The 288,358-nt window shown below is 50.9% G+C and overlaps 1 protein-coding gene across 3 annotated transcripts; it reads right to left on the reverse strand.

Annotated features, from left to right (window-relative positions):
- Positions 1–17,066: 17,066 nt before the first annotated feature.
- Positions 17,067–231,072, reverse strand: BMPER (BMP binding endothelial regulator). 3 transcript variants are annotated; one of them, XM_028525713.2, is made up of 15 exons: positions 229,350–230,655; positions 228,186–228,271; positions 197,265–197,364; positions 176,241–176,323; positions 172,767–172,857; positions 168,798–168,880; positions 117,375–117,474; positions 112,895–113,004; positions 109,566–109,706; positions 107,389–107,493; positions 103,595–103,640; positions 87,266–87,595; positions 80,787–81,123; positions 26,992–27,122; positions 17,067–18,471 (listed from the first exon to the last, which is right to left on the reverse strand). In XM_028525713.2, the coding sequence occupies exons 1-15, from the start codon at positions 229,480–229,482 to the stop codon at positions 18,290–18,292; spliced, it is 2,058 nt and encodes a 685-aa protein (XP_028381514.1). In that variant the 5' UTR covers positions 229,483–230,655; the 3' UTR covers positions 17,067–18,289. The 3 variants fall into 3 exon arrangements, with proteins under 3 accessions (XP_028381514.1, XP_035866319.1, XP_035866320.1); XM_036010426.1 differs by having other exon boundaries at positions 229,489–230,651; XM_036010427.1 differs by lacking the exon at positions 87,266–87,595 and having other exon boundaries at positions 229,350–231,072.
- Between the last annotated feature and the right edge of the window lie 57,286 nt (positions 231,073–288,358).

Raw genomic sequence — 288,358 nt, forward strand, 5'->3', positions numbered from 1 at the left:
GAGGCCCCCCCAGCCTCGGCCTCACCTAAGCTTTGCACTGCATGGCTCATCTGGATGGCTCCTCTGGCACGGAACAAGTGACTGGCCCAAGGTCGGGCACCCTGGGAGTGGCAGAATCCACAGCATTGCCCCAGACGCTCGCCATAGCCGGATGAGCATCGACCGAGACCGCCAGCCCTCCTCAGCGTGCGCTCTGTCATCCAGACTTTGCATCACTCAGACAATTGAGTGCCTCCGGCTACTGGTTCCCCCGGGCCCCTGCCCTCAGCCGGGCCCCTGCTTCTCAAGCAGGCACACGTGCTGCCCTGGGTGCCCTGGCTCTGCCCGCTGCCCGCTGCCCACATGGAGATGAGCTCAGAGAGACCAGTGAGGCTCCAGGGCCAGACGTTTTGCGATCGGCATGTGCTAGGGGTGCAGCACCGGCATACATCACGTGAGGGGAGAAATGTCCCTCTCACGTGCTGACTCCTTTCCTCCTCTGCTGCACTCACAGCTTCCAGCCCCTGTGACATCATACATCATGATCAGCGCAGGAAATGAGAAAACAAAAACGCAAAGACCCAGCCCTGTTCTAGAGGACTCGGTCTCGAAGCGGAAACACACTGCCCGGCCCTGGGTAGACTCGGCAGTTACCTTTCCCAGGTCACGGTCCGCCCCCCGGAGCCTGGGCATTCCCCCCTCTTTCTGCTCCCTGCCCTGGAGCAGCCACCGTCCAGGGTGGCCGTGGAGGTCCCCTCCTGACCTGGGACTTGCGTGTTGGCAGGGCACAAAGAGGCCTTGGTCAAGCCCACCTGGGGCTGCAAAGGCCAGTGCACGGACTTCATTGCTGATGCTACAGGGAGACGGCGGGGGAAGAAAAGTGGCCTGAAAGCAGGAAAGGGGGGCGCTATTCACCAGTAATTTTCTCAATATAACGCTTGGTCACTGGCTTGTGGTTCCCACCTCCTCCTGTGATCCTGCCTGGAAGTCCCCGGGTATTTTTCTGATAAACTGCTTTGATTTCCGAACCTTATGGCCTCTCCAGAAGCACCGCAACCCGCCCCTCCCCCCCACCTCCCGAAGGCCACACATCCTGTCCTCTGCTATAGGCGGGAAAACCCCTGCTCCAGCCCCGACGGCCCGCCCCCAGCCGCTCGGATCCCTGTCCGTAAGTCACTGAAGAGCATGAAGACACCCCACGAGGGGAGGGCAGAGGAGAGGCTTTGACCAGCTGCAGCGGGAGGCTGAGAGAGACACAGAGAGACGAAGATATGGGAGGCAGGCCGCCATTAAGAAAAGCTTGAGGCACCCTGGCTGGCACAGCTCAGTGGATTGAGCGTGGGCTGCAAACCAAAGCATCGCAGGTTCGATTCCCAACCAGGGTACATGCCTGGGTTGCAGGCCATAACCCCCAGCAACCACACATTGATGTTTCTCTCTCTCTCTCTCTCCCTCCCTTTCCTCTCTAAAAATAAATTAATTAACTAAAAAAAAAATAAAAGCATGAGGCGCCCTAAGGGAGCACTGAGCGTGGGCGAGCTTGCCTGGAGCTGGTCCTGGCTACCACCACCGGGCTTCCTGGGCTGAGAACCGTGGGAAGAGCCCACCTGCTCTGATGAAAGGGGAGAGGTGATAGGGCCTGGGGGAGGGGAAGCCTGGACGGAGCCCTCCATGATGAGGCAGGGAGGACAGAGCAGCCGCCCTGGATTCGTTTCCATCCCAACAGCTTTGTGTGTGAATGATAATGTCGCCTCCTCCTTGGGCGGTTTCTGTCTGCGATAATGAGGCCTCCACATGGGGTTCCAGATAGCCACCCCCAACTTGACATCGCCCATCCAGTTCAGTGGGGAGTGCGGGAGGGGAGGGCTGGGGGAGGGAGGGAATCGAAACCCTGTTTTCTTCGAATGGCTGTGACGATAATAGTACGATGTGCCAGCGGGCTCCAACGGACAGGAGTACATGACACGCACAGCCAGCGGCCCCCCAGTTCTCCTGCTCTCTGGGCGGGGGGGGGGGCTTTAGTCTGCAAATGAAAAGGCTTAAGCCCCAAGCACGAGGGGAAGTCCAGGGACCCCTTCACCCCACAGCACACAATCAACTCACAAGGATTTCAGAGAATTTCCCAGAGGGCTTTGCTCACTCCCGCCCCACTGCTGGGAGTCGGAGCTCCGGCTAACGTCTCAGCACCCCCAAGCTGTCGGGGTCCCGGCCCCACTGTCCTCGGCCTTTCCCCCAGTCTCGTGCGCTGGTGAATCCCACAGTCCAGGGACGGTTTGAAGGCAGCCCTGCCCCCAAGGGCTGCCACAAAGTACTTCCACCTGGGGCCCTGGCTTCTCACTGCATTTTTTCAGACCCCTCTTGTGAGGGCTCCTTTGATTACTGTTCACTTCTAGGGCGAGAACTCACAACTTTCTGTATTTTTAAAAATGAGAAATAACATGTGTCTTCATTTTCTCACTTCTCTCCCATCTAAACCGAACCAAGGATTGACCGTTTCACACTCAGGAAGTCCCCTCAGGGGTTTTCCTGGGTAAAAAGACCCCCGCAGAGTGTGGTGGTCGGCCCCCTCCTCCTCTGTTGTTAGCCAGTGCTCCTTGCCATTGGTGCCTGAGTTACCCCATCTTTTCTTGACTTTCAGCGGGTATCCCAGAAACCACAGCCCGTGTTGTTCAGTACCCCTAACAGAAATTTTTAACTTTTTAAAGCTCCCTGGGACACGTCAATTCCATTTACCACTTTTCCCATCGTTTCTGCATTCTCATGATGCCATTTTCCTTCTCCGTGTTTATAAGGCATTGTTGTTTTTGTCTCATCCTTATAGTCGGTGTTTACTCGCCTATAATTTTGTTTACCCACATGAACAACACCCTTTTCACTGCCTCTCCATTCCCGCTTGCACTTTCACGCGTCTCAGTAGGATCATTAGCTCTGCCCCAAAATTCCCTTTAGTGAATGTTTCCTGGCAATAAACTCTCAGATTTTGCTTTTCTGAAAGCACATCTTCAGCAATACATTTTGCTTTTATTTCTCGGGCTATTTTCGCTGTGCGTAGACTTCTAGGTCGGCACTGATTGTCTTTCAGGACTAAAGGTACTGGAGTATACTAAGTGGCTAAAATCCTTCGCCCTCCGGATTTCTTATTTCCATGGAAAAGTCAGGTGTTTTAAGTCTTACAGTGGTTGCTTTCAAAGTAATGGGTTTACTTTTGTTTGTCTTTGGCCTTTAGACACTTGCTAATGAAGTGCCCAGGTATGTTTGCTCTTAAAAAAGAAAAATCCTGTTAAGAGTTCACAGTGCTTCTTAGATCTACAAGTGAGTGTTAGAAAAAATCTTCCTCGTTATCTCTTCAAACACCTCCAACACCTCTTCAAATACCGATTTCTACCTCATTGCCTCTTCCTTCATCCTCAGGGGCACCAATCACACGCCAAAACCACGTCGGCATGCTCCAAGACAGACCTTCCCCAGCTCGCACCTTGACATTGACTGACGGCAGTCCCAGGACGGGCACCTTGGCCGTGATTCCTGGGAGGCGATCCACAGGAATTTCGGTTTGGGGGTGCACTGGTACACAAGAGTGGGTAACTCATCCCTCCCTGAGGGTCACTTTGGCATCCGGATGAAAGGTTCAGGCCTGAGGGTGCTCTGGGGCTGGGCTGGGAGGCCCGGCTGAGCCGCTGCGGCTGCAGGGAGCGCCACCCTGCGGTCTGGCCATCATCCCTTAGCCTCCTGCCGGGGCCCTCCTCCCAGGGTCGCAGCCAGCTCCCCACACCCAGCAGCCACTCAGGCCCACGGCCCTCCACCGCCCTCCACTCCTCACACTGGCTGCGCTGTTGGCTTGTGGCTAAATCTTCTTTGAAAATTATTTCTACGCCCTTTCATGAGTCATGAGACACCAGCTCATGTTCCTCACTTTCAAACGGCTCCTGCCCCAGCACGTGTGCAAGTAAAGACTGACACTCTTTCAGAGACACACCTTATTTCTGTTTTGTCCGACCTATCCTTTGGGCTGAACTCACCGACTTTGGAAAGGGGGTCAGGTGAGTGGGGACGTCACTGGCCAACATGAAAAATGGGGGGCCGTGTTTTTATCTTCCTTGGGACCCGAACCATATAGGACAATCATAATACTTCGCCGTAAAGGGGTTGTTTTTACAGCTACCTGGGGCATTATTTAAAATGCCGCCTTGTTTACAGGCCCTGGACTTCAGTTATTTATGTTCCTTCCTTCTTTCCTCCCGTGGGAAGAGAGCTGACACATTTAAAAAAAAACTCACGGTAACAAATACATTGCAAGGAGGATGTTGAAGATTCATCTTGCTGAAGCAGTTCCGTGTTCTTAGTGATATATAGTCAGGAACAGTGCTTTATTTATCTAATTTTGGCAGGTTCCAAACAATCCATCATCCTGTGAGGAGAAATATTCAGGCTCCGCAACACATTAACAAAAGAAAAATTGAGTGTAAATCAGGAAACCTAAGTTATGATCCAAACTCCGTCGCTAATTAGCACGTGACCATAGGCAAGGTGGTTTCGTGCTGGTAAAAAATATTACCACGCAAGGTTACTGAGCGAGCTCAATGAGATACTACACACAAAGCACTGGGTGAAAAGCAGATGCTCTAATACAAGTAAATACATACAAATACTTGTCAACGTAAATACGCCGCTCAAATGCAAATTATGTTAGACCTCGGGGATAGTGAAAATGCACTGTGTAGTCTCAGACTCAGTTCCCTCACTTACACACATGGGAGGCAATCTTTAAACAAATATACAAAACTCAGTAAAATTGTAACCAACGGGCAAAGGGATTTTGTTGTATGAGTCTTTATCAATTCACTTGACATTTGTCCGGACAATGCGTCAGCAGCTCCATACACTAGAATAGGTCCCGGGTGGATTAAACGGTAGAAAACCGATCAGCATAGGGCAGAGCTGGACCAACACAGCCAAATGCTCAGAAGCTCGGAGAGCAAAAGGCAGACTGGCCAGGGTGTTTGGGACCCAAGGAATGACGCAATGGTGAGTCCTTTGAGCTGTCTTTCTTTCTTTTTTTTTTTTTTTTGGCCCAAAATATCGTAAATGAGAAATCAGCAATTGCCATCAGGAAGAGGCAAAAGAGCCCCAAGAAACGCCTGCTGTCTCTAGCCTGGACGAAGAAAGGGGCAACCCCACCAGACAGAAACGTTCAAACCACGAGCGCCCTGCCCCCATGAGACAGGCGCGCCGGGAAGCAGGGACTCCCACACTCACCAGGTGGTAGCTGGATGCCGGGCTCCTCTGCTGGGCTGGCTCCAGGGAAGGCTGAGCAGGGAACTAAGACTCTCCCAGCCGCCTCGTGGGAATAAGGAGCCCCTCCTCCCCCTCGTTCCGGTGTGGGGAGAGGGCACCGATGCCTCCCTCTCTCCCCGGGGGTGAGTGAGCACGGGCCCTCCTGGGCCAGTGACTGCCGTGGCTTAACCCTCCTCACCTGTCTCCTCCCTCCGGTGATAAGTGGGATGTGGAGCTCAGTAGAACACCCACTTCCTGCGGGCCGTACGCTCGGGGCTTCAAGGGGGCTTGGGACATCGCATGAGTCAAATGCGCTTTTGCATCGCTGGCCCTGCCGGTCACTAGCTGCTTCTATGTGGGCGGGTCATGTCACCTCTCGAACTCTCTTACCCATGAGCAGTGAGGGCCCCATCACATTAGTCACGTGCACAGCACGGCTCAGGGGACGCTAACGTCCTGTGTAGAACTAGGTGCACAGCAAAGAAGAACCGATTCATTCTAGTACTTGAAATGTCCAGTCGACTCTGATAGGGACTTCAGCTTCTCCGAGATTCTCTCGGAACAGGCCTTCGAAAGGAAGCAATGGAGAGGAATCCCAGGGCATCTGTGGATTCCCAGCGACCTGCACGTGGGATCGCCTTCGGCCATCACCTGGCCCCACAGGAGGCCCCTGTCCTTCTGCGACCTCCGCCTGCGTCTGAATACGCGTCTGTTTTAAACACCGTCAGACCTGTGGGAGCTCGTTCTAAAAGAAGTGAGGGACACACTCCTCCATGTCTTCTATATATATGCTAGCAGAGTTTAAAAATAATCGGACACCGCGCCTGCCAGGATTCATCTCTTGGAAATGACAATAGGCCGCCTCAGACTTGAAAACATCTCGCGTGTGAGCGAGCTATTTTTATACAGGGCAGGGATCGGGCAGCGGGGGGAGGGGTGCCGTCTCATTACAATTCTCACGACGGTTTAATGAGGATGAATGGTCTTCATTCTACAGTCGATGACACAGGGGTTCAGAGCGGTTAAGCAACTTAGTCAAGGTCACGCTGCATGTTAACAAGGGACCTGGAACACGAGGCCACCTTTCTCTACCTGCAGACCCCACGCTGTCCCCAGGAGCCCCGCGGATACTTTTGGAAACGGGGAAGGGTGCTTTGAGGATGAGACACAGAACAAAACCAACAGCGCAAACCCTTCCAAGTTCTAGGTATAGACACGGCATGGACCGAGCCAAACAGCAACAAAAACACTGTGAGAGACCACACCCCCCCAGGACGGTCTTACAAGGAGAGCAATGGGCTTCAGGTGGTCCCTCCCACCATGACCCCACCCAGTTTTATTTTTCTCTTACTACACATATAATCAGGAATTACATGCAGGTCTTCTCTCGGAAGCATGGGAAGTGTTCTCAGGAGCCTCTGCAGGCTCTCCCTCAATTTCCCCCCATTGGGGAGGCCACCTGAGGAGCTTCGGGCCCCTCTGATGCCCACGGTGCAGCTGCAGGTGGGTGGCCAAGGTCTCGCCCGGGCCTCAGCTTTGGGGACCACAGGCTTCAGAATTCTCCCAGCTCTCATTCCACTGATGGTCACGCTAACCCTGTGCCATTGACAGGGGGCAGAGTATACTCCCACGACATTTGAATTTACTTTTCTGTAGTTCTTCAGTCAATTTGTGTTGAGTTCCTTCTTTAGACGAAGAGCTTTCCCACGAACGGAGTCTCACTGAGGGTAGAGCGGCTGCTCACATAAATACTAAGTTACAGGGCAGGGACTAAAATCCTGATTAACCAAGTTTCCTGGACATGGCTCTTCCCACTGGCTCGGGGGTTGGGAAACTTCTTCCGTAAAGGTTCAGATAAGAACTATTTTAGTCTTGCAGGCTATACTGTCTCTGTCACAAACACTCAATTCTGTCCTTGGAGCGTGAAAGTCGTTCTAGACAATTTGTAGGGAATGGGCATAGCTCTGTTCCAATAGGACACTATTTACTAAAACGGCAGTGGGCCAGCCTGTGAACTGTAAGTGCCCCTCCCCCCCCAAATAGGCCACCGCCGTAGTTCCTATAGCATCAGCCTCCTTAGCCAGGACCTTAAATTTCACACTAGTTACTTCCCACCCCCCACACACACTGAGGCACTGACGGGCTTGTCCTCCTTCCTTCTAGGATGTTGTGAGCCAGCCAGAGGCCAGGGGAGACCAGTGCTCGGAGCAGAGGAGGAGAGGGGCAGGGAAGGGCAAGGCGAGGTGAGAAAGGGAGCAAAGGACCCAAACAGGCAGGCTTTTGTAGACCTTAGAAGGGATTCGGGATTTAGTCCAGCTGAGATGAGTATTCGCTGGGCTTTAAAGGAGGCAGGGACAGGTGATGAGATGAGTTTTTAAAGGTTCCCCCCGGCTGCAGCCTGCCGTGTGTCCAGCGTGGTGGGGGAGGGTGGGGAAGCAAGAGTAAGAGTGGGAGCTCCCACAGGCAACTGCTAGAACAGTCTAGACGGACAGGGGTTCATAGTGGGACCAGGTGATGGCCGTGGGGCTGGGGAGAGGTGGTCAGATTTGGGATCTATTTTAAGAGTTGACGGAAATTACTGATGCGTGGAGTCCAGGATGACTCTCAGGTATTGCGTCTTCCCATAACCTCTCACTCACCTTTTCATCCTTGCAGTTGCTGTGGCAACGGGCTTCCTCAGGTGTTGCCCGGCTGCCTGCACTTGGACTTTGCCTCCTGCCCCAGGGCATTCAGGTACCTGTGGGAGCCGGGAGGATGCAGCAAGTGCACAGAGCAGCGCCAGCCTCTGACCCGGGGTTTGGACCACGCGCACACCATCCACATCCCCTTACGGCAGCGGTTTCCGACCCGTGTGCCGCAAGCACCTTCAGAACCTGCAACAACACCTCACTATTTAATTGGGGGCACTGACCTCCTTTCCGGTAGATTGTCAAATAAAAAAAATGACAACAGCCAACACGACAAAAGCCTTCTGGAGTGAATGAATCAAAATCAGACTTAATTTATTGTCAGATCAGCAAAAAGCATGCTTTCTGGTGTGCCGCAGAATTTCAGCGATGAGCCCGTGTGGGACACGGAGGTCTGTGGACTGAGCGCCCAGGAGCTCCCCTCCAGAAGCAGTTCAGTTTGACCCCCTCGAATGAGACTCCCCTTTGCATTCTGGTCTTCTCCGCCTCTCACTGTCGTCCCCGAGGTTCCTCCCCCAAATGGGCTTCCCTCAGGCGAGCCCTCGCAGGGGGCTGGGCATTACCAGGGTCTCCATGTACTGAAATGAGAAGATGGTAGGAGGGGAGAGGGCAGCGGGCAGGGCAGACGGGAAGTGTTAGCACAGGGATGACGGAAAGGCTTGCGTGGACAGTTAGAGCTCCCCGTGGACACGGCGCGGGGGCAGTCGGATGACTGGAGGCAGGGATTCGGAGCACAGCGTGCAGGAGAGCCGGGGCCGCTGGTCTTCCATGGGTCCCCGCGTCGGGCATGGCAGGTGCCCCTGCATTCCCAGACTCCACCAGTGCAGCGGGGCTCCGCATCCCACTGTGTCCGTGGTGGGGGACGCTCCGCTGGTGAACTGCGAAGCCGAGGACAGTGACATGTCCTGTGTTGTCACGGCAGCTCTTCAGGCCCTCCTTAGTGTGCTCCAGCAGACACTGTGTCCTCACGGTCCCATCAGCACGAAAGCTTGTCATCCACAGTCAGCGTGGCCACTTTTGCACAGACATTGCCTGATGGAGCATTTCTCTCTGCTGAGCTCTGCCCCCCCCCCGCCCCCCCCCCCCCCCCGCCCACCCTCCCCAGCAGGTTTCAGGACAAGAGACCCAGAGAGTAAGAGAGGCACTTGGGGGATGGGGAGAGGGCCAGCAGGGAGTCCCCAGGAACACCAGTGCCCCACCCCCACCCGGAGGCTCAGTGACAGAAACACTGCAGGATGGGGCTTCTGTTTTCATTTGCATTTAATTCGCCCAAATTAAAACCGCAATTACCAAGCAGTTAGGCATCCCCCTGTGCTCCAGATGAGGCAGTCCCCGTTTGGAAAATCACCCATAAAAGCCCCAGACTCGCCTGTGTCGCAGTGTGGAAACTGGTGGTGCCATCCTTTGTGCGAGGGAGGGAAATTCACCCCGGGGCGCCGATGTTAATGAGGTTTAATTAGGCCGATTTGTACTGAGCCGAGGTTCCCACTCTGCGATTTGACAAGCAGCTTGAACCGGTTTGTTTTGTTTTGATGTTTGAGAATGTCTGTATCTCCAACGAAAAAGGTCACCTGAAGCATGAGATTCTATCTGAAAGTCTCCTACAGGCGCAGTGCATTTCTATCATCATTAGCGGGTGTGTTGTGATGTTCAGGGCGTGCTGATTGGTGATGAGAAGGTCATCATGGGCAGCCACATAATCCATCCCCTTGGTGAGGAGGGCAGGTAAAACTGGTCCCCTCTTGCAGAGACCTTCCTTTTACGGAGTCGGGGGAAGGGCTTCACAGACCCCCCCAACCTGGAGCATAAACAATAACTAAAATTCCCTGGAAGTGGACTGACATATAAGCCATCTTGTCCAGGGTTGACAGATAAATTTTATTTTTTTTAAGATTTTATTTATTTATTTTTAGAGAGGGAAGGGAGGGAGAAAGAGAGAGAGAGAGAAACATCAGTGTGCGGTTACTGGGGGCCGTGGCCTGCAACCCAGGCATGTGCCCTGGCTGGGAATCGAACCTGTGATGCTTTGGTTCGCAGCCCGCGCTCAATCCACTGAGCTACGCCAGCCAGGGCTAAATTTCTATGTTACCATTCGATCAGAAAACGGTTGGATTTGACTACATTGTCTTTCAGGTCTGCAGCAGCGCTGACGGGACTGCACTGCACTCTGATGCCCTGGTCCCAGCGTTTCCCCCAGGTCCCTTAGAAGGAAAAGCCTTGGCCCGTTCGCTCACACTGCGACCGGGAAAGAGCCGAAGCCACCCTTCACGAGACAGGACACATGGAACAGTGCCTTCTTTCTTCAGTGACTTTTGACATCAGAAATGATAGACACTCTACCTGAAAACAGAAGAACTGTTCCACAACCACAAAAAGCAGCGACAAGCTGTCAGAGGGCACGTGACAGAGCCAGGCTGGAACATAGGTGGAGTCTCCGTGGCACCTGCATCTCGGGGCCACAGAACGCCTACCTGCCCTCTGCGTAGCTTCCCTTCTGACCCCCTACAGTGCCTTGAGTGCCCGCAGCAGAGCCAGACCCCTGGGCACAGATGCTATATGCCAGGGGACTCGAGATAAGAAAATGAAAATACGGCACCGAACACGGACACCGCACAGACCTCAGAGCAGCTCAAACACATTTTCAATAAATTAATCCTGAGGGGGCAGAAACCTGATCAGCTTCAGTTTTTGAGAAACGAAAGTTGCCTGGAAGCAACCGGAACAGAAGATGCTGTTGGGGGGGCCGGCCAGATCAGAGTGGGGATCGGAAGGGTGGTGGAGAGGAGCGTGGGGCACTGGCGGTTAGGGAGAGGGCAGGAGTCACAGGAAGGGACGAGACCGAAGGTGAAAGCAGGGGGCACAGGTAGGAGGGAAGGTGGCACAAATGAGTAGCTGGCCTGACCATTGGTTTTAATTCCTGGTGGAAAACCTCAAGAGGCTACGTTGTGATCTGTTTCTCCTGGTGGAAGGATTGCTGTTGGCCCTGCACGCTCTAATCCAGCTGCTGCGAGCTTTGGCTGGGAATACCGAGAACCTCTGGTCTTGTGAGGGAGGCCTTTCTTCTTCCCACCAGAGAGGCAACGTGAGCACAAGGAGCCATGCTCTTCCTACAGGCTCCCTAGACATTCAGCAGGAGCCCCTTCCCTGGCATGGGCACACCCAAGCCCTGTGGGGGCCTGCTGGAGCGCATGCTCACGCCCGGGCTCCAAGCGCCAAGCCAAGTCAGCCCAGAGCCACCCAATCCCGTACATCCAGCCAGCTCGTGCCAAGGAGCCTGGTCCATCTGGAAGGTGGCCCCTCCCCACAGCAGCCTAGACATCTGGATGACAGATCACAGCTTCGAGGGAGCTCAGCGGGTGCTTGGAGACGGGGGGACCCTGTTCCCATGTGTCATAAAAGGCACACAGCATGGGCCAGGCCCTTCGGTTCAGAGGATGAGCAGCATCTGGGACCTGGAGTTTATTTCCTCGCGCTTGTTTGAAGGCAGCGCAGACAGAGCCCCATCTGCAGGACTCCCGCCCGCTGCGGCCCGTGGGCTGTGCTGGAAAAAGACTCGTGGCTGGATCTTCAGCCCCTGTGCTGTTTGCCTCGTAGCCTCTCCCCGCCCCCACTGGGTCTCTCCTTTCTTCAGTGCTTACACTCGGAGGGGCATGAGCAAATGGATGTGCGTACATTACCGATTTAAAAACAATGAATGCCATGTGAGGAAAATAATATGCGTGTGCGTTATTTTGGCAAGAAAGGCCATGCACTTGCTGTCGCAAAGCAGGCAGCCTGAATGAACTAGACATTCGCGCAATGAATCTCGGACCCGATTTCAAGGAAAAGCCAACGTTGCTTTGGAAAATCGCATTTGAGCATGTTCACTTGAAATCAATTAATATGAAAAATTTTAACATTCAGTAAGATAGATGAGCAGCACTTGAGTCCAATGACATTAAAATTCCTAAAATTTGGAAGGTAGTGGCTTTACCCAAGTTTTTTAAGAAAACCACATTTAAATGTGTATGGCATATTGTTTTTTGACATCGCCCCTCCAAAGGAAAACCAAAGGAAATAATTAGCAGCCTCAGACAGAACTAATATGGAATAAGCCTTTCTACCCTCTCTCCGTCCCCAAACAAAAGGATGAAGCTGATGGCTCTACTCTACCCTCAGGGGCAGTCCAGGCAATGCCAACCCCTCCCAGCCCAGCCGGACACTCCGGTCCCTCTGGGACGCTCCCCTGGCCGCCATCTGTGTCTCCTTGGGCCAAAGCCACCAACTGTTCTGTGGCCTGAGCTGATGACAAAGCGAAACAAGGAGAAGACCCTCCTGCCGAGAATTCTATGGGAAGGTCTCAGTAAGTAAGCCCCAACAGGCTTAGGGTCTAAATTAATCTGCCAGGGCTTTTGAGGGGGGTGGCCTAGCCTGCTCACAGACCATTGGCTGGATTCTCCCCAGTGCATCTCAGAGAAGGACGGAATCGAGAGAGCTGTGTGGGTCCACCGTGGAAGTGAAATGGCTCGGGCCGAGCTGTTCTATGAAGACAGATATCCCCAAACACCACCTCATCAAACAGAGGAATGCTCTTTAGTGTCATCAAGCAGTCCCCCCGCACATTCTTGGGGTGCACAGGAGCAGTGTACAGTGTAGATATGTAGTGAGCATTCCAGCTTCCTAAGACAGAGTCCCCCTGTCCCACTGCCTTCAGTGGAGAGGTCCCCTACCACATGGCGAGGACCTCTGGCATGTCCTTCTTCACAGACACGTGCAAGAGGCCAGCAGGAGCACGCCCCGCCCCAGGCTCACGGGCAGCCTGCTCCGTGCGGGGGACTGGCCAGGCTGCCCGCTGCCTTCCAGGCCCCTGCCTGCCTGCCTAAGCCCCCGAGCCAGCAGGGGCCTGTTCAGAGTCTGATTCTCTCAATTACATGCAGAAACATGGTGAAAATGACAACATAACTAATGGTATTTACATTTTCGGAGCCAGAGTGAAATTTTGTCATCACCGCAAACATTTCTCAAAGCCCCAGACTTCGCTGCTGAAAGCCCCCCTCTGAGGAATGACTCGGGGAGCCAAGTTCCCCGCGGAGGAAGCGGAGAAGGCGTGTATCTCAGTTTTCACGGCACAGGCTGGGCTGCGACGCCAGAGGCTGAACCGTAACAGAGCTGCTCCACCCAGAAGAGCTCAGGGTGAGCTGGGTTCTCGGGCCTTTTGTCTGTAGGTGTGACCAGAGCTGCTGACATGGACGGGTTCAACCCTTTGGACCCTCAGCACCCCCAGCCCAGCCACCAGCACCCCCAGCCCAGCCACCCCCAGCCCAGCCACCCTCAGCACCCCCAGCCCAGCACCCCCAGCCCAGCCACCAGGCCACAGCCAAGTCAACAAGGGCAGCCACTAACCGCATCTGCCTCGGACCAGCTCTGGTACAGAAACCGGTGCCTGCAAGGTCTGAAGGATGCCTCCTCGCTCTGCAGCGCAACACGGAAGGTCAGAGGCAACGGTCTCATTGGAAGCCTCTTCCCGTTTCCTTCCCTCTCCAGATTGTCAGAAGCTGCATCCAAGAAACTCGAACTCACCCGGGTGCAAGAAGCAAGGAGAGCTCATATCACAACGCCAAAGTTTCCTCCAGCTCTGCTGTGCTCGCCACACTAAAAATCAAGGGACCCTTGCAAAGGTCTCTCAGGGTGGGTATGTGAGCTCCATTGCTGTTAACTCAGAACAGCTCTGTGACTATGCGACACCCCAGCAGGATGCGGCCCGGTGTCTCCGCACCCCCAGCCCGTCAGCTTGCTGCTGGTCTGTCTTCTTATCCGCACAGCGACTCATGCCTTACACTCCCAGACTCGCCATCCTGCTCACACACACTCAGGTGTTTGTGGAGGTAGAGCCTATTCAGCCGAACGAGGCTCCTCTCAGCAGTCACCCTCCCTGACCGGCCTCCGTGATGTGCGCCCACGCAGAAAAGCTCCCCCTGGACTCCCCGAGACTCCCGGGTCAGCTGTGTGGTCCTCTGCTTCATCAGCCATTCATCCTGGATGGCGGCTGTCTTAAGAGGACCCTCTCTGAGCCCCTATGTTCAGGATGTCAGCCTAAAGAAAACAATAAAAATTTCTGTAAGCCTGGTCCCCGGCCAGCATTCCTCAGGTAACAGGCTGGCCCCATCGTCATGTGTCACTCCAGCCAGAGACTGGCCTGGCTGCCACCCAACCTGTCACAAAGCTCTCCCTTTTTCTGCTCCTTCCTGCCCCCTAGTTTGGGGGCTCATTGCTTCTCACCTGGACCATCTCACGGGCCTCCCACCTGCTCTTTTGACCAAAAACCTCACCTCCACTCCACTTGCTGTGACAAAGCTCTGGTCACGTCACTCCATTGCTTAACACTGTCCCTTAGCTGGGTCAGCCCTGGGGCAGGTCTTCCCACCCGGTGCCACAGCCCACTGGGGGTGGGGTGGGGACCGGGTGCCAGGGGTTGGCATCCCTTCCACTCTTGGGGCACTTGAACAGAACCTGAAGTGTCCCCAGAGGTCCTAGTGCAAGCAGCCCAGCCAAGTGACCCCAGCTCCCAGACGAATGTCATTTTCTGAGTGCACTATAACATACCGCACTTTGGCCACCATTTCCCTAGAGAACAAAACCCTGCCTGGAACACCCTTCCCACTTTGCTGAGCCACGCTCACTCGGAAGTGTCCCTTCAGGCCGATGGAGATCTGGCATCCTTCTGCCTGACACTGGTCCCTTCAACACTGGATTCATCTGAAAGGGATCCACAGTGAGGGCGAAGCTCACGCAGTTGTTTGCTGCCATTCCACCAGGTTCATCAAATCCAATGGAAGGCAGCACGACTCTAAAGCCTGAAAGCTCCCTGCAAAGGGCTAGGTGTCCGGTTCTTAATTCCGGGGTCGGCATAATCACCAGCACCCCTTCCTTGTCCCGGTGTCTTCATTCATTCTCGGCCACTCAAACACTGTCCTTTTTCAGAATGAATATCCTGGATTCTGCAAAGGCTGGTTTGCCAGGATTTAGAATCAGAGACGACTCCTGCCTGCTCCTGAGGGTGATGTTTGCAGGAGACAGCTAATTAAAATATCCCGCTGCCTGTCCCCCCAGGCGTCCTCTCCCACATGACGGGGAGCGTTCCCGCTCACATCCGTGAGGCCTGTCAGATCCGGGGGATGTGAATGACGGAAAGCAGCGAAGTGAACAGAAGCCCAACAAGCAGACGCTCTGTGCAGAGCTGTGGCACCATGTGTCTGGGCTTGATTTTGTTTATGCCGGAAAAACGGACTGACTCCCTATCGGGTTATTTCTCTTAATGAGGGCGACGTATTCGTGGGTGTTTGCAACATTATCCGCTATGCCTTTTTCTCTGTCTGAAATGTTTCAGAATAACAAAGAGTTTCCCGGTCAAAACGGTTTATCCACATGCAATGAAAGCTGGGGGGCAAGTCCTTCCAGGTCCTTCTCATTTTGCTGGGAGGCACCTTTCACGGTCTGGTGGCCGGACACTCGGGAAACTGCCAGCGAGTTCACAGGGAAGACCTTTGACCTGAAGAGTTGGTGATTCTCAATGTGCCCCCTTTGAGTAAACAGCTGCTCTGGTCCGTGCCAAGGATTCATGTGCTTCCTACTCTCGGGACCTTCACGCATTCCTATTCTCACAGGGAGAGAGGGGAGAACTCTCCGTGAGCACCTTGTGTCATGAGGATCTCCATGGTTCTTCATCCCGGGCAGTTTTCCCTCGTCAAGTTCAATATTCATAGCTAAGGGCATAATCAACAGAGGGCTCTGATGCCCGCAGACAGAGCAGCGTGAACCCATCTATTAATGTTGTAGATCTCACGGAACCTGGGTTATGTACATCAATGAGAGACATAGAACGCTGTCGTTTTGAGTCATCTAACTCCGAGGGAGCTGGGCTTGGAGAACCCGTGAAAATATCTCATGTGAACCACGTGGGGCCCCGTCACGGAAGCACTTGGTTCAGCTCCATTACCATCGACCACCGGACAGAAATCACCGCTCGACTAGAGCCTGCGGCTACCCCGGCCGGGGCGCTGATGGCCCCGCCTCCCTCATCAGACAGCTGTTCGGATTCCTGGGCCCACGTCACCCACCCTCTGTCCTCCCTCTTTCTTCCTTCTAGGACCAGGAGCGAGAAAAATGTTCAAAGGTTAAAGTAAGCCCCAGAGACAGTATGCCCCACCAACCTGTAATGAAGCCACCCAAGTTCACGAGACAGATCCCTGACAAAGAGCCTCGGTCCTGCGCCCCCACGGGAGGCCAAGGCGGGCGGCACCGGCAAAGAGGCTATTTCGTCCTTCCGGGCGCAGGTGCTCCGTCCTGGACGGGTCATGGGCAGCGAGTGACCGCCACAAATTCCCTCTCCTGCCCCACTTTTCTTCCGTGTCCTTCTTTCATAAAGAGTGAACTAAAAAGGAATTCAAAGATAATCTAAAGACACAAAAATAAAGAAAAAGGATAAAAAAACTGGATGGGTCAACCAATTGGCCCCTTTCCTCCTCTAGGTTCAGTGTGGGGGGTAAACGGGATGCCGAGTACGGATCTCTGGGTGTGTGATCTCCCTGGCGGCGGGGTGTCCAGATCGCTGACCCTTAGCCCCACCCATATGCCGCCTTCTTGTGTCACCAACAAGCAAGAGTGCGGTCCCAGATCCTTAATCACTACGAACAAGGTCACAAACTGTGCCTGGAACCCGTCTCCTAAATCAAAGCTCCCCTTCCACGCGTGGCGCTGGAGCGATGGCCCACGGCGTCTAGGACTCACGAACAGTGACCACCAACGGCCACACTCCCTGGCTCCTCAGCCGGTCGCTGTGACACTGACAGCTTTATTCAGTTTATCAGACCCCCAGACGTGTCCCAGTAAAAAGTCCAAGTTCACCCTCGAGCTGTCATGAATGTAGGATGAATATTGTTAAGGACACACAACTGTCTTAAGCGATAGCGATACACTGGCTCTAAAAAACTTGGGATTTTGCTGCTGTCTATTAATAACGCTCTTTACAAAGTATAGTGAGAATATAAAATCTATCTAAATAGGGCTGGTCAAGATGGATGAACCCGAAGCTGGTAGAACTTGTGTATAGAGCACGACACAGCACATCTTGAAACAGAAAATGCCTGGTTTTAAGTCTTAAGCCCTTTATTTACTTCACTGCAGAACATTTTATTTCTAGACATTGGCGGGTTCTGTGTTGTTGACATTTTCACTCCTTCGGAGGAAAACAGGTCAGGAAAACCACACGGTGACTAGTAGTAACCTACGAGGATGTCAGAGCAAGTGTACAGACCACTCTTTGTTAGGACTCATACATCAGCTGGTCAGTGAGGGTTTTCTTTCCGTCCAGTAATTATGACGTACAGACAGTCACCCAGTAGCACTGACCTGGGAATCCCCCAGGAGTAACGAAAGGCTGTCACTTTACAAACACGACCACCACAGGATGCAGACGGCTTGCACCGACTCATCGGATTTGCCCATCCTAAACAGCTGAGGTTCAGAGAAACCGCTATTTTCCCCCCGCGCTGTGCACGTTTTTCCAAATCTCTGCTCGTGCTCAGTGAAACCCACGTGTCCCTCAGAGAGCCCCTTTGTCCCAGCGTGTGACAGGCGAGCACGCCTGTCCACCGCACGCACGTATGTAAGGAGGAGACACAGGGAATGCACAAGGACGGTAAGAAGCCGCTTGATTCTTTGGCGATGCTCTGGTAGCAAGTACATTATTTCTTGGCAACTAGCCCATCAGTTTGGGAAATAATATCAGACCATGACCCAATAAACTCTGACACCCTGCGCCTCGCTTTGCATGCACCATTAGGGACTGTCACCAAGTACCGGCTGCCTCTCCCAAGCATGCACCCCTTTCTTTGGAATCCTGGAGCGCCCCTAGACTAGTCTGCCCTTCTCCAGAGAGACACATTTCTCACTCCCCTGCAGACCCTGATCCAAAGCTAAAATTAACGCAGGCAGGCAATTCAGGGATTTTAGAAAACTTCCTTAAAGACGACAGCGCAGGTGATGTTCGAGCCCTCCGATGTGTCTGCGTGCCGCCTTGTTAAATCAAACACACCTGCTTTATTTATGCACTGCATCCAACGGCTTACAGATTAGGGTTCTAGAAATAATACATGTCTTATAGCAAAAAATATACATATAATAATCCACCTATAGTTTATATAAATGATGAAATGTTTCTGAATATATCTATGTCTCTATGTATGTACACATATGTACTCTGTGTGAGCGTGTTTGCAGGGTCGGCACGCAGATGCCGCAGTCCTTCATTGGCCCCTCCACTTCAGTGTCAACAACACCAGGGCTCAAAGTCTCAAGCTGCTGAGCAAGGGTCACCGCTGAGGACAGAGGACTGGCTTGATGCACCTCCCCCGGTGAAGGACCAAGTTGGCAGGGCAGTGGCAGCCCGCCACGCACGGCTTATGGCACGGGCCGATCTCGTTCCAGTTGTCGCAGGTCTTGGCGCAGCCCGGGCCGCAGGTGTCGTACACGGCCCCGTGCTTGCACTGGGTGGCTGCAAGAAAGGAGGAGGCAAAGGTGAGACACGGCGAAGTGGCCTCGCCAGTTCGCCCACGGCCTGAGGCCACTCTGGGGGCTCCTGCCACCCCCTGCAGAGGCCCGGCCACCGCGCAGGCTCCTTGCTGCAGTTTAACAAAGGGAGGACAAACACCCAGCGGTCCTCGAGCACCCAGGGAAGCACCCGCACCGAGAGAAGTGGCATCAAAGACCCACCTGCTGGGCCAGTGAACTTGGAAATAAAGTGAAATGAGAGCTTTTTATGTCCAGATAAGACAAACGGCACATTAGTACAGCTACCCAAAAATCTGTAAGGTTGTTTAGTTACTGATAATAGCGTGAAAGATTAATTCCAGAGAGTCCTTCAAGCAATTGCGCTGCTGTGATGAATATGAACATGTGTGCAACCACACCAGTATTTAAATACACGCAGTTATACATATAGGGGAATACCTATCAAGGATAGTGGAAATGTGGCACATGTTTTAATCATATTTTAATTCTGTGTTGAATTAATCAATTTGAGGCAAGTTAGAGCAAAAGTAAAGCCAAATATATCTGATAACAGCTCAATATCCAAAATTTATACAGAACTCATACAACTCAATAATACCAAAAAAAAAAAACCCCTAAAAAAACCCCAACCCAAACAATCCAATTAAAAAATAGGCAAACGACCAGAGTAGACACTTGTCCAAAGAGGACATACAGGTGGCCAAATGAAAAATGCTCAATGTCATTAATTATCAGAGAAATGCCAATTAAAACCACAATAAGATATCACCTCATACCTATCAGAGTGGCTATGATCAATAAATCAACTCACAACAAGTGCCGGTGCGGACGTGGAGAAAAGGGGCCCCTCCCCCTTCTCAGCTGGTTAGAGCGCCGCCCTGATACACAGAGGATGCGGGTCTGGTCACCAGCCGGGCACACCCGAGATGGTTCTTGGATGCATGAGTGGGTGAAACAACAAACTGATGCCTCTCTCTCTCTCTCTCTCTCTCTCCCCATTTCTCTCTCTAATACCAGTAACTTTTTCTAAAAAGGGGAACCCTCAGGCACTGTTGGTAGGAATGCAGATTGGTGCAGCCACCATGAAAATCATGATGGAGGCTCCTAAAAAGTTTGAAAATGTAACTGTCTTATGACCCAGCAATTCCACTTCTGAGTACACACACGAAGAACGCAAAACACTCATTCGAAGGGATATGTGGACCCCCATGTTCACTGCAGCGCTCTTTACAATAGCCACGATAGGAAAGCCACACAAGTGCCCCTCAATAGATGAGCTGATATAACGCTGTGGTATGTACAATGGAGTATTACTGCACATAAGCAAAGAATGAAATCTTTCTATTTCCAACAGCTTGGATAGAGCTAGAGGGTATTATGCCAAGTGAAATAAGTCGGACAGAGAAAGACAAATGCCGTATGATTTCACTTATATGTGGAACCTAAAGAACATGATAAGTGAACAAACAAAACAGAAACAGACTCACAGACACAGAGGACAGACTGATGATTGCCAGAGGGGAGGGGGGCTGGGGACTGGGTGAGAAAGGCGAGGGGGTTAAACACTACAATTTGGAGGTTATGGAATAGCCACGGGGATGTGGAGTACAGCGTAGGGAATGCAGTCAGTAGCACTGTGATAACTGTGTGCGGTGCCCGGTGGGGGCCAGGCGCATCGGGGGACCACTTCATGAGGTCTGATTGTCTCACCACTATGTTGCACACCCGAAACTGAAGCAAAATATACTGCATGAAAACTCTAATTGAAAGTAAAATTTTAAAAAAGAATAAAGCCAGATAGGGGAAAATCAGATGTGTCAAAATGTAGCTCTATTCAGTTGTTTTGGCTTTTGATAATCTTACTCTATCCCTGAGGCTACTAGGAGCCTCTCGCAGCCCAGTGAGTCCCAAACACGTGACCTTTGCCCTGACATAGTGCCATTTTCTAGTTCGGTGAATGTCACCATAATTCATCCCGTCTTGTCCTCTTTTAGACTCAGTTTCCCGCCTTCTCTCCTGCCTGTCTTGCTGCAGAAGACGGCCCTGGCCTGGGCACTCGGAGCCCCTGCGGCCCCCTCTAACCCTGAGCTTATGACGTGAAATGATAGTAACTAGTCTCCCTGTCCTCTCCCCTCAACTCGGCCGGGAGAAGTCAGCTCTGTTTCTGCATCTTCAGGAGCAGGCGGTGTTGACCATGCCGCAGGTGCCTGGAGAACGGCTGGGCGCCTGAATTCACAGGTAAATGAAGGATTTAGTGTGTGAATCAGCCTCATTCTTCCTTGAAATCTCTTGATTTACGCTTCTCTGATAATCTTTTGACTTCTCACTGATCCCTGCAAAGTCCTTTTCTTTTTCTCTCTTCTGTGACTAACCGAACATCCTGCACATGGTACATGCCCGGTAATCCGGAGACATCCTAGCTGAACATCGTACTCACACACAATAGCTGCATGCCACGTGCTGCAGCATGCCTACCAACCAATGGTGTTCCGAGCTGAACATTAGCATCCACCCCCAGGCCAATTAATTTACTAATTAATTTAGATCTTTTACAGTTTATTTATTTTTCTTTTAGAGAGAGAATAAGGGAGGGAGAAAGAGAGGGAGAAAAACATCAATGCGAGGGAGAGAGACACATCAATTGGTTGCCCCTCGTATGTGCCCTGACCAGGAATCGAACCCATGAACTTTCACTTTGTGGGATGATGCCCAATCGACTGGGCCACACCAGTCAGGGCTCATTCAGAACTTAAAAGTGGAATCAAGTTACCAGTAACTAAAAAAAAAAAAAGCCCTCCCACAAAGGTAATGCCGATGGGCGTTCAGGACCGAGAACAGGTTCTGATAATGACCCTCACATTCCCGCCTCAGCCACTGCAGAGGCTCGTGCGTTTCTAGCACATAGGAGGGCAGCAACTGTTTCCAAAGCGGGAGTGAGTGCACAGTGGGAGCTCCTGCCCTTCCCACCCTCTTCCGCCTAAACCCACTGGCGCCCTGCCCGGGTCCCAAAGCACCGGTCCTCCCTTTGATGGAGTCGGGTCATCTGCACATGCACCTTTCTTTTTTAAGATTTAATTTATTCTTAGAGGGAGGGGGAGGAAGGGAGAAAGAGAGGGAGAGAAACACGGATGTGAGAGAGAAACATCAAGTGGTTGCCTCTCCTACGTGCCCAGCTGGGGACCTGTCCCTCCACCCAGGCATGTGTCCTGAGCGGGAGTCTAACCAGCGCCCTTTCGGTTGAGGAGACAGTGCCCACCCCACTGAGCCTCCCTGGTCAGGGCTGCACACGCACCCTTCACTCGTCTTCCTACTGCCTGTCCTCGCTTGCACCCACCCTCGGTTTGCCGCTCCTGTGTCGGACCCCTCTCCTCCAGGGACCTGCTTTACTATTTGTCCTCACTGCCCGTTAATCTCCTTCTCTGTTGGCTCCAACCTCTAAACTCTAGAAATTTTTTCATATCAGTGCCTGTCTGCAACCACAGATTCCCCCCAGCCTACCAGACCTACTTGCTCCTTCCTTTTACCTGCAAACTTCACAGGAGAGTTGACAGTCGTTTGATCCGATTCCTCCGCAGGTACCCGGGGTCGGAGCCCTGTCTTCCTCACCTACCACTTTGCAGACCCCGCTCCCACCCAAATGTTCAGCGATGACCACGTCCACGGACATACGGGCAGTCCCCGTTCCCCACGGTCTCTCCACAAAACAGTTGTTCTTTCTGCGCATCTTCCCTTATGGCGCTGGGCTCTCCGGGGTCTTTGGCTAACACCTTGGGAATACCTTTCCTCTCATGAGCTTCTGTGCTTATTCCCTGACAAGTTACCTGCAAGACTCTTCCCTCTGCACTGTCCTCCCTCCTGCCCCACCCCCACACACACCAGCTATTCCAGTTTCATCTCCAACTTCTAGAGAGCTCTGAACTGTTATCATCAGTTCCAATCCTCATCACAAACTCATCATTTCCTTCGTCTCGACTCAAAAGGGACCTCCTTCCAGTAGCTCCCTGGACCCCCCCCCCCAGGATGCCCCCCCCCCTGCATCCCACAGCACCCCTCCCGTTAGTTATCTGTGTATTTGTTTTAACCCCCCAATCACAGTGCAACTGTAGGGCTTCACCAGGGATGCTCCTGGGGGTCCCCCAAGCATCTTCTAAAAAGACATGTATTCCTAAGCCCCATTCCCTGCAGATTCTGGCTGTGGGTCTGCGGCAGGGCCCAGGTAGCCGTAGAGCACTGAGCCCCAGGAACCGCTGTGATAAGCATGGCCAGTTGAAGAGAGTGAACTGCGGAGACCGGAACTCTCGGGGCCAGAGCCCTGGTCTTCCACGACTGAAGTTCTGGCACAGCGGCAAGAGTGGAGGGGCAGCTCAGTCGCTGCTTGTGCCTGCCGCATGATAACCTAATCTGAATGGTGGTTAATCCATCACCCGCTCCCTACTGGGATTACACTTGGCCAGCCTTGAGTTCATTTTCCACTCTGATGCTTCCAGAATGTCTCAACTTAACCCTCCAGGTACTTTGAACCCTTCAAACCTCACAAAGACCCCCTTTGGTACAAAAGCTCAGCAAAATTTCCTCTTTCCCACAGGTGTCCTCTCCTCTCCCCTCACCAGAGACACGGCCTCTCCCACGTCACTTCCCCTCTCTGACCTCCCCACTCTTTGTTCCAGCTCTGCCACTTAACGCACTAATGCTCTTCCGGCACATCTTACTTGGGACTGCTGAATGCCGACATTCCCTGCACAGGTAGGGAATAGAATGTAGAAAATGAAGAACTGCTAGGGGAAAAAATCTTTTTCATCATATCCTTATCATCTCCATTTTAACTCAAATAAAATCAAGAAACTCCTACTAAGTATCTGCTGTGTAGTGTCTAAGCTTCATCTGAGGCCACAGAATCAAATGGGAATCACATCATTTCTGACCTCCCGTGACAAGAGCCTGGGCTGACCACCAAATTCTTCATGAACTGCAGCTGGACCACATCAGACAGTGAGAGCAAGGGACAGGGGAAGAACGAGAGAGGTGTCCACTCCAGGCTGAGGGGCTAGGGGTCAAGGAAGATTTCAGAGAACAGACCCACTCAGTCTGCAAAGGTGAGCAGAAATGGTCAGACAGACAGTGGCGGGAGGGGTTCCCTGGGCAGGAGGGCAGCCAGGGCACGGGCAGGCAGGGCTGGGGGCCATGACTAGCTGCCCTGGCCCCACCGGGGAAGGCTGTCCTGGGCTCGGTGGGAGGAAGCAGGAAGTTTGAGGGGGAAGAGGGGACAAGGGCAGAGAAGTAGGCAGGGGTCATAGGCCTGGGCACAGGGGAGGCTTAGGTTTCACGGGGTGATGATATGATTGAATTTGCCTTCAACTGGCACCTTTTAAGGGGGTCCTAGTGAGGTAATATTGACCTGGATGAGCCTGGGTGAGCCCTTCTGTGAATCCAATTTTTTTTCAGAATTACAAACGGCAACTGATCATGTTTAAGGACTAACTATGATTCAATTGGCACATCTGCATTTTAAAAGAATTCATTTGGCTTCAGCTTTTTAAAAACCAGGAAGCGATCAGAGTTGGCTCGGCTTATTCTCCAAGGGGCACACAGAAGCTGCTGTGCAACACATGCACACACACGCACGCACACACACACACACACACAGCATCACATGTTGTTTATGTGGTAGCCCATGAAGGCACCACAGGTTTTATCAGTGAGTTCAGTAAGTGTGACTCTGTCCCCTGTGGAACTCTGCTGCCTCCATGTGCCCCTACCGGGTGCAGAAGGTCACAATTCCACTTTTACCTCCTTAGCTTTTCCGGGGGGCACCTAGCCGGCGAAGGAAAAGCTCGGGGCGGAGACGCTGCAGCCCTGGGGCGAGAACCACCCGGAGTCTGTAGACGGAGCGGGACACACTGGCCCCCAGAGCCGGGCAGACCTCTCAGGTGCCGCAACAAGACACGCACCACTGTGACGGTCCCAGCACCGTCCCCACCCAGGAAATCGTCACTGAAACTGCAGTGACCATTGCATCAGCGAGAGGCCGGGGCAGAAAATCTGCTCAGAGGGTGAAATGGCACGCAGGAGCGAGGTCCTAACAAAGTCACGGAGTCAGAAGGTGCCCAGTAACAGCGGCCAATGCTAAGGAGCAGAGGGATAGGAACTAGGAATATCTGTATAGCACATAAGTATATACATGTTTGTACTTGAATATATTTTTCCCACAATGCTCTTGCTTACCTGTTCTCATAATGAGTACGAACGGAGTCTCTAAAGCCAAGTGGCTGGCTTCAATTCCCAACTTCCTCCTTTTCTGGCTCTGTGACTTTCAGCAAATTACTGCAATATTCTTAGCCTCAATATCCTTATCAGTAAAACGTGGGCAATAGAATGTCACCAAATACACGACAATGTGGATTTAAACTGATAAAATGTAATAAAAGCACTAATGCAGTCCTCTGGGCAAGGAGGTGCTGAGAAAATGGTAACTCTTAATGGGAGTGGTCCTTATTGGACTTTCATAGACCCCGCGTGCTGCGCTGCACTCGGCCACCCACGGCTAGGCTGGAGTTCCGCGGGTCCTTCCCCTACTGCTAGTGGGCGTGGACTCGGTGTTGGTGTCACAGTAGTGTCAAAATCCAGGCCCCCTGGGGAAGTCCCCTGTTCAGAGTTTCAAGCCTGGCTGGTTTCTTGTTTGTTCAACTTCCCAGCTTCTTACTCTGGAAAAACTCTCTTCTCTGGGAGCTAAAAACAAGGAAAGAGGCTTCTTAGAGCCTTTGGAATTGCAGATGAATCGGAGATGAAGCTACTGAGAGATGCCGCAGGTCTCTGCAAATGTCTCACGTCCCGGCTGTTCATCTGCAGAAGTTCTGTGTGTGTGTGTGAGAGAGAGAGAGAGAGAGAGAAAGGCCCCCTGCAAACCACACACAAATGGGGTTATACTGCACTCAGATGGCTCTGGAATTGTAAGTGGTAAATGGACCCTTTCAGGAGCCAGATTCCCTTTCCATTAGGAAAGTCATTTCAGCTTCTGAGACGCGGCCCCTGACATCGGGAAGCTGACACGAGATGCGTCGTCTTCAAATGCAATGCGTGCGCCGAAATGGTGTTAAATATAGCTCTGGGCCGGGAAGAGTTCAGAGATGCTGTATCTAATATGATCCTCACCACAGCTAATAAAATTAGCCAAGTTCTGCTGAGCCCGACATTTCAGGGATGGGGGAGTGGGAATGGAGAAGGAGTCTCCAATACGAGAATGCAAGATGTGCTGAAGGGACCCAGCCCCCCAAAAACATCGCCCTGGTCAGCGAACCCGCACCGATGCTTTAGGGGCCAGGCGAGCCATTCATTGCCTGCAGGAGCCTCTGCCCCACCTTCACGTGGGCCACTGCTGTCACGGCAGTGGTCCTGGAGAGGGGGGTGGGCAGCCTCGACGGAGAGCCGCTCGTGCTGTGGAGAGTGAACTCAGACATGAGGACTGGACTCGGGTTTGCACAGAGGGGACGTCCGAGGGGAGAAAAGGGCTCTGGTGCTTTCCAGGGACACAGAGTCGTGGCCACATCCAGGGGCGGCTGGAGGGAGCTTCGCTGACCTCCGGACACCTGCCAACCCGCTCCCGCAGAACCACCCGAATACGCCTTCAAAGCAACTGGGCGGTTTCGGTCCTGGCTGCGGGGCAGAACCACCTGAAAGGTCTAAAGGTCACGCAAGGCCAGTTGGAGGAGGACGTCTGGGCACGAGGCCCAGGAACAGGTTCCTGGGTTTTTGTTGTTGTTTCAAGCTCCCAAAGTGACTCCAAGGGGCAGCCAAAGGGAGACCCACTGGACCACGAGAACCAGGTGTTCACACCCCGAAAAAGCTTCCAGGCCATTCTTTTGGACCCCTCCCCCAGCAGACAACTAAGACAGAGGCCATATCTCTCTTAGTTATCTCGTATCTCGGTCCTCCGCCAGCAGAGACCGCCTCGGCTGGCAGCGGGCGGGCGCACGGCCTTCTCTCCCAGTAGCCGGGCTGAGGTTCCGAGCGCCGGTGCCGTGTTGCAGGCCCCAGTCTCCTCGCTCCAGCGGATCTGGCCCTTTGCAGACACACGTCTGCCAGCCCCAGCCTCCTTTACCTCCTTTACCTGCCTTCTATTCTGCCCCAAGTGGGAAGCCCCTGTGTTTGATTAGGTGGCAATCCTTGGAGGCCTGGGTCGGGAAGCTCAGGTGGTTAGACTGTCGTCTCCAAAGGCTAAGGATGCAGGTTCAAACCCCAGTCGGGGCACATACATCAGCCCATGAATGCATCAGTAAGTGGAACAACAAATCCATGTTTCTGTCTCTCTCCCTCCCCACCCCTCTCTCTCCTTTCTTCTTTCTCTCTAGCATCAACCGACCAAAAAAAATAAAATAAAATTTCAGCTGCTACCCCTGGGCCACAGATGGGATTTCCCTGTGGCCAGGGGGGGAGGGTGGACGTGGCTATCGACGTGGGCACGGCGGCCCCGGGCACTGACTGGGACGCCCCCGCCGGCCCCTCTCACCCGCGCAGCTCTGCTGAGGCTCCCAGTGGACGCTGACGCCCTCGCGCTGGCAGGCCCGGGCATACGCCAGGAACGACTCGCAGTAACAGTTCTTGTGGACCGGGCACTCGCACATGTCTGTCACGCAGGACCTACAGGAACCAACGGAAAGGAACACATGTTTAAACATGTCCAGCGTCCTGAATGTGGCTCGCGGCGAGGGCTGAGTGGGTGTGATGGGGGGAGCTCGGCCGGCCGGCCGCCACAGGTTGCTCTCTGAGCTTGGGGACCTAAAAACAGGGTACCAGTTCTGCACGGAGCCTGGGCTGCTACCTCTGGATGTGACCGGAGATTCCCTTTCTTCTGGAGCAGTTCTGCCCGACGGAACCTTCTAGAATGACAGACACTCTATAATCTCCACTGTCCAAGGCAGTAGCCACTGTCTGTGTGTGATTGGGGAGCACTCGGAACACATCGAGTGTCACTGAAAAACCAGATGTTTTACTCGATTTAATTTGTGGGGTTTTGTTTTACAGTTTTGTTTTTCTTCAATCAAAGGAAGTCAAGGATGTACTCACCTTGTCTGTCCCCAGCTACGAAATTTCATCTCTCCTAGACTTTGATTTGAGTTCAATTACTTAGCTGTAAAGAGCCACGTGCGCCTAGTGGGGGTCACGTCGAAACGCAGCCCTTAGCACAGAGCGGCCATTCCGGGCGATTTCGCTTTGTGGGGAAGAGCAGGCTCTGCTCCAATGTAACTGAAATTAGCGGCCAGCAGGGTAGAAGCACAAATCCCACCACAACGTCTCGAATCTCCATCTCTTAAGGGACACCACACCCCCACCTTAAGGGTTTTTAAGGCTGAGGTGTGGCGAATTCCGGATGAACCCGCACTTGCAGTGCACTGATTCGCCTCTGGTTATGCAAGGCGAAGGGGCCCGAGCCCAGGTCCCCTTAGCTGGACTTCCCGCATGGAAAGGATGCCCCAGGACGCAGACAGAGCAGAACTAGGTTTCAACGCAAATGAGCGGCTTTTGACATGTGTCACCCTCCAAGACACAATGACGACCTTCCACCGGTATGTAATTTCACAGTTTTCAAGGGGAGTCTGTCACCGGGAGGTCAACGGGACGTCGGCAGTCTCTGATAAACGAAGAGGTCGTTTTACAGATGAGGACATGGGCCCGGAGTCCCAAGAGTAAGTGGCAAAAGAGTGAGTTAAAGTACACCTCCCGACTCGAAGACTCGTGCTTGTTTTTTATCATCCCACACACACCACCGACCTCACCATTGCCTCCCAGCAAGTTCACTCGTGACGATTTTGCCTTAACATTCCTGCGAGAGGTCGCCGAGATCGATCAGACTAAACCATCCTCACCTGGTCATACCCTTTCTCAGCAAAGCCTCCTCCTTACAGAACCTAATTCAAGGTGACAGATAACACAGACAGTCTTGAAAGGGGCCAGGACACGAGCCTCCCAGGTTAAGATGCCGCCGTTTTCTCGGGGGGGGGCGGGGGGGAAACGTTGGCACACCTGCCCCGGGAGCGGCCAGCCGGCTCGGTGCGGGCTCTGGCGCGCCCCCTGCTCTGAACGGGAGTGCAGGACGGAGACCGTGTGCCCACACAGTTACTGCACTGTGCTGACACTGAACTTGAACTAGGAGGGACAAAGGAGGAACCAGTCTGGAAGCCAAGGAGCCTCTTCCACCTCAGCCCGGGAGAGATTAGCCGACGACGGACACTTCGGACACGGTTACTGGGGCAGACACGTTGATCTCTCCCCTCTGCGGTCATCAGGCTGCATTTCATGATAGCTCTCCCCACGCGCTTTGCAGCACTCCCGTGAAATCGCGCTCACGGGCAAACCCTTTCTGGCATGGGGCACAGCGCTGTGCCTGCATTCCCGTGGGGCCCCCAGGCTTCCGGGAGGAGCCCCCTGAAGCCGGCCCTTCAAGCGGCCTCTCGGTGTCTGAGCGAGAAGCCTCCTCGCCACCCTTTCCCCGGCCAAGTCGGTTTCCACCCCAGGCTAGCCCGTGCCCGGCACGCACGTGCTCTCAGATGCCACAGCCGCGGGCGGTGCCCAGGGTCCGCGCCCGAGCCTCATCCCTGCCTCACCCCCCGCCCCCCAAGGTGTCTGTCACCCTCCCTCCTTCCTGGCCCATGGGGCGGGGGGATGTCCTTCCCTGTCCCCCAGCCCTTGAGGTGACCCGGATGCAATGGCACCTTGGGGGGGGGGCCTGGGAAAGTGAGAGTATTCGTATGGGAAAGAGCCAGTGTCTCCGGAGAAGATGCGCCCTCTGACCTGAGCACACATCTCGTGGAATCCCGTGGGACTGTGCGGGCAAGCCAACACACAGAGTTTAATTTGAGTGAAAGGATGATTGGTGGGTGTTTTCCTTTTTTTCCTCTTTGTTTCTACTGGTTGTCTCAGGGAGCTATTTGTACAATTTAAAATAAATGATGGACAGCTTACTCCAACTCCTCAAGGTTGTGGACAGAGAATGTTTCAGACTCACAGTTAGGAATCATTCGGCACGTGCCCCCAGCCCCCCAGCCCACCCAGACCACCTGCGTGTGCCCTCAGACACAATCCCCACTCGCGCCCTTGGACCCTGAGAAGATGGAACTTATCTGAGTACTTGGCACCCGTGAGGAGCAACATTTGAGGCCAAAAGACGTTTGCCAAAGACCTCCCTTCACTTGAAGCCTTTCTCTGTTTCTGAAGGCTGGAAAGATGTATTTTGTCACAGAAGTTAAAACGACGAGATGTCTTTCTTCACTTGTCAAGCTGATGACGTTCACATGGCATTTTCCCCAGGGTCTGGGAGAGAATGTAGAGACGGACGGTCCAAACGGCGCTGGCGGAGGGTGAAATTGCTGGCGCCATGGCAAGCCTGGCGCCACGGGCAGCCTTGAACGGGCGTCTTCTGTCCCGCACAGCCAGGGGCACGGGGCAGGTCTCGCCACCTGGCAGACAGGGACGCTGACTCTCGGAGCTGCTGCCATCTTGCCCAAGGTCACGTGGCTGACAACAGGTGCAGACACAAAACCAGGACACTAACGCTGGGCTTTCTCATCTCCACACCCTGACTTAGGTCATCTTTCTCGAGAACCACCGGGCAGTGCTTACGCAGAGCCCCGAGAAAGGCTCTTGCGCCGTGACTGGGAAACCCCGCCCTACAGAAGCAGTGGTGCACACGGGGAAAGATGATGCACGCGGGTCCTCCTCACAGCGCTATTCAAAATGAAAAAACAACAAATTGCCTGCCGTGGGGGTCTAGTTCAGTACATGTAGGTGGCCTCTACTGAGATACTCCACAGACATCACAACGGTATTTTGGGAACATCTTTAAAGTATGAAAAAACATGAAAGAAGGATTCACTGGAAAAAAGCAAATCTGTGTGTTCATATCATGTGGTCAGCCACAGAAAACAGCGAAAAGCAACTACATCTGTGTCCACAGGCTCACACAGACACCTGTGAGTGGGGGGCTGTGGCACCTCTATTTTCTTCTGATCTGCACTTTCTACAGCGAACACACGTCACCCTCTAAACACATGAGTCACAGGGTAGCCGAGAAATGGCGCCATCAAGGGCGTGGCTCCTGTTACTACTGCAGTTGGAACTCAGGCACTGGAGTGAGGAAGTCAGGCGCACGGACTGGGAGGAAATTAGGGTTCTCATCTGTGGACGTTTCTTCAGCTGCTGTCCCCACGGTCTGGGTCCCGGAGGCCGCCTGACAGAGGCTATGCATGGCTCAGACTTCACCTCTTGGTCCACGGAGGCTGTGAACTTGACATCGGACAGATGGCAGGGGTAATGGGATAATTATGCATGCTTCTGCTGGTTACAGAGAAATGTATTAAGAGATAAAAATAAAAACATCCTTCAGTGCCCTTCACATTTCAGGGAGAGGCAAAACTAGTATTATTCAAATGTTCAATTTGTGTTTTGCACACTGGCTAATTCAGTAGGAGGAGGCCCTCATCTGTGGCATGGCAGAGTTGCGTTTTCATACACTAACAGAAGATGGTCATCCTTTCCTGTGTCCATGTGCACCAGTGCTGTGCACTTACATTCCTTTTATAAAGCAGCGGAATGGTGTCATGTTTAGGCATCATGGAGATTTGTGGCTTCGGTTTCTCTGCCTCCACCACGTTATTCTGTCACTTAGGTTCCATGCGATGGTGACTTCCCACTCAGGAGACACAGGTGTTTGTTGCTCCAGTGGGAAATGTGGGCTGCAGTACAACGCAGCTCCTCCAGGAAGCGCCTCCCGGTAAGAGCGCCTGCCCAGGCCACCCTTCGCGGCATCCTGTCCTTCTCAGCGGTTGCTAATTCCTGCAGCTGGACTGGACCTGCTGGCTGCCTGGCCCGCTCCTGGCACCTTCCCGACAGCAGAGAGGCGCGGGCTGGACTCACATTCTGTGGGGGTCACACACCTGCTTCTCTCGGACATATGGAACAAGGGTGCAGAGAGCTCATGTAGGGTCCTGGAGTGCTGGGCCACGGTGCAGCACGGTGTCACACACCGACAGCCCCCCTTCACTCGTCGTTGTACGCATGCGGGTCACAGTCCAGGAAGACCTTTCCACAGAGCACCCAGCACGGAGCTGGTGTCTGAACCAACCTGTGGTCGGCCCCCTTCCTGAAATGCAGCTTCGCACACCGTGTCTGCAGGGGAGCCCTAAACACCTGCTCCCCCCCATCGAGGTCCAATCACAGCCTCCTGTCAAGCTCCAAGACCGCAGCCACTATCCACACGGAGCCATGTAAATGGAATGTTGCGAATTACAGTTAAGTCACATTCACATTCACTTCCCGCAGCCACACTAGCCACATTTTAGGTGTTCAGTGGCCACATGTGGCTGGTGGCCATGACACTGAACAGCGATGATTGGCAGCTGGTCCATCACTGCAGAAAGTTCTACTGGACCTTGGTATTAAGGGTGTGACCCCATCTATGTTGGGAAAGCATTCCTGGGCTCCCCTGAGGGATTTCGGGGTGTAGGGAGATTAAGATCAAGCTCAGCCCTGCTTTCTTGCTGGGCACCTACAGAGAAAGATCAAATGCCTTGGCATCACGGTCAAGGTCCCTCGCAGTCTAGGTCATGCCGGTTCCTCCCCGTGCATGCTTCCTCCCAGGCCCAGGGGAGGTCTTGTTACCCTGCGGGCTTCCTTTCACCTAGCCTTGCCCGCCTTGGATGTGCTTCCTCGTCTCTCCCACGGAAAGACCTATTGCCTGCCCTTTCAGGCTCAGTCTGAATTCCTCCACGGTGCTCCTTGACTGGCCCAAGGGAAGTCAGCCCCTTTGGATTGGGTCCTGTCCACTCTAAGCTTTTATTCTTTTTTTAAAGATTTTATATTTATTTTTAGAGAGGGAAGGGAGGGAGAAAGAGAGAGAGAGAAACATTAATGTGTGGTTCCTGGGGGCCGTGGCCTACAACCCAGGCATGTGCCCTGACTGGGAATCGAACCTGCGACGCTTTGGTTCACAGCCTGCTCTCAATCCACTGAGCTACGCCAGCCAGGGCTAAGCCTTTATTCTTGCAGACCCTCCGAGTCCGAGAGACTTCTTTCTATGTTTATGGGGAGGATTGCATCTTGCCCATCCAGCCAAGCACGGCTCAGTCAATGTGTGGGGAGTCCTCAGAAGCGTGGATGAGAGTGGTTTAATGACCCGTGCTCAGCGTCCCGGGTCGGGAAGTTGGGTGCTGGTGTCTGACGAGCGTGAGTCCCATCCTGGCCCGGACGCTCCGGCAGCTGCCCAGCACGGCCAGGACCCTGGGGGCTGCGGCCCAGCAACCCCTGGATGAGGCTGCTTCTACCAGAACTTTCCACAGCCATTTTTCCTCTGAACTTCTTGTGCTGCTCTCCTGTATCCAAGGGGGTGTGCATTTTTTCAATGTAACAAATGGTGGGAAAGAAGCACTTGACGAGAGCACTCTGCTCTAATGACACAATGACACGTCTTCGGAAAAGCACATCCAGTGTCGGAAGAATAACCTATGGAGCTCCCTGTGGTTAAAAAGGCAAGCCTCCAGCGCTGCTGCGATCAAAACACCAAACATCTCTCGGCTCCCTAGCAACCGCAGGCCGAGTGGTTTTCCCTCTGCTGTTTCTGGCACGGGGGCCCCCAGCTGGAGAGGCGAGTGCTCACGCCTCTGCTGCCCGGACACAGACTCAGCCACTGGGAACCCTCCACCCTGCTTCTGGGAGAACAGACGGGCGTGCCAGGGGTGACGGCAGCCAGTCCCACCCGCGAACGGAGTCAGCTGCCACCGGGAGGAGTCTCTGGCCGGACTCCGTTGTTCACTCTGGAGGTCGGCTTTCCCGAGAGCAACAGCAGAAGCGGGGCTGGCAGGAGACTAGAAAGCACGCCGGGGACACACGGCTTTCCCTGCCACGTGCATCTGGGACGTTCACAGACTTGCGCGAAAGCATCTCAGACTTGTGGGTGCCTGGGCGTCAGTGGGCACCTGGGCATCAGTGGGGAAGAGGGAAGGAGGGGATGAGAGGGACAGAGTCCTGCCTGGGGGACACAATGTGTTTACCTACCAGGGGGCTACAGGAAACCCACTTACATTTCCACCCTTCAGATTCCGTCCGACCTCCCCGACCTGAGGTGCACGGAAGTAACCAGAGGTGACAAGCTCGGGAAGAAGACACATCCATGCCACGCTGCACCCGAGAACATGATGATTGCATCCGTAGCTCAGGGGTGGCTACCTCGGCTCTTCCCCTCCACACTCTGAGGACACCCCACACATTCACAAAAGACGGGGCTGCTCTAGCATTAAAAACAGGGCCCGCAGATTCACCAACGGGACACATGAGGTTGCTCTATGGAGTTGTTTATGAAGCGGTGGGGGGAAGCCCACCGTGCCAGCCCGGAGGGAGCCCCTGCTGCTCAGTCCAGACCCTCCCCGGGCCGCCGGCTTGGCTCTCCTGTGGCTCCAGCGTTGGTGAGAATACTCAGCACCCAGTGTTGGCGCACGCATTGGTTCTGTGGCTGCCCGGGGTGCCGGGACGGCCCGGCCAGGCCAGGCGTCTCTGCACGAGCGTGTCCATCTCACAGAGTCAGTCTGCAGAGACAGCACGCAAGGACGTGTGAGTCCCCTCCCCCTCTGGCTGTGGACACGGAACCCGCCTGCAGCCTGGCCTCACCCAGCGCCCAGCCTCACCCAGCGCCCCGCACAGCCACACACATGCCGCAGGCCTTCCGCCCACTCCCGGGCGCCAAGAAGGAATCTGCTGCGCGCTGTGGGTTCCGGGCGCTGAGGGAGGCTCAGAGAGGAGCAGAGCTGGACCCACCCAGACAGGGAGGTCGTGCAGACAGGAAAACCCAGAGTCCAGATGACCTCAGGGCTGTTGCGGACAGGGAGCTGGTGCGGCAGCCACTAGGACTAACCAGCGCAGGCGGGCCAGGGTGCCCTGAAGGGGTCAGAGCGGGAGAGACCTGAGCAGTGGATCCCGGAGAGTGGCAGGCGCTTAGACAGACGCGAGCAGAGCAGGGATGCCCGGCCAGATGCAGACGGCCACCAGGGTGGAAAGCCCAGGTCGCCTAGCAACAGGCAAAACCAAGAAAACAATGATCTCACCCCAAGGTGACCTTTCCTCCCCAAGCATATCCCTGGTCATTTGGTTAAGAACCCCTGACCTTTCATAGCGCTGGTTATGAGGTTGGGACCTTCCCCTGGCCTTTCCTCCCCTGACCTTATGCAGCTACTCACACATGTGAGACCCCACTTACGGGAGGAACAAAGGGAGGGGACGGAAAATAGCCCTTAAGCATCGAGCCCCCAGGACAGTGAGGGTCTGACCTGCATCAAATACATCCAAGCCTCAGCCGTGTTTCGGTTCGAGGCCCGGAAAGGCAGCAAAACCAGACAGGAGACGCCATGGCCGACATTAGGACCAGCCGCACTGACCAATGACCCCCTGCCCTGGTGCCAGCCAATCAGTGGAGACCCAGGCCCCAAAAGGACTCACCCAGAAAGCTGATGAATATCCTACTGGGATCCTCCCCTGAGACTTCAAAATGGGGGACCCAGCGTGGCTCTCCCTCCCGGGAGAAGGCCTGCACCTTACCCCCCCCCTCCCACAGGCCTGTTCCCTTTCCCTTTCCTGAGCTCCAGGAGCCCTTTTTCTGCCTCTGTAACTTGTTTCCCGAGCCCATTTCTCCTCCCGCTCACTTCTTCTACCTCCGTGACTTTCTAAACAAATTTCCTCCTCGAGTTGGAGTCTTGTCTCTGAATTCTTTCCCCCCCCAGAACCCAAGCACCGAGGCTGCCGAGCCGAAGTCTGGTCTGACTGCACCGGGCTAACGCCTGGTGCCACTCTCGCCACCAACGGAAGGGTCCGCGGAGTCTGGCTGGGTCAGAGAATGCAGAACAGGAGGTTCCAGGCAAAGGCAGGAGCCCGAATGAAAGCACCGAGTTTCCAGATCACCAGATCTTAGGTTTAAGAATCATTCGGTCCATCCTCCAATATCTAAACACAAAACCAGAAGTCCCCGCCCGACAGTCACCCCTGTTCTCGATGACCCCTGCCCCCTGCAGAGCAGCACTGAGGTCCACCGTCAGGACGTTGCTTTCTCCCGGGGATCCGAGTCCTCACCGCTTCCAGCCTGAACTCTTGGGCGGGGCACCCAAGGTCACACCCAGTCAGTCCACGTGCCTGGGCGATGGGGACTCTCCAGTGACCTTCCTGGGCTCCCTGCTCAGCCTCGCGCCTGTGCATCTTCCTGCCTTTGCGTCCCTCCCTCTGTCCCTGCTGCTCCCGCCGTGACAGGAGCACAAATCCTGCTACCAAAGCAACACGAGGAAAACCGACCCAGCCACCTGATGATTATTCACGATGAACCCCCTCTTCACATGCCTGCACTCTGTTCCTGCCATGTCTACTCTTGCCTGCCTACACACAGTTCCGACATACGACCCAGGGACCCTCCGCTTTTGCCTCATTTAGGCGCTCTCTGCTAGGGACTGAAAAATACTGATTGCTTTAATCCTCACGACAGCTCCCTGGAGGCACAGGCTGTCGCCGGCCCAGCAAAAGCCAGTGCGACGCAGAAGCTCCAGAACCAGCCGTGAGCCCCCGACGTCCCTCTCCGGCCGGAGACCGGTCCCGTGCAACAACGCCGGCGTCTGAGGACAGAGGCCTCCTGCACGGGGGAGCGGTGCTGACGGACTCCCACAGATGCCGGTCGTCAAAAAAGCGCCTCGAGCTTGCTGGGCGCGGAGTCCTGCTTCCAGCCGAGACCAAACCACCACGTGCGTTTTCGGAACCTGAAAAGTCTTTTCTCTCTTGCTAAGGCCGTCTACCAGACCCTCGGTGGAGAACATGACCTCTGTGCCCATGGCTGTCTTGTGTCTTAGCGTGGGGGCGGGGGGGGGGCTGTGTGTGCACCCTTCTATTTGCCCAGTGCTCAGGGGTGGTGACATTTAACGGGCCACAGCCAGAAACTCCAACCACCAACAGGTACGAAGGCTCCTCTTGGGAAAGGTGAGCTTTCTCTTCTCCAGCGGGAAGCACCGGCTCCACAGTCGGGGGAGGGGGCGCTGGCCACGGCTAACAGACATTTGCGGAGATGTCACGCGTGGAGGAGTAACTTGTTTTTCCAGTTCCCGCAAAGACGTCGCACCAGCCAGCCAGGGAGAGGGGAAGCGTGGTCACTAGCCCCCTCTAGTGGCCCAGAGTTAGAACGTCAAGTAACCTGCATTCTTACTCCAGCGTTTGCTTCTTACTCGTCACTTTTTTGCGGGGGAGGCTGGCTGATCAAAGAGAACATCCGAATGGAGGCTTGTCGGAAAATCCATCCCTTTTCTCTCAAACACGTTGCATTCATCACGGCCATGCCCACTGTGAAACAGCTATAAGGCTGGTCAGCACACTAAATCCCTCCATAACCCTAGGGGCCTCCCGGTCGCAGCCCCGGCAGGGCACCCGTCTGAGGCCCACCTGCCGGGGGCAGGCGGGGGAGCAGACGGCCTCTGGGGGGAAACCTACACTCTCCCACCCTCTGTAAGACCGCCCTTCGCCCACGCACCGCATCTAGCCTCCCTTACTTGCGTCCTCACAAAGACTCTCACGTGCAGACCCCTCACCTACGCAGGAGAGAACCGTTGTCCTCCACGGCGGAGGCGGTACCACCACCAGGGGCCGAAGGGGCCGGCCAGCTGCCAGCATTCGGCCAGATTCCCGCCTCCCCATTCGTAAAACGACGGGGTCCCTAAAACTAGGTGACAGTCGCACTTACAAAGGCCTTCCGGACATGAGACGGCGCTCCTTATCCGGAACATCCCAGCCCCGCTTCTCCGCGGTGAGCGGTCTCTTGATACATCGCCACCCCCGACACAGACGGCGACGCACCGCCTTTGATACCGTTCCCTTCCGCTCGGCACACACTGACTGAGTGTCTGAAGTGTGCAAGGCTGGGGGGGGGGCGGGGGAGGAGACAGGAGGAAAGAGGACCCTGCCTTTGACTTGGGACGGGTGTGTGTGTGTGTGTGTGTGTGTGACGAGGGCAGGGCTGGACCGGTCCAGGCGGCAGGCAACGCACAGCGCAGGTAAGGAGGCTCCGCGGCGCTGCTGGCTGCTGCCAGTGCGCGCGCTGGAGAAGGGCCGTGCAGGCCTCTGCACACGCGGGGAGAGGAGGAAAGCGTGCCCGCACAGGTGTCCCCAAGAAACAAGCCTCGTAGGAGCCGGAAGACGCAGCCCGGTGCGGCCAGGAGCACCGTGGAGCCGCCAGACGCGGAACGCCCCAGCTGTCGCTTAGGGTCCGCGCTTCGCCGGCCCTATGCGTGCTTTCCTCGCACGGCGCATGCTCCCGTAGGATCCTAGTGAAAAGGACGTGGGAAAACAGACAGCGCCCCGCTGCCACCACTGCGGATCCCCGCAGAGGAGAAAGAAGACCATCTGTCTATGGGACTGAGGGCCAGAAGGCCGAGTGAGGCGGACTCGCGGGCTCCTGGCTTTGTCCCGCTGCAAGTCAGTGAGAAGGCTGTTTTCTCTTTCCTCGCCTTCTAGGGTGGCAGCCCCGGGGGCTCCTTTCTTGGGGACCTCTTGCCCCAGTGGTGCCTCTCTGACATCCAGCAGGGTCAGGGCGGGTCCCTGGGGTGCGGAGTCACAAATGGCCACGAGGAAAAGCCAGGAGAGTGAAGGCACCCAGCATCTGGTGGCCACACCCCAGCCCCACGCGGGAGCCACCCCCAGCCGCCAGGCTTCAAAGGGGCCGGGCCCGCCCCAGGCCTTTTTCCCATTAGGCAGTGGACGGCCGCCAGGGCCCGCAAACTCCGCTACGTGCAGGAATCAAGGGCGGCCGCCCTGAAGGGTGTGGGGCGCCGGTGCACTCTTTCAGATGCCGGGTGCCTTTCATCAAGCATCTGCCCTGCCTCTTGGCTGCACGCTAAGCCAGAATTCACACCCAATCATTGCACAAGGAGGGTTCTTGCACTCCATCCGCGGGGCAGCTTGAACATACAGGGAAGACACAGTGCGCTGGATCTACAAGGAGAATTATCCTTCCGCAGAGGTTCACCCGACCCCCACCCACCAGGGCTGTCCCACGGCCATCCTCAAGTCACTGAGAAGAGGTTCCTGGGGTAGACTTCCCCCAAACCCAAATCACAAGCACCCTGGGCCAGCCACCTCCTTGCTAGCCTCTGCCAGCATGCCAGTGGCCCCGGATGCATACTGCCTGGCTACTACTACTCACAGCCCCAGACTACTCACGGCTGGAGAGTGGAAGAGGCAGGGTTGAGGCAACATTTCCCGAGGACCTACTATGTGTTAGGTGCACCGCATATATGAGCACCTATACTTTTGACTGCAAAATGTCTAAGAGAAGACAAAACTAAGATCCACAGAGGTCAAGCAGTTGTGTTTTGGGGTTTTTTATTATTTGTTTTTTAAGCATCACACTGTTAGGAAGTGGCAAAGTTAGGTCCACACTCCTCCCGCCCACCAGGTCACCGTCTATGGCACATGCTGTTCCTCCCACTGGAATGTTCTTCCACCCTTTCTCCTGGCTGAACCCTCCTCCTCCTCCCGTATTCAGGCCAGTAGCTTTCTCAGGGAAGGTTTCTGAGGTCCCCACGCTGGATGAGGTTGCTATTGAACACTGCCATGGCCTTCCTGAGTGACTCCTGTCACACTAGGACACACTCCTGCAGTGGTGTCCTAGTATGACTGACCCCTCACTCCATCCGCCCCACTACAGTCCAGGGCGGGGGGGGCAGTTTTTGCCCACCCTCTATCGCCAGCCCAGTGCAATGCCTGGTCAAGAGCAGATGCTTAAGCCTATTTTTCGGAATGAATCACGTCTACCTGTTCATGTAGTCAAGTCCCGATGGAGTGATTACTAAGACAACAGTGAGAATCACATGGATCACAAGCAGCCCCGGAGAGTTTGAAGGCGCAAACATCATGGACTTGAGGACCTCCAGTGGCCAAGGGGAGTAAGAGCTGAAACCTGGCCACTGGGATGGGCAACGAGGAAGTCACTGGTGGCCTTAACAGGAATGGCTTCCCAGGAAAGGTGGGAAAATAAATCACCTTGACATGCACTGAAGGTGAAAACGACGTGAGTCACTGAGTTGGTTGGCCGTGAAGGGAAGACGAGAAATGGGGCGACAGTGTGCAGGGAGCCAGGGGTGTGTGTGTGTGGTTGTGTGTGTGCATGTGTGTGGTTGTGTGTGCGTGAGGATGAAGAAGACTTAAACATGTTGTGCACCAAGAATAAAGAAGTCCAAGAGAAGGCGCTGAAGCTAAAGAGATGGAGGAGGTAGGGGAGTTATCTAACTCCTGGGCAGGGGGGTCTAACTCACGGCCTGTGGGCTGCATGCAGCCCAGGATGGCTATGAATGTGGCCTAACACAAAATCGTAAGTGTACTTAAAGCCTTTTTTGCTCATCAGTTTTTGTTAGTGCTTGTGTATTTCATGTGTGGACCATGTCAACTCTTCTTCTTCCAGTGTGGCCCAGAGACGCCAAAAGGTTGGATACCCTTGACTAGAATAAACCTATTTATGAAGAAAATAATTGAAGTTAGGGTCATGAAGAAAATAATTGAGGTTAGGGTCACGAATTCAAGAGAAATATTTCCTTTCTCCTCACTAACAGTTGCTAGTAAATTCATATAAATACACACACACCAAAAAGGGGGGGAAAGTCCTTATATAAGACACAGAGAGGGAAGAGGTAAAAATTAAGGCTACTTTCTGGATCAGCGGTTGGATGAAGGAAGACCAAAGACCTAATGCAAAAGCCTCACAAAAAAGCGGACAGAACGGAATGAAATCTGCAAATGGGGTCGCCCCGTGAGGAAGGACCCCAGACGAGGGGCGAGTGTACCTCCTCTGGAGAAGGAGAGCTCTGTTCTCTCTCAGTCTGTGACCTTGGGGACCAATGGCAAATGGACTGAACAAAGCTAAGCCACAGTTTCTGTCGGACAGAAACGCAATGCTGAGGAAGTTTGCGCTTAGCTCCTGTGGAGAGAAAGATGATGTGGCAGGCTCTCTAGGCCTTAACCTGAGATCAGTGATGGAACATTTCCCCCCAAATCAAACAACCTGAAGTTTAGAAACCACGTTTTCTTGGAATGGGGGCAGTGGGGTGGGCTTTTCTAGATGCTTTTCTTCCTCAATGTTTGAATTCTCCCAACTGTACAACAAACGTCTTACCAGCAACCATGGCGGCAACCCATCTTGGTTCAGGACAAGTGGGGGCCCAAAAATCCTCCCAAGAGGCTGGATGAGTCATAAACAGTCACAGAAGCATAAAGTCGGGAGTCTTAAAAGACATTAGTGAACATCTACTTCCTGCAGGAATTCCTTTTATAACATCCTGGACAGATGGTCATACAACGGCATCGTGTCTGGGATGGGGGCTCGGGAGCTTTTTAGGAATCTCATTCCTGTGGTAGACAATTAAAGATGTTTCCTTACGTATTAAAGTTAAAAATGTGCTCTGCAGCCTCCACCCATTTGTTCGGAGTCTGCCTTCTGTTCCCCGGCGGAGGTGTTCTGTTCTATTCCAGGTTCCACGTGACATCCTCTCCAAGCACGTTACAAAAGATAGAAATGTCCTACTTAAAAGGTAACTTTGGGGTACTTCCAGAAACATTCCCATTATACCATTTTTTATTTCCTGTGCTTCTGTTTCCTTTACCACCCACCAGCTAAAGGAGGTATAAATCTTCTTCCCCTTGTACTTATTCTCTCAACAAAGCTCTACTGGGCAGGGACGCTGGACCTGCCTCCAAGTCAGGGGCAAAGATGAAAACGATGAAGGTCCACCCCGGCCAGGTGACTCAGCTGGTTAGAGCGTCGTCCCAATACGCCAAGGTGGTGAGTTCCATCCCCGGCCAGGGCACATGCAAGAATCAGCCAACGAGTGTACAAGGAGGTGGGACAAAAGATCAACGTTCCCATCTCTCTCTCTCTTTCTCCCACCTTCCTCCTCTCTAAAACCAATCAACAAATTAAATAAACTTTTTTTAGAATGGGGTTCCTACTCCAAAGTACACAATGTGCTATAGTAAATTGCAATAAAAAGACGAAAAGGATGAGTTCTGTAAAAAACAACAACAACAACAACAACAGTACGGTATTACAAAGGACCTTCAAGGAGAGAGAGAGTGTGTTTGGGGCTGGAGGATAGGGAGTGAGGGGAAATTAGGAAGGATTGCAAGAAGGAGGCTTCATTTGAGTTATATCTTAAAAGATGTATATATATATATATTTTATATATATATAACTTTATATATATAACTTTATGCAGGCAAAGGAGAAGAAAGGTCTTTTCAGAAAACTCATATTTTAGAAATGCCTGCATTTGAAATGCCACGGGTGGCGGTGGGGAGCCTGTGAGCATTAGGAACAGAACCAGAGGTCCCGGGAATCATCTGGAAAGGCAGGCAGTGCTCACGGGACAAAAGGCCTTGTATGCTGAACTGTGAAGCATAAACCTCGTTTGGAGATCAGAGGAGTCCCTGGCAGATTTGAGCGGAAAGTGATAAGATCCAAAATACACGTCAGGAAAGTAAGCTGATGATAATGTGTGAGAGGGGCTAAAGGCGGTGGAGGTGGAGGATTCGATGGGGAATTAAGGGGCTATTGCAGATGACCCAGCTCAAGCTTCTGAGAGAAAAAAGACACAGCCAGGGACTTATCTGGGGATGTATCCATGGAAATTCTGAGATGTAAAGCTGTGAGATTGGAGAGGCATAAACTGCGGAGTTTGAAAAGGGATCTCACGCTGAGGCAAGAGGGAAAAGTAGGGTCAAAGGTGCCTCTGGAGATGTGAGACTAGGTTTAGAGTCTGTTCACAAGTGAGAGAAATGCAGGAGGAGGAGCTGATAGTGGGAAGGAGGGGAAGGAGAGACAGTGGATTCACAGTTAAACATGCTTGCATCCCAGTGCAATATCCAGGCGGTGGTGGGGCTGGGAGTGTTTAGCCACTGGCCCTTAGGAGGACTGGGGAGCAGAGAGCAGCCCTGCGTTGTAGTCTCTGCCAACGTCGGCGGTGCAATTTCTCCCGCTGCGGCTACTCTCTGGCCACTCATGTGAAACCACTGCTCCCTGAACATGGAGTTGGAAGAGATGCTACCAGTTGCCTCCAGAGAGCCCCCGCAAGCCCACCCCAGGACAGCACTGCACCCAGCTGAAACAGACTTCGGAGAGAGAAGGCAGGAGTTGAGCCAAGCGCATTCCTTACTGTCCAGTCAACAAAACAGGATTTTTTGTGAGGCAAAGTCAACGTCACGGTTACCGACAGACTTGGGCACCCTACTGACGTGTTCCAATGGCAGCCAACAGGCACGAATACGTTTTCTCACTGTCTTGCCGACGTTCACGCAAACACCATGAAGATGAGTGCTGACAGTCACCAATGCATGTGTCCCAGTTTTATTTTGCATAATGGCTTAGGGAGATTCCTCTGTTAAGATTTATTGTTATTTTGCCTACCATAGAAGAGGATATGGCTAAATCAATGAAAAGGTTGCTTTGTTTCACTGACAATTTGGCAAGTACCTCTGGACCATCCACTGTTGTATAGTGGTCCACAGTAATGGTGCTCAGTCAATCACAGGGAGCGATTTGGCTTTTACAAAAAAATTAGAAGCTACCCTTTATCTCTTTCTAGGTGTATAACAATCCAGCAACACAACTGATTGATATCGGGGCCGTCGATGATGCCATGAGGTTGGTAGGGAGTATTGCATGAAGCAAGGAGTTTAAAAGGTGAGAAAAGTGAGTGGTCCCTATAAAGATAATGGTTGAACGTCAGGCACTGGGAAGGAAGAGAGGAAACAGGAATGGTGGGACGGGATCTCACTGTGACTCGACAGGAAAGTGTTACCATTTCCCTCCCACATCTTCCCAGCGAGAGCACAAAGAGCGTCGCACGCCTCCTTCCAGACACAACAGACTGTCAAGCATTTTTGTCAACCATATTTTATAATAATTCTTACAGAAACATACATTCTTCACTCTCTGTGTAGCAGCCGAATGTTCTTTTTAAAGGTATAAAACAAATCCTATTACTCCTCTAATCAAAAGTTTCCAAAGGATGAAAAAAAATATTTCATCAAATTAAAACTACTCTTCCTGAACCCTGACCCTGGTTCACATGCCCCTGGGGACAGAAGCCCCTCCCACTTTACACCTTTATCTCTATGTACCAGCCTTAGCTCCTGACCTTCCAGCCAGGCTGGGCTTCCTGCTCCTTGAACATGCCAAGCTCATTGCCACCTCTGGCTGGAACGTTCTTCCAATCTCACTGGAGGAGCGGCTCACACCCTCTCAACTCTCAGGCCAGTATTACCTCCTTAGCCACTCCTTCTCTGACCACCAGTATCCTCCCACTGCACCACCCTGCATCAAGTCAGAAACTGTTCTAATTACAGGCAACCCTCAGAGACAGTGTGGGTGTAGCTCCAGACCACCACAATAAAGGGAAGAACATAACGAGGAGAGTCACCAGAATGTTTTGGTTTCCCAGTGCATATAAAAGTGATGTTTACACATAGTGTAGCCTATTAAGTGTGCAATAGCATTATGTCTTAAAAAATGAACATCACTTTCATTTAAAAACATTGCTAAAAATGTTGCCATCATCTGAGCCTGCAGCAGGTTGTAATTATTTTGCTGGTGGAGGGGCTCGCTTTAATGTTGATGGTGGCTGCTTCATCAGAATGGTGGCTGCTGAAGGCAGTGGGGGTGGTGGCAATTTCTTAAAGCTAGACAACAAGGAGGTCTGTCACGTTCATCAACTCTTCGTTTCATGAATGATTTCTTTGTCGCATGTGTTGCTGTTTGGTAGCATTTTACTCACAAGAGAACTTCTTTCAAAACTGGAGTCGGTCCTCTCGAACCCCGCCGTTGCTCTGTCGACTCAGTTTGTGTCACAGTCTGAGTCCTTTGATGTCATTTCAACAGTCGTCACAGCGTCTTCACCAGGAGTAGACCCCGTCTCAGGAAGCGACTTTGTTTGCTCAACCATTAGCGGCTACCCTTCATCCGTACAATTATTATCATGAGATCACAGTGATTTGGTCTACTTATCCCACTATTTATACCACATCTACAGTTACTTTTCCCACTGAAGTCTTTCTAAAAAAACTTACAGATTTTTTACTTACTTATTTTTAGACATAGGGGAAGGGAGGGAGAAAGAGAGGGGGAGAGAAACACTGACGTGTGGTTGCCTCTCATGGGCCCTCCACTGGGGACCTGGCCCACATCCCAGGCATGTGCCCTGACTGGGAATCAAACCAGGGACCCTATGGTTCACAGTCTGGTGCTCAGTCCACTGAGCCACACCAGCCAGGACTCCCCTGAAGTCTTGAGCCCTCAAAGTCATCCATGAAGTTTGGAATCAACTTCTTCCAACCTCCTGGTAATGTTGATAGTTTGACCTCCCCTTGAGTCACAAATGTTCTTAATAGTATCTAGGTGGCAAATGCTTTCCAGAAGGTTTTCAACTTACTTTTCCCAAATGCATCAAAAGAATCATGGTAGCTATGTCATTAATAAATGTATTCCTTAAGTAATAAGACTTAAAAGTGACAATTACTCCTTGATCCCTGGGCTGAAGAATGGATGCCGTGTTTGGAGGCATGTAAACACTAACCTCACTGTACACCTTCATCAGTGCTCTTGGGGGACCAGGTGCACTGTCAACAAGCAGTCATATTGTAAAAGAAATCTTTTATTCTGAGCAGCTGGTCCCAACAGTAGGCTTAAAATAGTCAATAAACCATGTTGCAAACAGAGATGCGGTCATCCAGGCTTCCTTTTTCTCTTTACAGAACACAGGCAGAGGAGAGTTAGCAGAACTCTTTAGGGCCCTAGTATTTTCGGGGTGGTAGATGAACGTGGCTTCAACCGAAAGTGACCAGCTGCATTAGCCCCTCACGGGAGAGGCAGCCTGTCCTTTGCGGCTTTGAAGCCAGGCGCTGACGTCCCCTCCCCCTCTGGGAGAGTCCTGGGTGATGTGTACAACGTAAGGCTGTTCCTTCTACAAAGAAACTCTGTGGTCAAGTGTAGCTGCCTTCAGGAGTCCTCTGAGCTGGACCTTCTGGGTAACTCGCTGCAGCTTCTCCATCAGCACTGGCTGCTTCACCTGGCACTTGGATGTGACGGAGGCGGCTTAAACCTCATGAGCAACCACTGCCAGTTTCAGGTTTTTCTTCTGCAGCTTCCTCACCTCTCTCAGCCTTCATAGAACGGGAGAGAGTCAGGGCCCTGCTCTGGATTAGCCTTTGGCTTAAGGGAATGTTGCGGCTGGTTTTACCTTCTCTCCAGACCACCAGCATTTTCTTTCTCCACATCAGCAATGAGGCTGTTTCAATGTCATCGTTCGTGCGTTCACTGGAGCAGCGAGAACTTTTCCTTTGCATCCACATAGGCTTTGGGCGTGCCTTCCTCACTAAGCTTAATCATTTCTAGCTTTTGACTTAAAGTGAGAGACGTGTGACTCTTCTTCCATTGAACACTGAGTGGTGATGGTAGGGTTAGTGCAATAGGCCTAGTTTCAGTAATGCCATGTCGCAGGGAACAGGGAGGCCCGAGGAGAGAGAGAGAGAGGGAAATGGGGAGTCTCTGGAGCAATTAGAATGCACGCCACATTCATCAGTTATATAAAAGCTGTAAACACAGTTTCACTAAATGCCAGCAATAACTTCTGAGGAGACACACAGTACAAAAAGAGACAAGTCATGCTATCAACCAATTAATGTGACAGAAATAACACTTACATATGCGGATGCTATATGAAGCTAACAACCATATGTGCTCGTGGGGACCAAGAGAGATTTCCAGGGGTAGCACAGCAGATCTTATTTTTATATTAAAAAATTCTACTTTAGGGAAGTCTTAATGCAATAAGACTCAGAATAAAAAAGATGAAGACATTTCAATTTTAGAAATGTCTGTGGCTGCTCAGAGGTTGGGGTGCAGAGGCGGAGTGAGCGGAGGTGTGGAGGCGGGAAGTACCTGGGGAGCAGGAGAAGGACCTTGGCTCACAAAGAGATACCGATGGTCATCACCAGGGCAACAGTGGTTGCCAATGCAACCGAAGACATGGAGCTCAGGTATGCCTAAGAGCTGACGTCAACACGATTCGGAAACTGGCTGAATGTTTGAGCAGGAGTTGAAGGAGAGGGAAGAATCAATGGCTTGTACATTCAACAAATATTTGCTGAGTACCTTCCATGTGCCAAGCATTAAATGAGGCACCAGGAACCATGGGTAATTAAATGAAAACGTATATTAATTCAGCATCCTCCTAGGAAAGAGAATGGGCAAACAAACAAAATAAAAACATAGGTTCAACAGATAAGACACCTATGCATATTTCATGAACTACAAACAGAAATCTAATGTGGGTCACAATTAGCTGGAAATTAGGAAGCAGGCAGGCCTCAAATCACCGAACTGCCGGAGGGAGATCTAAGTGTTTGGCTAATGGACGAGAAGAACACAGAACTACAGGGAAGGGTGGGAGTACCACTCATCTGTAAATTGGGCTCGGACTGAGCAAACACAGAGGAACTGGAGCCACAGTCCAAGAGGATTATGATGCAGAGTGACATTTAGGAGGGAGAGAGGACAGGCCTCTGGGCCACTGGTTGTTAGCCCTGATTACACTGTAAAACCAGCAGGGAGCTGCAAACAACAGTGATCCCAGGGGACCACGGGCCCCAGTGCTCTGGGTGTGGCCGGGCGCGGCTCTGGAGGAGAGGCGCAGTGGCGGGTACTCCTCACTCGCACGTCTAGATACCACTTGCAACCGAACCCAGCCGAGAAGGACCCATTAGTAGGGTTCAGAACTTGCACCAGCCCGTATTCTCCACGGGAATTTTTAGAGCCAATAAACTCACTTTTTAGAACAGAACAATTAAGATATAAATTTTTAAAATCTACAAACTAAACAGCTTTTCCAACCTTAAAAATGCTGAAAGTCCATTATAGTCGGATCATTTTCACCACTGCTGCTGTATAAGTAAAGTTGGGGATCCCGCCCGTGTAAGACTGCTCCCCCTAAACTTGCATTAAAATAATCCTGGTTTTAAAAATACTGGTCAGCATTGAGCTCTTACCATTTTATTCTTCTATAAGGAATTATTTTGTTAAAGAGTGTACTAGAAGAATTGATTGGAAGAGTTTCTATGAACTCGAAGAAGAATGTCACATTCGCCCGGTTGCGTAAGAACCAGGGAATTGCTGAGGCAAATGTTATTTCAGACCTTTGATGAAATTGTCCCTGTGTACAGAACATAAACCCAGAGAAAAGTGAACAATCTTGGTCATTATTAGAAACATTCACATAAAGAACTGTCATCCCCCTCAAGGCTCTTCACTCACAATTGCCCTTCAACAAAAGGTCACTGCAAAACCGAAAGCACCAAAAGGGGGAAAGGAGGAGTTAAGGGCGAACGGCAGGGCCGCCAGAGGCTGCGTGCACGCACGGCTCCTCTCCAACAAAAGCAGCCTCCTCCTCTCCCGGGGCTGGTGTCCCTGTGCAGGAAAACTCACCGGGAGGCTGAAAGGCCAGCTGAACTCTGTGCTCCTCCTGGTCCTTCTCCTCCCACCGGCAGCCTCGCCTCCCCCTGGGGCCGGCCCCGGGGTGGGTGGGAAATGCAGGTCTCGGCCCTACACCACACCCATCACAGCCCACTCTTCGCTTTAACAAGACCCGGAGGGACTTGAACGACTACTGAAAAGTCTGAGAAGTGCTGGCCTAGAGCAGAGCTACCGGAAATGTGCTCAGTGGAACGGGAGCTCCAGCATCTCCTGAGAGCTAGGGAGAAATGCAGATCCCCGGGCTGCACTCCAGACCCACTCAGTCAGACTCCCCGGGGGCTGGGGCCCCGGGGCCCAGGAATCAGCATGCTATCGAGCTCTGCAGGTAATTCCTGTGCGCGGCCAGGTTTGAGAAGGGTGCTGGAGAGCAGGTGTTTGTTCCTGCCCACGCCAACTTCCAGAGCACTGTCGGGGTGGAGCCAAAAGGGTGAGCAGGAGTTAAGGAGACGGGGAAGGGGATGGAGCTTCACCCCAGGATGGTACGTCACCACCCATCATCACTGCCCCAGCCTGAGGGTAGCTTGTCATCTGAGGATGAGCCCCGCGGTCTCACGCCTGAGAAATTCCAGAACAAAATGATAGATCCAGTGGTTTGGAATCTCAGTCTCATTTTTTTTTTTGGCAATGCATACTTTTAATTCCTATTTTTTTAAAAACCCGAAAGTTTGGCTCCTGGCCCGTGTCCTACCCAACCATCCCCACTGAAGACGTCTGCGAGTATTAAAAACAAATCTTTCCCAATGATGGAAACCGATCTCCAAAACACTCCTGTTATCAGTGCTGCGGGTAAAATTTAATTTCGGCCTACTTTCATGCTGATTTCATGGTATGAAAAACACAGCCGAATTCCTCAGAGACTTTATTATGTGCTTCATTTGCGCCCTGCCTCCCGCAACAAACATTCGTGGAGCATCTGCTGAGCGTGAGGCCAGGGGGCAGGGTACGAGGCAAGGCAGATGGAGTCCCAGCCTCACGGGGCTAAGAGGAGGGCAGGGGGGAGCCAAGCGGTGAGTTACTTAGCTGGTGACGGGCTGTGGGCAGAGCCCCAGGGAATGCGGTGGCAGGAGCCACCGCTGGGAAGCGCTGGGAGCACGGAACTCAATCTGGGACCTCGGGGTGGAGTTTCTGAAGTGGCCGTAGGTGGGGAAAGGTTTTCCTTTTCTTTCCAAATGCTCATTATCAGGGCTCCATTAGCTTCTTCCAGTTCTGTCATTTCCTTGCTATGAGAAGACCTTTGGCTTTTTAGAGATGGGCCGAAGTAGACTGTCACGTTTTTTGAGCTCAAGGAAAGTCCTCCCTCTTTCCTTCTTTGGTCCCCCACAACGCTCGAGGTTTGACACCCTGCGTTGGGTGTATCTAAGGTGCTCAATGCAATGAACGGTTACTTGATTAAAAAGGAAAAAGGAAAAGAAAGCTTTTCTCCTTCAGAAGTCCTGGGGGTGTTCCTTGAATTTCAATCAAGCTTAATCCAGAGTTGACACAGTGGATCTGCATTTCATCCCCACGCTGCTGGGCCTTCTAATAAAGGCCGACTCCGTAACTCTTTCTTGTTTAATATCTCTGGCCAGAGCTCTTGGGGGTCAAGGAGAAAAGTGGGTAAGATGCAAACAAAGAATAAACTTCAAGACTGAAAGACTAAAAATCAACTCCCTTTCTAAGTATAAATAAACTTAGGAAAAAGTGGAAGGAATTCAGTTTGAAATGATAAACATTAAGAATTTTGGTACAATAAAAAATAAAGAAATCAAAATATTGAGACTAAAATACCAAACTCTAGCTCTGTATCCCTGGACGAGTACCTCAGACTTCTGTGAGTAAGGAGATATTCCAAACAGAAAGGAACAGAATGTATTAGAGCAAGTAGCTATAAATGCGGCACTCAGAATTATACAAATGTTAATGTTTTGCTATGTTTGTTTTAGGTGTACAAAAGAAAGAAAATACTAGAGTCTAGTAGAGACTCTCTTTCACTCCCTCTACCCCTAATTCCATTCCTCAAAGGCAAATGACTCTCCTTTCTTTGTAATAATTTCATATTTTTACTACATATAATTATCTCCATGAAACAATACGTGGTGTTCTTTTATACTGTATTTTAAATTTTATGCAAATGGTATCATACTGTGTATGTCCTTCATGAACTTAATTTTCCCACACAATACTATGTTTTCAAAATGTATGAATGTTGATGCCAGAACATCTAGTTCATTGCTTTAACCAATTTCTAATATTTTAAATAAGCCATTCACCTAGACATGGGCAATAAGGTAATTCCCATTTGGGGCTACTGTTAAGAATGGTCTCAATAAAAATCCTTGCATATGTATTTTTGGTGTCTTTATGAAAATTAAAAAAATGTAATTCTATGTTATATCAATCTTTGGACCATGTTGAGACTTTTTGTAGTCTAACAGTCCATTTCTTACAATGGTCCAGGTATAAGTGGACACTTTAAAAAAAAAGATTATTTATTTATTTATTTATTTATTTATTTTTAGACAGTGGGAGAAAGAGAGGGAGAAAAACGTTAATGTGACAGAGAAACATCCATCAGTTGTTCCTTGCATGTGCCCCCACCGGGGACCGATCCCGCCACCCAGGCACGTGCCCTGGCCAGGAACTGACCAGCGACCTTTTGCTTTGTGGGACGGCGCCCAACCCACTGAGCCACACGGCTCAGGGCTGGATACACTCTATTTCTTGAACGGAGTTCTATGCTCTATGAGAACGGAGTTCTATGTCTGTTAACTCACAATGAATTCTAATTGTTTAAATTTTTCATATAGTTATCAATTTTTCAGCTTGACCTATCCATTTCTGAGAGCGGTGTCCTAAAATCTTTCCTTATACCTACAGAGTTGCCAAATTCTGCCTGTCAGCTGGAAAGTGTCTGATGCACCGATATCCGTGAAGGCGATGTGAGCAGGAATCACACACTACATTTTCTTAGCGCCTTGTTTCCGATACCTCATTTCGCTTTCACTGCCTTAAATCTGACGTTGTCTGTTACCGCTGGAGCCGCTTCACGAGTTAATATTGGGGTGCACTTTCTCACCCCTTTACTACTTCAGCCTTTCTGTGGCCTTCTTGTGCACACCTCATATAACCATCTATAACAACTATTTTAGAAATCTGAGAGTTTATAATTTTCCATAGGCCACTTCGATCAATTCATAATTTTTCCAATGACTGATCTATTAGGATTTTTTTCTTCTATCTTTTTATATTTTCTATTTATAATGATTTTCCTCCTTTATTTCTCTACTTTATCTTCTATTTCTTTTAAGACAACAAACGTTACTCTCCTACCCCGCAATCCCAGCACTGGCTACTCACCCTGTGGAACAATTACGAGGTCAGCCAGAACAAGTATATGAAGGTGACCCCCGAGGCATTACCTATAGAGTTGAGCTAGAAACATATGCGCTACAAGAGAGAACATGGTAAAATGTATAACCACTACAACCACTTTTTGAAGCCTATATAATAGGCTTCAAAAATAGTGTAATAAGAAAAATGTCAAACGGTGTTCTATCATTAGGAGGAAAAGCAGAATCCAAAATTTCGTGTATACCGCGTGGACCACTGTTTCAACCGCGTCGGGACAGGTTGGTGTTTGGCTGAAAGGTGGCCAGCCCATCGGGCTCCTGTGAGCAGCGCTGGCCCTCTGTGCTGTGGGTGCAATGTGGGTGCCCTGGCGCCTGCCGTTTGAACATTCCACTCAGCCCGTGTCTCCGCTGCTTTCCACTCTCAGAAACCGAGCTAGTGATGCACATCCTCAGCCCGACAGTTCTCCTGCACGCACTGATCGATTAGTCAGGGATCTCCAGAGAAACAGAACTAATAGGATGGATGGATGGATGGATGGACAGATGAACAGACAGGAGACAGATTTATATGTATTGTAAAGAACTGTCTCACAAGATCATGGAGGCTGGTAACTTCAACCTTTGCAGGGCAGGCTGGGGACGCAGGGACAAAACCCAGTGCCGTTCATGCAGGCATTCTCCTGGGAAAATGCCCTCTTCCTTCAAGAAGGTCAGTGCTATTTTTTTTATTAAGACCATTGACCGGTTTGGATGAGGGTCACCCACGTTATAGAGGGCAATCTACCTGACTCAAAGTCTGCTGATGTAAATGTCAATCTAATCTAAATTATGTCCTTAGAAACATCTAGAATGTTTGACCAACTACCTGGGCACAGCTGCCTAGGCAAACGGACACATCCAGTTAACTGTCATGCTGCTCTTGTTCCTATTGGTCCGTCATCTCTCCGTCCATCCAGCAGGTTTTCACTGGATACCCAGCAGGCCCCAGGCGTGCTGGTCCTCCCACTTTCCGAGGGCGATGCTACCCCTCCTCATGGCAATGAATCCCAGGCTCCCTGGCCACCCTCCCGCCCACGGGCTCTTTGCTCTGGAAGCCCTTCTTCCCTTTGAGCAGGGAAGGCCCTGCAGAAAGAAAACAAGGTGCAAATACGAACAGTATTCAGCAGCGATGGCAGAATAATTTCTTTGAAATAACCTTGTGTGACTCTAAGTTTTATTTTGCTTTGTTTTAATAAGATGGGGTAAATGAATTCAAGGCTTTCTCAAGACAAGAGAAAGTAGAAAAACTGTAACAAAGAAATGCATTGAAGGTAGAAATTTAGTGCTCAGGAATTTTTCAGAGGTTCATGCTTAAATCCTTAACACAAAGAATAATAGTTCTGGAAAATGCATTTCAGCCCCTTAGGATGGCTACATTTATTACATTAGCAGAGTGTCCTTTCCACTGGCCTCAGAGCTACCATTCCGAGGCCAAATTGGCAGAACGTCTCCTATCTCAACCTCCTGCTTTTGGGTGAAAAATGATTTTTGAAGCAAGTTTGGCTTGGGCTACACAGGCTTTTCAGAGACCCACAGCTTCCAAGGTATTAAATAACAGCTGACAAAAAAAGAAAAACAAAAGATAATAGTAAACAGGGTAATAATAATAATAACATTTAGAATACCTTTCTTTTTGCTATCATCAAAGCCCCAGGGTTCCCAGGATAATAGTTTTATTGTTTCTCTTTAGAGAAACTGAATATCAGGCGTGATTGTCAACAGCTTACTTGCCTGTTGGGAAAATTACTTAGGACTTCTGACCCCGAAGGGGCCTGGGACAAGGTATGGCCTCCTGAGATATTCTTCTGAGGAGCTTTGACTCGAGGGAGCCTGGAGACATCCTGTTGAGAGTGTGAGCCTCGTGCTTTCGACCCAGGCGGTATTATAAAAACGGCTGCGACAAGTGGAAGGAGAACACTCTTAAATTCAGAAATACCTAAGTTTCTGAGGTGGCCTCCCATTGATGAATGAGGCCGTTTGACCTGAAGCTCTGGCATTTTACTGTACCGTAAATCACCCCAGAAAACTGAAGACTGGATGAGATTCTGCTTGGGAAGTCAAGACTTGACTTCATTTTAAGAGTCCCTCTCAACAACTCTTAATGCACGACTGTCCATGTACTCCAATAATAATACCCATTGAGGAGAAATGATGACCTGAGAACCCCAATTTGCTTTTGGAAGTTTGCTCATGCATGGTTGCTGAACTGGGATAGTTTTGTTGCTATTGTTGTTGCTGTTTATTTTTGCTTGATTTTGTTAGGAATTATGAAAACAGCTAAACAGATGACAGCAGCTGTTTGGAAAGGTAAAAAGAGTAAAACATGTATCGAAAACTTGGGTTTTTAAATGCTGCAAAAATCTCCCCTAACTTCCACAATTCTGTAATTCTCAAAAGTGAATAATTCAGAAAAACACAGAAAATGAGCTATCGAGATCTGAAACCTGACAAGTTTTCTTTCTTTGTAAATATAGGAATGAGTGAATAAGTTGAGTAAGTAGAGGGAAAAGGCAGGTGGAAAAAAAACCTACATTCCATCTTAGAACTCTTTAACTTCATTATAAAGAATAAGGCATCCATCCATCCATCCACCCATTTTTCTATCTATCCATCCACCCACCCACCCATCCAATACTTTGCTATGTGCTATTGTTGCATACTACCCGGTAACGGGACCGCAGATATGAATAAGAAAGTCCTGTCCTCATGGAGCTTATATTCTACCTCATTTTAAAATATTCACTCTTTCATCAAAGTAAAAAGATGTTATTCAGCCCTGGCTGGCATAGCTCAGTGGATTGAGCGCGGGCTGCGAACCAAAGCATCTCAGGTTCGATTCCCAGTCAGGGCACATGCCTGGTTGCTGGCCACCGCCCCAGCAACCACACATTGATGTTTCTCTCTCTCTCTCTTTCTCCCTCCTTTCCCTCTCTAAAAATAAATAAATCAAATCTTAAAAAAAGAAAAGTGTAACCTTATTTTAAAAAAGATGTTATTCATTATTATTTAACATAAGAACTAAGGCCATCACATTAAAAGATGCCGGGCATCAACAGCCGTGGAGCAAATACAAACCACACCCATAAGGAGACACACTTCACACCCACTGGCCTAGCCATCACCAATCGGAGAGATAACGATAAGTGCTGGGCAAGGGTGGTGCGAAACCAGAGCCTAAACACACGGCTGGTGCAAATGAACAATGGCAGCCACCTTAGAAAACAGCCCAGCAGCTCCTCTAATGATTAAACAGAGAGCAACCATACAATCCAGCAACCATCCTCCCAAAGAAGCGAAAGCAGGTATTTGAATAAACACAAGTACACGACTGTTTGTAGCAGTACCATTCACAGGAGGTGGAGACAGCCCACATGTCCGTCAGTGAATGAATGGACAAACACAATGCGGTCTAGTCACACGATGGAATGCTATTCGACCACAAGGAAGCCTGGAATACTAGTATGGATGACTCTAGAAACTATTGCGTTAAGTGAAAGGAGCCGGTCACGCAGGACCACGTGATACGTGACTCCACTCAAGCGACTGTCCAGAGGCAGGAAGTGGCTGGAGACGGGAGCGCAGGAGTAGCTGTGCAGGGCTGCGGGAGGCGGGGGGGGGGGCTACCTAAAGCACGTGGGGTGTCTTTCTGAGGTCGTGAGGTCGTGAACGTGTTCTGAAGTGGACTGTGCTGATAGGTGCACACATCAGGGAACGCAATAAAAAACCACAGAATCGTAATTTTAAATGGGTGACTTGTACGCATGTGAATTATACCTAAAAACACAAAACCTTTAAAAAGAGAAAAAAGTAATACCATCGCCATGTTCGGAAGAGATCAGTCGCCTTTCTCCTAAGGACGTCGTCCTGCCCATAAAGGTTCATGCTCGGTTGTCCGTGCTGTGCTTTCCTGTATTAGGGTGACCTGTGCACGGTCACCGACCCTGTTGGAACGCAAGCACCCAGGGGCGGGGCTTATATCTGAGTCCTCTTCGCAGCTGCTCTAGCACCTAGTGTAAAGCCATTTACACAGCGGCCACTCAGTGTCCTTTTGAGTGACTGAACCATTGATTGGTTCAAAATTAAGAATTAGTTGGTTAAGGGTAACTCAAAACCGAAGAATTTTAAAAAACACATGGTGAATGACAATCACTCTCATTGTTCACACTTTCTTGCTCCCTGTTGTTCTTTTTAGTATAATAGTACCACGAGCTGCATCATCACCATGACCTGTGCCTCCCGGCTAGACGCCTCCCCGGCCTCATCTCACCCAGCCACCCTCTGCTCCCCTTTCTGCCCCTTTCTGCCTCAGGGCCTCTGCACGGCAGGTCTCCTGCACTGACCTCCCCCAGCTCATGTCCACGCCTCTTCGATGGCGGCTTGAGGCCCCTTCCCCGGGCCACCTTCCCTGGGGTCCAAGACCACTTCGGGTTTACATTATAGCTTCCGGCCGCTCCTCTCACTTTCCCTGATGGCACTTTGCACATATCACAGTTTGCAGTAACTTTCCCTGTGTGATGATGGGCTGTTTTTCTCCTCGCTCCACCGTAAACTCAGGGAGGGCAGAGACCCTGCCGTTTTTCATTTGCAAAAGCATCTCCAGACCACACAGGTCTGGGGGCCCACTGGGCACTCGGAAAAGACCTTCAATTGAATTCATAGGTTCAGTTTTTAATAGTCCAGAAAGACAAAGCACAGAAGAGCCTCAGTGCTAGTAAATACGAGCAAGACTTCGTCAATTAACACTTCACATGTTGAATCTGGTTTAGAGACCAAAGGGATGATGCGGATCCATGTGTCCAATCAGCGCTGGATGCAGGAGCAAACTGGCAGGCGGTGTGGCCCTGGGCTGGCGGAGCACACAGCCGCTCAGGCGGAGAGGTGTGTCCCTGGGGCCCGGGCCCGTGGGGATGGAGGTGAACTCCTGGAGATCCTGGCAAAACATGTGGCCGCGTGTGGCGGAGTTTATGAGGAAGGGGATGAAACACATGGCCACATGAAGAAGACAGCTGCCTATAAATGGAAACCCAGGCCTATTATGCAGGAATCATCTCCCCTAGATTAAAAACAGGGAGGCAATAAAAATGCCAATTGTGTCAATATTCCCTCTGTCAGTGCGGGAAGATGCACTGACACTCATTCACGGGCACAGCTGCCCTTCCAAAGCCTCAGAAGAAGAATCTAGAAGGAAAAGGAGACACAGTGACCCTGCCCAGACCACAGCCCAGCGGCAGGGAGACGCGGATGAGAAGGGGGAGCGCTTGGTGAACTGAGGATCCTGGGTGGGTAACTATGCGCCTCACCAAACAGCGTCCAGGGCACCATTTGTAGGAGATGACCAGCTCCCATGGCAACTGCAGGATGCTTTCAGCTGAGCTTCTTGCTGGAAGCCCATGAACTAATGATACCTGCAAAGCCCTTAGCTGACACGTGGTAAGAAGTTAATAAATGTTAATTTTTTTAAAACAGTTATTATTGAGCCCGGGGTTTGCTATTTCATTACATAATTTGCTCCAAAACCGTATGGACAACATTTGCGCCTATGTACTGAAAGCATTCTAGATGGTTTCAAAAAATGGATGCCGACCAAAATAAATTCCAGATGGATCAGAGATTTAAAATGAAATAAATGAAACCATAAAAGCTCTCGAGTGAAATTTATGTATATTCTTATATAATCGAGGAGCAAATAAGATCTACATAAGCATAAATGCAAAGGGAAAACCCATAAACCACAAAAAAAGATAGACCGAGTCCTAAAAAAAGGAACACTTGCATATGACAATAACTACTAGAACCAGAGTAACAAAACACATGACTTGGGAAAAACCACAACATATTGCAAGAGGTTAATGTCTTTAAGATGAAAAGAACTCCCCAAACTCAATAAGAAAAAGACAAATGCCATTAAACATGAGAAATCAATTTTTACCTGTCACCTTAGAGAGAGTTCTTTCTCTTTGCGTTTGTTTCCTAGGTTTTTATTGCTTGTTTGAGCAGAAATACTCTGTTAGCAAGGGCGCTTGCTCTCCTATCGCTGGTGAAACTAGAACACTGGCTTGGCCCACCTGGGGCCAGTTTGTAGTACAGACAGGCCAAAAGCCTTGCAATTTGCATGCTGGTTGACCTTGAAACTCCACTCCCGACCATGTGCCCTACGGAGAGGAAGATAAGCACAACTCCTAAAATACGGTCATTGCAACGGCACTTAAAATCATCATAAAAACACCCGAGATGCCCAGCAGCCGTGGTGGACGACGGTGAAGCAAACTGCGTCACATCTCTGTTTAGGGGAAGTGGGCTCATATCTGTAAAGTAACTAGATCTTGCCTGGCGCGTCGTACACTCTGTGTAGGAGTTTGTTGAGTGAAAAGAAAAATAAATAAAACACCGTACAAGCATTTGCAATAATAGTTCAGAATAATATTTACTGATATATAAGGATGTGAATAACGTATTGTTAGGTGAGAGAGCCAGCTTACAATGCCGTGTACAATATGATGTGGCCGTTGTGTGTGTGTGTGTGTGTGTGTGTGTGCGTGCCTGAAAATAAAAACAGGCATATTGGTGAAGTTACTTCTACCTTCTTCATTGTCTCTAGTTTCTAATTCACCTGCAGCTTTCACGATATGTGTGTGATACAGTTTAGAGGTATGCCGAGTTTGAATTTTAACTCGTTAAAACAAAGGATTTTACACATCTTATAAATTTGCCCAAGTTTAAATGTAAAAATTTATACAAATGCTTGTATACATTCTATTTAAAAAATGGTCATATCCATTCCTTAGCAGCCATTTAGACAGTACGAGGTCTTTGTCTTCTGTGTGCATCTCTGAGTTGACAGCAATCCCCACAGACTGTAACTTTGCCTTCAACTGTTTTCCCTTCAGAGGGCTCGGAGGGGGCTTAGCCTGTAAGAGTCACCGATTACCGAGGAAATGCTTACAACACCATCAGTGCCAGCGGAGATCCAGACTGAAGTCTTGACTTCAGATTTACCTCACCTTGTTATCCCCAAATGAGATCAATTTTCAGCAGACCACCCAGCCGCCTCCAAATGACTGTACCATTCAGGCCTCAGCCAATCAGCAGGGTCTTTACAGCCCAACTGGATCGACCGACCAACCTGGAGATTCGTCTGATGGATTGTGCAGACAGACCGTACGCATGGAAAGGTAACTGCGGGACAAATTAAATGTGAACAAAAGGAGTTGACGCGGGGCCTCGGACAACCGAAACCTCAGGTGCAGCGAGCTCACCAGAACGGGGCCTCTGTTAACAAGCAGGGGCCAAGGGGGATGCTACCAAGTCCCTGACTTCCCATCTGAAGTTCCATGAAACAGCAGGAGATTCCATAAAAGCTTAATAACAAAACCATAAAAAGCCGCCTCTCCTCGGTAATTTTTCCGAGGAGTTGTTAACAGGACTGTGTCGCCGAAAACTGATGTGAGCATCCATCTTTCCTATGGGAATCCCAGCCCGTACCCGCCCTGCCTTGCTCCGAAGGCAGGCTCGGCCACCAGCCTTAAAAGAAAACCGCAGAACCAGAAAGACTCAGTCCTCTGAAAACATTTTAAGAGCAAAAACAGTCTTCCCCCTTCCGCGGGGGCTCTGGAGCCCACACTGAGTCTCTCCCGTGCCTTGACGTGGAGTTTCTCGACCCCAAGATTAACATTAGTTGTGCTTCTAAAGCTGCACTCTTGGCTGATTATTCAGTCTGGGTGTATTTCTCACTTCCAACCCTAAGTTTAAAAAACCCAGCCGATCCGGAGGAGAAAGAATAGCTTGAGAAGGGGAGGCCCGCACCTCTGGCTCCCACGGGAAACTCCCTCCCAGGGTCTCCCCATGACAAAACTAAACCTTTCCATCTCAGAGCCGTTCGCACGGATTCTTCCAAATTTCACAGGAACACGCAGTATGTGAAGTCTGAAAGCGCATACAACAGTGATGAGGAAAGTGACAAACACACTCCTTCTGCGGTTCCCAGAGCAGCGGGCCAGCTGTTGTTCTCATCACCGCATCCCTTTCGGAACCCCCGGGGGGCTCCGCAATCTGGCCCTAAGCCCCAGTGCTGCGCCCGCCACGCTGAACGGGAACAAAGGCGGACCCGCGCATCTGCCTGCCTGCCGTCCCGCACCCTCACCCCAGCACACACAGACCCCGAGGGAGCAGGGGGAGTGGGGCAAGGAGGGAGCGGACCCCGGCGAAGCTGCTGGGGTATGCTGGACTTGGACTGGCAGTTGGAGGCAATGAGACCTCGGTGCTTACAAAGCCAGGTGTTCTTTGCCCGTGAAAGAAACAAAGATGATAAAAACGCAGAGCCAATGGACAGCAGCCCGCCAAGTCCCCTGCGTGCGAAGCCGGCCAGTGGAAACCTTGATGCACGGTTCAAAAGCAGGTCGCTGCTCCAAAGTACTATCAGAAGCAGGGCTTCATCTGCAAGGCTCCCGGAGCCGTGGGGAGGCATCCTGGGATGGCACTTCCCTCTCACTGTATGGTGACTGTCAGCAAGACACTCTGTGACACTGACAGCCAGAGGACAAAAAGCAGCTCCTTCATTTTGCAAGGATGAAAAAAAAATAGCTAGAGCAAGTAAAACAACCCCATTGGTATTGGTTAAACTCAAGGAAGTCAAGTTGTGAAGGAAACCTTCGTGCTGACACACTCAGGATTGATTCGTTGGAAGAAGAGGAACTACTGAAATGAGATGGGCAGCATGTGTCCAGGATGAAGGAAGCTTTCATCTTTAGGCGGAAATCATACCTAGTCCGTCGTTGTCTCCCACAGAGTCTAACGGGCCCCCACGTAGAGTGGGGGAACTCAGCGGCCGCTCGCCATGTCAGGCATTATGCTGTCAAGAAACCCGAGGAAGGGTAATAGATTAATAGACCAGCTGTGGGATCACTTGGAGAACCGGATCAAAGCGAAAGTCCGTATTGTGATGTTTAGTTTTGTGTCAACTTGTCTGGACCATGGGCTGCCCGTACATTTGGTCAAGCACTATTCTGGGTGTCACTGTGAGGGTGTTCTGGGGTGACATTAACAGATGAATCAGTAGACTGGGTGACGCAGATTGGCCTTCCCAAGGTGGGCGGGCCCACCCAACCAGAACCAAAAGTCAGACCCTTCTTGAGTCAGAGAAAGTCCTTCTGACTGCCTTCCAGCTAGGACATCGGTTCACTTCCTGCCTCTGGACTTGAACTGCAACACCCGCCCTTCCTGGGTTTTGCAAGCCTTTGGCCTTTGGACTAGGACTACAGCACGGCTCTCCTGGGCCCCTGCCTTGCCATCCCACGCTGCAGATCTTGGGACTTGTTGGTCTTAATAATCACTTGAGCCAGTTCCTTGTAATAAATCTCTTTATATGGTTACAGGTTCTATGTCTCTGGGGAACCCTGATTCATATGCCGATCCACTTGAAAATCCCACTCCCGCCTCCCCATGACTGCCCACTCTCTTGCAAGAAATATTTTAGGCTTACTCTAAGACTAAGGCCCTCCGGCAGCCAATATCGGGCTAAAAATTAGAACTATACCCTACCTAAGGGAGTATCAAATATTTAGGGATGCGCCCTGGCTGGCGTAGCTCAGTGGACTGAGCGCAGGCTGAGAACCAAAGTGTTGCAGGTTCGATTCCCAGTCAGGGCACATGCCTGGGTTGCAGGCCATGATCCCCAGCAACCACACATTGATGTTTCTCTCTCTCTCTCTTTCTCCCTCCCGTTCCCTCTCTGAAAATAAATAAATAAAACCTTTAAAAAAATATTTAGGGATGCTCAAAAATCCAAGGGGACGGTTAGGGTCTTTTTCTGGTTCCAACCCAGGAATTTGGAACCAGGTAGGAATATCGCTAAAGGTCATGTTTCCTGGGTAAGCACTTCAAAACATACGGACTGCAACAACAAACCAGGAGTCAGAAAAGTCCCCTCCTTTTCTCTCCTCTCATACTCCAGGTCCTACAGGTTACGGAGGAACCCTCGGGTACACACTGAAGAACGTGGAGGGGGAAGTCCGTGACAAACACGCCCTCTGTGTGCCACTCGACCTGTCGTGAGACCTCCCAGCACCCTGAAGATGGGTGACCAGGGGGAGACCGAAGAACATGGTGACGCTGCGCCAAGCGAGAAGAGTCGGTCCGAGAAGGACAAAGAGCACATGAGCTCACTCACATGCGAAACCTAAAGAAGAACATAAACCAACAGAACAGGAACAGGCTCATCGATACAGAGAACGGACTGACGGTCGCCAGATGGGATGGGGCTGGGGGCCTGGGTGCAAGCGGCGGAGGGATCGAGAGGTACGGATGGGTCGTTACAGGACAGCCACGCGGGTGTGAAATACAGCACGGGAAACGTTACCCCCAATGACACTGTGATTACTGTGTGTGGTGCCGGGTGGGTGCTGGAGATACCACCCTACAAAGGGAGTGTTTGGTGGTCTAGTCACTCTGTGGTACACCTGAAACTAATACAAAATAATACTGAATGCAAACTATAATTGAAAAATAATTTTTTAAAAGGTAAAGAAGAAGGAGAAGGAGGAGGAGGAGGAGGAAAGACAGCTGACGTGGACACTGGGGGCTCTGGTGTGGCCTCCTTGGGCAGGTCGGAGGCTCCGCAGTGAGCTGACTTTGCACTTGACGGTGCCCTCCACTGGCTCCGCGTGTCCTCGGCTCACTCAGGGTGACGATGCAAGGCCATTGCCAACGAGTTGGGCTCATTCCGTAACACGGGAAAGGCCAACAACTACACACCCTCCATATACGCCCAGCACTCCGGGGAGCAGGAAGCGGAAAGACGGACTTCCTCCACCCCCTGTCAAAGTCGCTATTGGTAATGAGATGCACAGAATCAGCACAGACCCTTCACTGGAATTTTTTTAAATCTCTACAAAACCTTACAGATCCAGCATCATAACCTCAGAAAAATTTGCATTTGCTTTGTTTTGTCTTATCCACTACAATGGTGCGTGGGTGTAGAGCAGTTTATAAAAAATCATAAACATCTGCTGACCGTGTACTGTATCACAGACTTTGTACACAGGGCTTCAGATACATTATCTTCTGTAACCATGACAAGGACCTTATGAGGCAGGTATCAGTGTTACACGCACCTCAGAGACGAGGAATTGGAGACCTAAAAGGTTTGTCATTTTTCGACTTGCACACCGTAATGGTGAAGCCAGGATTTCAGCCCAGACGGCTACCCAATAGTCCCTCGCTTCTAGCCGTTACGCCGAAACTCAGCACACCGAGAAACAAAGTAAACCTCATCCACTGAGCATCGAGCCTCATACATCACACAGCTTCTCCCAGAGAAGTGGCCCGGCATTACATGACATGAGAAAGAGTCCCATCGGAGAAACAACCCCCAAACATGCAGAGCTGCCCGGGATTGATTGTGCAAAGACCAGGACACAGACGAGAGGGGAAAAACACCTGGGCCTGAGTCAGTGTCATATTTCCACTTTACTTCCGAAAAAAAAAAAAAACAAAAAACCCAGGCTAAATCCAAATTACATAACACTCCAAACGGCCCACTTCGTCAGCTGCCTCTGCTCCAGTCGGGCCTCTGGAGGATGTCAACCGGAGCCCTGCTCGGGGGTTTGGCAACTGTCATCCAGTCTAAGAGCATCGGTACTGGCGTCCAAGGATGCAGGGACAAATTACTTTGAGAAGGCTGCACAGTTAATTAGGTAATTCAAACTGGCATGTCCCGGTCGACACTAGGATGCTACACGTTGAGTTACCACATGTACTGCTGAAAACCCAGGCTGGGCAGCTCAGTGGGTTAGAGTGTTGTCCTAATGCTCCAAGGCAGCGATTCTGTCTCTGATCAGGGCACACACAAGAATCAGCCAATGAATGCATAACAAACAGAACAATACATCCGTGTTTCTCGCCCCCTCTCTCTCTCCTCTCTCTCTCTCTCTCCCTACTCCTACCTCCCCTCAAATCAGCCAATAAAAATAAATAAGTACATAAATAAATATAGAAACACAGAATTCAATAAAAAAATATTTATTCTAATCATGATGAACCTCTCCTGCATCAAATCAATGACCAGGAGCCCCCAGTGCAAAGAACCTCATGTCAGGAGGCATGAACTATGTAACAGTGACACGGTCCCCCACTTGGTGACACTCCCGCCGGTTGAGAAGGGGGCAAATAAGCTGCAGAAAGGAGAAGCAGCGACAGAGGATGTAAATTCCGATCAGTGACCGCAAGAAGCTAGGTAGTCTGACTAATTATCAAATCAATGCCGTGGTCAAGTCATGTAGGAATTCAGGGAAAAAACAGAAGCGTGGGTCTCTGGTGGACAGGAAGGGTTTATGAAAGTCATGACATCTGAGCTGGACATCGTGTGGAAAGACGGGTGGGATTTGGGAAGGTGGGAAGGGGGATTCCGGCGAAGGGCCAGGGGCACCCCGGAGCGTGCACGGGACACACAGAGCCCGTCAGTCCGGCTGCAGCACGGAGCTGGGCACGTGGAGCGTTCATGAGCAGAGCCGGGTGGGGCATGGACTGGAGCACACCTGGGGCGCCAAGCTGGAGAGTTTGGACTTTGTCTTTCAGGTAAGGGGGTGGGCGACTTAAGGTTTCTGAGGAGAGGACCAGAAAGCTCAAAGCAGCACCGGGTGTGGAGCTCCCCGGGCAGAGGTGCAGAGGAGAGCAGGCTGCCGCGCGTGGGTGGGCTGGGAGTCTGCGGCCAGAGCGCGGGCGCGTGGGGTGAGTGAGAACGGCAGGGAGAGCAGCCGTGCTGGCCCAGATGCTTTACGCCCCTCGTCTCCTCGGCTTCTAACAACCAGCCAGGGCGTAGCTCGGGGGCATCCCGTTTCACAGACAAGGAAAGCTCAGGGAAGCTACCCACCCAGACATCCAGCAGTAAATGGAAGAGTGATGTGTGCGTAGGATAAATCAGCAGAGCTGGTAACTGGTTGAAGAGCGTGTGAAGGGCAGGACAAAGTCAACTGAGCCTACTTATGCCCATAAGCTTCCAAGCACAAAAGGCTCGAGCGAGACCTTGCCTAACACAAATCGGAACCAAGAAGAGCACCGGGGAACGCCGAGTCCCCTTTGGGGGGCAGCAGTTTTTCCTGTAAGTGTGCGGGGTGCGCCCCCCGCAGAGCTGTGTGAAGGACTGCATTCTGCCAGTTCCTACCTGGGCCTGAGATGAGCCCCCTGCTTGGCAAAGCTTGGGGTACATGGTCTCGTGGTCCCGTGGTCGGGCCCACATAGGTTAGCACGTTGGTGAGAATCCACAATACCGTCGGAAGGTAGACTTTGGGAGCCGGGACGGGGACGGCCTGAATATCAATCCGGTGCTCACTTATCACTCACAGACCGGGGCCCCTTGAGAAACTGGGTCACGTGATCCGATCATTCCACTCCCTGAATCTGCTAAAAGGCAGCAGGAAAAATTGTCTCACTGCCCCCTCAGCTCGAGGGCAAGGTTAGCTTAAATGAAACCGTATCCCCAGTTCACGTAAAAAAAAAATAGTTCCTCTACTGACTTCAAGGCACGTGGATACTCTGGGAAAGGACACGGCCACCTTTCTTACATATGACTGTCAAGTAAATATGCACTTCGTATATGAAACTGTCTCATCGTCCATAAGTCAAAAAAAAGGACTGGTTCCATCCTCACTGAGGAGCCCGCATATCAAAAATTATCTCATCTTCCACCAGAAAAATACCTTGACTCGTGAGTCAAAGATCAAACTGCTCTCCTCTCTGGGGAGTGCAGGCCCAGCTGACTGGCCCTCTACGGTGAACGTGGCTCATGAGCGTAGGTGTGACTGACTGGGACAGTCCCCGGGGGCTTTTAGTTTTCTCCCACTGTCGTCTAGAGGGAAGAAGAACAGAGACCAAAATGAACCTGCCTTTTATTTATTTGTTTGTTTGTTTATTATTTATTTATTTTAGAGGGGAAGGGAGGGAGAAAGAGAGGGAGAAACATCAACGTGTGGTTGCCTCTTATGCGCCCCCTACTGGGGACCTGGCCCAGAACCCAGGCATGTGCCCTGACTGGGAATCAAACTGGCCACCCTTTGGTTTGCAGGCCGGTGCTCCATCCACTGGGCCACACCAGGCAGGGCTGAGCTTGTCTTCTGAGACCTCTCTTACGAAAGTCCAAATGAGGACAAGAAGGCATGCACCCTGTAGGGGCATGCTCCTAATCCATGGCCAACCTCTGTAGGTGGACAGGACTGTGTTCAGGCGCCACACCATGTGAGGGCCCTGACAGCCGTCTTGTGCACAACGTGCCTCCAATTATAACCCGCCACTGGGCTGAGGTTCACAAAGGACAGGCGGTCAGGAGCAACCAGACTCTTCCCAACACTCTCACGGAGAGCCAAGAACCCAGACGCGAAGGCACACTGTACCGCTTGCCTCCTCTGCCCCTGGAAGACCAAGCACCTCCTGCTGCCACGCCAAGGCCAAGCACATGTTCCTGGCCAGTCATTGCGACACTGGAGGCAATGCTAAATGAAGATAAATCCAGGAGGCAGATGGCGGAACACGAGAAAGCAAACACAGCTTCGTGGATGTGGCTAGGGAGAGCTCCGGGAACCCACGGCCCTGCAAACGTGCATGAGTCAGAGCTCTCCTGCCCCTCTCTAAGCTGAAGTGTGTTTCTCAACACGCCCTACACCCATTTGTCAGGTCAGGATATCCGCGCTGGTGACATCTCCTGTCCTTTCTCCCACCCAGGCGACGAGCCAACCGAGGAAAGACGAGTTTGCCAGCCGTGGGAGGCCGGGGAGCTAAGCACATCCAGGAGCTGAGTGTGTCTGAGCTCCTTGCTGGCCCCCCCACCTCCCCACCCACCGCTGCACGCTCGGATTTCAGCCCCAGAGGGAGACCGTTTGTTTGGTTGGGTCGAATTGCATCTCCCTTTCTCTGAGGTGGTTCTAGAAATTTCTAGAGGAAAAGGGAAAGTGGCCCTGAGCTCAGCAAAATGTAATCCAGGTGTCTCAAAAGAAAAGGAGAGTTCTATACAAATAACAACAGCAGCAACGGACGGAAAGGAAATGGCTTGATAGGTGCCAGGGTTAGAGCTGTTCCTCCGCCGGAGCTGGAGCTCGGTCCAGCACGCCCGGCCGCGTCTCTGTGTCTTCCCTTTCCCTGTGGCTCCCTCCAGCACTTGCAGGGGGAGGGGGTGGAGGGGCCTCTTCCCTCGAGAGCCAGCACCTCTTTAAAGAAGCTGTCATACAGAGGACTCATGGTAACATATCCAAGGCCAAACGGAATTAGTACATAAAACAAAACAACTAACTCCTGAGAGAGAAGGGGAAAATCGATTGTAGCTGGAGAAAGGTCCTTTAGAAAGAAATGGTCTTTACGCTTGGCTGCAAGAGACAGGAGCAGGGGAGGACGGTCCCAGAAAATGACACCAAACACACACAGGACACATTCTCGGGAAAATGCCAAGTGCACTCGGGGGGTGCTGGAGTGGGTGGGGGTGAATGCGGGTAAAAATGAGCAATTCTCAACAAAACAAAACAAAACAAGAGTCAGAAAGCATGGACCCTCAATGGCCACACTCAGGAGTGTGGGCCGGGTGGAAGAGGTGACAGTCACTAAGTGCTGCTGAGCACAGGGGAGATGTGCGTGGTCCCCCTGCTGGCCCGGGCCCCATGCCAGGACCAGTGCGGACCCGCCTGGATGAGCCTGCCCTCCCCTCCGGGAGACGCCAGGGGTCCCAAGTTCACGTTGATTGCCGGAGCCAGCCTCCCGGTTCACTGTCTTGACCGTCCCAAGAGGCGCCCCCATCCAGCAGCCGTGCAGACCTGCAAATGTGTTCCTCAGCGGCTGCTCCTGCATTTTACTCAGACCTCCCTTTTCACCGCCTTCTTCCCTTTGAAGTCGTTTTTATACGATCCGTGTGCCTCCACAACCTGTCCCCAGGCACGAGTCGATAGTAGTCGTGTTTCTCCTCCGCCTTGAGGAGGAGCAGGAGAAATGGCTGAGCTTCAAGTTTATGGGATGTCTCAGCAGGGGCGGGGGGGGGGGGGGTGGATCGCTCAGAGTTCAAATGCAGAAGAAAATGATGTTACATGGGACTCAAAGGAACACACCCCAGGGATCTCAAGACACAGACTAGAGGACCCAGAGGAAGCTCAGGGCATTGGCTGTGTCGGTATTTCAGAGGTGCAAGAACATGGCACAACACACTCTGGCTGGGCCCCTCTCCCCCGCCCCTTAGCCTGGGTCGCTGCTATCCACCCTTTGATCTCAACTCAAGTATCGTTGCCTGGGGGAAGGGACAGGGTCTCTCTCAGATTCATCTGCCTCCTCCTTTCTCCACAGGCATAGCTACGAGTCTGATCTTGTGACAAGGGTCACACCGGTGACATGATCTTTTCTACACTGGCGTTGTCCTTCACGACACACCTGTACCACAGCGTGTTTCCTTGCGAGGATACGGTTTACTGTCTTCTTCACTCACTAGGTGGTGAACTCCACAAAGACAGAAGCCATGCCCACGTCCCTCGCCTCTGGAATCCTCAGCTCGACGGACTGACCTTGAACAGGGCTAAAACAATAGTGGCCGAAGAGCTGGAGGGAGAGAGGGAGAAAGGCAGAGGCGGATCTCTTTGCCCCGCGCCCGCGGGCCCCTCCGCAGAGAGCACTGTTCGAAGCACGGCTGTGCGTGCACTTCTCTGGAAAGGGAGACTGAGCGTTGGTCCGAGTCTCAGAAAGGGCTGCAGCCTCCCCGGAATTGAGAATCACCGAGTAACTAGTATCATATCAACCAAAAAATCATAAGCAAGATGTGAAATAAAAATCAGTCTCTTTCTTTAGAAATTGCTTCTAAACACTCTTGAAGAGAAAAAAGAAGAAAAACAAGGTAAAAAAGGAGAAAAGATGTTACAGGTCCACAGCATTAGGGTCAAGGGCGAGATCAGCAGGGTCAGGCATTAGTGTGTCGTCTTTAGAATTATACTGCAAACCAGGAAAAACTTTTTGGTAGAAAATGGTCACCATTTTGAAATTTATATTATTTCTCTTTAAAACACTGATATGATGAAACTGGTTTATCTAAAATTCGGCCAACCTAAACTATAGCATAATACTTCCAAAGCCTGAACAATTTTGCTTAAAAGAAAGGGAAGTCCTTTAAAAGAAAAATATCTTTCAAAATGAAAATAGCCCTGGCTGGTGTGGCTCAGTGGATTGAGCACTGGCTTGTAAACCAAAGGGGTTCGATTCCCAGTCAGAGCACGTGCCTGGGTTGTGGGCCAGGTCCCCAGTAGGGGGTGCACAAGAGGCACTGATATTTCTTTCCTTTTCTGTCTCCTCTCCTTCCCTCTGTCTAAAAAGTAAATAAATAAAATCTTTTTTAAAAAGAATAAATTATAGTACAGTTGATCCTTGAACAATGCAGGGGTTAGGGATGCCGATACCCGCACAACCAACAATCAATGTGTGACCTCAGTCAATTCTTCACACCCATGACTTCCCAACCTCAGATGGGGAAATACTGTCTGGATCAGTGGTCACTTGAATCCACGGATGAGAACCCACAGATGCAGGGGCCCCGCTGTGTTCATTGAAAAAAAAACCCAGTGTCGTAGGTTCAATTCCCAGTCGGGGCACATGCCTGGGTTGCAGGCCACAGCCCCCAGCAACCGCACATTGATGTTTCTCTTTCTCCCTCTCTTCCCTCTCTAAAAGTAAATAAATAAAATCTTTAAAAAACCCAAAACCCTGCATATAAGTGGCCTGTGTAGTTCAAATACATATTATTCAGGGGTCACCTGTGTATGAAACATTTTCAAAATCTGAGTGTTTTAGCTCATTTTAGAAAACAAAAAAAAACTAGGGTCAGAAATGGGTAACGAAGGAGAACCACTCCAGGATGATGGTGCTAATGGCAAAAAAAAACCAATGCAAGCTCGGGGTCACACAGATTTGCTGCTTTCACATCCTGGCTCTGCCTCTTTCTTGCCTGGCGACCTTGGGTGAAAACATCCTTGCCTCCCTTAGGCCCTGGCTCCTCGTCCACGCACACGGAACAATGCACACAGGTAAGGCCACTCAGGGAGCACCCAAACACGGAAGCTCCCACTCCCCCTCTTATTATTAGCGCTTCAGCGCATCAGGCTTCCCGGAGTTCCGGGTGCACAATGCACGTCCATCCATCAGCGCCGGCTAACGCGGTCCTCGTTACTTCCTATCGTCCAAGCCAATCACCCATCATCCGTATTCACCCAGCCCTCCGCTTTCAGTCAACTTCTGAACCTGAATCTTTTTAAACTTCACCCCTTATGTATGGAATACCCACCCCGGCCTTCCTGCGGTCCTTATTTGCTTTTCAGGGCAATAAATCCCGTAGGTGGCCACGGAACTACGGGTCAGTGTCTGCTTAATATCTCTCTCCCCTGGCTTTGATGGCAAAGACAAGACGAAGACTCCAATTTCCCGGTTTCCTTTTCATATGGAAAAGCTTTCGGGGGTTCTGGAAGGTCTTCTGGCCCCCGTTCTCTGAGCAGCTCCACTGCATCCCGCCTCACACATGGGCCCTTGGCTTGAGATACGATGAAGAAACCAGCTCGCCCTCTCTCCCGTTTGAAACGCCAAACTCTAGGTAAGACAGGGAATAAAGATCACAGAGAACGGCCCTTTCATGTTAAAAGAATTATTAATTCCAGCATCATCACCAGATTTCCCCGTTTCCTTGCAAACCATTTATTTCTCTCCTCTCTGTGTTCTCTGACCAGGCTCTTGAACGGCCTGAAGCCAGTGGGAAGGAAGGAAGCAGATTTTTACAGATGCATCCGGCCCGCTGCGCCGGGCGTGCTGTGCCGGCCCCTGGCCGCCGGCCCTGCGGTCCAGTACACCTGGTGGGGAGCGGACTGGGCAGCTCTGCCTCCGCACAGGAGCCCCGGGTTCCATGCGGTCTGGCCACAAAGCTGCATCATAGCCAGTGCTCTCTCCTTCCGGGCTTGCTGGGCCCTGGTCATCCACCTAAAAGGGACCAGGGTGGCTCTCTGTGAAAGGCATTTCTGTGACCGGGAGAACTCTGATCCTGGATTCTAATTCTGGCTCACAAGTGACCCAGTCAAACATACGCCCCACTTCTGCCGGGCCTGACCTCGAGGAGAAGCTAGAAGACCAGCATTCTCTTGCTTCCGAAGAAAGACACAACAAGGTTTGCTTTGGTGTGTGTACTTCAAACTACACACCATGAACATGCCAGTGGGCGCCAATTACCACGCGGGTCTAGGTGGACATGCCCTCGGCTCCGGACCCTTTTACCCAGCAGCCCAGTCTGCATTCTACTGCCTCTAACGTTCGGAGGTTAGAAGTGTAAGTCCTGTTGGCCAAGAAAAGGTCTTTGAGTAGGCAGAGTCTCAGGGGCTTGAGTCCGTGGGGGACCACCAACACCTGGAAGCAGTTCCTGTCATCCCTTCCCCTGGTGCTTCAGAGGTTCCCCAGGTGTGGCTCCTGGCCCCCAGCACCCCCTGGGAACTTGTTAGCAATGCACACGTCAGGCCCCCCCAATCAGCCATCTCCATGATTCTGATTCCTGCTAAACTTTGACAAGCATGACCTCACGCCTAGATTATGCAATAGGTGGATCCGAGTGGAGACGTAAATGAAGGATGAATGAATGCATGAAAAGCTTTCCTGGAGCCCTGCCCAGTGTAAGCAGCTCCCAGGTAGTGGGTGAAAGAAACTTCGGTGTCCCCTCTTCCTGGCCGATGAGAGCTAGGCCGTCAGCTGCAGTGACCTGGGGGTGGCCTTTGCCTCCTGACTCGCTGTCCTCACCCCCCGCAGTCTACAGCACCAGCCCACGGGATATTTTTCTGTCCACTGCCTGCGCCAGGCTCTCGCTGGCCTCCACGGTCTTCGAGGGCTGGAATCATTCCCCGTTTTCTCTTCCCCAACACCCTGCTCCTCTTTTTGTGCCTCTAAATCCTACGTCTCAATCTGGTTTCAGCTGAGAAAGTCACCTCCCCCAGGAAGCCACCCCCTCCCCCCCGGCAGGTGCCCACAGCATCCTGTGCATCTGTACATCATGTGCCAAAAACGCGTCCCTCCCCGTCTGCACTCCGTCTCTGTCACCCACCCGCCCGCACTCAAGCCCCGGGAGCCAGAGAACCTGCCGGTCCCGTTCACAGCCGAGTCTCCAGCACCTTGAACGGTTTACTCAGTCAGTCAACTGTGACTATAAAGTCATTTGTTTTTTAATCATAGATAGCATGTACCTGCTTCATTACTGATTGATTTCACTGACTCCTAGACATGGGTGACTGACCACTAGCCTAGAAAGGAGGCCTGTGGATATAAAAATGTAATTCAGTGTTTCCTTTCTTATCAGAATATTCCCCTCAGTTGTTTGTTTTTTTTTAACATACACACACTCCTAAGTGTGAGGTCCCCGGCCGAACCACGGCCCCTCGGAGGCCGGTGCGTGGGAGCCGACTGCCCCTCTCACTGGCCAGGGCAGGGGGAACGGGACGGAACAGTAGAATTCCATGTGCAGAGGGAACAGTGTGCAGCCCGATCCAAGAACACAAAAGCCTCCTCCGCTTCCACACTGGCGCCCTCTCCAACAGTTTTAGTTTTCGCCAGCTTGAGTGGAAACAGTTGACGCATCCTGGACGGCGGTCAACCTGGCACAGCCCTGCGCTCCAGACCGAAGCCGGGCCGCGGTTCCCAGAGCCACGCAGGCTGGGGGGCCGCCCGGGGGCAGCCCGTGACGCCGCCAGGACACCAGCGGGTTTCACAAGATGCTGTGTTCCGCTGAGTCACAGCGCTGTGCTCAGGATGCACCGGGGTTCCGGCGGACCTGTCTGCCCACACGGGCCTCCGTGGGGGATGCCCAGGACACCCAAAGGCACGGCCTCGTCATCTGAACGACACCCTGAAACCTCGGGGCTCGGGCTTATCCTCCTGAGTGTTGCTGGGCCTCGCTGGCCACGTGACCAGAAGGAGTGGACTCCTGGGCCATTCCGCCCAGGCTCCACAAGAGGAGCCCCAGGCAGCAACGTGGGCGGCACGTGGGTGACGATACTCTCTCTCCTTCCCCGAGAAAACAACGCGGGTGCAAAGGTGTCGTGTCAGATCGCTTCCCCTGGCCGCTGTCGCTTAGTCCCCAGCTGTTCCCGAAATAATTTAAATCAGCCTCAAAACCATGCAGAATGAAATAAAACAGTAAACGAGGAAAACAGGAAAGATAAGTGTGAACCCAAGATTGAGATTAAAGTTCTAAAGGCTGTATCGGAAGTCCAGCACCCTTCATACAAACGGGTCTCGACCTTGCTCTGAGCTCCCTGGACCACCGGCAGGAGGAAAAAATACAGTCTATGTCCTGAAGGACTTTGCTCATCGGGCAGAACCTTGGGTCTTTCTTCAGAACCTTGTCATGCTGAGTTTGTGTGCAGTGTGAACTAACGTCATTTTCTGTGTCTAAACTCACGGCCAGTGAGACTAAAACTAGGTGAGGGAAAGCTATGGAAAGAAGACAAACTACTAAACAAGATGTAAATCTGAAGGAATTAAACAAAAGAAAACAATCTCATAAAGACAGACATGTCACATGATGATTACCACAGGAAAGAGGGGGAGGGGGAGGTAGAAGAGGGTGAAAGGGGGATAAATGGTGACGGACGGAGGCCTGGCTTGGGGCGGTGAACACACAGTACGATATACAGAGGGTGTGTCATAGAATCACACTCCTGAAACCTATATAATTTTATTAACCAACATCGCCCCCCTAAATCCAATAAGAACAAAAATACATAAAATCAAAAGATCTAAATCTTAAACAGAGGCTGTTCCCCCTTCAAGAGTTCTCCAGAAACGGATGCCCCTAACTCAACAGATACTCCAGTAATAATCCTGAATCATCATGTAAAAGTTAACTTAGGCTCAGACACTATTAAAGAAGGTTAACACAAGGAAGTTCAAGTTTGGCATATATTACTTCTTTTCCTACACTCAGTATTCTTCCGAACAAAACAATAAGATACGTGAACTCCTCTTAACCTCTACCCTCACTGGGGATCAGTCCCATTTTTTTTAAAGCTCAGAGCTAACCACTCAGAGTATTAATTAGCCCTTCCTCATCTCCTGCTCTGGTTCAGTGTCATCAATGGAAATAATTTGTAAAGAGCACAGTATGGACATTTTAATTAATTCCCAAGTAGGGTTTGTTTCTGTTTGCTTTCTTTTGTTTGAAGAAAATGCATCACTTTTTGTGCAAGACGGAAAGAAGTTCTTCCAGATGGGTCCAGAAATGACCATGGAAAATAAAAGAAACACGCCTCCAAGCGCTGGCACTGGATGGACTAGGTCACATGGAAGGCAAACTACATGCAAAACAGGTGTCGACTGCAGAGCAATGAGAGAATATTTTTAACAGTCTTTTTAAAAAATATTTCACAATTGCAGCTGACAGTCATTATTATTTATATTAGCTTCAGGTGTACAGCCTAGTACACATAAATTTCTGTAATTTACAAAGTGATTCTCCCAATAAGTCTAGTACCCACCTGGCACCACACAGTTATATAAATATTATTGATTATATTCTCTGTGCTGTAACTTTCCATCCCCTTGACTATTTTGCAGCTACCAATTTGCACTTATGAATACCTTCACCTTTTTTACCCATCCTCCCTCCCGGCTGTCGGCAGAACACCCTCACTCCCTGAAAACATTCCAGTAGCCTCCTCACTCTCCCTAGAATTCGGTCTGCCCGGCCGCCTGCCCGGGACAGGCCTCCTCGCCGGCCCTCCCCACGCACAGTGGGCCTCCCTCAACGGCGAGCTCCCCATGCCAGCTTCTCCTGTCCACCTGATTCAAGGTGGCCGCCCCAGCCCTCCCTAACCCACCAGCATGTGACTCTCCTCACACCTGGAGCGACCCTGATTCTCATTTACGGCTGTCTGCCCACACTAGGCTAGGAGTTCTCGGGAAGAAGAGCTGTTGTCTCTCTCGTTCAGGCCCAAACGGCCACGCCTACCATGGCGCCAGTCACAGAGCAGGTGCTGAGCTGAAAGCTGTCAAAGGAGCGAATGAAATCATTTTTTAACCCCCCCTCTGCAGGCTCACAGCAGAGGCGAGGCGTTGAAAAGCCTGAGTGGGCAGTGGTGGGCTCTGCTCAGCCGTGGCAGCTCCTGCCCAGTTCTCTGATACAGACCCAAGACCAGGGGTCCTGTCGGGCCGGCTGCTCGGGCTCCGTGGGTGGCCTGGGATGTGTCCCCTCACCTCTCAGTGCCCCAAGGAGCTGTGAGCAGGGAGATGAAATGAGCAAAGCGCCACCCAGCTCAGCCTCGCCCCCACCGGGGGAAAGGGCTGCGCGCTCACAAATAATAAAACAATGACGTTGCACCAGACCGCCTCCCGCCTCTAAGAAGTAATCAAGAAGTCCCCTCAGCAGCCCAGAGAGATGCTGCAAAGTAATTAGTATTTTACCTGCTACAGTGACACTTACTCAAATCTGTGTTTAAAAGCCCCGTCTAATTGCACCCAAGGATGCAGTTTTCTGAGGGTAAACACTGCAGGATTCTAGAGAGTTTGTGCTGAAAATACACTCAAAGCTAAGATTAGAGTTGGACTGTAATTACATTTAACCTTGAGCCGGGCAGTTTGCGTAGTGAAGAATTAACCTTGCCCCCGAGAGAGGCCAGTGGCCTTGGCCTTTGGCTCCAGGGAGTAATCTGGACACCCCTGGAATGTCATCGCAGGAGTGTCTTTTTTTGCCTTCGGGCTTTGGCTGCCAGACACTCTAACAGTGTGATTTATTATGGGGGTTTGGGCCTTGTGATAACAGCCCTAACATCCAGAGAAATGGGAAGTTAAAGGCATTAATGCCACCTCCAGGAGGGGCTGGAGACTGAAGGTCAACCACACAGGCAGCAGATGGTCCAGTCCCAGTAAAAACTCTGAACGTCCCAGGTTGGAGATGCCCCCCAAACAGGGTCACACGTGCATCCGAGAGGAGCGAGCTCCCCTCTGTCCGTGATGCCGCAGGAGAGGGCAGCAGAAACTCCAGGCTCGAGTTTTCTTGGACCCAGGCCCGTGAGTCTCTCCTGATGCTAATCTGTGTGCTTCCCCTGGCCCTGAGCATCGTCATACGTGGAGCAGGGGTCAGTGAGTTCTGTGGGACCTTCCAGAAACCCACCGGCCCCAAGGGTGACCTCGGGAACACCCCTGAATGGCTGATGTGAGAAGTGAGGGGGGCGACCTGTACAGTTGACCTAAACTCTCCTCAAAGGGTCACCTACCTGTTAAAAAAAAAAGCTATGGTTTTCTTTCTGTTTTTTTTGTTGTTGTTGTTGTTGTTGTTGTTTTTTAAAAGACGGTGTTTCTTTCTAATATGAGAAAACTACACATGAGGTGATTTGGGACTTGGGTAAAGTGACCCCCCCCCCACCAAGCATCCTCATGCCTTTCTCAGTGCCCCCGTGTCTTTTTTTCCTGCTTTAGCCACAGGGGAACCCGGCTCACAAGGCGGGGCCCTTCTGAGCTGAAATCCAGGATGCTAGAAGGCAATGAAGGCCTTCCTCTTGGGTTACTTTGGTGGACCAAACCCAGAGGGATCTGCCACGTGACTGGGGTGAAGAAGATGAGTGAAAGGTGCGAGGGAAACCGCGGCAGGGCTGTGGCTGCCACCGGGCTGCAGGCTCGGGGCAGAGACGAAGCAGAAGGGCTGAGACTGCTCGGTGGGGGTGGCCTGTGGGGCCGGGACAGAGGGCCAGCCCACTGCAGGCCAGTTCTCCTCCATCAGAGGAGGCCCCTCTGAGGTCCTAAGATCACCTGTGAGAGACCAGTGCAGAAACACCTATGGATCATCAAATACTGACTCAGGAGATGGCAAGGTCAAACATGAGCCGAGGGACAGGACAGGACCTGGGACGTCCACGTGGTTCGTAAGTGAGCTGTGAGGGGGCAGAGGCAGGTGCTGAGGCGTGACTGCCACTGGCGGTCCCAGCGGTAGACGGACTACGCGGTGAGAAGCCACAGCAGGTCTTGGAGCACCAAAGGAGGGCTGGGTGCTCTGCTCGCTCCGGCCGGTCAGTTCCCAGGAGGCCCAGAGATGGGTGTGCCCCTGACTGTAAGGGGTGACTGCGGGTGGGAACAGACACTGAGGAGGGGCTTGGAATTGGGGGAAGCAAGAGTCTCAAAGGCATCAGAGCAGATGGGGAGGAGACAGAGGCTAGAGGGGGAGATACGAAGCATTTCCCGAGAGCCAACCTTCCAGGGCGACGCTGGGTGAAACACACAAGGGTAGGAAGAACGTTCCCCACTCCCCAGTGAACCTGAAGTCCAGTCCTGGAGAGGGACGGTGATGGTGCAAAGTAGTATGCAGGCTCGGTGATGATGACAAACACTACCGGCGTGTTGCAGAACGTAAAGAAAGGACTTTTACAGAGAGAGGCCTAGGGTCAAACTTAAGCTGTGACTTCAGCTTAAATCCATGTGGAAAATGAAGGCTTCTCAGGCAGGGGAATGACATGGACCCAGAGACATAAATGTGCATTGTGCAGATACAGTGAGAGCAATGAGGGAGGGAGGGAGGGAGGGAGAGGGAGAGAGAGAGAGAGAGAGGGAGAGAGAGAATATGAATATGCCAGTGAGTAGGGAAAACATTTTGAGATTTAAGGTCGGACCTGTAAGGGCTAACATCTAACATGTGGTACCACTGAGGTATCTACCACCCCCTGGTGACGGCATACCTTATAGATTCAGAGTGACTACTCATCTTGGAAGCCGAGTTTGCCAAAGGAAAAATAAAAAGGCAGGCCTATAACATCACACATTAAAATGAGCTCTCACTTGATTTAAGACCCCCAGTCCTAATGGCGAATTGGGACAAGCATTGAAAGATATAAACATAAATGTTCCCAGGGTGTTCTTTGAAACAAGGGAAGATTGCCTTGTTTTTAGTTATAAAACAGCGGTTATCTTTATATAATTTTCGCACACACAGTCTGGATCTCCCCTTTTGCTTTATAATAAACGACTAGTTTCCTTTAAAGGAAAACACAGAGCGTGTTATCCACGAAGTCTACGATCTCCCTCTGGCAGGAGGCCCCCAGCCGCCCAGGATGTGGGCATGCCAACCAGCACCCCGGTGCTCTCAGAGTTCCGATGTGCGCCTGCGCCGTGCGCCACCCGCCGCCCCGCCCCCCAGCACCTCCACGGGAAGGACACGCCTGCGAATCCTCTGGCGTCGCTTCAATTCCTTACGGCTGCAAAAACCGCTGCACGGAAAGAGAGAACATTTCCTAGCCAGGGGATCCCCAGACACTTTCCCCAACCCAACACGTGAACAGCGCTTTGGCACCAGTGAATTATGTCCCACTCAGGGGCGTGGGGAGAGGAAAACGGCCCCCACGTGAGTGCGGCCTGAGCAAGCCTGGGCCCCGCGGCAGCTCCCGCTCAGTTTTCGGACTTCTCTGAAATCCGGGTCCGCCCTGACCTAGCTGTCCTGCTTTGTCGGCGGGTTACACTTACGTGCAACGATTTCGTCCGAGGTCTGGGTCTGAGTTAGGGGAAAAGCCCATGGCTCGTGTCTTATACACCAGCCCCCAACATTGGAGGTCTTCTCTTTCTCCGCTGTGCTCACAAAGCCCCGCCCATCTCCTCGCCTCTCCCTGTCCCCAAGCTACCCGATGCTGGTGGGGTGGGGTCTGGTCAGGGTGGCCTGAGTCGGCAGTGGGGAATGCATTGGACACCGGACACCACCACGTGGCACCAGGACTCCCCAGCCATCACGTGACAGCACGGCACTGCCCGCTGGCCTCAGTCCTCAGAAGAGCAATGTTGTCCCCCAGGTAGTGACTGCCCTGACTTTTCTACAGGTGAAGGGCCTGAAACACGGCCAGCTGCACCCCCGCCCCACACAGCTAGGTGGCGGCAGAGCTGAGATGCGACCCAGCTTGGCGTCAGCCAACTCACCGTCTGCCCTTTGCTTCCTGAAGCCTCCCTAAGGTTTGGTCTTTCCCGGAGATCCGCTGAGAACTAAACTGCCTTCCCAGCGGGCCCTGCTTGTTTTCTTTTGCCACTTGAGTGCTTAGAAGAAGAAACTCAGGATCTACCAGACAACGGCCCCGCCTTCACTTGAAAACACACAAAGACGCATCTCTCGGCTGGGGCATGAGACCCTCTGCAAGGCCGGCGACAGGTGGGGTTGTCCAGCGCTACCCTCCTGAGAATGGTCTTCAACACATTCCTGCCTCTTCCAGGACGGGGTGGCCGACCGTGGAGGGGTCCTCTGCCACTACGCCGTGCACCGCAGACACGGGCGCATCCCCCACCCCGCCCCATTCTCCCGCCTCAGTGCGCAAGGATCCCAGAGCGGTCTCATCAGCGCGCAAACGGCGCACCAGGCCCCTCACGCAGCCTAGCGCCCCCGCCGTGCTGCTGCGGCTGCCCGCGCCCCTTTCGGAGGCAGAAGGCGAGCATCTGCCTGGCCACCTAGCCCGTTCCAATTCTCTCCGCTCATGTCAGAGCTGTTTCTCACGACTTCTGCCAAGGTGCTCATCATATTCCTGCTCGCAGGCCAGGGAGCCTAATACAAAATAAATCACCAGAGGGAAAGAAAGAGAAATGTGGAAAAAAAAGAAAAGGACTCATCTCTGCAGGCCCGCTCTCCAATTTCTGTTTTCAACACATTCTTCTGACATGGGATAACGACCAGCAGCGCGGACTGCTGGGGCCCTGGGAGGCGCACGCGGCGTGGCCTTCCTGCTCCGCTGCAGGCAGACCCGGGCCCAGCCGAACCCTGCAGCTGGGGCAGGGGAGCTCCGGGAGAGGTCCTGCACCGGTTCCTCATGTCACGGACGGAAGAAGCGACAGCAGCCCACCGTGAGAGAGCGGGCACTGTGTGTGGGCTCGGGGTCAGGCTCACACACCTAGCTCCTCCTCGCACTGAACCTGAATTCGAACTCTTCAAGGCAGCGTCCCTTACTATCCCCACTTTCCGGATGAGAAAAGGAAGGCCACGGAGCTGGGATGGCTGCTCACGGCTGCAGAGCTGGGCTGGAGGCTCCGCCCTGGGAGACCATGGAGTTCTCCACTGCCCTGCTCGGCCGCCTCCCATCGGACCTTCAAGCGAAGGGCTTTAGGTTCCACGGAAAACCAGGTCTGCGGGTCCAGCTGCTGACCTCACTCCAGCGTCTTACATTAAGATCTTTCCGTGGCAATAGACAAGAGGTGGGGTCGATGAACGGGGGGCGTGCACAGGGAGGAGAAAGAAGGGGAACCCAGAGGACTCAAATTATAGCAGGAAAATGGATTGAAGCAGCCAAAGGGTTTGGCAGCCGCAGCCGCGTCTGGGGGTTTGTGATGACAGGGACAGCCCTTTTCCACCCCACTTTGAGCAGCCTTTATATAACGTTATCTTTTATGTCCAAAGATCAAATAAAAGAAGATCACATTTAATGAGAACTAGGGGGAATGAACTGGGGGCAATTAAAGAGTAAAAATAAATTCTCTGTGGGTTCAGACCGCAGGCGCTCGCTCAGGGTGAGAGGCGCAGGCAAATCACTAGAGGCCTCTCAGGCCGCGCTCAGCTCACGGGTCTGCCCACACCCGTCGTGGTGGGAGTCGCAGGCAGCCACTGCTCCTGAGGACGTGGGGCTCGGCAGCACGTGGAAAGGCGGCCAGGCCACACTCACCAACTCGCCACCGTGACCTTGGAACGTGGAAGGCAAATCTAAGTCTCCTCTGTAAGCAGTTGCCTTGTGGGGAAGGGGGTTAGGCAGAGCTGGAAAACGTTACGGAATCTCTACTGTCAGCGAGAGACGTTCTCTGCTCTCCGCTCAGGCTCTGATCCCACCCTCCTCTGCCTCTGCACACGAACTCTCAAGTCGCGTCTAAGATCCGAGGGACCGTCACGTCACGGCCTTGTTTCCCACAAGCAGATCTGCTCTGGTCTAGACGAGGAGTCAGACCTGACCTCTTCTTCCTCAGACTTGGAATGACCGAGGTCACCCCAACGCCCACGGGCAGCCAGGATGATTTGAGATTTCCACCTCTGCCCTGCACCACTACGGCTTAGACCAGAATTTGGGGAGCACTCATCCATCTTAGAGTCGCACTAACACCTGGTGAAATCCTGGGTGTCACCAGCTTCCCGGTGAACCCGCAGACACTCGAAACCAGAAGCACCGATAGGACACTGCTCCGAAACATTCCCTGAGACTCCTGAGTTGGGATCTAATGTGGGTCTAATGACTCAAGATGAGGTCACCTGCCGAACAGAAAGACACGGAAGTTTTACCCCGGACTCGGGAGCTCTTGTGTTGTGCACTGAGAGACGAGATACACTGTGTTCCAAGGGCGAGTCTGTCACCGGTCTGTACCGGATCCCATCCCCCAGGATACCGCACCTACCGGTAGAAGGTCACATAGTCCACCGTCGAGTGGCAGGGCTGAAACTCCCAGGACTTGAGTTTCTGGCACTCCCGGTGGGCTCGCAGCTTCACCCTCACGGCGCCCTGGCACAGCTCGGGCGCCGGCTTTCTCCGCGGTCTGTTGCAGAACTCATTGGACTCCACCCGCCAGGACTCAGCGAAGTCGTCCACGTCGAACTTGAAGTTTCCATCTCCACCGATCAGGTCATCGCGCTTATGTCCATTGTAGTTGCCACAGAGGCCACAGAGTTTGCCCTTGAGATGGGGGGCGGCCATGACTTCCACAAAACTGTCTCCATCCCAGGATATTTCCAAACCTGGAGGGAAAGGAGGAGAGAAGGGGATCAACCACTCTTAACCCACCAGGAATTCCCAAGTGTGTACATCCTTCCCCAGCACGTGACTGTCTTCCAACAAGGAATACTAAGGGTCGGTCTGAATTCTTGGTCACCTTTCCCGTGTGCCAGAGTCAATATGTGAAATTACACGAATCACTCACTTGTTAGGACCTAGAGTATGTAGACTGTGTAAAATTTGCCCTAATAATCATACCTTATGCACCCTCATTTGCCTTGTAAATAGACACTTATTGACCATCTTATTCTAGGGCATATATTTTGTGCTTTTTTGAGAGTAACTGTGTTGGTCCAAATCATGATTTCCTTTGTCCAGTGACCGATTACTCTGATGTGAAAATATGAAGATGACAAAGGTGGCAGTTTTTTATGTGATTTTTTTCTTTATCTCAAAATCCCCCATATGATGACCCCAAATGTCAAATGAAAAATGTCCCAGTTTCTGCTGTAGTAGTGGCCGCATGAAGGAACAGACATATCGCTTCTGCATGCATCGTCTTCAAAGGACAACCCTCACAGGAAAGAAAACGGCTTCAGCGTTGCAGGGTGTGGAGGCCACCGGGCCCTGGGCAAAACGCCCCCTCCCCCCTCCCCCGTGCTGAGCAGAATCAGCAGCGCAGAACAGTCTCGCCTGCCACGGAAACACCTTCACCCCAGAAGGCAGAGGATGGAAGTCCTTCTTGGTTTGCCCAACTGACCATCTAAAACACTGAATGGTTTTCCCGAGAATATCTGTATTCCTCTGAGGCTTCCAAGAGCCATGGCAACCAGTGACCTCAATGAGTGGGGGCCTTTCTGCATCACGCAGAACATCCAGGTTATGCCGTCACAGGGGGGACTGCTCCAGGTCGCGCACACAGATCGGTGTGACTTGAAGGTCAAGAAGAAATGCCCTCACACCCTTCCTGGCCTTGTGTGGGAAGACACTCGTCCCTAAGAGAAAGGCCTGGATGAAAAGCTGTTTGAGGTTCAAGTCAAAGTACGTGTCAAGTTCTTCTAGTCAAAGAGTTTTTCTTTGTCCCAAATATGTATTAGAAGTGTTTCTCATTGTTCTCCCGGTGACACTCTGACAGCACCTGGGCCCCCAGTGTCCCCTGAATGGACGACCCGGGCCCCAGTGAATGCAAAAGAGCCACTTGGGGCAGGGACACCCAGGGACATCTCCAGCGGGTCGGTGTGCATTTCTGCCCTAGGAGTGCTCCAGAGTCACTGTCACCATCTCCTAAGAGTGACAACCCACACCCAAAAGGAAGCTCTTTTCCATAGGAAAAAACAAGTCTCCTCATGGGTGTTTTTTAACCTTACTCTCTTGGGTTTTTGGCAAAAACTAGTCTTTCCAGTTCTGAGCCTCTGGGAAGAACGTGACTCTACTCCTAGAAGACTTTGCCTTTGTTCTTGAAGTAGAGAAGTAGGCTGAGGAGCAAATGTTCGGAAGATGCTCGGAAGCTGGGGGTAAGGCAGTGCTGGGAACGGAGAGGGAGAGAACAAGAAGGGGGTGGATCTTGCTTGGGTATAAAATTGGCACAAGGAGACATCGGAGTGATGTGAGGTCAGCAAGAAATGCCCGGAAGTGGGATTCCAAAGCCGCTGTTCCCTAGGTTTGGACGTGGTCCAGGAGGAGCGGAGGCTGGCCAAGTGGCGCTCCTGTGAGCAGGCCGCACAACTGCCACCAGGAAGAGCTGGCAGATGAGCTTCAGGCAGAGCTACTGGTAGACTCAGCCAGTGGCCTAAAGCTGGTTTTCTCCAGAAAAGCCCACAAAGAACTCACTGCTTGGTAAATTAAAGGAGTGGACACATTCTTAGGTCAAGGCAACTGGTGGAGAAGCTTTCTTGGTTGGGATAAAAAACTGGGTTCAGAAAAGCAATGAAATAGAGTTGGGTAAAGAAGCAAGAAACACGGTCATAAGAGAGTGTCTCTCGGGTGTAATTTGATAGAGAGGCCAGCGATGAGACCAGGTGCTTAGAGGGAGGTCATAGCCAGAATGCGCACATGCCGAGCGGACCCCCGTGTGGCTCTCTGTAAGGAGATGCTGTCAACTCTGACAACCACAGCTGTCATGTGAAATGCTTCCTATTTCTTCCTGCCCCGTCACCTAACACGTGATCTGGCACGTAGTATATATGCACTAAATGAATGCATTACCCTGTAAATTGATACGTCACTCGAAGCCAAGGAAATTGTGAATTTCATGCTAGTTAAGGCACTGCAATAACAATTTTGAAAAGAGACAAGTGAACTACAATGTGATTTGTAATGTACTCTCTGAGGTATAGAAGAAACTTGACCTTCCAAGCCTGCAGCCAGGCAGCTGCCCAGCAAGAGAAATGAGAGGGAAAAGTCAGTTTCATCCACATTCCCTTAGGGCACTATTCCAAAGATTTTTCTGTGCTGCAAAATCCTCCAAACTACAAGTCCCTTTCCCAGACAGCAGGCAAATGCTATTCTTCCAAGTGCCACAATGGTTGAAGATTTCTATCCAAAACAGCCCCCGACATCATTACTGACAATGATATAATAAATCTGAGATTCGGGCTGCTGAATTCAGGGGAACTCAACGCACAGTGAGCAAGCCAATCATCGCGATCTTTCTTTGCAACGGGCTGGTGGTCCCCGCATGCTCGGGGAGGTGCAGACCCACTGTGCTCTTAGTAAACTCTTTCTAAAACTCTTGACATCTCATTCATGAAACAGGGTCCCCAAAGGTAATTCACCCTCTTTTCCTCCTCTTTTCTTTATTATTATTATATTAAGAGGATTTTCATGGACCAGTGCTAGGTTTCATATGTTGAAGGAATACATTATTCAACTACAGATGCCTTTGTCTATTGCTGTAGCATATATGTATATGTTTGCATGATTTTTTAAATCCTCTACATGAGTGAAATCAATGAAGACTATAGCGGTGATAGGTAAAAAAAAAAAACTTAGTGAGCTGTAACTAAAGAATTTACTCTTCCAAAAGATATTTAAACAGGCATCTGATGGCAGCGTGGGCTGGACTGAGTCTTTTCCACAGCTGGGGTGGGTTTCCCGCCGGTCTGAATGGGACCTTGGGTCGAAACCACCGGCAGAGGCAGAAGGCTAAAGTGAAGTTCAAGTCCCATCTGGGGAAGGGCAGCAGCCGTGCTCCTCCCACTTTTTGAGGGGCCTTCCTATTCTCCCTTCTCACCAGGGAGGGTTTTACAAACTCGTTCTTCACCCTTCGGCTGTGTGACCTGGCTCCGGACCCCTGGTTTGGAGGTTTTTCTTGGGGGAGGGAGGAGGAATTGTTCTTTTCTTTGTCGATTGTTTTTGTTTGTTCTGCTCTGTTTTGTTTGGGGGTTGTCACTGTCGCTTCCGTTTTCCACCGAAAGGAGAGAAGAGGCAAAGTCCGTACGCACACCGCGGAGATGCTTAAAAATGGGTGGTTTTCTGTTCAGAGTTTACATCAAAGAAAAAAAGGAAAAAAAGACACATATTCTCCAGGTTCGTCAGGTGTAGAACTCTTGACGAACTTGGAAGAAAGGAAGATAAAAAGCCACACTCACATGTGTTAATGCCTTTCAGGTGGAGCTGATGTAACTTTTCAGGTGGCTCTGATGAAGCGAACAGATGGCGGAAAGACAACACGTTTAAATTATTCGCCGAGTGCCGAGGGTGGGGTGGGGTGTTTCGGGGTGGGCAGGGCTTTCTCCCGCTGCTAAGCTTCGCTCCGTGCCCTCTGTGCTATCCCAGGTGTGACCAGGTAAGCAGCTACCTCCTGATTCTACCCTGGTGACAGGCCCCCTGTGTCCCCTGCAGGCGATTCCGTCGTGAAGTGCGGAGCCCACGGACCCCGGGGGCAAAGCCATTCCTCGCCACTTCCCACCCACCAGCTACAGGCTCGATCTCAGCAGTTATTCTGGAAAAAGTACCCTTTGATCATATGAGCTTATAAAATAAAAAAAAAGGAAAAAGAAAAAACCTATGGAAGAAGAACCCTCCAAGACTCTTTTAAATAGACAGTCGATGGGTGATAACAAGAAACTGTCCCTAGGGGGCAGTGCCACCTGGGGTGGGGGACCAGAGTGGAGATGACTGTTGTCTGGAAATGCAACTGCTCCATTCGAAGGACAGTGTCCAAGCACGGCTGGTGCCCAGAGGCATGCGGTCCTTCCCCGGGAAGCTGAGCACGTGCGTGCCCCACGGCTCCAGGAAGTTGCTCCACTGAGCATTGAGGGAGCCCATAAATGGCTTGAGTCATCGGAAGGGAGATGGAAAAGCAAATGAGGTTGTAGAACGAAGTTCAAGGCCTGGAAGTGTTAAACTCACTACTCTGCTTGTGGTACGTATGATGTGTTACTATTTCCTTAGCAGCCTCATCCCGCCGCCCGTTTTTACAAGTGGAATCCTGACGAAGAGTGCGCGCATCCCATTAGGTGCGGCGGGCTGTGAGAGGAAGGGGGAGGGGACCCCCCCTAGCCTGTTAGCAATCTTTGAGTACCCAGGACCCCTCTGAGAATGGGGCTGTAGTTGACTAATAATTTCCATATCGGTGGAATCCACTGTGTCCAGCTGGCTCGACAGCAGGCGGGCGAGGGGCTTCTGATTAGTGCCGCGTGAGGATGCCTCATCATAGGCACATTCTACGTAACCCGTTGCCTACTTTAAGGAATCAGCTGAGGCCTGTCTCTGCAGACTGGCCTGTCGTGTGGATGTGACAACAGGTGTCTGAACAGGACTAATCCCTCTGAAGCCAAACGATCAGAGCTCGTCACACCTGCCACACTCAAAGTCCGGAGTGGGGACCTTTCCCCCATTGTTGAATGTTGCGAGACGTCAACATTCAACATCCTGTTCCTGAAACCATGTTACCCTTGCTGAATGAGAGCTCCCCAGGCTTCTCCTTGGCTTCCTGCCTTGTTTAGCTAAGCTGGCATTCCATAGGCTAACTCAATTCATCAAACATATATTTGGCTTGAATTGAAACAATTCACAGGGTTCGGGAGGTGTGGAACAAACGGTCTCTATAGCCCCTCAAAAGTGTCTGCTCGATCAGACGCTTCCCTTTTGGAGCCACGTTGCCCAGAGGAACTGCATGCCAATGGATGCTTTTACATCGTTGAGTTCTCATCGATGCAAGAAGCAAGACATAGGCAGATTTCCTCAAGTGCCACACTTAAAGAAATAGCACCCAGCAGGAAATCACACGGTCCAAAAGCCAATTAACAGTACGCACTAACCACGGGAAGCATGAAAGGACCCATGCATGACACAACGAAACGTGTAAACGAGCTGAATCCATACTTCGGGGCTAATATGGAAGAACTGAGTCCTGCTTCTAAGACACCTCTCTTAGGTAGCACCTCACAGGCAAAAATCTGTGCCTCACTGAGCCCCAGGAATAACCTGCCAACCGTGATCGGGGTGACTGCTGGAGGAAGCAGCTGCCCGGGGAGTAGGAAGCCGGCCTCGGGCAGCATGGGCTTCTGAGAAAGGGCCTCAGGGGTCAGCCCCGTGTGCCCAAGGCCTGGGGAAGGGCTCAGAGCAAGTGTCCCAAGGGTCCTCCAGCGGCTGCCCGTGGTTGCAGCCACCAGCTCAGCCAGCACCCTTCCCAGGGTCAAGAACAGACAAAGCTACAGGTCACATGGTCCACGCTCTGCACTCCCCACACCCACGCATGCTTGTGGTTTACTTTGGAGGAACCCCCCCTGCTCGGATGGACGCTGACAAGGAAGCGCTGTCACAGATGTGAAGCTGCACATCGCTGGCCGAGTCGGGAGAGACACTGACACTTCCAAGCGGGCCACCACTGGCCTAAAATGAGCCACAAAGCAGGAGAGAGAGGTTACAGTGGGGAGCCCCACTGCTATTTTTGGAAGGAGGATGGAAGGCCCCGCGTGTTGGAGGGCAAGACTGGCGGGACTGGCGTGGGAGGGCAAGGCGGAGTGTGCAACCTTGTCCAGCTACGTGGGGGCATCTTCAAGACCTCCCGCCTGCGGCTGGGACGCTTCTCCGTCTCCGGGTTTCCCTGCGTGGAGGACGGACGGAGGAGGAGGGCCGCGGCGCCCGTCACTCAGCGCTGCTGCCGTGCGGCTCGGCGAGGCGGAGGGATACGGATACGCCGTGCTTCTGGCAGCCCACCTGCTTTGGTCGTCACTTTCAGGAGGTAGCCGTCCAGGTCCACGTGGAAGTGCGGCGCCCGCCAGGGCAGCGCGATGCGCGAGCCGTTCCAGCGCACGGTCAGGTGCTGCTGGAGGCTGACGGTGCCGGCGCCCAGCACCAGCTCCACCGACTTGGTCCAGGAGAAGGAGCGGGTCCTGCGCGCGTCGTTCTTCACCAGCACCTGAAAGGGCGAGGCAGGGGAGGAGCAGTCTTTTGTCAAAACGTACTGACACGTCCCCTGAAAGTTAAATGTCCGTCCGTCAAAAGTGTTGTAGTGGGGATCTCCGAAAACCGTGCAGACGCCGGGCTCTGCGGATGAGTGAGAGACAAAAGCAGGGTCACAAACCGAGCGAAGGATCCAAGGACAAATCGGGGGTCCCTGCCCGTAAGCCTGGAGGGGACACCCGCCGGGGAGGGGAGGGCCTTACAGAGATGCACGGGGCAAAGCCGAGTTACCCCCCCAAAAAGTATGGTTGGTGGTTTTACAAGTCTGTGCCAAACCCCATAGGACACATAATGTTTCTGGTGCTTCTGTACATAAAGGTTACGGATCACACACCCGAGTCAGCATCTCTGTGTGGGAGCCTTGATGTATTTCTGGGGTCTTACGTAAGGGGTGGAGAAGTGGGGCTAAGACAATTTTGTACACAGAACTGGCCTCACTTCATAACCCATATAAACAGGAATGAACCATAATAAGCAGCAGCAACATAAATGACAATACATCAAAACATACTGCTATTTCCATTTAACTAATTCAAAAAAATTGAAAACATGGTATTCTACATGCTACTCGCAGCTTTAAACAAAAGTATTATATTCAACACATATATTTACTAAAGACAAGTGGATAGAATTACCAGACAGATACATATTTAGTACTGCTAGGAACCAAGGACTGGTAAAGATAATAGTCTCTATGTGTTTTATAGAAATACGAGGTTCCTGTATTTTCATCCGGACATCAAAATCTAAAGTTGGATTAAAAAAAATAAAGCGTACAACCCACCATTTAGTAAATTTAACAAATTCCAATGAGTTCATCGTTTCAAAATATCTTTAATTCAAATACTTATGAGCTCCAAGTAGAGTTTCACACTTTGGGGCACCTTGAAAATGTTTTTATAGAAAATTAAATACTATTTATTTTTTATAACAAAATCTGGCATTGATCTGTTCTCCATGTAAAGGTACTTCATCTGTTTTAAAGGAGGCATGAACGACCAGGAAGTGAGGAATTCACTTAGAGAAATTAGCTCAAACGATGAGAAGGTCTGTGACAAAAAGTGCCAAAGCCAGTCAACACCACGACAGGGCGAAACTCTGAGAACATCGCATAAGCAATTGCTCTGAATACGGGAAGAATTCAAGGTCAAGAGAGAGGCAGGAGGGATCCGCAGATCTGATCGGGCCCGTGGGACCCACAGTGAGCGTTTGCTTCTCGTGTCTCCCCTGTTTGGAGAGGAGCATTGTTCTATGTTGTGACACGTGACGCTGTTTCAAACACCAGTTCGGTGTCACTCCATATAGATCGTGTGTATCTGGAACTCAATAGGTTAGCTGTTCTAGGCTAACTGTCCTTATCCGTATTTGACAGACGCTCAGGAGGAGGGTTTGGGGCAGGCACCACACCTTCAACGAACGAATGTTTGAACGAATGTTTGAACGAGCATATGAAGGGCACTACTCGGGCAGGAGGGTCAAAGAAGTGGGCCGGGGAGGGAAGCTCGGAAAGGTCAGTAGCTACATTTGCATTCACCTCCCGCTTCTGTTTCTTTCTTATCCCTTCTGGGTGGTTTTCTCCTTTGGACCCTAGTTTTACACAGTTTGTTGCTCCACCTTGACCGTACCCCACCTCTCCGATCCAGCTAAGGTTCTCACTGGTCTAATCACCCCACCCGGCATTGTGTCCAGTGCTCTCTCCATGTGATTACTTTTGAAATTGTCTTACCACACTGCTGTGCGCCTCCCTGCTGTGCTGACAAAGAGAGTCTCCCCCTGGCATAAAAGTGGTGCTCTCTGGTTACCAGGGAACGGGGGAGTTCTTGGAGGCTGCCCGAGGGACGTGAGGAGAATTACAATTCAGAGTTGGTAACTGCCGTGTGCCACAAAGGGCCCGAGCACCCGATGCACCAAATTCAAGTGAAGGGCTGCTCTCGAGTTCTCAACTCCATACGCTCAGCAAGAAAACGCGGGACTGATCCAGCCTTTCGAGATCTGGGGCTTGTAACAACAGATGGCTCTCAGCTTGAAAGGGGCAGCGCACTTGTGAAGGCTTTGGGACTGTGCCCCAGAAGGAACCCTCTCTCGGCTGTGAGCGGGCCCTGGGAACGCTCAGGTCCTCTGCCCAGGGTCTGCAGTGACAGCCTCTCCTGACCCGGGGACAACCACAACCACGGCTTCTCCTGATGTTCGGACAATCGCACCAAAACGGTCCCTTACAAAGGCAGCAACAGCTGACACTCATGGGGAATCCGGCACATACCCTATGTCTCTACGCCTACCGATCACAGCTACATGATACGAAAAGCAGATGTTGAGATTGTCTCCTAACATTAAACAAACAGCGGAGCACTTGGTAGTAAACCCGTAACATGAATTATTATCTAGTCATTGAAAAAGTTTGTGAATAATGTTCATGATTGAGGAAATGCTTATCACGTGTTAAGTGGAACATGGGAAAGAAAAAAAATTCTATCTGAACTGTCTTCATATAAATACAGAAATATACACACACACCAAAATTGTAAACTGTGGTTATTTCTTGGTGGCAGAATCATGAGTGATACTTTTTCTTTCTTCTTTATGCTTTCCTTATTTTTTTTTTGTTATTTTGTGTAGAGAGTCAAAGCGTGGGTACTTGTAGAGAAGGCCAATTATGTGACAAAGCAAATCCTCAAAGAGGCAACAGAAAATATATTGTCTGCAGTGGCCCTGGGGGAAGCCGAGCTTCTCATAGCCGGGCAAAGAGCCGTGAGGACATCCGGGAGAGCAGGCGAGGGAAATGACGTGTGAACAGGGCTGTCAGGAGACATATGTTTCAAGAGGCCCCAACTTGGGGGAGAGAAGGATTCGGAGACCAGGATGATGTTTCTGTGTAACAGCTAGACGGACGAGGCCAACAAAACTTCACGATTGCAAAGATGCCGGAGAATTATGTGTTGCACTTGGGGACATTTGCATCATGAGCTAGAACGATTTTGAAACCTTGGCCCTTCCTCCTGGCACCCCCAGGCCCCTGTGCCAGAGCCCACAAACACATACCCGAATGAGGGGAGGAAAGTGAGACCCTCGGGGTCGCGAGAACCTGCCCAGCCGGCCAAAAAGGAACGAGGCTGGGGAAACACGCAGGGGACAAAAACGAACACTGTATTCACAGAGAGTTTCCTTCCAGCGGATGCAGTGAAATGAGCTGCAATCCATCGTGTCCAGATGTCTGGGCCCACTCTTCTGGAAGGCTCGGAGTGAGGCTGGCGCCAAGGACACGGGTCATTCTACAAGTGACCTTGAATACGTGTAAGTCAGAGGACGGACGGAAAAATGCGAGTCTGCCCTTGGGGGCACTTTTTTCACAGTCCTGTGAGTCAGGTTATCAGATGTCATTTTTATTTTGGTTTGCTTTCAATGTATGTATACAAAGGTCTAGGCAAAGGGGAAAAAAGATTAGAAGTATATAAACCCAAATATAAAGAGTGTTGTCATCTTTTTTTTCCTCTTAGGCCATGGAATTATGGGTGACATTTACTTTCCTTTCTTGTTTATGTGTATTTACTTTATTTTTTACATTTACATTTATTATTTACAAGGACTATGTCTACTTTTGGAGTAAGAATATTTGCTTTAAAAATTAAAAATATTGGATTAAAACATATGGCTTTGATCTTACATACTTTAATAAGATCACTATGAGAATTAAGAGAGTCAGGCTGCTTCTGAAAACATAATTCCAATGCTTTTCTCTTAACCTCATTAAGTGCATTTATTTCTGCCATGGGTATATTTATTCTAATGAAATGCCTTCCGTCTGAGAGCAGTGACTTATTCTCAAAACATCCGTCAAAGAAAATTAAGGGGAAATTATACAACTCTGTGTTAGGAAGAAGAAAATAAGAGAAACTGGGTGGACTGTACACCCCTTCCTCCGAAACACAACGAAACAAAAACAGAAAAGCATGAGGAAGGAAAAAAGTATCACTCACGGTTCTGCCACCAAGAAATAACCCCAGTTTACAATCGTGGGGTGGGGTGTGTTTGAGTGTTTTAACACGGTTACGATTATCCTGTACATGAAATTTCATTTCCTCTTCACGTAATACGTCACAAGCTTTCCCCTGTCACTAAAACCACTTTGAAAACATAGAAAGTGGCCTTCATCCTCTGTCTGTCGTGTCTGCAAAGAGAAAGTTCTCTCCAGCGCATCACACCACGCACCCAGCACATCGGAACAGAGCGGCGTTCTAACCACGAGAAAGTCTACCCAGTAAAACACAAGGCTCTACGCTTCTCTCAGCACACACTGCAGGGAGACAGGTCCCGCTGCACTCCAGGGTCCCGGCGTCTCTCAGGGGCTCCTGGGCGCCCCAGGGGGGTAAGAGTTATCTCAATAATGTCAAGTTCAGGCCAGGAACCAGGAAAGGCCGGGGCCAGAAACACTGCTATGAACTCGAGCCCCCGTGGTATTGGCCTAGGCACCTCCTGAAAGCGATGTGAGCTGCTGATATGAACAGGCTGCGTGTGACCAGAACTTCTCCACGCGGGACGTGGCCTGGACAGCTGTTGCTCCCAGGGGGCCCCAGGGCCTGCCAAAGGGCACCGGATTCCTCTAGGATTTTACATCCTTGGCCTCTCAAATCAAGAATGTAACCTAACTTCACTGTATGAATGTGGGGAGAAGGGGATGGTGGGTCTCTTTGTACCAATCTCTAATACCCAGAGTTACAAATCGACACGAAGAAACTCATTTCTAAGGAAGCTGAGTAGGCACCTGAAGCTAACGTTAAAAAAAAAACAACTTAAGTCGGGATATTGTTAAGAATGTACATTTCTTTTTACCCAGTTTCTATAACCCCATAATCTCGCCAACTGCAAACAGAAAAGCAAAGGAAACCATCCCACCTTGAAGATCTGATCTAAAGTAAATCCAACCCTAAAGCCGTGGCTGAGGTCCCACGGCCTCCCGGCTGAGCCCCTGCTTCCCCAGCGCTCACTCCGCCCCTGCGTGGCTGTGCCTGCGCCCGCCCCACCCGTGACCCCTCCCAGCACAGCGGCCCCTCAGCTCCCCCTCCAGCTCCCCCAGCACCTTCGGGGATGCCTCCTGTTCCTTTGCCCAAACCCCTCAAGCAAAGCGGACCACGTGGCTCGGATGTTCGGGAAACAGTCTCAATGTCAAATATTCTACCCTGCGGACTCACTACATTTTTCAGTTTGGGGGTTAAAAATACAGTCACCAAACCCATAGCATGGTTATGATCATCAATTTCTACCCTAGCTTATAGTTATAATGCCATAAACTGCAGGCCTTATATAAAGCAGGCCTTAAAGTCTGTATATGTAAATTTGATTTATACTTCTCAGTGCCTAGTGCACTGCCCTGTATATCGAAGATATGTGTGTATATATATATGAAGTTATATTTATATTATTTTATATTATCTTTGCATTATAGCAATGCCTGGTACAACACATATTAGGTATTAATAAATATTAGTGGAATGAATGAGGTAATTAATTAAAGAATATATTTAGGTGGAAAAAAATAAACTGCCCCCACTGAACTTATTACTAAAATAGATACATAGAATGACTGGAATGTGACAGATAATCATCAGAAATTTGCTTAATCAAATTAATAAATTTACTAATTAACTGTTGCTCTCAGAACAAGGTGTTAAGGCTACAACTGGAATCCAGGTAGCTGGTCAGCCGACCCTGGGAAGGGGAGTGATCCCAGGTCATCCAGGCCCAACTAACTCATTCACAAGGGCCGCTGCACATGCCAGGGAAAGGCAGGGGAGTGAGGGGCACAGTGAGGCAGTGTGGGAGGGGCTCGGCCCACCGCTGCTGGCTTTGCAGATGGAGGGCGGCCTCGGTTCAAGACCCACGGGAGGCCTCCGGAAGCCGGGCAAGCCAGGAAGCCAATTCTGCCCTGAAGCTTCTAGAAGGGCAGGCCTGCCCACACCTTGATTTGGGCCCATTCAGATCCATTTCAGATTTCGGACCTCCAGAACTTGTAAGATAATAAATGTGTATTGTTTTAAGCCACTAAGTTTGCGGTAATGTGTTACAGCAGCAATAAGAAGCTGATACACTCGGCAAAAACCAACCCGACCAGTCTAAGTGATTAGTTCATGCAGGCACCGTGCCGAACGCTCCCCGCTGGTCACTGTCTCCCTTAACCCTTACTGCCTCTCCACACATTTCACAGCGGTACCCCGACTTCTGAGCCGTGAGTGTGGGCAGGCTGCCCTGTTACCCATGGTCACTCAGCCAATGGCAGTAAAGACAGAGTCCAGCCTGGTCTCTGCGGCTCTGAGGCCAGTGCCTTCCCCGCTGTGACCCGAAGGTCCCACTTGCACCCCACACCACGGCACCCTGTGCAGTTGTCATTAACTAGCTGGGATCGGAGCGCTTTGGGCACCCAAAGAAACGTGTAGACACCCCTCCCTCCAAATGCACGAGTGAGTCCACCCAAACGTCAAGGTTCATGGATACCCTGTTCCGAGACTGATCAGTCACCTCCTAGGAGCCCACGAATTTCAGTTAAAGAATGCCTGTCTAGAAGTTCATGATAAACTATATTCTATGGTTTTCTTTTATTTAAAGCCTCGTCCAAGGATATGTTTATTAAATTGAGAAAGAGAGAGAGAGAGAGATCGGTTGCCTCCCGTACATGTCCCGCCTGGGGAATCAAACCTGCAACATTTCTGTTACGGGACGATGCCCCAACTGACTGAGCCACCAGCCAGGGCTATGGCTTTCGTATCTAAGGTATTTATGTTTCATCTCCCAGCCCCAGTAGAGGTTCCTAAGCTCAGGGTCTGCGTCAGCTTTTTATCCACGTCCTCCTAGGCACCGTCCAGAACGCTGGGAACTCACCAAGTGGTCATGCACACTTGTTACAGAAGATGCATTTTTGTGTTCTCATTATTCAGGCTCTGACCTTAAACTGTTTGCTCTCTTTAAACTAGACACCATCATTTATCAGGCGAGAGAGCTGTGCATCTGAGCTGAAGAGATGAGCTTCACATCTCCAAGCTGACCTGGCTTCTAGCTTGAAAGCCACCTTGGAGCTCTGCAAATACTCTCTGCTTTGAAAAGAGCCCTGGTTGGAATCCCAGCCTTGCCACTTAATGAAAACCATGGACCAGCTACCTACAAACCTCAGCTGGTTCACCGGTAGCATGGGTCCAAGGACAGCAACCTTGAAGGGCGGTTATAAAGATAAAGCTAATATTCCAGGGGTGCTTAGAACATACTAGATGCTCAGAGGGTAGCCATCGTTAGTTTTATTATTACAAATTTGATGCAGACCCAGCCAACAGCAATCCACTGCTGGCTAAAATAGGGCTGGGTAGGGCTGCAGCATATACAGAGAGCATAGACTGGTTGAAATTTTGAGTTCATTTACAAACTGTAGATGTGGGGCTAGACTGGGGTGGTAAGCCTTCTCGACCAGAGGAGAAGGTTAATAAAGTCACAGACGCAGAAAAGATCACAACTGGCACAAGAAGAAAAGATCACAATCTGACAGGAGTGGGGAGTTGCCTGGAGACACACGAGAACCCAAGCTGTCTAAATAAATTGGCCTGAGATTGATCGCCAGCCTGAGAAGTTTAAATATACTCCAAAGAACCAACATTTCTCAACGCGTTTCCTCCGAGACATCAATCCTGCCTGTGGCTCTGCCAGAGTAAGTAGAAATAAACAAAATCTCTGTAGCTCCAATGAGTTCGAGGGGTTCTCTATTCTCCATCACCCCCTGAAAGTGTACCCGGCACACGGGCTGGCAGTGACGGGCTCTGCGAATTCTGCAGCGGAGGAAAAGTATTCAAGTCCACTGGGCCTGGCACATCCTGAATGTATTCAAGCACAGACTCTTGTTTTGAAAACATCACTCATGACTATCCCTCGGCACCGGCGTTTTATAAAACAAACTTAGGGGAGCCGAAACCAGGGAAGGAAGCAGGCGGCCGGCGGAGGTTCTTGCGAGAGCCAAGTTGGGGTTCTGACAGCCGTGGGCAGAGGAGAAGGGCTGACGGAGGAAAGACAGAAATTAGCGGCAGGCCGTGGGATGAGGGTCTGGCTGCCGTGGCAATGGGAAGAAAATTATTCATTAGAAAAACAAGACCAAGGGACGATCCACCAGACCTGATGGCCGATGAGCGGCAGGAGAGAGAAATGCCAAAAGAAGGAGCAATAGCATCAAGGCTCTCAACCTGCGCAGCTGGGATAGTGGGGGCACCGCCAGAACCCGGTCAATAGACACGGGCTGGGAACAGCCCTGAGACCCTCCACCCAGCCCCCAATGCAGAGAATTTGGAGAATCAAGGAAAGCCACAGTTCATGACATTCAAATGCAGCACCCAGAAGAAGAATGTGGTCTCCCCCAAAATCAGAAGCTGACATCTGCCCTGTTAGCATCTTCTCAGGAGGTCCTGTGTTGGGGACCTCGGAGTCTAGGTCGATCTGAAACCAGAGTGAGAGACCACAGAAGGAGGGGTGCCGTGGGGGCAGGCGGGGCTGTGAGCTTACGGGATGAAAAGGCACAAAGTCAAAGCAGGAGGTAGGCGTGCCGAGGGGAGGATGGGAAGGCTCAGCAGTGGCACGGAGCGGCAGCTGGGGCCCGTGGTACGGAGAAAAGAGGTCACATCCATAAACATGAACTTCACACCGAAGGGAACTATGGAGAGCAGCTCATATGTCACTTCTCCAAGCTCCCAGGGAAGGTCGGAACTCACACACTGTAACCCGAGAGTCTGAACAGGCTGCGTGTCCTCCTCAACATAGATCAGGTTTAAAAGGTGAGCACATACACCTGCTTTCAAAGGGAAGTCCTCAGTCTCGGGGAGAGAAAAGCACCTGGCAAACCTCATATACATTGGAAGGCGAACACCCAGCACGAATGAAAATGTGGTCCACGGAGAGAACATGAAACAGTGCTAGAAAGTCCGGGCTTGGGCATCTCCTGGGCAGGGATCCTGCCCCAGTCAATCGCTCGGACCCTCACATCTCCGGTCTGTAACATGGGGGTAACAGCGGCTGCCCCTTCAGGGACCCCCGTGCACGGATTAAATGACAGGACGCACGGAGAGCGTTTGCCACGCTGCCCGACACAGGCTTCCACTCCGTAAATCAATGCGGGCAACAGGGGCAGTTTAGTGCCAGCAGATGTAGCAACCGTTCCTGTTTTGCTCCCAGGAGATGTGACCCTCACAGAGAAATAACTCTGCCTCGGCTCGGCGTGGGGCAACGTGCAGTTCATCCCACAGTGCTTCCCATGAAGTGCACGTGTCCGTTTCAGGGTTTGGGGTTCGCAGCCTCTGTGTTCTCCCCCAGCTGTGTTTCAGGGGCACCCTGTTCAGGGGTTTTAGCCACCAGCTCCCGCCGTCAAAGCCGGGCTCCCGCATCTTTCCCGAGATTCAAGGCGGTGGCCGTGGCTGCGCTGCAGCAGGGGTCTGGGGATGGATTTAGAGCTCTACAGAAAAAGCGTGTTTTTCAAAGTCCGGCAAGGAAGTCACTTTTAATCGAGTGATTTAAGAACAGTCCGTGAATATTAAAGATAACTTTCCCGAGCAAAGACCGAGGGAAACCATATGACAGGACAGAATAAATACTAGGCTGGGAGGGTGAACAAAGAAACGGGGGGTGGGGGGGAGCATGCTCCCACCCCAGTGTTTCCAGCTAATACTACAGTGAGTGTGAACCTCCATTTCCTCACCTAGGAAGTGGGGGGGTTGCCCTGGCCCAGTGGCTCCACTGGTTGGAGCATCGTCCCATACACCAAAAGGCCGTGGGTTCAATTCCTGATGGGGGTACATGCTTAGGTTGTGGATTTGATCCCCAGTCAGGGCACCTAGGGGAGGCAACCAATCCAAGTTTCTCTTTCTCTCTTTCTCTTTCTCTTTCTCCCGGCCCCTCAGTACATTTATTTCAGCTCCCCTCCCCCGCCTTCCTTTCTCTCTGGAATCAGGGGATGTGTCCTCAGGTGAGGATTTTAAAAAGCGGAAGTGGGAGCCCTGGCTGACATTGCTCAGTGGATTGAGTGCGGGCTGCAAACCAAAGCATCGCAGGTTTGATTCCCAGTCAGGGTACATGCCTGGGTTGCAGGCCATGGCCCCCGGAAACCGCACATTGATGTTTCTCTCTCTCTCTCTCTCTATCTCTATCTCTATCTCTATCTCCCTCCCTTCCCTCTCTGGAAATAAATACATAAAATCTTTTTAAAAAAGCGGAAGTGGGACGGCTGACTTCTCAGTCAAGGCACATTCACTTGTCCATCCCATGATGCGAAAATGCTGGTGCACTTGAGCGGCAGCATGAACTTGCTTTGACTCACTCTTGGTGGAAATTAGACACAATTAATTTCAGTTTAAAATGATATACATTTCAATGTTGTGAATAAACGCATTTGGGGAGATCATCACTTATCGCTGGAAATGCCTCAACCCTGGGTGGCCAGGAGGAAAAAAAAATTTGCCAGGAGCAGTGACTGAACATGGAACACAGAGCCAGCTGGGTGCATCGGTGCGTACAGAGCATCCCAGAGGTCGCTGCTCTGCACGGGGACAGGCAGGCGGCGGGGTCACTGGGCAGATGGGAGCCCGGGCACGTGAGTCTACACTTCTGCCAGGTGGAGCGGGGAAACGCTACTGCTCTGGGAACTTCTCCTAACAGCCTTCCCCAGCCTCCGGTCCTCACCGGCAGTGGAACCCTGCAGCCCTGCTGCGTCCCCCGAACTGCAACCAGTTATCCCACGGGACAGAGTGACGAAGAAGTTGGGGGCATGGGGGGGCGTTGCAGCTGAGGCCCTGGGACCAGACTTCCTGGTGGGAACGCAGGCTCCGCCGCCCCCCTCGGGCATCCCTCCGAACCTAACCGCTCAGCCTCCCGGACCGTAAGCTGGCTGAGAGAAGTCAGGAGGGTCACGTGAGGGAGCCCACATCAGTGTTCCGACGCAGAGCAGGTGCTAAGGAAATGCTAGCTCCTGCTGTGCTGGTGTGACTATTGCTGCTGTTATTATCTGATGATGATGATGATGACGGCGACTGCTAACAGTCAGAACTGATGGGGCACTATCACCCTGTAGGTGGCGAATAAAACATGAGTCTTGAGGACTTCAGGCTCCTCCTCCAACTGAGCACCAAGTCACAGCCAGAAAACTTAAAGTAACAACATCCCTTAGGACAGAACGGTGCACAAAACAAAAACAAACTGATTTCCGTGCCCTCCCTCCAAGGCTCCTGCCAGGGTGCTCTCCTGGCCACCACGTGTGGGACGGTTGGGTCTCACTTGCCACCCCTGTCTGCTGGCTGGGCCTCCGGAGCAGCGACCACCCAGCCCCAGATGCTCACGCAGAAACTGGTGGCTGCCGAGCTTCCCACACCCCTGGCCGGGCTGCAGGCGACGCCAGGGACTCTTAGTTGACATGCATGTCGGGCTCTGGTTTCAAATTTCCTTGCCTTCCCCAGCTAAGGACGGACTCGTGGTGTTCAGGGACCTGGAGCTGCTTGTAGTGTCCGAGGCCAGAAACCTTGCTCAGACTCAGAATTAGCAATGTGCAGAGCCTCTGTCAGGGGAAATTTCTCATAAAAGGGGCTCCGCTGTGTTGGTTAAATGGTTGTGGCACCCTCCCCTCCGTCGGCTGCTCTTTAGCTGGAGACATCCGCGGGTATGCCCAGAGACTTTTAAGTAAGACGTGCCGGAACCAGCCAGGGCACTTCCACGGCCTCCGTGGTGGGTGCGTGAAGCAGGCCGGGGCGGGGGGAGGGGGAGAGCTCCGCACAGCAGGCTCACCAGGCAGCGCACAGCTGGAAACTAGCCCTTGGGGGGTTTAAAGAGGTCACCTGGCAACTGTGAGCCTCCTTGCACCCTGACTTGCAGGAATCTGATATTTCCTGTTACTTGCAGAGCGTGTAGTTGAGGTTATTTCAATTAACTGCACATCTGTGCTCAGTAGAGCCCTACCCGGCCCTGTGTTATGCAATGGTGAACTTTCCTCTGGGGCTGGGATTCTAAGGGTTGGCACGAATACAGCTACAGGCACAGCTTAGTGTATCTGTGAGACCCGGGGTCCGGGCCGGGCATCCGCCACGGCTGCACTGCCTTTGGCTGCGTCTGGTCTTGCAGACGGTTGAGAGATTAGATTCTCTCTCCCCCCCTTGCCCCTTGGTTTCTCTCTTCTCTCTCTACACACACACACCCCCCTCTCTTGTCAGTGAAAAGTTTGCTTCTGAGTATTATTTCCATGTCTGAAAACAGACATGCTGCCAGCCAAGCACTGATCTGATTCCAGTGTCTGTGGGATGGGCAGGTCAAGACCCCACCGCCCACTGCACGCCGCACGCAAACCAAGTGCTGCTACATGTGAGGGCCCATGCCTACTTCTCGGTCCCGGGACGCTCCGCCCAGGGACAGTGGGACTCACTTTGGGCAACAGCTCACACTTGAGCAAGAAGTAGCACTTGCGCAAAAGCTTTATAAAGTGTGCTTAGCTCATTTTCGGTATTTTATTTTAAGTAATCCACCCAAACCAAATTTAATTCCTTTCTGTTGGAAAAGGAGAGAGAGAGAATGACCCATGCTAGGAGAAGATGGCTACGATTTCCATATTTCTTTCAGGACTACTTTTAAGAGGATCCCTTTTATTCCCCTCCCAATTTTGATAGAATCGTCATTGCCCTCTCAGACCAGCTAGTTTGTACCTCAGCTACTGCTCCTTGCCTTCAGAACTGCCAACTGACCGTTCTCTCTGACTCTTGCGGGAGAAGCCTATAGCACGTTCTGCAGCCAGGACTCATTTCCCCTTGACTATCCCTTTCAGAGGTCTGACAGCCCCAAGCACCCCAAGTCAGACCAACCCCGACAAGACGGCTGGCACTCTGTGGGGTTTCAGGAACAGACAGGGCCATGCCACCAGTGCTGGAATGGGGTGACGCTTACTGACCTATCACAGATCACCAAAGTCAGGTTTAGGGTATCGAAACCATGTAGTCAGCCCATTTCGCGTACGAATGAAAGGATGGATGGATGGGTCTGAGTACGTATTCCTGCCTCCTTCCGAAGAAGAACCGCAAGGAGCTCACAGGCGTACATACTGAGCAGTTGGCCACACAGAAGGGCAGACACGGAAGACGAAGCCAGGACTGAGCTGGTCACCCAGAACTGGATGCCGTCAGAGGCCGGCTGCACGTTAGCTTCTAGCTTCCTAGCAACTAAAGCAAAGATGGTGACTCTCAATGAGTCGAGATATAATTGTGCCTTTATACGTTTTCGTAAGGCTAGGCAATGAACCTACAGAACCACATTCAAGGAACCCCAGAGGCTTCTGGTCTTTCACGTTCCACGCCCGCCTTAGGGCACCCATGCCTTACGCTCCCCCTTCATCCAATCACAGCGTGCCGAGAGGCAGTTACTGTTACTAGTGCCTCGCACGCCCACCTCTGTATTCACCTTTGCTGTCACCCTGGTTTGGAGTATCAGTGGTTCTCAACCAGGGGCGACTTTGCTACCCAGGAGATATTGGCCACGTCTAGAGATGTTGTTGACTGCCATAACCTTGGGGACAGGAGTGTTACTGCATCTACCCGGAAGAGGCCAGAGATGCTGCTAAACATCATACAATGCACAAGCCAGACCCACAACAGACAATGAACTCTCTGGCCGGACTATCGGTAATACTGAGGTTGGAAACCCTGCAGTAACTAAGGGGCATGTACGTGTGTGATTTTGTTCGAATAAAATGGAAGCCAGTTGTTTTTCTGGGTTTAGAGAAAAGTAGCCTTAGTTTTTCCTTCAGCCTCCACTTGTCTGCTCTAGAAACCACGTATCAGAAGAGCTTTCAGAGCTGACAGAAGGGGAGAAAAACAAACCTACATGTTTCACTGGGACCCTGGTTCTCACGACAGGGGGATTTCCAGAGGAGGCCTCCGGCCACAGCGGAAGGACAAGTCAGCGTGCATGTGTTATGAAGGTCCGGGCATTGCGTACAGAAATGGGAGGGACAGGGAAACTCTGCCCAGGAAGAATGTGTTTCACAGCCCCGATGGGAGAGCTGCTGGGCAGCGAGGGAGCGTGAAGAGATGGCATGAACGCCGAGGGAAAGGCGGAGACAGCCGTGGGATGGTCTTGTGTGGAACTGGACCGAGAACCACGTGCCGGGCCCCTCCCACACCGGCCTGCTGGATGCAGGTGCACCGGGTTCTCGGTCTCCCGGGTGCCCCTCCCGCTGGGTGGCTTTCCCTCATGCCAATCTCTATCGGTGACAGAGGTCACAGGCTCCTTCACCTGGTCCACATAATATTTCATGTGACTGGTTGAAACCTTGGTTTGATTTTGCCATGCCCATCCTTCTATTTCTCTCCCTTTCTTTTTCCCTGACAAACCACCAGTATTCTAGATACGGGAAGGCTAACCCACTGTGGATAAACCAGCAATGAAATGCAGCCTCTCCCTCAACTCTCTCTATGACCACCATCCTGACTCATGGGAGACAGCATCGGAGAAGCCAGGGTGCAGGCTGCTTTTCCGAACGGGGCCGGCCACGTGCTTCTGTGAACACGGCCACGTGTTTCTGTGCGGAGCAGCAGGCGTCTGCAACCTGTCTGTGCTCAGCAAGCTGCAAGGTTCACTAGAAAACCAGACGGGCTCCTTTGAAGTCTGCCTCTGCTTCAGCGAGGAGACACAGCACTTTCTGGGCAAAGGCAGACAACTCCACCGACACGGGTACGGAGGAAAACCGTCCATTTCGGCCCGGCCCCGCTCATCCAGGGAGGACGTGGGCTGGAGGCGGCCGCCCGCCCACCCACCTACAAATGTGGTTTCCTCACAGAGCGAGGCTGGGAGGGCGATTAAGTGTAACAGCCCATCCGTGTATTCCCAAATCCACTGCTGTGTTCCTCAGAGCCAACCCTCCCTGCCTTCTTCATTTCTGGGCTCGGCTGAGTCACGTTTTCTTGGCCCCCTTTGAGTTATTTTATGTGCTGCATTATCTCTAAAGAAATATTCCTTTATGAAATCTATGATTTAATTCTCACCAACTCAATTAGTACTGTTATCCAGTGTATAATGTGAAAAAAGTTATTTAATAGCTCTCCATCTCAAGACTTCGTGACATATGTGTATATATTATAGATCATAATGTGATATGATATGACATATGTAACCACATATATGCCACATGCATCTATATGTACAATCTCTGTATCTATTGCCCAAAATACTTGAGACAAGTGGAATGACCACAGCGGTTCTCACATGAACACTGCTCACAGCCACCCACAAAGCCCATGTCTCTCAGCCTGACTGGCTCCTAAAATACTTTCTCATAGATTCGATGGCTTTCACATATGCAGACTAACCTGATAGGGACATTGCCAGTTCTCCTCCTTCCAGGAAGCACTTCCTATCTCAGCGCCACAAGAATGAACCATTCTTGAGGAAGCCATTGAACCTGCCGCTAGATCCGGGCAGCTGTCTGCGCTTAGGGACACATGGGGCCTGTCGCTGCGCTTGGCCTGTGTGATGAGTAGGGTGGCCTCAGATAGCTCCTGGGACAGGCCGTGCTAGAACTCAGGTCAGAATAGCAGTGGGGCCGGACCACTGCCAGACAGGAGACCTCCTGTTCTACCTTTGCCGACAGCGACAGCGGGTGTGCCCAGGTGAAACGGGGAAGAGGTCAGGGGGAGGAGGTAAATACAGCTGCTCGGCTTTATAACGATAGAAGGAAAATCCCTCCTAGCTTACGCGTACTGTTTGGTTCCACTGGATACCATTATCTTAGCCTCTAGGACAGCAAATGTGAGCGGAAGGTAAAATGCACACACAGATTACCTAGTCCTTCCTAAACCACATCGCACCACGTGTCATCTCAATTTCTCACAGCCACAAGTGCCAGTGGAAATGTCTCCATTTGTCTTAGCTGTGCTTTTGTAGAGCATTGTGACTGCCTTGCAGTGTTTGCAGGGAGCCAGGAGGACCCCATCTTTTACCGATTTAAACAACACATGCAGAAAACTGATACCACCATGTTTCTTATCGCACTACAAAGTCAAAACAAACATTCACAGCACATTTGCAAAGGAATAAACTTACTTTCAGTGCAAATAGGACAGCATCCTTTTCTGTTGAGAATTTTACCCTAATCAAGAGAAAAACAAAGAAGAGTTTTTAATGTTGAGAAATAGGGTCTGCTGGGGACAATACTCTTTTTAAATCTAATCTCAGATAAACCAGTGAAATTGGTCCAAGTGGTACTGGAACTCAGTACCCAGACGGGGACGATGGTGGTGAACATGAAGTTTCAAGTATCAGTTTCTCAGGCCAGGCAAAGCCATTCAGAAAGCTTTCCTGTTTTTCTATGCCAAGAAATATCTAAGGGACTCATTGATGTGTCTTTTGTCGCTTGGAGGGCAGATGGAGACAACCTAAATGCGACCTTTTCACTGATACGCAAATCTGGTCCTCTGTGGGCCAAGAGCACGTGCAGAGAGGCAGGAACTGCCTATCGGCCCAGCGGTCCACGCCGGGCCTCCACTCTGCTCTGCTGCTCGGAGGGGCCCGAACAGTCAACCTCCACCCACGTGCAGGTCCGTGGGTACGGACCATCACTGGGTTGCAGACCCAATTCGGCCGGATTCCTTCTTTCGGAAATGGCTATGCAGCCAAAGCCAATGAAGCCGAGAGTTTTGAAATGCAGAGTAATTTTCCATTACCTTTCTGGAAATACATCTCCTAAAATGCATTTCTTCCCATTTGTTTTTCATGCATGACATGTGAAGGAGGAAGCGTATTCCCGTATCAGAAAATGGCATTGTCTCGTCCCTGACTCAACGGGACTCCCAGCGAAGTGGAAATGAGGAGACAGATGAGCATCCACGGAGCACCTTGCGGTGTAACAAAGACCCTCCTAGACGTTCTCCTTAGGTTACCCGACATCGGGCTAGCTGTGAGGAGTTACTAATCCAACATGTGAAACACTTAAGGTTTAATTAACATTATATATAATAATAATTATTATTATTAAGATGCCCAAGAATCTTATGAGTTGAATATGTCCCTTTTGCAGACGAAGAAACTGATGTCACACAACGCAGCGGTGGCAGAAGCCAAAATCAAACCTAACTTTGTGTGACCCTAAAAGCCACGTGATCTCCACCCCAGATTTCTATCCTCTTTCATCCTTCATCACTGAGGGAATTACATTTTCCTTGGGCATCTGCTGTACATTAGAAAGAGTGCTGTACATTCTTCACACTTTATCCCCCTTAAATTTCACAAGGACCCTCTAATGTGGGTGTCCCCATACCTGTGTCTAGGGAACTAGAGAAGAGAGATCACAGAGAGGTGGCCCAAGGCCTGTGTCAAGGTCACATAGAGTATAAGGTTCATCCACTCATTCTACTACTGGTCGGCTGCCTCAAAAATAGATTTAGGTGCGTGAAAAAAATCATACTGACTCAAAAATGCTGGTTAATAACTGAGAAACCAGAACCACGTCTCATTCGTTTTCCCATCAACGAGAGACCTCAGCGACGGCTACGGTGACGTGGAGTAAGACTGAAAACTTGGTGCCGCCCAGCCACCCCGCAGCTTGGGGCAGGACCACACATGTTCAGGGCCTAGAGCTCTCGCCTCTACCCGGCACACAGGTCTCCTTTGGCTTCTCGGCCTGAAAGCAGTTGAGGACAAAACCAAGTGTGTTAGGCTCAGGCCGATGGCAGGATGGCCCCGGGGGTGGGGGAGGTGCTCTGTCCGAGTGGAACGGAGCTGTCTACACCCAAGGCCCCAACAGCACGCGGCGACATGGTCCCCTGCATGCGCACATTGGCAGGGACTGCCACCAGCTTCCTCAGAAAATGCAAGTGGGGCTGGTAGTAACGCTGGAGTAGGTGGGGAGCACACCAAGCACGAGCTGTGGAGTCAGAGCCCCTGGATTGCACAGAAATGGCTGTGGAGCTCAGGCCGTGAGTTACACGACCTGTGCAGACAGGCTGTGACCTCATCTGTAAGAAGGGTGTCGTGAGGACACCCACTTCAGAGGGCGGTCCCAGCGTTCAGTGGGGTTAGCCTCGTGACTACAGAGGAAGTCTCGGTGCATGTCAGTGATGCGGAGACGACAATGTCAGAGCAGCCCTGTCGCCGCTAGAATCCACCTGGCCTCCCAGCCTCACAAACGGGCTCCATTCTCTCTGCGGAGCTGCCAGGGAGGGTGGACACGGAACCCAACCAGAAAACCCTTCCTCAGCAAGGCACACGTACTTCTGGAAAAGAGACGTACAGGGCCGGGATGGACAGGGCAGGGAACGCAGGCGGGCTCTTTGGGTTTTTACAGTTTCCCCGGGCAGTGCAGGAGCAGGGCAGTAAGTGGGCAACCGTGGCCATGGAGCGGGGAGAGTGCGAACTAGAGGGACATTTGGAAAGACGCTTAGAAATGGAAAGGTGGCCCCTGAGGCGGGAGCCAGGCAGGGACAGGCTTGGACAAGATAGGGTGGGTGGGGAGGTGGGGAGCTGGGAGCAAGGCCCGTGACTGGAGGCTCGAGGCCCCTGGCCCAAATGTGGTCCATAAAGGAGAAACGCCAGCCAGACACAGCTGGTGACATCCAGAGCCCTGACCTCCGCACAGCAGGAAGACAATGAAAACCATCAGCCCCGCCACCCTCGGCGGAGCTCACGTGCGGCCGGACCCTCCACCCCGGCCTGCGGAGCTCGGGGCCTGAGCCACCAGGTGGGCACGGCGCCCAGTGCTCGTCTTGCGGCAGAAGGAAGCCCATTATTGCTAACATGTGCTGCAAGAGGCCGTCAGCTGGGGGGCTCCCGCAGGCCGGGCGGAGAAGATTGATCTGATTTTCCCAATGAATATTTATAAGTAGGCCACGTTCAAGTCTTCACGTCTATGTACTGTATCTGCTTTTTTCCCCCTTCGTCTTCTTTTATGGGAGGTTTTCAGTTTTATGTCTGAGGCTTTCTAAAGCAAGACTAATTAGGGATTTTTGGCTGGGGTTTTTTTTTTTTTCACTTCTTCCCCCCCCCCCTTTATTCAGTTGTGCAATAGCAGCAGCTGGTGTTCCCTGAGCCTCATTTGGGAGTCGAGCAACCCCAGCGCCGCTTTGTTTACGACAATAACAGATGTGAGCGAAATTACAGGCTGTCGATAACAGGGAAGGGCGAGCAGGCCCCGAATCCGTGGACAGTTTTCTTTTTTCCATTCACTGGACAGTACTGAAGAGGTTTGACATTTTCCCAAAATGCATGAAGCTTTGAGAGGTTTCAAGTCGCTGAGGCCAGTTCCCAGAGGCTCGGGCTAGGGGGACAATGGCGGCTTTGTTCAGCGCTGGGACTGTGGGCTGCTGGAAGGAGGTCTTCCTGCAAGGACACGAGTTCGACTCAAACAGCCATGGAGGCCAGGGTTCGAGACGGAAAACTTCAGAAGGGGGTTGGCGTGCTGCTAGGCAGGAGAAAACCCTTGAGAAGTTTCCTGAGAAACAACCACTTATGCCTTTGAATAGCTCTGGCAATAAAACTCTGATGTGAGAAGGGAGAGACAGAAGGGAAATGCAAAGGATGCGGTGATGTTCAACAGAAAACCCAGCCGAAGAAACGAGGGAGCAGACCTAACAGGAGTGGGAGACACTCAGGCGAGAACAGGGCAAGGTCACTCAGACATAGGAGAGCAGAGACAAGGGCAAGGTGGGAGCTGTGTTCACGGGAGACTAGAATCTGGGTAGAAACTGCAGAAGAGCCGGAGCGAGCTTTGCAAGGGGCATGTGGCTACTGGAGAACATGCAAGCTCCAGGAGATCTGGATTCAGTGCCCAGGGGCCAGACCACACACAGAACGCTTCCCAGGATGCCCAGGTAAAGGTACACCAGCCTGCATCCCACACGTACCTGCGGGCAGCTGCTGATGGGAGCGCACTGCTTCTTGCGACACTCCGTCCTGCCTTTCACGCAAGCACAGATGGTGCAGTTCACAGAGGACCACATCTCTCCATCCTGGGGGGAGAGCACAGGATTCGGCTGTCAGCTGGGGGCCGGGGGCAGCTAACCCAACAGGCTGGGTTTCCTCTGCCAAGGGAAGCATCTCTTACCCTGGGCGAGGGATGCCATCAGGAGACTAAGGTTCTCTGAGGCATCCGCCTGCACCTGACCTAGTTAACATTAAGATCAGATCTGTGTGTGTGTGTGTGTGTGTGTGTGTGTGTAAGTGTGTGTGTGTGTGTGTGTGTGTGTGTTCCCCTCCAGGATATGAAAGGAATTCTCAGGCAGCTAAGTCCTCTTTGCATCTTGCTCCTCCTGCATGGGGAGAAAAACAGGCGTTTTCATACGTGATGTAGTAACAAAGGTCTCATGTTTCCTGCTGGACAGGACAGAAGTGCTCGAGCTGTGCCCGACACCAGCCACTAACTGAGCTGCCTGAAGGTTGTCAGTTTATTCCCAGCGGCGACACGGCTCTGGGCCACACGGGGCACAAACATGCCCAGAGCAGGGGCTGATTCTGACGACTCCCGGGGCCCAGGCCACCCCCCGACCAGGAAGTCACCTGACAACGTGGGCCCCGGAGAGCAAACTCTAAAAGCCACTCACGCCACGCCCCTTCCCGTCACACACTCTCCTCCCAAAGAGCTGGGAAGCACTTTGGGACCTGCTTTCCGGCCCTGAAAGAGCTATTTGAGGAATGTCTTAGGTTCACTGGCTGTGCAGTCTACAAAGGCAGCCCCGCGCCCTGGAGAACCGTCAGGGGTGTCCGTCCCTGCCTTGGGGAAAAGAGACGGTCAGCAGCAGCGCGGGGCCGGGAAATGCGCCAGGGAGTCCTTCCTGGGCTCGCGGCAAATTGGTCAGGAGCAGAGAAACGAGCTCGGGTCTGTCGTGTAGACGGCTCCTCTTCCTCCCCCTCCTCGTTTTTGACAGCCGTTTTCCAGACTGTCCACTCCGTGGGGACTTCTATTCCCCGGGAGAAGACCCACCTGAAGTTGTCTTAAAGGGCCGGAGTCTCCCAGCACACAGTTCTCGGACTCCGAGTTTCAAGGATGGCCCTGTGTCCATGAGTTCGGGCCTCAGTCACTTAAAGGACCCTTAAGCTAAGGAGCGTTGCACACTCAGCACTGCCGTGAGGGGGGGTCACTGCACCTGGATGCCGTGGACAGGCGCGACCTCGGGGAAAGAGGGCACAAGCAGCTCTAAAGGCCTGGTGTGAACGTCACACACACGCACACACCCCCTTCCCTCGGGCGTGACACACCATTCTTCTCACTGATGCGAAGAACCGAGCCTCTCCCTGCTGCTCTGCAGAGTAACGGGAGGTCTGGCTAAGGGCAGCCTCCGCGTCGGCGGGGTCCTGAAAAGGCGCCCTCGGGGACAGAGAGACTCTCTCCACCCCTGGGGCGGACGGACCAGAGGGGAAACGCTTCGGACAGAGCCAACAATATCCACCCTGACGTTTAAATGGCCGCTGGGCAGCTTCCCACTTGGGCCGCTGGACGACAAGGTAAAACACCTGGGAGGTGGGAGCAGCCAGCAGACAGCCCTGCTGCTCAGCGGGGGCATGCTCTCTCCCCTGTGCCGGGCCGGCCACGTACGTACACCGTGGACAGACACCCTCCCCTGAACACCTTCTGGACGTGTTGATGAGAAAGTCTCCCTTTGCAGAGCAGCGGTGTGGAGAAGTCCCCAAAGCAGCCAGCTCTCAGTCTGAGCTGTTCCCGGGGACACGAGTGCCCGTCACCGCACTAGCCAGCGGCAGCTTCAGGTCGACCCCCAGCTCCGGCCGGCCACGCTTGGGGAGGGCAACCATGTTTTACAGGTTTAAAATATTTCATACGGCAAACATAAAGCATATTTCAAAAGAAAATTTTTTGAAAGGAAAACATTTTCAAAGCGGCTGCTTCTCTGTCCCTATGTACTTGAATCTGAATATATTTACATATGTAATACTATAATATAAATAAGTGCATTTATAGGTTCACACACACACACACACACACTATGGGTGACACCAATCTGAATTTCGTTTGCAGCATTTTACGCTTCAGACCAGCACAGCAGTTTGAGCTTGGCCCGTGACGTACCCGGAAAATCTTGCTGCCAAACTTGCACACTTTGACGTCCTCCGGGGGCACACGCAGGAGGCACTCCTCACAGCAGGCCTCCGTGCCCCTGTCGCAGCCGCCGGGGCGGGCGCACTTCCTCTTGCACACGACGGTGGAGTCCTGGGGGCCCAGAGGCAAACCGGAGATGAACGGCGGTTCCCACCGCTGCCGAACACCCTCCCCGGCCTCACCCCACCAACCCACGGTGACTGCTCTCGAACATACTCTAAAGGTACCATAGTTTAATGTATGGCAATGCATCTTTTATCCACTGCAAAGTTTTATTTGTTGATTAAATATTTGGATCGTGCAAAATGTGACACACACTTCCTGCCTTCCAAGGATTTACAATTCAGCGCTCATGAGACTTAAAGATGCTGCTTCAGCCGGTGTGTGTAGCAAGAAGGCCCTGCTCATCGTGGGACAACCAGTTTCCTGTCCCCTTCCTCTCTGCGTCCCTGACAGTGCTCTCTGGGTCTCCTCCTGGCCTCTGTGCCCCCTTCCAGGAGCTCGGCATGGAGGCAGGACATCTCTGGTCAGGGATCAGGCACGAAGCGTTAATGTTCCCCCTCCAGAGGAAACCCCTCGGTGTGTTCCGAGTTCACAAAGGAGCGGGATGGGCAACTGCCCAACTGGACCCAGGCTCTCGGGGTTGTTCGTAAACTGTGGGACCCTAACCAGGCCACTTAACCTCTGAGGGTAACACCTTGGTATCTACAACCTCAAGCGGTACGACTTGATTTCTAAAGAGGCAGTGTTCCACGAACAAAACAGCCAAGCACACTGTGTCTACGGATTCACCCAGCAGCCCACGGAAGCCAAGTTCAGAGCCGCTTCAGCAAAGCCAACTTCCCTGGCTCCCCAGCCGACACGATGCAACCTCGCCGGAGTGGGCTGACAGCTGGGAGGGCTGTAAGACCGGAACACGTGTGGAATTCAGTGGAACAAGGAGAAGTGTCCCAGGGCAGGCCAGCAGTCCCCTCAAAGGTACCGCGTTCATGGGAGAATGACGGTCGAGAAATGAGGCGGGACCCTTCTCCCAGACACAGACCGCATTGGTGGGCTCTGAGCGAGGACTCGTTTCTGAGCCTTACGCACAGGCAGGTTGTGTCAGTCAACCCGCGTGACTTTGGTGGATTCCGTGCTGAGGACACGGCTTCAAGGGGCATGTCAAGTACCATCTACTATAGCCCCACTGATTAACCGTCTGAGATGAACACGACACTGAGGTGCTCCTTCAGAAAATGTCGCTCGTTATCCTTCGTATCTAAGGGTCGTCCCACATCACACAGTGGACGGGACTGGGAGCTGAACAGGACCAGGGCCACGTATCGGGGGTGTCACCTCGTGCAAATCGACCTCTCTGAGCCCCAGGTCCTCACCGTCAAAATGGAAATCATCACACTGACTTCTCATGTTTCTGGCACAATTTAGTCAAATATTTTAAGCACCTAGAACAACATTGCCAGGCTTATAGAAATTATTATGAGTCAATTCATAAACTGGGGAAAAATCCTTTGTCCAATTGCATGTTCCAATTTGTGCTCACTGGCTTTCACGTGACGCACACGTCACAGAAGATTTCCCAGTTTTCATCAAACACACACGCCAGCTCCCATGAGATGGGGCGTCTGGCCCTGGGTTGAGCCACGAGAACGCAGATGGATGAGCATCTGTCTTCAACAAGCTCAGAGGGTAAGAGGAGAGAGAACCACGTGAACAAGCAATGACAGTATAATGCGGTACCCAGAACTAGTCAAGGCGTGGAGGGAGCGGAGCAGAGGAGATAATGATCTATCTAGGGGCTGGGAAAGCCTCCATGCAGGAGGTGACGTCTGAGGCAGGCTGCTGTGGAGGAGAGGAGTTTGCTAATCAAATTTACATAAGACAAGGACACGCAGGGAGAGGAATCATTAAATCGGAAGGCACACTGTGTTCAGAGAACTACCACGCCGCTTCTAGAACCTACCACAGCACTGATGCTGGAGAGGGCAGCTCTAAGCAGAGAGGAAATGATACCCTCCGAAATGATTGCAGCCCGATTCTCCAAGCATTCAGCTTCTCAAAGATAACCACGGGCTCACACTCTGATAAAACAACACAGAACGGCCGCTGGAAGGAGTGGTGTTGATTACACTTCCTCTGAGCCCTGGGACATGTTTCCTAACCAGCTCTCATGGAACCCACGAGACCCGACGCACTGTGAGCAGAGCGAACTCCCACCCTGGGGAGGCCTGGCCTCCCTGCAATCGAGAGAACTAGGAAGGAGGTGGGTTTTATGGAAAGCTCAGTATCCCCGAGAGGAAGCTATAACTTGTGAAATTCCTGGAGAGGAAGAGAAGTCCCGAGGATGCAGGCCAAGGCCCACAGAAGAAGTGGCGATAAGCTTAGCACAGGAAAATACAAACCACGAAGAGAGGAGGGAGCTGCAGGAACGTGTCCGTGGGCTCAGGAATGGCTCGGGGCTCAGGGTTCAATGCCAGGGAACACACAGGCCAGCCCTTCCACGGCCACCCCCAAGAAGGAGTGCACACCGCCTAACGCAGCATGCCCCAGACACTCAGGACCCTCTGAGCTCCAATCACGGCTGCCGACTCAGAGCTGACACGGAGCAAAGCTCCTCTCTTTCTCTCTCTCACTCTTCGGCTATTACAAACAACACCACCACCATCAGCACCGAAATCTATTACTCTCCACTCATGTCGCACAGATGTTTGGGTTAACCCACTGAGGAATGATCTTCAAGTCCTCCATATAAACGATTCTCCTCTTGGTTCCAGAAATAAAGCACCGCATAAGCACAGTCTAGAAATGTGTGTGGCATGTCCCTTTAAAACTAGGGAGTGGTGGAATTCTTTCTCCACCAGTCATTAGGCTTCTGGTTGCCTTCTGAGAAAAGTGAGCAGCGCCTCAAGTAACCAATGATACGGCGAACAAAACATAAATACTCTCTCCCCAAACTACCAGGTTTATCTTGTGATGCGCTGTGAATCCATGCCTTTCTTTCCCCCTGGCTGGGATTAGAGCTGTTTTCACTGCCAGGCGTGTCAGAGAATTCATTGCGGATAACTAGATCCAGAGAGCACCGCCACGGGCGTCCGTCTGAGTTCAGCTGGTGCCTCAGACGGCCCCTCGGAGCTCGGTTCTCAGCACCGGGCGCCAGTGTGCTGTTCCTGGGAAGACGGCAGTGAGCTGTAATCTGGGTCCCACGTGTGAGCTTCCCCGCGACCTCAAGTGAGGCTACGACGTTGACACTAAAGCCCCGGATGCTCTTGCTGTTGGACTGCAGCCCCCCAGAGCCCCTGTACCCTGCAGGTGCACGCAGTGCAGTTATCGTAGAGAAACGAGGATCCGTTGTCGTAAACGTCACTGCGAAAGAGGCAGCTTCCAAACGGGAGATCGAACACTTTCCTCTGACCTAGACGGAAGCAATGCAGAGCGTAAGCATGAGGCGGAAGCCACGGTGGTCCCGCCGGGTCATCAGCGATTGCAACACAGGGCAGTTAAACACTCTCACAAGACCAGGGCAATCTGATGCACAGCAACAGAGCCGTGGGTCAGATGTTCCCAGTGGATATCCTCACGAGTCATTAGCTTAGAGAGGTTTCATTAAAAAGAGTTTGATTACACACTGTAAGCTCAACAGATATTATATAGGGCCCGGCATAAGATAAAGCCCCCTTTTATGAGCTGAAAATCTATACCAAATCTTTCATTACAAAATCATAAGCATGTAAGTCTGTACCATAACAATGACACTTTCAAGCACACCAAACGGCATGTGAGGTGAAATGTACAAATCGCTGTCCACCTCATGGGAGACCTTCACGTACCCTACCACCACCAGTACCCAATGGTGCGACTTCTGTCAGACCCTTTATATCCATACGGTGAACCAAGAGGAGAGACACACAGACCCGCCCTCTCGGAGCGCACAGTCTGCCGGGGAAACACACACGCGACACATGATTCCAGTGCAAACATACGGTGCGTTCTTGGGGGAAGGCAAGCTGGGAACTGTGGGGACGGGGAGAGCAGAGAAGGCTTCTCAGAGGCCGTGATGCCTGAGCTGCAAAGAGGAAAACCATGCAGGAAGTGAGGATTGGAAGGAAGGAGGCACGGGGAGTCGAGATGTCCCACGAAGGACAAGATGAGCAAAAAGAAGGACTGATAACAGAGCCTCACAGTTGAAGAGGTTCCAGGTCCGTCGGCAGAAAGGGCGAAGCGAGCCTGAGGGGCGCACGGAGGGCGTGCCCAGCCTCGCACAGGCACTGCATCTCTGTAAAATCGGCTCGGTTTGCCTTTTCCCTGCAATCTATCCACATGTGCTTCGTGCATTTTGTAAAGTGTATTCTACAAAAAGGATTTATAGATCCTTTTTGGCAAAAGACATGATATATAGTTAAGCTTTTTTTTTCTCCACCAGTCAAAATACAGGTTCTGAGGAGCTTTTCCCCCTCTTCAAATAAATAGCCCCCGCCTGCTACCTTGACTGCAATGATACTACTCAATCTTGTTGCATGGATGGGTGGGGGCGGTGGGTGGATGGATGGATGCATCAGAAGATCATTGAACAAAAAGAGTCTTCAGCAAGTTTCTCCTCTACCCCCCAAACAGATGTAACCAATGGCTTCAATTATCCTCAGCAAAATGGAAAATTTAACCTACAAATGCCTTAGCACAGGGCCTGGCACTCATGAAACACCACGAAGAGTGGCCCATGATATGTGTCGTCATGGTCGGTGGTGGTACAAGTCAAATAGGACCCTGGGCGACGCCACTGTGAAAGTGGCGCTGGGGGTCCGTGTACATAGACCCCTGCCCGGGCTCCTCATGGGAAAGGGAGAAAGGAGAGGGCGGGAGCGTTGTAATGCAAGAGACAGAGGCATGCCGTGTGAACGAGTTTCTGGTGGAGGAAAATTTTAACAGCAAAACAGTGTCCACCCAGCCCCAAGTCTAAATTAGTCTAAGATTTCAGCATCTAGATAGTGTCCTAGTGTTTTTTATTTCTTTGTTGCTGTCGTTTGTGTGTGTGTGTGTGGGGGGGGTGTTTCTTTTTACTCACAGAGAACATAAAATCTTACCTTAATCCCAAAGGCATCACGGCCCAAAGGAAGACAAAACGTTCAAGAAAGGGGTTCAGAGACTCCGTGTGCAGCCTGGCTTGAGCCATTTCCACGGGGGCTTAGCCCGACCAAAAACAGGTCTCATATGGGAGAATTGTGATTTTCGAGTTCCCTATGGCTCTCTGCTCCTTTTGCAGCCTGTCTTATGACCACAGAGGGACAGAAAAATCTGCGTCCAATACAACAGCCCCTGCTCACATGACAAACTTCTGAGCTGACTCAGCGTACCCACAGTGCTGGCTGAAAAGCGTTTATCAACCCTGCTTATCTCGGAGGCCAGGCCCCTGACGCCACCTCCCCTGTGGTGACTTTGCTGCTGAGACAGAACAGGGCCCCTGCCACGACCCACAGCTCGACGGTTTCCGCCACGAGGGGCCGGCCAGTTCTAGTCCAGGGGCACAGGCGCACATCAACTATCTAAGGGGCACACACATCCGTGGGAACATCTTTAGCCAGGCGTGTCTACACAAGTCTCCTTCGTTCTCCTTATTATTGCACATTTACTTAGACCGTATATATCTGAGTGTGCGCGGGCAGCAGGAAGGCAAACTCAGTGAGATGAGGAGTTGGCAGCAGCATCCCCCGAAGAGGAGAAACTGCCTGAGGTGCAAGATACCGTCACTGGCCGGTTTGGCTGTAGACAGACAGACTTCAGGGTGTGGCTGTGACAGGCTGGGAATGAGCAAACTCAATCAGCAGGAAGAGGCGGGGCTGGGAAGAACGAACTATGGAAGAAAGGACAGAGGATTCGAGAAAAGGGTGTGGACCGGAACTGGGGACCGGCACCCAGAGAGAAGAGACCAACAGTAAAATGCTCCGAAAGGCAAAAACGGCTGAGGCCTTTTAAAATCAAAGGAAGCTTAATGTTTCGTTTTACATGTTCTCTGTGCTTCTCTGTGGAGTAATCACCCTCGGTGACTGTCAACCCCCAGGAAAATCTGCTACACAGGCCCTGACTCAACAGCACGGTAAGATGCGAAAAGACTGGGTAAGAGTAACCCTAAAAAGACAGAATTGAGAAGGAAGAGGAGGAGGAAGAGGAGGAGGAACAGGAGCAAGAGGAGGGGGAAAAGGGAAAGAAGGGAATGAAGAAATGGCAGGAGCAGGAACACAAAGCCAGCGGCGACTTGGGAAAATATGAGCCCCCTCAAGGATCCCTGGAGACTCTGCTGGGGTTGCTGGTGCTTGGCTGTATTCATGTGGTGGCTCAGGCTACTTTTATTTGCATCTTAAATAGTCCAACTTCCTCTAACTCAAGAAGCGAAGGATCACATGGAAGAAGCTGATGTACGGATTATAAACCACAGTCAAAACGTCTCATGCTCCAGAGACCCCTGGTCGTGGACTGTCTCCTTGCAGTTGGTGGCATGCATGCTGCCTTCCTCGTCACCAGGGGGCCGGGCTGCAGCACGTGAAAGCACTGGCTGAGGCGTCACAGGGACCTGTGTCCCGGTGTCAGCCCATCACGCCTGGGCTGCGCCACCTTCCAGAGATCTGCTTCCCTCACGGGACAACAGAACTAATAATGGCACCTGCATTGCACATTGGAATTGTATAATATATTTAGTGCCTATATATTGGGGTGGCCAGAAAGTTCATCTAGTTTTTTTCTTAAGATGAGAGGCACATGTTTTGTTTTCACCAAAAACTTTATTGGTTTGGATATTTTGAGTCTGTCGCCTGTCTCCCACGTGATATAACATTGATTGTTCTCAATTAATGTCTCAGTTTGATCACTATTAACTTTAATTGGTCTACCTGACCATGGAGCTTTCTTTGTCCACAAGAAATCTCTGGCATGAAACTTCACAAACCACTTTTGACACATTCGATCAGTCACAGCCCCTTCCCCATACCCTGCACAGATCTTTTTTTTCTGCATTTAGGTTGCATTTTTACCTTTCATGAAGTAATAAGGCATACTATGCCCCCCAATATTATATTTTCTTCCATCTCAAATATGAAAATGGCTACACAAAAATTCACCCATTTTGCTAAGTTTTTTTAAATGCACACTGATATGACAGCTGTCACAATAGACTGTAACAACATTGTTTTGAATGAAGTTCAAGATAACCGAGCACTACTAGAGCCACCCGATGGAAAAAAACAAATGCACTTTTTGGCCAACCCAATATCACAGCTTTTTAAGATTAACTGAGAAGAAGCACATAAAATATTTCACATGGAGCTTAGTATCTAGCAAATACGCAATCAGAAGGAGCTGGCACCTCCTCTTCTGGCTGTCGCCCACTGCTCCCTTCCAGACTCTTGTTTCCAGCACGTGATGCTTTTGCCTCTGAAAGTAACGCTGGTCCATACTCCTCTGCGTGTTCACTTCACAGGCCTTGAAAACCTGTTCCGACTTATCATCACATGCCCGATTAGAGATAGTGTCTGGGATACTGCCCTCCCTCAAGAGGGTATTTATCGCCCCGGGCTGTCTGGGGGGCCAGGTTCACGGGCACAAGGGAGGTAGAGAGGAAGAGCCTCCGTGGAGGTCTCGGAACGGAGACAGACCCTGCACTCGCCTCATGCTCGCGTAGGTGCCATGAACACAGGACAACCAGAGGACCCCAAGACAAACGTGTGGGAGAACACACTCAGCAGAAAACTCCGAGGATACATGACATTGTTCTTTGACCGTGCGACTGGCACTCACCCAAGCATTTGGGGCAGCACTGTCCTGGGGGGACGTGGCTAAGGTGCCGAGGACAGGAGAGAATGGGACAGACTTCTCGCAGGCACCGTGTCCTGCCTCCCTGGAGAAGAGAGAGAGAGGTACGTAAGTACATTTGGCAAAGTCAAGTGCACAGAGATGGGATGATCGAGGTGTCTGGACCGAACCGGGCCCTTCCCTGACACTAAGTCCCAGGGGTGACTGCCGAGGCCCGTGAGATTTCCCCCAAGCCTCCTTCTGTCTTCCATGCCGACTGTCCCAGCAAGAAGGCTGCCCTTTAGGAGACGATGACAGCATCTCCGCTCGCACCAGCCACCGCCTCACGTCTGTCCTTCTGAAGGCGAGCCAACTGTCTCAGTGTGTCTGAGAGTTGACGCTTGCAGGGCTCCAGCTGGGAATGTGTCAGGCAAACCAGGACAAGCTGGCCTCCCCGCCCAACCCCCGGGCAAGCCAAGGAGCCCTTCAGATCCTGCTGACATTGTGCTCCTCTTCCGTGTCCCCATCTCTCCGTAAGTCCCGCACACATCTCCCGCCAGGAAGGCCCCCCTGTCAGCCACAGCGTAGAGGCGCTGCTTAGAGGTGAGGCTGGGATGGCGGGGAGCCGCCAACCTGCTCGAAACGGGTACAGGGACAGCCGGTGTTCAGAAGAACAGTGTCACTGAATTCACCAAGCTAACCTAATCGGTTTCCACTCACTAAGTAGAAGGTGCGTGACGACTGATACAGAAAAGATTGGCAGAGCCTCTGTTTGCCCCGGGAGAAGTCTAGAGCCTTCCAGTATTGCCCCTGCCCCCGCTTGTGGTCCCTCCAGCACCCGTTACCGCGGACACCCGTTCCGCCCTCCCAGAGCGCAAAGACACAGTGTGCTGATACGACGCCCCTCCCCTGTCCCTCAGAGACACCTGCTTTTCAAGCCTCGGCAACTTGTAACTAAACCTTTATAAAGTGAATACAGGGATTTAAAAATAAAACTGCTTTCCAGTCCATTTCCAGCCAACACCTTCGCAAGCCTGATGTGGAAACTATCCTGTGCAAAACGAATTGCTATCAAATTTGTGAACAGTTCCAATGGACTCGCTTTTCTGGGATTGGAGGGAGAAACCGACTTCAGAGACCCCCAGGTATCCACTGTCTTGGGCTGATGACCTCTAACCCGAGGGGCCTCGTGAAAGGAGGAGCTCGCCTGGAGAGGCCTGAGCATGCCAAGGAAAAGACCCCCCCGCTGTCCCCACACCTTCGGCCACAACACCAGGCATCAGCCATCAGGTCACCGAGCACACGGCCGTCTCCGGTGTTTCCGCCTTCTCTTCCCGTTCTTGCCGTTGTCATCATTATGGTTTATTTTTTTTGGTGGGGATGGACGAAAAGGGTAGGGCACATTCTGTGTTTTTAAATATTTATGATGTTGAAACCACTCTAGTGCTGGATTCTTCCCCAAACCAATAAAGAACCCGTGAAAAATACCGCAAAAAGCTCTTCTGTTGTTTTTACATTATTTTCAGGTCAGCAAGAATCACTCAAAAGCTCTGAAGGATCCCCGGCTGGTCCCTGTGAGGCTGCTCACTCACCTCTGCACAGCCCCGAAGCCTGGCCTCTCCCCGGACCCCAGAGGCGCAGCGGGGCACGGAGGCCGGACTCAGAGGTCTGACCCCAGCACACACAGACGCTGCAGAAGCCAAATCTGGAGGGAGCACATGGGCTGCCCTTAGCTTTTCGTTTCGAAGAAGTCTACCTGCCGACGAGGCCCTAAACTCTGGAACCCCATAGGCCACACAAGGTGACCTCTGTGTGAGCTTCTCTTAGGCACACAGAGAACACATTCTATTCATCCATATCCTCTGTTCTTGTTGGATCGGCAACTATTTTTTCATGCATGTTTTAAAACTAAAACAATGTTCAAATGTTGCATAATTGCATTGGAGTGAACTTGCCCACGCTTGGGAAAGCTGGCAACAGATGATGTGGACGCCGGTCACTTTCCTTACAACAAGGTCAAAGAGCGGATTTCGCACCCATGATACAACGGCAGTTTGTGTTTCCCTAGAGGACGTCGAGGTAACTTGAACTCCGATCTGGGTTTGCTGGTTCGGTCAAGTTTTATTTTGTTTGGGCTGCCGCGCTGGGGCACAGCCCCGGTCCCCAGGCCGCATTCCAACGAATGCCTGCAAAGACAGCCCGGGCCTTTCAGGCTCGCAACCTGCTTCTAGGATTTCAACTCCGCAGGGACTCTGGTCAGACTATAAGCTGTGGCTCCACTGTAAGCGAAACAAGTTAAAGGAGCAGAAGTAAACACGATTGCTTCTAAAAACGTACTCAGTCCTGCTGTACCTGCACTGGCTTGGCTGGGCTTTGGAGCGGGGCTTCCCTGCCTCACCTGTCTTCCCCTCATTCATCCTGGCAGGTTCCACCTGCCCACGACTCCTTTCCAGCAGCCATCCATCCATCCATCGTTTCATTATTCGATCAACTATGTCAGGCCAGTCATACGCTGGGATACGGCGGTGAGTGGAACGTACAAGAATTGCTCTGTACAGAGCCTGCAGCCCCGGAGACCACACCCCCCGTGCTAAGGCAGAGGATGACTCACTGCTGCACTCAGGATCGGGTGCAACCCGCGCAGGCTCCAAGTTGCTGGCTAACATCTACTTCCTGTCTGTCTTAACCCAGAGCGTGACCTTTCCCAGACACCCTTGCAGTGAGGGTTGGCCCTCTGAGTCAGTTCTGACCAGGGGGAGGTGGATGAAAATGATACATCCACAAAAGTCTTTCATGCACAATGCTCCACTCTCTCGCTCCTGAGTGGATAACCAGCTGAATGGAGGGGGCATTAAGAGCTTGGAGAAAATGAGCAAAGCCTGCTTTCCTGAGTCACCGTATGGAAATCTGCCCACTCGACACCTACCGTGAAATGAGCAAGGAAAATCACTGCTGCATTAAAGCACTCAGACGTACTAGTTCTCTATGACCAGTGAGCCCGCTCTGTCAAGATACCCATAACCTTCTCTCCAGTCTCCTCCCTCCCAACTCCAACCTGGAGACAGGGTTCCAGGCTCCTCATGTCTCTCTTCATCGCCCTCAAGCACATCCCACAACGTCCACCTTTCTTATACATACCTTCCCCCCTCCCTGGCCCCCACCACTGACCCCTACGGAAACTCTGCTTCATTCAAGGTCTGTCTCAAGTGCCTTCTCACCTGTGACACCTGCTAGATGTGTCCACGCCCCGTAACCTCCTCCTCCTCCCCATCTCTCTCTCCTTTTTCTGTCTGGACTCCTGTATTTTTGACACATCCATACGTTTTAACCCTGCAAGGTGACACTGGTTTGGCCTTCAAGCTAGACTATTGTTGGGCCAGAGACCCGTCCTTGGAGCGGAGCCCAGCATCCTTCAGGAGAGCAATGGGCTCCAGGAACGTTCCTGTGAAAGTTCACTGCACGGAGGACCGAGCCACCCCTGCGAGGAGCTCCAGAACACAGCTCCTTCTTTCTCCAGACGCCTCCAACTGCAGGGCACTGCCACGAACGTGGGGTCAGGGCTGTCGGCCTCCACTTCCTTCCATATGTCCTTGAGTTCTGCACATTTTAGGTAATAATCAAATGTTTCTTGGTGCCGAGACTTCCAAAACGAACTCTTAACTTCACCTTGTAATGCTGATTGTGTTCCCGGGATCCTGTGTATTTTGTTAAGTGTTTGAAAATTTCTCAACAGTTAAAACACACAGGGACCAGTGACTACAGCCGATCCTTGGACAATTCAGGGGCTAGAGGGGCCAACCTCCCACCATGCTGAACATCTTTGTGTAACTATTGCATTCTCTCATCTGGTCAGCAACAAACACAGGGATGCCAGGAACTTGCAAAGCACAGTTGAGTTATGACTTTCACCATTTGTGTTTCTCTGGTAAGGCGAGTTTGCTCTTTAGAAGTGGTCATTTGTCCTAATTGCTTCTCTGAACACTTCTCCAAAAGGAGCCGTTTTACCAGAAAGAGTTGAAACTTGTCCCAAGTCTCTCTTCTTCCCCCCAATTTTGGTTTTCGCTGATTCAGTCAAGAGCACAAGGCTTTGTGTCAAAGTTTACCCCCGAGTCCCCGTGGTTGCAAAATAAAAATCTGTCTTCCTGAGCGCGGTGACGAGTGCAAGCTGATAAACCCACAGCCATGTGCCTGCAGGATGCGTCTCCATCCCTGAGGACTGCGGAGACTGGGGGGGGGGGGGGGGGGGACAGGAGCGGGAGAGCGCCCTGCAGCATGTGACAGGGAGACAGGGCGCTCCTGCCTTGACCTGGATGCAGAACCGAGCACCTCCACCGGAGGCAAGCAGCAGAGCAGTGCCCTGCCAACCAGCTACAACCAACCGGCTACACTGGAGCATGTTCTAGGGAGACTTCCCCCCCTCTGCAATGTTCAGTTCTTTAAAGAGAATGGAGTTCTCCATTTCCAGAGGAAGGGGAAAACAAAGGTCAGGGACACTGCGGGGGCTGGCATGGGGGAGACACACATCCTGACCGCCAGGGTTCGTGTGTGACCCGGAAGTCTTACGTCCTGACTCAACACAGTGGCGCAAAGCAGATCTGCGAGCAGCGCACCCACTCTGAATTGCAAATCGGGTCCAAAGCGCCACACACAAATGAGCAGATGCCCTTGGTCATACCCCTCTGTGGCCTGGCTCTGCACTGCAGTACAGTTTCAGAGCCTGACAGCTTTCCAGGGCAGAACAGGAAGTCAAGCTGGGGAGGGGCAGCAGGCAAGCTCCCCAGCCAACAGAAGAGCGGGAGACTGGACACGGGGAGAGGCGACACCCCAAGTGGCCGTGGGTAATGCGCACACTCAGAGAGAGAGAGAGAGAAGGTATACATACAGACACACACACTGCACTGGCATGCATGTCTATATCGCCGTGGTGGAGTAATGATTGTGTGTGTGTGTGTGTGTGTGTGTGAGAGAGAGAGAGAGACTTATGCACTGGCCTGGGGCTTTGCAGCTGTGGCAGGACTGACACTTGGGGTCAGGTCAGAGTTTGCTCCGGGGGCTGTGCTGTGCGTGGCAGGGTGTGTGGCGGAGTCCCTGGCCTCCGTCCGCTAGATGCCAGGGTCACCCTGCACTCCCTGGCTGTGACAAACAGATGCCTCCAGACACTGCTGAGTGCCCTGCGGGACAAACCACTCCCCGTGGACAGCCACTGCACGAGGCCAAAGTGTCCTCGACTGCAGACCAGGAAACTGCATTTTTAAAAAACATTTTATTTATTTTTTTATTTTTAGAGATGGGGGAGGGAGAAAGAGAGGAAGAGGAACACCAGTGTTTGAGAAAATACGCCAGTTGCCTCTCCCGTGCCCCCAAATGGGGACCTGGCCCACAGCCCAGGCGTGAGCCCTGGCTGGGAATGGAGCCAGAGACCTTTTGGTCAGCAGGCCTGAGCTCAGTCCCCTCAGCCACACCAGCCGGGGCAGAACCTGCACTTCTAATAATGTGCCCAGATGACTGAGACGCTGCTGCCCGAGGCACCATCTTTTGCAAAACGCAAAATAAACCTCAACGTTGGTTTCACCCAGAGTCAAGGACATGCCAGGAAAGCTTGACCAGATGCTCTGTTTTGTCCCATCCGAGTTCGAGCAAACAATACCTGTGGGAAGTACGCACAGGGCTGACAAAAACAAACACCCTCTTGTCCTCCACTGCCCGTTCCCAGAACCGTGACCTGCTGCTCTGTCTTCAGAATCAAGCCTGAAACAAATCCCCTTTCTTGTTTTTCCCCCATCAACTAATGTTTCCAAGTCCAACTGTTGTTGTTAATGTCACTGTTTTGGTTTCCTTACTGCTGCTGCAGCAGCTGCCACACAGCCTAGCGGCCGGAAACCACGTGCGTTTCTTATCTCCCGGCTCGGGAGGTCGGAAGCCTGACATCCATCACGGGGCTGGAACCAAGGTGTCGGCAGGGCCGCCGCATCCCTCCTGCAGGCTCCAGGGGGGAATCCATTTCCCGGCCTTTTCCAGCTCCGCGAGGCCGCCTGCATTCCCTGGCTCGGGGCCCCTCTCCCCAGCATCAAAGCCAGCGGGGTAGCACCTTCAACCGTCTCCCTGCTCCGACTCTGGCCCTCCGCCCCGTCATCGTGTTTCCTGGGATGGCGACCCCCCTGCCTCCCTTTCATGAGGGCTCTTATACGAGACCTTATCCCCATAATCCAGGCTAATCCCTCATCTCAAAGCCCTTAACTGAATCACCTCTGCAGAGTCCCTTTTGCCATATAAAGTAACAGCCACAGATTTGGGGGGGTTAGGAGGTGCACATCTCGGGGGTCAAGGAGTACATTACTCTGCCTAGCACGATTACTATTCAGGAGATGATATTTCATTCCTCTCTGAGTCCCAGATGTAACATTTCAGGCCAGAAGCTACCGCAACACACTAGCCTAACCTCTTCCATGCGCCTGTCCCTCACTGACGAAGCTGGCTGTTCCCATGTGTTTCATCTGAAAGAGAAGAGAATCGAGAATCTCCGTTTAACGCCTGGTGGTACGGCTGCTGTGCTGAATGAGTTGTTGCTGCCGCTTGCAAGGCTCCTCTCCAGTTCCTGCATCGCTGCTTGCAGAAGGGGACGTTCAAAGCAGACCGCCTGAGTTTCCCATCTGTGTCTCTCCTGGTCAGAGGCAAAAGCGCAGGTGCCGATGGACAGCTTCAGGGGCAACGTTTTGGGTGTTCACGGAGCAGAAAAACCTCCCTGTTTGCCCACAGGCCTCTTTAAGGGTGCGATGCCAGCCCTGCCAGTGAGCAGCACACCCCCCGAGGTGCCCGACTTGGCCAGTCGCCCTCAGGCCCTTGCCAGCCAGCCCTGTGGGGACATCCGTGTGTTCTGACAGCCGGAAAGATGGCCCCCCAAGTTGGACTGTGCTCATCCTCTTCAGACACACTTGCAGAAGACGGTAGGAGAGCGTCCGTACTGACGTCGGCAGGGGTCTGCGTGGCCCGGCAGCCAGGCCTTCCCCTGCTGACCGCGGAGCCCCAGGCCAGCTGCCTGCCTGGGCGGGCCCGGCTACAGAGAGTCCAAGTGCACACAGAGGGAGAGCCAGAGGGTGCCACGTTGGTGAACTACGTATCAGGTTCATAGAATTGACAGGTGATACACTCGCGTTTACTATCGCTTTACCATACCACTTTAAAGGGGGGGTCAGTATTGTGTTTGCTTATACCCCATTGTTAAAGGGAATATTTGTCTTCTTTGAGTCCTTGTTCTTCGTTCTTTCTTGTCACTTAGCCGAATGGCAGGTTTTTGTGTTTTTCTTCACGCTTTTGCTTTAAAGAAAGAAAATTTAGAAAATCTTCCCCTTCCCCAGACCTAGCTTTCCACACAGGCAGACACACGGATCACTGGTGAGACGGGGATTCCATCTGAAGCGAATTCCCAGCTGGTCCTGGGTCCCTGCAAACCTTTCCTTCCTTCCTTGTCCAGTAGAGAGGCGGGAAGAGTGTGCTACCGGCTCAGGCGCAGGCAAGATCCCTGCACCAGTGCCCTGGGCACGGAGGGCAGAGGCGAGCCCTGGCAGCAACCAGAGCGGATTGCCAGCCCTGGACTGTCTGGTGTCTGTGAGCAGGTGCTGAGGGACAGCGGGGACGTGAGTGACCTGCCCCGAGGAACACGACCGTTCTCCCAGGGCTCCCTGCGCAGAGAGGCGGGGCTGGCGGACAGGACCCCGAACATCCGGCCGGCCCTGCCCGGCTAGTGGGCCTGGGTGTTCTGTCCCTGAAACAATCGATAAATAAACAAGGAAATCCCTAACAGAACACCCTCCTAATAGTTCAGATTCTGGGAGACCACCCTGGTAGGGCATTTCTCAACTGCCACCGAAAGAAAGGGCCAAAGGAAGGGGACAAGCCCCTTTCCTGCTCTTGCCGTTTTTATCCACGTTCGGCTTCCATCATCACGGACGTGGTCAAAGCTGTTACCAGCCCACTGCTGACACATCAAAGCTCTCTCTGCGGGCTGGCCCGCCGCCAGGGAGATGAAAAGCGCAGCCGGTCAGAACTCACACCTTCTGTGAGCCACGAGCCATTCCCATTCCCGAAAGGGAGGGAACAGCACCACCGGGCAGTGAAGGGGCGTTTCTCCCGTCCCGCGGGCGGCCTGCGCCACCGCGGTGCTGGGCCTGCACCGGGGACCAGGGCACAGACCTGGAGGGAGGCGCAGGCCCCGGAGGGAGGCGGGAGTCTCCACACCCACGGACCCGCAAAGGCAGAAATACACGCGTCGCCGATGAGCCGTTTCTCCAAAACCTTTCTGTTGACTCGAGTTCGGGCTACCAACAATAGTTTTAAGTGTACCACGCGCTTTAGGTGTTGTTTCATTTTGTTCTCCTGATATCACGTTTGGATTGATCATCGGCCCTAAACTAGAGTGGGTATTCACGAAGGGCGGAAGCCGCGTGCGCCCGGCTCCGGTCTCCCACAGGTGCCCTCGCCTTCCCCGCCCCACAGCCAGGGCATCGTGACGTCCGAAGTGCCGGCTTGTGCGTGAAAGCTGGAAGTAATTCAAAAACGTGTGCGCCCCAGCGAGGTCTCCGGAGGTGCCAAAATATCTGCTGTCTTGGAACGGATGGGCCTTCGTGAAGACACACCTGTGTCCTGTCACTGTATCGACAGAATGACGCTTAAAAGTCTTTGAGCTATAATTCCTGATAGTGTTTGTCCGAAAACACTTCGGAGAAATAAAACGACATGTACAGGCCACTTTAATTGCTGAAGGGCAGTGGACTGGTCCCGGCCCTTCGGCTTTGGTTTGCCTACTCAACAAACACGTGAGACACTGGAGTCTTTAAATGAAAACTGTCAAAGTCTCCATTCAGAATAATTACTATGTGCCGCTCTGTATTTTGTACCAGGTGCCAATTTCCTGAAACCCTAACAGATATTAAAGTAGTGTAAGTGAAGTGTCACGGAGCCCTGTAAACACTCTGGCCTCCATCGGGGGCCACGGTCCAGGTTGACTAGAGGTTTTTGGCACGATCCACTCCCACTGGTGACCCCCCTGGGTATCGGTCCTGTCAGCCCATTCTAAGTTTATGTTCTGAGATAATCAGGCTGCAACACGGTCTTGGCAAGCTCTCGGGATGATTGCAATCTGGGCCAAATATGATCAAAGGAGAAAAGCGTACTGGCTGTTGGAAACAGCTGTGGTGGGGGGTCCCGGTTTGAGCCAAAGCTAGTGTTCTGACATGTCTGGGCAAGTCCAGCGAAAGGGAGAGTCTCACTCGTTTGGCTTCTCCCAAGAACAAAAAAAAAAAAATCCGCCCTGAGGGAGGGGGAGATGCGGCACCACAGAACCACCAGTTCCGGAGCCCAGGGACGGGAAGAAGGTGTCGTCTGCATGCAACTTGGCCTCTGTCCCCCTCCACCCACCCCAAAGCCGGAGCCGTGGTGCCGTGGTGGCCCAACAACACGGGGGAGGGAGACCCTGAAAACACAGCCTAAGAGGACTGTTACTGCAACCTTAGTGAAATAGGCAAGGATGGGTCCCACTAATTTGGGACTTCTAGAATTGAGTCAACTGTACCAAACAAACAAACAAAAAACAGAAAAAAGAAAATGGTTTTGGTCCTTCCCGCTCCCCGTCCGGGACATCGGTGGTGATGCACAATCAAGACGCAGAGAGCACGTGGAAGGAGTGGTCGAGCCCGCAGAGAACCGAAGGGCCCGCGGCAAGGTGGCAGGGCCAAACAGAGGCCACCTCCGCGGGGGACTGCACCGAAGACGGAACCAGCCGGCCCAGGAGAGCGGTGTCTCCTCCCTCCTGAACACTGACCTGCAGGACGGCTGGTGTCCAGGAGACGGCGATGCAGAATAGCGCCCGGAGGCGAGGCACAGCCGCGCCCTCTGACAAATGCATTCACCGATTGGCCGGGCAGAAAGAGACAGTGTCTGGTCTCTTGTAGAAGCAATGAGTTCTACTAAACTGAGCTTCTCCTGGCATGACGTCAGGTCAGGGGCGGGAGCTTTGTCTTGTGGTCATGGCCAGAACACACGTGGGGAGGCCACAGGGGAGGAGGTGCTTCAGGGAGGGAGCAGCTGGGGAGAAAGGTTGTCTGGTCCTCCTATACAGGGTCCGAGGGGACCAGAGCTCTGTAACTGTGACAACATGCTTAGCAACCCCAGGGTTGTTGTTGTGGTTGTTGTTTTTCCAAAAAAGATGCAGGACCATAGGATGCAATCCTTAACAGATTAAATCCTTAACCTTATGAAAGGAATGGAGAAAAGTTCTAGCTAGACAACGCCATTAGCAGCTTCTATCAGGAGCTAATACAGAAAGGCCAGCAGTTCAGGACTGGGTGCTTTAGACCATGGCTGGGACTGATGTGTTTAAGTGCTGGCCAGAACAACTCTAAATGCTTCAGTGCCAACCAAGGACAGTCCCCATGGTTCCCGTGAACTAGGGGAAGAAGAGCAAACAGCCACCTTTGGTGGGAAAAACCAATCCACGTAGACCACCTGTCAGGACATCGTGGACCAGAGACGCACCACTCGGGATATGCCCCGGGGCTCTCTTTAAAGGCCAGAGCAAAGGGGGAGTCCTGGGGCGGGGGGAGGACGTCCAGGACTCAAGGAGGCAGTGGTTCAAAATTATCCACCGTTTTATTATGCCAGGCTGCCTGGAGGATGGTGGCAATGTCTTGAAGACAGGCAGATCAGGGAAAATTTATATACTAAAAGAGGAACATCGAGCCCTTTTTTGACCAAGAAATCCAGAAAAAATCCCCTCTTTAAACTTATCTGTGTTGCTTATAAACAGCCTCATCAACAAGTACCACAGTTGGGTTGCCAAGCACGAGGACTGCTATGAGCAAGGACATCAAAGTGTATGATCCACTCATGACCAGAACATTGCCAGTTCTGCCTGGTTATTGGATAAACTTGCGATCGGAAGACTGTCCGGCATAGCCACAAGGACGCCGATTATGAATATTGCCTTTGCAGTGAAATGTTCCTCTTCGTTTTTAGATACGACATCCAAGTTTTCTTTGTTCCCAGGAGTTTCCTGGGAAGACTCTTCAGAGACTCCAAAACAGAATGTCTCCATCTCCCCTCAAAAATAAATTGCTACGGTGGAAAAGGCACTCGCTGATGTTGTCGGCTTGCCTGAACACGCTCCGTGTGGACATTCGTGGGCAACGACTGTCCTGTGCTTTTTGCTCTCAGAAGGTGTCCCCAGTGGTCTGGGACAAGGAGTACGACCCACACAGTCCGAACTGGCCTGGCTGGAGAGCCAGCGAGCTCAGATCTGGCTCCTCTCCCCACAGATGCCCGCAGGCAGACTGACTTTGAGATCCCCAAGGGGCTCCTTCCCCTGGAGGGAGTCTTCCCGGAACACGGATGCTCTCCTGACAGCTGGAACAGGACACGCCATGGTGAGAGAGCAGGCAACCGTGAGGGGATCAGGATTCAAAACCCACAACTCTCAGAGGGCCTAACGGGCTTTACTTTACAAAGCAGAAGAGTTCTTAAAAGTTGGAAGTGATGAGAAGACCGCAATTGTTCCTAGGGAAGATTTTAAGCGGTTCTGTTCTCAAACATTCCCGATCGCACGTCATTGTAAAAAGGCCATTTCCTGCAGCGAATGCTTCAATGTGAGGTCTCTGCATCGAGAGAGTCTCAGAGCTCCACATCTGATCTGTTACTAGAGTTGCAGAAATAGCATCATCCATGGACGACGGTGGAAATGATACCGAACTCCAGATATTGGGGGACAAATCAGGAGTTTCGTGGAAAATGATGACTTTCTAAAATGTTTATGAGCTCCTAGCCAGCAACGCCCTGAGCAGATCTGTGTGCCTTGATGCTCAGTACAAGCCAGGAAAGGCTCCAGATTCTCCAGCAAGAAGGGAGACTGGAGACACTCCCCCTGTTCTGAGGAACAGACCCCTGGGCTTCCGGGGCTCCCCCCAACCCTAGTCTGCACCTACCTCCCTGACCACTTCCCACCCAAGTTACTTAACTTCTCTGAGCTTCGATTTCCTTGGCTATAAATGAGGGAAAACAACAGGACCCAGACTCACAGAGCGCGTGTAATGAATGAGATGACGCGGGGAAGGCCCTTAGCCCAGTGCCCGGTGCGTAGCAAGTGCTCATGAAATGGTAGCTCTCACAATAGTCAGGGTCCAGTTAGTTTTGAATCCCAGCCAGCTCCACAAATGAGTGACCGTGGGCTATTTATTCCAACTGAGCCTTAGCTATGTTATTACTAAACAATACTGTTTTCCTCACAAAGCAGTTGTGAAAATTTTATGAGTGAACGTGCTTCAAGTACCCAGGACAGCATTTGACCTAGGCACTTGACCTATAAAATGTATCAGTAACATCGAACCTTCGGCTCCCTTAGCCCGCCTCGCCCCCTTTAGGGTTAGCCATTCAGAGTACCCTGGACTGGCCGAGAGGACAGGGCTGCGAAAGGTCCGGAGCGATGGAGACTCTCGCTCTTAGCTCACCAGAGACAGCTGCTGTTTTCCTTGGCACCAGGAGCACACGGAGGAGTCTTTGGGGTGTACGGTGGTGCATACATCACCCGTGTATTTGCATAAAGTTTCAAAGCACTTTCTTCATCCATGCGGTATGACGGCTGCTGTCACAATATGTTTGTATAAGTTCTGCACAGATTTCATAAAATAAACGTGCACGTGTTTGTTTTCCTGAGGAGGGTGGCATTCTGGAGCTGTGGGGCAAGTCTGTCTGTCTCTCTGTGGAAGGGGACACAGGCCGGCCTGCTCTGGGGCTGCCGTGCTCCACGGCCACGCACGGGCCGGCGCTCCCCGGGAATGTGGGAGGCCACCCCACAGACAGAGGAGGTCACTGTGTAGCCACTTTTTAAAAATGCTTTTCCTGTAAAACCCAGCATCCATGGGCCATGTCTCCGCCACCCATCCGAGGCCCAGAGGGAAGGCAGGCTGTCCCCACCCCAGCTGGCTGTCCCTCTCCCACAGGAAGGGGTTCACCAGACGGGGAGGGCAGTGACGACTTCTCTCCTGCACGGGCCAGCGTTCGCCTGTCTCCTAGCAGGGGCCCTGGAGGAGCTGTCCGCATGGGCCGAGTCTTCTTCCCATCTACACCGTCAAGGTCAAGTCACATTGAATTACTTCCTGTGGCATTTCCTAAACCAGTTCTCCGGGGAATCCTGTGTCCTACGAGGATAACCGGGGTTCCGTGACGCGGGATTCCTACAGAGAAACGAGCAAAGGCACATCGGCTTCTTCATTGCGGGACTTTTCTTATCCTCCAGCGCGTGTGGGTGTTCAGTGGGGAGAAGGCAGGACACGGTGTTTCTCAAACTCATTTGACCACAGAACCCTTCTGTCTCGGCACATAAACATGTTCCGGTGCGATGTAACGGGGAACACGATTTGGGAAACGCTGGTCGGCTTCCGTGTACAACTGCACCTCTGCCCTAAGTACCTGCAACTGCAGGGCCCTTTGTCCTTGGCACGGTTTCTTGGTATCATCAACTTTTGGTTAAATAAGTCCTTATATTGCGTAATCAATATTCCTTAATTGAGCAATCAGTTCTGTGTCCCAAAGCCTCCTCCTATAAATACTATATTAAAAATATGCTCTTCAAATTCATTTTTAAGATTATATTTTTATACATTCCAAAAATCACTCTGACAGGGGTTTTTCATGTTTGTTGGGAGAATACTGTCAATTCAAGCTATCTTGGGATTCCCATTCTTTTTTTTTTTTTTTCAGGATTATCTTTTTTTTTTTTTTCAGAACTTTTACATATTTTACTATAGGGAAAAAGAAAAGAATTCTAAGCCTTTTCCAGTTCCACAAACTGGGTCACCCTGCCGATGTCTAGCATTTCTGGAATACTTCTAAATACCACAGTATGAAAACGCTACCTCCCACATCCTATGAAAACAGAGCTGGCTACAAATTCCCCAGGCCGACCTGTGGGATGTGGTTTCCGTGTCTTTAAACGGGGTGTTTGGGGAATGTGCTGAGGGCTATTTCAGCCCTGCCTTTCTCTTGTCTTCTTTTTTTTTGCCTAGCAGACTTGCCCCTCAATTTTGGGTGGCCTTTGAAAAATGGACACATTGTGCCCAAATAGAACCCCTATGGAACCCTCAGAAGGTGGTGAGGTCAGAAATAAAGATCCGAGGCAGAGGCTCATTCACCACTGTCACTCCCTTTGGGTGGGATGCCTGGGGCCACAAGTGAGGCTGTGACAGCCTTGGGCTGCGTTAGGTCAAGGAGCTGCACAAACAGAGGGAAACAAGACAGGAGCTCTGGGGGCGAGGCAGGGACACCAGACTGGGAGCAGCCAAAAGCATCCGTGCCCGTCCCAGGACCCAGGGTTTTAAAGAGACAGGAGTCACAATAGCATGAATTTCACACCTGTCTCTAGCCCCTCTTTCCCTGATACTGAAATAGATATTAATGTCAACAAAATATCCCTTTTAAAAAGTGTGAGAGGGTTCAAGCAGCTTCCCCATTTATCTGTTGTCATTTTTACTCATGACCTTCAACTTTGTCAACATGCATGTATCATTTTATATCTCCAGTGTAACCCAGTGCCTAACAATAAGTAATTACAGCTTTTGCTGATAGAATGTAATGATGGACCATGATATCACTGGGTAATCTACCTGCCCTACTTGAAATCCTAGCAAGCAGTTCTCATGAGTTTCCACCATTAATATGCCATTGTCCACCCAATATTCCATCATGCTGGTGATATTCTTTATGATGAGCACACAAACAGTCCTCCAAATTCCAGTTCTGTCTTCAGGTAAGAAAGCTTTTACACAGAATCATTCAGGCTGGTCACTCCATCCCCAGCTAGCTGTCCATCTGTCCATAGAAAGGAGCCAGCCAGACATGACAGACAATGACAGCTTGTCCGTAACTGCGCACGGCTCCTCTCTGCCCCTTCAGGTGCTGGAGCCCACAGTTCGTGCCTCTTCCTGGGTGGACACAGTGCATGTCTGGGGGTCTTCAGATGGGTGTCGGCAAAGATATTTTACAGACATTCTGATGAACACACAGGAACCGAGGGACAATGGAAATGCTAAGAAACTGGTGGTGTGGGGAGTGGAAAATGCTTTATATTTAAACAAGATATGGGCTCCTCATGTGAGCTGTATGTGGAAAATGCAGTTTAAACCAGTATTTTTCAAACTTTTCCATTCAAGGACCCTGTACATAAAACCTACCAAGAGGTTTTACACTTACACGGCTTATGTGTAGCTATTAATATTTACTGTATTAGAAATTAAAACTGAGAAATTTTAAAAACTTGTGCATTACAAAATAACAAAAATCAATTGCATTAACATAAATAGCATATTTTTATAATTAACTATATACTTCCCAAAACAAAAAATTAGTAAGGAAAATGGCACTGTTCTACCTTTTTGCAAATCTCTTTTATGTCTGGCTTAATAGAAAATACGGAATTTTCCTAATTGTCTCATCCAATTTATTGCAATGTGTTGTTCTGGGCGTAGTAAGTAAAGAAAAGCCAGCCTTACTCAGATATGCAGTTAGATAGCAGAGGCAGATTTTAAGAGCCATTTCAGATCATTACGAATACTCTTCTTGGATACTGTCCCAAAGGTTGGCTACCATGTGGAATTCCAAACCACATCTCACAGTTTAGGTGGGCACGTTTCCCACACATAATTCTCACAACACTGTGCTCTGGCCATTTGGAAAATACTGATTGAAGCGAATCTTCCAAATGTTGGTGTATTTCATTATCTAATATCAAAAAGTGACATTTATTACTATCACCTCTTACATCTTCAAAGTCTTTAATTATCAGAAATCTGTGAAGCTCACAGTGGCAAAGAAAAGTTTTCCAAAATTCTCATTTTCCCAGAAAAGCTCAAATTGTATCACTGGTGACTTAGACGGCCATTCATTTTCTTTAAAGCGACGTGCTCACGTTCTCTTTTTATTTTTAAGAAGATGTCTTCCAAATGCCCGAGTAGAAATCATTTGTCGGTCACTCATTCGTTCAAGTCAAAACGAAATTCCGTGGAAAAAGGTGGTTGGTTCAGTTCACAACCCAAAGACACTCATAAGTGTTTTTCCTTTAGACAGCCACTGTATTTCAATACTCAGCAAGGCTATGTTTTGCATTCAAGGGTAAGCTTTAATAAAAACAAATAACCTACAGTTTCATCAAGGACATTTTTAAGTAAAAATGTTTTTTTTTATATCACTGAGAGTACATGGTGTGGACTAACACAGGGACCACTGCGGTGCTGTGGAGTCGGCCGTGGGGAGGGTCTGGCTCGTGCGCTCACTCCCAGTGCAGGTGTGAACGTAGCCCCCCAAAAAGCAAACAACATCTTAGTGTTACGATACAAGGAGCTCTGAACTCATGAATGAACACTCTGAAACAGTCCTGGGGACCGCCGTGGGTCCAGGGAGTACACTTGGAGGCACTTTTGACTTTCACATCCATGAAGTCCACCTCCTAAGAAGTCACCCTTACAACACGGAAAACAAACCGAAGTGGAGCCGCACGTCTGGGTCACAGAAATGAACTCTGCGGTCCCGGGGAAACACGGAACGTCACCACTTACACCAGCGAGTTCGCTTAGTGGGCTGCCATGCCGTGTGGACGACGGGGGCGAGAAAGGGGCATTGCCACCACCCACGGAGCCAGCCAGGCCTGGGCCATCAAAGCCTGAAAACACCCGTTTTCTTCCAGCAAACCTGTCAAGAATCCGTATGAGTCGTTTGCACCCATATAGTCAGGTATTCGGTAGAAAAAAGAGAGCCTTTGTGTTGGTAAAAAAATGAAGTATAAACCTAGAAGGCAGGACTGAGAAAAAGCAGATGCTTCTGTCTCCGGAGTTTGTGTTTTTTTTTTCTCTAAAAACATTATCTGTCATCAACTTCAACTTAGAGGACCAACAAAGTACTTTTATAAATAAACACAGTGGCCATTTTCATTTTCGGGACTCTGAATTCTGGGTGATCAATCTGGTGCAATCCACGCGAGGGCCATGGAACGCCAGCGAACGCTTCTCCGATACACCGTAGGCCAGTTGCCCTCACAAGGTGGTCACTGTCTTGAGTAAACCATGACCCACGAGAATCGTGCCCAGGGTGCTAAAGTCAACAGCATGACATTTGTAGCTACTTGTTTAAATTTTCATCTAAAGGAAACTGAACAAGAAGTTTCCATATTCCCCTTCATTTCAAAAGTCAAGAAATCCTTTCATAAAGTTGAAGAAGAAAATAATCCAGTGGATTATTTTCATTCATAAAAATGATGGTAATAAAAATGTCTGATTGTCTAACAGAGTCATCTTTTAACTCGGCCTAGTCTTGTCCCCCCACCGTGGCTCCCAACCTGTGTCCCTAGACTCACATCCCGTCCCAGTTCCCAGACCAATGAGGGCAAACAAAATAAGGGGTCAGCCAGTCTTGCACCCTCTACCTTCCCAGTTCCCCAGAGGTACTTGGGACTGGATCACCTTCCTTACTAGGCTGGGTCAGGGGGTCATATTCTAACACTGAACCCAAAGTAGGGAGCCCAGAATTGTTCCTGAAACCCCACGAGTCCTTGAGCCTTTATCCTGCTTCCTCCTGATCCTGGGCATCCTCTGTCCTCCCAGATGCCCTGGAGCTGGACGAGCCAACTGGTAAACCCTGTCTCAGCTTCCAAACAAATGCAGAAGTCTACCACATAGGTCAGAAACAGCCTAGTGGCTCTCTCTCCACAGGTTTGCCTCTTAGGCCCTAGCAGCAGGTGAACACAGGCCAGGCTCCCCTGCTCGCCCCCAGTCTAGTTCACAGACGAACATGCCCGGGACCTGAAAGGAGTGTTAGTCCCACCATCCCTCACCCCAACTGACTCAGGCTTTCAAGCTGGTCGTCTGCCTCGGCTCCCTTTGTAATCACTGAACATTTACTCTGCCTGACACCTGGGACCTAGAATCACTTCTCTCTCTGCCACTGAACCTCAGACTAAGGGGTAGAAGCCTCCTTCTTGTAGTAGCCGTTCCTAAAGAGGATGTCACACTGGCCTCACTGGATGCGTGAGCGCCAGACACTCCTAATTTCTGGAAATAGGAGGGATCCTCCTGGGAGGATCACCTCAGCCCCGGGGCACCAACCACGTGCCTGAAGCCGGGCTGTGGGGGTTCTGTTACCCAAGGCCCAGCCCCCTGTCTGGTTGTGCCTTTGCCTTTTAGAGTCTACCCTCTGCCTCCTCCCCGCTAGCTGTCCCATCTGGGAGCCTCAGTGCCATCTACACAAATACAAACACATATTTAGAAATCAAAGAACATTCTAAATCACTTGATTAAATGGTCAAGTTAAAGTTTATGCTTTTGCAAGCCTTTGTGGGGTGGCAAGTTTGCTATGTTTCAGGTGAATAAATCACCTTTAAAATCCTATTTGTGAACAGTAATTACAAAATTATATACAAACAATTTGCATGGAGTCTATGGACCCATTTTCCCTGGTCATGAAAGCAGAACCCCTGAATCATTACTTGCAAATTATTAAGCCTTTGCAACCTCCACGGTTCTGGAAATCCTGCATCCCTGACACCTGGGCTGTAGTGTCTCCAAATATCATCTTTGGATACTTGCGTCAGAATTAACCTGAGTCATTTGTGTGAATGCACACTGCATAAAAATAAGGCCACCTTGAGCCTACTGTATCCGAATCTGAGGGCACAGCCTGGCATGGCAATGAATGCTTTTTCATTCAAGATCTGGTAGTAACAGTACTATTACTATGTCTCGTGCCAGGATAGAGTGTCAGTAAAGAGAGGCACATGCAAAAGAGATAAAGTAATCATCATCAACCATGGTAGGAATTCTGTAGGTAGTATTTAAAATCCACAAATCAAGAATGAGCAGTACAGGTGCAACATGGAGAAAGACATCAAAAGAAAAGAGCGGAAAGTACTAGAACTGGTCACTTTGGGGAAAGCATAGAGTGGGGACAGGGAGTTACTAGTTTTGTTATTAACCTTTAGCAGAATTTGACTTCTTCCATAACCACATATTAATTTAATCAGAAGTAAACGTACATGAAAAGTAAAGGAAATACTCTATTACTCAGACTTTTAATCTATTTGGATGGATGTTTCCATCATATTTCCATCATCTATGGTTATAAAACGGCACTTCTTGAAACAAACCCATGGGAATCCAGGAGGACTGACTTTTCAATTTTGATTTACTTTGATAGAAAACAAAATATGAACCAACATATTATTTTAACCCTTAGCTTGGCTATCTACTCATTAGATAGATGAAAAAAAATTCACAGAAACTTCTCTCTTGACAAAAGGTGAAAAAACACTATTAAATTCCTGCAAGTGATCAAAAATGAATTCTAAACATAACTAACTTGGACCACTTCAAATTTCCTGCGCCATAGCTACATAAGTCCTACTAAAATGTAACAGCATATAGCTAATTCCCTCTTCTCTAGCAAGTCGTGTGACTTTGTGTAAAAGGCCACCCAGGCTCCTTCCGGGCACCCCTCCCCTCTGGGGCCCTCTCCAGCGGTCAGAACTCACTTCACTCCTAGTTGCAAAGAGCAGCCCACGTTGGCTCAGCGCCCCTCTGATCACATAGCAAGCAACCTCCGTGACAGGAGACAGAGTGCAGGTCCCACGTGACATCCGAGGGGACGCCCAGAAGGGTGATCAGTCACATCGTCACCACAGACAGCTTGAGGCAACTACTGTGTCTGAGACAGAGTCGGGACTGTTGCTGGGACAAGGCTAGGGATGTCGGAGCCCTTTGCCAACGCGATAGCTCCTTCTCTGCCTCTTCTCTTGCCCTTCTTTTTTTTTTCTTTCTTTCTTTCTTTCTTCTTCTTTTTTTTTTCTTTTGGCAAGTGTTAAAGGGATTGGTCCACCCAGTCATAATCTTGTTAAGTGAAGCCAAATCTCAATTACCCTTGCAGGCTATTTCTTCTTCCAGGCTGAGCAGTAGAAAGTTGGCTATAACAAGGGTTCATTCTATGTTCTGCAAAGCTTTAAAAGATTTTGAATTAAATACTGAGTCGGGGTCTCCTGATTGAGAAAACCTTCAGAAAGAGTTCGCATTCTGGCTCCATGGTTTGAAGTGTCCGTGGCCTAACGGAACTCATGAGTTTGTCTCCCCTAAGAAGCCACGGAAATGGGGGAAGAGGTTGCCTGAGTAGCTCTCTTCACAGTCGCTTCCCCAAACCTAGCACAAGACAGGGGAAGGCAAAGTATGGGGCATGGTCCCTAGGACTTGCCCCTCACAGAGCACGCCCAGTCAAAAGGAGACCAGAATAGTGAGTCCTGCTGAAGGGGAAAGTTTTCAATGGCAAGTCTCTAAAATTTTCAAAATCAAAAGCAGCTTCCTGAGTCCTGCAATTTGGCAAGAATCCCTAAAAGACCCATCATTAGATGACGGGAGTTTCTACATAAGCTGGACAGCTTTCGTGAGTGCCAAGAAAACTCTAGAAGCCATGACTGACAAGGACCATGTAGCAGAACAATCAGCGACATTTTTCAGTTCGTTGTATTACCTGTTGTGCACTAGGACCCCACCAGGGCCATCACTCTTCAAGAGCAGCAACATGCGACAAGAAAGCAAGTTCCCTGATGGCAGGGACACATCGCTAGGTTTCACACTTCTGCACCGTGCCTAGCACGCAATAAATATTCAGTGGGTGAAAGAAGGAATGAATGTCCCAAGCACAAAGGATGAGAACAACTCGGAGAACTTGGCATTTTCTTAGGATAATCATATCCGCCAGAACAAAGTATTACTAGGAGACCTGGTGAACAGGTTTCTGCATCGATACAACCAATGAGAGAAGAATATTAATATGGGGCCTTTAATAACGCAATGGAAAATGAACGCCAGGATCACAACTCTCCAATGAATTCTTTGAGGATTTGCTCTGCAGCCAGACGCTGGTTCCAGTCCTAGCTCAGCCATTTAATTGTTGTGGGAGCACAGGTATAAATGGCCCCTCTGAGGAGACGTAACCCACCTCCAAGGACTGTTGTGAAAATCATGCAAATGACCTCACCTAAACCCTCATTCGCAGTCTCTGGCACAGGTGAAATCCAACAAATACTGGTCTTCCTGGGCTCATGGGCAAAAAATATTCATTTTTATTAAATTTCCATTCACGATGTCAGATTAAAATCTTTTAAACAAGGGACTATCTAGAATGTTTATTATAACATGCTATTATTACCAAGTCACACAAGGAAATGAGTCTCACTTCATCAGATAAAAGAAAACTTGACCACAATGGATCATTCAGGGTTGCCCAAAAATTCAGAGATGGTAGACATGAGTGGTGGGGACTCGTGTTACTAAGATAGTCACCCTTAAACGTTTGTCCAAAAGTTTCAAAACATTTAAGAAATGTTCTTGCCACATTTCCATGAGCTCTGTCCAAATCAAAAGCCTTTTCTTCCCCGAGCTGGCGACCCCGTTGCCCCAGGGCCGGGGAGGCACCTCCCTCCGCAGCAAACATGAGCGCTGATGACGCCATTGACAAACTGGGGTGGAAAGTGCCAGTCACCCCAACCCCTTCTTCATCTCAACTCTCTCTCTGCACACATACACGCCTGTAAAGTGTGCACGTGTGGGTGTACGCATGTATGTGTGCATATACCTATGTCTTAAAGAAATGCACTCCTCAGAGAGAGATGATTTGCATTTTGATTTTCCTGTTGGGGAAGATGCACCCATCTGTAAACGGGAAAATGCCACAGAGGGTTGCTGCTGCCTGCAAAGTGCACTGACAACCGCCTTCTCTGGCCTCACTTTGCCCATAACCGACTGCCGGCACTCAGGAGACACTACCCCAAGGGAATAATTCTGGGTCATTCGGTCCAGTAATCCTGGCCCCTCAGGTCCATGGCCCAGGTCTGATCAGGTGTGCCACTGCTTAAATCTCCCGGCGGTCCTCTCGGCTCTTGGGATACAAGTCAGCCAAGAAATCTCCAACTACTTCCATCCACCTCCTGTTTCCACTGCCCACTCCACTCCTCCCAAACCACTTCTAACACGTTTCGCATTTTCTCTTGCCCCTGAGCCTTTGCATCTGCTGTCTGCTGGCCATCTAAGTGCTTCTTTCCTCTGGCACATTCACATTTATTGTCCAGACTTCAGCCTGGCTATTACTTCTTCCAGAAAATCTTAAAGAACAGCATCTTCCCCTCTCCCCAAACTGTGAGCCATTCCCCTCCTGTGTAGCCTCGCTGGCACCTTCTACTCGTCCCTGAGCACCAGCCACTTGTGCATAGCCCTTCGGAGTGCTGCATTGCATTCCACGGTCCTCGTTATACTGTTCTGTAGTCACTGGTGGATCTGCTGTCACTCTTCATGAAGCAGGAGCCACATGGGTCCTGTCCACAGCGGCACCCCCAGCATGTGGCAGGGGACCCCAGCTCCCAGCAGAGCTCCACGTAATTGAGTCAATGAACAGATACATGAGTGGTCCTTGCCGCCTGAACTCCCTCAAACATGAGAAAGATGCCTTTGCGCCTGTGACATCACTCCGAGGAGGAGACTAAACTCAGCGACGTCGGGCAGGTTTCCCCAAAGGCCGCGCGCTCACCCTCCGAGGACTCAGCTGAGGCTGAGAGTACAAATGATGTAGACCAGAGCGGGGAAAAATGTTCTTAATGCCTCCGGACTCCCAGAGGTAAAATCTGAGCGGGAGAAACTGAGCCAAGAGTCGACCCTGGGTAATAAATAGAGTCCGTGATCTTGTCCCCTGACCAGGGAACGGCTCTCGGTCTGCTAACATGCAGTTGCCTCCTAATCCCCGCTGTCCAAACCATGTGATTTATGAAAGAACGGAAACCCAAGTCTCCACGGTAGACAAGCTCTTTGAACACTGAGGAAGGAAAGTGATGTTCTTTTCCCCAAAGCTATGTGCTAGACGCAGTGACGCAATCCTGCAGGCAACTCATTTCCAAAACAAGACTTTCACTCCCCCAAGGTCGACATCTTCCAGGGAGTCACTAAATCGGTTTCGGGGCAGGTCATCTGTCTGGGGGGGCTATTGCTCCTCAGTCCTCGGCAAACCTGCGTTCCCTTGTCCCATCCTGAGCACTGACGAGGATTTCACGGAAGGATCATGTACTGGGATCTTCCCGGTGGCAAACTGATGTTTTCATCCACCTGACTGGGTCAGGCAAGCGGCACTTTGCAATTCCAACACGAGACATGAGACAAGGCATAAAACCACATGATTGTCTTCTTTCTTTCTGGTTTTTTTTTCAGTCTTTGTTTTGTGATTTTTACCTCCTGGGAGTTTGGTTTTCATCTTCCAGATTTACCGGAGAAAAGTGAACTTTACAAGTTCCCAGGAAAGACCGCTCTGCCGCGTGGCTTCTCCGGAACAGCTCAGGGAGTGTTTGAGATAAAATCGAGGCAGACCCGCATCAAAGGGCTCAGAACCGTGAGGCAGGGGACAAGTGCGAACCACATTTAGGCTGGAAATGAAACGTGGAGCTCATCCCGGTGTCTGGTTGCATCCCAAAACTTTTGCAAGGTGTGCAGAATTTTGCCAGGGCTCTTCCGATGTGACAGTGAAGTTTCGTACCCAGACTTTCTAAATAAAGGTCTGGAGGTTATAAAACGGAGCCATCTGCGCTAAAGGTGAGCTTTCCCTTTGTATTTTCGGGCGTGTGGGTGTGGAGGAGCGGAAAGAGCACATTTCCCTTTGGTTGCTAAGAGAGAAAACGTTCCCTTATATTCCTAGGTCTCTTTGAAGTCGACCTATTTTTCTACAGCTCATAATTAGAACCTTTGAACCAGTGTGTTCTCTGTCTTTTCCCAGCAAGGAAGGTGGAACGGCACACTGGAGGTGGGTGGTGACCTTGAAGCCCATAAATGCAGCTCAGGCCACAGGCCATAGGCCACAGGCCACAGACAGGGGTGTTGGACACCAGCAGTGACAAGACATGTAGTGGATGCTAAGCCAAACGGAGACAAATGTGCCCCTTGCTCAGTACTCACTCATAAAACCCAACTGCTGGCTTCGAATGACAAGCTTAAGCATCTTTGGCAGAGGCGCCCCACAGAAGGGCCTGAGTCTCCCAGGACAGAGGTCACAGAGTCCGAAATGACAGGAGTTAGACATGCAGGCCTCCAGGCCAATCAGGAGGTGGCTAGCCCTGTTGCCCAGTGGTTCTCGGCCCAATCAGCAGTCTCCACGTCCCCTGGGAACATGCCAAAATGTACCTTCCCAGGCTCACCCCAGACTCGCCGTGTCTGCGCCTCTGAGGGTGAGGCCCAGCTATATGGTTTTAACAAGCGCTTCAGGGGATTCAAGTTTGCAAGTTACTGCTTCACTCAGTGGTTTCCAAACCCGGCTAATCACTAGGTACCACAAGGCAGCATTTAAAAACGTTTTGATTCTAAGAGCCACCGCATACACACCGCACCAGGATTTCCCCATGCTCAAATGGCCAGCCTTCCGTAAGAGACCACTGACCAACTCACGAGACTCGGTCAGAGGGGTCAACGGGGAGCGTCCGTGGAGGGAGTGCCCGGCGTTCCATGGGGACGCGAACGGTCTTCCCGTTCTGGCTGCGCCCAGTCCCAGCAAAGTCTCTCAAATCCCTTCTGGGTTTAACATCAAGTTGGCTTCTGCTTTAAAATTAAGTTGATGCCCTGGCTTATATGGCCCAGTAGATTGAGCACCGGCCTGCAAACCAAGGGGTTGCTGGTTTGGTTTCCAGTCAGGCACATGCCTGGGTTGCGGGCCAGGTCCCCAGTCGGGGGAGCACGAGTGGCAACCGCACTGATGTTTCTCCCTCTCCTTCTCCCTCCCTTCCCCACTCTCTAAAAATGGATGAGTAAAATCTTTAAAAAATAAAAATAAAATAAAATGAAATTGACTTCTGTCCCTGGTCATAAAACTATAGCAACATTGACTAATGCCACCATTCTACCTGAAAATTCTGAATTTGCAAGAAATATTTATTAAGTGACCAACTACCTGTTGCTCCCTCTCTCCCCCTCCCTCCCCCTGCCCCCAAGTGGCTTTCCCTATGAGCGGGAAGCATGCATCCGGCAGGAGAGTTGCCAGGCGGACAGAGGCGTTTTGTGTGAGGGAAAAGCTGCTCGGATGAACCTGGGGCAGCGGGGACCGCGGAGGGCAGTGGGGTATGGAGAATGTAACACCCACTCCAGGTGAGGTGACACAGATGACCCCGTCCCCTCAGAGAAATTCAAGTCTCCGTTCAGATCCGGATGAATTTCACCCCGGGAGCTGAAAGGAACCGCAGATAGTATCTTAAACTGCAGTCAGTCGTCAGAGAAATTATTGAGAGCTCACTTTTGAAAAAAAAAAAGGGAAAGCTGATGTTTGAGAACTTCAGACCGAGGAGTTTAACGACTCGCTTGGGACGTTTTTGAGGCGCTGCATTAAACAGGTTGGAACATTCAAGAAAGAGTCAAGTGATTATGGTCCCATGCCGAGATTATTCAAGAACGAATCATAGCAGAAAGCCCTTTCCGGTCTGTTTTATACAGTCACTGGGGATCAAAGGCTGTTTGAGCCACGCCGTCTCTTTAACTCAGGGAGGCAATTGGCAAACGTCCCATTATTTTCCTGGGGAGAGGATAAAAAGTACGTGAGATGAATGATAAATGCCACCCAAACAAACGTCTTCATCACTGCAATAACTATGCAGGGAATACATTATGGTCCTGACCTGGTTCTCTTTAAAAGCCTTAAAACTTTATAGTGTTCCCATTTTTCTTCCCCTCCTCGCCCCCATTTTTTTCTTTTGGCTAATTCCGTAACGTCATAGCTGAATGAAAGTCCCAAGCCATGATGCCCAAAATGCTCCTGCTCCCGCTCCTGCTAATAAGAACACGCGGCATTTCCCAGGAGCGCTGCTCCGGAGGAGGGGCAGGCACACCCCAGGTCTCTCCGCTCCGTACGCACTGCCGCAGAGGGCAGGGTCCGGCGCCCCGCTCAGAACGCGTGCCCCACGGCTCCGCCCACACGGCTGGAGCACTCCACTTTCCACGGAAGCCCCTCGTGGTCAGAATTATCAGACGCTAGAGAAAACCCGGTATCACGCTAACCAATCACGTTTTTCTCGTGCTCGGCCGTGAAGGGCCTGCGCAGCGCCCGCCCCTGGGATTAACTGAACTTGCCCGTGACTCGGATCTCTGCGTCTCACGGAGGACCGTGGGATGCAGAGGGGAACGTGTCTGGTTCGCTGTGGGTGTGGTGTGCCAGGTAGTGGAATGGCAAACGAGAGTCACAGGATACCAACGGTTTAAAACAGAGAAGAATTAAATGCCTTGCAAGCAGAAAATTAAGTCCTCATCCACTATGACCCTTTTGCCTTACGATCAACGCCAGCTCCTTCAGGATGCCAGCGTTAATTGAGATCTTTCTGCCGATCTCAATTTTCAGAGTTCTTGAGAGTGTATTCTTAGATTTTGGGGAGGGAGGAGGGTTCTTTTTTGTGAGATACTGAAAAAGGCTGCATGAAGGACTATCGTGGAAATGAGATTGTGAAGCTAAAATCCCTCGCAGGAAATCAAACTAAAAAGAGAGGCATCCAGTCTCCTCTGAACTTTCAGCCTTGTCGATTTTTTTTTTAGCTTACAGAAGTTTCCTATTGCCAGTCTCCCGCTGTCCGAATCCGACATCTCAGCACAGAGTTTGTGTTGGAAAACTGATTTTCCTTACTTCCCCCTTGTTAAGTTCCTATGCCCCTTACCAATTTCATCCTAATAATTTGCAGATTTCATTTGGCTTCATTTATTCCCATTGTTGCTATTTCGAGGCCCTCCCAATTGCTGTATGACATTCAACTCTGGATGCATTCTTGGGGTTTTTCCTTTCAATTAAATGCTTCCAGAAACAAAATTTCGGAAAATGGGTTCACCCTAGCTGACTCAGATCTGAAAGCTTTTCCAAAGAGGTTTTACGGGGGAAAATATTGCTGGCTTTCAACCTCAAACACGGAGTTCTAGCCTGCACTTTGAATTTGGCATTCGTTTTTCGTATCACCAGCAAGTAAAAACCCCAGCGAAGGGGCAGTCTTTTCTCAGAAGGGCCTGGATCTCCGGAATGTGCTTGTTTTCCTTATCCAGTGAAATCTCAAGGTACAGTATAAACTTGCTTTTCTCGCCCTGACCAACTGAAATCAGCAGAGCCCTTATTTATGTTCCGGCTGATGAGGTTTTCCTTTCATGGAAATTTTTACTCTTCTTCCCTACAGAGCGGTGTGAGGATGAGCGAGCTGGGTTGTACTGTGAAACTTGGCCTAAGCAAAGCAGGCCCTTTATTCCCTGTCAGTGATTCCCTCCAAGGCAGCCAAACAAGTTTCTAATAAATTCTTCAAGGTATAGCCTCGTGCCCGGTCCCTGCCACTTGAAGTGTGGTCCCTGGACCAAGCGCTTGTTAGAAATGCAGCATTGTGGGCTTCGCCCCAGGCCAACTGGGCCAGAATCCGCACTGTAACGGGAGCCTCAGAAGATGACTCAGGTGCACATGCAAGTCTGAGGAGCAGGAGGATCCCAGGTGTTGCTGCTGCTGCTGACCCGTGGACTGACCTCTTGAGATGTCCGAACCGGGGAAGGAAAGAAGGGAAAGCACAGCGGTGCGGCAGAGGATGGGTGGCCAGACCGTCTCCAGGGCGGGGTGATCGCACCAAGCAGTCCCGTTAGGCAGAGAACGTAAGGAAAGGAGCTTTGGGGGTCAGCGGAAGAAAAAGCAGTTCTGGAGGAAGAGAATAACATGGCATTTCATACACACACATACACACACACGCATGCAGAGTATGTATGTGTGCTCATAGGTGTGCGTGTACATACTATAATTTCTCAGTTTCATGACAGTCTTGCAAGGTGTATACTTTCAGCTTTTCCATAAAGGAGACAACTGAGATTCTTTGAGTTTAACTAGCTTACCTGAAAACCAAACAAGAAATCAGTAGTGCGCATAAATTGAAAGCTAGATTAGGCCAATTCCAAAGCAATTCTCAGAAAAAAAAATTTGCTTTCATTTTACCATCTTCCCAGGATCTAAGACAGACATGTTAATAGTGGTTAAATTAATCTCTTTATTTTTGAACAGATAACCTTACTGGAATCAGTATCTGGATAAAGAGAAACATGAGACCAAAAAAATCATGCTCTCAAAAAACACCGTAGATTCCTGCTGTAAGTTGAGGAGGGTTTTTTTAGCCCAAAATTATACTTTAGAAAAAGAGATTCCTCTTAAATCCAAGTATTCACAAATCTCTCTTATTAAGAAGGCATTTTCTAAATTACTTCATTCTGAACATCAAATTACTGTTTAAGTAAGACCCATTAGCCTGAATGTATGTCAATCAATGCTAGCTGACAGAGGTCACCAAATGAAGTCAGTAGAAAAGAAATTTTACAAAGACATGGTAATTACCCCTGGAGCAAAAGTTCACCTTTAAGAAGCATAGAATATTATCCTAAACGAAGCTTCACAAGATCACATTAAAAACTGGTGCAGCATGTGGTTACATGGTGACACTCAACGCATGAATACAACCCTAGGTGTGAGGGAACAAACCAAGGTCTCTAACTCCATGTCAGTGGGGACTTGTGACGGCATCAGGCACAGACTTCGTAAGAGCTGGACCTCAGACAACCCAAAGGGAAGTGAACACGGTTTCCCCTGGAAAACCACAGCAGGACGAGGAGAGTCACCCTAATGACGTCAAAGGTCCTGATGAAGGTGCATGCAGTCAATTTGAATAACATTGTTTTGTGGGCCCTGGCTGGTGTGGCTCAGTGGATTGACTGACTGCCTGCAAACCAAAGGGTCACTGGTTCAATTCCCAGTCAGGGCACATGCCTGGGTTGTGGGCCAGGTCCCCAGTAGGGAGTGCTTGAGGGGCAACCACACATTGATGTTTCTCTTCCTCTCTTTCTCCCTCCTTTCTTTCTCTCTAAAAATAAATAACTGAAGCCTTTAAAGAATTGTTTTATGGAATGTGATACTAGAAGAGCTATGTTCCTTAAACAACATTTCATATAACAAAAGATTTTATATATGTAGTATAACTAAACTAATAAGTCAAACATTAAAAGTACACTTTTGACTAGCCCATCTAAACTCCCCAAATATATTTATCTAAGTTGACTGAAAAGTTTTTCTGTGGAATTTTCTCAATGAAAAAATGGAGGATAACCTTCCTGATACCATGAGACGTAGGAGTATTTCTAATACTCAGGAAACACAAACAAAATGACACAACCATGTAACAGATGAGACAGCGAACCATGTGCAAAGCACACGTAGAGAAAGGAGTAAGTGGCACGGGGGGACCAGGGAAGGCTTCCTAAGACAGGACATGTGAGCTCGCTTTCAAAGGTGAGCAGAAGAGGAAGAGGAGGAAAAGACTGAAAACATAAAACACCGCATGTCCCAAGTCGAGGAGGTGAGAAGAGACAGCGTGCCTGAAGGAGCGCGAGGCTTGTAAGAGGAGTGGGGAAGGATGGCCACGCAAGAACAATTGCACCTGCAAGTAATTGGCTGACGTGCTCTGACCCCGGGGGAGGCATGCTATCTTATCGGACGTCCCTGGAAGGTCACCTTCCTTCGAAGATCGCCTGATTTCAACCACAATGCTTTGTCAGTCGTTTTCCTGCTGTCGTGTTCAAGAAACCAGTCAACACAGAATCACAGAATAAGCCTGGAGACACAGGCAGAGTGACGCTTTGGAAGAAAAATGTTTGGGGGAGGTGTCATTTCCTAGAAACACATCCTAAAACTAGCTGAACAGGCAAAAAAAAAAAGGAGACTTGGAAATTTTAGCGTTAGTTTAGAGTAGCTTTTTCTTCACGTCTCTCTCTCCTGATCCTTGGAGAAGACACCCCCTCTCTCCCTAAAGAGCAGCCGAAGGAGATGGCCCGTCTTTCCCACTCACGGACTCAGCGTGGGGAGGCACCCTCTTCAGCCCCAGGACACTCTTCCCCGTTTCATATTGTGTCGCAGGCACTGGTTGTTTATAACTGGATAGTAGTGATACTACCGAACGCCCAGCTCTGCCACTCACACTGGGAGACGGGCGTTACGGTTGGAGCGCTCACTCTGCATGCGGTGACCACTCGGCCCTGACTAAGGCAGGTGGGGAGTCTGTCCCGAAGGTGGAGCCCTCCTTTTACTAACAGAGTGCCCTCAGCAAGCACCGTCCGGGTGATTTTCGAAGGGCTACTTCATCTCCTTTTCCCGTCATTCAGAGGAGAGAAAGAACAGATTCTAATGTCAGGGCATTTGATAACAGACATATTCAAGAATTCTGCTTTCATGTGTTATTTTTAGGCCTAACAAAATGGAGCTGGAGGAATATTTCCTTAACATGATGCCACATCAACCCCCTAAAACACAGCCCATGGGCGGTGAAGAAACTCCGGGACGCTGCGCTTCCTTCGGGTTGGGGACAAGACAGACGTCCACTCACACTGTGGTCAAGGTCGCAGTCAGTGACTGTGCAAGAGAAGAACTGAAATGGATACACACCCAACGGAGAAAGAAAGATTGTTATTGTTGGATAATATGTTGATTTATATAGAAAGTCCAGATAGGACTCCAATAAACATATCAGCTGGATGCTATTTAGACTGTTTTCTCAGTGACATAGTAAAAATTATGGAAAATTATAAGTGATAAGTGACCTAATATTAAGGTGAAACAATCAGGATAATAAGAAAAAACTGGGAAGAGTTACTTTCTTCATCTCAGAGTAGGAAAGGCCTTTGTCATAGGGACACACAATCCAGAAGCCAATGAAGAAAAGCTGTATGAATCCAGCTACATAGAAATAAAAATAGTCTGCATGAAAAATGCTGCAGAATCAACAATGAAAATGTGTACTACATTCCCCAATGTAATGTAGACTTAGGGCCGGTTTCTTCAATGTAAAAGCCCTTGGAAATCGATACCAACAAACCAGTAGAAAAATAAGCAAGAAACACTTCACAGAATGAAAACATGTATGGCTCTCCTATCATACTTCTTCAATTTTAAGCTTGTTATAGTTGAACATTTCTAAAATCTGGATCGATATTACAATCATTGTTTTTTTGTTAATTTGTTGTATTGCAGGACATACAAAGGTATTCAATTATCTTCATAGTAAGAGAACTCAAATATAAAATGCAATGAAATAATGTTTTTCCAATCATATTGACAAAATAATAAAAAATACCACATTGCCAAGGTTCGGGCCAACAGGCATTCGCGCCCACCGTAAAAGGAGGCGAGAACCCCAACGACCGTCCTGGTAACAGTGGGCGGGGCCCGAAAACAATGAAAACACACGTGTTCTTTGATCCAACAGCGCTACTTCTAGGAATTGATCCTAAAGAACTATCTCCACTTGTGTGAAATGAAACAGGTCCAAATATATTTTAATTATGCCATCGTTTAAAAAAGCAAAATATTGGAAAGAATATATGCTTACATACACAAATAAATGACCCTACACCCATGAGTAAATGATCTTATATCTATAAATGGAATAACACGCTGCCATTAAAATAATGAGACAGCTCTGAAATACACTGATTGGGAACATATATAAAATATACAGTTAAATGAAAAAAAGGAACACGGAACAGGGCACGTAACATACTAACTACCATTTGCAAAGGTAACAGGCATGTGTCCTTAGAAATAGGTGAGTCTGTGGCTGTGAATGCGCGGACTGTGTGTGGAGAATGCACGGCAACCTGGTCACTGTGGTCACCTGCAGAGAGGACGGGGCTGCTGAGGGGCAGGGGTGCGGGAGAGACTTTGTCTTCTCCTCTTATCACCTCGCACCTTCAGAATACACATGTGCATGTGACAGCTACTCAAGAGAAATGAAATTAAAATTAAAATCTTAATGCAATGTGCATGAAGATTCTAACCCTCTTAAGAGCAGGGCACAGAAAGGGTTGAGAATCGTTGACTAACACAAACCTCTCATTTCATAGATGAGAAAATTTGTCTACGATTAAGCAACTTGTCCAGGATCGCTACATTACCTCAATGCCCTTTCCGGTGCTAGGGTTCTGGTTTTATTTTTGTTTATATTACGCAATACAGTGGATTGGATATGGGAGGGCATGGTTTAACGGCCAGCCATTGAATTCTAACTTAACCCAGGAAAAAAATTCTCATAAAAATGGTGTGATGAAGAGGCCTTGGCAACGAAGGGCCGGTCCACTCTGAAACAGACAGATGGGCCTGGATGGACTCCCCCTGTCTCCCTCCTTCTGGCCTGTTCTCTGTTTCTAGAACAAAAGAACAATCAGAAGATGTGGACTGGTTGCTTTGCTGTCTATGCCAGTTGGCACTAGAGGGCAAACTCTGACCAGCAGACCCCTGACCTCTTCAAGCGCATCCCCAGGAAGAAGAGATAAATTACGATGCACGCGTGTCCAAGAACTGAGACATCACTGTTGGCGAGTAATACACCGACCTTAGCAGCCCACCTCGTGGGGACCCGCGGTGGCCAGCGGATGTCAGCTGCCAAACCTACCGTGCCCCACGGCTCGTTAAGCGTAACAGGTCAGTGACTTTTCCTAAAAGGGGCTCGTGTTCCCAGCCGCGGCAGCTTCCCCCGAGCAGAGCATCACAGGTTAGCGATTTTGATCTCTGGAGTGCTCATCAGATTGAGCTCTGGCCGTTTGCTCGGGCCTTGCTTTCTGGTTTTACCATTATCCCTCCTCGTTTCCTGGCAAAGCACAGAGTTCAGTCAGGTGTCCCCTTCCCACCGAACCCGAGCCAGGAACGCATGATGACTTCAGGGTTCACTCACACTGGACTCCCTGACCCTTAATTAAGAAGACAAACTAAAATCTCTCCGAATGGAACAACAACATATGTCACCTACATGTCCTAAGGCTTTGAAAGTGAAATTAGCATTTGTGTCGTTTTTTAAAATAGGGTAGACTATAATGATTACTTTAGAAAAAACTCATTATGTTTACTTAGATCACATTTTTCGGCCATTATCCTAGTTGTTCTAGAAGTTTATCTAAATAAGCAAAAAAAAAAGGTGGAATTAGAATTCTGTGTTTTCTAACTTTGTTACAGAAAAACTAATACATAGCACCCAGAGTTGCTAAGCATGCGGGAAAGCACAGCTTGACAAATACTAGTGACCAAACTGTGAATTGAATGTCTTTGTGAGATGAAAATTGGCAAAGTATAACAAAAAATAAGAATATTCGTACCTTTGGGCCCAGAAAATATATTTCTAAAATAGATTATCTTAGGGAAAAACTTGAGGACACAAGGAAAACGTTAACCTCCAGGATGTCCCTACTCCTTCAATAAAATGAACTGATGAAATGAAACACGAAAGTAACACAGAATGATTCCGGAGTGCTTAGAAGTTCCAGGATGGTAGAGTACGGACTTCTAAAAATCTACTCTTCCTTTAATCACATGGTAGTTAAACAACACACTCCTAAAACCAGTAAGTCAAAGAGGAAAGAAGAAAAATTTAGAAAACACTTTCAGGTCAATAAAATTAACAACACAATATGTCAAAACTTATGGGATACCACTACAGCAGTGCTTAGAGAAAAATTTATACCTGTAATCACCAATATTAAAAAAGATGAAAAAATCTCAAATTAATAACCTGAGCGTTCACCTTAAGAAACTAAAAAGAGGAGCAATGAAATCTAAAGCAGTCAGGAGAAGAAGAAAAGAGTAAAGACTAGAATAAAAACAAACAAAATAGAGAATAGAAAAATGGAAGAATTCAGTGAAACCCAAAGCGGGTTCTTTAAAAAGCTCGCTGGAACTGACAAACCATTGGCCAGACTGAACAGGAGAAAGAGAGAGAGGACTCCAGTCACTCAGCTCGAGAACAGAAGCGGGGACATTGCGACCCACCTTACAGAAATGGAAAGGGCTGTGCGAGAGCACTGTAAATCACCGTGTGCCAACTCCCTACCGATCTACGTGAAATGGAAATTCCTAGACACTCAGATCCTCCTGACTCTGACCAAAGAAGAAATAAAAAATCTAAATAGACCTATAACAAGCTTAAAAAAATTAAATTAGTAATCATAAAACCACACACACACACACACACACACACACACATAAGCACCCAGGCCCAGATGGCTTTACTGCCGAATCCTACTAACTGTTTAAAAAGAGGAATTAAAACAAATCCTTCTCAAAGTCTGCCAAAATATAAAACAGGAGGAACGCTTCCCAACTCAGTCTACGAAGCTATTATCCTGACCGAGAACCAAAGACATCACAGGAAAACTATAGACACTGAAAACTTTGACAAAACATGAGCAAATTGAATCCAGCAACATATAAAAAGCATTATGTACCATGGCTAGATTGAATTAACGTGGAAATCAATCACTATAATAGACTCTAAATAATACAACAAGGGACAAAAATCCATGTGGTCACCTCAAGAGATGCAAAGAATGTATTCAACAAAATCAGCACTGTTCATGCTAAAAATATCCGACCAACAAGGAATTGAAGAGAATTCCCCCACCTTCATAAAGGCATCGACAACACACCCACAGTTAACGTCCTCCTGAATGGTGGGATGGGTTAGCGAACAAGATCACAGGAAATATCTCTGCAACTGCTTTCTGTTCTTTCCCCAAAATTTAATTCTGAAAAATTTTAAACTTTCCGAAAAGTTACAAGAATAGGATAATGAATAGCAATAGACTCTTCACCTAAAATCACCGCTTTGCTTTTGTTTTTAGCATTTTGCAGCATTTCTAGAGAGAAAGAGATGAGGAGGCTTTTCTCAACCATTTAAGACTCTTATGTATACCCTTCTGCTAATTAACCATCTATCTCCCAGGACTAAGAACATTTTCCTTTTTCCTTATAACACCATGAAATCATCACACGCAGGAAATTTATCATTCACGTAGTACTGTTACCTAATATACAGTCTATCTTTGAATCTTCCCAATTTTTCTAGGAATGTTTTTTTATAGTTTGGGGATTATTGTTTTGGTCAATTCAGGATCCAGTTCCTGACCTTGTGTTGCATTTAGTTGTCATGTCTTTTTCATCTATTTCAATCTGGAACAGTTGCCCCAGTTTTTCTTTTCCTTCACAACACCCACAGTTTAAGAATCTGCCTATCTCCCCTGGCTGGCGTAGCTCAGTGGATTGAGCGTGGGCTGCGAACCAAAGCATCGCAGGTTCGATTCCCAGTCAGGGCACACGCCTGGGTTGCAGGCCATGGCTCCCAGCAACCGCACATTGATGTTTCTCTCTCTCTCTCTCTTTCTCCCTCCCTTCCCTCTCTAAAAAAATAAATAAAATCTTGAAAAAAAAAGGAATCTGCCTATTTCCTCATGCGAAGATCCAGGTTGAACACACTTGGTCAGAGCGCTACCTGGGTGATATCTCAACCATTATTTACCAAGACAGGTTTGTTCCCTTAGCGTGGTGGTGCTCCTCCATTTTTGTGCAAATATTTTTGGGGAGGAAATATCAAAATTCACTTGTAAAACAAAGGCCATCAGTACCTTCTCAAAAAAAAAAAAATCACAGAACACCAGGCCCCAAAATGGCTCTAACTCAGTGGATCAGCACTCAGTTCAAAAATTGAAAAGAAATGTGAAATCCATATATTCATACTCACTACAGTTCATTATGTGGCTTAGACAAATCAATGGGGATACCTTAATTAATACGAGTTCTTCTTTTTTTGAGTTCTTTCATTTAACAGACACGGGGGTGCCACCTATGAGTTGTGCACAGCGGAGTTTGGGGTCCAGTGGTCCCCCATACACTGGAGAGGCAACAGACCCCCTTATCTGCAATCATCACCCACCCTATCCCGACACCCTCTCTCCCCCTTCTCCGGCTTGTTCTTCTCCTCAGCGCTTCCACTCTCTGGCGTGCACGTGCCTCACTTATCCCTCCTGGTTACACCTTGGTACAAATGCTTGTATTAAATACAAAAAACCCTGAGGCGAGAGTGTTTCTGGCACGTTGGAGGAATTGCAAGGAAACCAGTGTGTCTAGAAAAGTTTACGTGAGGGGGGGTCTTAGAACATAAGGTTGGGGGGAAGAGCTTTGGCTTTAACTCTGAAAAAGAAGGGGTGCCCATGGAGGACCCGGAGAAGAGGGGGGCAAACCCTCAGAAAGGATCGCCCTGGCTGGTTATCAACGTCCCTCCTGACTCCTTGGCACAGTGTCAGCCAGGCAGGCCACAGGTGCATGTCAATGGGGCACGTGACAGCCCCATTCAGGCAGGCCACAGGTGCATGTCAATGGGGCACGTGATGGCACCAGGCAGGCCACAGGTGCATGTCAATGGGGCATGTGACAACCCCATTCAGGCAAGCCACAGGTGCATGTCAATGGGGCATGTGACGGTACCAGGCAGGAGGGACGGTCCTGAGGTGTGTGACTGTGGGACCTGGTCCTTTTTCACCTTCCAGCACTGGTTACACCTGTGCTGTCCAATGTGGTGGCCACAAGCCACAGGTACCGTTTTACTTGAAAATACGGCTGGTCTGAAAGAAATTAAATACATAACAAATAGAGAACGTAAAATGTCCCATTTAAATTTGTATAACGCTATATACAAAATAGTAATGCTTTTAATATAATGGGTCAAATATAGTTTTAACTTAAATAGCTTAAAATTCATTTCACCTGCTCTTTTCCTTATTTCCTGTGGCTACTAGAAAATTCGAAATAGCACATGCACCTCACATCCTAAGCCCACGGGAAAGAGCAGGGTCAGAGTGTTTCTCGCATCCTGCTTCGACCTTCCCCGCGGACAGACGTCCTGGCTGAACTGCAGCAGCTCCTTCGGTGAAGAGAGAGAACGACTCAGACCACAAAACCCCGTCTCCCCATGAGCAGAGAGAAAGGCGCCGGCGGCATGCAAAAGCCAAGAGGCAGCATCTCTGCGCAGCCTCCTGTAGGGGGATGACCCTCAGACGCACCGAGAAGCTACCAGCTGGGTTTCCCTACAGGAAAACCAATCCAGAAAACTCCTGTTCTAAGCATTTAGGTTTGGTATAGAAATAAGTGTCCTGACTTCAAACAGGTTACCATGGGAAGGACTAGAACTTAGAAGTATCCAGCCCCTCAGGAAAGGGAAGGAGCACATGAAGTCCGTGTTACCAGGCAGGGCCCTCTGTGCACATCACCCCGTGAACTCCTCACAACAGCCTGGGACTTCGCTTTTTAAAAAAGAAAAAAATAGCGGTGGGAAGGTTTTTCACTCCAAAATCCTCAAGTTTCTCTAAAGTCTTCTATTTTGCTTCTACACCAAGAAGCAAAGGATCCTTGCCCTTTCTTTCTATTTTGCATAACACCCCTTTACGTGCAGAATAGATTCGCAGGTCCCGTTTGCTGTAATACCACCTACAGTATAGTCAGAGGAAAAGAACATAATGTCCCTGGGTATTTTTTGGCCAAGAAACGCTTCCCCACTTTTTCTTTTTTCCATACGTGGTGTGTCTTTAACTTCCAGTGTGTATTCCCCACGAACAGCCCCCCTTTCAGACCAGCCGCACTTGGAGCATTCCAGAACACACCTGGCTCGTGGCCGCCTCCTCGGACAGCACGTGTCTAACCAGGTCCGAAATCTTCCGCCCACAACAACGCCCCCTGAGGGGTACGGGACACCCCTCCCTGCCCAAAACCATTCAGAACAACATGGTAACAAAGGCAAGGCTTTTGAAAACACGAAAAACTTCATTGCACTTTTCCTTGTGCTGGGCCAGATGATTTTACTTAGTGACTGGCGTCTCAGGTAAACATCCAGTTAGGTTATAAGTGAAATCTTGCTTCAGCGTATGCGCATTTTCGTGCTGGAAAACAACCCTCCTGCAGCCTGCCGCTCGCTGGCGCGCGTTCTGCTCTCTCGGCGAGGCGGCCCCGTTATTAAAGACAGCTGTGTCCACTGTTTATGAACAGTGTGGATGCCGAAAACCTAATAACAAAACCAAGAAGTCCCAGGAGTCCCCTCCTCTCCTTCTCTTGAACTGGAAGCTGAAAAGACACACATTTCCCACCAGCGTCAGGAGCGATCTCTGCTGTCATCTATCTACCAACCGCACTCACCCCCACGGCTTGGTGAGCCCGCACGGCCCTGCAGCGAACATGCGCAGGTACCATACAGGCCTGTTTGGTCAGATTAAAGAATGAAAAAACAAATTTAGACCTGTATATCAATACAGATGTGGGAAGAGTGATTTTTTGCACATTTTGAAATTAAAAAGTAATTTGTCGGTTATTACATTTTAGTCCTTAACATAGGACTGAAGTGTAGTCCTTTGTCATGAGTAACTGCTTTAATTTCTTGATGTCTGACATCAAGAAATTTATATTTAATTAGACCGAAAACAAAACAGGTTCCTTTCCCCCCCACCACTGAGGGGAATGTCTTTTTATTCGTTATGAATGCAGCTGTTTTTTCTTTTGTTTAACTCCAGCAGCATTCAGGTTTAAGAAGACCTTGCACGGGACGTTTGGAACATAACACTGGCAGCTGGGGTCACCTGGCCTGACTCTGCGGTGAGTGTCCCAGAGAACAGGGAGAGGCCCTGGGGCCGAAGAGCCGCGTGTAGGATTGGGTGACAGAGGCATCTGACTTGGGGTAGGACGTGGGGCTCCGACTTGGGGTAGCACCCCGGGTTGTTTCTACATTTTCCGGCGCTCCTTGCGCAGAAGGTTGGTCCAGACCCCGGAGGCCTGTCCCCTTTCCAAACAGGAAAGGCGGCTCAAGACTCAGGCAGGCTCTTCCGAACCACAGCTCGAGGACTTGGGTGGGTGGACGGGGTGATTCACTGGGGTGACTCAGCATGGGCTCAGGGATGGGCCCTAGAAGGCGAGGTCGGATGCACTTGGAGACAACAGTCCTCTCCCGTGTCTGGGGTGCCATAGCCCCCCAGTCTTTGGGAGGACGGAGGCTCCCTGGGATCTTAACACGTTGGTTGCTGCTTCCGCGCACAAGTGGTATCATTTAAAATTCCACTCCAAGGAAATGGTGGTAATTGAAGCCATTCATGGGACCACAAAAGCGCTGCCACCCTCCCAATTGAGCATTTGAATGACATTTAAAAGGTGCCAAAATGTGTAATCAATTCATTCAAAAGATATTTCCTGAATATCCAGTGTGTACAGCACTCTGGGATGGTTATTTCAGGAGAAACCAAGATAGCGATGAAAATGAATTATGCTATTTTATTGAGATGCGCTAGCAGGCACAGACACTGGTGGGAATCCAAGAGGGACAGCTTAGGGAGGACCGGAAATGACCCAGAAAGGAAAATGGAAGCTGGAGGAAAGAAGACAGGGTGGAGGTGCGGGGGGTGGGGTGGGGGGGACACCAAGAGAGGAGCAGGCCCACAGATACCAATTAAAAAAAAAAAAGGTCTCATCCAACAACGATGCTGTATACCTGAAACTCATACAAAATAATATTGAATGTAGCCCTGGCTGGTGTAGCTCAGTGGATTGAGCTCGGGCTGCGAACCAAAGTGTCGTAGGTTTGATTCCCAGTCAAGCTACATGCCTGGGTTGCAGGCCACGGCCCCCAGCAACCACACATCGATGTTTTTTTTTCTTCTCTCTCTCTCTCTCTCCCTCCCTTCCCTCTCTAAAAATAAATAAATAAAAATCTTAAAAAAGAAAACATTTAAAAATAAATAATAATATTGAATGTAAACTGTAACTGAAAAGTATGATTTAAAAATAAAATAATAAATAGAAACTTCAAAAAAATTCTCTGGATAATAATGGAGAAAAAGACCAAAAATTCTGTAAATATTCTAAAGGTCTGTGACATTAATATTTTATTCCATTTTGCTGGCAAAATAAAATGTTTCTTTCTTTTTTTTTAAAGATTTTACTTAGAGGAAAGGGGAGGAAGAAAAAGAGGGAGAAAAACATCAATGCAAGAAGAGAAAATCAGCTGGTTGCCTATCTCACACGCCCGGACCAGGGACTGAACCCGCAAACCCAGCAAGTCCCCTTACCGGGAATCGACCAATGACCTTTTGCTTTATGACACCCAACCAACTGAGCCACACGGGTCAGGGCCAGGATGATTCTTTTCACTCTCATTAACGCACGCTTCCTTTCTCTTCCTGCCACGCCCGCAGGACACGTTCTTGCACGTGTTATCCCGTGAGGCTGTGCGAAGCCAGGGCTCACCTAGCCCCTACCCCATCCTCTTCACACAGGTACTCCGAAGTCTTCTCAACAGTTTTTTTAACGCTTTGCTTTGGATTCTCTTCCTCCACAGACCTATCTTAAATCCTTCAAGTCACCACGTTCACCGAAAGAAAAGAGTAGAAGACTGAGACAAAGACCCCAGTAAGAAGGTACAAAGTTCTAGGTCACATCACTTATCGTCAAGAACATACATGCTTACATCAAGAAGGGTGAACACTGGCCATCTAGGCAAGTATCTTCTGACTTTTACATGCGAGACACCGTACTCAAGGTGTGAGGCACCGTGGTCCCGTGCACAAGAAACTTAAACTCTGGAACAAAGGAGAGGGGGATGGAGGGGTGGAGCTAGTGGGAGCCCAGAGAGCCCAGGCCTGGGGGGCAGCCCGAAGCCGCCTCCCTCTGAGCCGGGAGAGCACGGGCAGGCCGGGGCGAGGCCGAGAGCTGGAGGCCGCAGGGCCGCCACGGGGAAGGGACGAGGCACCGCACAGAGTCAAAGAACAACGTCATTTTCCTATGGGGGCGGGCACTGAAAGCGCTACCTCGAAATGAAGGAGTCAGAGATGGAAAGAGGAGCGTAAACAAAGAAAAGTCTTGGACTAATTAAACTTAGGAGCTGACAAGGTCGACTCACTTTTCTCTTTGCTAATGTATTTGGATGGAGATTTGAGGAGAAAAGTTTGGAAGAAGACACAGGATTTCGGCACACTCGGCCATCATCCAACATGCAATATACACATTAAGGTCAAAGTGCACACACAGCGGTGTTTTCCATGTTTTTGAAAACATACCTTCACATAACTAGCAAAAGATGTATATCCTTTGCCCACTCATAAACGTCAATAGAACTTTAACTGCTCAATAGAAAAATGAGAAATGAAAGCACAATTTACAGAAGAAACACAACTGACTAAAAAAGTATGAAAGATGTTTAGTTTCAGAAGCCAAATGCCAGTGAAAACAAGATTGTCAAATGGAAAACCAGTTTCGAGGCAGGAAGAAATACACACATATGTGCCTGCTGGCTGGAGTGCAAATTAGGAGGGCAGCACCTGTATGCGGTATTGGAGCCATACAGACACACACACACACCTGTTTTAGGTACTGGAGCAATACAGACACTCCACACACCTGTATGAGGTATTGGGGCAATACACACACACACACACACACACCCCTATATGAGCTATTGGAGCAATACAGACACACACTCCTCTCTTAAAAATGTCTATAGCCTTGACCCACTCATTATCCTTTTATGAGTTTAACTTAAGTAAATAATCAGAGAAAGAGGTGAAGATTAATTTTCAAAGATGTTTGTTGTATCATTTATAATAGCTAAAACTGAAAACAGTATTAATTTTTAATACCAGAAAAATGAATAAATTACAGTATACTGAAATTGTGTGACTATCGTGTGACTATGAAAATTATTTTTCAATGACTTTCTAATGAAATGGAGGTATGTTCACACTACAATATTAAATGAAAATAACCAGGATGCAGAACCACATATAGAATGTGGTTCTATCTAGTCATATCACTACATGGACATAGGAAGAAAAAAAGGTTGAAAGAAAATATATCAAGTTATATCAATAGTAGTTATCTTTGAGTTGCAGAATTATTTTTATTTTTCAATATATCTGAACATTTTATAATTGTCATATATCTTATAGTTGGCACACATCATATATTATCTTATACTGGGCCAACAAAAAAAATTTGCACATGATTTGATTTGGGTCTTCTTCTTAATAAACACACCCAAGCCAACAGAACATTATTGTCTGGACAGAAAAAGAGAAACCCCCTTCTTTGAGTGCTCACTGCCTGATATATAGTGTCTAACACACAGGAGAAAACGCCCAGGCACTGTCAAATTAATAAGTGACCACTGTCTGTAGACACAAGTGATGGATAGAAGGAGTAATGAATATAACTAGTTGGAAAATTCTTCAGTGTTTAGTAAAGTCAATATCTTTCCTGGGATTTTCAGGAGATGCAAGGGGTTCATAGTGTGACAGACAGCCTTTAAGAGAATAAAGAAAGGGGGAAAAAAATAAAAGGAATGATTTCCACAAGAATACAAGGGGATCAGAGTTAATCAACTGAGCTCATTTTTCTACCGACTCTCAATATCTATTCTAAACTTCACTCAAATTTGTAAATGCATCTGCTTCTCTGACAAATAGGAAAAAGCAACGGCTCAGAAGCAATTACACAATTGCCCCTTCATGCTGCCAGGAGGGTGAATTTATGTCACGGAACCATGGGAACTCGGGTCTAGGTGCCTCCCAACCCCTGCACAGGTATAACCCCCAAGGAGGGCTACCCAAAACTGACGCTTCAACGTCGTCCATGACCGTTACAAGGAGGAGACGGCCCCATCAGACAACCACGCGTTCCCGGCTGTGTTTGGAAGCGGAGGCAGTGAGCATGGCTCTGTCCCAGCAACCGTCGCGTTGTCTGTGTGTGTGTTCGTAACGTCTTGGCACGCAGATGCGTTGCCTCCGTCCTCCAACTGATGTGAGGGTAACAGATATGTCTTCTTCGTCCCCTCTGGCATCACGGTGACAGCTTCCTAGGCTAAATGCCCAGGGCGGAAATCTGGTATGAGTTTAGACTTGCTGAGACTTGTGAACTTCAAAAAGAGGAAGTGTAACTCACATTTCGATTGTGTTAATATCTCTGACACCAAAACTGGGGTTCTTTGTGGATGTTCCTGTCACATCACTATCACTTCTCCCCCAAATGTCTGGCTGCCCTTCACTCCATGGATTCAAATGGCACTGCCCACTTTCAAACGTCTACGAACACTCATATGCAATATCCCAAAATGGCACAGGTTGGGGGGGGGGACGGTAGATGAGAGCGAAATGACATATGGCTTTTACGCCAGCAGTCCAGGATTTCAGCTCTCATTAGCTCTTTGACCTGAAGCAAGTCATTAAACTTCTGGGAATCTCAGTTTCTTCAAAAACAACAACAAACAAAAACAGAACAAAACAAAACACCCCAAAAAACAGGGCTAATGCCTCTAGGTTGCAGAACCATTTTGAAAATTAACATTAAAGCCCCACGTGTAGCTGGCACAGGGCGTACGCTCAGGACAAGCAGCCGCTGTTATTAGCGACGGCCCTGCAAATGAGCCGCTCGCCACTCTCTTTTCAGACAGCGTGTTTCCCCGTAAACGCCCAAATGCCGTACAAGACGTTTCCTCTCCAGCCCTTCCCTGTCGGACTCACTTACAAGATGGAGGCTCCCCGTGTAGAGAAATAACTTTACAAGATCATTCAGCCATACATCATATAAAGAAGTAAGCGTAACAAACCTCAGAAACCACACAAAAATAAAAACATATATGGGGATTAAAATTCTGGATTTGGCCTGAAAACATATGAGGCAGGGATGAAATAGAATTCAAAATATGTAACAGTCACCCCCAATCCTTTAAACATCCAAAAAATTAAGCCTCCCGTTGATTTCAGAAACTTGCTGATGGTAGTCAATCAGGAAGGTGGAGAACTCGATCAGGAAGGTGGAGAACCTGATCAGGAAGGTGGAGAACCCGATCAGGAAGGTGGAGAACCCGATCAGGAACACGGAGAACCCGATCAGGAACACGGAGAACTTGATCAGGAACACGGAGAACTCGACGAGGCTCGTGAACCCCTTCAAACGTGCCTTGGGCCGTCACCTCGCACATTCTAAACTAGCATACCATGAAGGCTGCCCAGTCCCAGGTCAGTCTTGACAGCGAAAACCCCACCTTAAACCCGGCCCCTCGAAACCTCCCACATAACCCAGCGTTGGCCTTTTCCTTCCGAGACTCAGTTTTAAGCCTCTGTCAAGGTAACTATCAATGACCACAATGAGCAATAAACTCTTCTTTGCCTTCTGCTCTGGCCATTTGGGTGGTGTTTTCAAGAAGCAACCATCCAGCACCCCCTACAAAGAGCTGGACTCACTCTAAAGGGGATGGCATCACAGCCGACCTTCCCAGGGAAGCCTGGGCGGACAGATCGTGGTGGCACGGATTCATCTAACATGAAACACCAAGTGCTCTGGCAACTTTTCTAAGCAAGTTGGAGGCTGCTCCTAGCAGTCAAAGTACTCTCCAGCCCTTAAAGAAAAGCCTTGCCTCTCCCCTGTTGACTGTCCCAAACCAAGACCTTCTTGTCCTCAGGGGAACGGAACGTCCATAGTGCCAACACTGAGGCAACAATACCAGCGTTTCAGCCTTGTTCGGAAAACAACTGAGCGTTTGGGGCCCACATTGCTTCAGCTGCCCGCACTGAGCTAATTCACTCGATAATTGCTCAATTCTCCAATTTATTGCCCAGACGTAGCCAAATTTCTCCCCGTGGACAGGGAAGATCCAGTGATAGCCCATAAAGAGGATGTGCCAAACGGCACACGTTACAAGTGAGGCAGAGGCCGTGAGAGGGCTCGGCGTGGGACGTCCCCCGTCCGAGGAACCGCGGCGTGGCTGGGAGTATGGAACGGGAACTGGCACCGTGGGGCCACAGAAATGCCGGGCTGGCCCACCGCTTCCTGTCAAAGGGGAGTGCAACCTGAAGCCACACACTGGAACAGGACGAGGTCGGACGGGTCTGCCTCTGGACTCAGGGCAAGGTCAGCTCAGAGCGGGGAGAGCTCTGCTCCCTTTCCAAAGCTCGGGCACAGCGACAGCGAGCAGCCCCGATCCTCGGTGAGGGCTTCCTGCCGCCGCATCTTCCTGCCGCCACGCGCCGTGGCGAGCTCTGAGGCTTGGAGAACACTTGTCGAACGAGACATCCCCAGGGAAGCCATCCACATTCCATTCAAAGCAATTTATAACAAGTACTGCGCGGCTGATCATAAATCCACCCTCCTTTCTGAGCTCATCGACCGGGATATGCATCCCTCTGCTCCCTGCTGAATTGATAAGGACTAACTGTGCGGGGGCGTGGCTCGGGGGGAGTCAAGTAGCAGAGCAAGAGAGAGGCAGTGGGGGGAGGGAGGGAAACCGAGCGGTTACTATGAACACCCTCTTATGCCCCGGGCACTGAAGATTCACCTTCGCCCTTTTACCCAAATGAAGTTCAATAAAATTTCACAGACAAAACTATTATAAATCACGTTAAATAGTTGGAAACTAAAGTATGGTTGCTCCAATGGGTTTAGCAAGGACTTGATCTAGTCTGGGAGTCAGAACAAGCTTCCCCAAAGAAGGGAGGTTTGGGCTTCCGTGGGCAGGATGAGTTACGGGGGACCAGAGACGGAAGGAGGCAAGAAGAAAGGCAGCCCAGGTAAAGGCCATGAGATGTGAGGCCAGTGCTCCTCAAACTGTATCTGACAATGAATCCTCCGGGTAGCTTGTTAAACTGCAGATTGCAATGTAGTGGGTCTGGGGTAGGGCCCAGGAGTCTGCATTTCTAACAAGCCTTGGGGTGAGGCTGATGATGGTGCTGGTCTGGTCCACACTTCGTGTCTCAAGGATCCCAGGATCTGCTCAAGAGGCCAGAGCGAGGGAGGGTTTCCAAGGAGGCCAAAGAGCTTGGCAGGGGGCAGAGGAATTGGCTGCAGAGGAAGGGGACCCAGGAGGATCTCCATTTTCTTCGCTCTTGCCAAGGAGCTGCCCTAGGAGTTATTCTTCCCTGGGAGACAGCCCTTCGCCATCTCTCTGGCCTCGGGGAGAGCAAAGGTGTTTATGGACCTCGGGGCTTCTCGGGCTTCTCGGAGCCAGTAAAGTGCAGCTCCTCCATCACAGGCAGCCCATTAACAGCCCATGTTTATTAGCAAAGCTCCTTTGAACTTAATACCCCTTTGTCAGCAAAAGTAATTGATCTTGGCCAGTCCATTTGGCGGCTCTCACCGACCCAGGACTTGCCACTCTCTTAAGCGTGTCGGACTTCTCTGAGGGCCTCCCTCCCTTCGGCAGGCCCCTTCCCGGGACGCGGAGCCCAGAGGTTTCCTAGAAGAGTTTGGTGAAAGAGACACCTCTCAACAACACCACGGTCTGGGGGCTCAGAAGCCCGGAAGACGTCAGGTTTTACAGAAATGTCCGTGTCAACTGCCACCATCCTGTCCCCTGAGACTCTGACTGACAAAGGCCTGAGGGGCTGTGTGCTGTCTGGTTGGGCAGGGAAGGACAGTTCACACTGAACGTGGGCCCTACCCAGCCCTCGGGATACCTGGTAAACTCTCCTGTCCGCCTGCCTTGGGAAAGAGTCCTTGCTTTCCAGCTTAAAAGGAGCACAGGACGTACTCAGACTGAACACGCACCGTGGGGAGCACACTCCACTGTGGCCCAGACAACGGGAACTGGAGGAGCTCAGGTTCCCACCCCCACCCCATGGCCACGCCCCCTGCCCCCAGCCCAGGTTCTATACTAGGACTGGGGCGGGGCGGGGGGGCGCGGGGGGGGGGGGGGGGAGGAGCCACTCCCTTGGCTCTCTCACTCACACAATGAGTAAATGGGGGCGATACAGTTTTACCAGTCACAGTAAAGTGTTTTTTACGTGAGTCCGGATGATGTTCACACTTAAAAATGAGTGAGATTTTTAACTGTGAAACCCTCTCCAGGTATCTCCCTCCCAGCGTGGGCATGTTTTCAGCCATCTGGAATGCCTACAGACTGTCCCAACCTAAACTGGGGACGGAAAATCACGGGCCCGGCCTGTGCTTCCTCATCCAAGGGATCCAGCTCAGTGGGATGCAGTGTCGTCCTAGTCACCGGCCTCTGTCACCATGACGACACAAACACAGGGAGAGTGGAACTAAGGGGGTCGGGTGTGAGATGCAAGCCACCTGCCGTATGCTGTGTTTATGGGAGGGTCGGGGGACAGCTGGAGGAGTAGGCAGGCGACTCCTTCGTCAGAGACGGTGATATACACGAGGGATGCTTCGCGCTTGCACGACTCCAGAGGGGGCGCTCCACGGTGGAGTGGGGTCTAATGAAAGCGGAGTGTCTATCGAACAAGACCCACTCTTCCCCAGCAAGAAGGGGCAAGTCAACCTTAAAGGGCAGAGCGTCACAGTTTGGGAGAGAAGACCGTCACTGTTGTGGTTTTGAGGGCACTGTGTCACACAAGTCGGGAAGACGGAACCGGGGGAAGAAAGGGTTCCGGGCAGGCGGCGGCGGGAGGGAGAGACTGGAGGCCTGAGCAGGAGTGATGCGTTTCCTCGGAGACAGACCCAGACACGGAAACCCAGAACCCTGATTCGAAAAAATATATGCGCCCCCATGTTCACTGCAGCGTTATTCACGATAGTCCAGGTATGCAAGCAGCCCCAGTGCCCCTCAGCAGATGAGCGGGAAAAAGCGCTGCGGTCCATTCACACAACGGAATGCCACTCGGCCGTACAAAAAGAAGGAAATCTTGTCATCCTCTTGTGACAGCATGGATGGCCCTGGAGAGCACTACACCCAGTGAAATAAGCCAGTTAGGGGAAGACAAGTACATATGGTTTCACTTGTCTGTGGAATCTGAAAGACAAAATAAACTCACACACAAAACGGAAGCAGACTCATCGATACAGGGAACAGACTGTGGTTGCCAGAGGGAGGGCGTCCGGGGGACTGGGGGAAGGAGGTGAAGGGACCCAGGAGCACAGACTGAGGGTTGCACACCAGTCCTGGGATGTGCGGCCCAGTGCAGGGAACGTGGTCAGTGATGTTGTAATGACCGCGTGTGGTGCCAGGTGGGCGCTGGAAAGATCTGGGGGGGCACTCTATAAATGTATGACCATCTAACCACTATGCTGTATACCCGAAACTAATACAGAATCATATTGAGTGTAAGCTGCAATTTACAAGTGTGTTTAAAAAATAAAACCATTTAAAAAACAGAAAAATGAATGGGCTTTGTAAAGAGCCGGTGGACCAGTGTTCCGAAGGTGCGTGCATGAATACGCACATGCACATGAGTGTGTACACACACATATTCAGAGCCCTGATAATGTGAATGCTCGTGTGTGTATGCCCACCTACATGTGCACACTCGGAGCTGCGGTCGGTGACGGGTGCTGCCCCGCCCTCCCTCTTTACCCCCTCCCCCTCCCCTCCCCCTCCCCCTCCCCCTCCCCGTGGAGGGCAGGCACCTGTGTTTCTTCCTCTTGCTGCTGGGAGCCAGCGGCCACCTCAGCGGCAGGCTGGGAATGGTGCCCAGCCAACCCCCGCCCCAGAGCAGACAGGAGTTGGTGTAACCGGGTCGCACCTCTCACCCCTCACCCCTCGGGCGGGAGGTTCTCAGGCCTGAGTCTCACGCCAGCTTCCAGAATTTGTCTGGCAGGAGTGAGCTCTGGTCACGCACAGTGACACAGTCCTAGGTGGCTGCCTCCCTGCCTTGTCCCCGCTCCACACTCCTCAGCCACAGTCTCCTCCATCTCCCACAAAACTACAGACATGCAAACACACATCTCAGGGTCCGTTGCAGGGGAACCCCCACGCAGACTTGTAAATGTGTGTGTTCGTGTTATATTTATAGGCTTGTTTACGTAGGTTTGTGTGTGTGTGTGCATACACACAGTCACAGATACAGATGTACACCCATACAAACAGGCGTCACACAAACACCATGCACGCCGAAAGGCGTGAATGTGTTCCTGTCTCTCTAAACAGAGCGTTGTTGTTTTTCTTCTCATCAAAGCACAGCGGATTTTTCTATCGTCTCCTGTTGTCACAGGGGAACCTGCAGCCCAGGCCCCGCCCAGGAACCTCCTAGGTGAAGCGCCGGGCCTGGCACTGGGCTGTCCGAAGCCCTGTCCAGCTCAACCCTCTCGCGCAGCGCTCAGCGAGGCGGCTCCGCGCCCCACCCCCCACCCACCTCTCGCTCAGGAGATTCCGAGGCTACTCCGGCCCCACCCGTCCAATCCCGGGCCCCGCAGAGCCAGGCCAGGCCATGCACCTGCCCTGTGAGCTTCTAAAACAGACCTCTGCACAGTGACCCCTCCCAAGGCGGGCCATTTGCTGCTGAGACATCTTTTGGGGGGAGGGATACTACATCAATAGATGGTAAAATGAAAGAATATTGAAAAGCAGGTTATTTTAGTGACAAACTGCCAAAAAAAGAAAGCTTACACCTCAAATTCCTGTATTCCCGAAGACCAGACCCACCCTGCGGGCCCTCCCCGTTCCCGAGCTCACCCACACACGACCTGCCTCCAAGCCGGAGCTCCACCCCCTCCCCCACTCCCCCTGTAAAGGCAAAGACAGGTGTTGGGAACACAGTCAAAGCCACGAGCTGCCCCTGAGGTGCTGAGGGCGGCTACGTGGAGAACCAGAAAGAACACAGCATCAGGAATATAAATGCATAAGGAATTAGATGCAGGGATATAGAAAATCAGATAGAATATAGGTCTGGAGAGAACTCACCAAGCAGGAAAGCTCGGGCAACAAATTGCTTTGGATTTTTATTTCCTCAGCCAAAAAATGAAAGCAGGACTTCCAGGGCCCTGACCTTGGCCCTCAGGCGGGTTTTGTGCGACACGCATTGTGTTTGGAAACACACGCAATCTGAAAACCTCGAATGCACTGGAGTTTGTGACCCCAGCTCATATAAGCTCTGAAGTCATTTCTGGTCCCGCCATTGGGTGACAGGGTGTGACTGTCACTGCAAAACCTACAGGACCTTCTGTCCCCCTTTCTGCCGCTAAACCGCCTCCCCAAGGAGGCGCTCCTGCCCGGCCTCGGCCACACCTTTCCGGGACAGACGGTTCATTCAGGTGCAGTTTTAACGTTTCCTACTTAGCTGTGCCTTGTTCTTCCTCCATCCCCCCGAAAGAATGGGAGGCACAAAAAAAGTTACCAGAAAACCAGACGACGACCAGTATATAAACGACATTATAAAGCTATAACGTGGAGCAATGAGCAATATCTAATGGCCAATAGAAATTATTTACATAAAATATAACACAAAGCTATTAAACCGTAATGAACGAGAGAGGAAATGCATGAAAGTTGAGGCTGAATATGCAAAATCACGTTCATCTTCAGTAGTAAATCACCTCCGTGTTTTTATATACTATTACAATCTGGGATATACTATACACCTCATATTACATATGTTGTATGTATCCACTCCTTCTCAGTCTCCCTCCCCCCTTCTGTCCCTCCCCCTCCCCCCACAATACCCCTTCACCCTGGGTCATGTTTCCCTGACGCTCGGCTCTCTGGGCTGTGTGCCGTAGGAAGGGGAAGGCTTTGGAAAAGACATGTAGAGAAATGACAAATGATATGATTTATGACAGTCCACATATGATTCTACTTTGGCGAAATTATGATGCTAGAGTTTCCCATTATTTTTTAATATTCTGAGATGCACGCTGCATGTTCTTTATTACAAAAGACTAAACGCTTTAAAAATATATGGTGTAAATAACTTGGAACGGCTGCTTAAGACTGGGTTCCCCGTCATCACCATGACCACCATCATCACCTATGTTTTATTCCAAATTCAAAATACATACGTAGCAAAGATCCCCTCAATATCGTAACATAAGCCGAGTCCCTGCTCCATTGTTAAGCACTCGGAAGGTGACCCTGGTGCACGAATTCTACGCCAGCAATGCGTGGAGAGGCAGTCTGTGGCTCTGTCCCACTAATCCCTCCTCTGCCCCGGATCCACAGCTCGGGGGCCGCCTCCTCCTGTCTGTTCCCCCCAGGGTAACTGACCGGCCCTCTGACCAGGCTCTGTCACCCCACAGGGCACACTGAGGCAAGCTGCACTTGACCCCCTCTGCTTCCCAGCTGACTCCACTCGAGAACACAACAGTTGCCTCTGCGAGAAGCTCCTCCGCCCGAGGAGCAGAGAAATCCTGTCTTCCCAAAGAGCACGGCAAGTGCAGGACAATCGGTCTCTTCCCCGCCCCCACTCTTCAGACCAGTGGTTCCCAATCAGGGGCGCCCTCGCTCTCCAGGGCACAGGTGGCAATGTCGCAGACATTTGGGGTTGTCACCCTAAGGGGGAGAGTGATACTCAGATCTCCTGGGCAGCGGCCAGGGAGGCTGCTGAACACCCTCCACTGCACAAGACAGCCGCCGCCGCCAAGACCTACCCGGCCCGGAAGGCCAGCAGAGCCAGGGCCGAGAAACCTGCTGCAGAGGAACGAGCGTGTCCCTCGGCCCCACGGCAGGAGGGAGAGAAGGAGGGGCTGCAGGGAGGGTCACGGCCACCCCCGGGGAGTCCCGGCTGCAGTGAAGCAGAAGGAGAGGCCTGGGAACGCCCGGGGCAGGGCAGTACTCACGATGCAGGAGCACTTGGTGCATTTGTTTCCTTCTGGCTGAAAGTCCTCCCCTTCTCGGTACTGCACACCCTCAAACACGCAGCCTGGAAAGCAAAGAAAGGTCTAGAATGAGGGCGACAGCCTTTGTTCACTTTGGACACGATTCTTCCGTCCACTGTTCATCCATTTCCCCCTCCACCTCAGCTAGCAGAGGGGCCCCTTAACCAGAGGACAGTGTTGCCTCATAGTAAAAAACGAACAAATAAACAAAAAAATCCAAAAGAACAAAAAGCACTGACATGGGCCCAGAAAGCGGAAGATGCTAGAAAGCACATAAGGGCCTGGAAGCGGGTCAGCCCGGGGGATCCGTGCATAGCGGTGCGCCGGCCAGAGTCCATGGGGGGGCCTCACCGTGGCCTCCCTGACCACAGCCAGGGAGCCAAAGCCCGGAGAGGCCCGGGAGGCAGACGGAAGCAGTCCCAGCAAGAGGAGTCCACGACGAGGTAAGGAACAAAAGACAGGAAGGGCTGCCCCTTGGTGAGTGCCCGAGTATTGCCCAGCCTCTCCCGGGCCCTCCGTACTCCCATCACACTCCATCTTCACAGCGAGCCTGCAAAGTAGGGGCCCCGGTCATGGTTCTCACCGAGGAGGAAGACATGGCTCCCAAGAGAGAAGCAGCTCACCCAGCCGACAGGTGGAAGAGCTGGGATTTGAACTCATGGCCACAACACACAGAGGATGAGGCACCAAGACAAGAGGCAAAGGCGGGTCAGGAGGTACCACACGGGTCTTCAGTCCCCCTTATGTCCTGTTAAAGGGACTGTGACCCCCACCCAGTCTGGCTAAAAATAGGACCAAAAGCCCGGGAGGTGTCTCCCATTCAGAAAGATCCTCGGGCCATGAAAAAAGTGATACTCATAACAGATCTCACAAGCAACCCAAAGCACAGGCTGGCAGTAAGCCCGTGCCACACAGGAAAGGCCACGGGAGGACCACCAGCTAATGGCAACGCAACTTTCCTCAGGTCTGTCCCCTAGGGGCGCTCTTCCAGAGCAGCTGAGGGCCCTCCCCACGCAGCGGACAGGGCTGGGGTGACAGTACCGATGACCAAAATGCAGCAAAGGGGGCTCGTGCGAAAGACGCACTCGCGTCCCTGGGAGTGAGTGGTTGAAGCCTGCCAGCTGAACTCATCAACGGAACCCACCAAGCTCTTGAAGCAGCCGGTTCCTTCCAAGGAGGAGCAAGTGTTACCCCTCCCCCGCCAATGGGCTGCCGGACCCGCTCACTTCAGAGCCAGATACAGAGCCCTCTGTTCGGCTGAAAGCTGTGCAGACCAATGGCACCAAGTCTGAGGTTCAACAGTGGAGGGAAACTGGTCTTAAAGTCTTTTTGATGCCCACACCCAGCCACCCACCGTCTCCTTGCGGTCCCTACTGACACGTGCAGACCTGGTAAACCTGCGGCCCTGCCGGTGGCTCTGGCTCAGCATTGTCTGCAACGGCAGGCACCCGTCTGGTCACCTCTTTTCAAAGGACACTGCCGACAAAGGGTCTTCAATTCTTTCATTCACCTACGTTCGCACCGCTGGTTCTGTCATGCAGGTGGCCAGAGGATGAACCACAACAATCTACGTTTGGCAACTTAAACAGGGAATGTTACGTGAACGTTCCATGCAAACTCTTCCCATTCCAACCCTGCATGCTTGAGCAAAGAATCCAAAGAAAAGGAAGGAGAGACCACCATGCACGCCCTGAAATCTGTCTCAGGAAGGAGCTGACCACAGGTGGTACTCGTTGGCCGTTATGTGGAGTACCATTCCACGATCGGGGACAGATGCCAGTCCTTCTGAATACCAAGGGCAATATCCCAAGACGACCCTGCCTGCCCCTATCTGGACGTGGCTGTGTCTAGCCTCCCAAGACAAAAGATAAAGCCTTATGGATGTGCCCTCTTCTGAGTCTGCTGATTCGCATCCCCAGGGGTGGCCTTTGAAATTAGGAAGAGGGAGCAAAGTTGGTTGTTGACTCCATAACCCAGGGCAGAGAGGCTGCCCAGGTGTCGGGGCCTCGTGCGTGCGTCCCTGCATGCCAACTGCAAAGATGGAAGCAGGCAGGACAGTCACCGTGGCGGGTGGTGAGAGGCAGCACAGCACGGTGGCTATGTCCAGTCCCACCCCACCTTTGGCCTTAACCCACTAACGGGTCCCCCGCGCTCATGGGTCCAATTCCTTCCTCTGTGAAGTGTGGACAGCAGCCACTCCCTCCCTGGAAGGTCACGAGCACCCAACGGTGCAGGACGCACGGTCACGGCGCTCAGCCTTTCCTTCTCGGGAGCTCAACCAAAAGCAGAATGCAGGAGTCAGTTGCTCAGATATGATGACTTCATCCGCTGCAATAAATTCGCCCTCACGTCTGCAGACCCACACTTTCAAGGGCAGCCAAAAAACGTGACTATCTCCTGCCCAAGGAGAGATGTTACACATGCCGAGTTGAGTCTGTATCAATAAAGCAACGGTCTACTCGACGCAACTGAATTCGTACGTAAGAGCTATGATCGTTTTTAAATCTGTACAGCGTAAAAAATTTGCTCTGGTATCAATCTCAGGCCTGGACCTATCTGGGAGGCCTGGGTCCACGGAATGCAGAGAACTTGTTGGAACTGGGCTGTGATGCAGCCAGAGGCATCGGTGTTTATTTTCTTAAAAGCCTCCCAGGTGATTTTACTGGGCAGCCTAGAAAACTAGTGGTCAGACTTAATAAAGATCTTCTAGACACTGAAGAGTATGCTCACGTGATACAAAGCCTATTTGGTGCATTCAGAAGAAAAAAAAGTACCCAGGCAAACTCTGTTTGGTAGATACAAACTAACTGAATTACGGAAAGAATTATCAACCCGGTTCTGGTCCTCATGGGAGCTCAGCCAGTAACACTTCTCAGAAATCCCACCGGGAAAGGGAAGTTCGGCTCGATACAGACGGCGCAGGGAACTCAGGAAGGTCAGTGCTGGTGGAGAGGCCGTGTCCCTCCTGTCACTCAAAGGTGGGAAAAGACTGGACCCCAGAAGGGACTCAGGTCCACGTGCATTTCAGGCCGCATGGAGGAGAGCGGCAGGAGGGTCCCCCGCCCCCACCGTTGCCTCAGCGCTGTCCCACCTGGGGAGGCCCGAGGGGCAGGAGGCTCTGGGCAGATCAACCTCAAAGGCGAGGAGGAGCTGCGAGGATGGCCTCCTGTGAGGAAACACGCCCAGCAGAAAGCCCAACACGCGGAACATCTGTCTGCGAGTATGGGCCAGGGGCGTAAGGGATCAGGAAAAAATCTCCCACCTAGGAACCCCCGGGGTTGGATCTAAGGGCAAGGAGAGATGCAGGGGCCTCAGGAAAGCAGGAGGAAACCCTCCAGCCCCCGGAAAGGAGGGACCCTCTGCAGTCGGCCAGGCAGCAGGGTCCTTGGAGAGACAGTGGTCCAATTTGCTACACCACGGTGAAAACCGAGACCAGCAAAAAAAAAAAAAAAAAAAAAAAAAAAAAAAAAAAAAAAAAACCCTCGGCTGACTTCTCGGAGGGCCCGGCTCTCCATTTCCAGAAAACATCTGGTTACCTCATCACCAAGGCCAGCCCTGGCCAGCGTCTTGCAAACTGGAGCAGTGAGAAGACATTTCTGGTAGCGAGGAGAAGCCACAGGCTTTCCTTCCAGAACAAGCGTTTGCCGTGGCCCCGCGGGCTGGAGAGCGGGCCTCCCCAGCCGCGAGCAGCCACGGGCCAAGACCTACAGCACGGCGCGCTCGTCCCACGCCCACCGGAGAGTCCCAGCGGACGTTTCTCTGCAAAGAGCTTTGCTCTCTGAACCCGCCGGGCACCCAGACACGAGGTGAGGAAAACCCCGGGCAGGAAGGGGGAGAAGCAGGCATGCTTGGGGACCTCAGAGGTGTCGACGACGACAGCATGGCGCTGTCCCGGGGAGCGCTGCCGCCTCCCCCTCCCGAGCGGTTTACCTGGACACGTGGGACAGCATGCTCCCGGGGGCTGGGATGGGTTCTTACAGTGAACGACGCATCGCACCTCGGCCTCGGTGACAACGCCTTCCTGGAAAACAGGACAGCGCAGGCCATCAGCCCAGAGCTCCCCCTGAGCAGCCATGCGCTTTTGGAAAGGAGCCAAGGAAACCGGAGAAGAGTCCCAACACGAACCTCTCCCCCGCGGCGAGGGTCGGTGTCAGGGCCAGAGGTTCGGTGCGCGGCCCGGTGAGGTCGGGTCTCCCTGGCTCAGCCCTCTGACGCGTTTGAACTCAGTGGGCTGGGTCTGTTGCTGCTCATCACCCCATCCTGGGTCTTTCTCCTTCTTTCTGTTATACCTAGCATCTGAGACCTTGCTGTTGGTGGGTGGCTGAGAGAGCCTCACTGCCCATTCACAATGGTTTTAGGTGTTCAGCCCTTACTGCATTTTCTGTCATTGTTATTGTACTTCATTATGAGGCAAAAAGTGCAAGCCTCATACCCCAGACTGGCGTCTGGAGGCCTAAATCCTTACCACCCTTCTAGAAATAACTAGGCCAGCTCCACAGTCTTGGAAACTGCCCTCTGCCTCCCATGGAGCCTGGCTCTCCGGCATCCACTGAAGACATTGGCTAACATGATTTTAAAGTTATAGTATACGGGTCATCATAGAGACTGCAGGTCTTCATAGTGAAATCGAATGACTCCTTTGCAAACTGATCTTGGGACTCCAATATTTTAATGTCGATCAACGCATTTTTTACATTAATTTTCAGAGTTGGCTTTTGAAGAATTTTCACCGTATTCTCTGCCTGTTTTATGAACAGATTTGTGTGTTTGTGCCATCCGTCTGCTTTGAGGGGAGGTGTCGCACAGGCTAAAAATAATGTAACAGTCTGATAACTAGATAATTTTCTTCATCGTGTCTGCTACTGCCTCATCTCAGTCCAGCAAGGAAGGTTATATCCTGAACATCTTCCTATCTCTCAGGCCTGAGGCTTCCACTTCCAGGGGAGCATACTATGGTCTATATCATACTGGGGAAGAAAAAAAAGAACCACAGGATACCGTAATATGCAGCATCCAAAAAGGATCAGCGTTTTCGTGAAATAACCGAAACAATGCAAAAGGCTACGGCTCTGGATCAGTTTCCCTTTATCTGCAGGCCACATGGAGGATTCAGGGTAGATCCCTGCATGAACTGCCTTTCTCCGATCTTCAGAGTCTCTTCAGAGGTAGGAGGATATGAGAAATCCAACTCAAGTGGAAATAAGCCAGGTCATGAGGCCATCTGTCACCTGCCTGGCACCCAGCTGGACCCAGGACACGCAGGCGATACCTGAAGTGTTTTCTGTATCAGCGTCCTCGTTGCTCACAAGCACCCCGCGAGGCCCTCCTGTCCTCATTAGGTCCAGAGAGGCTCAGTCCCAAGTCCCAGGAGTGGCAGAGCCCACGTTTTCCTTACTCCGCTGCGCCCTCGCCTCTGTCACTGAATCTGGGCCCTGGGAAGACAGGAGCGTGGGGAGGCTGCCACTGTGTCGTTCTGCGTGGGAGCATCGTCAGTGAGACCGCCCCGACAGGTGCCAGGAGACAGTCACGGACCAGCTCTCCTCCCTGAAGAAAGCAGGAGGCACACAGGAGTGGGCAGGTGCCAGCCAAGCCGAGGAGCAGATTTTGGGGCCTACCTTAATGTAGGTGTTGCTTTGGAACAGGTCTTAGGCCAAGTTTGTTTGTTTGTTTTTAAGGAAGAACTTGAAAAGGCCAAGTTCACCTCGGGGAGGTAGTGTTTCCTGTCTGTGCTGCATTTCGCAGGTCGGCGTTTCCTGACTCCCAGGGCTGTTGGTCTTTGGGCTCTCTTCCAGTAGTGGTTTGGTGTGTCTGCATCAGTCTCTCTGGGCCCCGCCGAGTGGCCAGTGGCTCAGACGATCGGCAGTAGGAGTTTGGGTGTTAGTGGATGATGGTTTAATGTGTTATTCGGTCCACAGAATGTTCCCTCCCGGGTAATAGTTTTCATGCAATCGAAACAAAGGCTTCATCCAAGTTCACCACTGGTCAATGCAGCCTAAGGATTTTCAAGACCTCTGACTGCTGTGTAAATATGTTACACTATACTCCATACGGCATGCATTTGTCTTGTTTAAAAGGCATGTAACTGGGGCTTTCTGAATGTCCCTATCAAAGAGTGGACATTTCCTTGGTCAAAAAGCAGGGTGTGAATGGGATGGTGCAGATTTTAGAACAAATGGGGGCTTTTGATGCTTTAAAACCCATTGTGCTGCCCTGGCTGGTGTGGCTCAGTGGATTGAGTGCCAGCCTGCAAACCAAAGGGTCACTACTTTGGTTCCTGGTCAGGGCACATGCCTGGGTTGCAAGCCAGGTCCCCAGTTGGTGGCAAGAGGCAACCAATTAATATTCTCTTGCACATGGATGTTTTTCTCCCTCTCTCTCACCCTCCCTTCCGCTTCCTCCCTCTAAATAAATAAATAAATAAAGTCTTCAAAAAATGTTAGCTTAAAAAAAACTTACTATGCTTGTCTCTTATTTCCATAAAGCTGACTGAACCTATAATCCAGAGTAAAAATTGAACAAATATTTGTTTATTCCATTAATCTCTCATTTACATCTGTTCTACCTACTACATATTTTCATAAACAGTTTAGATTTACTACATAGATAAGCTGAATATTTAACTGAATGAATCACTGAAGATCTGACGAGACCTGACCACTGTGGGCATATCATGATGACATAAACAGATACAATCAGATTTCAAAAAACTTAATGTAAATACACTTGAGATAAGCTCAGACAGAAACACACATTATTACATTAATCTTTCTTCCTCCTTCACGTGCAAAAGCATGTCCTTGGACAGTGAAATGGGACCAGGAGTAAGATGATTCAACAGCAACTTCTCTTCGGGGAAGAATTTTAAAATTATGTCAAAATTCAACATGCACTTTTTAGAGAGCATTTCTTAAGCAACAACAACAGAGCGTGAAAATCTTGCTGTGCTTCAGAACCTGTAACATCAGAACCACGTGGAGTTCCCTCTTTTCTGAGCCCTGCGAGCACCCGCCCCAGCAGGCTCCTTGGGAGCTGACCCGGTGGTCCCCACAGTTGTCGGGGTGAGGTCACTGGCTGGCTTTGATTGAATATAGCGCACAGATTGGCTCCGATTCAAAAAGCGTTTAAGTCAAAGAAGGAAAACATATATCCGCTCACAATACCTCCTTCTGCTAACAGGAGTTTGTGTTTTGCTTACAGCTGACTCACAGGAAGACGCCGCGTTCTCCCCAAGGACATATGCATCTTCTCGAAGTTTTTTCAGGCACGATTTAACAACAGTGAACTGTTCTGCGGTGTGTTTCTGGAAGCGAGTTGTAGACAGTATCTACCCTGCGCTGGCCCTGCTTCGGTGGATGTCACGATAAACATGCACAAGAACACAGTTGGGCTTCGGCGCTTTCTTACCTGGCACTGGCGCAGGACACAGGGCTCCGCAGGACTCTGCCACTTGAAGGAGCTGTTGTACGTATTCCCTTCGTAGGTGCAACCTGGATGGGAAACACAGAAGCAGGAGGACAGGCCAGCGATGAGTGTGCGTCTGTCTGCTTCCTCTTTGGAGCAAAAGAAGTTACGTCATCTAAGCCAGGACTAGTGATCACAGGAGCCGTCCTACTCCTTGGCTGTTTTCCCCAAAACATAACTAAGCTTTTTAAATATCCACTTGACTTTAGCTTACATTAATTCTTTGACTTCTCTGAGAAGATTAACCACACAGACTTTCAGATGAAAAAGCATAAATTGATAAGCTCTCTTGGCCGAAACCCACAATCTCATGCGCGACTTGACTTCTGTGTAGTGAAACGGGAGGAGGACTGGAGCTGAAACGCTGAGGGGAAAGGGGATCTCCCGCAAGACTAAATGGGCTCAAAAGTGCTAAATATCGAGAGGAAAGTTTGGAACATGGTAGGAAATAAAAGCAGAAAATTAGAATCTAGGAAATGATTGTAAACTCCTACACCCATCTAAGCTACGCTCTTCACCCGATGAAAGAGTTTGCTCCCAGCTCTAAGAGCTATGACTTCGTATTTGACTTGGATTTTACCTTCAGTTTGTGAACCAGATTAAGGAAACCCGAAACTATCAATGTACAGATTATCACACGTTAATTCCAAAACGGAAGTCACGCTCAGTCATTAGAAACAACAGAAGTCAAAGGCCAGAGGTCCTCCCAAAGGCACCAAACCAGTTCACTCAAGTCCCTGTAGAAAGAGCCAAAGAAATAAAGGTGCAGACCTGGGTGGGTGGCTCAGCTGATTGGACCATCAGCCCCGCACACCAAACGGTCATGGGTTCGATGCCCAGTCAGGACACGTGCAAGAGACACCCCATGGATGTTTCTCTCACATCAATGTTTCTCTCTCTCTCTCTCTCTCCCCCTCTCACATTCCTCTCTCTCTAAAATCAATAAACATATCCTCGGTTGAGGATTTTTTTAAAAATGTTAATAAATAAATAAGTGAAAAGAAATAATGGCACAAAGATCACAGCCTAGATCCTGATTCAGTTTGTCCAAGTAACAGCCTCCACCCGTGCAATCCCCTTCTGGGGATGGCATGCTGGGCTGCGCCTCTCCATGCTGAGTCTCAGATCATCAGGAGCCGCCAGGCAAAGGGATTCCCTGGTGAGCGTCTGACCGCTCAGCCCTAAGGGTGCACAGGCAGGAGCACACACGGGAGGGTGCAGATAAAAGGCCCTGTGGCCTCCGGGCCAAGGGCTGACGTCTGGCAAGCGGATCAGCCCCAGTGCACGTGGGTTTCACTTGCCCAAGACACAGAGGAGACTCGCCTCCCTCCCTGAATTATTTTAGGTGCCGCTGTGGCAGCAACAACGACAAGCGCTCTTCGTACACACAATACAGACAGAATAACAAAGGACGTCAGAACATTCCGACAGACATTGTCAGGGGCTCGGAATCCTGATCTGAATTCCCAGGGCACTGGGAGTGACTGCCAAGAGCTCTTCTCTCTAGGTCCTGCAAATCCAGCCACTAAAGGGCCCAGCAGATTGGAAACATATTCGGGAAATGCTTCCACTCTATGTTTTTTCATTTCCTTCGTGCGAAGTGTTCCAGTGATAAAACGGTCAACCACAGGACCCACTGCACGCTGCAAATGCGGACGCCGAACCGAGAAAGAACAGGGTGGGTTTTCGACAATGGAAACCGACAGGAAACAGGTTGGGCCGGCACAAATCTTCCCGAGCAAATGCGCTCCCAGCAGCCGTGCCCACCAGTGCACGTCAGATCCACCCTCACAGACGCACTCGGATAACAAACCGCCTGTCGTCGGGGGCGGGGGAGGCGGGGAAACCAGAGGGCCAGACCCACTGCACGCTGGGTCCGAGTAAATGGGAAACACCTGCCAAGTCCCCCAGCGGAGTTTCCAAGTATGTTACACATTTTCATCCTCCGGATTAAAAAAAAAAACTGAAAGAAGAGGTGAGTTTATGCTGCTCACAGGGCAGGCCAAGCTCTTGCCTTTTTGCTGTGGAGGAGGGAGTGCGGTACAAACCCCACACAGACCAGAAAGGAGCTGCAGGCCGAGAGGCTGTTCCCAGCGGCACCAGGTCCCGCGCACGGGGCTCCCCAGGGAGGGACGGGACTCTCCAAATGATTCCGCTCCACGTGGGGTAACGGGCCCCAGGGGGACTGGTCCTCAGTGCAGGGAGCCCAGCGGCGTTTTCTGCTTCCAATAAATGCCAGTGGGAGGCCTGGCTCCTCTACAGGTAAAGACCAAGGTCAAGCTGTAAAGTGCTTAACTGCCCTTGTTCACACGTCAGCCTGCCACGCCTGACTCCGTGTCATAGGTTTTCCCAAATGCTGGATGAGTCCAGATGACGGAACAGACTCAAAAACACTTGTTGTTACTTCTCTAGTGAGTCTCGTCCATCCCTTTTCCTCCTTTGTGTACCCTCCCAGCCTCAGCCCGTGATGGAGACTCCGGTGTGCCGGGCCTTCTGGCAGGTGTCACATCTAAAGGGATTCTAGGGAATAACTGTGAAAAGGATCTGTTCGCTGCTCTTCGGTTCACATCCTCAGAAAAACATGTTCTTAATGCCAGTCACTCGGAGGAGCCAGGTGAAGACACATATACGTGTGATCAAAAAGAACTGCATGTTCACTCCAGAAGTGCTTCTCGTTTTCCAGAAGGCAACTTTCTTTATAATAAATTCTGTTGGCCACCACCTTTATGCTACTAACACGGCAGACAGGCGATAATATCTTTTCTTTGTTTTGTTTAAACCCCAGAGGAGTAATATATTAAATAACTTGTACAGGCCAGGGTAGGAAGGGAGGCAAAGAAAATTTCCCATTATACATCGAGATAGTGCTTCTCACACTACCTCCGGTGAAAGACCAATTTGTTTGGTTTTTGTTCTTCCAATCCAATGTGAACTAATACTTCCATGAAATATAATAAAAATGAATTACCAGAAAAATTAAATTTAAAAGACTAGCACAAACTATAAGCCTAATGTTTCATTATTCTGTGTAACGGGCGTAGAACTGCTCTGTTGAATTATAAAACGCATTTCTAATGGTTTACGCTCCATTTCCGCATTGATCTCACGGGAGACCAGCATCGTAGTGTGTGGGTCACCGGGGACACGCAAAGCACATTTTGGTTTGCACTGCATTGGGGCGGGGGAGGGTGGTCATGGGGTCAATATTAGATATTCAGAACTAGCAGCAAACTTATTGATAATATAGATTATCTCCTTCATTTTGCAGGTGAGAAAGTTCGCACAGAAAGATGAAAGTAGCTTGCTCCAAGCGAAAAGGCATTAGGTGTAAAACTAACACTAGAGTCCAGGTTCTGCATGAAATCCGCATTTTCACACCCAGGTCTAAACTGGCAGCGTTATTTGGACACTTGCAAATTCACAGTCCCTTTCCATTGAGGACTTAAAGCTCCAGGAGAAGAGCCAATATTACCCTTATAAAACTAAATGCGAGCAAACCCAGGAGCTAAATGAAAGAGTGGGTAAGTAGGGTGAGCAAATGAATGGTTAGACGACCAATAAAGTAGCTTTTCGTTTGTCTTTGAATATTTTAACATAAACGCTCAACAGGAAATTTATAAACATTCGTCGGTTCTCTTCTGGCGGTAAAAAGCGCTGCAGGTTCCACAGGCTGCAATAAAACCATCCGCACTGCCGCAGAAGGAAGCGGTTATTCTCTGGTGAAATTACTACATTCTGTGGGAGCCAACGATTCTCAACGTAGGGCAGCTCTGCCTCCCCACCCCCATTCCCTACCCGGGGACTTTGAGAAATGTGAGGAAATATTTTCAGCTCTCACAACGAGAGGATAAAGGTGCTACAAACATCCTGTGGGGAGAGGCCAGCGATGCTGCTGAACACTCTGCGTTGCACAGTAAGAACCAACTGTTGCCCTGGCTGGCGTAGCTCAGTGGATTGAGCGAGGGCTGCGAACCAAAGCATCGCAGGTTCGAGTCCCAGTCAGGGCACATGCCTGGGTTGCAGGCCACAACCCCCAGCAACCGCACATTGATGTTTCTCTCTCTCTCTCTTTCTCCCTCCCTTCCCTCTCTGAAAATAAATAAATAAAATCTTAAAAAAAAAAAGAACCAACTGTTCAAAATGTCAAAGGTTGAGAAACTCTGACCTAGGCCATCACACAGCCCTGGCCGGGTAGCTCAGATGGTTAGAGCATCATCATCCTGATAAGCAAAGGTTATGGGTTTGACCTCCGGTCAGGGCGAGTACAAGATTCAGCCAGTGAAGGCATAAATAAGTAGAACAACAAATTGATGTCTGTCTGTCTGTCTGTCCCTCTCTCTCATCACTAAAATCGATCAACAAGAAAATTAAATCCTTGCATATAGCCCAAAATAGTTCTTCTTTACAAAAGTAAAATAATACAAAAACAAGTCTAGACTAGGTATACTTTTCTTTTGTATGTATTTTGCCTTTTTGTTGTTGTTATTAAATATTTTCAGAGTGAGGAATTGCAGAGCATTTTTTTTGTAAACATCTGTACTCTTAGTAGAAGAACTTGGCCTGGTCGACAAGTCAACTCAGAAAATACGTGGCAAGGGAAGCAGGAGAAACACAAACAAACGGAACCCACAATTAAGCAATAAAATTCGCTTTTCCTATTACTTGTGACCTTTTCAGTGGCCGCATTCCCCCAAGGGAGGGAGAATACCACACGTTTTCATCATTCTGTTGTTAAAGTAGCTGTTACATATCATCGGGGCTATAAAAACCCAGCACTAGCCTTCTAACAGCCTTTGCTCCACCCACTTTCATCCTTCTAACCTCAACCCGTCCATTTCCCAAGTTAACCTCAGCCTCGGAGCAGAGGACTGGATGTTACCACCACCAATAATTCAACGGTGGGCACCCGAGGGCCCCACGGTGTGGCCCTCACTCGCTTTACCGGCCCTTCCTCTTCATCCTAGACCTCCATCTAGGTCCCTGGGATTGTATACCTTTCCTTGACCATCGTGAACTTGAATGGTTCTTAAAACAAGTTCAAGTTCTTTAACCAATGCTATCGGGCTTCCACCTCCACCATCTCAGACCGCAGCTGCCTAAGTGCCCAACCCAAGGACACTCAGTCTGTACCTTTTAGGTCTTCTCTGTCCCAGTCTGCACCCGCTTTTCTTCTGATACTCCCCCGAGTGGCTTCTAGAAGTTCTTTTCCACTTGCCTTTTCATTCCCTCCATACCTGCCTCCCTTAAGCCACTCGTTAGTTCTCACCTGGACCATCACACAGGCTCACGGACTGCTTCTCCTGGCAAGGGTAGGGGCCTTCTTCAAGCATCCTCCTGCACAGCTACAAGTGGGGGCTCTTTTCAGTCCCTGTCTTATTATCTCATTCGCACCGCTGAACTCTAGCAGTGGCTGATGATCCTCGGCCTGGCTGAGGTGTGGACTAGTACCTACCCCCAGCCTTTCATCTGCAGACCAACTGGGTCAGAGTCTCTGGGAGAAGGAGGCAGAAGATAAATCCAGCGTGCAGCCAGGATGCAAAACCACAAGTCAACCTTCTTGCCGGATACAGCGCCCAGGCCTAGCCGGGACTCACGCCATCCTCTCACCTACCGCTCGCACACTCCCCACACGGCAGGCACGCTGCACTGCGAATCTCCCCGCGTAGGGCCAGGAGGTCACATCCTGTGGTTTTGCGGACGCCAGCCCCTTTTTGACAAACCCAGATCTCAGGCATCCCCTCCATCTGCATCATCCCCATAATGACAATGGGTCACCCAGGTCCTCCTTCTTTGCTTAAGGTCCAAGCCAAGGTCACAGGCTCCGGGAAGCCCTCTACACAGGGGGTCTGCTCCCATGCTCTTCCTCCGTGTACACTTGACCTCTGAAATGTCCAGGTGCAGGTCCCTCGCAGTACTTTGGGTGTAGCTGGTACTTAGTCATGTTTAACTTCACTGGTAGCAAAGAGTAAGTCTCAGCATTTAGCGAGTCCTGGACACCACAGAGAACACAGGTGGGGCAACGTTCGCTGGACCTCCTGTCTTTCCCTCTCGGCAGGCGGGCCGTTTCCGCTCACTATTCCGCCTCCAGACACAGCAGGCTCTCCTGGGTCCAGCCAGAGGGCAAAGTTTCAGCTTCTCCCACCAACCCCCTTCCTCCTCCACGGGCCAGGCGGGCTGGGGTTGAACACAAGTAGGACAGCGCTGGAGAATCCCAGCACCCACCAAAGCTTAGAAATGAGAAGTGCATCAACACTTCCTTGTCCCTTCTTCCCATGCTGTTCAAGACTCACATTCAGATAAGTTCAGAAGGTGTCTTTTCTTTTTAAAATTCACTTTTGCCCCGAAAATTACTAGTTCCTTCTTGTCTTTTGAGGGCAAAGTTAGCATGCGAACTGTCAGAGTTACTTCAATGAAACCAAACTTGGGGCCTTTGGAATCAGTTCGTGCCACACAGGGCAGAGCAGACGGCTCTGCCAGTCTTTGCTGCTTCCAGGCCCACGGACAGCCACCCCAGCCCCTGGACTCGGCCAGTAAGCCCCAAACCACACCAGCCCCGCACAGCTTATGTAACGAGCCACTTGGCAGACACTGTTGTCCAGAAACATGTGGAAGTCTAATCAGAAGTGACAAACATAAAATCTGACTGGCATTCTGGGGCTTACAGCGCGTCCTTAGGAGTTCATTTAAAACGGGCTTTTATTACTCTTCAAGGCTGTGCCTACCGTGGACCCTGCAGGCAATTTCACTTATTTGGGGCTAATGGGAATTTTATAGTCAAACCATTTCCTCAATCCCAAAAGAAAGAATCAGACCCATGAACCGAGCCCTTAAAGAGGGTGCGCGCCTTCTTGCCACAACATTCTTTCCCATAGCCGCTGCGTTCTGCTTTCCAATTAGGGATTAAATACGTGATGGAAATAAAATAGTCAACAATAGAAAAGTAACTTATAGAAAGCTATTGTACTTCATGTTGATGGCTTTATAAATAAAATCCCAAATGCACAGAAACATCAGATGCGAACGCACGACTTGCCAGTCCAGCTCCCTTCGCCAATAAAAAGCAACACAAAGCCCCCTGTGCAACTTCTTGGGGTCTCTAATCTGTGTGTTTATTGGAGACCGTAAAGGGATGGAGTTGGGGTTTGCAGAACCAGCCTCGTAATGTCCTGGGATTATGATATATACAGTATCTGGCATTGGTGCTGAGGTAATAAAACAGATCCCATGAGCCATAACTAATTCAGGACTCTGTTCGGGAAAACATGCTTTCAAACTTTTAATTACTACAAGAAAGGAAGCACATGATGCATGAAGGGGAAAACATACTTGCAACGGCCGTTTTCCATGAGCCACGGTGCCCAGTGGGCCTGCGTCCAACTGATGGTCATCACTGCCACTCCTCGGTGTGGGGGTGCTTCCACCCCCGGGTGGAATCGGCGGGGCAGCTGCCCGTCCCCCCTCAGCACCCCACTGTCAAATGGCCAACACCCACCGCTTCTACGGGCGAAGAGGAAAGAATGACGTTTAGCTCATCCTGAGCGGAAACGGGACAGGAAGAGAAAACGGGAAGACTGGCCCGTGGACTCCCAAGGCCGGGTTTCTGATGGGGGCAGGACCGTGCCGGTGGCTGTGGCGATCTCCAAAGATGCGTTCCAGAAAACACGTGCATAAACATTGCCCAAACGCCCCTCCGACGGGACACGAGGAAAGGAGGAAATGAAAATCGTCGCGCAGTGATTTCTAAGTGGAGCCTCGCACTTGCGGTTGTCACGCGTGATTTAGGATGTTATTCTCATCACGTGCCCCCCCCACCCCCGGACAGAAGACAGTTTACTCCTAGTTTTTAAAGCGAGGAAACCAGCAGTCACAAAAGCTAAATTCCTTCATCCGGGTCCCTCAGACACTCCTTCTATCCTACTCCAAAGCCCGTGCTCCTCTCCTTGTCTGAGTCTGGGCCGGTCCCTGTAAGAAGCTCGGAAAGCGGTGTGTTTAACAGTAAAAATGACACCCCTGGGGAAGACGACACGGTGCCTTTCAGGAATACTTATCACGCCCCAGCCATGTCTGGAAACCAATATGATAAATTGCAGTGCAGGGTTCGTGGCCGACGGGGCAGAACCTGGTTTTGTGCGTTTGTGATTAAACTGTTCTAAACGCCTGTGCCTTTGGCCACCAATCACGGCGGGCCTGAGGCCTTCTGACATTATGAAGCCACAAATAATAAGATCCATAGATCAAATTCAGGTAGCTAAGGTTGGATTCACGAGTTTCTCAAGCCAGGCACATGTTTCACCGTTCGGACTGCACAGCAGCAGCCGGAGAAAATAGAGTTTATCTGAAGACAGCAGAACCACCAGCAACCCCACAGAATAGATGGTGGTGGCCAGTGACAAAGTCGTGAATGGAACTGCTAGCTGCCCCAGAGTAATTTCAAAGACGTCAGGGCAAATCTCCCCGACAAGCAGAAAGAAGGAATGAGTTACACACGACACAGATGTGAAATGCCACTTGTGTGGTGAATGCGGTATCTGGCACAACTTTTGGCCTTTGAGAAGCATATTGCACGGAGGCAACCTTTATGCCTTTGTGGTCGATTAAATCAGATGTTTAAGACTCACTGCAAAAAAAAAAAAATAGAAATATCTTATACCTCTCTTTTTCTTCTATTTTTTTCTTTTAAAATAATTACAGACTCACAGGAAGGCCCAAAACTATACAGGGAGGTTCCACACGCCATGCACCCAGCCTCTGCCACTGTTAACCTCATGCGTTACTCTACTGCAACGTCAAAGTCAGGGTGTTGACACCGACGAAGTGTGGGTCGGTGCCTTCGTTACATTGGAAACTCGGGTAGAGAAGGGCATTAAGGAGGAAAACTCGCCCTCTCTAAAAACAGGACAAAATTGAAAGAGACCTTAACCTTGGGGCGGAAGCTGTAGAGGCGATGGCCAAATATCCGGCAGGAAAAGCAGTGGCTGATCAGCGTGGTCGCGCCTGGAGACGAACGAGGAGACATCCCCAGCCTCCACGGAGCCCCCACCCCTGCCGACCGGGAGTGGAGGGGCGGGGCCTAGCGGGAGTCTGCGCCGTCCGCCTCCCGAACGTCCTGAGTCCGGGAACCGTGGATCTCTGGGGGTCGGCGTGTCAGCAGAGGCTTATCTTTGAACGTTGTATGGCTTTGGTTAGTGACCGTTGTTACAAAGAAGAAAAGTGCCAAACACCTGGCATGTTCCCGGTGGCATGCGCCGACGGCTGGCAGCCAGCTCTCCGAGGGAGGAAAGCCCCGGTGTTGTCCCACCGCGGTCGTTCGGGGCCCTGACACGGCGCCGAGCAGGGAGCGGGGAAGACGGGACTGCAGCGCAGCACTCTCGGAGGAACTGTTGACTTGGAGAGTAGAGGCTGTTGGGCCCGTGAAAGCTTTCCTCTTCCTACCAGCAGGCCGAGGACATGTCTCTGGACGTTAGGGTATTTTATGGGCATGAGAGATAATGCTGTTCACTCTGCCTACCTGGATGACATACGTAAGAATGCCAGCACTCACATCTTTTCGGTTTTGACGTTATGTGTGGCCCTCCTCCTCCTGAACCTCCTGTGTACACACTCACAATTTAACCAGAACATCCACTCCGCTGGCTCCCAAGCTCCCCACTGGGGGGCTAACTGAGAATGCAGACACCCAGTGAAACCACCCAACTATCCACTGATAGATGAAAGGGTAAACGAAATATGGTATATGCATGCAATGGAATATTATTCAGCCTTAAAAAGGAACGAAATGATGATACATTCTACAACAAGAATGAACCTCGAAGGCACTACGTTAAGCGAAATAAGCCAGACACGAAAGAACAAATACTTATATCTGGCGAAGGTCAAGTCCCTGTAAGTGGCAGAGTAGGAAACTGACCTCCGATTCCAGGTCCGATTCCACGTCCTGTCCCCTTTCACCGCATCCTTCAGTGACCGAGGGTCGCTACGGCTGCCCTCCAATGCACCGGTCCCAAGACACAGAGGTTACTTTTTCATTTGTGCCCTTGCTCCTGGAGGTCTGAAGCTGTTCCCCATGCATCCACAGCCTCATCATGGTAGCCCTACCACAGTCCCCAGAACCCAAAATATCAGCACCTCAAAGTGCATTTTCAGATCCGACGCCTCTGCCTGTCCTGGGCACGGCTCGGAGAGGGCCCAGACACTCACTCCCACGTAGTCAGAAGGCGGCCTCCTGCGTTCAGCTTCAGCTGGTCAGCGCCCCAGCACGTCTGCAGATAAACATCTTGAGCCCTCTCACCGCTAAGCTGCTGGAAACACGGTTAGCTGGCTCCGGTGTGCATAAGCTCATCTGGGTGAAGGAGGCACTCAGGTGCACAGACATACCGATGTACTTTGTTCACCTCCATTATCGCGTCAGTCTGGGTAAGCACAAGCAGACAGAAGTTCACAGCAAACAAGTGCACGTGAGCTCTCGAGATGAAATCCCTTTCACAAGGCAAATCTGGAGCACCTCATGTTAGACAACGGTGCCCACTTCTGAAGAGACCGAGGTTATTCTCTGATCAAAGCCCAATAAGAACGGTTACAATTGCATCCTGATGATCATTTTTAAAATAATAAAAAGGAGCATTGTATATTCATACATCTTTATAAATGGATACAAGTCACTCCTACAGACGTAGGTTCAATGTCGCAGTTGCCAAACTTACCCAGCAAAATACAAGGGAACCCAGACAGACATTGGGGGCTGCCATGGGGAATCCCTTCTTTCCCATAGTTCCTGACGATGCATCCCAACTTCACTTTCAGAACACCTTGCTTTGTTGTGCCCAGTCTGATAGGCTCCATGAAACAATGCCAACAGAACCCTCAGAGGAGACAATGTTTGCATTCCAAGACATTTCATGGTGATGAGCATCACTGTGATTTCACTCCCACAGTGGAATACAAGACAGACCACAAGACAGAGGGCAGAAATCCTCCTCATGGCGGGCCAGGTACAGGCAGTCACAGAAGTTTTAAGAGCAGCCGCAGAAAACTCAAAGCCAAACTAGACATGTGTTTTCTGTGATGTTACCCAAGAATGAAGATAATCATATCAAAATGATGGTAACTAGAGGATCTGAAGTCATAACTGCATAATAAATATATTTGGTTACTTTGCAGAATACAAATGAAAGATCTCCCAAACATTGCACAGAAGGTATCACTATGCCTACTAGTCCTGAAATATTCCACAGCCACTGCCACATGAAAATACCCAGAGGCTGCGTGACGTGGAGGATTTGTTGAACCTCCATGGAATTTAAGTGAAGAAATAGTAAGGTATGTCTGTACTAAATATCAACTAGGACTGGTGTACAGACATTCAACCATTTCGCTTCCAAGACGAGGCACATTCAAAGTGGTATGGCCGTAGACTCAACCACTTCTCATTCCTGCTTATCCACACTTACTCTCCCCTACAATCCCACTCAACTTCTGTGAGCCCCGCAGAATTCCAAAAAGGACACAAGGTGTGTTAAGATGTATAGGGCTCAGCTGTAATGCACTAAATATGCAGCTGGCGTCATGAGACATATATGGAACTAGGAAGACTAGAATTTAGCCCCGATGTTCCCATCTCTTCCCCATGAGTATCTATTTCCAGTAGGATATCTAACTGCTGGGTGCCAAGCACAAGGATCACGGCTGAGAATACCGTAGTCCCTGCCCTCACAGAACCTCCAGCTCAGTGGGAGTTACAGAAAGTCAAAACACTGAATCACAATTGCACCCAGTGTTAAGGACAGGTCCTTAATTTTACAGCAAGTAACCCCCCCGGAGGCCAGGAAGTGATGCTTCAAGTGAGAAGCAAAGCAAGGGCGCAAGTTACCTACACGACACGGAGCGGGAAAGCTGCCCGAGCAGAAGGAGCGGTATGTGCGAAGTTCAACGACAGGAAGCCCCCTACCTGATGGAGTCCAGAACAAGAGGAGGAGAGAGGGATAAGCAGGAGCCAGAACTTGCAGGACCTGGTGGCCACCTCACCAGCACAGAGGGAATGGTCAAGAGTCGGACTTGCCAGCACTTGCTGTGTGCAACGATATGCCGCAAGCTCTCTTGCAGCCAGCCCTACACGCCGTTTTCCACAGAGGTGTCTACCTGCCATGCGTGCCGGAGCTTCTCTGAGTATGGCCACTAGAATTCTAAGGTGGTCCCCAAGGTCACCACTCCCTCGTACACTCATCGTGTGAAACCCCCTGCCCTTGAGCACAGCCAAGCCTTGTGCATGTGATGGGTGTCCCTCCCTCGGTCAGGTCACGTCACGTGGCAAAGCTGAAGAGATTTTGCAGGTAAAATTAAGACTCCTCTTCAGTTTGACTTTGAGTTATTAAAGAGGACAATGATCCTGAGTGGGCCTGACCTAATAGGTAGGTGAGCCCTTAAAAAGAATCTACGGGCCAGAAAGATGTTCTCCTGGAGGAAGCAAGCCATTCTATAGCTGCAAGGAACTTAGTTCTACTGACAACGATGTGAGCTTAGAAGATGACCTTGAGCCTCAGATGAGACCCCAGCCCTGGCTGACCTTGTCTGCAGGCTTGTGAGACCCAGCAGAGCCATGCCCACAGTCCTAACCTGCAGAGACTGTGTGATGATGAACGAGCACTCCTGTGGCACGACTCGTTATGCCTCAGGAGGAAATTCACAGACTGGGCATCAGTAGCTGAAGGCCGGGAGCCAATGGAGAGGACACCCAAGTTCCGATGGTGGCACTTTGCATGTGAATCAACAACAGGGAGACCAGGGCCCCCAGCCTACTCTGTCCCAATGAGGAACAGTCTCAATTTGCCCACTTCAGACAAAGGAAAGCCGATTCGCCCCAAGTTGGCAGTGAGCCTTGGAAATCTGATCTTCTAACGTAAAGGCAACCACAAACTCTCCACTTGAACAGCCTTCCAAAATCCTACAGGATCTGAAAATCAGAGGCCCTGAATAGATGGATTGAGATGAATTTGACAGGGAAAGCTGATCTCTGTTTTAAATTTTCTTGCTAGTTTTAACAATAAAAACAGATTTTGTAAAGGATGATTTTAATGTGCATAAAATCTTTTCAAACAAATAGAGTCATTTTTATTTAAATGCCAAAATAGCCTGGTTCATATTATGGGAAAATAATCTATGAAATATAGCTTTTTATACATCTTTTTTCAGTTACAGAAAAGAAGAGCAAAAAAGAAACCCCTGTACTTTTTAATTTTATTTTGTTTTGTTTTTCTCATCTTTAAAACATATTAACAACCCCCACTCAAATTTCTGGGGCCGGGTAGATAAAATTAGTCATACTGTTAAAGGTTGACATAGTCATTGGTTAAAATATATACACAGGCATTCCATTATCTAACAACTTTCATCAAAAAACACATCATAAATTCTTTTAAGCACCAAATCACGGTAAATATAACACTGCCACTAGAACGCTACAGGTCAATGGTGGGGGTGTTTTTCAGGGCAATGCATTTTCCCAAGGTGTGTTAAATGACAGGTCAAGGTCTCTGTATTAACAGTTAGGAGTAAACTAGTGAAGACCTTCTGTGTGGTTGCAAATGGAAAAACACACGCAGATGCAGGAACTGGCTCTGGAAGGATCCCCAAGAATATGGCAAGTGGCTGTCTCCAGGAAAGGGTACAAGATGGCCAAGGTCAAGAGTGGAAGGAAGCCTTACTTTTTCTATAGATGCTTCTGTATTACTCTGAATTGTCTATGAAAACTAGTTTAGGGAACCAGGCACATACTACACCTCACAGAAGAGTAAAGCTCATCAAGGATATTGAAGAAGAAAAAAATAATAAGGTAGGGTTTCCGAAAAGAATGTTAATGAATAAGGAAAGCCACCACCTCCTAAGCCACATGTCACCTCCACAAAGCTTCCTGGGCACGTACTTCCTGTGAAACCGCTGGTCCACCCGGAAGGACTGTGGCAGGCCGAGGCAAGCCAGGCTGAGGCAGGTCTCTATCTCCTTCATCTCCAGAGCCCTCTGGCCTCTCCAGATCCCCCCTCCCTCTTTATCTCACAGGAAGGCCACGCCAGCCAGAAAAAGGAGCCTCCGGGGCCTGGGCCCAGCAGCTTCTCACAGCCCTGTGGTCCTGAGAAACATCCCTGTCTGCTGAATCCGAATGATAACCATCACGGCTGCAGGGCTGAAGACAGCCATATCTATGAGTATCTAAGGTCTGGGGTTGGCGCATCTCAAACTATTCTCTAAGTGGACTTCCCAGCGCAGATACGATGACTGATATAGTGCTTTAGCCTTAACGAGGATGCTCCTTATTCGGGATGTGAACCACGGGGCAGACTGCATCGGGACTATCATGGAGGATCACTGCCCAGAACTTGTTTGCGACTGAAGGAAGCAAAACCAGGAGTTGGGGGAAGAGCCACTCTTTTGTTCAGGCGATGTGTGGCTGCAGGCCTGCAGTCGCCACAAGAAGTTCTGTTAAAAACAGACAGGTTGACACTTGCGAGGCTGACTCAGCCTTTCCATCTTAAACAGTTGAAAAGATAAGACGGTTTACTTGGTCAACAGGCTGTGATTTTTTTTTTAGTTTTTTTCTCTTTTTTTAATGCTCATTCCTATATATGGTAAGTGGCTGGTTCCCTTCAAAACAACCACATAGCAATATTCCGAAAGGCCCAATCACCTTCCAGGCCATCCTCAAGGCCACATGGACAAAAGGACTCTTATTCATGACCTCGTACTGTATGAAAGGCAAGCTGTAAGTAATAAGGCTCAATCTTTGGCTATTATTCACGGTTCCCTTTTACTTTGGACAATACTTGGTCTGTACAAGTGAGAATTCTCCACGTGTGTTTTGCTCTCCAACTCTTATTTGTCGGAACTTAGAGTGGTTGCCCTAATTTTGGGAAATGGTATGAAAATATTTATACTTTACCTCTTTCCTTTCACTTTCTAAGACATCATAGGATATTTTTAAAGCAAGTTAAACTATTTAAAAATGCAACTCATGCAATCACAGCTTATAGAAGAACAAGACACAGCACAGAGGAATCAAAGACAAGAGAAGACTGTGGAAAACAAACCCCACCTGACAAATGAAAGACTGTTTTTTTCTATCTTTCATCAAAGTATTGCAGACCATTAGTATTTCACGCTCTACATAAAGAAGATGGAAGCTGACTTTTAAGTCTTTGAAACACACCTTGTTTGTGTATATCCACTAATAATAAACATATACGTATCCAGATAACAAATACATTATTGTTTATGAAAGCGCCCCAAATTAAAGGGCAGTTCTCAATCCAAGTAAACACAGAAAAGCTGCCAAAGCTGCTTGTTTGATTCCTGATGATCTCATTTGCTTTCATCAATCAATATTGAGTTCTTTCAAATTAGATTAATCTTCTGCACAGTTGTTAGGTAGTTGGCTAAAACTGTATCATCATTATTAGCATAAAATAATCTGAAAAACAACTAAAACAGGTGCTTGAGGAAAGTCAGTTATAATTCACTTACTTTGTTTTTAAGGAATATTCTGGCTTCCTAAAAGTTGAGAACAACTGGTAAGCCATGCCAGGGCATAAGTACCGGCCATGTGGGCTGGTAAATACTTGTTCAGTGAATGAATGAATGAACAAATGAATCACAGGAGCGATCTGAGGCAAACAGGAACACAAGTGCATAAACACACACGCAACCTCAAGAATCCTTTTGGAAGTATGAGTTTTCATATTTCTGTCCTCAAACAGATTTGCCTTTTTCATATCAACATCTCTTTCAGAGGAAAAGAAGCAGAAATCATGATAGAACTCTGTTACGTTTTTGTCTGACCCCTCTACCCTCCCCCAGATGATCAACAACTTACAAACAAAAACTGCTTCCAGATTTGTTTTCATTCAGCAGATCTGGAGGGAAGCCCAGGAACTGATATTTTAACAAGTTCCCCAGGCGATTATAAGTGGCAGGCGGTGCCTAAGAACTATTTTGTGCCTTTGTGTGCACCAGGGTCCCCTCCCCCAGCCCTGCCCCGAACAGCCCTCTTCGGAGGTGATTAATTCCTTCTTGTTCAGGAAAGCGAACAGCTTCCCAGCACACTCCCACCCCTCAGCCCACAAGCTGTTCTCCTCCCCTGGACAATGGCCCCCACCCCACTGAAAGGCATCGCTTTGTCCCCTCCAGGACAGCCATCTCCTTAAAGACACAGACACCCTTGGGTGACCCCTGGGTTGATCATTTAAATTCTCTGGGCCCTTGGTTTCTTCCCAGGTGAGATGACAGAAAGCACCTGCCGCGGTGAGGACTGAGTGAGGAGCATGAGCTAACTGACCCAGTCCGCAGCATGGTGGGAGGGAAACAAGTCCCTCTGGACCCTGTGAAGACAGCGGGTGGGGGTGAAGGTCTTAAACTCGACCCGGTCATTCACACCTCACAACCCGCCGGGGCCTGGGGCTCCCACAAGCTCAGTGTCCTCACTCGGGAGCTGCGTTCCTGACCAGCAGCCAGGCCTCAAACAAAGAATGGGAGCAACCCAAGGGAAAACCCCATGAAAAACAGCCATGGTCAAATACCAAGATGCAATGAACATGAACTTCTGTAATGGTTTAAAGAAATGAAATTAGGCTCCAGTAATCATAACTAAACTATTAACACCAATTACAGAAGTGACCCCAATACATGGTAGTACACAGAGCAAAATATAAACACATCATAATAATGGGGATTTTATTTTATTTTTTAAAAGATTTTATTTCTTTATTTTTGGAGAGGGGATGGGAAGGAGAAAGAGAGGGAGAGAAACATCAACATGTGGTTGCCTCTCGAGTGCCCCCTACTGGGGACCTGGCCTGCAACCCAGGCATGTGCCCTGACTGGGAATTGAACTGGCGACCCTTTGGTTCGTAGGCTGGCACTCAATTCACTGAGCCATACCAGCTCATAATGGAAATTTTAAATGGTCCAAATTTCTTAGTAGACTGTCCAAGAAAGAATAAGCTAAATACTATGCCTTCCTCTCTGCATGCTTCCCCCACATTGAAAATATCCAAACAAACAGAAAGTAATAACCTCCAAGAGCCTTCAATGCCTCAAATGTGGAGTATGTTTGGTAATTAGGATGTTGAAGAGGATGGCAATGGTACTTCTCATGGAACTAAGAAGCAAGAAAATCATTCCCCCCTTTCTCCACCAAGCCTATGTTCTACATTGAATTGGTTCCGTACCTGTAGTTCTTCAGCGTGGGGCTAAATTTTGCAAAAATAATATCATACAAGTCTTAACTTGTTGACAACTGTCAGGGATTTCTACGTGTCACCGAAAAACATACAAGCAGTTCATGGCCTCAGCTACATTCTTTACGAAGAAGAGCTTGACTCCATTTCCTGCTGAACTGCAGGGAGGGGGGGGGGAAATATCCAGAACCAGTGAGAGCTGGGAGGGGAGCGTGCAGTGTGGAAGCATCCAGAACAGGCGAGAGCTGGGAGGGGAGCATGCAGTGTGGAAGCATCCAGAACAGGCGAGAGCTGGGAGGGGAGCGTGCAGTGTGGAAGCATCCAGAACAGGCGAGAGCTGGGAGGGGAGCGTGCAGTGTGGAAGCATCCAGAACAGACGAGAGCTGGGAGGGGAGCGTGCAGTGTGGAAGCATCCAGAACAGGTGAGAGCTGGGAGGGGAGCGTGCAGTGTGGAAGCATCCAGAACAGGCGAGAGCTGGGAGGGGAGCGTGCAGTGTGGAAGCATCCGGAACAGGCGAGAGCTGGGAGGGGGGTGTGCAGTGTGGAAGCATCCGGAACAGACGAGAGCTGGGAGGGGAGTGTGCAGTGTGGAAGCATCCGGAACAGATGAGAGCTGGGAGGGGAGTGTGCAGTGTGGAAGCATCCAGAACAGGCGAGAGCTGGGAGGGGAACGTGCAGTGTGGAAGCATCCAGAACAGGCAAGAGCTGGGAGGGGAGCGTGCACACGGCAGTCGGAGAGGAGGAACTGGCCGCGTGAGCAGTGCACGGGCAATGGGCAGGTTTTTAAGGAAAAATCAGACAACTTGTCTAAACGTCATCATGTGTAATACCAGCCCTCCCTCTTCTAGTCTGTCTTCTTTGGGGAAGAAAGAGCCTAAAACTCTCAAGGAACGGGAAAGGAGACCAGCCTTGCCGTTTCTGGCGGCCACTGGGGACCGCCCACTACGAGGTAACCGGTACACGCCTCTTCCCACGACACTTCGACATCCAGGTCTCGGTCCTGGAGAGAGGTGCACCCACGGCCACGACGGGAAGGGCAAGCGGGTTCCCGGCAACGTGGCAAGACGCTTGCTGAACATTTAAACCTCTGTCAGTAAGACGTTCATCGCATTGTTGTGCATCTGTGGTCTGGAATCCAAACAACAGCCCGCAGTGACACGAGAACATCTCCAAGTCATGTTATTGTTGAGATGTTTTTTTTAACTGTTGCAGAATCTGTATAGTTTCATTCCCTTTATGCAAAAATAAAACCACGCAAACAAAATTACATGCATGTGCATGTCTCTGAAACACACCCAGGAAGGAGGTCTGGGAAAGACACAGAAAATAGATAATACTTGTTATTTCAGGGAAAAGAGGGGTTTTGCAGCTCAGAAAATACTCTTTTCTCCTGTATTGTTTAAATTTTTAGTATGATACTATATTCATGTAGTCATTCTCTAAATAAAGCTAAAAACAGAAAAAAAAATACGCTACGGAAGGGAAGAAGGAAGAGAGAGACGTTGGAAGGAAAAAAGAGCAAAGTCAAAGTCCCAACAAGGGACAGGGGGCAGTTAGCCAGTTCTTGGTTCAAGTCCCCTCACCCCATTTATGTACACAATTGAAAGAGTTTTAATAAGCACTCACCAGCACTTGAACATTGGAGTTCTATTTTCTTGGCCATTATCTATTTAACTGTATTTCTTATATTCTAATAATTTAAAAAAATCAAAATAGGAGAGGAGCAAAGGGTCAGAGAAAAACACTGCTCCAAAAGGATTCAGAAAATGTGTTTTTAACAGTCAAGTCTGTCAAGTGTTTTAAGAGCACCCACTATACTTGGGAAGCGTGTGCACGCCAGGCACTGCGCTAAGCCCTTAGACAGTGTCTCCCCGTGGAGTTCCTCCCACAATTACAGCCCTCACGTTACAGGGGAGGGAACTAGGGTAGAAGAGGGAGGTTCCGCGTCTCCACCTGCCCAAAGGAAAAGACGGGGTATGGGTGCGCCAGGGCTGCTGTAACCAATGACCACAAGCGTGGGGCCCTGGGATGGCAGAAATTGATTCTCTCACACTTCCGGAGCCCGTAAGTCCAAAGTCAAGGTGTCGGCACAGCTGTGCTCCACTAAGGGCTGGGGGGCAGATCCTTCACGCCTTCACCTGGTCCCTAGTGTCACCGCCAGGTGAGCCTCTCCTTGGGCTTGTGGGAGCACAGTGCCCATCACTGCCTCTCTTGTTTTCTGTTTGCTTATTTGTTCATGGGGGGTGGGGGGGGTGAGCAAAACATTACTATAGTTCACAATGACTATAATCATTAACAATTTGGTCTTCGTACTGGACATGCGGATTTTGCATAATAGTGTGTTTTGAAAAGTTCACAGGGTCTTCACAGAATAGAAAGACTCGTGGGTTGCCACTAAAAAAAGGGGGGCTTCAGTTTGTTTACCTAGTTTTTATAAGAGCTTTTTTTGACCTTTCTTTTAAGTTTCCCTCGTCTGACTCCCCCCGACGTGCATATTCTTCTGTGGGGGCAGAGATCACCTGGTGCTAGGTCCAGAGCTCTTTCCGAGTCCCACCCCCGGCCCCAGGCTACACATTACATCTCTCGGGAGCTTTGTAAAAAGACAGAGGCCTTGAGCCCTCCCCAGAATGAGTGAGTCTGACTCCGGGGGAGCAGAGTCCAGGTGGTTGCGTTGCTTCTCCAGTTACATGGCCACCTTCTCGTGTGTCTCCGTCCGTCCGTCGTCTCTCCAAACAAAAACAGCAGTCACGTTGGCTCTGGGGCTGCCCTAATCCACTAGGATGTTATCTTAACTAATTGCGTCTCCAAAGATTCCATTGGTGAGTAAGGTCACACTCTGTGGTTCCGAGTGGACGTGACCTTTCGGGGAACACTCTGCGACCCAGGACCGTCGGATTAGGAGTTGGCAGTGGGGCTCCAGAGTCCATGCCCAGAACCATGCACTCACTTAGCCTCCCGAGGGCCCCACTCTGTGGGGCACCGTTTACACGCACACTAACGCACAAGAGGTGACCCCAGAGTGTGACCGGGACCTGCCCTCCCAGAGCAGGTGACACACCACTGAAGCACGTGTGTGCACCTCCCTCTGCCGTGGGACCTTAAAGGGGAAAGTGACGCTGAGGCCTGGGGGACGCAGCACAGGCAGCCCCCGGGCAGGTTGGCGGAAGGATCTGAGCGGAGCCCCAGGTGCTAGATTGGGAACGGGCGTCCAAGGGGCGCATGCGCTGCAGGCCGTGGGAATCGGGACGAGGTGGGAGGGAGAGTCCTTTGGAGATGCTTGGAAGTCAGACGACATACATTTAATTCGGAAGGAAAGAGAAACTTTAACGGGGACCAAAATGATAAAATTTGGGCTTCAAGACTCTGGCTGAGGTGGGCAGGGCGAGGGAGGGGCCCTGGGGAGAACGGAGTGCTGAGACTTTCTTGCAAAAAGTGCCTGCGTGTGTGTGTGCGCACCGGCGTGCCCGGGCATCCCGTTCGTCCGTGCGATTTCAACGACTTGCCTTGGAAAACAAGCCCACCAGGCAGATGCTCGCCTTCCTTCCAGACTTCCGCTAGCAGAGCCCCATATCCGCCCCCGACACACACACACACACACACACACACACACGTGCACACACACCGTTCCCTCCCCACACCCGAAGGCTGCGTGGACAGGAAGGCGAGAGGAACAGAAATCGCAATGTCTGCAGCGACAGCCAGAAGTGCAGCCGCCCCCCGCCCCCCCCCCCCCCCCCACAGCAGTCACCTTTGCAGCGCTCGCAGCAGGCTCCCCGCTGCTTGATGGCCAGGGCGCAGTCTCTCGACAGCACGGGGCACTTCTCCCTCTTACAGGTCACCTCCTTGTTCTGGGCGGAAAGAGACAAGAGACACGTGAGACCAGCTTCGCACGGAGCCCCCGGACTCCCGGCGACGCTTGCCCAGCCCCCCTCTCCCTTCGCACCGGCACAAAACTTCTATGACAACCAGAGGTTTTGAAATAGAACAGAAATACCCGTCCAGAAACACAGGGCTTTTTTAGACGAAGGGCAGACGAGAGGGGATGAAAAGTCCCTTTTTTTACAAGCCAACCTGACCTAGATAACCAAAGACTGAGGGGCGGGGGGCTTTCTCCCGCTCCGTTCTAGGGTTTCCTTTTAGTATGCACTATAGAAACCATAATATTTGCGTAAATCATGTTTTGCCCATTGGGCTACCTGGGCCAGGACTGCATCGTGAGAACAAAAATATTTGCGCACCGCCGTCCAACAATCCTTAATAGCAGAGAGCATTAAAATGCAGCGATCTAAAGTTCCAACTCAAATAACGACAAAGCTGAGGACTGAATCGGCTCAGTAAGGGAAAAAAAAAATACTCCCCGTGCCAGGCAGAGACACAGCCCTCAGTGTTGCAGGGCCCGGGGGCAGCTGCATGCCATTAGCCGTATGCTAATGAGAGCCGGGGGAGTATTTGCATCTCGGGTTTTACCCGGAAAGGTGAGCTGACACAATGCCTTCTGGAAGAGCCAACCAGAACTCCTTCTCCTGTTTGTGGAGGGGATGCACGGGACCCAGAGTCACCCTGCCCCAGACCCTCAAGGAGACTGGAGCTTTGTTAAGGAGGGTCTATTACACGCTAGGTGCCGCGGCTTCCGTTCTTACTCGGGTCCTGCCAGGTGACCCTTATCACTGTCCCCTGTTCACAGACAAGGGGACTGCTGTTCAGAGACGGTCTAGGGCTTTCCCCGGGTCATACAGCTTCTTGGGAGGAGAGGTGGATGTCGAGGTGAACCCACATGTGGGCGTGGCCCGGGCCCCGCTCTGACTTGGGCTGCCGGTAGGGCACAGTCCGGGCCTGACTGGGGGCAGATGGAGGGACTGACCGGCTTCCTCACCTCGAGGTGAACCTAGAACCTTCCAGGGATGTGAGCAGGAGAAATCCTCACTCAGCTCTGACAGTGACCTCGGGAGGGTCACGAGTGTGCCCCTTCTGCTTCAGCGTCATTGCTGGTCCCAAACCAAAAACAGGTGTGTGTGTGCATGCATGTGTGTGTGTACATGTGCACGTGTGTGTGTGCATGTGTGTATGTTGGGGGCTGGGGGTCCAAGCCAAGCCCCTACACCACGTCCCAGCCCTGACGCCGTTCTAAGATCAAACTCATCAGCTTCTATGCAGCCCTCACGTTCCTTAGGAGTCCCCCCACACCCCAAGGTGCGCCCAGGGTCTCATTCTACAATGAATCCAGATCGCCACCTCCTCCCCTTCCAAGTGATGGTCCTGTGCAGTGTTCCAGAACCCCACCTTCCCCAGTTACCGCTCCCCCAGAGTGAGGTATACGGAGCTTTGGGCCTCGCTGTCCCAAAAGCTCTTGTTATTTCCCAGCTTCTTGGCTTTGCAAGGCCCCGGCGGTGTGGGAATAATGAGCCCACCGTGGGAAGAGTGTCACTCAAACTCTTCCACTGGATGACAATGTGCACAGGCCAGGGCCGTCATCCCAGGTGAGGCCCCCGAGGCCAGTGTGGTAGTGCCCTGGGGAGGCCATCCCAGGACCTGCCTGGCCACCCAGAGAGGGTGTCGGTGCCCAGCTACCTGCACCAGCTCTCGCAGGCTGCTCACGCAGACCTTTCGGGTTTTTATTGATTAGTCGTCGCTGTGTGATTTTTGGTGGTTGACCCAAGGAACCTAGTGTCTTCTCTTCCCCCTTTTTGGGCATCTATACGGTGTTCAGGGCTCTCATAGGGACTAATCTCATTAAGTCCTCAAAATCCCATGAGGCAATGGTCCTCACACTAGGCGACAAATCAGAGCCCCACCTAGTTCTGAACGGAGCCTGGCACCGCCTCCCAGTCCAGCCCTCCAAGCTCAGACCCGAGTTTGCCCAGGCCTAGGCCAGGGCGTTTTCTCCAGGCGTTTTCTCCAGGTGCCCCAGCTGATCCCCGTGTGCGGGCAGGGCTGACAGCCACGGCCCTCCGGGGAGCGTTCCTGGGGCCAGCAGGGCCGAGATGGGCTTGGGATGCCCTCGGCCCCTTGGAGAACAGCTGAGCTGCAGCCGGAACCCAGGCGCCCCGCCCCCAAGCCCTCCAAAGCTGCCCGCTGCACCCCCTCTTCTTCGTAAGGATGGGGGCATGAAGACACTGCACGTCACAGCCCTCCGGTTCATTTTCAGATTCTCCTTACATTACAAATGTGACACATAGCTAGTACAGTCACAGGGCCAACTAAAGAAGCAGATGTGAGAACCTCACAGTGCCCTTCTGCCACCGCCGAAGGGATCCGAACAACAGTCGTGTGTGTGTGTGTGTGTGTGTGTGTGTGTGCTGCTTGGCACCGTGAACGGTGGCTTTGCTTTGCGAAGCACACTTCCTCCACCATTGCTTGACACCAGCTCCGTCCACCCCGAGGTGCCTGTGAGGTGAACACCTTCCTGAGCAGAGCATCTGCCACCCCAGCCTTCTGCAGACCTGGCTGCAGCCTTAGGGAAGGACCCCCCACCCCCCATGTGCATCTGAAGGGCAGACTCAGGTGCTGGGAATGCTGTGCCCCAAGGGCGGCCAGCGTGGGTGTGAAGTCTCCATTTGGGGTTTGATAAACAGGAAGGAAGACACACGCTCTCTTCAATACAGCAACTCTCTGCTAAATCTGAAACCTGGGCGCCAGTCAAGATCCATAACGGGATCCCAAGATTCATAATAAATAGCTTGTAATTACAGTCCAGCACAAGAGTTATTCCAACCAGATGGTTTATAGATTCACATCTGGATTTTTTTTTTGTACACACACAGGGAACGAACCTAGACCTCAGCTGGAGGTTACTGGGGGTTTTCTCTCTCCCTTCTAATAGCCCTTGGAGTTTCCTTTATATTCTACCACCGGTCACGGTGGCCCCGAGCGGCCATGTCTGGTCGTTTCCCCGGTGTCTGGCTGGCGAGGACAAGGGGCAGGGGCTTAGCATCCCGGGCCCTCCGAGGGGGAAGGACCCACTGCAGACTGCACAGGGCCACCGGGGAGAGGCTGCTTCCTCCACCCCTTCACTGGGCCCAGCAGCAACAGAGTCAGTCGGAGCTCAGGTTAATCGAGACCACTCGCTGCACTTCCCCTGAAAGGACGGAAACACGGATCGTCAAGCCAGTAGCCCCCGCGAGCAGCGGCGTACACGAAGCCCCGTCACTCACTGGTGCGTCTCCATCCGCACCCTCATCCCCCACCCCCACCTCACCTCGCCCCGCCCCGCCCCCACCCTGCCCCGGGGGAACCAAGTGTCCTCTGCTCTGACTCAAGGTCACAACTCCTTCCATGCACTTTCTCACTCAAGAAACATTCTCTGACACTGGTGCACACGTACTAAACATGTCTGTATAACAGGCTCTGGGCTAAGAACGTTTCGAGCACCATTTCTCAAAAAATTCCCCATCGTCCCCGTTTTACAGAGGAGGAGGCACCGAGGTTAAGAAACTTGCCCGGGGTCGCAGGAGCAGACGTGTGTCTGGTTCCAGAGGCATGTTACACGTTTAAAAGCTACACGTTCGTACTTCCCAGGCATTCGGGGTACAGACCCGAACAAGACAGTGTCAGGCCCTGAGGCTCCAGGGGGCATGGGTAGCTTCTCGGTGGTCCCCCCAGTGTGGCATGAACTCTCTAACAGGAGCAGAAGAACTCCAAGAAGCGGCATCATCCACAACCCCCGGGGGGGTCTGCAGGCACCTGCTGAATCCTGGTAGCAAGGAGGTTGTGCCATCTGGGGACTGACCGACAGGTAACGCGGCCAATCACACCTCTGAAAGCCAGACTAGCATCCTCACACACGTGTTCCCCAAGATTCCCGCTCGGGCTGGAGCCTCCCCAAATCTAAGCGACAGAAACGGCGGCAAACGGGCCCTGGAAGGAAACGCCGGAAGGCTCTACAACACCCTCCGAGCCAGGGCACGAGCGCGGCGAACCGCGGGACGAACCGCATCGCTCGCTCCCCTCTGCGTCTCCGCCTCCCGGAGCCTAGCCCTCTCCGGGCCGCCCAGCCTGTGCTTTACCCGTCGTGAGAGCGTCCGTTTGCATCAACCGCCTCCTTTCTGAAAGACCAAATATATCCAAGCCCAAAGTGTAGCCTCTGGAGACACATGAAATTAAGTGTCAACATACAAAAATGAAAGGGGGCATAGGGAGTGAAAATGAAAAAAAAAAAAAAAACCCTCCACGGCTGGCAACAAAGCTCCGTCAGGACGCACGCCAAACCACAGCTCCCGCCACAGCCAAGTTCAAACGGGACTCGGGCGAGCAGCTTGCTGTGCCGGGGGTGGGCCACTAGATGGCAGCACGGAGCCCCCAGCTCCGTGTGCACAGGACCTGCGACGGCTTCCTGAGCCTTTTCCAGGGTCAACGGTGGAGGAAATGGTGTCTCAAGGATGAGGGTTGGGGGTTCGCGGGGACTGGGGCGGGAGAAGGCTGGAGACGGAGGTTTTCCTGTTTGCTTTCCTCGGAGAAACCAGAAAAATAAAATGTTTTGAGGTGCTTTTGTTCTATGTCAAACCAATGTCTTGAAAATATTTTTTTCGGAGGTTCATCCAGAACCACTCCTGTTATGGACTCTGGAAGGTAACACCTAACCTTCCGTTTGCATTTTTGAGATGGTAATAAAACAGAGATCTGGAGAGGAAAACACAGCAGCTAACACACAGCGAGTGATCGGGGAGGAGGACGGGTCAGCCGGCAGACGCTCTGTTTTCAGACTGATGCGGCACAGCGGACCTCTGAAACAGGGATGGAAACAGAGCTCCCGGTGCCCTGCCGGCCAACCCTCCAGGGCCACAGCCGCACTGGGAAGGCGGCACAGAAGGGGGCATCACTTTCCTTCGGGCCCGGTCTCCCGGAAGCAAAGCCGGCCTGCGAGGCAGGCAGCTGCCGTTGGGCAGAGCAGCAGACTCTGGGGGCCGGCTCCTTCTTCAGGGAACCAAGAAGGCCGAGAGGTGGTCATGCGTCTTCCTGCCCAGGTGAACAATACTCCGTGTGCCGGTGAGGCACACCGGCCGGGGAGTCGTGGTGTCATGGGAGGGGACGTAGAGGTACCAGTGACTGCCCCCCCCAAGCCTCTCTGTCACCCATCACTGTGGTCCCCTTGGGGACGTGGCCCTCTAGATTTTGCTGCCTTCAAGAATGGCACCTACTGAAATGCATATGGCCCTGGGGGTGGGGAGGGGGCACCCATATTGATCCTGAATAAACTACTCCCCTGGCCACCAGCCACTGTCAGGGGGGAACTGCCCAGCAACCCGGAGAAGCCACGAAGCTTTGCAGCAGAAGTTGGAGAGCAGCCCGAACGTGGCGCACGCACGGGCCTTCCTCTTCAGCGCCGCGGTGCAAACGATGAGGCAGTCACGCTGCAAGTTGCCACCGCCCCTCCGGAAACTTCCGAGGTCCTGGAGGAGACAAGACGGCGGACCTGGCAGGTCGCACACAGGCGGTGGTCGCTGCTGGCACCCAGTGACACCTACAGAAGACAGTTTCATTCGAGGCGACGGCCTTCGTGTCGGCGAGTAGAAACACGGCGCTCTGACCCTTAATTAAATTCTTTGTGTTGAAGAACTCATTCAGGGCAGACGCGCACTTGTGTCTTATTGTTTGAGTCTCGAGATGGCTCACAGGGGAGTTTTTTATTTAGGAATACGGAGGTCTGTGTCCAGGTTCCCAAGGAAGGCGACCCCACACAGTGCCCTGTTCTCCCTGGAATTTGGGATCCCCCCGTGAATGAACTCACACAGGTCAAGTTCTCCTGGAGGTGCCCCCACAGCACCCCAATTCCAGGCCCCAAAGAGCCAAAAGGAACTTGAAGGTGCTTTTGAACACAGGCCGGAATTTCTCCTAGGCAATATTATAAAACTTCTCATCAATAGAAGAAGAATCCTTTGTGTTCACACAGCATGGTTCTCTGCACACACTTTCATTAATCACACAGGTTTCTTAGGATTTACGGGCCGGGGAACAGCCCACAATGAGTCTAAGTGTCACGGGTCCCTCGCAGAGTGGCTGGCGGCCGACAGGGGAAGGCAGGCCGGCTCTCGAGCCTGGATTGGGGGGCCAGCCAGGGGGGGCCAGTTGCTAGGGCACTGCGTGAAAATGTGCGGGTGCATCACGTTGGCGTTAGGTTAGCTCCCACGTGACCACTGCAGTTTCAGGAAGAGGTGAGCACGCACTTGAACAACTCTGGAAAGTTCCGGGAAAGACGCCCATCACCTGGGTGGGCCACAGCAGGTCGCCGGCCACGTTCCCCGCCCTGTGCTAAGGGACCCCTGTGGGCCGGAACTCGGGCAACCAAACCTGACTTGAAAACACCCCACGAGAATGCAGAGACGCAGGCGAGCGCTGAAAGAGAAGACCCCGAGGGGGGCAGTGCCACTGCCTGTCACCCCGAGGACGGATCACTAAAAATGCAAAAGCCAGGCGACTCCCTCGCTGGAACGCAGGGTCGGGGGAAGCCTCTGCCAGCGGGCGCGACCCCTCGAACAGGAGACGACGCAGCCCTGCACCTGCCCCAGCCTGCCCCCGAGGACACACTCTGCTCTTCGTGGCTCAGAAAACAACCCGGCAGCGGGAGGCGCCCGAGGCAGCTCGGGGGGCTGCCAGTGGCAGCATTAAATCTGACTGATAATTTATTATTTTAATTAAGCTTTTACTCGCTTGCTCTTTGTTACTGATAGCACCACTGACGTCCCCATAACTCTTGCACAGAACGAGCTGGGAGCGAAAACGAAGGCGGCTGGGTCGACTACAAAGCCCTCGCGTCCTGGTGCACGGCTCTGGGCTACAACTCTGCTGGGGGGCCGGCGGGGGGTAAAGCTGGAGGGAGGGGTCGGAAATGGAGAGGAAGGAAAGGATAACTAACAAAACCACTTCTAAGTGAAGAGATCACGTTTGATGGGGTGCGGGGAAACGGCCCGCGCTGCCCCACCAGGAGAACGGTTTTCCAAGCTCTCTCCTCTTCCCCCACTGGGACAGGGCAGCAGGAGAGGCGGGGGGCGCCCAAGCCCTTGCTGGAACCGTAAATCAGCACGCCCAGAGCTTTCCGAACCCCGGCCTTCCTCTGCTGTCGCAGGTCCCTTCCCCGGTCAAAGCCCCAGAGCAGAGCCGTCTCCAACCACAGAATGAAGGGGCATACGGTTTTTCTGGGCATGTCGTTGAACTCTGAAGAACAGTAACACCTGAAGTTCAATAGAAAATCTATTACTTTCCAGACGGTGATGAACTCGTATCGTGTATGTCCTTTTTCAACCCTGGCAAGAAGCCTGAGGAAGGCACTGATGTACGCCTCTGTTTGGGGGTGAGAGAACGCTCCTCCCGTGGTCCACGCTCAGGTTTGCGCGACAGCCCAGGACAGGAACCAGAGCTGGCGATTCCACCACTGCGCCGTGCAGCTCAGTTCAGAGGCTAGGACGGGCCACCTCTCCCCTGCAGCGAAGAGTTTAAACGCGTGCCTCTGTTAAGCACTCCTCGTTCTCAGAACTGTCATCCTTGGCGGTTTGTGGTTTCATCTGGAACGCGGGAGCAAGAACAGTGCTCCTGTCTCGGGAAAGACAGATGAGGCCTCTGACGTAAAAACTCAGAACGAGCCTCGGTCTGCGAGTCCCTGGTCGTTTGCAAGACGGACCGAAACCTGGGCCCCGGGTTTCCAAGTCCTCTCGTTTGTTTCTCGATCTGAGCAGAGGGGGGTGTCTCTCCCGGAGCCCGGCGGCCTCCTGCGGCCCCACCTTTGAAGTCTTCGTGTAGCCGCGTCTCGCAAGCGCGTCCCACAGCTCACTGCGCGACGTCTGCCAGTGTTATTCTTTCCTCCTCCTGTCGTGGCGCAGGGAGCCCCTACCCGCCAGACCCGGGCCCCCCCCCCCCCCCCCCCCCCCCCCCCTCCGGCCCGGCGAGCAGGGCGAGCTCCGAACAAAGCCGCCCTTGAAGCCCAGCCGTTTGAAAGACTTTATGAAGCCCACTGGGGCCCCCCGATTATTTTGCAACAAGTCAGATCCCATGAAGAAATTCACTTCCCTGCAACACAAAACAGAGGGAGATTAAAGAGAAAGGCGGCGGGGCGGGGGGTGGCGGAGAGAAGAAGCAAAGGCCCCTGCTGCTCCGTCTGGCCGGCACCGCGGCGTGCGGTGAGGGCCCACGTCCTCAGGGGCGCAGACAACGTGCGGGTGACACATGGCCCCCGTGCACCGCCCGGTGACGGCGCTCTGCTGATGGCGTGCCTTGAAAACGTGACACGTGCCAGCGGAAGCAACGGGGGACGAATAGGGAGGCCCTTTATGTCTTTAACTTCCCCAACATTTCAATTCTTTTTTAATGGGCTTTGGTGGGTTGGAGGGAGCGTTTGAATCCTCTGCAGTTTAGAGGGTTAGGTCTGGCTTTTTAAAATTTATTTATTTATGCGTGGGCTTGGCCTTCTCTAGCGGAACACTCAGAGCAAAGGGACATGAGCCGTCACACTGTCCCGGCCAGTCCAGCACAGCCCTGATTTAAACCAGGGCAGCGTCACATGGCATCTCGTGGCATGTCGTCATTGTGTGGCGGAACAGAACCAGAGCGTGCGAGGTGGCGGAACGCACAAGAAATAACCCCAAACAAAAGCAGTAGCCCCGGAGACGGCCGCTCCGCCTGGTTTTCATCACGGCGTGTGGCGTGCGGGCAAGGGGTCGGTGGCACCCCACGTCAGGGTGACTGCCGCACGCTGGACACGAGGCAGCTGGTGGCTTCACAGCTGCCCATCACAGGGCAGGCCTGCCACCGCCCTCGGGCTCCCAGGAGCAGCCTGGGAAACTGAAGCGTGAACCACAGCCCCATCTGCCAGGGGACAGGTGCCAGGTATGGGTGCCGGGGGAGCCACCATAAGCATCCTTCCTTTATTTTGCCCAAATTCCCAGGTCTACCCAGCCGAAAGGGACCTGAAGAGCTAGGACGTAAGGTCCACCGGAAGGTGTGAACCGGGGGAGGGGTTCCCAGAAAGCCACAGAGCCTCACGCACAAGCCGCCCAGCTGCCTCTCCCAACATCTCTGATTATTTTCCACCGTTGGGCACCCTCCGGCACATGACGAATAATGGATTAGCTGCTTCTTCTGCTCCCCCAAAGAGAACAGAAAGGGGAGGGGAGATGACATTTTATGAACGTTTGCATGCTTTCCTGGTGAGTTCTTCGGAACTCTCGAGAAGGTGTGACCACCAGCAGGATCTACGGCTCAGGGGACACCGGCCTGGCTTCCCTCAGTCACGGGCACGACCCGGAGGCTGCCAGCCAGGTAGGCAGGGGCATCAGAGCACGTGTAGGGTTAAGGGGAGAAGATCGTCCCTGGGAAAGGCTGGGAGGCGTACTGAAGGCAGGAGAACTGGAGGGGCTACTCTGGCCGCCCCTTTCCTGACTCAGCCCAATGTAAGGAGCTGGGCGCTGGGGCTCTGCAGAGACGCTGAGAGCCCCACGGACCCTCTTCCCCGTGCACGTGAGTGGTTCTCTGCTGAGGAGGGGGAACACATCCGAGACCCAAGCGTGGGATGCCGTAGCCCCCACCCACGTCCCGCCCGGGTGGCCGGCCATGGTCAGCCACTTCTGGTCGGCACGTGCCTCTCTCTCCCTGCATTCGCCCCACCATGATGGGCAGGACTCACCAGGCCCTCACACGCCCCTCCCTCCCGTGGGTCCACGGCGAGCCACCGAGCCACTTTCTCACGGAACAGAACAGACCACTCGGGGGTTGCCCGTAAAAGCCCCGCGCGCTGCTGGGAGCGGCAGAAACACCTGACCTGGACGAGGAAATGCAGCTGACATCACGGGGACCGGACCAGGCGGAGGCGCTGCTCCCGGCCCCCATCCGTCATCTTGACAAAGTGACTCTCTGGTCACTGGTGAGACGCTCCTAAAGACGTCTGCACACTTGACCCCCGACCACCAGCAATCACAGAGCCTTTCAAAGGGACCCCGGGGACAGCCGGCTGTGGAGCCGGCTCCTGCCGTCCGGCCTCCGGGCAGCGGTCAGGGCGCTGCGATGTGTCGGGAGCTAGAGGGGCCCTGCTCCCGGGCTGCGCGCCCACAGGCGCCCGCCCCCTGAGGATGGTGTCCAGCCCCCTGAGGAGTGACAGGCAAGGGGCCCAGGGGGCAGCAGCCCCCCAGCTGGGTGGACAGTCCCAGCACTGAAAACACCGGCGCTGGGCGGCATCCCCCACAGCAGGGCCGGCCCGTGGTGGGGGGTGCTGGTCGGACCACTTAGCAGGGCCATTAGCCGCCCGTGCTCACCACCCCGCCTTCCCCACGGGCCACGCACAGACACCAGAAAGCCCTGGGGAAGCCGCCGACTCCTGTCACAGCTTCAGAACGCAATTGTAACCCATTAACTTCCACTTTAAAACTCATTAAACCATCAGCGAACGCTGATTTCACCAGCAACCCACTTCCGAGTAAGGTGTGATCCAGAAGGTGACTCGTCACCCACGAAAGATGAACGTAAACTGGTTGCTAAAGGCATTCATGACATGTGCTCTATTAAAAAACAAAGGAAATTGGTTTTTAAAAGGGTTTCACCATAAAACAGCTTCGCAGAAGGTTTAACATCTAAAATAAGACAGAAGGGGTGTTTTGTCTGCACGGCTGCATTTTCCGGCAGGTTACAGCTCTGCGGCACAGAATTCAAATCCACCCGACTGAAGCTCCATGAATCTGTGTAACGAGGGTTTGCTGAGCGCCTGCTGCAGCCAGGTTTTGCTGGGAAGAGAAACTGGACCCGATCCCCCTCCGGCCCTAGAAGAGCTTGCAGTCCCAGAGGGGGCAGGGCGAAAGCACCGCGGAGCACCTCCCACGTAGCAGCTGCAGGGGCACGGGGCCGTCAGTGGGCTCGGAGCAGGGTGAGGTCCGTCTCCACCCGCCCGCCTGCCACACGCCCCCAGGGGTCGTGCAGGTCATTGCGGTTCTGAGACACGACGGGAGCCACTGAGTAGTACCCCTAAAATGCAGGCTTGTTTTACAGCCGCCTCACAGAGGCGGAATCCGACCCCCACGTGTGACACCCCACAGCAGGGACCTCCTGCCGGGGTGGCAGGCCAGGACACTCCAGCCCCGGGGGGCCGAGTGCTCGGCACTGTGAGCACGGCGGGTCGTTCGTGTGTCCCGTGGGAAAACACTTCGTGCCGCTGTTTTCTTGCGCTGTGAAATCGTGGGATTCACACCCACCCTGCTGGCCTGTTGTCTGGACGACGTTTCGGGTAAAGCATAAAATACCAACAGACTGAATTTTAGTTCACATTCGAAAACCAGTCATTTTCTGCTACCGAGTGGGGACAGGGATGTCTATTGTTTTAATAGCTTTCTATAGAAAACAATTCATTTTACAGATATTACCGCTTATGATCTACTTTACTGTGATGGCATCACTGGTCCCTGGAGACGGCATTTCCTCTTTCAGCCCCTGTGTTTGCACGATTTTTGCTCCGCCAGAACCGATGTGCAAAGTCTCGTGAGCAATGAAAAAGGAGGTCAGCAGCGCAGCAGAAGCAGAGTGTGAAGTAGAAAAAAAAATGGTGATTTATTTTGGAGGGAAAGAGTTAGGCCTCTACATTATTGAGTAAAAACTAGTAAGCACCAATGGCACATATTCATCCATGTAACAGTTCTGCACTGAATGGGCCCGGCACTGCCCCCACCCTGGGGTCACCGCGTGACAGGGAGAGTCCACCTCCTCCCAGAGCGGGCACCCCCCCTCCCCCGGGGAGACGGACGGAAACAACACAGGCACCGTGCGGTGGGCACTGACGAGGGGCTCAGGGACAAGGAGGCGGGACGAGGGAACAGAAGGATGAAGTGCGGGGCTACGGGGCAGAGTGGTCAGAAAGGGACCCTCCAGCAAGGAGACATTTGCTCAGAGACCAAAAGGGAAGGATGAGAGTCCATAAAGATAGTGGATGGGCGCATTGTGGGTGCAGGAAAGAGCAAACACCAACGTCCTTGTCGAGAGGGTGCTGTGCAGGACGAGCAAGGAGTCAAGGGACGTGGGGGAGCAGAGAGCGATGGGAGGATGCCCTGGGGGGTGAGGCCAGAAACAGCATCAGGACCAGTAGGACCTGGGGGGACCCAGTTACATGCAGACTGCATTCTGACGAGATGGGAAGTCGCTGGAGGGTTCTCCGTGAAAACCGTGAAATAACTGGACGTGTGCTTTTAAGTGGTCCCTGGTTGATACTTTATCGTCCAGAGGCAGAAGTGATCGTGGAGGTAGTTAGACACAGTCCGATACCTTGTCCAGGTCTTGCCATCGGGATTTGCTGACAGATCGAACGTAGAGTGTACGACAAAGCAGAATAAAGGGCCCACGGTCGACGGCCTGAGAAAATGCCGCTGAGATTTCTGGTTGGAGGAGACTAGATTTGAGGGGGGAGGGAGGAAGAAACCAAGACCTCTGTTTGAGCCGTGTTAAGTTTGAGATGCTTCTCAGACACCCACGTGGAGATGCCAAGTGGACATTTGGATAGACAAGCCCACACTTGAGGGGTAAGGCAGCTGCGGACACGAGCGTGGGAAGTTCCAGCAGAGAGGGGGGTTTAAGTCCTAGACCTCCGTAACATCACCTGGGGAAGGAAGGGCTGTCAGGGGAGAACACATCCTCACTGAATCTGGGGGCCCCCCAAAATTTAAAGTTTGAGAAGATAAGGAAGACCCAGCCCTGAAAGGTCTGGTAAAGAGTAGCCAAATAAACAAAATTCTTTAAATCCATCAAGCAAATGCCGAGAGAACTCTATGCATGTAAGTCCTCACACACAGCTGTACATCGTCACTGGTTGAGATTATTACATTAATCTCGTGACCACCAGATTAATGGCACATCTAGTGGCTCGTGTGGCTCAGTGGATTGAGCACTGGCCTGTGAACCCAAGGGTCGCTGGTTCAATTCCCGGTCAGGGCACATGCCTGGGTGATGGGCTGGGTCCCTGGTTAGGGGGTACATGAGAGGCAACTGATCGATGTATCTCTCACACATTGGTGTTTCTCTCCCTCTCTTTCTCCCTCTCTTCCCCTTTCTCTAAAAGTGAATAAATAAAATCTGGGGAAAAAAGTTTTTTAAAAAGAAGTAATCTAGTGACCACCAGAGGTCACCTTCTCTCAGCACCAGCCACTGTGCCAGCTACCTAGAGACCACGAGACCCCAGGATGGTCACTGTCCACCATTTGAGACTCACGGGAGATGCCACTGCTGGCCATCCCTTGCCCCGAGGGCTACTAACCCCCAGGCCTGCCAAACCCCACCTCTGAGGGACCAGACTCCAGTGTAGGACGAGTCTGGGTGGCTAGGAGAGCTGAGGACACCCAGAGAAAGTTCCAGGACCAACGTCTCCACCCCACAGGCTGGGACCCACCCCAGCCTGGTGAGCAGAGACTAGGCGAGTGTTAAGGGTGGGTGGGGTAGGGGGGTGAGAGGATGCTGAACCCCTACGGGTAATGGAAGGAAAAGCAGAAAGTCCCTCATTGTACACCTTCCTTCTTCGTGACACCGAGACCCAAAGACAAAGCGCTGGGATCAACGGAGTCTGCGGTCAGACCCTCTTCCCATTCGCGATCCCAACACATGCGGCTGGAAGCTAGGCGCGTGCGCTCCCCCACAGCGGGGCCCCCAGGCTGAAGGGGTCTGGGGACAACGCCGGCGCTCACAAGGAGGCACGAGCCAGGAAGCCGAGGGGCCGAGACCCCACAGCCACCTTGGGGCTCCCTCTGGAAGTGCGTGCAAGAGGCAGGGGCCAGCAGGGAAGCTGGGGCTGCAGACGTGTCGCAGCTTTGGGGTTCGTACTCCTCTCTGCCCTTTCAAGGTCGCATTTCCTTCCCACGTGTTTGCAGGCTGTTCGAGTTCCCCTGGGCATTCTCTCCCCCCAGGCTGGATCACATCAGCACGTCGTCGTGAGTGACAAAGACTGGCTCAACCCCACCGAGGCACTGGACACTGCCCTCAGCTGGCCCCGCGGCTCTCCCCAGCCACCCTTACCCTGACCCCTTCGTCACGAGCACAGGCAGCCCTGCTCGGGCCCTGCACCAGCTTGCCCACCGAGGCCTGCGTCAGGGAGATCCCCACTGGGCACTCAGCGAATGTCCAGCCCAACATGTGTGTGTGTGTGGGAAGAACCACCACCGCCTGTCACTCTGTCCGTGCATGTCATTATCAGGCTGCCACTCAGCATTAAAAACGGATGCTGAGAAAAACAAGCTGTAAGACCTGGGGAGAGGCGACATCATGGAAACGCTGGGGTGATGACAGAGAAAGAAAATAACATGGTGAAAAAAATAAAGATGGAGATGACAGAGGGACAGTGGAATGCCAGGCTGATTTTGTTGTTTTTTTTTAAATTTTTTAAGGATTCTCATTTAAAGGGTGGACAACAGTTCATCAGCGCGACCAGAATTGTGTGAAGGCCCATGAAGCAGAATCGGTTCAGCCTGACTTTTTTTTTAATTTTTTAAATCCTTACTAGAGAGTATGTTTGTTGATTTTGAGAGAGAGAGAGATCAGTGTGAGAAACACTGATTGGTTGCCTCCCCCCCCCCACACACACACCCCAACCAGGGATCGAACCTGCAACCCAGGTATGTGGCCTGACTAGGGACCGAACCCACAGTATTCTGGTGCATGGGACGGTGCCCCAGCCAGCTGGGCCAGGGCAATTCAGCCTGACTTTACATTCTCTGAGAGCAGGCAGAGGAAGGGGTGGGTAGGGTTAGGGTTAGGGTTAGGGCAGACTAAAGAGAGAGAACTGAAGTCCCCCAGGACGGCTCTGCCCTGGACCAGGAAGGTACTGCTGGCCGGGCGTGGCCAGGAGGAGGAACCACTGTAAAGATTCAGCCATGGAAGGGGTGGAGCTGGGGCACCTCTACACCCTGCTTGTCCCTGGCTCCTCCAGCTGCTGCTGGAGCCCAGCTAGTCAGCCATAAAACCCTGGCTGCTGTGTCATGTTGCTACATCTCGCTGGCTCTCGCTGCAGAATCCACAAACACACGTCACAGCAGCTTCGTCCTGCAGCTGCTGCCCATCACAGGAAGACCACCGGAAACGGAGCGCATCCCCATGGGAGTCCGTCCCCTGAAGAGGCTGTCAGCAACCCGGGGGCCAGCCCATCCCACCCAAAGGCGCCGGGCAGGACTCCACCTAACTGAACCCCAAGGACTATTAAAGCCAGAATCCCCAGGGAAGTGACTTACTTGCTGGTTCTCTCCCCCACCCCCCGCTCGGGGGCTTTCTCAACCCTGCGGTCGGGAAGCATTCCTTGCAACATATCTGCCTCCGTGGGACCTCCCTGGGAGAGGCAGGATTCCCAGGCTTGAGCTGCAGCCCCGAGTCTCGCGGACGTGCGGTGTGCGTTTGCCTGGCTTTACTTCTCCAAGCCTCAATGATCCCAGCTGCATAATGGGTTTCCCGAGGAAGCCTGCCTGCCCTGCCTCACAGGCTGGAAAACGGCGCTCGGGCTGGCCCGGACTTACGAACGTGGCATCTCTTCACCAAATAGTCGTGGAGACCTACTGTGTGCAAGGTGCTGTTCTGCTGAGAAGAATCGGACACTATCCCTGCCCCAAAGGAGCTTGAGGTTCAGTCGGGAGACAGCCGTGTTAATAACTAATAGAACCCCAGGGGAGGCAGGAGTGAGGGGTGCAGTATGAGTAAGCAGCACAAGCATAAGCGATTCACTCTGGGCGGGTGACTCGGGGAGCGTGACTGGGCAGAGGACGTGAGAAGCAGGAGCACTTCCACACACACGGCTACCGGGAACGCCCCACCACAACAACACTATACAAGTGAGAGCTGGCCTGCTACTGTTCTGCACCAGCAACAGAGTGTCCGCTGCACCTTCCCACTAGTGCACACGCTGCCTCAGTGGGGAATCCACTTGCGTCTATGCAGCTCTCCCTTCCCCTAACCTCAGACGGGAACAGGTTTCCAAAAACTGGCCGTAGAGTCCCTGGATGAGTCGATTAAAAATGGACACTCGACTCCCTGGCTGGCATAGCTCAGTGGATTGAGCATGGGCTGCAAACCCAAGTGTCACAGGTTCGATTCCCAGTCAGGGCACATGCCTGGGTTGCAGGCCACGGCCCCCAGCAACCACACATTGATGTCTCTCTCTCTCTCTATGTCCCTCCCTTCCCTCTCTAAAGATAAATAAATAAAATCTTAAAAAAAATGGACACTCGGTGGTCTCCATCAGAACTGCGGAGTCAGGGTCTCTGGAGGAAGGCCCCAGAATCTACATTGTTAACAAGCTCCCCGTGGCTTATCTGCACATTGAACTTGGGAGCCACCGTGGCTGGGGCCCTGGGCGGGGAGGGGGAGAAGGACAGGGGGGACAGAGGACACTGAAGGCAACCTCGTCACCACTGACTTGGCAATGACCCACAGCTGCGTGACGGAGGCAGGGGTCAGGTATGCGTGAGTGTGAGGAGGCAGCGAGAGGAGAGGTTGCTGTGCCAGGAACACGAGTGTCAGTTCCTCGTCCCCCATGTTCAGAGTGCCGCTGTGCACGCCCGCCCCCAGCTCGTACGCAAGCTCCAGTTCGGTGGCATGGTCACACAGTGTTTTAGGCTGTCTAGTTGAGAGAAGGCAGTTTGCAACCTAGGTCTATTACCCAGATGTTACGTTAAATACAACCACGCGAGGCCTATCAGGAAAGTCCAGCCATTGTCAATGTAACGAGAATGGTTTGTGCAGCATCGATGTGCAGCCAAGGAGAGTGGACTGGAATGCACCCGTGTGAACAATGACAACCTCACTGGACTAGTCAGTGGGGGCGGTAGAAGCTGTTGAGTGAGCGTACGTACTGTGTGGCCGTCACATTCAAAGTGACTGAGCAAGTAGGGCAACAAATATGCATCAGATTTTGTGTTAGGGTCGAACACTCCTCCGCAGAAGCCATGCTCATGATTCAGAAGGCCGAAGCTGCGGGCAACTGGTGACCGGCAGCTTCATCACGACGTACCCGCTCCTGCATCACGTCTCGTGCAGAGTGTTTTGGTGAGACATCACGTCACCCAGGTGACTCAGCCCCCCTACAGCCCAGACTTGGCGCCCTGCGACTTCTGGCTTTTCCCAAAACTCAAATCATCTTTGAAAGGGAAGAGATTTCAGACTGTTGATAAGATTCAGGAAGATACGATGGGGCAGCTCATGGCGGCTGGGAGAGCTGTGTGAGGTCCCAAGCTGCCCACTTCGAAGGGGACTGAGGCATCATTGTCCTGTGTGCAATGTTTCTTGTGTCGTCTATCTCCTTCAATAAATGTCTCTTTTTCATAGTACATGGCTGGATACTTTCTGGACAGACCGCATGTATACTTACACATGCACGTGTGTATCTGTGTGTATATGTGCTCATATATATTCATACATATAATCTAGCACAGCCAAGGAATAACGTTATGTTCTGATTAATCAAATATTCAAACCAAGGGTTAACATCTATGGTTTGAATGGCTTCGTCAGTTTTCAAAGAACTCTAAAGCAATAAAAGATATCTACCTTCAGCACTATCTGGAACATAATTTAATCTCTCTTTGTTCACGTAAAAAAAAGTGTTTTTTCCAGTCTCTTGGGGCCTCAGGCCATCATTAGCATAAACGCTCGGTAAAGATGTGCAGAGTTGAATGACCATCAATCATTCTCCTACGTGGGTCCTTCAGTCCAGTCACCATGTTTCCCGCACATGTCCCCCCCCCACCACGAGCCCCCCAGCGTTGGCACTCAGGGGGGCTTCCCCTCCCCCACCACATCAGAGGGGTTCTGAGGATGAGCAGAGAGGCCCAATGTCTCAGAGCTGGGGTTCAGAGAGTGGGGGTGTTCACATTTTACTCTATCACCACACTTGGTTGCTAGCTCATGCACCCAGTGCGAAGTCAGCCTGTACTGAAAGTCCCCCTCGTGGAGACAGGTGGCCGTGACTCGTCAGCGTGGCTCTCTCCAGTGGGAGGAGTCCGAAGGTGTTCAAAGAGCCGTTGGGCTGAACCTCGAGACATTGCCGGGTCTCTAAGTCAACACTGAAGACCAAAACTTCCGTATGCTTCAGTACAACACCAAACTCTGAACTTGGCCAACCAGTGCTCACACTCCTTTAAGCAAACTTTTCTTGGCCCCTGTCCAGCATGAGATTTATAGGAAACAGATATTCTGAAAAAAATCCCGTTTTGTAATAAGTCCCAGCCACTCCCCCCACACGCAGGCACTCACGGGGAAAAGGCAGCGGCTGCCGCTGGCAGGGGCACCCCCAGCACACCCCAGCAAGGGGAAGGAAGAGCCCGTCCCTCCTGGACTGACCAGATCCCAAAAGGGCAGGCTCCTGCCCCCTTCCCTGCCACCCACCCCTCCCCAAATCCTAATGTGAGTCATGTGTTAGGGGACAGAAATTTCCCCGCCGGGCGGTCACCTGTGTGCTAATGGGACTCCGCATCGGCACACCGGTGGGTGGCACGGGGCGCAGGAGCCACCGTCCCACAGGTGCCCGAAAGCAGAAACCGCTCCATCGCCACCCGACCAGCTCGCTGCCGCCCAGGGAGCAGCATCGATGCAGGGACTCGGCGGGGAGCCGTTTCGGTAAAGCGCCTCTCCATGGGGAGACTATCTGATCCATCTTCCCTGTCCTCGCCGTCAGGACACGAGTGTCCCCCGAGACAGGAGATGCTGCTACAGGAACATCTCCACGCTACCGCTTTTACACCACAATCCGAGAAGCGGGTGGGACCCGGGAGGCCGAGAGACACCGTGAACTTCTGAGAAGTCAAGGCACAGAGCGAGGCCCATGTGGCACAGAGGGGTTTTACCGGAGCAGAAGTTTCCAGCACTTTCCACCACAGACACCATACAGGGGCACTGGAGCCAGAGGGAGCAACCAATGGGCCCCTCTCGGTTCAGGCAGCCCTCTTCAGTGAGAAAATTAAACGGAACAGGAATCCCCAGCATTTTTTTAAAAATAATAAGCTCTGAGAGTAAATATGGAAGAGGATAAAAATGTCATTTCTTTGCTCATTAACATGAAAGCGGTGTGAGGTTAAAGGAACCTCAATGCTATTGCTACTAGAGAGAAACCCGGGAAGTTAGGTTTAAAAAAAAAAGTGTTTACGTAGAAAGAGGAAAAGAAATTAAGATAAAGATGCTAAAACTGCCTCTCGCTGAGGCCAGAGGTCGTCCGAGAGCAGCCTTGGGCGCTCCAGTTCTCGCGCCTGCTTTCGGGGGTCCGGTCTCCCCACTCTCCCCCGGGGACAGCCCTCCTGAGGTCCCAGCCACAGCCGAGAAGGCCAGAGGCCCACGCAGCGAGGCCCGGCACACAGAGTCGGAAAAGAGGAGGCTCGCCCGCACCGTGCCGCCTCCACAGCCGCGAGAAAACTTCTGGCCGACGACATCTCTTCATTTGACCAAGTTATTCTGGAAGCGTGGGCTTTTCTACGCTGAAATGGGGCATTGTTATCTCCAGTATTTTGAGGGCCGCCGTCGTTCTCTTTGAAGTGTCTCTGGGGCCCCCTCACGCACGTTGCAGGTCCTCTCCCCAGGTTGCTCATTGTCATCCCACCAAAGCAAGTCGTTCCGGGGACACACCGTGGTCAGGGAAGAAGCCACCACGTACACCCTCAGCTCCTTCTCTTTGGTTGAGTCGCCTGAGTGACACCTTCAGCGCCACTGAGGTCACAGACCTTTGACTTTCCCATTTGGCAGATCTGACTTAGTACCACCCATTACCTAACGTTAAGAAAAAAAACATCATACTACGCGACATGCACATACAATAAGGCCTTTGTCCTTAAAAGAAAAACATGATTTTCAACAGAGCCGGCTCCCCGAAGCCAAGAGAGCTAGCATCCAAGACCCAGTGTAAACACGCAGGCGGGTGTCCAGGTTTCGGAGTGAGCCTCCCTGGAAGGCAGGGGGGTGGTAACGAGGACACGGCCACAGGGACTGGAGGCCGTTTTCATGGTGACTTTGGAAAGCAGGAGTCACACAACCCCAGGCCCTCCTGCCCTGGCCCCTGCGTGGCTGCTTCGGCAGCAGGCTGTTTCTAGAGGGGATGTCCCTTTTGTCACCAATACAAGCAGTCTTGGGTCTGATGAATCTAAAATTTTTTTTAAGATTTTATTTATTTATTTTTAGAGAGGGTAGGGAGGGAGATAGATAGATGATAGAGAGAGAGAGCGAGAGAGAGAGAAAGGGAGAGAAATATCAATGTACAGTTGCTGGGGGTCATGGCCTGCAACCCAGGCATGTGCCCTGACTGGGAATCGAACCTGCGACACTTTGGTTTGCAGCCCACGCTCAATCCACTGAGCTACGCCAGCCAGGGCTGATGAATCTAAATTTTCGAATGCGAGTACCTTCCTTTCAAAGGAAAGAAAAGTGTGTGTGTATGACGATTCCTTAGGATGTCTTTTACAGAGTTGGTTGAGCTTCTGGGACAAACGTTCTGGGCCAAGCCTGTGTTGGAACTCGGAGCTCATTCTGGGGGGAGCTGTCCCAAGTGTTGACAGCCCCAACTATACACAGGAAGCTCCGGGCCGACTCCCACTCAAGTCCCATGGCTGCAGGCCTCTCGCTGAAGCGATGGGGCTCGCAGGACCAGGTCCCCAGACTCCTCTCTTACGACACAAATCCACCCCAGTAACTGCGCCACCACACAGAACGTGACGGAAGAGAAGGGGGCGCAGACTTGTGGAGGGGTGGCCAGGCCCTCTGGTCGCCAGCACACCAAGCCGTGTGGATCTGTCGGGTCCACGTGTCCAACCGGTCACATCGGTCAGCCTGCAATTACGCTGTGAGGCCCCATTCCACGGGTACACAGAGTGACAGTGGTTGGTCGCACGGCAGGACCCCGCGTGCTCCAAACAGGGGAAAGGCTCCGAAGTATCAGGCTCAGTGGGCCCACTCAGGAATTGGTTTCACATCTTGGCCACCCACCGTCACTTCCCGATTCAGTGACGAGTGCCAGGGAAGGACAACGAGAGCTCAGTTGTGAAAGCAACGCTGTGGTTAGCTGATGGACACCAGCCAGGCAGGTAAACCTGTTTTAGGTAAAAACTAAGGAGGGACCCATCATGCTAACCCCCAGGATGGTCAGGACTAGCCAGCCCTCTTGCAGCAGAAAAGCCAGCCGTCTCCTCTGCTGGAATTCTGCTGTCGATGCAAACAGAGATGCAAAGTAAATACAGCTCACCAGGGCTGAGTGGCTCCGTCGGTTGGAGCATCACCCCGTGCACCAAAGGGTTGCAGGTTTGGTCCCCAGTCGGGCTACGTCCCGGGGACGACCAACCAGTGCTTCTCTCTCACATCCATTTCTCTCCCGTTCCCTCTCTCCCTTCTTCCTCTCTCCCCAAAATCAATAAACATCCCCTTGGGTGAGGATTAAAAGTAATACTAAAGTAAACACTACATTCCACGGGTGTTGACAATAAATTGTAGTCTATTTAATCCCTCCTAGAAGTACCGCGTAGGCAGTGATGGCGCAGCAGGCAGATGCCGGCAGGAGCTGCCGTTTCTGGTGCCCCAGTCCTTATTTTGAGATCGTCGTGTGTTTTAATGCACAAATCTGACCAAAGCACTGTGGCGGAGGGAAAGGTGTGGAGAGACAGGAATATTCTCCCACCTACCCAGAGCCATCCAGCAGCTATTAGGAAGTCGACACATGAACCACTGTGTTCTCGTTCCTACAAAGTACACCTCCATTTGAATGATGCACCGAAAACTGGTCTACGGCCTACAGCTTCACTTATTCAAGTTCTTGTCCTTAAAAATAAATCCACTTACACTGTTTACAGACGGCTTTCACAGACATCAGCAAACTTAACCCAATCCTATCCATTCCGTTCATTGGTCCCACCGACAGTCGGGGTCTGCAATATCGTTCCCCCTGAGAGATGACGCTGCAGGGCACGCACACGCACCGCCGGGGCTCGCCCCGTGCTCACACAGCTAGGTCTGCGGGAGAGCAGGGCGCCCGCTTGGTGACGCGCCGCCACCCGGTGGCCCGGGTGAGACTTGAATCCATCATCTCGGACGCCAAGGCTGCCACTCCCCAGCTGCACTTCAACAACAAAACAGACATCAAAAACTCAGTGAGAAAAGCCCTGACTGGTGTGGCTCAGTGGATTGAGTACCAGCCTGCAAACCAAAAGGTCACTGGTTCAATTCCCAGTCAGAGCACGTGTCTGGGTTCTGGACCAGGTTCCCGGCTGGGGAAGGGTGAGAGGCAACCAATCAATGTATCTCTCGCACATCAATGTTTCTCTCCCCCTCTTTCCCCCTCTCTTCCCTCCCTCTCTCTCTCAAAAAAAAAAAAAAGTTTCTTGAAGATCTAGCTAAGGGATTAAATTATATCATAATATTTTTAAAGCGCCATTAGCAGTTTAATGGAGAAAACCTGAAAGTTTACAATGGTAAGTTTTTATATCAGACAGGCTTTTATTCCACTGCTCTTTTCATAATAAAAAAAAAATGCCTCAATGTGGCCTTGTCCAGTTTGCACTTAACTATAAAAACATTCCAGAGGCATTTGCAAAAATCTATTACTTTTATCCATGAAATTAGTTTTGTTTTGGTACCTTTTAAAATTTCATGTGGTATTTACTCCCTTTCTCTGAGATCTTTTCAAATCCAAGTTTGGAAAATCTGCGAGTTTTGCACTCAATTTTCCAAATCCCCACAGCAATCTTAGTTTTGGATTTCTGTCAAAACGGGATCCACCCGAGCTCCGTCTACCGACAACAATTCACTCCGCATGCAAACGTGCAGCGTGCACGGGGGAGGCGGGCACCGCTACCGATGGTTTCAGATCATCTGAGACGGCAAGGAAAACTCTTCCTTCGAGAATCTCCTAGAACTTCCAGCCTACTCGGCCAGCGTGAATGCCACTGGACTTTCTCGCCCTCGAACTTCTTCTGTCTTGGCCTGTGCTTGCCTGGTTCTCCTCTTTCTCCTCTAATTGCTTTTCCATCTCGTCCACGGGTTTCTCCCTTTCTGTCCTCTTACACACAACCCTTCTTCTCGTGACATTTTAGACTCACTCCTTGACATCTCCATGTGGACCCCTTCCTGAGAAAAATAATGTATTCCCAAAGTCTTGAAGTTTTGTCCGATGCAGACGGTGAATGAATTGGTGTTTTTCTAGCCCTGGTTTCTTTACTGAATTGAAACCCACATTTGGAAGAGCCTACTCAGTGTCCCCGCTTAGGGACACTGATCCCAACTCATCGGGTCTAAACGCATCACCACCCACCCGTGGTCCCAGTCTCCTCTCTTCCTGCACCGGCTCCGAGGGTCTCCCAGTTCCCTCCAGCCACCCCCTCTCCCACCTCTGCCATCTGCTCTGTTGACAAGGGCTATCCATCCGCTGGGGCCCCAGAACTCCTCTGCGAGAGTAGGGGGCCCAGCACACTGGGACACCTACACTTGGACGCCTTTAGAGAGCCAGCCACCTGATTTTGATTAGTGCATCAATTTGGGCAACACTGAGAATACACAGCATCAGGTAATAGAAAGTTGGCCACATGGGTCATGGGATGGCAAGGTGCCACGGCGAGTAAGAAGTGAGAGCTGACGCCAGCACAGAATTTTGAGGGTGAGCTCTAGGAGGCGATCCCTTGGATTGAGGTAGCAGCACCCTGCTCTAGAGACACCAAGGGACACGCCACGTGACCGCTACAGAGGCACCCTAGCATGTGGCTCCACTGGAATGACAACTGCACCTGAACTACCGTGTCTTGCTGGGCATTGCTTAGACGCAGGGGTGTCAAACTCACTCTCACCGGGGACCACATCAGCCTCGAGGTTGCCTTCACAGGACGAATGCAATTTCAGGACTGTGTAGATGTAACTCCTCCTTAACTAGGGGCAGGGAGCTCTGCATTCGGCCCTTCAAAGGTGACTGCGAGGCCAATGTGGCCCCTGGTGAACATGAGTTTGACACCCCTGGTTTAGAGTCCTTTCACCCAAATGTTCCAGAAGTAAAAGGTGCTTGAAGAAATTCAGAAGGGTGAGTCACACTGGTCACCCCAATGCCTTCTTTCCAAGCCCGCTGCCCGTCCTGCTCAACTGACCACAACTGTCCACACCCCTGGACGCTACCGTCCACGCCTCAGCCCCTGCACCCTCTGGACACGGACAGTAAAGGCACCTAGAGAAATTTATATGAAACACATCTTATTGTGTCCTGTGGCTGCACAAAACTATTAAATAGCACCCTCCCACCCGCCGATTAACAAGTGGAACTAACGTCCCTGCCATTGCGCTCCAGGTCCTGCCCCTGCCGCCCCCTCCCCCCACCCCACCAAGCTGTGGGTGCACGGGACTCCACCGTCCCCACGCGGCCTGAGCACGCACTTCTCCGTGCCTCTCCTCCAGCCGCGCCCTGTCAGGACTGGCCTTCCCTCGCCCCTCAAGGTCCTGGGTACATGACGCAGTCAGAGTGCCCCTTCCGCCCCTCAGCACTTGGGTGCGAGTCCGTTGGAGCGCTTTTCCGCCACTGCTGTAACACTTATTTGTGCGCGTGTCCGGCCCCCCGTCGGGCTGGGAGCGAGCGTCCGTCCTGTCGGTCTCTGCCTCCCCGAGGCGCCCAAGAGGCACAATGCTTCAAACACAGACGAGGCTAAAAATAATAAAATAAAATGGAAGGGGAGAACGGAGTGTGGAGAGAAGGGAGAAAGAATAATATTATTGAATTTATAACCTGCCATCCCTGGTGCCTTGAGTGGTGTTTTATAGAACTGGGACTGGGAATCGAGAGCTTTTAAAACATACACTCAGCTCCTTTGCCGAACTCAACCAAGTTCAATAAGCACACTTGACCCCCCGGTGCCATGAAAGGTGGTGGTATTTGTATTCTTTTACAGCACAAAGGAGGCAATTTATGCAATCAGTTGGACAGGGGTACCATAGAAGAGGGTGTGAAAAACTGATATCCTGTATTTATTCAACGGGGTTCAGTAATTGACTTTATTTGCCCTCGTTTCTCCTGGCCCGACTTCTGGCATTATTAGGTCCCGCTCTCCCGCCCTCGCCACGCCTGCGCCTCCCCCCTGACAGCAGCACGTCCTACACACAAAACACAGGTTACCGCTGACATGCGCTGGAAGGGCCGGTGTCGCGAGACGAAATGAGCGTGTGTTTAAGATGGGGCGGGGGCAGGGCGGGGCGGGGGAGCACGTGAGCTCGGAGGCAGGGAAACCCACCCGGGTCTGGATCGGGGCTGAGAGACTTCCACGCGGCGGGCCAGGAAAATCCCCACGGTGCCAGACCACTAGGCAGTTTTTCCAGAGTTACAGCGCTCCCGAGTCCCAGCCCCAGCCCTCTGCCAATAAAAGTACAAGGGAAGGTGACCCCACAGGCGTGGAGATGTAAATACTGCGCCGAAAAATGAGGCCCCTCTTCCATGGAAAGTTTCTTTTTTTCTAGTGTTTAATGGAGAACAAGAGGAAAACTTACACCGGGGCCCACAGACCACTGCACCAATAAGGAAGCCGCACAGATTGGCTCCGTCCGAGTCTGCCGAGACACGAAACCCCCCTAATGGGGTCCTGTTCACGTAGAGCCATGGGTGGGCTCAGCACCTGGATGCTTACGTCTCTTCTCCATCAGCTTGCCACCCCCCCCCTTTCTGAGGGGGCTTTACAACCTATTCCATGCGAGGAAATAAGAATTTAAACAAGGACGTCATCACCAACAAGAACCACCCTTGTGGACGATGAACCACTCCCGAGGGCCCCGGGACGCTGAGCCTTCTGTGCTGTACCGCCTGCAATTCTCCCAGCAGCCCACGGGCTCGCCGTCCCGATGAGGAAACTGAGGCTCAGAAAGGTGAGGTGACTCTCCCGAATTTACCACCGGCCAGCGACAGAGCCCAAACTGGGAGCCAGGCCTGGCTGGTACGAGACCCAGAGCCCCTCCCCAAATGGATACGATGCCCGCCAAAGGCCACCTGGACTGTGTGTCTTCCTTCGAGAGGACCTTCCAAATTCCAGGCTTGACGTGTGCCACGAGACCGAAGTCACTGCAGCTGCCCCCGAGCAGTGCCTATGTCAGCTGTGGGGACGCTGAAATTACTCCCTGAAGGCCCTGGGGGTATTTTTTAGACGTCTTTAGGCAAGGAGCAAAAGCAGGCTGGTTTAGTGGGGAAGGCTCGGGCTTCCCGTCCCAGCCTGTCTCTTAGGGACCGTGGACTCTCAGGACGCACGCTCTGCTCTGGGAGCCCCAGGAAGCACGGGCAGAACTAACTGCCTCGACGCCGCTGTTGGCCGAGGGGCCGGCACAACCCCGTGAGTTCACTCCCTCCCCTGTCCCCTCAACCTGTTCTATTCAAGTCCTCGCGCTACGGGTGGGCAATTGGTTGAACACCTTCTATACAGAGAATGGAGAATGAATGAATGAATGAATGGACGAGCTAACAAATCCTGATCATTTCTTTAGTGAGAATCCAAAGCCTAAAAATGATACGAAACAATTTTCAAGAAGTTACGGCATCTGTTCATATGTGCATGGAGTAAGTGAAGCATCTTTCTGAGCACATCTGGATTCCTTTATATCTCCTTTCTCTCTCTCTCTCTCCCCCTATCTGCACCCCAATGCCTTTCCCTCCCTCTCCCTCTCTCTCTCTCTCACACACACACGCACACTCACACGAACTGAATCCTGATGCAATGTTATCTCTCATTCCCAAACATGTGCCTAACACTTGTTCAGATAATAGATACCTATTCTCTAGCCAGTTAATTTGAACAATAAAACACATGAGGACTTTATAGAGACAAGGCACCCAAGAGAATCGAAGACGCTGGTAGCTGCTTGTTTCGTGATGGAAGACTTGTGTGATTAAGAAGTAGAAGACAGCAGACAGAGTCTCCTCTGTTTTCAACACTTGCTCGGCTCCAGGACAGGGGGAGGCCCGCTTCTTGTAACACCAAAATTCACATTGCTTTTTACAAGCAGAGGGGTCCATTTCTACCTTGCACCTCTGGATTTCAAAGAGGAAATTTAAACTTCAGAATAATGTTTTCTTGCTGAACCAAATGTCTGCCAAACTAAGCTCCGACTGACTTCTGGTTTTCGAGGTCCCAGCCTCCGAAGTCTTCTCCGGCTTCCAGCCCTGGGCCGAACGCACCGGCTCTGCCATCTCCTGCTTTGCTTCCGTCGGGGGGAGAGGGGCGACAAGTCAGAGGGACACTCTCGGGCCTGCCTGGTGGCCTTGGGGATGCCCCACAGGTCCAAACAATTGCTCTAGACGCTGTGTCTGGACGTGGCTGGCTCCTGTCATCACCTTAGAGAGAGCACCAGCGTGTTTTCCTAGGCACTCTGGGAAAAATAATTCTAGCAAGAAGGGGTAAAAAAAAAATCACACAAAACAGCATTAAGTCTGGGCCGTCCTTCCTCAGTCCCTGAAAAGACCACGTTGTCGGGCGGGGAAAAGCCACGCTTCGCTTCGGAACTGAAGGACGGAACCCTCTGCAACTTGAACCCAAGCTGCCCACGCCGACTCCCCGGGCTTCAGGCCGGCAGCCCACCTTCTCGCCTTCCCCCTCGAACAGAGGAACCGGGCGTTTTGTCCCGCACGCTTTAACACGATAGCCATCCCCCGCTAACAAACAGGTTATTCTTGGACCGCGACCAGGCCTGGCAAGAGGCTTGGGCCGACGCAGGCGAGGACAGACGGGAGGAAGAGGGTTCGGTTCTGCCTGCGGTGGCCCCGGCCGCCGCCGCTGTCGTCCTCAGAGTTCCCACAGAAATGAGCTCACTCCGCCTCCCAACCCTTTCGGGGCTCACCAGTGTACACCGGGCCAAGCCGTGGGGCTTGGGAGCGTTTGCACCGTAATTACACGCCGCAGGACCTGCCACCACCCACTTCCTCCCCATTGTAATGTTTCACGTCTTTTTTAGGCATACGTTGAGGTTAGCTTTTTTTTTAATACATGTTATGAAATCAGATACGAGCTTATGCTCAGCCTTACGTACCTTTCTGCCAAAAGGCTGGACCAACACAAACTAAATATGACTGTTTGCTTTACCCGAAGTACAGTTCTGACTGTTACGTACCCTCTTAATGGACACACATAAAACCAGCTCACAACCAAAGCTCCCCGCAGGTCCACCGAAATCATAACAAGATTTTTCCTTTCATATAATGTGACTAACAAATGTGAGCCGAGCGAACTCCTACAAGACTCGAAAGAAAAAAAAAAATAAAAATAACTCAAAGCAATGCCAAATAGTACAGTAAGCCAACAACCTTCCGGTTTTCTTCTTGCTTTTTCACACGGTCACACAGCAAACAGCCTCTCTCACTCGGTTGCAGGCAAGGGCTCCGGGGGCAGACGAAGCCGAGGGTGAGTTCCAGCTCCAACATTTCCTACCGTGTGCCTGTGCAAGCTACTCGGCGCCTCCGGCCTCAGTTTCCTCATCTGTAAAATGTGGGCAACAGCTCCCAGAAGACTTTTTTCTGAGGATCAAACGAAAGCATGCCGATCTGGATAAGCGCCACAATTAAAGGCAATTGTAACTACGAGTCTCTATGGCGAACATCATCAACCCGTTAAACAGACCTGTCTTCCAACCTAAGTGTAAAAATACACGCAGCCTCACAGCCTTCGGAGATGCTAAGAAATGCACAGCCGCAGTGGGTCCTGCAGAAACTCGCAGGCGCACATACAAACAGGTTTGGTCATCCACCTATTCCCACTCGGTTGCATCGAGGCGGTACAAATGCTTGGGAAGCAAGGATGCCTGTAACGACATGGGCCTCGTGATGCAAAACCCACGCACAGGTCACAGAACACGTCACTGGGCCTCTGAGCTCCGGCAAGAGCCCTGATTGACTTCAGCTGGGTCGCCCGAGTCTCGACTTAACACACTTGAGAAAGGATCCCCGACGGCGCTCCCTCCAGACAGATACCTCTACATGTTAAAGACGCAAGGGAGCCTACCAGCCGTCTAAATTTAATCAGCACAGGTCTGAAACAAGTAATATTTTCACTTGATTTCCAACAGATGCATTTTTTTTTCTCTTTCGAGTCTCTCTTTGCCCTCCCAGCCCAGGCTTCTAACCTCTGTCTTATTATCAGCAGGTCCCCACCTCGAGAGGAAAGAACTCCGTCCCACCGGGGTGTGGCACTGAAAGGGGAATGCCGTGTGGGGAACCCTTCACCGTGCTCTTTGAGAACAGCGTGCAACACCCAAGCTGCACATTTCAACCTGATGCGCAGTAATATCGCCGAGGACACAAACAGTATTTTTCCCGGGTGCTTGGAGCTCCAAGCACATTTACATGGTAGGGTGATTCCTCCTAAGACTAAGATAACCCACTCACAATATAAAGATAAGAGAAATTGAAACCAACGATTATGTCCACCCCCTGTGGGTGCCCCCCAGTGCACCCACTGCACTGGGAAATACATGACTTGGCCAGAATTTCAACACGAAGCGTCTTTTCAACAGGTCCTTGGGTGAAAGCTCATTCATGAAAACTCATAAACACAGAAATCTGAAAAGCCTGTCTCTCTTAGCTCTCTTCCATGAAGGCATCAATATTTATCTCCCCGGCACATGTAAGACATTTTCACTTCTGATTCTGTTGATTCCCTTAGTCCTTGAAACCTGATAATCATTTGATCGAGGCCTTCACCTTCACCCATTCATCATCCGCCACACTGACCTCATCTCGTGTCAGGAGAAAGCCTGGGTAGTTTAAGCCCCGATGGCTTGGCCTCCCCTGCACAGAGAAGAACCCCTTCCCCGGTTCTACACACAACGCTGACCTGATAACAAACACTCATCTATTTCATTGGAGCTTTATACGTCCGAGGCCCTTCATGCGTTTCCAGCAGGGAGGGTTTTGCGGTGTGTAGTCTTTAACCAAGAGTTTGCCAAAAGTGATTGGCACGTAAAAAAAAAAATCTCTCTTAACAAAAGCGTTGCTCTTTTTGAGTCTATTGTTTCACCTCAGAAATTCTTATGCACATCATTTAATCACCACCATGCCGCTACTTACTAGTTCTTATCATTAACTATGAAGCTAAAGTACATTAAAAGAAATCCTTCTTGTTCTGTTTTGTTTTGTTTTTAATCTACTGCCACTGCCAGGGTTAACTGAGCAGCTGACAGCCCAGCGTTGCTGTCTAGTAGGGATTGACTGTCCTTCCTGACTCATGCTTCCAAATCAGAAATGCAATAAAGACTGTCGTGGAGAGTGTAGGCCAAAGCAGGCAAGGAAATCCCAGATTACATCTTGTCCCCCTGCTTGTCCTCTGTAACTGCCACTTCTGTTTTCCCTTATCATACCATATCACTGGGGAGATTCCCTAAATGTTATCTCCCGTTTTCACACTGAGCTCTGGGGACAGAACCCAGGCAGAGGAGACTCTGGTGGCGCCTAGGATTTGACGGTGACAGCCACTCCTGGGGACAGGCAGTACAAATGGTAATTACCACGGAGACAATGCCACACAGAGCCTGCCCTGAATGTATCTCTGTGAAGATGATGTCAGTGATAAGAGTCCGCCCCCCCGCCCCCCGCAAGCCTGATGAAATGGGAAATCACCAAAGTCCATAAAACTCAGAAGTTACACTGAGTTCAATTCGCCAGCTCTTTTGTGACGGCCGAACGCAGCGTTTGAGATCTGGTCCTGTTACTGCATGTAATGCCTTCGCCCGGTCCCAGGGAGCCATTGGCTTCCCCGGGCCGGGCCCCGCTACTTACCAGGCAGACGCACATTATGCAGGGGTTGTCCGTGATGAACGGAATCTGCAGGACCTCGCCTTCATTTTCACATTTTGCAACAGAACCTGGAATGAAAGAAAAAATAATAATTTAAACTTAGCTTATTGGCATTATTACAAAATCTGAAATTTTTACAGCAATCCTTTTTGACACAACTACCCAAATTTCAGAAATTCCTAATGAGTTTTAAATGATCACACTCACCAAAAAAAAAAAAAAATTCCACCCCCCAACCCCTGCTAATCTATTCTAAATAGTTATATTTAAATGGGTTGTGTTTATTGTTTGATGACCCATAGACTTTTTGTCGTTGTTCTCATATGGTTTCAGCACAATTCCAAGTATTTCATTAGATCTCTAATGATACTCCTTTAGGAAGGCCTTTTGGCACACACATATGCAAAAAAAAAAAAAAAAAAGTTCAAATTGGCCATTAGGGCAGATTTTAAATTTGAACAAAACTCAGAACTGTGTTAATGAACGGGGCCTTTATATGAATGTGCCTCTTACTGTCTTGATTTGAAATCGCTTTTTGAAATACAATCTTCCTTCCTCTTCTCCTACAAATTGACTCAATATTTTCTTTTCTGCACCAGGTGTCAGTAAAGTATGTCCTTCGGAATAGTAGCTGAGGTCTTCACCTGCCTGAAAACATATAATTACTATATCCTGCTATTATTACCCCTTTAAAATATGATAGTTCCTTCAAATTCAAGGTCTGACGAGCCGGCGCTTTCAAACGCGCTCTTCACCCGTAGAATTTAAGGGAACCTTATAAAGTCAGAACGCAGGATGTGTGGAAAACGGTGCAAATGTTTCCTTAATTGCACAGGGGGAGAAGAAACCAAAATAAGGATTGAGGAAAACATTTAAAATAAATAAAGGGGTTTTTTAAAAATCAGATACGACCGTTTCTATCACTGTATTTGACGTCAACATCCACTCAGCCCTCCACCCCTTAACCTCCTCACTGCCTCCCTCCCCCGAACCCCACCAGCTCCACTTCATCCCCACCAGCCAGAGAGGGGCCGGCGCCTAGGTGCTCGCTCCGCACCCTCCCTTGCCCGGGGCGAGCCAGCGCCTCCTCTCCCAGGTATCGAGCCAGCGTCCGGGAGGGCCGGTCCCTCCCGTCCCCTCCCCTACCTGTCAAGAAGGAGGAAGCCAGAGACATGGGGACCCCCGAGCAATTGAGCAGCAGCAAGACGCAGCAGGTAATCCCAGGCGAGCGCCGGCAGGGACGCTCAGCCAGAGCCCTGACGCCGGAGAACCAGAGCATCGTCACCTGGAGGGAATCCCGGGCGACTGCAGGTCCCGCGCCGCTGCCTCTGCTCCACCACGGCCGCTCGCAATCAAAAAGGGCTCTCAGCCGGCGAGTCAGGAGACAGTCCGCGAAGGAGGGAGGCGGGCGCCCGGGAGTAAGGGGGGGGGGGGCGGGGGAGGCGGGAGCGGGAGGCGAGGGGTGGGGGGCGCCCGGGAGGAGGGGTCCTGCGGCCAGGCTCCTCCAATGCGGCTTTTTTGAGGGAGTTGCTCCCGAGGCTTAGTCGTCGGCCCCTCCACGCCAGATGCGGGGCCGGGAGGAGGGGGTGTCGGAGCCGCGGGAGATAGGCAGACAGGACTGGCAGCGCCGCCCGCTGCGCACCGCACCGCGGCTCCGCCGCCGCCCGGCTGCAGCCACGGCCCCGGGCGCCGCCGCGCGCGTCCTGCTCCCCGGCACTCCCCACCTCCCGCCGGCCTCCAGCTCTCCGCCCGGCCGGCGCGCGCGCTCGCTCCCGCGCCCGGCACAGGGGTGCCCCGGGCGCCTCCGGGAACCCGCTGGGGGCGCCGCGGCGCAGGAGCCCCGCGCCCTGGACTCGTCTCAGCGGGATGTCCAGACCGCCCCCCGGCGCCTCGAGGGAGGCCGCCGTCCCCGGGGCTTAGGTCTGAGCGGGGCAGGCGTGTCACCACCGGCCCACGCTTTCGGAGCCGGCTCCTCCTTCCCGGGGACCCTCCCCTAACCGCGGATGCCGCACCACCCCTGCTCGTGCCCGGGCGCCCCCATTCTAATAAGGGAGCATCAAGCGGGGCTCAGGCGTGCCTCACCACCCCTGCTAGCTCCCTTGTCCCCAGCTTTGGGAAGGAGCGACAAATGGGGCGGAGGGTGGGGGGTGGCGGGCTCAACTTTTCACTCCCTTTCACTCAGCTTCGCTTCCCTCGGGCGGGGGGATAGGACAGCGGACTCGCGGGCGGAGCGGACCCAGGGGCCCAGACCGGCGCCCTGTGGCTCTGTGTCCGCGAGTTCTGACACTGCGGAGGACAGAAGTAGACACGACACGCAAGGTCGGTTAATAAACGCACGGAGGCGAACGCTTTTCGCCCTGAAAAAAAGAGAAACAGTCTCTCCGAGTCTCCTCCCTTTCAACCTCGGACGAACCGGGGCGGGGAGACGCTGCTGGACTAATCATTCATTCACCCGCGGAAGAGGGGGGAACCCGCGGGGCCGGGGCGGCAGCCTCGCGGGGGCCTCCGCCGCAGCCTCCTCCTCGGCTGGGAGTCCTGTTGCCGCTGCTGCCCCCGCTGCGCCCTTCTCGCGTCGCAGACGCGGGTGTCGGGGTGTCAGAGCCTACGCCCCGCGGATCCTCCCTGCAGAGAATCTCTGCCAGCCGCCGCGGCCGTGACACCCTCTGCTTCAAGGGAGGCGCTGCGGGGGAAAAGGAGAATTCTGTAACCGAATTAAGACGGCGCACGGTGGGAATTAGGAGGTGCTTGGGACGTGCTGGGACAGGGCCCATCAGTGGTCTTCGGAGCTGACCGTGGGTCGCCGGCTTCCTCTCCCCGAGAGCGGAAACTGGGTCCCGCACCGTCCACCCTCCTGGGCCGGCCCCGGGTGAGGCCCAAGCGCTCCGACTAGCCCAGCGCTTTTCCCAGGGGGACGCCCTCCTCAGTCTCCCCGGAAGGTGGGCTGCCGGTGGTCCCAGAGGGGACAGACACCTTTGAAAATACGTGAGTCTGTTTGCTGACACAGCCGGGTTTCATCTTAACCCCTCCCACTTGATGGGGGGGGCGGTATTTACATGTTTTCATTTTTTCTAGTGCTTCGGAGGTTTTACTTAATGAACGCAGCGTTGCCGACCTCTCCGCACACGGGGGGCCGACAGGGGTGCGCAGTGCTCGGACGTGGGAAGAAAATAAGAGACGGGAAGGCTGTCATTAGCTTGGCACGCTCAATTTCCTTCTCCAAACAGATTTTTAGGGTAAAACTGAAATTAAAAGAGATGAAAGATGATGTGCCGTTGGGTTTTTTCCCCCCAAATAACCACCAAGGCCGGGCAGCTACTTGAACATCAGAGTGTGTTTAATGTATTGACGAATCATAAAGAAAGAGAACGTGAAACACGCACAGACACACACACACACACAGCCTTCACTTCCCAACCCATAGTGACTGATTAAAAAATAAAATAAAAACATTCCAAGTTAGTAGCATCAGTTGAAACCATGACCTCTTCCACCTAAAAAGATTGTCCGTGCATGGGGTCTTCACATGCAGATGTGAAGAGTGACCTAAGGGAAAGGGGGTGATGAGAGGGCTGGGTGGCCTTTTAGTTCCCTAGACGGACTCCAGCAGTGGGCTGTGACGAGCGCACTAGGGGACTGTGGGACAGTTGAAGAGTGGACGCGACTGACTTGGCTGTGCCTTCCCCGGCCCCAGACACACATCCTCAAGGGTTTGCAGGACACAGCTCTTTGTGATGGAATCTGGGGGGGGGGGGGCATGGTGCTTCGGGGTGCACTGGGGCTCTCCCTGAAGGTACAAGTCCCAAAACCACCTGGAAGACGTTTCTGTCCACCTGGAAGTTTATGAATGAGGAGGGCGTAGAGAAGCCCCTGGCAAACCTGTCTGAAGGAGCATCCTTCTCCCCAAAGGGCTTACTGGGCCCCTCCGGGTGGCCGGCCCCACAGCTGCAGGTTGGCCTCTGTCTACACAGAACAGGGACATTCTGGAGTCAGAAAAGAAAGAGAAGAGGCAGGCCCACACTGAAAGACACACACATCCACTTTCACTTTTAAAATAAATGGTGATACTGTCTAAATGCTCTCGACTGAAATAAAAACGTGAACAAAATGGGCTTGGCTCTGCTTATGGCACTTCTCAAGGGGGAGGAGGTAACGGGGCCCAAAGACCATACTTAACTCTGGGCCTGTTCCGGCCGCAGACAAAGCACCATCTCTTCCTCTTTAAAGGGAAATATGGAACCTAATCAGACTACAAGGGAACCAGGCCTGTACAGGCAGGAGAAATTCTCCTTGCAAAGAAAGCTATGACGCTGAATTTGCACTGCGAAATCCAACTACATATGGAATTTTGTAATGCGGATTCGAAGTTACTTCCAGAGAAACTGCATTCCCCTGGCTGGTGTGGCTCAGTGGATTGAGTGCTAACCTGTGAACCAAAAGGTTGCCAGTTTCATTCCCAGTTGGGGCACATACCTGGGTTGTGGGCCAGGCCCCCAGTAGGGGAGTGTGAGAGGCTACCAATCAGACATCCATGTTTCTCCTCCTCTCTTTCTCCCTCCCTCCTCCCCTCCTCTCCAAAAGTAAATAATCTTTTTTAAAAAGAAAGATAAATTGCATCAACTCTTTTTTTTAAAAATAAACAGAAGTAAATAGACCTTTCCAAAAGGCACCCTGGCGAGTGTGATACCAACAACTGGGGAGGGCCGATAATATCCCGTAAACCTGGGACGGTTTTGCTTTGTGAGACACCAGGCTGGGCACTGTAGACCTGGTAAGGGAAGGGGCTACAGAAGGGGCTCACGGTCTAGTAAGGGAGGCACAGCATGTTCATAAGGGAAGGCAGAGCAAGGGAGGAAGTGAATGGAAGAGGAAGAGGTGAGGTGCCCTGCCTGGGAAGCTTAAAGAAAGACAAGATTAAGCTTCCTGGAGGAGGTGGTACAGGAGCTAAACCCTGAAAGGAGAAGGCTGTAATAGAGGGATGGGCGATCTGGGAACAGCAGAGAGTACCGGCAGGGAGACACCGGGTGTGTAACGAGAACGGGAGCATCACGCGGGTCCTCTCTGTGAGCTGAGCAGGAGCTGGGGGGTAGGCGGGAAGGTAATGAAGACCTTCTAGGCAGCACTTGAAGGATCCACCAGCACCCCACCATGAGCAACAGGAACTTCACCACAAAGTTCCTAATTCTTTGAAGAAAACGGCTACATTTATTTAGAACAGAGGTGACTTCTGTAGGTGGCTGCAGCACTGAGCACCTTTAGTCCTCACTGGTGCCCGAGAGCACCATTTCCACGCACAGCTGACGACTGCCCTCTGGCCAGCGGGACAGAAACGGGAAGTGTCTGCGAAGGGGGGGCACACTCTTCCTGCTTCTCTTCCTCCGTTCTGATGGGTGGAAGGGGGACGTCAACAATGAAGCAACCACCTTGGCCCATAACAAGACCCTGAGGAGAAAGGGCCCTGGCCGAGCAGGAACAGCGGAGGTCAGACTCCCACGCCGGGATCGTGAACAGCGGCGGGATCCGTGGGCTGACCCTCCGGGACTGCCCCGGGTGTGGAGGAAGGGCAGCGCCTATCTTACAGCGGTTCTTCGTGCGTGTTCTTTTTTTCCCTCTTGTTACTTCCAAATGAATCTTCAGCCCCGAAGACAAAGTGCCCGATAAAAAGCTAAATATATTAATTAATTTATTAATTAACGATCGAGGCACTTTCAGAGCCAAAGAACCAACCTAAGATTTCAACCACCTGTGGTCCCTGGTTACATGTGTCTTAGGAGTTGTAGGAAATTCAAGGGAACTTATAACATTCTTTCTTTAAAAAAAAAAAAAAGACTTGAAAATATTTGCACGCCCCATAGGTAGCAGCGCCACTCACAGCGGCCGGAAGGCGGAGGCACCCGGTGGCCGTGGGCGGAGGAGTGGGAACCCAGCATGGTCTGCCCAGACGGCGGAGTGCTACTCGGCCTTTGAAAGGAAAGGCAACTCGGGCACGTGCTCCAGCAGGGTGCAGCTCCAGGACATGATGCAGAGTGAAATGATCCTGTTCCAAAAAGACAGATGCTGTGAGATCCCTCTTGGGCAAGGCCCCTAGAGCAGTCAGATTCCTACGAGACAGGAAATAGATGCGGTGGCTGCGGGCGGCCGGGGGTGGGAGGGAATCAGTGTTTAATGGGACAGAGTTTGAGTTTTGCCAGAAGAACACAGTTCTGGAGACATGGCCAGCAAACCCCTGCGATGTACTTCACACCACCGAGCTGTACCCTCGAAATGGTTAGGACACTACTATTCTGTGTTTTACCGCAATTATACCTTTTTAAATGGTTTTTACACTTGTGTATTTTCTTCCTTGTTACCTAACTGACAACATTGTTGGCCCCCAAAAGTAGGGAATGCAGACTGGCAGAGATAAATAGGTCCTGTATTGTAACCTTATTAGAGTGGCTGGCTTTGTGCAAAGCGGTTTATACTGATGACCTCATTGAGTGCACGCCGCAGGCTCGTGGGGCAGGTACTCCCAATTAGCCCCAGTTTGCATCTGAGTAACATTAAGCACAGAAGGTTAAGTGGTGGAGTACATTGTTCAAGGTCACACACAGGGGCTGGCTGAGCCAGAACCCGAGTTCAGGTAGGCTGACGGTGCAGCTCAGGCTCTTACCGGTTAATGTTTTTGTTGTTAATTATTCCTTGGCAAGAGCATTTTTAATAATTATACAATATTCCACTTAATGAAGATAACATATCCTCTTAAATAACCTCCCATCTAAGTTGTTTCTTGTGTTTTTACTACCACAAGAGACGCTTCCGTGAACAAACATCCTTTTACTATTCATATTTAATTCCTCAAGGATAAATTTATTCATGGGCAGACCAAGGCATGTGCATTAAGGCTTCTGAATAATATTTTTATATATTCTTCATCAAAGATAATTTATCCCTTTGGTCTTAAAATTGTTATATGCTAGCCTAATAGACTGGCTCAAAAAGACGGCAAGCCATTGGACCTCTCAGCTATTTCTCAGAGTTATTTTAATAGACTCTGTAGATGCAGGGAATATACAAGTAACTTAAGGTCTTGTTAAAAACGGAATACGTGCCCTGGCTGGCGTAGCTCAGTGGATTGAGCACGGGCTGCGAACCAAAGCATCGCAGGTTCGATTCCCAGTCAGGGCACATGCCTGGGTTGCAGGCCACGGCCCCCAGCAACCGCACATTGATGTTTCTCTCTCTCTCTCTTTCTCCCTCCCTTCCCTCTCTAAAAATAAATAAATAAAATCTTTAAAAAAATTGAATACATTCCACTGACTTTCTAGACTTCAATGATTGCGTGGTAGAAACATTTGTTTAGGGAAATCTTAAAACAAACAACAGCGACTTATTCGAACGCTGTCAGCCGCGTGCCATAATAGCGAGCGTCTGTGAGCTGAAGGCGACCACCAGCTCCTCCCAGGGTCTTCAGCAACCTCTTCCTGAACGCAGTCTTCCAACTCGAATTCGCACTGGCGCTCCCTTCCCCGAGCCACACTTCCCAGCACTTCCCATCCATCCATCGTATTAATGAACAACCTCTCGGCATCTCTCCGAAGACAGCAAAATAAAAAAATTCAAGGGCCCGAGATTGAATTCATCAGATGTACCCCATCCACTCTAGCGGTATTTATAGTCGTTGGCTATCAGTGAGATTAGCGGTCATTACGGAATGGACAAAACTAATTTCACTAATGTGGACAGCATTCAGAGGGAGTTCTTTGAAACTAAGCCAAGGACTTAATATCTCGTCCCCGTCCGGCTGCTTGACATTCTAACGACTTGAGGCAAATGAATTAACTTTGGGAGGCTCCGTTTCCCCATCCAATAAGAGGGCAAGGCAGCACCCCCTCTGCCTGCCTGTCCGGGTGGAAAGTGAAATCATTTTACGGAGTGCGACACGAAGAAAGGTAACTGGAAACTAGAGGTTTCAGATATGAAGGGGCCCTCGGAAAGCCTCTAATCCGACTTCTCCATTATACGAATTCTCCAACCGAGGTTCAAGGACATTGAAGTAATTTGCCCAGCGCTATAATGGACATGAGTTTTTCCCAGCAAAGCAAGGACCTTCTTCGAGAAATGCTCCTCAGAATAGAATACATGGTGTTACTGAGATCCGACCATCATCACGCAGTAGCTTCCTCTTGGCCGTGAGGGATACAGCCCGAGGGCCCTGGGGGGTGCCTGAAACCCGGGACAGTACCAAACCCTCGACTTTACATACTAGGTGTGTCCTTCACACACATACTTAAGACGAAGTTTACTTTATAAATTAGGCACAGTAAGAGATTAACAACAATAATTAGTAATAAAATAGAACAATGATAGCAATACACTGCAATAAAAGTTACATGAGGAAAAGTCTCTCTCCTCCCCTCGCTCTCAAAACACCTTGTTGGGCCGCACTCACCCCCCTCCTGTGATGAGAGCGATGACACGGTGCCCGCAGGATGAGATGATGAGAGGGAGTGACCGAGGCATTGCGACGGAGCACTGGACTGCTGCTGACCTACTGGCTGCATGTAAGAAGCACTTTGTGGCTTCCCTGTGGCGTGTCCGAATTGCCGGCATCCCTCCTCTTGCACCTCAGGACCAGTATTAAGTAAAAGAAGGGTCGGGTGAGCACAAGCACTGAGACAGTCTGTCTGATCACCGAGATGGCAACTAAGGGACTGAGGGGGGCGGGAGGTGGTGACATGTACAGCCTGGAGACCCCGGGGCAAAGAGATGAGTCACTTCCAGGGCGAGATGAGTGGAATGGCGTGAGGTACCATCATGCTACTCAGAATGGTGCCCAATTTAAAACTCATGAATTATTTCTGGAATTTTCCACTTAATAATTTCAGACTGGGGTTGACTATGGGTAACAGAAACTGCAGAAGTCGAAATCTCGGTGAAGGATGGACTACTGTACCCGCATCCCCACACACACCTCCCTTAAACAGGGAGATCGGGGGCCCAGGCTGGGCCGGCTGGAGCCTCTCGCCCCTCTGACCAGCTCCTCGGTCCAGGGTTGGAGACGGGACCCCGGTTCCTGTGGGTGTTTCACACCTGAACTGCGGGAAAAGGCCCTTCCCTCTCTGCTTGGAGCCTGCCATGTGGTTTGCCCTGGATAATATTGGCAAACGTAGGTGTTATTGACAATAATAATATACAAAGTCAACATACCAATATCTAGGTGCTACAGCACCTGAGGATAGGAACATTTATAGGGTAGTGTTCCTTACCCTACAGCTAAGGGTAGGAACATTCTGGCGTCAAGAGTAGGAACTGCAGAGCAGGAAAGACAGACTGGCCTGGCTGGACCCCTCGGGTCCCAGGCCGCAGACACCAGCAGCCTGCTTCCCTACCCCGGAGCACCCTTACCTTCCCAGCCCGAGTCAGTCTTGGCTGTGCAAACCTAGCAATCGATGTTAAGGCCACTCAAGGCAGTAAATCATCTCTACTGAAAACCTACTGTGTGCACGGCAGGCACTTTGTTCCACCGAAGTGACCGTATTTTCTCACACGTCCTTCTCATTAGAATTGCTCTAGTGTCCACTACTCGCTTGGAGACATTATATTCTCTAAAACATAAGGCAGTCATGTATGTTTAACCGTTTAAGTGTACAAGTTTTATGTGTGTAAATAGGAAGGGATGGGAGAGCACTCAGCACCTTTGATGAATATTTTAATGGATGTCTGGGGGGGTAAATCAATTCCAATCAGAAGAGCTAGTTCTGCTGCATTTCCCATCCCCAGTGAGGTTTAGGATGGAAATAATTGCTGGGCATTAGCTATTGTAGTAGTAACAGATGCCATTCAACGGACCCCAGACAAAACAAACCACCAAATGGCAGTCTATTTATGGGTCACTCTATTCTTTACTGCTATAAATAGCATGTCCTTTGGGCATCATAATAGGTGTTTGCTTTGTATCGCATGTGAATGTGTGGCTTTTTGCTGTTCAGCATCTGGAGACCCTGATAAGCAGAGCATACATGAGCCTTGAGCCTCCAGATCAGAGTGGTATGAGGAGGTGCTTCTTGTTTTAAAGTGGGTCACGGGGGCTACTTCTCTGTCCTTCTGCACAGTCAATTCCCATAAATGGCAAAAGGGTCAGCTTGAAAAGCCTGAAATAGCAGAAAGGTTCATTTTGACCCATTTTTTGTAAGTCAGTATCATCCTTATTCTCCCTTAGAGTTTGGAAAACAGCTCTCATGTTGCCTAAATGACGCTTTAATTGAAGGCAGAATCCTTCAGGTCACAGAGTTCCTAAAGATAAATACTTCATAATCCAAGCAGGGCGAAGGAATAGACTGTCCTGATAAATTCAGTCTTCTACTTGATAAAGTATGTTGGATGGAATGTTTAGTATACTGATTCTCCAAGCTTTAGGAAACAATGCAATGAGTATACAAGCAATTAAAATTTTATTTTGACCATTCAAAGGAACTTTGAGATCCTCAAATTGCTGGAAACTCCAGATGCGGGTCCTGGGCCAGCAGCATCTCCAACGGTGGCTGCATCACATGGTGACTTATTAGCAACAGAGCATCTCACGCCCCATCCCGGAGCCACTGCGTCAGAATCTGCATTCCAGCGAGTTACCTGGGTGACTGGGATGTGCACTCACGTTTGAGAGGCACTGTGAGTGTCACAGGGCGGTCAGTTTAAGCGAGGCCTTTGTAGAATATATGGACCCAAATACTGATTAATCCACAAGGAGCTGGAGTTGGTAAAGGCCAGACAGGGCCCTCTGTTCTGCAGGTCGGCTTACGACGCTGATTCGCTCTGGTTGTCTTGCATGGATAGAAATAACTTAATTTACAAACGGACGTAGATTTAGGCCCTGGTAGTAAAGACCTCGCTCCCGTAAAAACATGACAAATACTGTAATAACGCGTTGCTTTGAGGACCCCAGATTTTCAGAGCCACAGCTCAAGGTCGAAGCAGCATTTCCCACGTGCAGACAGAAGCTCTTTGTGGTTGTTGGCCCTGTGTGGTCCACTCAGCCGCGTGTGTTCTTCTGCCTGGGGGGGATGGGAAACCAGTGTGTCGGCCACGTGTTGTTGTGACTTCCGTGGACTTTGGAATGTGAGTGGCGCAGATTCTGAACAGTTATGAGCTGGATCCCCGAACCCACTTTGAAATGGGGATAAGAACACTGGTGCTCTTTCTTATGTGGGTGAAATGCAATAGCATGTGCCCTAACTCAGGGCCCGGTACACGGTGCAATGTCGATGTGACATTTCAATGTGACATGTCTGAGTGGAGCTCTGTCTGGCTTTATTTTCCACTTCCCCCTTTAGGAAACAACGTTCAGAAACGTGTTCAGAACTGTCGTGTTCCAGGGCAGAAGCATTTAAAACCTGTAACAAGGGGAGCTCACTGTGGCTGCTGAGGAAACGACGGATCTTGCCCGGACCCAGTGCCCAGCAGCCCAGGAGCCACGAGGCCTGCGCCTCTGCCTCGCAGGCCCTGTAGGTGGCAGCACTGAGGCCGCAGGACAGGCGCAGCCCCGGATGCCGCAATGGAAGCGTCGGCAGTGACCCGAGCTGTGTGGTGAAGCCCGTGCCATCTGCCAGATCGTGCAAAGAGTTTGCTCCCACGCATGCAGAAACTGTTCTTTCCAGTACCTGTCAATATTTCCTTTTCCCTCCCCTCCCAGCCAACTGCTGCGCATGTGTTTACATTTGTATGGTTTCTCTATTAGCGTGAGTCTGGACTCAAAAGGCCTTCCACGATCTCTGACCAGTTCCTCTGATTCACACCCAGACATTTGAGAGTGGTCTTTCTAGAGTTACTTCCTCCTCCTCCTGGCCACCCCAGGGTGCTCCTGCCCTGCACCCCACCCAGTTTTGGACAAATAATAATGCTTATAGACCATATATAGTAAATGCACACTTCTTTTTTTTTTTTCTTTGTAATTGATTCTAGAGAGTGAGGGAGGGAGGAGGGGCAGAAACATGGATCAGCTGCCTCTTGCATGTGCCCCAACGGGGGACCAAACCCACAACTCAGGCCTGTGCCCTGACCAGGAATCGAACCCACAACCATTCAGTTTGTAGGCCAATGCCCAAACACCTGAGCCACACCTGCTGGGGTAGAATTTGTGCTTTTCTAACAGAGCACTCAAGCCATCCCTAAAGCAAGTATTTGGGGGACACAATCTGAAAATCAGTTCCTTAGAACCATTCTCTTATTTTCAATTCTAACGTGCTTTTTACTCATTCTTAAGACTATACACCATGAGGTAGGCTGTATTCTCAGTCATTGGTCAGAAGACAGGCCACAAGCCAGGGTTTAAACCCTGGCAGCCTGGTTACTGAATGGGTATTTTTTAACACCACACCGAGCTGCCTCTTAAGGGAAGATTGTAGGAGAAATTGCGAACGCCATCAGATAATTGCCTGCAAATTGAAGAGCTCCTGGGAAGGAAGGAAGTCCCTGCTCTTCTGGAGAGTTCCCCAAAGGCAGATAATAACTCTCCTGGCTTACAGACCAGACAGGGGGCTCTGGGCAGGCAGGAGGGAGATGAGAGGCGTCAGTCTGGTAATAAAACGGGGAGTCCCACTCAGAAGTGCCCACAGAGAGAAGAATTCCCTGTGTCTAGTCGTGGGAAGAGCCACACCCCCGCCCCCTCCTCTCCGGGCCTGAGCTATGCGTCTGGCTCTCTGCCATCCATCTCATTCCACTGCCAGGGGGACCAACAGCTTCCCCCAGGCGGAGGTAAGCAATGCAAGTAGCGTGGCATGGAATACTTTCTTTGCGGTCCCTGGAACCCAGCAAACCTGGGTTTGAATTTTTATTTTTGTGCTGACTCGAGGACATGTAAATTAACTGATGGGAAACCCCACTTCCTTGCCTGTAAAGTGGGTCGCTTGGTAGTGCCTACCTCACAGCCGCCCGAGGTGATCCAGGCTGAGCTGCCGCTAATCCAGTGCTCAGCACTCGGTCAGAGCTTTGCCCCCGAGGGCACTCCCCAGTTCCCAGCTGCTATCTGGTCAAACGGGAGGGACCCCACTCCCCTACCTGCTGCTAGATTAATCGCTACGACATACAGCACCTGCTGTCCCTCCTTGGCTCCCAAACCTTCACGGGCTCCCACGGCTCACAAAAGAACACAGAAACTCTTTCCACGGATGACCGGATTTTGCCATGTGGTCCCCTCCAGTTGCCCGAACCACAAGCACCCATCATGCAGCCTGGGCGTCAACTGAGCTCATGCATGGGCTGTACCCCAGCCTGCCCCCGCCAGGGTTTTCGTCCTCTGTCACTCCCCCTATCACCGCCTGGTCCTGTGCCATCCAGCACTAGCCATAGGTGGCTGTTCAAATTAATCAAAATTAAAGTGAAAACTCTCTCCTCCGTCACGCTAGCCACAGGTCACATGCGGAGCAGTCACGTGTTCGGGACAGTGCTGGTTGCGGCACATTCCCGTCACTGCAGGGAGTCCGAGGGGAGCACACGGGCCTGGAGGGAACATCTAATCCTCACCATCCTTAGGGACCAGCCCAAATGTCCCTGACACCACAAAGCCACTTCTGTGCCTCCCCAGCTGCAAGTCATCTTCCCCCGAGCAGCGAGGGCCCTGCTAGCCATGACTCACTAGGCTGACTGGTTACCGCTGAGACACCCGATGTCCCCGGCCACATGTCACTTCAAGTAAAGCAGCTCTTTGGTGTCTGAGACACATGTGGTAGACGGGCAGGCATGGAGGCTGGGAGCTCCAGGGGATAGGAAATTTAATCTGCTTGGTTTTTCCTAAGTTTGAAGCACCTCCGTCCCACGCACAGGGCTTGGCCCGCTTTACGTACACAGAGGAGGTATTTTTATCCCTATCTTACAGACGAGAAAACTGGAAAACACTGTGGTTAGGTAACTCGCCCGAGATACGGTATGCTCGGTATGCTCACACACCAAGAAATAAACCAAATGCAGAGGGCAGATCTCTGTGACTCAAAGCTGCGGCTGGTCCCACACACATGCAGCCGCCCCCGAGCCTGTGACATGAGGTTGTCTTCGCTGCTTTCAGTCCAGTGAAGTGATTTCAGGCAGGGCTCGGGGCTGGGGGCTGGGGGCTGGGCAGGAGGGCTAACGCCCTGGACAAAGGACAAGAGTGTTGTGAGTAGAACTGCCCAAGCCTTTTATTCATATAAGTGTGTTACCTGGCTGACGTTGGAGTCCCTTAGTGTTAAGGTCCCAGAAGAGGAAGACTGGGTCATGGTGTGTCTGTGTGTGTGTGAGCGCACGCACGTGTGTTCTTAGAACAGGTATCATGGGTCCAGGAAAAAAAGTTAGGGGACGTGCAACATAGTGAAAGATGAAACAAAAATCTTTTGATATCAGCCCTGCCTGGCTAGCTCAGTGGATTGAGTGCAGGCTGCGAACCAAAGTGTCGCAGGTTCGATTCCCAGTCAGGGTACATGTCTGGGTTGCAGGCCATGACCCCCAGCAACCGCACATTGATGTTTCTCTCTCTCTATATATATATGTATCTCCCTCCCTTTCCTCTCTAAAAATAAATAAATAAAATCTTTAAAAAAATCTTTTGATATCTTTTCATTAATGTCTGCGAACATTTTTCAGTACTAGGTAGAACCATAGGAAATTGCCATATCTGTTACTAAAATGGTCGAATATTAGCCGTTTCTTATGATTTGACCTAATTTTATCAATTATCAACTATTTTATCAATTTTACCATCAATTGTTTTATCAATTTCTTCTCAGTTAGAAACAATGGCTACTTAAAGGTCTAGCCCTGGATTTAGCGGCACCCAAGCAGCAGGAGTGCTTTAAAATCCCTGCCAGACGCATCCGGCGCCGAAGTCGTACCTGCTGCCTACAACCCTCCCCTGAACTGGGCCACAGACACCCAGGCTGCTCTCGGAGCCACAGATAATCCTGGAGATAGAAATCCCCTCGAGGAGACTGAGAGCCTGCCTCGGGGAGCTCCGGGGGAGAGGGCATTAGCATATCTAAGGAAAGAATGTGACGATGGGGGTTGGGAGCAGGACTCAGAGCGGGAGGGGCTTAGTGCGAGCCAGGAACGTGGGGACAGAAGCTCATCCGGGCTCACAGGCCTGCAGGGGTGTCGTCTCCCTGGTGGACCAGACGAGCCAGGCTACCTGCCATTAAGATAAGCCAACTTCACTTGCTTGTGACTTCCCTGTGTACTTTTCTGCAGGTAGGGAATTCCTTTGCTAGCCGTCCCTAACAGCACAGCAGTTTTCCTACGGCTGCCCAGAAGCAAGGCAATTCATGCCTGCTCCCCACCTCTGGAGCAGGTTGCCTCCTTCCCTACACAACTTTGAGTCAGAAGGGTCAAAACGAAAGTCGGTCCTGCTTGAGTGAGAACCGGCTGTAGAAACAGAGAGGAAGTCCACTCCCCCAGTATCTCTGTCCAGGGGGAGAAGAAGCCTGTGATTCCAAGTGCCTCTGGCCGAGTTCTTACTCTGTGCTAGACTGCGGTACCTTGCGATATGTTACTTCCTCTTCAACTGATGCCCACAGTTTCATGGATACATGTAAGCAGTCATGACAAGCCACACTACCTTGAAATGCTAACAGCCCCTATCAAAGACAAAACTGGAAGTGAAGAAAAGGTCAGCCTTGTAAATAGGAACGGTCACGTGTCCTGCTGGACAAGCAGGTTACTTCTGACCCACAAAAAATAACTCACTCGAAGATGTAAGTGGACACGGAATCTTTAAAATAGTGCATATTTATTTTAGTTATCATTATGAAAACACTTGGAAGTCTTGTAAGAAAGCTCTCCACCGGTTCAAATCAGCTTCTTTGCTGATAAATTGTCCTTGACATGCTAACTAATGCTTCCACTCATTTCCCCGAAGAGTCTAACAACCTTTGTGGCCAAATTATCTCATCTTTGGAACTTTCTAAAAATAGAGAGAACTTTAATATTTAAATAATGCATGGCCGTCACAATTTTCTTCGACTCCACAGTGATGTCTGTGATTTGGTTTTACAAAATTATTCACGGGAGGGCCTAGAAGTAGCCGTAATCAACCAAACTGTATTTATGTTCAAAGAACGGGTCATTTTAAACACTTAAGGTGGACCTGTAATAAAAAATAAAATGAAAAGAGAAGAGGCTTCTCTTTGTTTTTCTGGAAAATACGAATAAAGGGGCCCAAAGCTTTTTATTTTTTTTTGTAATTCTTGACTCCCAAAAACCTCAAAATGCAAGAAAACTGTTTTTAAGTCCAGTTAATATTGACAATAACCTCTGAACAGAATGGCTCTCCTTTGGGAGATGAGGGGAAATCCCAGGGAAGGCAGCGACTGGGGCAGCAACTGCTTGGTGGGTCTGGCACCGTCACTGGCTGCAGCGACCTGATGGCGACTGGAGTCTCAGCGACCTGCCCCCCCCCCCCCCCCCCGGGACCACGCCTCGGTCCCACTCTCACCCTCTCATCAGGCCACCTCTCAGGCTAGCCCGTATTTGCAAACCATCAAGCCAGAGACCGCTAGCGAGAGCAGCAATACCTGTTTACCGCGCCCAGGACCCCCAACCTGGGGGGTTGCTTAACCTTCAGAGTCAGACTGTAACCTATTCAAGGGGTGTGCGCCATAATTTGCATTATCTTCTAATCTTGCTCTAAAACCAAAATTGTCCTGTAATCCAGGACGGTAGTTCCCCGCCTCTCCCATCCACGAGAGATAAGTTCCAAGGCCCGTGGCGGAGGCCTGAAACTAGACAGTCCCGAACTCTGTGTGTACCACGTTTTTCCTACATAAACATACCCATGGTAAAGTTTAATGTATAAATTAGGCACCGTAAGAGATTAACAATAACCGATAATAAAATAGAACAACTATAACGATATGCTGCAATGGAAGTTTTATAGTATCTGTCTCTCTTTCCCTCTTTCTCTAAATACCTTGTTCCATACTCACCCTTCGTGGGATGAGGGGGATGACTCAGCGCCTACGTGATGAGAAGAAATCATGGAGTAAAATTAGAGTTATAGGAACACACGCACTGCAGTACCAGGACGGGTGACCTGAAAACCCCTACGGACCGCAGCTACTCTGCGCAGAGGGATGAGTCCCGGGCAGGCGGGGCGGAGCGAGATGTCGCGAGATTTCACCACTCAGGCCCCGGCGCGCGATGGAAACGTTGGAATTGTTTATTTGTGGAATTTTCCATTTAGTATTCCCAGACTATGGTGGACCATAGGTAACTGAAACCACAGAAAGGGAAACCAAGGGTTAGAGGGGACTACTGTACAGAACAAAAGGGGATTATGTTGAAACCAGAATACCAGTGGGTCTCTGGCAGAATGGATACCAGTAAAATTTTCCAGCCTTGTGGCAATGTAAAGAGGTATTAGTGCGGCTGGAGCTTACTGAGTAAGCAAACCTCCTCAGGTTTGTTTTCGCTGGATGCAAAAATATATACAGTTGTAGAAAAGGAAACGGGGCCAGCATCACGCTTGTGCAACCTGGGAGGTCAGCGGAGACCCGGAGCTCGGAAGTGCCCTGCCCTTGGCTTCTGCTCTGCTGTCGTGGTCTTGAAATTCTTAAGCATTTGGAAGAAGTAGCCACTCCACATTTGCATGTTGCACTAGGCCCTGCAAATTCTATCCTTGGCCCTGACGAGAATCCACGCTTGATTTGGGGGCGGGGCGGGGGCAAGGGCTTCTGAGTCAGCGATCAGAAGAGCTACATGTTGTTATTCCTGCATTCTGAGACTTCAAATCGATTTACTCCAGGTTTCAATCATTAGCATGGTCTCAAAAGGGCAGTGCGGTGGCAATGTTTTTAAACAAAACTATTGATGATGTCGTGTGTGCCTGCAGTCATCCTCATTAATATGAAATATTAGCGAGCAGCCAAGCAAGTTGTTTCTGTGGTCAGCGACCTTCGACCTCATCTTCGAGGGTCTACTATGCGTCAGGCACTGTCTGGGGCCCAGGAAATGGCAACAAACAAGAGATAACAATCTCTGCTTTCAGCAGGCTTATATGCTAGTTAGGAGGAATGGGCAGTAAATACAAACAAACAAGTCAATTATGTGTTAGAAGGTGATTGATTGTAAAAAAAATTAGGCGGACAAGAGGCAATGGAGATGTCTTAAATAAGGTAGTCAAGGAAGAACTCAATGTGAAGATGGCATTTGAGCCAAATAAGGGCATCAGCCACTCGGGCTCTGGCTGAGGAACAGGAAGTGCGAAGGCTGGAAGGCAGGCAGGCAGGCAGGCAGGTCTGTGCTCTTGGAGGGGCAGCAAGGAGGGTGAGAGGGAGAAAGGAGGAAAAGGTGAAGTCATAGAGGTAAGAGGAGTCCGATCTTGCACGGACTTGTAGGCCACTGTAAAAGCTTTACTCTGAAGAAGAAGGGAAGCGATTGAAGCGGTGGGTCGGAACCTGGGAGTGATGTGACAAGCTTAAACAGGATTGTTCTGGCTGCTGTGAGGAGAGGCAGCAGGCAGCGGGGATGAGCCGGAGACAAGATAGGATAGTGCAATCATGCAGATCGAGGCGGCGTAGCTGGGGCTGGGTGATTGGCAGTGGAGATGGTGAGATGTGGTTAGATGTGGGGTTCATTTGGAAGGCAGAGCCAATAAGACTTGGTGAAGAGCAACCACAAATAATAACAATAACAACAACAACAGAAGTAAATAAGATCTTGGGCCATGCTCTCCAACTAGCCTCACCTCTGGCCGACTTGGCCACCTACACTATCTCAGCAAATCTCCACAGTCACCTGGGTAGGAACTGCTATCTCCACCTTGCCGATAAGGAGAGTGGGACTCCAAGGGGGTTGGTTCTGTGACTTGCTCAGGGCACTAACTAGTAAGCAGAGAGGACATGAGTCTTTTATATGTAGAACCAAAAGTTTACCAGCACCCACCATGCTAGGCAGATGCTCGATTTCAAAGTCAGCTCAGAAATAAATTCAGGAAGCGTGAAACATCTCATGTGGACCCTGAGCTGTGCTCTCTGGCCACTGGCGGAAAGGGCTGCTACCAGTGAGTTAGCGCTGGGCACCCTAATGAACTTGGTGCTGGGAAGATGAGAGCTCTCTAGCCGGCACTAATTTAAGAGGAATGAGCTCATCGAGTTCTTTGAAGAATTTTAACAACCACGGAATTTTGCCAGCAGGGTAGAACCTGAGCCAGAGAGATACCCAGGAAGGTGGCCTCCTACCAGCCCCTTTTCAGAAAAAGCCTGGAGGCGCTCCCTCCCAGGGTTGCGGTAAATGGAGGCGTGAACCGCATGAATGGCTCTCGAGTTGAAGGGAAGCTTGTGCCCCGGGGGCTGATTGGGCTGAAAGGTATCTGCCATCCAAATGGGGATGCGCACTCACACTCGGAGGGGTGGGAAGCTGTCAGCCAGCAGTGAAGGGTGGAAAAGGGCTGGGAGCCCGGTCAGGAGAAGCAGCTGTAAAGTAGCTCTAGGCTCGTCTCTGCCAGTCTAACAGTGCCCTCTTCAAAGCAGGGGATCAGCCCACGGAGCCTTCCGAGAGTTGCCACGGCTTTTATCCACAGTTTATGGAAAAATAAGAGCTTGGGCCTGGGGGGGTGGACAAGGGAGGCCCCCCGAAAAGTAAGTGAAATGAGATGATGCTCCGGTTAGTATCACTACCCTCCATCCAGCCCCAAACCTGGGGACATACATAGAACAATGGCTGTATTCTGCTGCTGGACCCCACGTGTTGGGAATTCTGACAGCGCACAGTGGGCATCGCTTGTCTTGGCTCCATGAAATCTGGGGCCTGGACTGGGAAGATGCAGAGGCTGCAGGCGAAACCAGGGAGGGATTTGAAAGCCGTGGCCTGGAACCAGCTGGAAAAGCCTTTACTCGCCGATCTGGTGGTTGATGACAGCTGTTGATTGGGACCACACTCGGGGCCACTGGCCAGAGCACATGACCTGGGCTTGCTCACAGCACGGCAGCCCCATGGCTGTCAGACTCCTCACGTGGGGGCTCAGGGCTCCAAAGGGAAGTGTCCCGACAGCAAGGGTGGCAGTTGCATTGCCTATTCTGACCCAGCCTTGACAATGCACCCAGAGTCCCTTTTGCTACATTGGGTTGGTTATAAGCAAATCACAAGTCCACCTAGACCCAACTGGAGGGCACACAGCCCCCCAACCCCACCCCACCCCAACCCCACAAGGGGATGAACGTTAAAGAATTTTGTGTCTGTGTTTGAAACAACCACAGAGGAACTTAAAATATCCTGGCCTTTGGGAAGCCTGCCCTGATCCCAAGTCCCAGGAGGCCAGTGGGAGGGTGTTGTAGCCCACAGGGGTGTCAGTCTCCAGCAGAAGGTGCTCCCGTCTGTTCTCTGCTCCTCCTCCTTGTCCTCTGACACCAGGCGGATTCCGCCCGACCCAGCTTGGTGACTCTGGGAGGACAGGATGTTCCTGATGGTCCCTCAGAGCCTACGCGTTTATTCTTATTTTTTCTTGCTCCTCGATGCACAAGAGTCTCCCTCTCTGCCTTACCATAGTGACTAGAATTCCAGGTGCCTTGGGTGTGAATCTTGACTCTGTGAGTTTTGAGTCATCTGACTTCAGACAAGCAGGATGATCTGCCTGAGTCTCAGTTTCCTCACCTACAAAAGGAAATTCTGTACGTGTTCAAAGGCATGAGGGCCCGGCAGAGAAAACCACGCAAGAAATGTAAGCTCACCTGATTTTAAGGGGGGGGGGGGTCCAACTCGTGGCCAGTGGGCCGCATGCAGCCCAGGATGGCTATGAATACGGCCCAACACAAAATCGTACATTTACTTAAAACATTATGATATTTTTTCTGTGTGTGTGATTATATGTTGCAATGTACTTAAGGTGTGGCCCAAGACAGCTCTTCTTCTTCCAGTGTGGCGTGGAGACGCCAAAAGGTCACCCCTGCTCCAGCACAACTCTCTTATTTCTTTAATGACTTCCCTACCCTCTCTGCTTCGTTCATGGTCTGGACCCAGAGACACAACGTTCTTTGGACTCACTGTGCCTCAAGGAAGTGGGCAGAGGTCGCTCTACCCGAAATGTTCAGACTTCTCTCCAACTCCACCCGAAACCATTCCCCATCTCCACGGCGAAAATTCTAGCACCTCACCCTTGTGTGAGGGGACAGGTTGCTTAGAGATGGCGTGATGCCCTGGATCCTGGAGAAGAAAGTCAGCAGGACCAGGTTGGGCTGGGGGCAGCCCCTCCCAGGGGGCCGCCTTGCCCCCCCTGGGAGGCCAAGATAAAGACAGGACCCAGGCCTGACTCCAGCCCCCCAGTAGGGGAGACTGACGCCCACAGGCTGGAGGCAAAATTCCTCTGAGTGTAGGACTGTTGCCCAGTTTCCAGCCTTTGTGCTGAAGGAGCAAGAGGGACAGTATTGCCCAAGTCCAGGATTTTCTCGGTGCGGATTAACTGAGCTTAGAGTGACAGCATCTGTCGGGGTGTGACTTCCTCCCAAGGGAAGAAGAGCCTTATAAAACTCTCCCCCCCCCCCCAAACTCTTAAGTGATCCCAGCTCTCCCTGTAGTGTCTTTGCCCAAATACCTGTCACAGCCACAAACACGTTCCCTGGCAGCCCAGCAGAAGTCATCCCACGAGGAACTGCCAGTCCCTCCCCCGTTTCCAATGGAAGGAGACAGTTATTTATCAATGAAAGGAATCTGAGTGTTTATATCCCTCCCACCGGGATGGGAGACACGGCCCCTGGGAAAAGACTGGCCGGAAAGTTGGATGGACTTCCTCCTTGCTGTTTCTTCTCCTCATTTCCTTCAGGGGGTTGCAAAGGTCATCCTTTTTCCTGCCATCCCCCCATGTCTGCATCCGTGCCCTGCCTTGTGCCTGCAGCAAGCGTTTAACGAGCATCTCCTCTGTGCCCGGCCACGTGACCCGCCCTGGGAACATAAAGATGAATTAAACAGGATCCGGCTTTCGTGAGGCTCCACGTCTGTCTTGGTGGGAGGCGGCGGGGTGGCCAGATACATGAGAACACAACTGTCATCTGGTACGCGAGGGCTGTGGCTGGGCCCGACCGTGCGGCCCCGAGGGAGGACCGACAGCTTCTGGTGATGAGTGAGCCGTGGATGAGTGGGTGTCAGCTGCATGGGAAAGGAGCAGGAGAGGGTTTCTGCAAGAAGGGGTGGCATGCGCAAAGGCATGACGCAACGTGACCTTCCGAAGAACCTCAGGTTGCCGGGTGCAAGAAGGGCCCGGCTGGAAATGAGACTGAACTCAGCAGCGAGGCCGGAGCCTGCCATGCTGGGGAGCCTGAGCCTTTCTCCAGCCCGAGCGAGAGCTGCTCCTCCGGATGAGAGCAGCTAGAAGGCAACTCTCCGACGGCCATGCCTGGGGACCCGGCCCTGGTGCTCCCTCAGTTTCCCCCATCTGCAAAACATAAAGCGATCGGTCCTCCAAGTCCCTGCATGGCCTGGATGAGCTACACAGAGCGCGCCGTGTGGCTTCCAACTTTCTCATCTGCTTTATTGGTTCAAGAGTGAAAACGTTCGTTTATTTTTATGGGACACATGGGCTTGGTGATTTTTTTTATTATTAAAAAATGAAATTCTTGAGGAAAATTCAAAACTTTGGTTTCGCAGCTTCCAACAATATAAAGTTTGAACTCTGTGTCTCCCCGGCAGAGCCAGGACCGATCCATGCTGAGTGACAGGGAACCAGATGGGTTTCTCCGGAACAAAAGTAAATGTGTGAGTAACTGTGTACGGTGCCAGGTGGGTACTTGAGATTTCGGGGGGACCACATTGTAAAGTATATGACTGTCTAACCACTACGCTGTCCACCTGGAACTAATACAAAATCATATGGAATATAAACTTCATTTTTTTTAAATTGATGCATGCATTACCTTCCCCACCCCTTTTCTCCATGTTCCCCCAAGCAAAGACTGGTGACAAGGCCCCTTCACTATCGTTCGAGGAGTTGACGTCCAAGTAACGAGCTGGCCAGTTGATGGAGTGAGTGCGGCTCAGAGCTGGTTGTTTCAACTGGTGGCTGCCCAGCACGTCCAGTTTCACAGGTAAGAAGGTGCTGCTTAAGAGGAAAAGAGAGAAGACCATCTCCTTCCCCTTACCCCCCGGTTTCCTGGTTGGTCTTACTTCTCAGCCTCAGATCCCCCAGAATTGAGGCCTGATGTTTTTAAAGGTTTTATTTATTTATTTTTAGAGAGGGAAGGGGGAGAGAGAGAGAGAGAGAGAGAGAGACATCAATGTGCGGTTGCTGGGGGCCATGGCCTGCAACCCAGGCATGTACCCTCATTGGGAATCAAACCTGTGATGCCTGGTTCTCAGCCCACGCTCAATCCACTGAGCTACACCAGCCAGGGTGAGGCCTGATGTCTTTTGTGCTAAGGTAGACCTGTGCCTGAATCTGCCTTGTGCTGGGGGGAGGGGTAGGAGCCAGGATATGGATACTGCAGCGAGGTCAGCCCGAAGCGGTGGGAGGACGAGTAGGCACTGGAGACACATGCGCTTGATCGGGCGGCTGGACACCTAACACATGGCAGTGAGACGGAAGCAAGGGTCTGGGGAGTCCTGGCATCAGAAGCACTTGTAGTCCTTGCTCAGAATGGAGATTTCTGGGACCTCAACTCAGGGCCACGGAGCAGGGTCTCTGGGCGTGAAGCAGAGGAACCTGCGTTTTTGACAAGGGCCCCAGGTGCAGTTGGAGAGTTACTATGAGAGGGAGTGAGCATCCTGGACCCAGGGTCAGACAGAGGAGGATTCCAGCCCGGTCAGTGTCACTGCTCATGAATGTGTCACCCTGGGAAGCCCCAACCTCTCCACCTATCACTGAAGGTAATAATAGCATCTACCTGTATCGGTGAGGTACAGCCAGCCACAATGAACAGCCTTCTGTACAGTGTCTTAGATAATAAAGTGTTCTGCCCTGGCAGGTGGGGCTCACCAAAAGTTGGTGTGTTTGATTCCCGGTCGGGGTACACGCCTGGGTTGCAGGCTGGGTCCCCGGCTGGGTGCCTATGAGAGCCAACCCACTGGTGTTTCTCTCTCACATCAATGCTTCTCTCCCTCTCTTTCTTCCTCCCTGCCCCTGACCCTGGAACCAATCAATAAAAGAAAAAAAAATTAAAAAATAATAAAGTGATCGATTCTCTCACATACTCAGAAGTTTGGAGAGAGGGGTCTTGGAGGGTCTGGTTCTGCAGCTTTGTACTTCCCCTGGCCTTTCTCCAAGGTGGCCAAGTAGCAGCGGCAAAACCCCCGCCCGCCCGGCTCTCCCACTATGGCCGGCAGCGGAAAGGAGGCTCTTCCTCCCTGTAGCGTAAGCGACAGCAGGCTCTCCCCACAGCAGACTTTCTGTCACATTGAAGGACCTCCCCTTACATGCCAGTGGTCTGAACACGGCCACCTCCCTCTGCAGAGGGTTTTGGGGAGAAGGATCCCCAGCAAAGGCAACCCGCAGCCCACGGCAGGCTCCCTGGGGCGCTTGCGAACGAGGCTGGTTCCCCCGAGACCCAGCCGTCTTCGCCGCCTGCATCAGCTTGGCTGCCGAGCGAGGAAGAAGCCAGGCGTGGCTGAGGAGCGGGTGGGTTTTTCCTCTTGCACCAGCAAGCCCTGCTTTTTGTTTGTTTGTTTGTGTGTGTGTGTGTTCTTGTGTTTGTTTATATCCTTCTGTGCAACCCAGTCGTAGTCACTGAACAGCCCCGTGCATCCCGCCGCAGGACTTCGGCTTCCCCCTTGATTTACATGCGTCGTACGCGGTGTTATTACGGTGGGACGGCTCGGGCCTTGCGCGCAGAGATGAAACAGGTAAATATAAACAAACACACACTCCGGGGAACTCAGGAACGAAAGCGCACGTCTGCTCTGCGGTAGCTCCGCAGAGCGACCTCTCGCGCCGGAACTAGCGAAACCCCTTGTTCAGAAGGGTTTCCTGGTCGGGGTTAAGAATGAAAATCAAAACAGTCTGGACTCAGCGCCTCCGCCCAGCCAGTCGCCACCCAGGGAAGGGACAGGCGCCAGGGCCAGACGTAGGAGGAGAGCAAGGTGCTGGCCGGGGGGGGGGGGGGCGCTCCCCCGGGGAGCCGCAGGGCTGTCACCAGGAGAGGAGCAGCCCAGACCGTCTCCCAGTGGCTGTGAGACGCCCCCCCCCCCCCCCCCCCCGCCACGTGCTGCCCAGCCGAGTGGCCCACCCCTTGGCCGTGGCTTCCCTGCTGAGGCCACCGTGGAGTTGTCAGGAAACTTGTGATCATTCTCTTTATGGATTGTCTCTATTGATTTTGTCTATGGTGAAAATATACTGCAGACACATTAAACAGCTATTATAGGCAAATTGTCTTTTAATGAATTGTACCAACAGGCTGGATTTTACGCTCAGCCCTCACTGAGGCTTGGCCTTCTCCTCAGGCGCTGCTGGATCATCACAGAGGGACATGGTTCCGGCCCAGAACCCAACCCGGCATTGGAAGACTTTTCTGGGTGCTGCTGCGGAGTGCCCAGACCTGCCCAAAGGGTCGTGTCCAATGAGGTGTATCCAGGAGATGAAGCGGACGACCACAAAAATCACACAAGAGTCAGTCCTGGGTGACTCAAACACGTGCCATGGTTGCCATTTGCCCAAACATTAAATTTTGCCAGTTAGATTCCGTATTTCAGAACTCCAGGAAAAAGAATAAAGAAAACAATGGCATCGCTCTGGATGAACTCCCAGCCTCACCCCACGTCTTAGCTCGAGGCTGGAGCTGTGGAGATGCTAGAAGAAAGCAAGACTCCTGCCTTGTCTTCCTCCTCCGTGTGGGTTTTTGTTTTTGTTTTCTAAAAAAAAAAAAACAACAACAAAGAAACAGAAAAACCAAAACCTGTGTGTGCATGTGTGTGTGTGTCTGCACTTTGGCAAAAGTGGATACAGAAGAATGCTCGGAAGCTTACATTTAATATGCTAAGTATCAGCCAGCAGCGAAAAACTCCCACCTCCGTTATCACACCCCCATACCGGGACTCGCACTGGAAGTGTCACTCTGCAGCAGTGACGGCAGATAAAGGCTCTCCGTTACCAGAAGCACGGCTTCGATTCTTGTGATGCTATAACAACGGGTAAAAATCACAGTGGAAATGCTCTCTCTAATGGGAAAATGCTTCTCTGCCAGACTCTTGGAAATCGCAGCTTCTACAACTTGGCAGGAAGGGACCGCATTTTTGACAGAGATGAATTATAACTCCAAGCAGTGAATGCAGGGGCCGACGTCCCAGTGGTACTTGAGTGTGGGGTTTAAGAAGAACAATTATTCAAGGCCAGCCACATGTTAAAACTGCACTTTCCTGACACAATATACGGGAAACAGGGTGGCCCTTCCAGTCCTCCCTGGCCGACACCCCAGAGCCCTGCTGGTGCAGATTCAAACCAGGATGCCTCTCGAACTCCGCAGAGCCCGGGCTGCTGCTTAGGCCACATGCACTCAACAGTGACTATGGTCAGGCCCCCCAGCTTACAGCTGTGGTCCTTCTGCTCTGACTCCCATCAGAGAGGTTCTCTGCCAAGGCTGCTTCGCCTCTCGGTTACAGGATGGCTGCCTACAGCCATCCATGTTCATATACTTCCTGCTTCACACCCAGAAGGAAAAAGACAGGAAAGAGAAAAGAATGCTCTCTCCTAACATGGGATGCAAATCATCCCGGTGTGTACGAGGGGTCAACTGAATCTTGTGGCCTCCCCGAAACACGTGCAGGTGCCAGGGAAGGGCCATGGGCTCCTTGGTTCACACGGCTCAGGACCTCTCTCTGGAGCTCGAGCCAAGGTGGATGCCTACGCTAACTCAAGACTCTGTTTAGCCGTTAGAAATGGGATGCCAGGCGGGCAATCAAAGGTGTCTGCTACACGAGCTCATTCAGTGTTTACTATATGTTTAGTCAGTAAGTACGATTTTGGTTCATGAGGAAACTGAGGCTGAGAGACATGAAGAAATATGCCCAAGGTAACACAGCCCGATTCATGGTGAAGTCTGGGTTGGAACCCGAGCACATTAAATGGCGGAAGCCCATGACCTTAACCTCCTCAGCACTGTTTCCCGTTAGTCGGAATGTTGCAGAGGTAAGCTCCCACGATATTTTCCTCTATGAATGCTTACCATCTGTGCCACAAGGAAGTGGCATTCTCTGTGAGTAATATGGATGGCAAGGAAATACAGGCAAACAAGGTGTCAGCAATCAATGCCAGTCTATTGCTGCTTTCACTCATCCCTTGCTGCACCTCAAAACTTAATGGTTTAAAATAACGGTGTTAAGGGCTAATTTTCAAAACAAGGCAAAATCATGGCTGTGGTGCAAATATAAAATGAGTGTGAACGATTGCATCTTACTCAATTCAATGAAGGAAATAGGTAGATGTTATAAGTAATTCAAAGAAGGAGTGGAAAAAGGATACACTTATGTGGGTTAAAGGAACATGGAAAGGAAGATGAAAATGAAGACAACATTGAGTTTCAGAGGGCAAAGAAGGCTGTCCCCCACACTGGACAGAATTCATTTGCACGTCTGTAGACGAGAATTTGGGGGGGTTGAGATCAGCTGTCAGTAATTGACGGAGAACTGAAATGGCTCCCTTAGCCTCAGGATCCGAACCCTGGCCGAGCACGCTGCGGACAGTGCAGGTCTCCGTGGCGGCATCATTTTCTTTCCTAGACCACGAACACTTTCCCAGGACTTTACAAGTTCAACTGCACTCAGCTTGCTGGCCAGGAGGCTCTGCTGGCTTCCTGGAGGTCATCCTGGGGCTGCACCCATACGAAGGCTTGACCGAGGCTGGAAAATCCAGCTGGTTAATTGGGGGCGTGTTCGAAAATTTGTACCGGCAGGATTTTAATGTATGCTGGTGACCGAACAGTGGCACAGAGAGGCTAATGCCACTGAAAGAAGAGTTTCCTTACTTACATTCCCCAAGAGAAGGGGGGCACGCTGCACCATACAGTACTGTGAGGGGTGGGGTACCAGGTTTTGGTCAGGAGGCAGAAGCAGGGACAAGGGGAAAACCTGGGCCAGACTCTTCATTGGGACTTTGGTGGAAAGGCAGGGCAGGGTAAGGAATCTATCTTAGGATTGGCTACTTTAAATTATTTCAACAAGTCCCAGGGCATAGGGGCTGTCCCTAGCTATTAGGTAGCTGGCCCTTGGTTGATTTAGGGTTGGGAAACATTGTCTTGGAGTATGAGAGGTGGGGGAGGGGACTGGTTGGTCAGCCTGCAAATAAAAAGCATGCTCCAGGCAAGCTGACCACCATCTCTAGGAATTAGCTAGGCCAGGAGGGGCAGTCTCTCCCCAGGTCTGAAAGCCCCCAAGAGGTCAAAACATTGTGCAACCCAGAAAATCAAAAGCATGATTAATACAGTGCTGCCATCAGCTGAAGTTCCTCTGTGCTCCTCCTCACCACATCTCATCGTCCAGGAGGCTCAATGGGTTTACTGCAAGGCAGCTGGGTTCCAAGCAGAAGTGCAGAAGCTTGTAAGGTCTCTGGACACCAAGGCTCATAAATGACCCCCATCACTTCCACTGCAACGTATAGATCAAAGCAAGACACAAGGACAGCCCATGTTCAAGAGGGAGGGAAAAAGAATCCACTTTGTAATGGGAGGAGCCACAGAGAATTGATGGCCATATTGACTCTGCCCATGGAAACTTATCACTCACCAAATTGTATGGCAATTGCTTGTCGATACGGCCAATTTACGGGCTAAACAAGAAGCTTCTTATTGACAAACCATACCGTATCTTATTTATCTTTGGAGATACTAAACACTGTCTAAATTTAATGAGTGGGAAGATCATTCAGATGGATGGAATTAACTGAGCAAAGACAGGGAAGAAGAAACAAGGACTGCCTTCATTTCAGAAGTTGTCCTGTTTGGTGTATGATGGAGGATAGGAACAAAATTCCTAAGCCTTCTTTTTAAGACAAGGAGTTAGACTTAGTTCTGTGGAGATAGGACACCATGGCAAGTTTCCCAGTGACAGAATGGCTGGTACCATTGTCTCTCTAAGGTTGCTTAAATTATCTGGTGGCTTGGCTATAAAGGTATAGATTAATCCATTATTTACCACTACCAGCAAAAATGCTAGGGGACACAAAAGACCCCTATCTTGCAAGAAAGACAGTCAGTCATCTGATGCATCAACCTCTCGGCACATCAGCTGTGCTGCAAAATGGCCTAAATCTATTTGGTCATTCACTGATTGTCTCTTTCTTTTGGGTGTATTTCTTTAGCCTCTATTAGAAAAACGCGAGAGCCGCACATTTCTCATATCCTCAGTAGCAGATAGTGTGTTACCATGGAAGCAAGCCTCCGACCCAATTCTGCCTGCCCAGCAAGCCACTGTTGACCTGCAGGCACAAAGCAGTGTGGGAATCTGCTCTTGCAAGCTCACAGATGTGTAACTCTGTCCTCCCGACCCTTGACAAGCTGCTTGCTGGAAGGTTTTACCTGAGACAAAGGTCGTAGTGTCCCAGAACTCGATCGTAGCTAACCCGAGTCAAATTAAGCCACATAATCCCTTCATGTGATGGCCAAATCCAGGCCGGAACAGGAATCTAGGTCTAGGAGACCATTTAGAAGCATACTGGGCTCTGGGCTCACCGTATTTTTGTGCCACAAACACTCAGAGGCAGAGGTACTCCATGCTGCTTGCAGCGAACTCATGTATTTTATACCCCACTCCTTTCACAGATACATCTGTATGTGTTTCTAACATTCTCTGTGCTATTTAACACATGCTTTAGCATTCTAAATGGCTTTACTGAGGTACCATTCACGTGCCATTTAACTCACGTATTGTAAGTGTGTATAGTTAGATCAACTAGTACAGACTAAAACATATCTTTGTAGCTCTTGTGTGTCAGTTATCTGTTGCTGCGTAACAAATTACCCTTAAACTTAATGGCTTAAAACAACATTCATCAGCTCCCAGTTCTGATGGGCAAGAAATCTGGACACAGCTTAGAGGGGTGCTCTGCTTCTGGCTCTCTCTCAGGCTATGGTCAAGGTGTCAGCTGGGTCCACTGTCACCTCATGGCTCACCCTGAAAGGGGACGGCTTCCCAGCCCACTCTGGAGGTGGTTGGAGGATTTAGTGCTTTGTGGGGTTTTGCACTGAGGGTCCCAAGTTCTCTCTGTCTGGAGACCACCCTCAGTTGCTTGCCAGCAAGCCTAGAAGGCAAGAGAGAATTCTGGCAACATGGGAGTGATCATCTTTTATAAGATAATCTTGACAATGACTTCTCACTCCTCTTGCTATACCCTACCTGTTAAAGCAAGCTGCTTGGTCTAGCCCTCCTTCAAGAGGAAGGGATTGTTCAAGGACAGAAATTATAGGAGGCTGCCCACCATACCTTGTGTTAACTTACTAGAGACCTGTGATTACAGTTTTTTAAATGTCAATCAACAAACCCTGGATAGGGAGCTTCAATTGGTAACTAGCCTAAATCATGCTCCAAAAGCAAATCAACACAAGTACTTATCACCTTGAAGTGCATGGTGAAATATTTTAAAGTTAATTACAGACCAATATAACGATCCCTGCCACCCTCTTAAGAGACACCAAGCCATGTTCTCACCAGATTTTTATTGAAAATCATTGTATTTCTTAGCATGAATTCCCTGGGATCTCCGACCTTTTTGTTTAGTGTTTCCGGAGCCTCAGCCAGGACCTATGTTTGCATGGAGGAAAGGCAGGGCAGCTTACAGTGCGGGAATAAGTAGACACAAACTTTGGAAAATTGGGGATTTTTAGGATTATCAAAGGCTTAAGTCAACAACAAGGCACAACGCAGAGTTACCGTGTGTTCACTGAGGTTGCCAAAGTTGCATCTGGAAAAAGATCATTGATACTGAGGTCGTTCTTTCTAAGAAAACAGCAAACATATTTTTTTGTCTATCTCATATAAATAACAGAAACAAACAAACAAAACACCCAGCAGGATTTCGTCTGCCAAACATAATCTATTCTCTCCTTGGTATGAGAAAATAGAAGCCTTAAAACGTAACAAAAAGGAAAAGGTACTTATTCGGAATGTGATTTCTTTTAAAGATTTTATTTATTTACTTTTTAGAGAGGGAAGTGGGGGAGAGAGAGAGATTAGAGAGAGAGAGAGAGATATCAATGTGCAGCAGCAGCTGGGGGCCATGGCCTGCAACCCAGGCATGTGCCCTGACTTGGAATCGAACCTACGCAGCCCGAGCTCAATCCACTGAGCTACGCCAGCCAGGGCCGGAATGTGATTTTTAAGACCTGACGTGAAGCTCACAACTCCTGTCGTGTGACTTGGTTCATGCGGTAACATCTCTCTGTGCAGATGGGCTTCCAAACTGCCCCCCAGCCCGCTGTGTGGAGGGTGGCGGAAGGGAGACAATGCCCTCCCACCACGGACCTGCTGACGTGCCTGGGAAACACAGGACACACTGTTGCCCATTGCTTTGTTCAACTATGACTTGGACAGAAAACCACGCTTGGGGTACACAAACCGCAGAGAAGGCGTTGGATGGAATGCAACCTCCAAACTTTAAATGATTTCCATCCTGCGAAGTTTCAGTTGGCCTCGTGTCCTTATACAAACCACTTTTCTGCCATCGGGTCCCTGCAAGGTCCAATCGTCAGTGGACAGAGTGCAAAATCTTACACGGTGTTGTCAGGCAGCCAAGCCAGCAAAATGTCAGGTTATTCAGGCAATCTGTAGCTCATTCAGCGTTATTGGTAAAATCGCTTTATTCCAACAGCAACCGGGTGAAACGGCTCAGAGGAAGAGCTTCTGGAAGAAGAACAGTACTGCCACAAAGACCAGCAATAAGATGAAGATTTCTACTCATTTTTGTATATAATCGATCGCATCTTCATAAACATTGGATTGGCTGTCGAATAACATCGTTTAGTCTACCGCGTAAAAATACGGCATGTTCTTCTGACAGCCTCGTGGCGTCCGGGCCGTCCCTGAGCACAAAGCTCCTCCCAAGGAGAAACAACAGGATCTTTCTGCAGCCCATCACGTGGAGGTGCCCGTAACCAGAGTCCCAGATAAGCAATGTTATCTACAGCCTGACGTTATTATTGTAAAGTTGTTGTTTTTCTCCCGAAACAGGTCAGCTGACTGTGGGTTGCTGGAAACCCCTGCACATTTTTATCATGCCTGGGTCAGCAATATATTCTTGGCTTCAGAAACACTGATGTTGGGAATTAAACATCTCTCCTTCCCTTCCCGTTTCCCTCCCCGCCCCCCCCCCCCCCCCCCCACCCGCATCATTTCTCCCCGACACAATCAGCATTTCCTCTTTTGCCTCTCTGGCTCCGATAGCACTTAAACCTTGAATTTGGTGTATGTTGTATTTATTTGGGGGGTTTCTTTTGGGGGCCAGTTGGATACCATTTCCGGTTCTGACAAGTTCCTAGTCATGCTCATTTCCTGTTGTTCCTTTATATAAACCACTTAAAAGCAAATGCAAAGGTCATCCCGATGAGTTGGATTAATCGGTCACCAGGAAGAGGAATGATATCACTGGCCAAGGTCAGAACCCTGGTTCTTTCACCCCGCTTATCACGGGCGCCTTTTGCGTGGGCTCGATGGAGACTCCCCCGTAATGGTACCTGAGACCTGACGTGTCTGGAGCCCAGGAATTAAATGCAAAATGCTCCCCTTTTCTCGCCTTTAATCTGTGTCTCAAAATCATCTTCAAGCCTAATATTTTAAGAACCCTATTTCTACACCAAGAAGATTAGTCACTTGCTCTGAGGAATCTGAATGCCCTCCTTGGATGGACCGCTGCTGGTTTTCATGCAGTGTGAGGGACACTGCTAACAGAAGCGTTCTAGGCAGAGCGTAGAGAGGGGACAAACCCAGGGTGACCCACGACGTCCCCAGCTGCGCCTGAAACACGAACACACACTGACGTGCAGAGCGTGACCGTGGCGGCTCGAATCCTATTTTCATCGCCCCGTTCTACTGGTTTTAGAAACAGATCATTCTTTTTGTTATGATATATATGATTTTTGGACAATTTTTGCCTCTGCAATTAAAGATGCCTTTGAAAGGCAAGACTTCAGTTGTCTGTATTTTTCCCTAACTCTCTAGATTTTGCTGTAGCTGAGAAGCACCACCCACACCCGGGGTCCTCAGAGTAAACAGTAATGGAATGTTTGAGGGAGAAGTGAACTTTTCACAGAAATCTCCACAGGACTTTCCTAGGCTCCCCGAGGTGCGAGTGGAACCCCAAAGAATTCATTTCTTCTGTTCCATTTTGAAACAGGGCTGAGAATGGAAGTGATGCCTTCTTAAGTGGACCTGGACTTTGGCTTTTAAGAGCTGCTATAGATTTTTGAGGGAGCTAGGACGCGTGTCTGAGACCAAACACCCCCACATGGTTTCCAGCTTCTCAAATGTATCTCGTGCGTTCTAAATTGTGTGGCATAAATTTGGAGCACTTCACACTTCTTTCGATGTGTTAACACTTAGACAAAGACCACTCTTACATGCTTTTTTCTTATTTATGAGCAATTAAATGATGCACTAATAAGAAAAGTGACTTCGTTTACAGCACCGGTGGGGGAAAAAATGTCCATGTGATAACTTACTACAAAAAAGCGATTTCCTTTCATTTTTTTCCCCAGTTCTAAACGAACTGTTAAAACAAACGATGTCTTTTCTCAAGGCAAGGCCCTTGGAACCACTTAGTGAGTATATGTTGAATATTTTCCTTTCTTGTTCCTGTGATCCAGCAAGAAGGTCATCCAAATCGAACCATGCCTCCACCACATAAATCATTCAGAAGATCTGGTAACTTTCCATGTGATTTAGTTACATCCTTTCAATCCCACAGGAGAATGTACTTGTTTTTGGCATATTTCACCATATTAGGAGGAAAACCACTCTCTGGGGACGTGGTGGCTAATGAGAATGAGCCAAAAGCAGATGTCCTAAACTCGGTTTTGTTGGCTTAGGCATTTTCAGATGGTGTTTCTCTTGGTTGAGATTTCCTGGAGAAGTTTCCTTTCTGAGTCCTCAATGTTCTTTAGGCTCCCGTCAATGTTTTATTTTATTTTATTTATTTTATTTTATTTTATTTTATTTTATTTTATTTTATTTTATTTTTAGTTGAATGCAGAGAGAGAGGAGAGAGAGAAGGTAGGGAGAGAGAGAGGAAGAGAGAGGGAAACATTGATTTGTGTTCCACCTATTTATGCATCCATTGATTGATTCTTGTATGTGCCCTGACCGGGGACCAAACCTGCAACCTTGGTGCATTGGGCCTCCCCTTAATGCTTTTCAAAGGACAGAACCTTCCCCCCATAGTTAAAGATAAAACAAATGCTGAGGAAAGGTAACACATTGAGCTCATTCATTGACACTGAACTAGAAACCCAACTTTACCTAATGCCAGACTGGCCGTGTCTGAGGGCAGCAGGGAGAGACAAGGTGGCGTGATTGAGGAGGGTAGGAGCCCGACAGTCGCTGGGAAGTGGAGGGGCTGTGGGGTGCACACCACGTGTCCCCGCCTCTCGGTTTTGCCCGGTCTCTGCGGGTCTGTGTCTCTTCTCTGGGCTGAGCTAGAAACCCGCCCCGTGAAGACCACCGGTATTTCACGGGTAGTGCAAACCCTAGACTGAGTTTTAAGCCAGAGGACTTTCCCATCCTCTCTCTCTCCATTTCATTACGTAAACATGAACCCACAATGCCCAGAAGAGAGGCCTCCTGGGCCCTAAGAAGGCTACAGTACATTCGGAGAGGTTTAAGGTCATAACACAGATTTTGTTGAGGAGAAACTTCCTTACGGTCCTGTGAGTGGAAACAGAAGGGGGGGGGGAGGGGAGGCCGAACCAGAGACAGCGTGGTATCCATTATGCAGGGCGGGGCCGACGTAGGTTTCTAGTTGTGAGTACATGAGACACAGAGTTTCTTATTGTGTTATTTTCCTTACGAAAAACTGTGAATCTACTTCCACCCCATCCCGTAAACCGCACTGATGCTACAAGGCAGGGAAGCGTGTACCTACCTCCTCAGGAAGACTGCGCCTAGTCTAAAGCAAATGTCTAAATGATGCAAATATTCTTAGTTCCATGAACTCAGGGGTAAGTCTAAGAAGTCTCCCTGGGGCTCTCTGCCGAAGGTCATGGCAAACTCTAGCCTGTCCTAGGTTCGGAGTGTCATTGGTCACCCCCGGCCCAGGGAAGTTTCTGGCATCCGTAGTTTCAGACTGGAGCAGAGGGGGCCAGTCTCTCCGAGTGTGGCCTCTTACTCTGGCCTCATTCGTCGTCTTCCTAGGTCCTGATGAGTTTCCGCACTTTTTTTTGTGCTGTAGAAAATTTCCCAGAGCACACCTATAGGATTCATTGCCTCTGTACACATAGGCTTGCTTTGAAACCCAGCAGACCTGCTCCCAGAGAGAAGGAAGCAAGCATGGCGTTCAGTCTAGTCTAAGAGGAGCACAGACGATGGGGGGTCCCCCAACCCTAACCCTAACCTGCCCCTCTCCCCCAGGGCTCACATGGGGACTCATTTTTCCCTAAATAAAAAAGTTAGATGGCCTCTTCAAGTCCACATATGAAGAATCAAGTTACATACAAGGTGCCATGTGTCAGGGAGGAGAGAAGAGACGAAACAGAGGAATGAGAGCAGAGACCAGGGCATGCTAAGGGTGCACCACGCACGTCTCAGCCGACTCTAGCAGGGTGAGGACGCTCCCAGCCTGCAGCTGCGACCCAACCGAGCCCAGGGCTCCAAACCTGAGCCCAGCGGCGCCTTCCAAAGTCAGCACTCGACTGAGCCGCCCCCGCTCCAACCTCCGCCCCAGATGTCGCAAGAACTGGATTAATCTGAGGTCTTTCTAGACTCCCACTTAGCATACATATTTAAATTCTGGGACTCCGAGCCAAGATTCCTCAGTGGACTACCTTCTTCTTTGTTAGCTGAAAAAATAAACAGTTCTGTAGTCATGGAAAAGGGGCTTTTTCACAGAAATGTCTTTGATGCCGAGGCTGCTCTGAGGCTACGTGCCCCTGTGCCTCCTGTGAGTCTGAACACCGGGCAGACTTACGGGCTCTGCGATGCAAAGAGGCCACCGATAGCCAAGGCCAGAAGGGTTTTCTGTAACAGCAGTGGATGGGGAGTTCTAGACCCCCGACTGGAGTTTAGGGGAATCAGATCACGGGGTGATGCATAACAGCTCCTGCTTTCAACACAGAAGGCTGGACCGAGCACAGTGAGGGTTTGACTGCCACACGCACACCAGGCTGCTGCTGCTCCTCTCCCGAGGTGGTGACAGCTTACGACATTGTGTCTGCTGCCACTGCTGCTTCCACGGAAGGAGCCTTTGGTATGCTATTGCCAACCTACTGTTTCTCCGCTTCCTTATGTGTTGCCATTGTGGGTGGGACGAAAGAAGACTTAGTGGGTATTTCCTTTATTTTCACCTTGGGGGGCAGAGGGGGGAAGCCGGCGGGTGCCTTAATATACACTTGTTTTCAGTTGACTGGTTTTAAGTAAGCATGACAACCTAGCTGAATGTTCCTTTTTCCTCTTTGCAGGATATTTTTTCAAGAGGGTGAGGAACACCTAACTTCAAGGTAAAAAGAAACACCCGATGTGTCGCAAAATAAGAAATGTGGTTATGTAGAATTCACATCTGGGTGGACCAACTCACCAACCAGCTCACACCAATACTTAGCCAAGTGTGCTAATTAAAGGCACGTGAGTCAGACAGACAGCCATGGTTCGAATCTTGGCTTCTGCCACGTAGGTGGGTAAGAGTCTTCAGTCAGATACTCCCAGAAGCAGATTCTGGGCCAAAGATTCAAGTTCAAGTGATTTTTCAACAAAGAACTCCCAGGAAGAAAGTGGGTGGTAAAAGTGTGGGGAGCAGACTAGAGAGGAGGAAGTAGCTGAGCGAGGGTCTGATTTCAGTTGAAGACCCATCTCAGCCCGCACCCTGCAAAAGCTCTGCAGTTTAAACCCCAGAGTTTATCCAGAGGCAAAGGAAGCTGGGCTTTGTACTAGAGCATCGGCTAGTCTTCAGCGAGTGGGTGGAGGTTCAGGAGGAAACTCCTAGGCAGGCGGGCACAGGTAAGGCAGAGGATATGCTAGCCCAAGGACAATCCAAGGGAGAAATGTGCCACTACAGGCCGTCAGCAGTAATGGATGTGCCACGCTGGTAAAGACCACCAGAGTGGTCGTGAGGGGCAGCGTGTTCCCAGAATGTCCACTACAGCGACTGTGGGAAAGTCTCTGAACTTCTCCAAGCCTGTTGCCTCCTATGTAACACGAGGACACTGGTACGAACTCCGAGAATTGCTGTGACGAGGAAACGGAGATACCACGCAGAAAACACACGAAACCCGATACGCAGTTAATTGTTCAACAAAAGGTTGCCCATTCCATCCTCGCGCTGGGCCGGCAGCTCTGCAGGAGCGGAGCAGCGGCTCCTTTGCCATCTCCCTCTCGCCACACCCGAGCGAAGGGGCCTGCACCCAGGAGACACTCCGTAGATATTTGTACAGCCTTAAGGTAAGAACAGCATCCCAGGGAAGCATGAGACTTTGCCAAAGACGGAAACCAATGTTCACCTGGAATTGGACAGCGAACCATGACAACTCAGATAGCCTTATTCCACAGCAGGTAGCAGCATAGTTCTCGTGTGAAGAAGGGTAAGTAGATGGGACTCACTACCAGGGTTCTTACCGGCGAAAATCACGGTCACTTCCCTGCAAGTTCAGGGCCAGGCTCAGCACAGAGAGGGTCCTCTGGCCACAAGCAGTGCTTCGCACCCGCAGGTCTCAAGCCACTGGTCTGACTTTTGGAAACTACGAAAGAAGGATCTAGCCCAGCGGTTCTCTCATATTTTGGTCCCAGGACCTCTTTGCATTCTTAACATTTAATGAGGATGCTGAAGAACATTCGTTTGTATGGGTTGTAGCAATATTGACCATATCAGAGACTGAAACGGAGGGTAAATTCAAGTGTTCATACTTAACTTCAAAATAGTAAAAGCGACATGCTAACATAAATTATATATTTTTATGAAAAATAAGTATATTTTCTAAAATCTAAAAATGAGGGAATATTTTTATTGTTGTGTGTTTTTAAAATTTCCATAGTGTCTGGCTTATTGTGGTACATATTTGAAACTTCTGTAATGTCTGGCTCTATAAAGATGGCTGGATTCTCTCTGCTTCTGTATCCAGTACTTTGCAACGTGTTGTTTTGGTTGAAGTGCGTAAGGAAAATGCAGCCTCACACAGTTGTGTCGTTGGAAAAGTAAGGAGTGTTTTAAAATACGGCCAGATAATTTTAGACACCCTTATCTGATAGTACACCAAAACTCGGCAAGCATTAGTGATTCGAAGGTTAGTTGCAGCATAGAATTTGATACCCTGTAAAGGTATACTTCACACTGCTACATTACATGCCTATCCTGAATTCTGCCTGCATCTTTGAGCCTGCGTGATCTTGTCACATAATGCTTTGGAAAACATTATGCTGGCTTTGGCAGATCAGCCAAATGTTGATGCTTTTCATTATATAGCATTTTTAAAGAATTCTATATATTAATACCACCCATGCCATCAGGGAAGTCCTTATGTATTGAGAAGCTGTCCAGCCAAGGGTGGAAGATAAAAGTGCTACAAAATGCAGTTTCCGGTTGAGGGCTCAGACTTGTGCTGCTCCCCCCGGACCAGTTCGCCTGGACAGTGGGGAGCTTGCCTCACCCCCCTGGGCTGAGTTGGGGTCCCTCCAACAGCATTCTTTCCGGACCCTCACCAAGCACTTGGACAACATTCTATTTGGATGGTCCATTTTTCTCTGCGGATCTCTCAACAGAAGAAGAGCTGTGTCGGGCCTCCCCACCCTCACGCTTCACACGTGAGCAGCGCTCAGTGAGCGAATGAATGATTGGCTGAACTGGAGGACCGAAGAATGTGGTGGCCATGCAGGTCTGCTCCACATTCCCAGACAGGAGATTGTAGTGCGATGGAATTCCCGTGTACTGTTAAAAATAAACAATAACAAAAAAAGGCAAGAAAAGCAAAAAAAAAACAAATAAAAAACAAAAAGAAACAAAAAAATACACATATGCACACACACATGAAGATAATTCTTCAGCCCTGGCTGGTGTAGCTGAGTGGATTGAGCGTGGGCAGTGAACCAAAGGGTCACCAGTTCGATTCCTGGTCAGGGCACGTGCCTGGGTTGCAGGCCATGTCCACAGTGGGGGTCACATGAGAGGCAACCACACATTGATGTTTCTCTCCTTCTCTTTCTCCCTCCCTTCCTTCTCTCTAAAAATAAATAAATAAAACCTTTAAAAAAAAGATAATTCTTCAGATCTAAATTTGGAAAGATTTTTATTCTCCCAAGGTTACCCTGTATCATTCAGCTATGAACAATTCTATTTTATACTGACTACTTCTGCAAAGTCCTTTATTTTCGGTGAAGATCTGTTGTTTTCAGCATTACAAACAGGAGGTGATTTTTCCGGCAGTTCATCCCCTAACAGTTTATTTTATATGTTACCTTTAGTAATTCTATCATAAGCTGAAACACTGTGTGATCCTTTGCATTTATCCCTTAGCTGAACTAGAATAAAATGGCAAGCAAGCCTCCTCAGATATTAGAAGGTTGCTCTACTATGAAAATACTTGCATTGCTCCGGAAAGCCCTCCTCCAGCCCCGATGAAGGAAGGAGCCTTCAGTAGGTTCTATGGCCTTGTCCACAGACCCTTGGTCTAAACGGTAGGAGGGGAAACACCAGGGGCACAGTGTCCCGCTTTGGGCCCGAGGAGGCCTGGTGCCAGATGCTCGGTTTCCGCTGGGCACCGCAGGGGAGCTCAGGATCGCTGCCAGAGGGAAGGAATGCAAACTGTTGCCGTGCAGCTGCTTGGCCCCGTGTTTCTGACGCCACAGTGTTGACCCCGCCGCTCGACCAGGTGGATGGCGCGGCCCCACCCTGCTGGCCCGTTTTGACTCATGTTGATGAATTTCACATCCAAATTTTGCCAACACCGATGCGTCATCTTCTGGTGAAATCTTTCTCAGATGAAAAGCATTCTCTGGATCAAATGCCGTTCGATGGTTTTACTTCTTCGATTAAAGTTTATGCCACATGCTTAAGCCTTTTTCAAGATATTTTTTCCATTTTTGTTCTATCAGATTGTAAATTTTAAGGTTTTGCACAACATGGTAAAACTGAGATACTATGATACTCTGGGCACTGTTCTAGATGCTGGGAATACACAATAATTAAGACAAATACTGATTCCCACACTCAGTGTTAACATTACATTAATAATACTTCCCTGTTATCTAGAAATGATCTTGGAGGAATTATCTCTGCCTTTGTGAGCTTTTTTTCTGAGACCGCTATTTCTAACAAGTTCAGTGTTTCTGGGTCCAATTTTGCAGATTTAATTTTTTTTAAGAAAGCTTGCTTCTTCTATCAGTCTTTCAAATCTGTATCTTTCCATGTGCAATTTCAGCTGTTGACAGTTTTATTTCATGTTGGTCATTTCTACCACGTCTACTTTCTTTTCCCGAGCCAATTCCTGCAGGATCCGCCATGGCCAACACGCTGACCCTTTGGACAGATTTTCATCTGTACTAAGTTTTATCGCTTGTATCTTAGCCATCGTCAGTTTTATTGCATGTTGATTATTTCTCCCAAGCCCAGAAATTTCCCCAGCATCCTAGTCACAATGCCCTTCGGGTCAACCTTGTGTGATGATCAAAATATATTTTAAAAAATCTGTGATTGAAGTGGTGTGGTGAAAATTGTGATTCACCAGTTCCTATTTTGCAAGAAACAGCATGAGGAAATATGCAAAGTCACGGTTGTCAATAGAGTAGCCACGCTTACACTTTCCCCTACATACAAATTACCTGGGGTCTTGATAAAATGCGGTAGGTCTGGGGTGAGGTTGAGACTCTGCCTCGCTAACAAGCCTGGCATCTAGTGAATAATAAATGATAACGACCCTTAACTGTCAAGTGGAAACGCGGGCACATCCTGGAATGAACAACCTGGCTACTCCAAGTGCGGTCTGCAGACGAGCCACATCTGGGAGCTTGATGGGAACGCGGAGCCCCAGACCCGACCTCAGGCCCCCACATACACAGGTCCCCAAGTCAGGCCATGTTAGTCGACCCTTGGTTAGTCGACTCAGGGTGCCTGTCTCAACACGCCCCAGACAAGGCCCCACCGAGGGACTCAAAGTGACAGAAATACTACATTTGCAGTCGCTGCAAGAGACCCTAGGGAGCCACCTGAGAACTGGAAGGAGGAAAACAATGAGACAGTGCACGTGACAGCTCCAGGGAGAGCCTGCCTGGTGCCTGGTGAAGACTCAGTACACACAAGCCAATTGTTTCTCCCCAGCTAATCACCTGTGCCCATGCTGCCCCCGACACTGCGCGTGTGAGAACAGCCAGGACAACATACTCATGCGTCTTGGTGTTCCATTGCCCTGTTACTGTGACATGATGGGGAGAGTAGAGAGAGTTCTTTTAAATTCTCAAAAGGCAAAATTAAAATTTTGGCAACCCCATCCTCTCTCTTGCCCATTTTTTGCTCTCCTAAAGGATGGCACCAGGCACACCTGCAGGCCTGTCCCCTGGGCCGGTGGACACTCGGGTCACTCAGGCAGAAGAGGCGAAGTGAAGTGGGGTGGCCCTTTGGCCGGCTCTCGTCTAGTCGTCCCACGACCTCTGCCTTTGAACAAAGGAAAGGGACTATGTTTCCTTCTGCGAACGGCAGCTGTGCTTCCTCTCACCGCACCACGCCAGAATGGACTCCGCACTTACAGGATTCTGCGGACCATCGGTGGGAGCCTGTGGCAAATCCAGGGACGGGGGTGGTGGCATAAAGCCATCACGGAGGGGTAAATTACAACTGTCCTTGAGAGCCGAGTCTGGAGGCTGCACTTGGGTAGGATTAGCCCAGAGACCGAGGGCCCGGAGGTGGAGATGGTCGCTCTGCACCAGGTGCCCCAAGAGAACGTGCCCAATGTGAGCTTCAGACTTTTGGACCCAAGCACACTGCTGGCTGCACCTTGGGACGCTGCCCAGCAACGGGACCCCCTCAGCTCCCAGAGCCGACGCTGAGTGGCTTCCAAGCGCATGCGCTCCCGCCACTCTCCCCGAGAGCTCGCCAGTGATTCATTGGCCAAACTGTTCTAATCAGCTCAGGAAACAGAGTCTAATGAAGTTTAAACCTTTCTTATTGAAAAACATTTTGTATGTATTGCTTTTTTTTTTAGGTCAACAGATACAGGCAACTATGTGCTGTAGTAAACCACTGTTTTCATCCACTTGCTGGAGTTGTGCATGTAGTTACACTGCCCTCTGATTCTACAAAATTAATATGCAAATGGAAGTAACACCACATAGTGAAATGCAGTGGTGTGTGTCATTTTCACACTGGCTTTTCTTGGCAAGGCAACAAGAGAGACAGAGAGAGAGAGAAAGACGCAGAGTTCAGCACATCTGCATGTGGGGTTCAGGTGTGAACCCCATTTAATACCAGCCTGTGTACCCTATTTCCCATGGGGGGACTCCTCTTGACAGCTCTTTGAATACTTAACTTACCCAAGCTCTTCATTAATTCGCTTTCCAAGGGTGGTAGCAATGGACTTCACACAAAAATATCTCCCAAATAATGAAGGCTTTGGTTCTACTCGGTTGCTTCAAAACAGCAGCCCTTAAAAACATGATTCAAAGTTTCCATTGAAGTTTATTATCAATGAATAAGGTTTTGTACTTATGCATATGAGGCCTTCCAGAGAGAAGGACTTCAAATTCCTTCCCAGATGAGGCCGGAGACACACAGAACCACTCCCCTTCATGAGCAGATGCGCTGGGGCTGGCCTGTGTGGCTGTTCGGGGATGGCTCGCTCAGGCTCTGGAACCCGCAGAAGGCCGTCGCAGCAGAGAGGAATGCTGCACTAGATGTGGGGCCTATCCATGCCTTCCGGGCTCACAGGGGCCCCGTACTGGCGGTGGCCGTGGGCAGCAACAGCGAGTACTGTTACAGAGGTAGACCAGATGCCCGCATCCACAGCTGGGAGATTCCAGACCTCAACACGGATGCCTATGATGGCTACAACCCGAGCGTGCTAAGTCACGTCCTGAAGGGCCTGGCTTTCAGTCCCGCCTCCCAGCACCTGGCCTCCTGCTCCGCCCACGGTGCCATCGGAATCTGGGACCCCAGCAGCAGCAGCCCGACCTGCCCCTGTACCTTCCCCACAACCAGCAATCACAGGATCCCCACCTGCATGGCCTTCACCAGCACCGAGCTTGCTGCCCACATTGTGGCCTCCTTCCACTGTGGCCTCACCATCCTGTACGACCTGGAGGCTGGCAGTGCCCTCCTCACGCTGGAGTCCCGGGGGAGCAGCGGCCCAACCCAGATCAACCACGTGGTGAGTCACCCAAACCAGGCCCTCCCCATCACCGCCCATGACGACAGAGGCATCCGCTTCCTGGACAACCGGATGGGAAATGCGTGCACTCCAAGGTTGCACGTATTTTCACCTTTTATGAAAGACTTAAGGAGAAAAAGAAGACATGCTTGCCCCCTCCCAGCTGGCTTACTGTATTAACCCCATCTTTTATTTCCCGAATTCGGATGCTCTGACGTCTGGGGTCCTGCTGAGCTCAACCTGGAGCCCACACCAGCTTCTCTGTGGGGCTCTTACCCTGCGGGGCTCACTCCTTCCCGCAGACACCAAGACAGAGGCTCTGTCCCCCAGTCCTGCCCCCTTCCCCTGTCTTCCGTCTGACCCTAGTGCTGCTCCATGTGTCCCCACCTGCAGGGCCCTCGCCCCTCCTCTTGGGAACAGTAGCAAACTGTCTTTCCAGTGGCAGTAATCGCAGGGTCTTTCGGCCTTACTGCACCTCAGCTTTTCTAGGGATACGCTTTAGAACTATCTTCAAGCACTCTGCAGGTACACAGACCTGACCGCGCTGGACCCCCGCCTCGCTCGCCAGATGAGAGCAGCACACCTCCAGTTTTGTCCCTCCCTGGTTCTTCTAGAGGACTCCCATGATCCTCTGTTTCCCCAGAACCCATGCCCCCCGCGCCCCACAAAGACGGTTTGTCTCGGAGTCGCTGCCATCACCGGGCAGCCCTTGGGCGTCCTGGCACCCTCCGCCTCCATCCCCTCCCGGGGTTTCCTGCTCCACTTTGAGAGCCAGCCTCTGAAGCTGCTCACTGCTGTCGCTACTTCCAAAAATGTGGAGTTTATTTCATTTTACCCTTAGAGAGTTTACAGAGATGTTCTTCTAGAAATCTCTCTGAGGCTGAAATGACCCTGTTTCTATTGAGGCTGAGCATTCTGGGATTGGTAAAGAAAATATTTCCCTCCCTCCTTCCCCAAACCATTCACTTCAGCGGGGCTCTAGTTCCTTGAGAAAGAGACCCTGGCCACCCGTGTGGGAGAGCGAGGAGGTCTGTCCCCCTCGCCCTCCAATCCCATCGCGCGTGTGTCCTCCGTCACGAGGGCGTGGTAACAATTTCCACACACACAGGACCTGCTTTCACATTCAACTTCATGAAGGCCAAGGTGAAGGCTTCCAAAAGGCACACAGACAGCCCCCTGAGTCGTTTTCTCCCACCGAACTTGAAATAAACAGGGAGGGGCTGGGGTTCACACCGCCCCCATCCCTGCAGTCACCTACAACCTCCACCCCCGAAAAAGAAAGAAGGAAGGACTGCTTTCTCATTGTCTGGTGCTGGATTCGTCTCATAGGATTTGGGGGTGCCTGAGATGATACCCACATATAGGCTTCCTCTCCTTATTTATTTTTCCAGCTCAAGACCCAACCCGCCCCCAACATGGTTGCCTATTTCTCTGTGAAAGTTCACCTGAAATAGAGGCACTGTGGGAACTTGCATGACCATGAACCCTAACCTGGGCTCCCTTCCCTTCCCTGCCTCATTCACCCTGTCACCATTGCCCGGGATCACCTCCATAGTGCCTTTGTGTGAGTATCTGCTTCTGCAGGGGCCCAGACTAAGACCACTTGCGAAAGGTCCATGGGCTGCAAGTTCTCCTTTTCAGAATAAGAATGAACTTGGATGAAGTCCTTCATGTAAGAAGTAGCTCTTGGACACACCACGGTATACTAAGCCCCCTGCCTGGTGCCCCTCCCCGGAAAGCCAGGCTCAGTCCTAGTCCTCGTCATCCCACAGGCTAATGACCGAGGGGGCACAAGGGTGAAGGGCCTAGAATCCACAGTCCCAGGGCCCGGGAATATGCATGTGTATATGCATCAGCACACAGGGCAGGCGCCTGGTCCCAGGGAACACAGAAGCTCCTCAGGGAGGGCGGGCAGGGAACACACGGTTGAAGTAACGTGTAGTAAACGTTCTGATAGGGGAAAAATGGAGCATTTGTGAAAACACACAAAAGAGACTCAATCTCAGGTCAGGCAAGCCTCCCCTAAGGAGGGCTCATCAAAGCTGAACCCAGGGCAGGAGAAGAGCTGGCATTTATCAGGCACTTGCCTTGCACCAGACCATGTGTTAAGTGCTTTACATAAGTTATCTCCTTTAGTCCTTGGAGGTAGGTAGGACTACCATCTCTATTTTAGAGTAAGGAAATGGAAGCTTGGACGATAAATTATTCAAAATTGCACACCTGGCAGGTGTTAGGACCTGGGTCTCTCCATTGGGTGGCCAGCACTGAGCCTACTATGAGATAGGTTTACAGTATCTACAGTGAATACATGTAGAACAAATTCATACACACACATCCCCAATGTGGAGCACAGCGCTGTTCACATGACAGGTGCTCAATGATAGTGATGGGAGGAGACAATGATAGAATAGGATCCCCAATTTTAAGGAGCCACAAAAGTTAATGGCAAAGGTAGGCAAATTAATGTAGAATTAGGCCCTTACGAAATATTTCATTCCTTCGCAACATTCCTCCAACACCAACAAATAGTTCCACGAGGAAGAGAGCCTTGCTGTGGTAAAACAGCGAATCCTCCCTGAAGAACTGCTTTGGTTCAGGTCACTGCCTGCTCCCAGCATCCCCTGGAGAAAACACAACAGCCCTTTGACTTTCTCATTAGCAGGATTCCCTCCAGAATATTCTAGCCCTTATGAGAAGCTTCCATTCACCAGGATTTCCCTCTCAAGAAATCCTAGCTCTCCACTGCTCACGACTCTTCATTATGAAACCGAGGGAGAGAGCTGGGGGTGGGAACCCTACTGTTTTCTTTTCCTCAAAATATAATATTTCTCCCGTACTCTTCTGCCAAAAATGGCACTTCGGAAGATGGAAGAGGGGAACCCGAACTGATGGTTGCCAAGATAACCACAGATAATACCACCCATCTCAGCCACACACTCTCAGAACACAGCGAGGAAATTTGCTTTTCATCTTCTGTACTGTTTGATAAAGACAGATCTACAAAGACATGGTCCAGCTTCTGTGGACCACCCCATTATCTGGAAATGTCACTTGGACAGTGGCCACCCCGTGTGAGCCAGTGGGTCATCTGAAGGTCACAGAGAGGTGTGGCAGAAAGGCAGGGGCACCAGAGGAGGCTGAGCCTGTGCCGGAGCTGCAGCCGCAGGCGCCCTGGCCGCAGACCACCTCCCCGCCTCACCTCCCGGCACCAGAAGGCTCCAGATGGTAACCATTTGCATGTTTTCCCAGTTAGGTTTGGACCTGACCCAGTGTCAGCATCTCCTCCCGCCCCCAGCCCTCTGCAGTGGGATGGTTCAGGGTCAGTGCCTGCCATGTGCTTCTTTCTGGGCTTCTCTGGAGCCTTGACCTTGGAGCCCTGACCTTGGAGCTCAGGCTTTCAGACCAAGAGCCGTCCAGAGACTCCGTGCTGTGGGGGAGCACAGACGTGTCTGATCGTAAAACCTGAGCATGTCAAATACGTGTCTGAGAAAGTGCAAAAGCAAAACAAAATCACTCACCATCCTGCATTCAGAGAAAACCCACTATCATCATTTGCTGTTACTCGTCCAGGCTTTGTTGGTGCAACAGATTGACACATTTCCTTCTGTTCTTTCTTCATCTTTGCAATATTGGGGCCATATAAACAATAGGTTTGGTGAATGTCCTAACGAACCTTCACTGGTTTATGAAATGGTTTTAATCCCTACAACAGAAGCAGAATATAAGACAAGGACAATAGGAGCTCCACCTGATACCAGCTCAGATGGGCGGAAGACACAGCCAACAGCCAGGTGCAGCCTGGCCTCTGAGCCCAGCAGACCTGGCATTCCTCATCTGGTTCTTTGACGTCCTGGTGCTATGGCCTTGGGTGAGTCCCCTAACCCCCCCAACCTGCAGCTTCCTACCTAGTGCCTATGAAATGGTCAGCACGGTGCCTGGCAAACAGGTAAAAATGCAAATCATGTGAGTAGCCTTCTCCTTCCCAATGACAATGTGATGCCCAGGGAGACTTCAATCACCTCCTCTAGGTAAACGTTTTATTCTTAAGAAATAAAGGTCAGCCCTGGCTGGTGTATCTCAGTGGATTGAGCATGAGCTGCAAACCAAAGCATAGCAGGTTTGATTCCCAGTCAGGGCACATGCCTGGGTTGCAGGCCACAGCCCCCAGCAACCGCACATTGATCTTTCTCTCTCTCTCTCTCTCTCTCTCTCTCTCTCTCTCTCTCTCTCCCCTGTCTCTCCCTCCCTCCCTCCCCTCTCTAAAATTAAGTAAAATCTTTTTAAAAACCATTAAAAAAAAAAATAAAGGCCAGTCCAGATGATCATTACTGTGTACATTTGTCTATTCGGGCTGCCATCACGAAATACCGCACACTGGGTGGCTTAAACAGCAGATGTTTATTTCTCACGATTCTAGAGTCTGGAAGTGCAAGAGCAAGGTGCCCGCTGATGTGGTTTCTGATGAGAGCACTCTTCCTGGCTGGTGGCTGGTAGATGGCCACCTCCTGCTGTGTCCTTGCATGGCGGGGACAGAGAGTGGGCTCTGATGTCTCTTCTTTTAAGGACACTAATCCCATCAGACCAGGGCCCACCCTTATGACTTCACATAACTGAAGTCATAAGACCTATAAGTCCTTATAGGTCCTACTTCCAAACAGTCACTTTGGGGGTTAGGGCTTCAATATTTGGAACTGGTCACTACACCAGTTTCAAATCTGACTGCAGCAGTACTTCCCAGGAGGATTTGCGGTGTTGCCCAAGTAAGACTCTCTTCCTTGGGTGACTTCCTTGGGGTGGCCAAAAAGTTTATACAGTTTTTTTCCATAACATAAAAGACACATTTTTCATTTTCACCAACAACTTCATTGATTTGGATATTTTGAGTAGGTTGGCTATCTCCCTCATGGTATAATGTTGATTGTTCTCAATTAATGTCTTGATCGCTATCATAATCTTCTCATTTTGCCACAGATTATAGAATATCATTAAGACGACACCAGCCCGCAGGTTAGACTTGTGGAGTCTTTGGCCTTTTGTTCTGTTCTTCCCCCTCCCTGCTTCAGAGCTGGCTCTGTGCTGCTCTGCTGTTAGTTGTCTCCTCACTTTGTCTTCCTCCTGTGCTCTTGTCTCCTTAATGCACAATCATTGGCTAACCCACGGGATCCGTGGGTGGTAGACAAACACTTGTGGTTAGAGCAGAAGGGCAAGCCAGGCCTGGAGAAGGGCAGCTAGTCTTGCTTCTATACAAACCCAAGGCCTGCAAGCCTCTGGGATGTGGGGATTTATGGACTGTAGAATAAATTTACGTCACCCACACTTGCTAGCTGCCGGAGATTCTGAGCTTTTTGGGGACATGAGCTGGTCATCATCCATCCCCATCTCCTCCGGGTTTGGCCCGGTATCTGGCTGAGAGTGGAGCCTCACTCATTTCCTGTGGAATTTATATATGTTGAGTGATTCTTCATCCGTTCACCTTGATTACCACTATTTTTTCCCTTCCAATCAGACCTTGTTCAACCACAGATACTTCAAAAACATCGTGATGGGGACCCTTCCCATGACCATCTCAGTTACACATTGCTGTATTTTATTCTCAGAAACGACATAACCCAAGGGTGACAGAGCTTGGAATTGGAGGCAGCCAAGTACCATTAAAAGAGCAAATGCTGACTGGTGTTTTCCTCTTCGCCGAGACTCCTTCCTCCTACTCTCTCTCCGGCAGCTGACTGATTCATACGACATAAATGCATGCTCCTAATAACCTCCATCTGTGGGCTGGTGTGTATCACACAGGCAGTGGTCATTTTGTGAGCTTTAATTTCTTGCACTCGACACTTATTTTAAGTATTTCCTTAAGGAAGCTCTATGCAGAATGTATTCAGCAAAAGGAAAAAGAAACAATTAAAGGTCAGTAAAACCAAATGCAAAGATTCACACTAATTGCCTGAAACCTTTATCTCTTCCAAGGTAGAGGGTTTCAGAAAAGAGATCCAATATAGGAGCTGTGGGTGCCAGTGGTCTCTCTAACCAACACTCCCACTGACTCACATCCGGAAACGGGATCAACCTCCTCACCTTCCTCAACCAAATCACTGAGTCCATACAATCAGGGAGGGTTTAAGATTCTTGCTTTAAGAGAGATCTGAAAGAGTAAAAGGTGAACCTCTTCGCCTGCTTTTCTTCTGTCACTAGCGTAACTTCCACACAGTGATGGTGTGTCAGTCCAGCCCTTACTAACTTAAGCAGACAGGAGACTTTTTTGAAAGGAGATCAGGAGAACTCTGTAGACTGAAGGGTTGCTGAATGACTATGTTTGGGCAATGGCAGGAACCAGGCTAGCACTGAGGACCAGGCCGTGCGAGTCCTGTGTCTGGGGTCACCAAATGGCTGGCGCCTCTGCGGGCTCCACAACGAAACTGACTTTGAAATATTGTCTTCCCTATTGCGTTATAGAGTGAATATTCAAAGTTCCAGAAGTCATTTCTGATGGTTGAGCTTAGGTCATGTGCCTGGCCCTCAGATCACATGCTCGGTCTACAGATCTCACAGGCTTGCCCTTGAACACGGCAATGGACAGTACAGAGGAAGAATCTAGACTCTTAGATTGCATAACGTGAGGCACAGTCTTGGAATTGCTCTCATGCCAACCTGCACACAAAAGAGCATTCGCCTAAGACTCAGAGCATTGGAATGTCCGTAGGAAGATCAGGAATGGTGGGGTATTAGAAGCCAGGTGACAAGAAATGCCCACTAGAATTGCCTGTTGCACAAGAAGGGTCCCTCCACACTCCCAGGTTGGCAGTGTCGGCTCTATTCCATGTATATATTTGGAATATATAGACATAGGTAGGGCCTGTCCAGAAAGTATCCAGCCATGCACTGTGAAAAATTGCTCTCTCACTTCCTTCTTGCTCCCCTCCGGTTTCTAATGCATGAGAAAGAGAAAAATGTGCCATAGGGACACTTCAAAAGGAAAGAGACTGGCCATAAATTAACAACAAAACACCTTGCTTAGAGTATGGAAGGCAGGGGAGCTGTAAGAAGAGAAGAAGGAAAACAGTTGAAAATAAAAATGGAAAACGGCGGGCTATCCAGCTCCCGTTGGGTGCCTGTATGTGCCAGACACAGTGTGTGCTTATCATGGTATTACCTCCAAATCACAGAGCAGACAACACAAGTCCGAAGGTTTGAATTGCCGAGTGAATGACTGAGTGAAGGAATACGACGCTGAGCAGATCTGAGGGGTCATGGCATCTGGGGTGCCCGGGGCCCACACACCCGCCAAACGTGGTCACCATGCCCCCAGCCAAACTGAGAGAATGCAGTGTGTGCGTTGGCTTCCCTGCCCACAACTCTGCTACCTCTTGGGGCTTGGATCCTTCCTCCAAACCCGGGGCAACTGGCTCTAAACTTGGTAGGCCTTTACCCAGGAATCCAGCCAACCTCCCAGAGCCATGCTGTCCTGAGCCACCTGAGTGTCATTCAGCTCTTGAAAGATGGGTCCTGCCTGACAGGTTTGTCTCCTCTTTCCTACCAGAGACCCAACCGGGAAAGCCTTACCCCTGAGCTCACCTGGCATGCTGTGGTCAGCTCTATCATATCACTAAACACGAGGCACTCACTGAGCTGTTGCCCCTACCAGGTCAGGAACCCAGCCCAATACACTGCATGAGGTAGGAACCCAATAAATGTTTTCCAACCGAAATATAAAACAGCAATGGTGCTCTTTGGACTCTGAGTATGGGGTGTCCCGGTAATGCATAAGAGCTACTTTATGATGAAAATACTCTTCCCTTCCCAGTTCCACCTTCCTCCACACTTTGTGTTTTTAATAACTTTACTGCCTTCCCCTGGGATGGCAGAACCGCATCTCAGCTGTGTCCTGTGGTCAGCGGCTTTTATAGCTGCAGGAGGAATGGTGTTCGGAACCGCGACCAAAAGATGCAGCAGCGTCCTTAGTCATTAATGGAATGCTCTGTTCTTCCCAGGGCAAAGGGGTTGTAGATTCATTGCGGGTTGAAAAGTTTTTTTCTATTTATCTCTCCCTCAAACAGTGATTCAGTTAACTAGAACACCTCATTCTCTGAGCATGTTGGTCAATCAAGGTTTTATTGTCCTGTTCTTGGACACTTTTTCCCCTCTGACATCTGCTGCATTTTTATGATCTTCATAAAGCTGGTGTACGGCTTTTATGGAGGAAGGCTAAATTATAATAACTTACATTTGTGCGCGGTTAAGAAGCGTTCTCTGACGACAATCCATAAGGAAGGCAGGGCAAGCGATAAGGCCCCTCTGTTATCTGTGATTGAACCGTGTCTCACATGGTTCCATATGCCTAGGTTCACGAGGCTGGTAAAGCATTCCCACCCATTCACTCAACAAATATTTGCTAAACACCTACTGTGTGCCAAGTGCTGCACTGGATCCTGGGACGTAATTAGGAGCCAGAGGAATGGCCTCTCCTCTCCCACAACATGAGTGTCTGGCTTTGTGTTCTGCCATTTCCCTTATCCCTTGCAAGATCCCCACCCCGCTGCCAAGTAACTCCCCGCCAAGCCCCTGGAGAGCCTTCCCAACTGCACAAGAAAAACCAGGCCCGTGGATTTCTTCCAGGGGAAGATGGCTGGATGTGTCCTTATAATTGGCCCAAACCAACGCACTGGGGCCAAGGCTCCAGGTGCCTTACCCCCACCTTTAAGGAAGGATGGAGTGCGGGTCAGCAGCCACACTGTGTGCAGTCCACTTTGTCCAACTAGGATACCCTTGTTTTTTCTGGTGCCAGTGGGTCATCTATCATTAATTAACAGAGTTATAAAAAATGTGGGAAGGAAGAAAAACAACTCTCATGCTTAAATGTGGTCATTAGAGCCAACAGTGAATTTTTCCCCATCTTTGAAGACTAGTCCAAAATATAGAAACGTGTGTGATGTATGGTCATGTTTCAGGAGATGACATTCAGGCTCCTGGTCTCTCCAAATGTAGAGAGTAACAAAATGTGTTAACAAGAGTATTGTTATGACTTCAACTTGACCTTTCATCCAATTCCCTGGATGTACACAAAGAGCTAACCACAGTATGTCAAGTCATTCAAATGCTCTCTTGCCAGGAGACACTTCTAGGGCCATTTTAGTGGGCAATCATATTTTACCCACAGTGGGTCTTCAATGTGTCCAGAGAAGAGAGCCTCAGGAAACCGATGGTTCAAGGGTATCCGAAGTAGGTTAGCAACCAGGGGCAACAGTGTATCCCTCCGCGGGCCCTAACTAGTGGCCTTTGATGGTCTTGGGTCATAATGGAGACACGCTATTTTCAGACACTGAACATAGCTTGTCTACATCTGCCCCAGACAGTAGACAAAAGCTTGTGGCCTCCCCATCCTGGACAGTCCCCCGGTGCCTCATTCACTCCACTTCTGATACCCTTGAATTTGCTCTCATCCCCTTGCTTTCTGACTTTCCGGCTCCATACTCTGACTGTCACACCTGCGTATGCCCCCTTTCGGTGAACAGCTCTCCCACTCTCTGCTCTGAAGATCTAGACATCAACTTCCACTTCTCCCCAAACCTGTTCTCGGTTCCTTCTAATTATTGGATGAGGTGTCCTTTATAGTGGTCTGCACAACAAAACAAAACCCATCTCTAGGCCTTGCCCTGACAGATTCCCGAACATCCTTCTTTACTGCTCTCTTCCTACTCAGTGTGCCTCCCGTCCCCCAAACCTAAGCTAACCCGTGATGGCGCCAGGCAGAACAGGTTCAGGGAGAAATGGACCGGCGTCAGGAACCAGTGAAGTCAAATACGCCTCCAGTCATTGGAGCACTCCAAGGAATGCTGCTGATTAGAACAAAGAGCACAGGGCGATCTCAGGCCCTCCACCCCTCTGGGTAGGACCAGGGGTGTGGTGTGGCTGGGCTGTGGCAGATGAGGACAGACAAGACTCCCGTGTGTTCTGCTCTAAATTAGAACCAGGCAGATCAAGGCACTCGGTAAACCCAAACAGCTCAGTCCCTCCAACAGCCACGGCCGTGGGAGAGTCAGCCAGCACGGGGGGCTCTTTGAAGAGCTCACGTTTGAAGGAGCCCCTCTGGCTGCGACGAGAAGGTGGCCTGAAGGCAGGGCCCAGAGGCGCAGCTGGGGAGGGCAGCCTGGAGCCTGAACAGGGCAGCGGCCCTGGGAACAGGAAAGCTGGGAGAATTCGGGAGACCCTGCAGAAACGGGTTAGAGGGGGCTTCATGGGGAAAGGGAGCGGAACAGGTGAGGCCCGGGTTCCTAGTTTGGGGAAATGTGTGAGTGGCGGAGGCTTTAACTGTGCTGGGGGTTGGGGGTGGGGTCATGAGTCTGTGGGACTGGTTAGGCTGAGGCCCCCACCTGTGCCGATGTCGAAAAGATGAGTCTGAGACAGAAGGGTGGGGAGAATGTTTGTTTCACAGACATTCCTACCTGAGATCAGGCACGGTTTGGGTGGAGGTTGAGAACAGGATATCGAGGTAAGGAAAGCACTGTGCAGAAAACTCCCTGGTGAGGTAGCTCTCGTAAGAGAAGCGCTATGGGACCCACCAGCCATCAGGGCGTGAGGAAGAGATAACCAGGTAATGCGGAGTGCAAGGTTCTAAGCCGAGAGGACGCTGTTCCTTATGGACTGTAGACAAGGGGTGTGTGTGTGTGTGTGTGTGTGTGTGTGTACGTGTGTCCAAGTCCATCTGCCTGTCTGACACCTGCATGTACAGGGCTAAGATTGGCACAAAACCGGAGGGGGCCCCAAACCCACAGCAATTCCAATAGATCATCGTTGTCTTCGTCATTTTAATGCAATACTTTTAAAATCACAACTGATATAAGAATCCATAATAAATAAAATCACAAAATTTTAAATAAATACAGGGTCAGTTACCACGCCCTACTGTGAGAGCTATTCTAGAGCCGGGGGCAAAGAAAAATCAATAAAACTAGTACTTTCACTACTTAAAGTTCTTATGTTCTGTTCATGATGGTTTTTTATTGCACTGATTTTGATTTTTAACATAGTACATGAAAATATGATTTACTTTGATAACTGTTTGGGGCATCCCCTTAAATTTGGTGTCTATGTGTGTGTGAAATGTGTGTAAGGGAGAGAAAGAGTGACAACAATCACATCAATTCAAGTACAGTTTTACAGAAAATGTACAAGAAAGCAAACCCTTTGTATGTCCTATCATTCTGCCCAAGCCGATTTTGGTCTCCAGTTTCATGCTGTCCTTTGTCACCGCCCAAGACACAGGTACAGATAGGGCTCCAGACCTCGCCTAAACACCAGCAGTCTGACATGCTCCTCTGTGAGCACACCCCTCGTGTAAAAACTCCACAGTCTTCCCCTGGCCACCCACTCGGGTATACTCACACCTGTGCTCCCTGGCTCCCTGTCTCCCAGAGGGGACCTGAGCTCCCCTTCCCAGACTGGCCACATGTTTAGGGTCCTTAATCATCAGAGACCACACAGATACAGGGGACATAGGACAGGGCTGGCTGGAATCAGTGACCAGGCATCTTGTTTTGTTGGGCCAATCACAGCAGAAATGGTTCTCGATGTTGATGTGCCTTTTTGTGATCATAGGGTGTGATGCAGCGGCAGGCATGAGAGACTCACTCAGACAACCCGAGTGAGAATGTGTAAGAACAAGTTCAAATATAAACAAGGTTCTAGGCCTCCCAGGTCAATGAGAGTCCACAAACAGAGAAGTATAGAGGGGAAAGGGTGGCTGCTGCCTGCATGGCCAGAGAGAAGGCAGCCAATTCGGACAAATGTGCCAGAGCAGACAAGGGCTGGGCATCGGAAAGCAGGAGACTTGGAATCAGGGCTCCCCCCCCTGCCCCACGGCTCGGGCTGACACCGTGGGCTTCAGAGTGAGGCTGTGTGGGGTTTGTCCCTCTCTGGCTGCCTTTGTCCAGGCTGAACTTGAGGACAAACTAGACTGACGCCTATGTCTAGACAATCTAATGTCACCGACAACTCAAATCTCAGGGCACAGGCCCACATGCCACAGAGACCATCGGGGCCTGTAAACTTCATCTGGTCAGAGGTGGCGGGTAGGAAAACAAAAGCGAGCCTTTGACTTGCTAACACCATTTGACACATTTCCCAGTTTCTGAAGGTCAAGTCAACTGAAATCTGAGCATCCAAGATTTAGGGTGTTGAGTTAAAAAAAAAAAGGCTAGATCTATGATGACTCATATGCCAACCGCATCAGCTATCAGCCCTGTGATTTTGAACTAGATAACCAAAACGGTTTCTGAAACCTTCTGCAGAAATGGCCTGTGCTTCCAAACCCCCGCACTGTCACGTCGGGGCACGTCAGGAAGAGCCTCTCAGATCGCCGAATGCCAAATTCTCCCCAGTGCTCCAGTTAACACAACGATTTCTCCTTCAGGAGGTGAAAGTCTGAAATAACTTTGGTTTTGTTCTATATGTCACCTTATTTTTTTTTATCCTCACGCAAGAACATGAAGGAGAGAAACACCAGTGTGAAAGAGAATATCAGTGGGTTGCCTCTTGCACACTCCCCAGCTGGGGACCAAATCTGCAACTTGGGCATGCGCCCTGACCTGGAGTTGAACCCACAACCTTTTGGTTTACAGGACAATGCTCCAACTAACTGAGCCACAGTGACCAGGGCAATGTCACCTTATTTTTTTTTGGGGGGGGGTCATGTATTAGCCCTACGAGACTAGCTTTCTAAAGGAAGAAATGCATGAGCATGGAAAGGAGGCAGGGCAACCCCTCTGACCGCCAGGCCATAACTAGGGAAGCAGCGAGGGGCTTACAAGAGAGAGATGAACAGGAGCCACCGGCCCCCTCTCCGCAGCATAGGTAGGACTCCCTGGAACAGACCGCTCCTGCTTGTCTTCTGCTGCTTTCTCGTTTATTGCTCTGATGGGATTCGGGGGCCATGCCGGGAGCTGCACTGTAAAGACACCCACATGACCAGGACCAGGGATGGCCTTCATCCAAAAGCCATCAAGGCCCTCAGTCCAACAACCTGTGAGAAACCGAATCCCGTCAACAGCCCCACGAATGAGCTTGGACGTGGATGCTGCCTGGTCGAACCCAGACAGAACTGTAACCTCGATTTCAGCCTTGTGGGGGGGGGACAGACATCCTGAGCTGGAGGACCCCACGAAGTTGTGCCTGGACTCCTGACTCACAGAAATTGTGACATAATAAATGTCATTACGGGTAATTCGTTCCACAGCAAAAGATAACTAATACGCTTGGTGTGTGTGTTTTGCTCATTAGGTCACACCACAAATTACTTGAGCTGAAATTCCACAGGATGATTTTTGTCACAATTTGTTTTGATAGCAACTAGCTTGGGGAAGTGAGATATTGAAAAAGAAGATGGCCTTGGCGCTGAACTTGACACGCTAAGACCTCATCCTTGTTTATCCCTCACCCCCGTGAATATACCAACCATCCTGTGTGCCCATGACGTAATCACTCTTCAGGTTTACCTGCTCAAGAGATCCTCTACCGTCTGCTGAGAACTCAAGTGTCTTTGTCATCTTTCCAAGCCTTGGCATTAAAGCCCCTCTCGACCAAGGCCATGTGAGTTCCTACCTATGTTCTGGTAGCACAATCTCCAGCAGGTTGAACCCCATGACAGTGCCCGTATGCAACCGTTTCTGACCCACCGAGCTGACCACTTCATATGGTGGACAGGGAATGGTAGAGAAGGTCATCCCCACTGTTTCACCAGTCAGATATAAACCCAAACACATCAGAGATTATGTACTTGGAATAGTTTTCTTATACATCTATAACTTACCCAGACTATGTAATGAGTTTCAGTCCCTGTTATTTGTCACTTAATATGATATTAAGAAAATATTTCTTTCTGTGTCTCTAAGAAGTCTTCAAGAATAATTTTTATGTATGCAGAATACATACATCATAATTTATGTAGCCATCCTCTTATACTGGGAATTTTGTTATTCCTAAACTTTTCATTCTTAGACAAATGTAATGAAAATCCTGGAATCTACACCTCTAGGTATATTACTGATCGCATCCTTAGGATAAACTTTTCAAAGAGTCTTTCCCGAATGACAGGGCGCCTATAATCTTATCCAAAAACCCATAGCAACTTTCATTCTTTTTGGAAATGTCGGAGTAAGCCCATTCCCCAACACTCACCTACCTCGGGTACTATCTCTCCGAAAAACGTCAACTTGATCATCAACTGCTTCAGATTAAAGAGCCAGCCAAAGAGCAGACTCATCTGAAAGTCACTTGCTTCTTTTCTCAACAGCCTCTCCTCGTAAACTCTCCAACTCCCCATAAAAGCAAAACTATTTGATTGAACAAACATGCACTGACCACCTACACGGGATCCCAGTTCTCAGTCCCTCTGAGCAGCCCTGGCCCCGGGGGAAATTTCTTGGCTCGTGAAAGACGCAAGACTTCGCCATGTACCTGGGAGGCTCAGCGTTGCAAGCACAGCCAACGGGAGGAAAACCCACACGGCCACGCGTTTTGGTGCAACGCCACCGTTTGTCAGACCCCGTTATAAAGAATGTCTTTGAGAGTCTCAGAAATGTGCACTGTGTCTGGGAGGGGGGACCCATGGAAAGTTCCCCCGGAGCGTCAATTTTGAAATGAAGTCCAACAACGAGGTCACCACTCCTGCTCGATTGTCCTACAACGGTGACTCGACGGGAATTCCCCTCGTCTGCCATACAGCTGCCACTCACGGAGGGCGAGAAGGTGCGAAGAAAACAAATCTTCTCTGGGGTCTGTGTCACTTGGAAAATGATGGACTCTAGTGGGTGGTTTTACTTCTTTGAGATTCTGGCGTTAAGTTGACCCTATAAAGGGAAATTTCCACTGAATGAAGTGGCTGCAGAAATAAGAATTTCCCCCCAGACTTCAGAGCAGGGAGGGGACTTATCGGGGAAACCATTATTTGGGGATCCAGAGACACACTCCAGGGCCAGCTGCTCTGCTGCTCTTGGCCAGGACAGGAAAGATGCAGTGGGGACAGTCTGCCTTCAGGTGGGACCTTGTCACCTTCCTCTTCTCTAAGACCCATCGCACAAGTCCATTTTATTCCCCTTCTGTGCTGAAAACTTCCGTCTTTTCTCTCAGAGGGACACATGGGAACCAGGTCAGTTCCCCTGCCTAGCAACCCAGAAATGATGGCTACGCTCTTGCATGGGCCACCGTGCACGGGCCCCCGACAGAACTCTGGCCGCGTGGAATCCATTCCCGCTCCAACACCTTGAACCCCAGACTCCTCTGTCTTTGCTTCTGCACATGGTTCCCCCGGTCAGATTCCCCCCACTTCTCACCCGCCCACCCGTGTGTGTGCACTCGTGTGCGGACACACATGCACACAGTGAAGAGTGTGCCTGGCAGTTCCTTCGTGAATGCCGTTTTGCACAGTGGGGACTTACTGTCTAATGTTCCCTGAATTCAGTTCGTTTTCACTCCTATTTCTCATATGTTTAGGGTGACTGGATTACAGGGACTGAGGCAATTCAACAGATGCTTCCCCATTCCTTTGGTGTGTGTACATGTCCTTCAAAAATGAAGGAAATGCACATTACTCAATGTCTACCCATGACATAAATGAATGTTTTCTATGTAGCAGAGTGTAATGGCCATGCTCCCAGTTAAATCAACCCATTTCAAAACTTTACAGGAAATATTTTGATTTTTTTTTCAGATTCCCAAGAGAGACAGACTGGAGAAATAAGTATCCCCACCCTTCTACCAAGGAGAAAAAAAGTAGCACATTTTGGCACAATTTGAGTTCAGAGAGAGGGCAAAAAATATATGTAAACAAACATATAATCATATATTTTCATATCCTACCTTTTCCCAAAAGGATTTATCCCAGAGGAGAAGCCAGCACACCAAGACTGTGGCAAGTTTGACCTCAGCTCATTGGAAATAAAAGGAAAAACCCAAGCCTCCATCTGGATTTAGGTTCTTAAGACTTTCTTTCAACCGGTCCCCAAGATTGTGAGCAGAAGCTCAAGGAAATTTAAGAGAGAACGCAACAAGTCAAGATTTTGTGGGTAAAAAAGAATTTTATTTCTTGTGTTGGGATTCACTATGATGCAAAGCAACTTCCTCTTGTCTCCCCCGAGTTTCCCCACAAAGGCACGCTCCGCTCCGGGAGGAAAGCCCGTGTACTCCGCACTGTGCTTTTCAGATCCTGAAACAGGCGGTTGAGACTTCGGGGCGGCAGCCTCCAGCAGCCAACGCAGCGGACCGAGGCTGTGAGTCAGGCGGAGTCGTGCGTGCGTCAACGCCAGAAAGGCTGCCCCGAGCCTGGGTTGGTCCCGCCAGTAGGTGTTACTTTAGCCATTAATCCGGGGGCTCCATGGATGGAGGAGGGTCCCCTCCTGCCAAGAAACACACCACAAACCTCCAAACCAAACTCAAATCTGCCAGTTCTGCAAGTCTCCACCGAAGGCTGAGTCGGGCCCCTCCGACAGGACGCAGGGCGCGCTGGAGAGGGCCGACAGCAGCCCCGCCCAGGCGGGGCCGCAACGCAGAGCCTCCAGGTCGCCAGCGCCGGCTGCTCCACTTCATCATTCCAGTGGCTTTGGGCATTGGGATTAGGGTGATTTAATGCGATTGCAACAGTAACCATCCTCGTCGACTGTCTGAGGCCAGGAGAGCCCATCCAGCAGTGTTTGTTAGCTTTGGCTTTCCTTACCGTGATTAACGTTTCTCAAGCCTGCTCTCCCTGTCCTCTCTTGGGTTTTGCTTCTGTCTCCTGGGGCT

The sequence above is a fragment of the Phyllostomus discolor genome, chromosome 10 (genome assembly GCF_004126475.2).
Source record: "Phyllostomus discolor isolate MPI-MPIP mPhyDis1 chromosome 10, mPhyDis1.pri.v3, whole genome shotgun sequence".
NCBI classification, from domain to species: domain Eukaryota; kingdom Metazoa; phylum Chordata; class Mammalia; order Chiroptera; family Phyllostomidae; genus Phyllostomus; species Phyllostomus discolor.

Bases quoted from the DNA above. Each gene is read 5' to 3' on its own strand.
- BMPER (XM_028525713.2), bottom strand. From the start codon at position 229,482: ATGCTCTGGTTCTCCGGCGTCAGGGCTCTGGCTGAGCGTCCCTGCCGG. The intron at 81,124-87,265 runs GTGGGCTGCCAG...CTTTCCCTCCAG, and splicing joins GAAAGTGACGACCAAAGCAG to GTTTGGAAATATCCTGGGAT. The intron at 18,472-26,991 runs GTGAGAGGGGCC...CCTTTCTTGCAG, and splicing joins GCCTCAGCAGAGCTGCGCGG to CCACCCAGTGCAAGCACGGG.